The sequence below is a fragment of the Motacilla alba genome, chromosome 3, assembly GCF_015832195.1.
Source record: "Motacilla alba alba isolate MOTALB_02 chromosome 3, Motacilla_alba_V1.0_pri, whole genome shotgun sequence".
Classification (NCBI taxonomy): domain Eukaryota; kingdom Metazoa; phylum Chordata; class Aves; order Passeriformes; family Motacillidae; genus Motacilla; species Motacilla alba.
The window spans coordinates 9,784,116-10,072,473 of NC_052018.1; the positions used below are offsets into that span (position 1 = coordinate 9,784,116).

Consider the following 288,358-nt stretch of genomic DNA (forward strand, 5'->3'; position numbering starts at 1 on the left):
AAAGGTACAGACCAAAGTCTTTTGAAAGAGACAGTAGTAACTTTTGTTCTGCTCAATTGTTTAATGATAGAAGCTCTAAATCAGGGTGGGGGAAATGATCCTTGGAAGATGGGTATCTACACTATACACTATAGGTGTATTGTCAGCTGTAGGGAATCCCTGCTCCACCATGGTCCCTCTTTGCATGTGAGATCCTTTATGCAAAGGGGCTTAAATTCAATCATGCCCACTGTAGATTCACACAGCACCTGGTTTTTTTACATCAGTTCTCAGTGGAGGAGAAAGGATTTGAACCTGTCGCACCACAGGATCTGCTGCAGGAAGGAGGGCACCCTACACACATCCCACTTCAAGAGCAAAACCCCCTCTAATTTATCACTAAAACCAGAGGAAGCACTATTTCACCAAAGACAACCAAATTACAGACCATGAAGGAAGGGACTTATGTTACTAATTTTAGAAACATGCAAATGTTCAGCATTTGGCAAAGGCACCTCAGAGTGTCACAAATCAGGGTCCTCACCCCTGAGCATCACTCTGTAGCGTGCCCGGGCACCTCCTCCAGGCTCTGGAGCCCATACAAGATCCCAAGCTCCTTCAGGTGCCTTAAGAGCAGGAGGATAGTGACAATCTTCTATGGTTCTTAGGCCAAAGCTTATCTGAGATCCAGTCTTTTCTGCAAATATCTCCTAAGCTCACTTGGATACCCTGCAGCTCCACATATTTCCATAACACATGCTTTAAAAAAATGAAAGGTCCTATTTCTGTTCTCATTTATGTGCACGTAAATTCGGTGCAACTTCACTGAAACCAGTGACTGAAACCGGCAAAGCAAAACAAACTATAGGAAAAATCAGGCTCTGCATTTCTTAGTTTCAGTTCTTGTATGTGACAAATGATTCTGGGGCCCCGTTTTGGAAGCATCTAACTTGAAACAGCTTTGCAAACCAGAGTACTTAATGCTGTCTAACAATCAGTCTTCTGCAGGCACCCAAAAGTGAAGTCTCACTATTGCAAGTCACTCTTAAAAATCTTGGCCATTTTTTCAAAGGATGTGTCAGGGTCTCAAACAGATGCAAAAGCAATGGCCACTCAAATAGTTTGGTGTTTACAGGTTCATCAATCAAAAAGAAACACTTTGATCACCTGACATGATTCAAACAACATACTTGATATCTGATACCAGACCAAGATCATAGAGATCTAATAAACTTTTGGCTCCTGCAAATTTCTTTTAAAAAATATAAAAGAGGATCAGTTATAGAGAAGTTGATTAATATGCACTCTGTTCAAACAGTCTTGAACATCTGTGTATTAAATTCATTTATTAAATTATACCAATCTGTATTTTAATGAGTAAAAGATACTTATTCTGCCATCCATCAAAATAAACTCAGGAAATACTTAACATTATAATCATTTTTCTTGTTTGAACATGAGTTATGAAATATGAATCCCACACTAAGAATGCTGTACTTGCCATCATGATCAAATATGTTTTTACAGGTGCACCAAATATTCTGTTTTCATTTCATTCCCAAACTGTTGAAAATATAAACCATGTTTTATATTTCTTTGGTAGGTAATATTGCCTTTTTCCCCCCACATGGCACCCATTATTAGTGAGTTATTACCATGCCTTTTTTCAAACACACACTACATATCCTAAAGTTGCTTAGTAATGAAAATATAAATTTATGTAACATCTAATATCAAATAACATTTAGGGCACACTTTGGCACTGAAAGTTTTGGGGCACTAATAACTTTCAAGTGCATGTTAATATTGCCAGATAAGGTGTATACAATCTGTTGGGTTAAGTTCAGCCTTTTACCACTTTGCTTTTTTGGCCCAAGGAAAGTTAACTTTCAGGTACAGCAGGGTTTAATACATGCAATGCACAGAACTTTTGTTTCTTATTGTTCCAATAATTGTGATTTTGATTTCCATTTTCTTCATCTCCTTTTATTAAAAAAAAAAAAAAAAAAAAAAAAAAAGGAAGATGAAAAAATCCTGGCAGATGGACAGACAGCAAGCACAGCTGGGACAGCAGGTGAGCTAAATTGTAGATTTCTTCCCAATATCAATTTGACACTATATCAAACACTAAGTATAGTCATTTAAAAAATTCCTTCCTTCTATTTGTACAGAGTGGATATTCTCAAAGAAAACAATATTTGGGAAAGTGCAGCATGAAAAAGCAAGATATGGCTGCAAGGCACAAAGCTGCTCAGCTGGAACTGACTCCACACGCCTCTGGGCACTTCTGTGGAGCTGCAATCCAACCCAGAGGTTTGGCACCAGGACTGTGATAAATAGGTAAAACTCACCAAACTAGGAATCCAATCTACAATGCTACTTTCAGCAAAGAAATGGGAACCTCTCCACTGATTTCAGCAGGAGTAGGTACATGAAAGAACACATCAGCAACAGAGCCGGCACATTAGGAAAAAAGCAGTCACACTCTGGAAAGCCCATGTTACCACGCATTAATCTGTTTTTTTTGTAAAACATATCAAGAGACTAGGAAATAACCTGGCATTTTTTTTGGCAAATGGGGAAACCCCTTCAAGGAAAGCATCACCTCATACAGGTGTTACCACAGCAGAAGTTACCCCCATGCCAAAATTACAGCTGGGGCAATGTTAACCCTTTTCACAGGTGCATGGAAACCAGCTGGTACAAGGAAATTCTATGGTGACAAGGAGTAGTAACTTTGTCATAACTGATTGTGTCCAAACATGGCGCTAGGAATGGGAAAATGCACCACTTCTAACCTTAAATCAGTATTCAAAAAACTAATTTTCTTAAAAGACATCATTGTCACTGCATTTATGATTTTTACTCCCTGTCTAATTAGTCCATCTCATGCACAATGTTCTAGGTAATTTCTCGTTGAGGAACTCACTATTTTTGTCCTGTACCAACAGTTTATGTAGATCCAGAAAGTAAAGAAAAGCCACTGGTCTGAATGCTCTAAATAAATAGGCCAAATAACTAATACATTGTATTCTTAACTAGTCTTTGCCTTGACATTTGTCCTCCTTGAAACAGCATTCAGTCATGACTGAAAGACAATGATGCAAAGAAGCTATCACATCCTGACCTGTGTTATTAGGAATATCAATTGTGGACATTGAAGAATTTTCCACTTTATTTTTAAGCACAAGCTATCTAGAATTGTATTCTGAATACTAGATTCCACTAAGAACACTTCAAAGATAAGAAAAAAAAGTAAAATGCATCTGAGAGGAACATAACCACCACTTGGTCCACCAGAAGTATCTTAAAATCAAGCAAGTTCCTATCTATTCCACATCTATTGAAGAAAAAAAAAAAGGGAGCAGACAAATCCTTCCAGCTGGCAAAGCCTAAATCATTTTTTGGCTATTCTGTACTATAAAAACTAAAAATATGGACATATTTACTTGTGTAAAAAAACCCACAAACAGTGAGTTTTTAATCGGAGAAGCATTTTCCCTGACTTCTTTTTTTATTATTTGAAAAGCAGCTTCATGGATGGCATTCTATGGACAGGTTGGAAATATTTGAAATGTCACATTTATTGTCTAGTTGGGATGATCAACAGAGATTCATCATTAAATGTAAATAAATAATTAATTAACTTTTCTCTCCATTTCACTGCTTCTAGTCAATGCATCAAGAGGAAAAACTTGGAGTTGGTGGAATGATTTCTGCAATCCCACATGTTTCTAGGAGGAATCCCTATCAATACAGAAATCACCTTCGTCAGTGACAAACAGGGCTTTAACAGTCATGATTCTTATAAACTCCTCATCAATAAACATATCAAAAAAGAAATATGCATTAAGTGGCAACCCAAAACCAGTATAGATTGGGCATGCATCCGAGACAATACTTAGTTAAATGCTGGACAAAGCTTGTCAGGAATATTGAGGATGTTTGAAGTTAATTACTCGAGACATGGAATTATTTCAGGGAATGTCTTTCATTTGCAGATCTCTCATCATTCAACTTCAGTTTGGACCCTCTTTTTTAGGCTTGCCACACATCTGAAAATTCGACAATTATTTTATTACAAAGCATGAACTCATACTCTTGTATAAACTTGGAAAAGATTGAATAGTTTGGTAATTTCTCCTCCTTGGCCTCCACCCTGATTTGTGAACCAACCAGCATAAACCAACATAACATTTCAAGCTAAACCAGTAAAAGAGTCAGTGAACTACTCCTGGACTATTTCTTACCTGACCAAAATCTGGAAGTCAAATTCTCCACCCTTACTGAAAAGGTTGCTCAACCTTCTGCCATCCTAAGGAAACTCAAATAGCTTCCACGTGTGTGTAGCAATCCTGCTCATATGAAAAACTGGCAGAAAGAGTTTTCTTTCTTTTACTCATTAGAAGGCCAAATGGCTCCAAAAGGTTTTTCATAATAATAATAATTTGTTAATTTAACTAATTTTAAGAGAAATGAGAGAAGAAAATAGGAGTATATTTATCAGTGTTCCACAGAAATACAAACTTCACTATCTACAAGCAGAGGAATAACACCAGGGTCTAGCTCCTAGTCCCAAACATTCTGACCCACCCAAGGATGCTGATTACAGTATTCAGAATCAAAAATGGGTTTTTCTACTAGTAAGCCTTTTCCTTTACACTTTATAGTCTATTATAGGTATCTATGAGACATTTTTGTATCTAGTGGTCAGGAAGAAAAGATAATTTTTGAGTAGAGAGAAAACACAAGCTAAGACCCTTAAGTGAATAGTCTACCAGCAAACTATTATTGGGGTTTGAATCTTCTGATGCTTCTTCTGCCAAAGAGAATCCAGCTTCCCTGTGTCCTAAAAAATCCTACCCCAGATTTCCATCTGAGGTCTTTGGAGAGCAATATATACTCAAGCTTTCAAATAATTATATTAAATAATAAGTTTTTCAAGACTCTGAATGCATATAATTAACCTGAGGGTGTAGACAATAAAATGCTAACAGATAAAATATTACTTAACATGGAAAAACCCAAATCTCTTAGAAAAATAACAGATCAGAGCAGAGACACTCAATTCAAATTGAAGATACCTAGCAAAAACTACTGCTGGAAAAACTTTGGTATAAGAAGCAAATGAAAATTCAGTGCAAGTTTACAAAGTTACATGGCTTTTATAGAGGCAAATATATCTCTGAACTACATATACAGGAAAAGGAATGGGTTTTTTTCTTTTATCTCCTGGACTCTGCCTTGGTCCTTTCTACCTCAGTGCTTGGAAGCTATTGATAAGTTGGAGGGACTACACAGGAATGTTCATGAATTGTCCAATGTTTTATAGCAGTTGATTTAAATGAATTGTGAACTTCAGAAGGTTAAATGCTAAGCAGAGAATATAAAAAATACATATATTTTAAAGTCCGAAACATGGACCTGTCTAACCATACTGGCTGGGCAAGTTGCAGCTTCTTTTGTCAACACTGGGAGACATCAATGCCTTACCATAAAAAAAACTGGTTCAGGTGTTCAATATCTGTATGTGTTCAGGTATAGAGCTCCCAGACAGCAGCAAAAGTACTGCACATCTGTGAGTCAGCTGAGCTGCACATGCATTACTTCCACATATCTGAATCAAGGATTCCTGCTGGTTTTGGAACCAACACACTTACTGTATATGTTACCCAGTGTGATTTCACCCAGAAGTCCCTGGGATTCCCTAGCTGGCTGTCAAAGATGATGTCTGAGATGTCTTCTGCTATTAATAATTGGACAGTTGACTCCTGGTTGCTTTTCTCTTCCCAAAGCAACTTTAGGGGTTACATGCTTTGAAGTAACCTCAACTACTTCCTAACCACCATCTTTCTTCAAGAAAGACCTCCCAGCTCTGATGGCAAGCAACATTGCTATGGCTGCAGGAGATCAGTGGAAATGTTTATTTTTGTTTGTAATGTCTATCAAATTTACATCCCTCTCTCAGAAGCCATATCTTGTAAAATCTGTCTGCTAATGAGGCTATTGTTTATTTCCTGTACGCTTTTTTATATACCACACCAAGAAAAGCAATTTACCAAGAGCAGACACAGCAAAGAGAAGACAGCCATAATTAAAAGCTATTATTTACCAATTTACCATGAAAAATATTCTAAGTGAAACATAAACTGAAATTTTCTCTTGGAGATAGCTGAAAATAGTCCCTTAAGACAAAGGAGTAAGAGATTGTTTATAAGGGTCGGTTGTCAGCAGAGGTTTTGGGAAGGAAATAAGCATTCTTCACCAGTTGCACAGTATATTGCCTTAGGCAGAGTACATTGATACTAAAACAGTTTGTCTTATTATTCATCTCTGTTCATTTCTGCAGTTGATTTTGGTGTTGACATGAAAATAAATGAATAACAGAGTATCTAAACAAATGTTTTGTCTAATGGAGATCTTATAAATGACATGCCAGTTACACAAAATGTCAGATTCTCTTCTGTCGCTGTGTTTTGCATCAAAACAAAGTATGTGATTTATGAGAAAAACAATTAAATAAAACCAAAAGTGCATGGAAAGACTCTTTCTAAATTCCACAGAGCTTCAAAATGGATTTTTTAAAAGAAGAAATAAAATTTACTGACAAAAAGCTTTTAACCTCAGAAGGCCCATGGGAATATTAAGAAACTTACACTACTCTGAAAAGAAAGACCAAGTGGAAGTTCCACAAGGCACTTATAGAAGGGGATGGCAAAGCAACAAAATCTAAAATAAGACATGTAGAATAGATTTAGATTAGATTACAGTAATGTCATCCATTAATATTTGGTACACAAGACTACAGTTCCCATAAACATACAAATATAGATATGAAAAGTTTTGAAGTGGCCAGTGTCTCTACCCCCTAAATTGCATGTTTCTTATGGTACCAACAGAAGGAAAAAGAGACTACCCCAAAGAATGCCTAAATGAATTTTCTGCCCTAAATTCTTCAGCAGAGTCAAGAGAAATACTTGAAGGAGCATGGATTTGCAATGCCTAGTCCAATTGCTTACTCCTCTTGCTACACCTACAAGAGTAAGCACCCATGGCTTTTCATATATTGGCCTAAACCTTTTGTGAAATGCTTTCCCCTTCAAATACTCATCAAATCTGAGGTGGAATGGTGCAATTCCCTGCCCTATTTCTTCTTGACTGCTCTTCCCAGGTCTTAATTTCTGACTGGTCACCAGCTGCTCTTACCTACCACTCACTATGAGTTTTACTGATACTCTGAGAATCCTACTCCACTGTGACTGCCCATGGTGCAATTTATCCACTTATTAATCACTTCTTCAGAGGGCATTTCTAAATTTTCCACTCTTTTAGGGGATCTGCTTTCCCAGCCACCTGAATACGCTGCACATGATGTGTGTTACAAAAACGTCACAAAACTTGATGCCTATAGTTAGCTGACCTGAATTCCTGCTGTGTGAACAAAAAAGAAATAATCCTGTTGGACAAAACTGTAATTGTACCTAAAGATACACTTGGTTTGTGCCGCTCAAGGCAAAGCATACATTTCATTCTGATAAGCTCCTCTCAAGTTCTTTAAAGGAAGAGGACAAGAAGGCCACTGGACCAAGCCAAGAAAACATTCTATAACAAATCAATAAAGGAGATCAAGAAGCCAGATGCTGATAACTCTTTTGGGGATGAATTAAAGACTGCTGATCAATACTTCTGTTTGGGCACATATCCTAGGTTCAAATGTGACTCCATGTCACACATCTGGAGTCAGGGTCCTGACTGGCCTCACTTGGGGCTGCTACATTTGCCTCCTTCCCATGGGCCCTGCAGCCCCTGCTCAGGCTGAAGCCTTCACCTCCTCCATGAGCCATATCATAGGTACACCTGCCTCCATTTCTGGCCACAGACCCTGTTGACTTGGAATCAGACCTATGGACCCAGCTCCTGGCTCAATCTTGAACCAGCCTGGTGATTGTTGGACTGTCTCCAATTCTAGTTACCATTACCAAAGCTGACCCCCATCCTGACTCATGCTCTGTCTTTACCCTGGCCTCCCCTGTCACCACAGACTAGCATGGTGATCGCTCCTGGCCAATCCCAGCTGCCATCCCTAGGCCTGCCTTACTCCTTTGTTTGGAAGCAGTGGGATGGGGCTGGCAAGGCCTCTGTTCTGCTGGCCATGGCTCCCATCTACCCAGACCTTAGGGAGCAGCTGACCCTCACTCACATCCCAATACCTGGCCTTGAAAGAGTGATCCCACCTTCCCAGCATAAATTCCTGAGTTCCTCTTGCTCCAAGCTCCAGTCACAGTGCTAAAAGTGAGGTGCTCTTTGTAAATTGGTCGATGGAGCTGTATCAGTCTCCCCCATTCCCTACATCCTGCTTGCCATGCACAGAATTGCCTTCTGCAGGAAAAATCTACCCCATGTAAAACTCAAGGCGGCTTGATGCCTTTTATCCTCTGTGCTCCAAGGTAACTCTTCCCAAGCAGATTGTTCAAAATTTTCCAGGTCAGCCTTGGAGCTAAGTCAATGTACAAGCAGGGATGCAAAAGTCCTAAGACCAGAAGGGCAGAGGAGGGGTGAGCAGTAATCCCCTTGGCAGGAGCACATGTGGGGTACCAGAGCCAGTCCCCCAGAACAAGCATTGCATAAATGGATAAAACAAATGGAAGTGGTCCAGAGGTCATCTGTGCTCCCTCTTCCACTGATATTCTAATAACTAGATGAAGATGAAGATGAAGATGAAGATGAAGATGAAGATGAAGATGAAGATGAAGATGAAGATGATGATGAAGATGAAGATGAAGACTGCTTTTGCCTTTTTTTTCCCAAGACATCTGCCCTCATAACCACACAGCCAAACAATTTCAAATTACTTCAACCCTAAGAGGTGAGTTGCCTAAGAACTATAAGACTCTGAAGGACGTTCCAGTGACTTAAGAAGAGATTGAGTACCTCTGTTCTAGGAATGGTTCACATGCTGCACACTCTAAATAACACTTATAACTGTAGTTGCATTCAAAGACAGATGACAAAAAATTGTATCACACAAATATAAGATAATGGCCCTCCACACACCTCTAGAGTCACCTGAAACTAGCTGCTCCTCAAAGGAAAGAGAATCTGAAGCTTTTGTAAGAAGGGTATGTATTATAAACTAATGCATATCCAGCTGTTTTAAAATCTTGTCAAATCAAACAAGAATTATACCAAAATAAATTTGAGTAAATTGCTGGCAGTTATACCTTCCAGTGAGTTAAACTGAAGGCAAACAAAATTTTAAAAGCCAAATATAGAATAATTTTTCTTCACAAAGTCAAAATATGGATTTGTTTACTGGGGAAGTTGTGTCATATTGTACTGTAATCACTCAACAATAATGATATATATGAAGTCTCTAGAAACAAGGTGGTTTTCTTCTTTAGTAATTTCCAAGAACACTCATTTATTCTGGAATCATGTTGGCCTGAAGGCTTTAACTAAACTTTTAGTGAGCAGCAACAAAATACTGAATACCAAATAACTATGCTATATATTCCAATAACTAGACCTTAGAATAACTGTGGGATTTTGTGTGTACTGGGAAAAAATCATGGTTGTGTATTCTTTCTGTGCAAGAATGTTAATTTAAACTGATTTAAGTAGTTTAAATTTCTAATCTTCAGTCATAATACTTTCCTTTGATTGAAATATTTATGGGATTACTGATAGTCCCATAAATTCTGAGCACAGTAAAGACCTGCTCACAAATTGAATAAAAATCTGGATGGAAAAGGCCAGATTTCAAGTTACATTTCAGTTCAGAATTCTATAGAATCAGTATAAATGCACTTTTGAGCCCTATTATTTTAAGTAATTTGATTTATTAAATGATGTGATGTAAACTAAAAAAACTCCAAAATTTGCTTCACAGTCCAGTTATTTAACTTTAAATTCTGCTTTGAATTGACCAAGTTTCAAGTTTCCTTAGTTTCAGAGTGAGTAAAATTTCAATAAATTCTTAAGAAACATGTTATGGGTAATTACCTTATTAAAATTCTTGAAGCAATACGGGTGTGTTTTACTGTACTTACCCTAATAATTGCCCATTGCACACATGTACACTATCATCTTTCATTTGATTCTCTAGTTCTTCTTTTTTTTGAGGCCTATATATTCAGGAAATAATATTGTTAGGCTCCTTTGCACAATCAAAATATCCTCTATTCCCATGATTTCGGCATTTCTGTTCTCTACCTTGATAAGGATTTTAAAATTACCAACCTGCACATGGCATGGTGATTGGTGAAGAATGCTGTGTGAAAGGCTGTGCTGGTTAGAACTGAGATCACCATTTGTTTCAAAATGTTCCAGAGAACAATTGCCCACTGAGATAATGTATGGAAAACACCAAACAGAGTTTAACAACAAAGTTGAATAGTATATATGGGAAATTTATTGTATTTAGCACAGTGTCCTGTGTTTCAGAGTGCAATGACAGACTCCTTAAAAAGCTTTCTTACCTATTTTTCTAACAGTGCCATAAAAAATTTAGTTACAATTCATCATTCTAAAGAGGTTACCCTGGGACTTTACAGAAACACAAGTAATTATATGGAAAGGATATGTTATAGAAATAATGAAATTCCAGTATAAAGGTCAAGCTATGTGAAGTATAAAGCTTTTATTAAAGAACCTCTAGTTCTGACTTGGAGATCCTCAAAATCATAATGATCATCCCAACCTCTGTTAAAATTAAATAGTTAGGTCAAGAAACATACTTTAATATCTTCAGCATAACTTTTAGTGAGAATGCACTCTTGAAAGATCAGATTATAGCAGTATCATGAGGATATTTGAATAAAATATCAGTATTTATGAATAGCAACTGCAGCCAGCCTATCTTTTACTTAATTTCACTCTTCCTTGTGCCTCTGGTTCTTTTCTTTTAAGAGCGATTTGGGGCATTATTTAGTTTAATCTTAGTCTAAAAATTAATTCAATAAATTCACTCTGGAGTAATTTTTTATATACTGTTAGAGCAGATAGCAGTTCCAAATTTGTCAAACAGAGTATTACAAAATCTTGTAAAAATCACAATAACTGTACCGAAGAGCGCCTGTCTTAGACAGCAGAGGATAAGTTAATGAGTCCAAAAGACGCTAAATAACAGTGAGAGAAGTACGGACAGCAATTGCTCAGTGACCATTCATGACTGATCATCAGAACAGCACGTGACAAAAACAAAAAGGGACACAAATGTGTATTTGAAAAGAACAAAAAAATGAAACACTTCTCTGAGTACAAAGGACAACACATTGACTGCACACTGTGATATATTCTACATGATTTTACTCCCTCCAATGTCAACTCTTGAGCAAACTATTTTCAGACATTTTTCTTAGATATTATTTTAAATTTCCTTGTTTCACAGTAGAAGGCAAGGTGAAACTATTTGCAATATAGGCTATAAAGATTAAGGCACTTGTTACAGGAAACTCAAGGAAAACTCAAGGCTGGGAACCTTTGAGCATCGACTAAAAAGTTCAACAGGAAATGAAATCAATGGGAAATTCTTGTCTCCTTGTCAGAGGAGGATTTCAAGATCATTACTTTAAATGCACTTTTCAACTGGGAATATGAAGAATTTATATGATGGAGAATTAGTCTTTCCATGTTTTCCTGCAGACCTTCCAGGCAGAGATAAGAACATTCTTCCCTATTTTCCCTTTCTCTGAATCCACTTCGTTCTTCTGTTCTGTTCATAGACATTTTTTACTAACCATAACCTCCAATGTTTTTCTATTTTTATCTCTATTTTTTACTGTATTCATTAGCAGGTGAGCATATATTTTTCTAGAGCACGCATGTATAAAAATAACATCAAAAATATTTAAAGTTATATGCAGAAGGGAGAGTGTGGCAGAAATAAGCTTGCCCATGCAACCTCAACTGATTTATCTTGAGAATATGCATTTTGATACATGCCTTCATTACAAGATCATTAACTTTTTTTTTCCATTGCACACCAGCCATTTCAGTTCTCAGAGTGGATGGTGTTTACTTAATGAACAGCTGTTCAATATTTACTTCATTGTTCAGTACATGGCCCCATTGTTCAATGGATGGCCTCGTGCCATCTTTGTTGCACACTATCCAATTCCTTCTCTAAGGAACATTAATTAACCTCCCCATGAGTTTTCTTTTATGATGCTAATCAGTATAATTTTGAAAGCTTTACAAATATTAATTATATCCACAGTATCCATTTGAGTTTTATGCACATCCTACAAACACAAGACTGAAGCAGGGAGGTTACACTTAATAATATCCCTGAATTTTTAGTATCCTGTCTGACACACCTGGGGTTTGATTTCATTGACCTAAGTTGCAGTTGGAAGTCTTCAGCACATCTTCCAATATGTTTCCCCAACCTGAATCTGGCTACCCAAAATATGAAATACATTGTTTTAGCATCAATCTATGCGAAGTTTGTTTTAAATTACTTCCTCAGTAACATATCTAGAGCTGAGATGGGAATTCAGTGTCTAGAATTGTATTCAGTCTTCATAATGAGGCTCCCCCTTTCTCTTACTAAAATCTTTTGCTCCAGCTTTACATTCCTGCCCAGTTCTGCAGCAAATGGGTGATGAAGACAACCTTATCTGTGGTACAAACTCCAGAAAGATACTCTCAGTCGTCTCATGGTGGCAAAGATCCTAGAGGTAGAAACATAAGGACCTCTAACTAAAAGTTGCTATCATAAATAGGCAAATCTTTAAAGCAGAATTCCCTACTTTGATGCCTAGAATTTTAAATGTTCAAAATGTCTCATTTCATACTTCCAATTTTCCCTGTTATTGATTCCACGCCCAGGTAATTGCCCAGCAGAGAAGGATTTGGGTGTGCTGGTGGGATGAGAGACTGGACACGGCTCAGCAGTGTGTGTTGGCAGCCCATGAAGCCAAATGTGTCCTGGGCTGCATTCCAAGCAGTGTGGGCAGCAGGCGAGGGGAGATTCTGCCCCTCTAATCTCTGGTGAGACCCCACCTGCTGTGCTGCATCCAGCTCTGGGGTCCTCAACACAGGCAGGACATGGAGCTGTTGGCACAAGTGCAGAGGAGGCCACCAAGCTGATCAGAAGAAAGGCTGAGAGAATTTAGATAGTTCAGCCTGGAAAAGAAAAGGCTTCAGGGTGACCTAATTGTGGCCCTACAGTACCTTATGGAATCCTACAGGAAAGAAGGAACAAGACAATTTACAAGGTCATGTAGTGACAGGACAAGGAGGAATGGGTTCAAATTAAATGAGAGTAGCTTTACATCAGACATTAGGAGCAAGTGCTTTACTGTGAGGATGGTGAGGCCCTGGCACAGGTTGCCAGGGAAGCTGTGGATGCCCCATCCCTGGGGGTGCTCAAGTCGAGGCTGGATGAGGCTCTTAGCAACAAAGTCTAGTGGAAAGTGTCCCTGCCCATGGCAGTGGCTTGGAACCAGATGGTCTTCAAGGCCCGGTTCCAAGTCAAACCATTCCATGCTTCTATGATTCTCTGAATTTCCTCTCTAGTTTTTTGTTTTGCTTTAGTTCTCCCTTACATCCCTGAGTTCTTGTTTCTTTAGATATATTGTTTCAGTCCCGCCCTTTTCTTTCTCAAATTTAGCTTTTGTTTCTGTTGCATCTGAGCACAATTTCTTCTTTACATTTTTGTGACAGAACAAGGTTTGTAGCTAAAAACAGATAATTGTCATAAAGAATATAATGTCAGACCAGTTCCCTGCTCTCATTTTATGAATGACAATATGAGTGATAAAGTCCACCTTTTTTTCTACCACTGTGAGCTGAGGCAGGCTCAGTTCTGTGGTGAGGGATGGTGCCTGCAGAGCAGAGAAAGATCTATAGACAATCAGACACCTGAGGATGCTTTGGAGCTTTTAATCCATGAAACTTAAGGTTTCTTGTCTAAATCTTCACTGAAGTATGAAAATAACCACTGAAGGCATACTTTTTTTTACAAACCAGCCCCCTGAAATTTTTAATTTCTCCACTCTAAGCACAGGGGCACTGGCACATTTCAAAGCCCGGATCTCAAGGACTTCAAGGACATGGGCAAAAATTACTTTTTTTCCTTGCATCATTCCTAGAAATGGCAGAACTGTTTTGGCAGTAGCTTTCCAGAAAAGAACAGCCTGGGACAGCTACTTGGCATGGAAAACTTCAGTCAGAGCAGTTACAGTTTGGCACTATTATAAGTAGAGAAAATCAGAGTTTCATAATAGGAAGTATTAGGTAATTTTAATAATAGGCAGTTATATCACCTATAAAACCTTTAAACATAAAAAATATTATTTGTGTAAACAAACATCAAGAAAAGTCCTTTTAAAAAGTGTCCTCGTGAAATGGAGTAAAAACAAACATACAAAAATGTGAAATATCACATCCTGACTCTGAAAAATAAAGACACATACACTTCTCCACCTTAACACAGCATGTGTCTTGAGCTTTCTTCACCTCAGTCCAAAAACAGAAGAACAAAAAACATAGCTTTAATCTGCCAGAAGATTTAAAAAAAGTTAAATATTAAGTAAGAGTCCTTGAGCTTCCTTCCTTCCCTTTATTAAAGTATGGATAGTCTAGGGCCTAACTTCTGATATTTTTCTGGGTCCTTTAATTTAGCTTAATGAATATCCAAATAGTGTATTTAATTTTCTGTGTACGGCAATCTGGTAAAATCTCTTTTTTCATCTCTCTCTCATTTTTCCATTCTGCCAATAAAAAATCTGTTACCTTTGATTCCAGTCTCATGGGCCAGGACTTACCTCAAAACGTTAAAACATCTTTCACCAACTTTTGAATAAATTTATTACAAAGCATTGTCCTGGAATTAAATACACCAGTGATATTAAAGGAATATCAATTTGGAGTGCTTAAGACAGTTGAAAATCACATTTATTCTATAGTTCCTACTTTCTAAAGTCAAAGAGGTTTTTATGACTGCCTGATCAGTCTTGGATAACATTCTATAAATCTTCCACAATAATTTCTGGATTATTCACATAATCTTTTTACTTGCTAGAGAACATGATTCAGAATCATATTCACTCTGGATGTAAAATCTTCATGTCATGGCAAATGTACCTCATCTTTGGAACAGTGGATTTAGCCATGAAAAACAGACAGTCTAGCACCAGTCCTACATTGAAAGAAGACCCACAAAGTCTCTTCTGTTGTACTGAGGGCAGCAAAGGATTGACTTGAACAAAAGTGATCACAGGCCACGTGGATGGTTCAGAATTCATATCAACCAGCAGAATATCCCTGGGATAAAAAGAGTTATCCAAATTAAAGGGTTATATAGATATAGATATATGATACAATATTACTAGTATATATTGCTTCTATTGTTTACCATAATCCCAGGCAGTAAACTCACAGGACCTTGCTGGTTTAAATAAAATGCAAGAATGAACTGACTGAAGGATACATTTTAATAGCCCTCTGTCAGAGAGAGTTAACACACTTGCACTTCTAACAACAGCATTTTTATTAAATCTTTATTACGTGGTATTAAAAAAAGTCCCCTTAGCCCTCAGGTAGTTGGTTGATGCTGAGTTTTCAAATGAAATATTTATGAAGTTCTTTGTTTAGAAGTTTAATTGTATCTTTAAATGACTTTCATATGTTTATATGCTTTACCCCTCCATATAAATGCCATATGATGCTCTATCATACTGTCCGGAATAGTCATTATGCATTTCACTATCACAACTGTTACATAACAATAAGCAGAAAAAAAGGACAAAAGGATAACTAAGTTAAACCAGATCTTATACATACTTATTTTGTTGGTAACACAGATTGTATCTCCAGCAAAATGTGTTTCTAATCATGTAACATAGCATAGTGCTGTAACACTTTCCATATTTAAACTTTTGGTCAATGTATAATACTATGAAAGATACTAAAATGTACTCTGCACTGACCTTTCTATGCCATGGGCAGAGGGAAGGAGAAGACTCTTATGAGAATGGGGGTAGAATGAGAAGACCTAAGGAGTACACGCTAAATGAAATTCAGTTTTGCTTTTATAAGAGCTCTGGAGATCTATCACTCCTGTGATACAATATTTAAGGAAAAAGCATGGCTTAGAAGCTTTATTATCCTTCCAAGAAATGAATGACAATTTTCAAAACACTTTCCGGATTTATCAGCTAAAAGGACATTTTCTAAACTAAAAGCACACTGGTGATTTGTGTCACTTCATGTGAAAGCAGTGCTGCATTAAATCTGACCCTCCTGTTTTCAACAATGCCATTCAGGTGTCTTCTGTGGAGCAGATTTTGGACATCTGGTCCAGGCAGTCTCTACTAATAGTCTTCAAAAGTTCTAGGCCAGTTAGATGACATGATGGGAGATCCCAAAGAAAGGTGTCCACAGTTTTATCCGTGGAAAACATCCACCCATCCACCTGTGCAGCCCTTTTCTGACCCACAGCTAGGGAGTGAGATCATGAAACCAACTCAATTTATTGTGAAAAGTGACACCCTTCTCCATGCCTTGGGCAGGCTGGAGAGTCACCACAAGATGAAAGCAAAAGGAAAGAAAAAGATATGAGAGAAATTTGAAGAAATAAAAGGAAATTGTAAAAGTTCATTACTTGGAATGCTTGCTTGTAGTTGCCAGAAAGGATAGGGAAGGATATGATATCTGTGGTTTATATAAACAATACATTACTATTATGTAATCACAGATTTTAATACAGTCTTAGCTCACGGCACTACTCAAACACCCTCTGAAGATTTCATATTTGTTGTTCAAGTACTACGTAAAAACCCTCTGAGGAGAGTATCAGCTCACAGCTCATGAAAACCAGTCCTTTTTCAAAACTGGCATAAAAAACTCCTGTTGATCAAGAGGGCTGTCAGTGCATGACTGAGCAACATGCCCTTTCTAAAATAGCAAGTACTGTCTTGCTAAATCTGTCCTCTCGATGACAACTTTCATTGTAACAAATGGCCCCTAAGCTCTGTCTTTTCCATATAAAGAACCTCATCCAGTTATTATACTAACAGCCAACAACTTCTGAGAAATAATCTCACTTATTATTTAAGGTAGAAACCAGTGTTTTCCTAAATAATGCATTAGAATGAACTCCATGTGCAACAGGAAAAGCTCTGGAAAGTATCTGTGGGGACCACTGATTTCAGAAGCTTTTTTAAAAGCTGCTGCTAGTCTATAGACAAGAGCTTCTGTATAACTGCTCCAACAATCATGCACAGAACTTTCAAGTCCTATGTGTTAACTGCACCTGCTGAAAATTTATGGAACTCTTCTCATCAAAATGCCTATCTTGAAAAGACAAAGTTATAGCTATATATGATCAAACATGGTAACCTTTTGAGTCACATTAAAAAAAAAATCAACTGCTGGGTTTTTTTCCAATATTTTATAGTGTAAACATAATTCTGTGATATAATTTTACACCCAATTGACAATAGTATTTCACCAATTTCAGTAATTAGTTAGTTAAATGTATCACACATAAAAGAAATATTTTTTCTTATTTTGTTCTCATACAAAGGCTGGATTTTATTCTAGTCTCATTGATATAATTCTATTTACTTCACAGTCGTTACTTATTAACACCAATGGGAAGAGAAACAGAGCCATTAAATCCATTTCCTCTCTTTTCCTTTATGCAACCTGATGCTTTTTGGTTTACCATGGAATGGTTGCACAGTGAGAGAGACAGATTTGCTTGTGTTTCTAATAATGTGTTCTCTTCAGAGAGAGTCAGTATTTGCCCTGCCCAGTTTGACTGGCTTCGCTTTAAAAATCCTTATTTTTGCCTAAAAAAATTGGAGGTGGTAAAGAACACATGCATTAGGACTTGCTGTCATTTGGGAAATGTGACTGAAAGGAATATCCATTTTTGTCAGAGGAAACTATATTATTCAATTTCTTTTGTGAAGACAGCAAGTTCGGCCCTAAAACTAAATAAAGCTTTTTACAACCACCGGAATGCCATCCAAGAATATGATGCTTAAAATCCTTCAACTCTCCATGTCAGACTTCATGACCCTTTAACATCAATTTTTTCTTGGGCAGCACTGTCCAGTAGTTGTTCCTTCTGTGTATTCACCCCTCTCTGATAGGTGTCACTTGACAGCAAGTGGTACCCCCTGCCTGTTTCCACCCTGAATAATCTTGGTACTTCCAGTACACCGCATAAGAACCTAATTCCACTTATTGTGCTGAACTTATTCTGCTTTCTGGAAAATGCTTAGCAGAACAGTACATGCTATTCCAGATAAGGTCTTATCAGAGAGCTGAATCAGGACAAATAGCCTATCTTTATGGAAGAACTGTTTTGGAAGTATTTCAATTGAAATTTAATGGAAATACCATTAAGCTTTGTTTGGCTTTGTAAAAGGTGGTACAAAATACTCTGAATCAGCGCAGCTGAAAAAATACAATCCTCACTGATGCTCGCTGAGAAAAAAATTTTCCCTTTTGAGAGGACTTGGTTAATTACTTTGCTTATTTGTGACCAAAATTGAAAAGAAAAGCAAAAAGCTCTGTCATTACTCATTATGTATGTAATTTATCACAGAATACAGTTCTGTTCCTCTGCTTATTAAGTTCTCCCAGACATTCTTTTGTGTTCTGGGCTTCTGAAAAAACCTAAAGTAAAACTGATGTTGCCTAACTGAATCACTGCAGTCTTCTGCAAACCTCACTGATGCTTTCTCACTGGTACATCCAAGCCGTTTTAGGATTTTAGATATTTAATGGCCTGCATGGAAAAAAAAAAAACCAGCTTGATCATTCATGAAAAAAAAAAATTAAAAATTAACAGTTTGCACTTCTTGTATTTCATTATGCTCAGGCAGGAGTCTGATGAGCCCTGCAGACCCCTCCAGTGCAACATTCTGTTAGTGAAAATGGCATGAAAGGATGAGCAAGGATGCCAAACAAAAACAACTACAAAGTGAAGGACCACTTCGACTTTGATTTCTTTCACCTTCTCTGACTGATCTCTCCTTTGAGGAGCTCTTGTGGGCATTAGGCAGCACTGTTGCAGTACCCTGCTGCCCCAACAGTCTGTCAAAAAGATCCTGGTGGGTTGTGTTGATATTAGCTCAAGAGATAAAGGCCAGTTGTCTGGTGATCCTTGAAAAGCATTTGGAGGGAGTCAGCTCCAGCAGTTAGCCAGGAATGATGGACAGGAACAGCCTGCAAGCATTTCTCAAAGGAGATCAGTCAGAGAAGGAGCCTGCAGCTGTAGAGCAGGGAGGTGCTCTGTTATTGCTCTTGCTATTTTTCTTTTTTCCTTTCCTTTAAATAAAGTAGATTATTATTCTTTAAGTAAATCAGGCTCACCCATGTTAGTCCTTGGTTGAGCTCTAAATGTTAAGTTGGAGCACTGTGCTGAAAGTTAAGGCCATGATTTTCAAAATGCCTAAGGATTTTGGGCAGACATAACTCAATTAAAGCTGGGATATTTAATGTTGGCACATTTTGAGTGGTTTTCAAAGTGGTGCAGATGAAACACTCCAATTTTGTTGAGAGACCTATTCAATAGCTGAACAACATTACCATTCCCAGCAGTGCTGCTTCTCCCATGTACTGCAGAGAACAAACAAAAGAGAAGGATCAGGCTGTGCTGTATCACGTAATGTTCTTCACTCTGTTCCTTCTCCCTCCGTTTCTTCTGTGCCATTGCAAGAGTGAGAGGGAATGTATTCCCACCACATCCAGGCTGGAACAGTCACATCCTAGTTTTTGCCCATGGTAGATAGGAAACATGCAATGATAAATCATGGGGTCACAGGCTGAGATCATGCCTGCACACATGTTCAAGCAGGTTTATGGGCTTTCCTCACCTGGACACTCCCTACCACCCCAGGGAAGCTTTGCTCAACAGCTCAGTCCCACCAAGCTGCACCACTCTGTGTAAATTCATGGACAGCAAGCTGAGCAGGAGTGTTGTTCTGTTAGAGGGTAGGAGGGCTCTGCACAGGGATCTGAAAAGGCTGGATCGACAGGCCAAGACCAATGGTATGAGGTTAAAAAAGACCAAGTGCCAGTCCTGCACTTTGGCCACAACTCCCTCCAGTGCTACAGTCTGGGGACAGAGTGGCTGGAAAGCTGTCAGGAGGAAAAGGACCTGAAGGTGCTTGTTGAAAGCAGCTGTACAGTGTGTGCCCAAGTGGCCAAGAAGGCCAATGGCATCCTGGCCTGTATTAGGAATACTGTGGCCAGCAGGACCAGGAAAGAGTACTGTACTCAGCACTGCTGAGGTACATCTGGAGTGCTGTGTCCAATTCCAGGCCACTCACTCCAGGAAGGACATTGAGGTGCAGGAATGAGTGCAGAGAAGGGCAATGGAGCTGGTGAAGAGTCTTGAGCAGAAATCTGATGAGGAGCAGCTGAGAGAACTGGGGTGTTTAGCCTGGAGAAAAGGAGGCTCAGAAGGAACCTTATTGCACTCTACAACTTTCTTAAAGAAGGTGATAGTCTGGTGGGAGTTGGACTCTTCTCCCAGGTAACCAGAAACAGGATGAGAGGACATAGCCTCAAGCTGTGCCAGAAGAGCTTTAGGTTGGACATTAGGAGGAATTTCTTCACTGTGGTTAGACATTGGAACAGGCTTCCCAGGAAGGTGGTGGAGTCTCCATCCCTGAAGGTGCTTAATGAAAGACTGGACATGCCCTTAGTGCCATGGTTTAGTTGTGTTGGGTCATAGGATGGACTTGATCTCAGAGGTCTTTTCCAACTTGAGTGATTCTATAATTGTGTGACACATCACACCCATTGGACTGTATTTTCCTTAGAAAGAGTTTTGCATGAAGGGTGCTGGAACCAGACAGTAGTGGCGTCAGATATTGGTGAACTGCTATTAGTAGAAATAAATAAAATGTAAACATAGGTAGCTTGACTTTACAGCATCTCTGCCTCCTGTAAGAACTTTTCCTTGGTATAGGCACCATAGGCTCTGCCATGGGAGGTAACAGCCAGCGACAGCTATTCAACTCCTAGTATTTTAGCAAAATGGCAGTGAAATTTCCTAGCTAAACCTTTCATGTCATTTTGGCAAGCCCCAAAGTCCTCTACTGCCCTCAAAGCCCAAATCTTTTTATCTGCGGGAAAAAAAGCAAGAAATATAAAGGAAGAAGTATTTTTTCTGATGGGCCTGTGCAGTTAAAAATAATAAAGAAATTTACATGCTAAGGTTCCAACAGAAACAGAGACTTGGCTGACTTCCGTAATCTGAATTTTGCATTAATTAAGTGTTTTGAATTTGATTAGAATAAACTAGTCATCTCATTTGGTCCAGCATTTGCCCCTTTCCAGACTTTTGTAAAAACATATACAAGATGATCCAGGATTCTAACAAAAGTAATGAGAAGGGAAAGAGGAGGATGGGGAGTTGAAGACAGAAAGATAAGCAGGACACAGACAGAAAAAAACAATTTTCATCTCCCTAGGACTTGCATTTGGATTGAATATCTGTTTTACCTTGTGAGACCTATACATATAACACTCCTATATTAATCCTGAATTCACAGACTTTATATATGTATTTTTTTATTGGACTGTAATTATTTTCTGAAACTAAGAAACATGAAATAAACATGGTAACAATTATTGGTGCTTTGTTCCTGCTTTTGTTGGATCTTGGAGAGGCACTTGACAACCCAGACCAGGGCTACTTTGACAATGTTTGAAGAACCAGTTCAGCCATAGGTTGATGTCAGCTCCACTAATCAGAACTCTCTCAGCGGATAACTGTATTCACATGTTGCACTGCACTGCTCAGATGTGAGTGGCAAGCTCCACCCATCACACAGGCTACTCAACATCAGCTTTCTTTTCAAGGCAATTTATCTAGAAACCATTCAGCTGTGGTGTCACTAATTTTTCTTTTAAATATGCCTTCACCAATTCCTGATAACACACATAGAAGTGTGACTATCCGGATGCCATCCGGATGCCATCCAGAAGGACCTGACAGGCTTGAGAAGTGACCCAGTGAAAACCTCACACTCACCAAGGCCAAGAGCAAGGTCCTGCACATGGATCAGGGCAATCCCAAGTCCAAATACAGCAGGGCTGAGAATGGATTGAAAGCAGCCCTAAAGAGAAGCTCTTTGGGGAGGTGGTGGATGAGAGACACAAAAACCCCAGCAATGTGAGCTTGCAGCCCAGAAAGCCAGACCAAAAGAAGAATCTGGGAAGTGATTCTGTCCCTCTACTCATCTTTCCTGAGACTCTACCTGGAATACTGAATCTAATTCCGGGGTATCCAACGTAGGAAGGACACGGACCCGAGGCAGCGTGTCCAGAGGAGGGGCTCAGAGGACTGGAGCATCTCTGCTGTGAAGACAGGATAAGACAGTCAGGGCTGTTAAGTCTGGGGGAGAGAAGGCACTGGGGAGATGTTGTTGTGGCCTTCCAGTGCCTAAAGGGGCTACGAGAGATGAAGAGGGACTTTGTACAATGGCATGGAGTGACAGGACAAGGGAGAATGTGTTCAGATTCAAAAGAGTGTGGGTTTATATTAGATAGTAGAAAGAAATTCTTCACAAATAGCGTGGTGGACACTGGAAGAGGTTACACAGAGAAGCGTGGATTGCCCAATTCCTGGACATGTTCTAGGCCAGGCTGGATGGGGCCCTGAGCAACCCGGTCTAGTGGAAGGTGTCCCTGCCTGTGGGCAGAGGCTGAAACTAAATGACCTTTAAGGTCCATTTCAACACAAGTCATTTTATGGTTCTATGCCTGCTTCAGTTAGTGTGAAACCTTGGAGAAGAGCTCATTGTTACGCCATCACGGCCTTGTAAGTAAAGCACAGGAGCAAAAGGAACAGACCTGAGTTCAGTTCCCCATTCAGCTACAAGGAGGCTGAATCCCCAGCTCCCATTTCCCAGCATGCTGAACTGCAGGCTGTGCACCACTCTTTGTTTGTGCAAACATGTGAGCATGTACACAGAGAGAGGAAGGAGAGAAGGTGTTGAAATCTGTCCTGTGACACTGCCAAGAATTCAAGATTCATGGGGCCAGACAGACACTTAACCAAGTCCAATTGTGTAATCTGCTCGGCGACCCACAGTCCTGGGAAGTAGAAGCAGTAGCTGCTGATTTGAATCCCCCATTTTCTCCCTTGACTTTGTATTCTAAGTTATGCTCCATGTTGGATTTACCATTGCCTAGGCACCAGGCAGCTCAGGTGCCACACGTTATTTTCTTGTGCAAAAGCTATACAGCCTTCTGAGGATATGCTTTCAAAACATTCAGCTGCAGCAAAAGGTGCCTTAAAGCACATGCAGCTGCCAAACCGTAGACACTTTAAGCATTTACCAGAATATTTCGGCCCTTGTAACAATTCCAGTTATTATTCTTGGATTTAGGTGCTTCACATCAGTTGTGTTCTGGGCAGCTTTGTATTATTCTGGATCTCATCTTAGACATCCACAACATAATAGATCTTTAGCTCCTGCTGTTAATTCATGCAGCACACCAGTGCTTCAGGTTTTCTATTGAGCTGAGCAGAGACATGTCTGAACTGAGTCCAGTAGCTTCATTACTGTGTCACTTAGGATGTATATGTTCCTGTTCAGGAATTTAAACACTGATAGAAAAATTTGGTACGTTGAAATATTTTGCTGTCCTTTTGATCATCTAGAATATTTTTCCAGTGCTATATGTCATTTGAAGAGCACTTTTATGCTAAAAATTGCTGCTTTTTGTTGTTTTTTAATCCTAGACTGGAACTAAATAGCAGTTGCTCTCTCACTGCCTCTCTTACATAGAGGTGAATCAGAAAGGGATAAAACCTGTGGGTTTAGAACAGTTTATTAACTGAAATAAAATATGATACAATACAATAATATAATAAAATAATAAAATATGATGTAATACAATAATAAAACCAACAATAAATAATAATTACAATTAAAAGAGAGACAATAAAGAGAAGGAGAGAAATAAAACCCAAGGGAAACAAGTGATGCCCAGTACAATTTCTCCCTTCACATTGACCAATCCCCAGCCCATCCCTGAGCAGTGATTGTCAGCTCCCAGCCAACTCCCCCCAGTTTATGCACCAGGCACGACATTCCTTGGTATGGAATATCCCTTTGGCCAGTTTGGGACAGCTGTCCTGGCCATGCTCCCTCTGACTTCTTGTGCACCTCCTCACTGGCAGAGCAGGAGACGCTGAAAAGTTCTTGACTTTGGGTAAGCACTACTTAGCAACAACTACAACATCAGTGTGTTGTTGACATTATTTTCATGCTAAATCCAAAAAACACAGCACTAAATGAGCTTGGAGGAAAAAAATTAACTCTATCTCAGCCAAAATCAGAACACATTTTCAATGCAGATGTGAAACAGAGAATCTGCAGTTTCTATTACAAGTAAATAGTGAAAGGGTGGGTTGTCAAAAAATTGTCATTCAGCTGAATTAGGATCTTATTCATGGAGTTTTATCACTTAAAGACTCATCTTGCAGGAAGCAAAAGAAACCTGTAAGCAGGAGAAAAAGAGTATGCTGAGCAGAAACTCATAAAAACATCTCTGTTGATTCACCAAGATGCCACCTTGATCCCTTAATATTTGGTTGTGATAGTGGCAGAATAAACAAGATTTCTCCAAGGTTTCTGACTCAGCCATGCCTCTTTTGCTGCATGGACCTGGAACCTGTAACCAAACTCCATGGTCCCAGAAATTTCAAAGACTAGCTGCAGTTTAACTTTTACTATTTCATTTAATAAAATATGTATATTTTTATAATACTATGGCTGTGATGTGCCACAATCCTAACTACAGTTCTTTCCTGGCCCAAGGCTCACGTATCAGCAAAGATGCATTTTGTTCAGTAAGACTTGGGTATATCTCACTTGGAATTTTTTTGTTTGCAAGACAAAGCTCACTACCCCAATTCTTTACTTATCTGTATTAAATTACAAGTCTTGTTGCTACACAATGAGGAAAATTGGTATCAGTCAGTTTTAAATGGATTGCTCTAAAATTGTAACAGACCACAAAAAGATTTCAGAACCTTCTGTTTATAGTAACCAACTGAAGTTTTGTTTCCACACAGTATTTTCCATGACATCTACAAAGCACCACTAGTGAGAAGGCTCAAGTGCTGAGATCGCTGTTTGTCATGATGACCAAAATCACTTTACAGTTTTCTGGTGCTTCCTGTTCCCCCATAACTATTTGTTTTCTCTTGGCTTGTAACAAGACTATAAATTCCTTCAGGTTTCTTTTCCTTTGTTTTTTACAACACTTAGCACAACAGGATCCCAAGGATCTGAAACATTTCAGTAATACTGCAGCTAATAATGAAATCATTGGGGTTTTGTCCAGTGTGGTTTAGTTGCAAATCTGTAAGGATAGGGAAAGAAAATAATTATTTTCAGAGTTCATCTTTTCTACCTCTTTTCGATATTGTTCACCCAGTTTCTGTTACTGCCGTTGGGTTTACTACGTGGTTGGTCCAGCAGTACAATTCCTCCAGCAAAGTTCTTTGCCTGCTGTACAAAGCTGAGCTCAATGAGCATTGTTATCAGCAGTGACATGGGATATGGCCCTCTAGTTTTGTTTGTACATTTTTTAAAATTTATTTACTTAGTTGAGAATACCCGCTCATAATAAATCAATTCCGAGCCACTCCCAAAGATCCTCTTCAATACAAAAATATGAGATTACACCTGCTGACTGCAAAGAAAGCATCCCTTAACTAGGAGCAGATTTCCTCATGGAATACCAGAGAACAAGTTAACTGACTCCCTCTCCCCTACTGCACTGGAAATGTATCAATTCCAAGATTTCAAGTGGCCAATGCCTGGGGGGAGAGAATCTAGAAAAGATCTCAGTTACACTGAGAAGGAAGAAAAGGCAGGTACAACATTTATGTAATATAAACATCCCACTCCCACTCTCCCACTGTACATATTAGACAGAAATATTTCTGGGAAATGTATTTGGAGTGACTGCTGTGAAGGAAAAAGAGAAGAAAGCAGGGATGATGTAATATTTTGGCAACTGGATGAAGAAACAGGAAGGGGTTTTGAAGTTAAAATGAAGAAAGTAAAGACAATAATCAGAGGAGAATTTTAAAAATCAGAAAAATAACATCCATCATGTGAATACAGACGTTGGAGAACAGGTGCTACTGCAGGTGCTGTCCGGCGGGAAGGAAAGGGAGTACTCAGGTTTTGGTTGATCAGGCTGAGAGGATGAAATGCATAAAAATGCATTTCATAAAAATGCAATCACTGAATGCATAAAAAACCAAAGTGGGTCAAAGAGATGTAGAGTGCCAAGGAAGAAGGCTCTGCAGTGCTACCTGGAGAACAAGGAGGAATAACAAGGGAAAGAAATGAGGGAAGGGGGGAAAAAAGGAAGAAGAGAAGAGAGAGAAGAGGAGAGGAGAGGAGAGGAGAGGAGAGGAGAGGAGAGGAGAGGAGAGGAGAGGAGAGGAGAGGAGAGGAGAGGAGAGGAGAGGAGAGGAGAGGAGAGGAGAGGAGAGGAGAGGAGAGGAGAGGAGAGGAGAGGAGAGGAGAGGAGAGGAGAGGAGAGGAGAGAGAGGAGAGAGAGAAGAGAAGAGAAGAGAAGAGAAGAGAAGAGAAGAGAAGAGAAGAGAAGAGAAGAGAAGAGAAGAGAAGAGAAGAGAAGAGAAGAGAAGAGAAGAGAAGAGAAGAGAAGAGAAGAGAAGAGAAGAGAAGAGGAAAAGAAAAATAGAGAAAGCAGAGAGAGCAGAGAGAGAAATGAGCAAGCAGCTCACCAGTCAGTAACACCAGCGGCCTAAGAAACTCACTATTAAAAATCATTCCTGCAGATGGAAAGAACTGAAGAAAAAAGTCAAAAAGTTTCTCAATTTAGATTTGCTTCCTTATATTTCAGGTCAGATTTTTCCTTATATTTTTTCCATATGCCCAAAGTGAGCTTCTTAAATTACTCTGTTTAGAAATAAACACATGGAAACAATAAACATCTAGAACGTCAGCTTGCATATTTCCTTAATGTATGCATATTTCTCTCCAATTTTCCACATGAAATGAGACTAATTCACTTAAATTTCTTGGGATCCACCCTCTGTCAAAGTTTCCATGATTTCAGGGTTAGCTCAGTAGTTAGTTAATACCTTTGAGAGTATTGACTTAAAAAGTTTAAGTCAGGCACTCAGCTTGTGCATAGCAGAATATTTACACCATATTCAAGTCACCTCTGTCAATTTACACAGGTGAGAAATTACTTTTTATTTCTTTTTCTATAGAAAATAAAATAAAGACAATATTATGCATATAGATCTAAAGGAATACAATCAAGGTTTCTTCAAAGGTTTTCTACTTTGAGGCATTTTGTGCCAAATTTATTAATATATTCTTTGAAATTTAAATGTGCTACTTTATATTCCAAAGTTATTTGCAAATGTAAAATTAGTTCACAGTCTTCCCTTGGTTAATACTGACAGCAGAACTTTGTTCAATAAGAGTGTTTTTCCAGCAATCCTGGAGCAAAGAACTTGTCTCCACACTGTTTAACTCTGTTGTCCCCAGCAGTGGCAAAAGGAGACGCACATGCCAGCCCATGATCACGGTTACTTTTTGTAGCACATGCCATACAAAAATTCCCATACCCCCAAGCCAACACATGAGAGATGCCAGAAAATGCATACCTGTGTGGTCCTTCTCAAATCTGCCAATGGACTGCTGCCCATTAATTTGGCTAATCCTGTTTTGAATGTGCTGACACTGCCTCCACAACATCCCAGGGCACCACGGTGCAGATTTGAATCACCCCTTTTATAAAGAGTAATTTTTTTTCTGGTCTGTTTTCCCTTTTTTCATTATTATGCCCATGACATTTCAGATTCTGTACAGGTGATTAATGCCAAAATCTCACTGACTGCTGCTATAAATTATCTGTCCCAATTCATCCAGGACAGTTTTACTCCTAATTTTGTAGTGGCAACATATTCCCCGGCTGGAAGGAGAGCGTGGCCCAATACACAGGAAGTAGTAAGAGGGAGAGGATGTAAGCACAGCATCACACATTCAGGCACCATGAACTAAGAGAGAAGGTCTTGGGCTGCTGAGGTGATCTGTTGATGTATTAAACTATTCTCAAGGGCTAGTTTAATGTGTGGTTGCAGTCAGGAAAAGACAAACCGCTCCACTCCTACCCCTGCCACTTGTACTTTCAAAGACTTTTTTTTAGTTTATAAATAAAATATAACTATACATTTATAAACATAATTTTATATATATACTATAATATAAATTTTATAAATATTTTATGCTGTTCTAACCCAGTGGTCCCCAACTTTTACCAGTTCATATGTTGTAACACTGGTTAGAAACTGCCTCTGTGTACAAACTCTTTTGGACTATATGTCTGATTGATTTTAAAAGTTTAGTTTCATGCAAACATGAAGAATATCAAAATAATCCATAATCTTCCAATGCATGGTATTAAGATTTTAGTCTGTGTAATAGCACTGGTTAAATACCTTATACCAAGCATTACAGAGTAGTGGAACTTATATGACAAGTCCCATGGTTTATCCACTGACAACTAGAATCTCCCAGTTAGAAACACTTCCATTATGTATTTAATTTACATGATGTCAAACCCATGCACAACATTCTCCGGGAAGGACATCACTGTGAAAATTAAGCTGCCTACTTCTGTTTTCCCTGGTCTTCAAATTCTGTGCTGCTGTATTTTTTCATGTCTTCTCCTTATTACAATGAAGAATGATGGAATATTAATTACTTTGTTCTCTGAACACATGGATGTATTTTAATAAATCTGTTAATTTGGTTTATGTATCACTAAACTCCCTTATGCTTTATTTCTGTAATTGTGAACCATTCTTTGGCTTCTTAAGCTTTCTAGTTTGATAATATATAGACATAGGAAATTAAGAGTATGCCAGAAGTTGCAGTATTAAATTAATAAGTTATATGAGTGATATAAAAGGCAGAATACTGTCCCCACTTCTGCTCCCTATTTGGCAGTCCCCATGTCACTTAAGGGTGGGCAACACTACACTTCAGTCGCCCCTGGGATAGCTTGGTGCTTGTTGTTACAGATTCATCATTATGTATACAACTACTTTAGCAGGGATTTTTATGTAGGAGATTCCCATTGATGTTTATTTTTAGGCATCCAGTTTATTTTCTTATGCTCTGTTTTAACCAGCATTTTCTTTATACAATACCTTTTTTTCTGTGATCGACTGCCAGTGGTCCTCCCATAGAATTTTATCTCTCTACTCCAATATAGCCTTAAAGGTTGTTTCATGTAAAGGCTATAAAAATGTCAACATGGATTAGCTACATTCATATTTTTAATTATCCAATCATTTGTGAAGGACCTGCTTTCAACTGAATGGCTCTGCAATTGCTTCATTCCCTTCACTCACGGCTTTTATTAAACCTGACACACTGTAGAGCCTCTTTGACAGCCACACAGGAATCACACAAACAGGAGACAAGGAGCTGACAGAGTTTCACCCAGGTGTTTTGACACCACCCCATCATATGCACCTCTCTGGAATATAGCTATGACTTTCAGGCCTAGTGCAGGATAATCAAATCTGTCAGATTATGCTATTTTTCCTGCTGTTACCTGCACTGGAAAAGGGATTTGCTCTTTTTTACGAAGTGAATTTTAACTTGTGCAGATAAATACTTTTCTATAACTGAGTTACAGCTGAACTTATGAGAATGATCCCACTATATTTTTATGAGCTTTATAACGTCTACAACTTTTATGTTATTAAATATCATTGTTAATTCTCAAAATTTAACATTTCAAAAGTTGCCAAGTCCCAAAGGCTAAAAGGAACACTTGAAACTTTTAACAAGCAAGCTCTTGTTAGACAACTTACACATCAGTATAAGCTTAAGTTAAAAAATAAAAAAATTAAAGTAGGCAAAAGCACTTGTTTCCAAAAGTATTCACTGGAACAAACTACACAGCAATATGATATCTGGTTTTGTTCTTAGAATCTTCAGATCAAGACTCTCCTGCAACTACAGGTTAACCAACCACAAGGTATCAGAAGCAGTAATTATTTGATATTTACCACATATATTCTGCATAATAAAACTATATTGATTAATATAGCACTTTTCTATAAGTCATGAACTCCATGAACTTTATAGGATGTACTTTATAGTCTATGATGATAACAATTCTTTATTTTGAAATCCACACGTCATTCTGATTCAGTAATATGTTTTAGAAAGTCAAGCCTAGGAAATCTTGATTTTCAATTTTTTTGGGAAAAATAATCCTACACAAAAAAATGTTGAACTTCTTGACACTGTCCAACAATGTTCTGCCAAGATGTCAAGGTAAAAAAATAATAACCAGCTGAGCAGTGATGCATGAAACATTCAGAGGAGAAAGCTTGCATTTATGACAGTGAAAGAATTAATCAGTTCCACATTTTGAACATTCTATAAAACTAGGACTTCCCAAATTTCCTAAACTTTTGAAAATACATTTAATATAAGTTTGGTCTACTTTGTTTTTTTTCTCAATCAGATTTATTCACATGCCTATTTCCCATGCAGCATTTGTCTCTGTTCACATTGCTTGACTGCTCAAATATTCCTCAGGGAAGCAGGAACGGGGGACCTCAGCCTTCCACAAGGCCTCCAGTGAGGCAGTGGGTTGATCCATGGGATGTAGAAGGATGGTAAAGGTAGGTCTGTGTTACTGGATGGTCAGATGGAAAACAGGGCTTCTTTTATTCTTGCAGCACCCACATTTCTCCAGTTTGCAGGGATAGGTCATGTCTGCATCCAGCAGGTGTGGTAATTTGGAAGCAGCAATCCCCTCCTGACCTATGAAGGAAGAAGCATATTCCCAACTCACATCACATTTTATGCTGCAGACTGTGCAGTGTGGCTAAGAGATCCATTGCAATTGCTCCTCCTAAGAGCTTTGGTTTCTTTTACGAGACGCAATGTTTACTTTGTGGATGTCAGAAAGCTGGAGAGGGTGGTTTGCTAGCAGTGACGCTGTAAGACACACAGTAGAATCTCAGCTAAGGAGGAGAGAAGGCTGGAGGCAATAAGGGCTGCATTCTTATGTACATCTCAAGGGAACTGCAAACAATACCCACAAAAGTCTGATAAAACTCAATGATCTGAGGCACAGACAATGAATGACTTTTTGCCACCTTCCTCCAAACGTAAGTATGTCCTGTTCCACAATCAACACCTTGAAATCAAGCCAAACCAGTGGCTGTGGAGATACATGCAACAAGACATGGTTAACTCCCGCTGTGTGAAAGGTGTTTGTGATGTGCCATTACCTCCTGCTTTCAACTGTAGCTGGATGTTTCCTTAATTGTTACCACATCACTTCTAGTTTTGTTTCTCTTTTCAATGTTTTTATTGGGAAAATATGCAGATATTTCCCCTGAAATGGAAGCTGGAAATCAACTTGAGATATGGTGAGGTGAGTCTTTTTCAGCAGTTGATTGCTCCCAGCCCTTTCACATACTCAAAATAAATGCTGGAGTCAGAGTGGAATACTTCAGTCCCACAGGTTCAATGCAAAACAGATTTTAATCTGCAGTTTGTATTTTTGCTGGTAACACACATTAAGATACTTGATATCTTAATGAGTTGCCATATTCAAGGCACTGGATCAGGAAAAATAGATTTCAGATGGAAGCTAAGCCCCCTGTAAGCATCCCCAAGCAGAATAGCTTTTCAAACTGTGTGTTTTCCCTTTCAGAGAGGCACACATGCAAACAGATTGTTTAGGGCCTCCTCTGAGGCAGTACATACCTCAGGAACAGCCATGCCTCTCTGCAACTTAATGGCCATATTTATAGCAGTAATGAAAATGAGCCATGACTGATTCTCTGCCCAGCTGACACAGCAGAGGTTTCATCCATGCAACTGAACAGTCTTACTGCTCAAATTGGTGGTACCTGCGAACTTTTGCTGGGAATGAGCTCTGGTGTGTGCCACCCGTAGGTGTCTGTTCAGGCACCACCTGGGAGACAGCTGCTTGGCACAAGTGAAATGCACACCTGAGCCTGTGTGCTAGCAAACAATATGGACAACATGTGGCAATGCCTGGACCCACACCAGCAGGGATTACTTTATTGGAAGAGATGGAATCAGTGTGTGTAGCTCTAATTATTTAATGTCAAAGCATTAAGTAGCCATGAGAGCCCAGTGTGGGATACCCTCAGGACTGGTTTTGGATGTCTTATACTCTAAGCCTCCAAACAGAAATACTGCAACGAGCACCTACGCCATGTCCAGGGACAGCACCCGTTTGTCAGGATGAACGGCCAGGGAAGCTGTGCTTCCAGAAGTTTTTTGTTGTTGTAAGTAAACCCAGTGGAGCTGTGTTGGTCAAACTAACAGACCATCCATCCAGTCTGCTGTAGAGAAAGGAGACTCAGATGTCTTTTGTCTATGGCAGTAATTCTTCCATAGAAATACAATGCAGTTGAAAGGGTGCTTTCCAAACACAGTCTACACCATTCTCACAAACCTGGAGAGCTTTTATTTATCTGTGCACAATGTTTGTTTTTTAATTGGACATCATGGAAACTCTGACAGTAACGTAAAAGATGATTAGCAATAAAACAACATATAAACTAGTGGCTTCTAAATTTAATAATAGGCTAAATGTCTACATTCAGACATGGTTAATCAAAACCAGTTTGTAAACTTCATTTTATTCAGGTCAGCCAGTCAACAGTACATGTAATGCATACTATAAAACTGATTTAGGGCTTTTGGACACCCAAGCATCTACATAAACCAAGCAAGCATTAACCAGGTCTGTCTACTCATAAATTACAGCACATTGTTTTTAAGTGACCAGGATAAAAAGCAACATGCCGTGAACCATCTACATCATGTTTTTTTCTCCTTTGACCAATTTCCCAGTTACTCTCTCAAATTATCACTCCAGTTTCTTCTTTGTTCATCCCTGTATTGTTTCCATATAACTGTCCAAACCCGCCTGCAAGGCAACTAATCAAAAAAGGCTCAATCACAAGAACACTGACCACTTGGTAGTTTGCCCAGCTTATTAAAAATATGAGTTTGACATCCTGCAGCATGTTTTAACAATTGGTTTGCAAATTACGGAATGGCTAAATACAATTAAATTCATTCCATTGCACACAATAACTATTTAACATATGCTGCGAATCTTGTACACAGATCAGGACTCTGCACTGTTTTTCTACGGCTGTTAGTCAAGTCTTGTTGCCTAATGCTACACATCCACCCGTTCTTGTAACATAAAGAGACTTGAGCTGGGTCATAGCTTTCATAGCTTGGTTGCAATTTTAACAAGACTAATAAAACCTCAAACCCCCATTCCGATGATTTTTAGAGGTAGTGATGGCCTTCCATAAGTGAAATTATTCATTTCTCTGTACTCACTGCAAATCAACACTGGGTTTCCTCACCTCTCTTAGAGGTGGGCCATTCCTAAGTACTGGACCAGTGCCTTGACTCTTTATCTCAAATATCAGAACACAGGCAGAGCTGAAATTACTTAATGATTATTCCAACAGCAGGTTTTGCATAAATTTATATCACTTTTCTTCCCCTTAAAAAGTACATATTTTATCCACTACCATATACGTGATAATATATGGGCTCACATGAGCTAACACGACACAGGATCTGTCCCATGGATATTCCATGCCACTCCGCGTGCATCAGATCTGAGAAGCACGTGATCCATGACTCCCAGGGGATATGAAACACATGTGGGTCTGATTCTCCACGTTGTTATTCCAACTCTACACCCTTGCAACTCTAACAAAGTTACACCAGTGCAAAACTGTTGTACTGAAGTGGAGGATTAAACCCATATGTCTCTTTATATGAGCCAAATTTACAGGACAAAGCTTTTCAAACGCATTCAGTAAACATTCAGACTTCTTCAGAGTTCTATACCTGTTTGGTCCTCAGATGGTACTTTTCCTGCTTAAGGAAAAGCTTTATCTTAAGGACAGCAACTGTTACTTGTTAAAAGGCTGTCGGTAAGAATATGAGTTATTAAAAAAAAAAGGCAAAAAGATTGAGAAGATTTTCAACCTACAAAACAAGATGGCATTTCCTCAAACTCGGTCAGCCATGATTAGAACCCCTTTTGCCTGCTTAGATGCATATCTCTTTGTAAAATCACAACCCATCACCTTTTGAAAAGTCTTATGATTTCACGGTGAAACTTTTGAAGAGTTTCTCCCGGCCTCTTACCAGACAGTACACCAGCAAAATAGTTTAGCAACATTTTACTGCAATAGAAAATTAACTAATTCTATTTGATTTGGATTTGTATACAATTCTGCAAACTTATAAGCTATATGCTTATATACTAAGTCAGATACAGATAGACATTCATTAAATAAATATTGACTGATTCTCATGAAGTGTAATTTAGGAACAGGGATCTGTGCTGGAGCTCTGAGGGTATATTACTAGTTTAAGTTAATAGATAAACAAAAAAATTCAGATTAGCTCCCTATATAAATCTTCAGAATACTTCCACTAGATTAAAAAATTTGAAATTTCCTTCTGGTTGATGAAAAATTATTGAACCAGCCTAAAGAATTTTGAGAGCACATTTTAATGCTATGCAAAAAATACTGAGGCAATCTAAAAATTATGACGATAATAATAAAAATAATAAAAATAATATTTTTTAAATGCTTGTGTATTTTAATTTCAACCAATAATTATTTACAGACACTTTTTTAGGCTATCATATCTCTCACCTAATTCTAATACTAACAAATATTAGGAGGTTGTTGGTTGTTTCAGCCACCTAAATTTAGATGTCATATACTTGGGTGAAGGGGCTGAACACATAAGGGACAGGACCCACAGAACTGGCAGCTCTGATGTACCACCAACAATTTCCTAGAGCAGCAGCTGGAGGTCAGTCAGGAAACAATAATATTCCCGTTATAATCTGAATTTCTAGTTTAAGCAGTACAGTCAGCAGCACTGAAACAGCAATTCAACTCACCTGGCACACTTAGGGTAGGATTTGGTTACTTAAACAAAGGTATCTGATGCCATTGGGAAGCATAAAAGTCCTTTGGGCATAATATCCATTGATCTCATCCCAACAGACATATGTAGCATAGGAGAAAGGAGATAATCTTTCCTCTTCATTGAAAATAAACACTGTCATAAAACTGAATTACATGGTCACTTTTTTGGGGATTTCCTTCATTTGCCCACATGTGTCTACTGTCACGTTATGTTTGTTGTGCCTGAGATGACCACACAGTGATGGATGTTCTGCAGCAGCAGCAGCAGCAGCTGGGAAGAAAATGAACTGAGATCCTCTGTTGAGACCCAGGCATCAGAAGCCATCTCAGATGTCATTTTAGATATCTGAAACTTCTGACAGGTATTAAACAGAACCAACAGAAAAGCCACACCTTTCACCTGAACTGAAAGTCAGGTGGGATCTCACATGTGGTGCCTCATGAATCCCACTTTTACAGTCTATCACCACTGTTCCACCCCTACTCTGGAATTTGGCCTATAGATAAAGTTTCTACCAAAGTAGAAGCTGTTGGTTGGAATTCAGCTGGATGGGAATTTGCTAAATTGACTAATGATGCATTTTCACCTCCTCCTTTGTCTCCTCTGTGCTCTCTCTGGCATCATTCCTGTTTCTAGCAGAATTTTGTCCCCAACTTTCTGGAGCATGACTGGTCACTTCACATGTACTTCTGCTTTCCTGAACATCAGTCTCATTAGATGACATTCTCCAGTATTGTCCTCTTACAGACAAGATAAGTAATGCTACCAGAAATGTATTAATTTTGTGTAGTTTCACCTCTAAGTCCCATGAACACTGTGTCCAGGATTTGATTTTGTGGTTCTTTTCCCTACATTTCCAAGACTTCAACATTTCCTTATAAGAAAATTAAGCACCATTCCAAGCCTAAAAATTACAGAAATGGGTAAAGATAGCAAATCTTTGGGCTTAGCCCAGAGCAGAAAAGAGAAGGAAATACTATGAGTATTTTTTCTACATCTGAATATGTATCTAACATCTGAATCAAAATAATTTCTACTTAAAAATTACATTACAGATAGTTTGAGCAATGCTGCATACAGCATCACAAAAACTTTCATGCAAAAACTTTCATGATGCTTTGGAAAACCAACAGGAATTTAAATGAGATATAAACCAGGCATCTTTTAATCCTTCTTCAAGTTTTGTTCCTTCTTTTCTTCTTGTTCACAATATGACTCAGAAAGGCAGATCCTACCTGATATAAAACAGTCCATCCAGCTTTATCAAAATCACAGTCACAGTCACACTGAAGGAAAATCTGGCATGATGCATCTAAAGTCCAGATTTAACATTTACTGTGACTAATTGTGAATGTTGGAGATGTTTCTTCCTACGCAGAGTTATGTCTTTACCTGAACATCTTTCTGCTTTTTATTATTAGGCCTAAATAGGACATCAAAGGTTTTTGGGTTTTTTTTAAATCTTCATGGAAAAATGTCTCTCATTTCTACAAAACTTCTTCTTACTTTAATTTGCTTCTGAGGACTTCAAAACATCTTATTGTCCGTAGCAGAAGAAACATCTGTTGAAGTCATACCTAGTTTATTGGCTGGAATCAGTGATAAAAGACAGCATAGAGACCCACCAAAACATTTCATTGCTATCAACGTAAAACAAAAAATTACAAAAAAAAAAAGGGTTTTGGTTTTTTTTTTTCCTTTTGAATAAGAAAAACATGGGGAAAATTTTGCAAGCCAAATAGACAAGAAAACTGTGATTTTAATTCATTAAGCCTCACATGACCAGATTTTGTATCCCCACCAGCTGAGGCCTAACCACACTACAAAACTGGTTTTTAATTAGCTAAGAAAGAGAAACAATTTATGAACAATGGTATTTCTCTCCACAGGATTTCCTGTTTAGAGAAATTGCTTTCTACACTAGAATTGGTTTTTGCTCTTTCCACCTACTGATCTGTTTTACTACTTGCCTAGTGCAGCCTGATATTAATTACTACTCTTTTTTTTTTTTTTGGCATAAAACATCAAGAAGGCCCCAACATCACATTTCAGCTCTAAGCCAGTCTCCTAGAAGTGAGGTGGGGAGTAAGTGCAATGAAATTAGAACTGCCTTATTTTTTCCCTTTTTTATTAGTCTTCCCCAGTTGATCAACTGTCTGCTTTAGACACAGAGAATTTTGGAAAGAAGACCACCTGGCAGGTTTACAGAAACCTGACTGTCTTATTGGCATGACAATACAAAGGCAAATAACTTGAATAAGGCTTCTGGTGATAAGGAGGAAGAATTGCAAGGTGGTGCATTGGAAACCTTGTTTTACAAACTACACTTCTTGTGTAGGAGCAAGGAAGGAAGGAACTGCATCATCAGAAGGAACTGATACTTAGCAAGTGTGGTCCCCAGCAGATACTTTGGCAATTTGATCAAATTGTTTATTCAATTTCCATCTACTTGCAGGTGATCAAGCATGTTCTAGTGCTTCTGCTCAATTATTCTTTACTCTTTTCTATTTTGCTATTCCATTTCCTTTTTAATGGTACCTTACCTACTTTTTCCTTTATGTTTTGGGTTGGTTTTTTTCTCCCTTACACCCTAGAAAATTTAAATTTTCCCATTTTATCAGTAACTAGTTTAATATTTTCCTTTTGCAGATTCTCTCTTCTTTCCACCATGTTCCTTACCCTTATGCATAATTCTGTATGAATCATCTTTTCTCCCTCCTGATTCCTATTTGTCTTCTTTTCTATTTGTGCCATCTATACCATTTTCTTTTACATCACAACCAGTTTTGTCTAGTTTCTCTTATATTCCTTTTCCTTTTTGTCTTCTTTTTCCCCAGGTTCTCCATTGTGCCTCAGTTTCTGTTGTACACACACATTGGCATTAGGAAACACGAAAAAAGCAACAAATGAAACAAAGGCAGCTGAGGAAAGCACCAGAGGTCTGGTTGTCTTTTACACATTTATTTTCTGCATTTCATTTTTGCCTTATCTGCATTTGCCTCAAGCTTGATGACCATTTTATTCCTCCATGTCCTTCACACTTTTCCAACAACATCAGTTGTTTTTGCTTGAGGTAAGCATTGTTTATTCAACAAAATGTGTTTTTCTTCTGCATATACAATTGTGAAAAAGGCGTAACTATTAACTATGGATGAACAAATGGGTTTTGCCTTTTTGAGCCAGATTTCTTAATTCCAAGGTCCTGAGGTTTATGACATGTTTTTTGTAGTTCCAGATCTGCGGTCAGGATGCCCTAGCATTCAGCTGGAAGCATCTATGGCTTCTTAAATATTTTTTGTATTTTGTTATTTCACAAAACTGTGCAACATTTATGTCAAACATCAATATTTTTTTTTAAAAAAACATAGTACCCATAAGGATCTTCTTCATAACTTTATGTTTTTTTTTAAAGCAGGTAAGCACTTGGTCTCCTTTAAGGAAGCTGCAGACTTTTAGAAGGATATTAAAAATATTCAGATAAATTAATGATTCAGAACAGAATCTTTACAAAATATTTATTTTAAGAAGGTAAAAAGCAATATGTTATAAATACCTACAATGTCAAAAGCAGAATGTATAGTGAAGAGTCATTGCTACTTGTTCCTACTCAGCAAAGGCTGTTTCTGCACTTGGCTGCCTTTAGAGAGGCTAGAAACAGCACAGAGCTGTTTTGTTTCCATGCCTGAGTTTTTAATCTCTTCCCATATTTGTGAAAAAGGAAAAAAAGTCTTAGGATATTATAGATTTAAACATAACAAGATTATATTCCTCCTCAGAGATGCACACTATGACGGATGTTTTGCTGAAGAAATCAAATCCTGAAGGGACTGTATGATCATAAGAGTAATGGGAGGAGTTATTATGAAAAGCCAATATATAATTAAATGTAACATTCCTTTGAAAGGAAAAATCCCCACACAGGATCATTTCACCACAGCTAGGGATACCTGAGAATGTAAACAAAGTAATTTTTAGCTACTGTTTATTGCCATTTGACAGTTACTCTATAGGCTGTGTAAAACAGAAAGGTGGTCTTAGCCACCTCTTTAGGACTGCAGACCATAAAAATTCCTTTTGTGCTAAATACTCTTTCCATAGAAAATGATCTGTCTCATCTAGCTCTTTGGCATATGGCAGTTGTTAATGCAGAGGAGTCCCATGCCATTTCATTTGCCTTATAGAATCTTCTCTGGCTCCAGATGGGTCTATTGTACATTGCTTGCTCCAGGGGAACATCTCAGGTACTGCATGTCACAGGCATCAGGAATTTGCAGTTTGGCAATCAAACAGTTGCCTACATCATCAGTAAGGAAATCTTAGACACCCAGCTCACATGCAGATGCACAAATATTGATAGTTATTTAGATTTAGGCTCTCAGTTTGAAATTCATTCTGAATTTAAAGCAATTTGAATTCTACGCCTCAAATGACAGAAGATTAATCCTACTCTTCATGTTATCTCCAGTGTAAGCACAGGAGGTACACAGCTGGCTGTCACAAATTACCTCCTTGATTTCCATTGCCTCAGTATAGCTCCACAACCTTGTCAGGCACAGTGGTTAAACTCACTGGCCTGTAATTCCCAGGTTTTCCTCTTTTACCTTTTTTTTTAAAAATGGGGTTTATTTGTCCCCTTTTGCAGTCAGTTGGAGCTTTGCCATATTGCCACAACTTCTCAAATGTGGCTTAGTGATTTCATCCACCAGTTCCCTCAGGACCTGTGGATGAATTTCATCTTGTGCACCTTCATGTTTCTTAGATGGTCTCAGACCTGATCATCTCTTACAGCAGGTGGTTCTTCATTCTCCCAACCCCTGCCTTTACCTTCTGGAATTCGGCCAGTGTGGTTGGAACACATGTTGGTGAACAACAAGGCAAAAGAGTTGTTGAGTATCTCAACCTTCTCCACATCCTGGGTGACCATGTCTCTCATTTCCTTCCAGACAGGGTTCACATTTTCCCTAGTCTTCCTTTCATCACTGAGGTACCTACAGAAACTTTGCTTGTTGCTCTCAATGTCCTTGGGCAGGTTTAATTCTATAAGCTTTCCTAACCTGATCCCTGATCCTCAGAAAATGTCTCTACATTCCTCAAAGCCTACTTGTCCTTGCTTCCTCCCTCCTGTATGCTTACTTTTTGTGTCTGAGTTTGTTGAGGAGCTCCTTGTTCATTCACACAGGCCTTCTAAGGCTTTTGTCTGACTTCTACTTTGGTGGAATGCATCTCTCCTGAGCTTGGGGGAGGTAATCCTTGAATACTGACCAGCTTTCTTGTGCCCTTCTTCCCTTTACGGCTCTATCCCACAGTACATTACCAAGCAGATCCCTGATGAGGCTGAAGTCTGCTTCTCTGAAGTCCAGGGTATTGAGTTTGCTGTGTGCCCTCCTTGCCACCCCATAGATTTCAAACTCCTGTAGTAAGGAATCTGAACCCCTGGCTGTGACACCAGTCCTGTAACCATTTGTCAATCAACCAGATTTGACTGGCCCTTTCAAACCCTTGTGACTAAGTCCTTGTGACTAACAGGACCGATGAAAAAAATATTGGCTCTGCAAAATTCCTTACAGTTACTCCTAGGGCTCTACAATCCTTCCTGATCCTCCTCAGCCTGCTCCTGCTTGTATCACTGGTGCCTACGCAAAACAACAGCAGTAGATAATGCTTTGTGTCCTCTACAAGGCTTGGCAGTCTCTCGGTGACATCCCTGATACCAGCCCCCAGTAAGCAGCACACCTCTCTAGAGAGCACATCAGGCCAGGAAATGGGTGCTCCTGTACCTCCCAGAAGGGAGGTATCTACTACCACAACACATCACCTTTTCTTATTTACGCTGGTTTTTGTACAGGGAGAAAATTTACATTTCATTGCATCACACAATGCTTGACCAAAGAATTAATAATGTTGTGTTTGATCCAGAGCTTCCAAAAGGAAGACTTGCTTATGTTATGCTCTTAAATTAGTCTCATGATATTTAAATTGTTTAAATTATTTAATTTTTAAAATAATTTAAACTAAATATTTAAATGATTCAATTAATTAAATCAGTAAATCACTGACCCTGCTGGGGTCAGAATTATTGCTCTGTTCATGAAGATTTGCTAATGGTGTTTCCTTGATTACTGATGGGTGCCTGAAACAACCAAAATATCACAGGTAGAGTAGTTATTTCTGCATGTAAAGAAGCTGACAATTTCAGTGCCTTATACAACACTGTGCAACCATGTTCTAATATTTGGCTTTTCAGGTTACCACGGAATTCAGGGAGGTCAGAAAATTACAGATATTCCCATTATTATTGACTTCTCAATTATATGTACTTCAAGTTCCTACAAGGAACACTAATTAAGTGTTGGAGGCTTATCTTCAAAAAGTCTCAGTATCCATTAACCTCACAAATAACCACTGCAGAGCTGAGTAAATACAGGATACATACACAATTCACTGAGTTTACCTCTCTGCTTTTATCAGTATGGATCTACCTCAATGACTACTCTGAACTGATCAGCCATGTTATCAGGATTATTTGCTTTCTGCAAATGAGAGAGATCAATGAGGACTGAAATCCCCTTACAGCAGGCACTGTGCCTTCCTTTCTTTAACAGCCAATCTCTGCAGCAGTGCTTCCAGACTTCAAAGACAAGATCAGCTAACTCTTCTTGTAAAATAGGCCAAAGTCTACCCAGAGAGTGCAAAAACATGTAAAATTGGATACAAACTGACAAGGCCTTCAGATGTACTGTACATAGAGAAAGAACTCTGAAAACCTGAAATATGTGTCTGAGGTTGGAGCCTGTAAAATTGCTGCAGTTTTGCCAACATAAAATTCTCCTACAGACTTAAAACCGCATAAGAAACTTTAACATTATAGAACAAAGATGGATAAAATTAACCCAAAAAAAAAAAATTCCAGATTTTACACACTTGGTGGTGAATTGTATTTTTAGGGTCTATCCAAATGATACCTTTCATAGGTTATTATTATACAATGAAAGGGTTCCTACTCAATTCAAGCAATTAATTAGTCAAGATGGTGGGTTGGCCCTGGCTAGCTTCCAAACACTCACTCACTCACTCACTCACTCACTCACTCACTCACTCACTCACTCACTCAGTCAACTCCTCTCTCCCCTACAACAGTGAGAAAGTAGAAGGAAGGTGAGAAGACTCACAGACTGAGTTGATAAGAGTTTAACAGAGAAAACAAAGGTTGCACGTGCAAGAAAAGCAGAGTAATGAATTCATTACTTCCTTTAGGCCAGCAGATATCCAGACTCTTCCTGGGCAGCAGGGGCCTTGCACACACAATAGTTACTTGGCAAGTCAAATGCCATAACTTCGCCTTCCTCTTCTTTCTGCCAGTTTTTATTTCTGGGCACAATTACACAGGATATGGGACATCCCTCTGATCAGTAGGAATCAGCTGTCCCAGATGTGTCTCCTTGTGATATTTTGCCTTACCCCAGCCTTGTAACTGGGGGTAAGGCAAAAGGGGAGAAAACCTTGATGCTATGCAAGAACTGCTCAGCAAAAGCCAAAACACTAATGTGTTACCAACACTGTTTCAGCCACAAATCCAAAGCACAACACCACACAGGCTGCTGTGATGAAAATTAACTCCATCCCAAGCAGAGCCAAAGGGAAATTAGAATTTGTCTAAATGGCTGAATAGTAAATACATAATAAAGACTAATTAAAGCATAACTGGGTTGATGAAATGTAGACAGAGGAAGCAGGTAGAGGAGTCACCAACCACCATCAAATAGTGACTTGACCAAGGATCCCACTGTCCTTAAAACCACATAGAATCATAGAAAGGCTTGTGTTGGAAGGGACCTTAAAATCATTCAGTTAAAACCCCCTGCCATAGGCAAGGACACTTTCCACTAGACTGGATCTCTCAGAGTCCCATCCAGCTTGGCCTTGAATGGTTCGCAAGAGTTTCAGTGATCCCACACAAATGGCAATGAGGAGAAAGCAAAATGTTTCATGAAGGGGGAGGATCTCATCCTCACGCAATATTACACAACCAGCACAACACCCATCCCATGGGGAAAAAAGAAGGGGATGGAATGCAAGAAGCATAAGTGGAAGAAGCACAAGACATTTTCTTGAAAACACTGCAATGTGAACAGTACATGCAAATTCTTTCTTCTGTTGAAAAGAGAGGCTTGCTGGCTTGATATTGCAAGTTATTGCAAGTTATTTCAAAGTCCTTCTAGTTTTGAGCAGTTTCCATACATCTAGACACAGTCCCTGCTTTTTGCACTGTTTTATTAAAGTGTTGATTTTCTTTACATTAGCATTTCCCACAAACCCAACCACAAGTGAGCTCATTCACCCACTTGTGCAAATGGAAGTGGGTTTTCAAACCTGATGTTTTACACCAAAAAAAAAAAAGTTTTGGAACTCTGCTTTGGACTGGAACCCATTCAACTGTCACTGAGGACAAAAATTTTTCCAGTAAAAAAAAGACAAAAAAATCATTTTTTCTTTGACACTCTCTACCTCAGATCATTCTCTTCAAGAACTTGTCTCACCCTGTTGTCAATACACATTGTTTGGTCACTGTTTTGGATTTCTTGCTATGCACAAGAAGTTTTCACACTATCTTTCGTAAACTCTTCCAAGAATTAATCTGGCAGGGTGCTGACCATTCTGGCCTGATCCAGAAAAACACTTAAGGCTGTCTTTAGGCAACCAAGTAGTTCTAACCAGACTGAGCTCATAATACTATTGTTTTACAAGATGGTGAAATATCTGTTTACTCATTAAAGTCTGAATATTAAGATTCAAGATTGCTTGTTCTATCCATTACAGATGTTTTCGCCTCATAAATGACAATCAAAATTTCATTTGTTTGATGTTTATATCTTTGTTCAGTTTTCTACTCTATTGAATAACTCTCAGTGAAAAATTCCAGGCTCTTCTCAAACAATTTATTGTTCTTTTCTTTTTCTTCATTATTATTAATGGGAAATTCCAAACTTTGCAGATAAGATTTATATACACTTTCAAATAGGTCAGAAAAAGAGAATATCAGAAAAGTTTTAAAAGCCTGTTTTGCAACTTATGGCTTTATTGAAAAACAAAACAAACAAACAAAAAAAACCCCAAAAGCTTCAACTGCTTTAAAAAGTATAAAATTGCCAAAAACCTCTGTGACTGATGCACCACAAAGGAATCTGTCTTGCAAACATTTATGTGCCCAATTAATTTTAAGCTCATAAGTAGCTCGTATACCTCACTGTACACTTTCATAAATGACCTAAATAATAGGAGACAGAACATGACTATTAAGCATTCAGATCACACTATGAGAGGAAAAATAACAATGTCCTGTTGCAAAAAGAGTTAGGCTTTATATTTGCTACATAATATTAGATTTACTTCAGTTTTCAAAGGGATTTTCCTTTAGTTTAACTTTTTTTTTTCCTTTGGTAATCACTCTCTTAATACACATAGAAAAAACAATAACCCTTTTCCAAGCAATTTATTTAGATTCTCCTGTAATTGATCACCTTTTCGTCTTATTACCATGACTGTGTTCCAGATTGTGCTTATTTTTCCTAAACACATGTAACTTGAAACACAGTGCTTCAAGCAAGTCAAGCATTTTCTTTCTTCTATGACTTTCTGATTCTCTCTACCCTGGGGATACTTACCATCTATCTCCATGTCTCCAGTGGATTTTAGTGGAAATATCCATATATTTCTTCTGTACTTAAGAATATGTTTTGTTTTGGAGAGTCCATTTACTCAAGGGAAAATTATTTCCATTTTTTTTCCCTGGATCTTCAGGTTTATTTTTGTCTCAGGAAGGACTGAGAGTATTGGCTTCTGGATAAAAAACACTGTGACTTTGGTCATGTAATACTGATACTGATATCACCTCTCTTTATAGTGCATTAAAAATGCAGCTTACTTGTATGGCCTGACATTAAAGCATAGAGATTAAACCACTAAGGTCTATTAATAGTGTGGTATTCTCAGTGATACTTTTTGTTCTAGGATCCTTCATATTTTTTTACTAATTTTTGAGACAAGGCATGATTTTTGTAAGACTGCTTAAGATTTTTCTCAAGCTTTTGGCTGTGCCTTTTGACTTTCTGAAAAGATGACCGTATTTGATCAGAACTACAATAATTTTTAACAAACTTCTTATCTAAGCATGCTGTACAGTCTACAGTCTAAAAGCTTCCAACATTTCCTAGTTAAAAGAGTTCAAATGGGAAGGAATGAAAAAGATGGAGCCAGATTGCTCACACTGTCACCAGGTGACAGGATGAGATGCATTGAAAAACAAAAAACTCCATTTCAGAAGAAGAAAAAACTTTTTCTTTTTTTTAACTGCAAACATAATCAAAGACTGGAACAGTGGTCAAGAAAGCTTGTGGACTCCATCCTGGGAGATGTCCAAAATCCAACTGGACACAAGGCTCTGTGCAAGTGGCTCTAAATCACCCTACTTTGAGCAGGTAGATTGGACTAAGGAGCCTCCAGAGATTTTTGACAGCCGCAGCTGCACTGTGAGTGGATGACTATGAAACCTGACTCTTCACTGCTGACATTGAAATACCCATCTAGGATGTGGGCAGCTGTCTTTCAAAAACTACAGCAGTAGAACATTTGGTCACCTTAAAAATTGAAGTCACTCTAACAAGACTGATAATGAAACCCAAAAGCAAAGAGGAAAGAGCACTCTGCTCTCCTCATAAGAGATGCTGATACTGGGATTGTTGTTTATCTTAGTCACTGGGCAATGTAAAACCAGTTTCCATATCGTTAGCAGTGAAAACTTAGTAAACTTCAAAAACAGGGTTCCTGGTGCTTCCTCTCCTTCCAGACAGCATTACTTTCTCATCTGTAGATACAAACTATTTTAACTTCAACAAGAGAGGTAAGGTATTAACCATCCTACTGCCTTTTTTCTGTCCTTAGCTGACAGTTTCACGGTTAGCAAACTTCCTTAGTCTATGAGATAGTTTTTAGTCCCAATCTAATTTGCTGGGTACATATCTTAACCATGAAACTGTGAAACTTCTATACAAAAGCCATTGCTGCTGCTCTGCGGGTTGATGTATAGGGGATTAAGATATTAAAATCCAATTGTGTGCTGACTAAGGAAGTCTTTATTCATCCATGACTACATGTTTAATATCATAGCCAAGTCCTCTTGAGCTTTGTTCTGATAAGCACAAAAGCTTATAAATCAGTTAAGGTTGGGGTTTTTTTTAAACTATTTTTATTAAGTGTATATAATCTAGCAAAGAAATTAAGAGTTCAAACACCAGTCATAGGTAAATGAGATATAGGAGGCATGTGTATACATAATTATAGTTTGTGTCCTGTAAAGATAATCTTTCTTATGGAATAATGAAAACAAACATAGAATCAAAACCACAAAAACTAGGAAAGAAAGAGTAGAGAGGAAAAGATAACATGAAAGATTAATGCAATCTGCAGTATATTAGTCTGCTATCTGATACTCAACGTAAGAATGTGCTCTGTAACACTGTACTATGACTCGACTGATCTGACTGGAATAAAGGAGTCAATCAGTCAGTTTGTGATGAAAAAGTGTAGGTCTTATATATTCAATTTATTTATACTGGCCAGTCTTCTGTAAAAAGCTTTTAAGTTCTGGTAGAAAATGTTAACATTGCATCATAAACCAATTCTAATAATTAAAGGGTAATATTGGTAATATTTGCAGAGTGCACTTAATATTATTAATAAAAAGGAAAGTCAAATAAAAAGAATATTCAATTCCCCAATTTCTATTTTGCAGGCATCACTAGTACTCTTCTAGCATAACATTTTTCAGAAAATATTTATGTTTTCTGGTTTTAAAGTCTTCCTTATTCAAGAACATTTGTTAAGACGTGTCTGCCTAAAGTCTCAAGACCCTAGGTGTCAGTTTCCAAAAGGGCTGTGCTGTACCGGCCTGAGAGCTTGTTTGCAAACCACCCAAGAATCTCTAGTAGGGCACCGTACAACAGTGGCAAAATCCTCAACCTAAAAGTGTTATGTCACCTTTGAAAATAGGACTAAACTCACTTGGCTGGCGCCACTAGAGCCTCTACTGTATTTTTTCTTTTTACATTGCAAAACTGAAGTGCAGATAGAGAATTCTGTGGCTGAGAGCCCTGTTATTCTCCTGGAGAAACAGTGGAATTTCATAGCTTCCAGAAAAACAGTCTAATGTCACAATCTAAATGGTATCATCCCAACATACTCTCCTGGGGATCTCAATATATTTCCCTTCACGCAGGACTCTTCAACACTGCCACGTCCCCAGCCAGGCAAGGAGCTCCCACAGACCTTCCATCACACCTGAATCAGAAACCATTGTCTAAAAAGCCCAAGGGCATTTCAGGTGGCAGCAGAGACTCAAATGTGGACAACTGCATCAAGGCCATATAGTTTGTTCTCTTATCTAGGTAATTCATACTAGCTGTACTGTAGACAACCCAATTTAGATGCCTGCATATGAATCTGAATCTAAATCCCAAACAGAATTTTGACTTGGCATCTAATATTAAGCATAAATTTCCATAACTGGAAAGAAAGTATTTTTCAAGTCAGCATATTGACCAGAATCCTATTACAGAAAGCTTAAAGGAAGTCAGGGGTAAAATCCCTGTTTTTTAACTATATACACAGAACTCGATATTTAGAAGCTTTGCAAATTCCAGTGCTGCATATTTGTGCACTTCAGTATTTTAAGTGACCATTAAATGACCTGATATGTGAGCATTTGCAAGCATACGACCTCAAAAAATTTTCTGCATTCTTCCAGATAAAATGAATTTTACAGTAAAGTAAATACATTGGCCACAGTAGGTGGTTCTGGTGAAATACTTCAGAATTTATAAGCAAGAATACTGACATGATGATTGCACTGTACCATTACAATATTGCAATTACATGCAAAACAGGGTTTGTAGATCTCAGTCATTATATTAAATTGTCACATTTATCCTTAGATTGATTTAAATGTTCATAAAAAATTATTAACACTTTCTTATAGTATATTAAAAGACATGTTCATATTTTGAAGTATCAAATTTATTTTGAAAAATTGGTTTTACATTTTAAGAAAATATTTCGTTTTTCTTATCACAGTTGAGAGAAGTATGTTGCAATAAGAAGAACACTGGGATTCTTCTTCACATGTCAATGGCTGGCCACACTTCTAGTTTTCAAAGCAGAAAAGCTCAAATTAAGAAACAACTTATAAGTGACATAAAAACTTGCAGAAAAACTGAAAAGGCAGCCCATTGGGTTTCTTGGATTGTTCTTAACAGATTTCTTTGAAGGTTTTTCATTTTGGAAGTTCATCACTAAATCTTTATTTTCATCATACATACTTTAAAGAAAATCATCATGATTTTCAACAGTCTATTTATTGTGCTACACATCACAATTGGTAATTTAGAAAAATTAACAGTTTCTCTAGAGCACATTATCAAAGAACATGTATAACTCTTATGTACCAGAAAGATTTTTTTCTCCCACAAAATCCACTGATGCACATCCAAGAAACCCCTGGACAAAGCCTGCTGAAGATCTTTTGCACTTCATGTATAAGACTACTCAATTCAAATAATGTGTGCAACGCTGAACCTAAGAGGCATTAATGCCAGAAACAACAACTGCACCATATCAAGCCCAGGAAAAAGTAATGGGACCAGAAAGGGAGATTTTCCAAAAATCAGAGGTTTTATTTCATCTGTAATATCGTTGATAAATGGAAACGCTACCATGCAAAATCTCAGCACTTTTTTGGCCGGAAAGGCAGTCATGCTAATATAATGAGTCTGGATTACAGAGGTTTGCCAAGCTTAGATCATGTATAGATTAGTAATGATGCCTTTTAATGTCTTAATGACCTCTTAATGAAATACATTTATAATGCTACAATTTGGTGAGGACGCACTCAACATTTTTCATATCAGAACACGATGTTCAAAGCTAAGTTCTTAATAATAATTAACACATGTATTGTTCTTTTACTCTTCAAAGTGCTTTAAGAACTTTAGTAATTAGTTAAAAACCTGCGTGCTGGATGTATGTTATCTGTTTAGGCTCGAAGAGGCCCACAACAATCCAACTGGAGCTAGCCAGTAAAGTCCAAGCAGAAAATAGCCACTTCTTCTGTGTTCTAAAGAATTTTAGATCAAGGCAGGAAAGACCTGTCACAAGATAAATTAAATGCAGGTGGTGGCCACTTCATACAAATAGTATTAGACAAATAATATAAACAGAGACTATACTTTTTAAAAATGTACCCAGAATATTAAAACTTAATTATTTTTTTCTAAAAAGCAGAGAAAGAAAAGGCAACCTCTGAAACAAAAAACTCCCCCAAACCATCTGAAACCTCATTTTGTTAATTTATGTTCTCAGCATCCAAAGTGAGCAATTTTACCATAAACAATGGGAGGCTTGTGGTGCAGATTCAAAACTTGCTAATACTCACTAACTGTGAGCTACAACAAACCCCACGTAAATCACACCCCTTTGCTCCTGCGACTGACATGTGGCAGGGCAGGGGTTAACTGGTCAAAGAAGGGACTGCAGCTGGCTAATTTTCAGGGCCTCATCATCTGCCAGATCAGTACAGGTAGGAAAAGAAATCAGAGGTAGTTGTGGCCAAGCAAGGCTCATCTTGAGTACCCAGAGAACATGGTTGCTTGAGAAGAGAGACTTTCCTTCTCAGGTTCACAGGAATATGTTCCCCAGGCCAGGGAAAACTTTATTCTGAGAACTTTCCTTCAATGCTAGAGGAAAAGAATTGTTTCACACCATTGTACTGCTTCAGATGTAACAGTTAACTACTGCATAACAATGTGAATTCAGAGACTTTGCTTTTTACCTATGAATATTACAGAATTTTGATTTTAACAAATAATTCAAATACATCTCTGAAAACTCATGCAAGAAGTCAGCAATACATGAAAATCTTGTTCTAGTTAGGCTAGATTTTAAATTATTTTAATACCTAATGCAACTGATGTGTTTGATTTCTAAGGAGAAACAACAACAACTCCTACATTCAGAGGAATATTGTGAAGATAAACATATAAAAGATTAATCAGTAATGGCATTATGTGCTTAAAATAAATCTGCAGCTAGATTTAGTCAGTTAGAGTTGGGAAAGATTTGGCTGTCTGCTTATGATCTCAGTTTCAAGGAGAAAAAAATGTTTATATTTAGCTGAATTTTAATTTCAGCAGTCAAAAAAGGTGTTATTATCCTTTCTAACTTCCCTTGCCATTTTCAGCAATGTAAGATTTAAAATAAAGAGATACTCCAAGCTTATTTAATTTGAAGCATTATGCAAAAATTCTAATATTAAACTCAGTATGTTTTAGCAAAACATACTTTTTAAATTTTATTTGAGAAAGGAAGAAATCAGGAGTAGAGGAGAATTTGGTGATTAAAAGAATAGCATGAGATATTAAAATAATAAGGAACTGATTGTAACAAAGGAAACACCTTTAGTAAAGAGCAGAAGCTGAAAGTCTGATTATTTACATATTGCGCTTACTTGGATTTCTTCCAGCCATATGCTGGAATTTCACTTTACCTTATGTTAATTTTTTGGCAAATGGCAGTGTGATGCTTGTGAGGTCTTCAGAAATATGACCTAGAAAAAGCCGATAGCAAATTCTTGAACATACTTGTTCTACTTAAATTATACAGACACAGACAGCCCAAGAAAGGAAGGGGACAAGGTTCAAAAATGCTATGGCATCTCAAGCTGCTGACTTCTGAGCCTGAAGAAAATGTGACTAGTTTCCATTCTTTTTCTTGGAAGGCGTAGCGAGGCCAAGTTTTATGGAGCAAGCCTTGCCCTACCATAGCCACCTCCCTCCTGCCTGCTGAAGAGTCAGTCTCCCCAGTAAAGCAATTCCAATAGACCTCTGAAATCCAAGGCAGGAAATTCCTTTCAGCACTGCTTTCAGCAATGAAAAGGACTGTCAAAACACCTTCCCAGAGGATTACAGGGCTCCTGCCCAGGAACTAGTGGAGAAAGTTCGGCACTTACATGAGTACAATGCCCCCAGCTCCAGTTCACATGTAACAAGAGCAGCTTTAATGCACATTTATACTAAGGCCAGTTAACACTTTCAAACTCAGTGCAACAATGTCACTTCTGTACCACAGACTGTTAAGAACTTCTAAAAATACACCAAGTGTATTGTTCTCTAAGTGCGCATGCTTCCCAGTTTGCAAATGGAACTGTTTTCTTAATTAAATACTCTGCCTTTTTTATTTCATATCTGAGTAATACATAATTTTACTAAAGACTTTTTAATAGTCTTCCCATCAACCCACTGCATTTGCAATCACATTCCACATGCACAGATACCAATATGCATACATGTGTCTTCTGCTCTCTTTCAAGCACAGTAACTATGAATTTATTGGTGAACTTGAATATGTTGGTAATTTCAGTCTTTTCAAATACAGGTGGTAAGGCACTAGAATTCAGTCAATGATGGCAGGCTGCCAGGACAGGATTGAGTTATACAAACACCTGAAAGTCCCAGCCAAGATGTCCTAGGGGATGTCACTGTGTCCTGAGATGTTCAGACACCAGCTGCCAGACCAGAAAGAGCTTGATAGGTCCTGTCTCTCCTGTGCCAGACCCCTACATACGTCTTAGGTGTACAAGAACATGTCAAACAGCAGTAGACTGCTATGCGTAGGCAGCTGAATCCACTTTCTAATAGCTTTCTAAGTAGAGTGAACAGCAAAACTGGCCACAACCCCCCCACACCCCCACAAAGGAAACCCCAAGAAAACTAAAACCCCAAAATAATAGGTTCTCATAGACTATAATGGAAAATAGCCATAGAACATTACAGAGTATTTCTCAAATGGAATTGTCTTGATTTATTATTTTAACGTACCTTGTAAGTTAACAGGAGTTTGTTGTCAGTCAGAATCACTGAATCCTAGAGTAGTGTGGGTTTAAAGGTCCTTTAAAGATCATCGAGTCCAACCCCTCTGCAATGCGCAGGGACACTTCCAACTACATCAGGTTGCTCAGAGCCTCATCCAACCTGACCTAGAATGTTTCCAGGGATGGGGCATCCAGCACCTCTTTCAACAACCTGTTCAAGCGTTTCACCAAGCTCTTCAATAATTTAGGGAAGTAATGTCCTTAAATGTAATCTACATTCTTGTTTTTTGTCATGTGCCAGCAAGCCACAGTCTAATATTTGTGTCATTTATATATTTCTATATCTTTAAACAGGTAAGTATTTCAGAGCAACAGACAAAGACCACAACCTCTGGCCTCCTCCCCACCCTTTCCCCCAATTATCTAGTGACTGAACCTGCCTTAGACCTGAATAATAAAACCAGTTGAAACTGGAGGGATGTGTCTGTCTATAATCCAGAAGAAAAAATCTGCCATCTTTTAAAAGCCTGCAGAGAAAAAAGTGTAGTAATGTTACAGAAAGAAAGATGGAGACTCTCCGCGTAGCCTGTGCCCATGCAGCATTCTGGAGAGAGGCACACAGGAAAAGCTCCTTCACCACTGCTAACTGACTGAAAATAAGCCAGAATGAGGTTCCCTTCTCCTGTGCAGGAGAAAATGATTTCCTGTGAAGTCAGAAACACAAGCACAAGATGAAAAGGCAGAAGAATTTATCAGAGAATAATGGATGAACCATTACAGGTGCTTTCACGGAAAATGTAAGACAATCTGATGTGCTGCAAACTGGGAAACTGCCAGAAATCATGGCAAAATATCAACAACTGCTGGGTTCAAAGGGCTGTAATCAGTGGCCCCAAGTTCAGTTGAAGGCCACTCACTAACAGCACAGCCAGGGGTCGATAGCAGGACCAGCACAGTCTAACCTCTGCATTCATGACCTGGACAACGGGCCTGACCCTCAGCAAAACTGGGATCAGTGGGGTGAAGGTACTGCCACTCAGAGCAACCTCGGTGGGCTGCAGAGATGACCACAGAGGAACATCACACAGTTCCACAAAGAAAAGTATGGAGCTCTGCACCAGGAAAAGGAATAATCCCTTTTTAGGAACACCCATGCAGGCTGGGGAACAAGTAGCTGGAAACAGCTCTGCAGAGAAGGACCTGGGGGTCCTGATGGACAACAGTTTTACTGCAAGCCAGCAATGAGTCCTTGGAACAAGGAAAGCCAACAGTATCCTGGGGCTATGGTGGGAGGAGCATTACTAGGAGGCTGACAGCAGTGATCCTGGTCTTTCACTCAGTAGTGGTGAGGCCTCATCAGGAGCGCTCTGTCCAGTCATGGATCCCAATGCAAGAGAGACATGGACTTACATGGGCATGTCAAGCAAAGGGCCATAAAGATGACTGAGGGATAGAAGCAAGAGAAAGCTTAGAGAGCTGGGACTGCTCAACCTGGAGAAATCTCAGGGAGCTCCTATCAATGTTTAGGAGAGTAAAGATACCTGATGTAAGGAAGTCAAGAAGTGGGAGCCAGTGACATGACAAGAAGAAGTGGGCACAAACAGAAATATGGGAAATAAAATTAAAAATTAAAATACCCAAAACATTTTTCTTATGGTGAGACTGGTCAAACACTGGAAAAGGTTGCCCAGAAAACCTGTGGAGCCTCTATCACTCACTATATTCAAACTCAAATGGTCATAGAGCTCTGAGTAACCTGCTGCAGCTGACTGTGCTTTGAGCAGTGGAATTGATCTAGAAAATTCTCCAGAGTCCCTTCCTATGTTATCCTTGCTGTGAGTGTGTGTATTCGTTAAGTGTAGTTTAAAAGGGCAGATGAAAAAGCAGAAAAATAACGTTTTGATTTGTCTTTTCAATGCTTAACTTCTAGAGTGATATTATAACTACGTAGTTACACTTGTCCTTGTAATCCATCCGCCATTTGTGCTAGACTCAGGAAGAGATGGGTTGACTTCTCTTTCATTTGATGTCTAAACCTCATGTTGATTTTGGAACTATATGTCCAAAATTAAACAAGGGAATAGAAAATTAAAGTCACCTACTCTGCCCTATAAAGTACTATAACAATATAATGGTGGCAGAGAAAGGAGAACAAGGGTTCTAAAGTGTTAAAACTTTCTTTCATGTAACACTGACATAAATGAAAATTATAATACATCATTAAATTAAAATTTAGTCACAGATTTTACTTCACCAACAATACAGTTTTAGAGTATAAAGAATATTGCATTATTATCAAAGGTACAGACAAAATACATATGACATTTTAGGGGATTTTAATGTAGTTGAATTTATGCAAAAGTTGTTGTAAAAAAGAACAATTTGATACATTTTAAACGGCTGAAGCAGAAATAATTTTATTTTACTATCTGCATTGGGACTAAAACCAAAACATTACCACAGCAGGTTTTTTGCTGCATATTGACCTCAAGGGCAAAGTAATTGGTCCCATCACTAACAAGAAGGAAACAGTGTAGAAAGGTGTTTGGAAAGTTCACCACTTTCTAGTGGTTTGTATTTCATTGTCGCCCTTTAACTCTGCATATGGGTCTATGACTGCTTAAAGGAAGACCACATACAAGTAATCATAAATAACAGTTCAGAATAAAAATCAATATTCTGCAAAGGCTAAGCAAAAATGTGATCCACATTGCTGAGGCAAAAGGTAGGGCTAGAAGTGACTATTTACAAGAGACTGAGTTCTGTACCTGAGCTGGAGCCTGCACCCTCTGAAACATCAGAAAATCTCTGATGAAGACTTCCAGCCAAACACGGCTCTGATTCATGGCTAACAGTTCTCATGGTCAGTTTGAGATAGCAACAGGGGAAGGCAAGAGAAAAAAGAAACCACAAATTATTTGACTAGTTCTCAAATGTACTTATAAATGGAATTTATTTTCTTGAAATTCAATGTTTTATTTCATTTACAGTTTGCAGCTATTAAATATGAGGCAGTTGCTGTGTGAGTTGTTCCAGTACACACAGCTGCATTAACAGCTAGCTACAAACACATTTCTCACTAGTGGGTACTTTCAAGAACCAAATGTCTCTTCAGGAAGTTTTACCAGCAACTTTTTTTCATGTGCTTATGCAGATTCAGCGAATTTGGTATGTTACTTTCCACATACCTGCACTTTTTTCTGTCTCTGCTGCCTTAAAACTAATTTCCACTCATCTGTGGGGCAACACTAACAATGACACTTGCATCTGTTCCTAGACAGGATTCGCTATCCTGTAACTGTTGACATGTAAAGGGCATTTTCTGTTTTGATTGGACATTAATTGTGCTTTCTTTGGATTAAACATTTTAAACTGAACTATGAAATAGCTTTAAATATATAGGCCATAGCAATTATTGTGTTGTTTATATTACCAAACAAGTCTGCAGCAGATGGCCTCCAGGGCTCTGGCCAGAAGAGCCTAACTCCTGCAGATTTATTTGGTGCTTAGAGATACTACCAACTAACTTCTCAAACCTGCCTGAATGCCATTATGCCTCTCATTTGATGCCAGCAAAAATAGTCCAGGCTTATTTGTTTCAGCACCAATATTCCTCAAGGCCTTCCTGGTACCTGGCTATATAAAATGCTCCTACTTGGGCCATGGGTCAGAAGCCATGCCCCTGCAGTAAAATGAAGTAGCACCAGAGACCCTTAGCCATCCAAGGAGCGCAGCCTGGCCACATCTACACTTGTTAGTACTTGGCTCAGGTTTTTTTTGGAGCTAGGTGGTACCACTGTGACCATTAGACAAAGTTGTTATATTGTGTAAGGGTTTTTTCATTCATAAGTGCCTGAAAAATACAAAGACTGTACTGCAACTCTCCAGGTGACTTCTCCGTTTCACAAAACGTGGGCTGGATGCAGTGTGATGGTATGGGCTTTGTCCCTGCAAAGGCTGCTAGGACAGCTCTGGAAGACCACACGAGGTGAAGAACATCATGTTTGGTGGAGGCTTTTTCATCCTGACTACTTAGCATGGTTTCTGGTGCAAGTCCATGTCCTGTAATGCACCCAGGACTGTTCATCAGAGTGTTCACAGGCCTAGAATAGAGCAATGCTTGACCAATCTGAACAATCAGTGGTTCAGCACTAAAGGACACTCACTGGTCCTGTTTCATGTAGCAGTAAAAACATAACCAGGGAAATAATGCCAAATACTCATGAAAATCTGACCTTATAAAGCGCTACCCCAAGCTTTCATAACATAAATTTTATTTTTTCCCTATGCCTGAATTAAACGAGCCCTTAAACATATTTATTGTATTCCACCCTGATCTACCAAACATTTTTATTTATGTGAGCCACTTTAAGATCACTGTTTTCCAGGATACTGTTTGTTTAAGCAAGCCTGTACATGTCCAGAAACTCTGGGACCATTTCTCTTTGTTAGATCATTCATATGCTCAAAGTTTTGTGTTTGCTGTACTATGGCTTTATATATTTTTAAAAAAAGCACATGAAAGCAATATTATTTACATACATACACACACATATATATATAAAATAAATAATATAGACAACCTCCAACGAACTAACCTTGCAGTTGTCTTTTTTAGTCTTATAATACAGGAATACCTACAAAAATGTTACTGCTACCATTTATGATATGAACATAACTCAAAGGCACAAGGTCTGCATGTACTCACACTATTGGGCACAGTGAGACAATCAACACTATGTCAAGATCATTTTTTTCCAAGGAGATGTGGAATAATAACATTTTCCTACTTCAAGTTTCCCTTTGCCCACAGACCAGGGCAAAGTGCCTCTTCTACTAAATGAAAGAGCTTTTTGTGACTTCACTAGAGTAACTTACCAACTCTAGTTCATATCAAAAGAAACATAGGCATTCATTATTTTAATATCACACATGAGCTAACCTGCCACTGACGAATCGATTTTATAAACAGTTTAATAAAATGTACTCTGATCATCAATACATGAAGCACCTCAGTGGTTCTATTATATATCTGCACATTAGACAAACTGAGTTCTGGAATAAGAAACCACCTGAAGGATTTGATGTGAACCTCAGAAAAAAAAGCAATGTTAGTTGCAATTAGGAACATGCAAACTGTATCAGATCAGGGCAAAAGTCCATTCTATCTCTGACAACCTCCAACAGTTGTGCCAAGGGAAGGGCAAGCACATTGGGCTACGTCCCTGGTGCAAGCTGTGGCAGAGTGAGAGCTCTCAGGGCTACCTGAGCCTTTCCAGAGTGTTCTCACGTTTAACAGTCCCTGATACATTTTTGTTCCATAAATCTGCCTTATCTTTGTGCAAATTCCTGTGAAATTTTAGGAATCTGTGACATTTCCAATGAAGTTTAAGACTACTTAAAATACTTTTTGCTTTGAAACTGCTGCTCATTAGCCTAATTTGTTTTTCAAAGCTTTTGCATTAGAATCACTGTTCATTCAACTTGGTCTCTCACAAGCCATTGTCATTATTACCCCAAGCTACTTTTCTCATTAGCTTGTCTTCCAATTTCCATTTTACTTTCTACTTACTATGTGGAGGAATTTCAGATCTCTGAAAAATTTTGTCACATTTTCCACACCTCTTGTAGAGTTACTGAACACTTTCTGAGAGATAGGAACTGCAGTCCCCATCCAAGCAGAGAGCACATTATCATCACACAGAGTACGAATCAAGGCGTTCACTTCCCAATGGCTGCTAAATGTTACCTGATTGTGGAAGCACATGGCTTTATATTCCATCTAAATACTCAGCTTTATCTCACATGTCAATATGTCTATCATTTTATTGCTCAGTAGGAATCAAGAAGTCCTTCTGCAACATGATGATTTTTCTTAAATCTAAATAACTCAGTGTGAACAACAGATTTTATTACTCCACTCTCCACCCCTTTTTCCAGACTATTTATGCCTGTCTTGAACAGTACTGACCTTCAGACAAACTCCTTTTAAGTCCTACCTGTTACACAATCCATTGGAAAAGACAATCAATTACTAACCTTTCTTTTTTACCCTATCTTTCTATCAAATATCCACCCATCTGAAAGTTATAATCTTTATCTCATTGAGCTTGTTCACCAGTGCACACCACCAATTCACACACTGAGGCGAAGTATTCAGATTTTTGTTTTGAGTTTGTGCAAAGTAAGGAGCTTGTAAGACACAAAAGGCTGGCTCCCCTGTCATCAAAACTTTACACTACTTAAAAGTTTTAGCCAACAATGCCATCAGCATTACAGAATTTTTTCATTAATTAGCACTCACACCCCTTATATGCTAGTTACAACTCTTGTTTCTCATGATAATTAGCCCACATGCACAGTTCTTTCCTCCATTTGACTTGGGAGTCTGTTTAGAGTAAGTGGTCAATGAGCTGATTCTCATGATTTCCTACTGCTAGACTTACCTTTCCCTCAGTTACTGCTCAGTTCTGCTAACTTTGCTCCTGGTGGCTGTCATGCAGACAGCTCCTTCATCTTGGGATTGTCTTCCCTTTTCCTTAAAACAACAGATTTGCCAAGCATGCAACATTCACAATGCAACTGCTCAATCATAACTGTCTCGTTATAGCTACTGATTAACAACTAAAACAAATTGCAGTTTGAGTCAAATCCTGAGGGGCTCAAATCTTGAGTGGTTCAATAAAACGACTCCTGAATCTTCTAAAAACCTTTAATGAAAATTCTTGCCCAAACCAGGATGGCCAACCATGCCTGGTGCACCACAAGTACTGCCAGCCAGTCAAGGGAGGTGATTGTCCGGCTCTGCTCTGCACTGATATGTCCTCACCTTGAGTCCTGTGTGCAGTTTTGGATACCACGATATAAAAAAGATATAAAGGTATTAGAAAGTGTACAAAGGACAGCTACAAATATGGTGAAGGTCTAGAGAGAAAGCCATATGAGAGCAACTGAGGTCACTGGGCTTGTTCAGCCTGGAAAAGAGACTGAGAGGAGACCTCATTGCAGTCTTCAACATCATCACGAGGGGAAGCCAAGGGGCAGGCACCAATCTTTCTTTCTCTTGTGACCAGTGAGAGAACCCGAGAGAATGGCATGAAGCTGAGTGATGGGACGATGTTAGGAAAAGGTTCTTCCCCCAGAGGGTGATTGGGCACTGGAACAGGCTCCCCAGGGCAGTGCCCACAGCACCAAGCCTGACAGAGTTCAAGAAGCATTTGGACAATGCTCTCAGGCACATGGTGGGAATCTCGGACTGTCCTATCCAGAGCCAGGAACTGGACAGGACAGGATGATACAGTGATGATACAGATCTGTCCCTTCCATCTCAGGATATTCTATGATTCTATGATTCTGTGTTCAGTGGCCTGGTTTGCCTTGGCAGATGAGGTCACTTGGATCCTCCAAAGAGTCCCACAGATTTCTGAGGCACCATGTCCCTCCACAAAAAATAAAGCTGATGGTTCTCAAGTGCATCAAATCTATTCCTATTCCACTTCCACTTGTTATTCTTCCCACTGATTTGATCAACATGCATACCAACCTTAGGGACTCCTTTTGAAGCTGCTCAGGTTTTGGCTTGAGGCAGTACATCCCAGTCCTCCAGCACCTCCCGTAGCATGTGATTACATAGTCCAGCTGCTTCATGCCTGAATCCCTGTGTAACTCCTGAACAAACACCATCCAATCTTGCCAATTTTCTACTATTCAATTTACCTGCTACCCTGGCATCAACTGGAAACATCTCTTCCAACACTTCTACCCAAAAAGCAGCATTTTAGCATGAAAACCTCCCTGAACTCCTCTCTGATAAGCATGGGATTTAGTTTATTCATTACATTTTCTCTGTGCTCCTTTCACACCTTACCCAGCAGGCATGCAGACTCTGCATCAGGTTCCTGGTGCTTAGGGAAAAAAATTACTGCTACTTTTATTATCTTCACAGAATCACAGAATCAATTAGGTTGGAAAAGACCTCTGAGATCATTGAGTCCAACCTATGACCTGACAGCAGCATGTCAACTTGGCCATGGCACAGAGTGCCATGCCCAGTCTTTCCTTAAACACCTCCAGGGATGGGGACTCCACCACCACCCTGGGCAGCCCATTCTGAGGTCTAATTATCCTTTCTGTGAAGAATATCTTCCTAATGTCCAACCCAAACTTCCCCTGGCACAGCTTAAGACTAGGTCCTCCTGTCCTGTTGCTAGCTGCATGACGTTCTTTTTTAAGTTGATCCTCAATACATCATTATTTAATTTTTTTTTTGAGTGGGGAGGAACGTGTGTGCTTTAGTGTGTTGCTACAGTCCCAGTGCTCTGGTCCAGTTCCCTCACTTAGATGCAGCTAAGGGAAACATCCTTGGGGGTGCTGGATGACAGATGGCTCAATATGAGCCAGGAAGGTGCCCAGGTGGCCAAGAAGGCCAACGGCATATGGTATCAAGAACAATGTTGCCAGCCAGACTAGGCCCTGGTGAGGCTGCACCTCCAGTAGTGCGCTCAGTTTCGGGCCCCTGATTTTAAAAAGGTCATTGATGTGCTGGAGCATTTTTAGCAAAGAGCAACAAGGCTTATGAAAGGTCCAGAAAACATTATGAGGTATTATGAGGAACAACTGAGGGAACTCAGGGAGGACCCCTTTGCTCTCTAAAACCACCTGAGAGAAGAGGACAATGAGGAAGGGGGTGGTCTCTTCTGCTATGCCTACAGGGAGAGGCCCATAGGAAATGGCCTTAAACAGACTGGGGAGATCCAGATTAGATATTAGAAAAAAAACCTCACTGTTAAAGTGCTCAGGCATTGGATTAGGCTACCCAGGGAGGTGGTGGAGTCACCATCGTAGGGGTGTTTAGGTGTCTGGATCTGGTGCTGGGTTGATGTGGTTTAGTGGTTTTGCGGTTGCAGCAGCAGCACTAGGCTGATGATTGGACCGGATGATTCAACCTTGGTTGTTCTACAATTCCAGCCTTCAAACATACTGAAGGATAAGCCTGGACTTCACTACCCCTGTCTCTGCCCTTTTTTAGGCACCCCAGCTCATTCTGCTCATTCAAAACTACCTATTCCTTTTCTCCTTTGCCAGAATTCCCCAAGAAACCGTGACCTGTGAGAAAGAGTGAATGGCAGGGAGGCGGAAACCCCCAAGACGCGCGTCCCGGGATGACCTCCCCTCTTGCTCCTGCCATTCCCAAGCGGGTGGCGGGCGTCTGACGCCGGGTGAGCGGGGCTGGGACGGAAGGGCTGGCTAGGAAGGGCTGGGAAGCAAGGGCTGGCTAGGAAGGCCGGTCTTAGGGGGGTCGCAGCCGCCGCCCTCACGGCGCGGGGGGCGGGTCGGGCCCGCCCTCAGCGCGCCCCGCGGCCCCGGCGGAAGGAGCGGCCCGGCCCCTCCTCGCCGGCTGCTTCCGCCCGGTGTCGGCCGAGACAGCGCCGGCCGCCGCCGTGCCGGGAGCCGGGGAGCCTGCCAACGGGGAAGGTAAGTGCCGCAGCGGCCCTGCCCTGCCCTGCCCTCCCCTGTCCCTGTCCCGGGTCCGAGAGCCTCCCCGAGCCCGCAGGCCGTCACCCCCCGCCGCCGTGCGGGGCTGACCCGCAGCCTCGCCCAGCAGGGAGGTGCCGCCAGCCCGGCTGTGTCGGGTGTCAGGTCTGCGTCGGGTGTCAGGTCTGTGGCAGACCCGTTGCAGCGAATGACGCTGGTGATCTCTAGGCGTGCGTTAGAGGATGGACCGACACCTCCATCCCATGCCGAAAGAAGCGCTTCGTGCGTGTGCTCCCTTGACTTGTTTTGTCATGGAGGAGACTTCATGAAACGAGTCCTAAGTGGTGTCTCCTTTCCCAGAAAATAACTGAGGCGATGCTGTTTGTGGTGTTTTTTTCTGTGTGTTAGTGCTTGTTCCTGTGAAGCATCTCTCGGAGCTGAGTGATGCTTGTTATCTTGGTGCCATGTTATAAAACAAGAAACGAAGGAAAAGTCTGTGACCTGAAGGGCCTATAAATAGGAAAAGAGGAAAATAAGATTATAAATTCTTAAAAGCTAGAAGTGAGATGAGATTTTTTTAAGTGGAAAGAGGCGTATTTTAGTAGAGGAGGTGCTGGTTTGGAAAAGCAGGGCATCTTGCAGGCTCACACCCTCTTTTGGGAACCTGCTGTCTGTCAGGTTTGCTGTCGCTGCTGGTCCCAGGGCATCATCACTGTCAGCACCCACCTTCACGCCTGTATTTACTACACAAGAGGTGCCTGTGCCAGATGGGGTGAGCAGCAGGGTCAGGAAACAAGTAAATGCTGGAATGGAAATGTGCAGTAAAAGAAATTAGGATAATGATGAGGGGCTGTTTGAGGCATGACAGTTGTTGAGAGCTTTTTTGGTGGTAAGTTTTTTGTTGCATTGCAAAAATGAAGAATCAGCTTATTTTCTTGCAACTTAACTATAATAATAAAGCCTTGAATGACATGAATGATGCAGACTCTTATTTTTTAGGTGCTATATACTCCTGGCCCTCTGGGACCTTATGGTGCCCAATGAAGGCCTGGGAGCCCATCCACATGGGCCTGTGTCAGAATCTGGATATGAATCTGTGTTCTGTGTGCCTCAGAGACTAGAAGCCTTCAGTTACTAATTGTGATTACTGCAGCTTCCTATTTTCTTGTGACACTTCCTTATGATGCCAATGAGGGAAGTGGTCGCATGTTTATAGACCTGGGTAAGCAACAACACTAGGGCTTTATACCATCCATCATGAAATTGCTACAAGGTTTATATCAAAGTCAGTGATTTTTTATTAATCTTGTACAGCACCCTAAGCCAATGCCTATGAAAAAGGCTAGCATGTGTGATTCTTCTTTACCTAGTCCCACTCTGTGAGTGTCCACTCAACTTGCAATAAAGTGCAGTCCAGGAGCTTTCTGGAATACGTGCTGAGGTCTTAAAGAGCCACAGTGGATTTCTCCATCAACTCATCCTTGCCTTTGACCCATAGGTAGCTCTAGTTTTCCAAACATTCAGCCTCAAGTAGTTCTGTGGGTCAAAAATCCACTAACTCACTAACATCTGTTGGTTTTCGACACACTTCCTGCTACTTCTACATTGCATTATCTGTTTTGTTTGATTCACAAGAACAATTATAATAAATTGTGTATGTGTAATGATAAAACAAAATTTCCAATATGGCTGGCCAAGCCAAAGAACTTGACAGTTAATTAGACAAGATTTACCCTACAGCTTTCTAATTGTACTGTTTTCAGTGCTGGTTTTTGTTTTTAGTTGATAGTTTTGATTCATTTTAAATGAAACTTTATTTTCCCATTCTTGTGGTTTGTTACAATGAGGGCACCTTGTCTGGAAAAAGGGGTGGTCCCAATTTTGGATGGTGTCTTGGTTATTTTTATTGAGTATTAGAATCAGAATTTCAAGGTTTCAGCTTTAAAGCATGCTATGTATGCATTTGTACAGAAAACATGTTTGCAGGGTATGAAGGACAGGTAATTTTCACTTACTTAATTCAGGCATGCTCTTAATAGCAATGTGACTGTGTTTTTTCTGCTCCTGACAAACTGCTGTGTGGACACTTAATTCCCTGTGAAACGTTTGACAACACTGGATTCCAGGTTACATGTTGAATGATGACATTTAGATGTCTTGCGAGGCTTGTAAACGGGTTATACTGGGCCAACTAAATTATTCTGGTAAAAGAATATTCATAATAGGAAAAAAAAGTGTAATATGAAATGTCTGAGCTTAAAGAACAATTAAGTGTGAAACAAGTTGCAGTTTTCACACTGAATACAAGCTTGACTACATAGTCACTGGTGAAATGAATGAGAACTGCTTGTTTAGCTCCCTAGAGTTGCACAACCGCCTCATGTAGTGTGACAGCACCTTGTTACCATATGTTAGGTAATCCTGATGTGCCAGAACAATGTCTAGCCATCGATGCTACAACTTCAGGTTTGGCAGGGTTTCTTTCATCATTTTCCTTGTTTCTTTCTTCATTATTTTTTGCTTCCTCCTGCTGCTACCATGCTGTTCACTTGGTTCTTTCCTTTTTCCATCTCATCTCTAGCTTCTGTTTAGATTCTGTTCCCATTGTCCTTTGTTTAGACCAATTCTTTATTCAAATCTTTAGTTTTAAAATAAACCCAAACACTTGTGATACAAACTTTTTGCAGAGTCTGAAATTTGGAATGAGTGTCAGGTGATAACTGGATTCTTATTTGAAGCTGTGATGAGCTTCAACAACAGGGTTGTTCCTTTGTGTTTTTGTTCAAAGTCATGAGTTATCAGATTTAGCGGGGTTATCTTGATGGGAGGAGCTGGGCCCTTGTGCAAAATGCTGTAATAGAGTAACTTCAGGGGTTACTAGTGTGGTGGAGGAGCAAGCTGCAGTTTTCCCAGCATGGTGAATTGTCTTTGGATCCTCTTGTGACTGGAACTGTAGGTCTGTATGTCAGAGCACTGGCAATGTGTAGGCCTTCCTGTAGCACTGGTTCTGGAGAAACCCTCTGGCTCCTGCACCACTGTGTCCAGCCTGGCTGTTCAATTCCCTGTCCTGCCCTCCTGATGAGCAGAACCAGTGCTTTGTACTGGGAAGGACTCGGACTCCAGACCTCACATCAGTAGTACAGACAATTATATTGCTGTAGTGACTTGGAAAGGGATCTAATGCTGCTGTTACTCATGTCTTTTGATCCTTGCTTCTCCTGTTTGATTTCTATGTCCTTTGCACAGAGCTCCATACAGTTTGTTTTCGTGTCTCTGCTTGCAGTGCCTTTCTAACCTCTTTAGGTGAGTGCATGAGTATCAGATTGTACAGCTGGTGCAGGAAACATGAGGAGGTGGTAAGCAGCAAGTACGGGTTGAGGGGTTACTGGAGAATGCAGCTGTGACTAGTAAGTTGGTCTACTGTGAGTTGATGGGATTTTGACTTATTCTTTTTTGTCCTCATTAGAAAGCAAGAAAACCAGCAGCAGCTGGAGAGGTAAGCTGAAGGTGGGATAAACAGTTGATGTCAGAACATACACAAGCTGAAATAATAAAAGGAGAAAAAAATATGTTTTGAATTTGGAGCATATTTTAGGTTAAAGGAGAATAACTAACATGAAAATATGGAAGAAACAAAGAAATAAAGGATAGTTCCGTGGGGAGATTTATGCTGAACAGCACAGGAATGGATGGGGGAAGCCAGATCAAGGGTAGTGTGATGCTAATTGCACCTGAGAACTTTTTTTTTTTAATTTGATATCTGCTTCTTGCTAATTTTCATTATGCTCTTTGAACTTTGGATTACTTAACAAGACAGAAGAAAGAATAGTGCTCTCCATGAAGTGGTGAATCTTCTTCTGAGAGGAGGTGGAAAAGGAGTTATTGAACATAAGGAAAAAGAGATTTACTTTTTTCTGCTTTTGCCTGTTATTATTGCTGCTGAAAGATGGACGTTTTTACAAATGCTTAACTTCTGGGAGCTGTGGTTTCAGTGAATATGTAGGTTGCTGTTGCTTTAAATTGTTGCATTTTTATATTTCACTGAATGTTGGGCAGATTATCTGTATTACTTAAACATCTGTCCAACAGAAATGGGGGACCTGTAGTTCTTTTGATGTAGGAGAAAAAATATGAGTATAGAACATATGGTTGAAGAGCCAAATAATTTTTTGGTGGTTTTTTTTTTTTTCTTTTGAAAAATTCTCATTTTCCCTAGGAATAGTAGGAACCACATGGTAAAGAAACATCATCTTTGATTAGTGACCAAGTGTTTTTTTCCCAAACTCTTAGACCACAAGCAGGCTAATTTGCATGTATATGTTTCCTCTCTCTCAATGCTGTTTTCAGTTTCTTCTTGTCCATGTGTCCTTGATAACCTGTTCCTTCAATCTTTTTTTTCTTTTTTTTTTGCATCATATTTTGATATTTCTCTCCTTTGATGCAATACCCCGTGAAAGGCCATGTCTTCTTCCCCATAATTCACATAACTGTTCACTTTTGAACCTGCTTTGGTTTGTGTGGTGGTTTGTGCTGAATGAAGTTTAGAGACCAGGGATGTTTCTTCTCTTTGTATCCAAACATAAGCAGGATGGGTTGTTCATGAAGTATAACATCCCCACCTCTAACTTCAGCCAGGTTTTAACCCAGTCTGTAATCGTGGTGTTACATTTCAGTTTTGCCCACTGCCTCCCAAAATACTGATGTTCAACATAATTCTAATAAACAGGTTGCATACTTTGCAAACTTTACTATATTTGTGACAATTTTTTCATGCTATCCATTCCAAAGTGATTTATTCGCGCTTTGACTTTCTAGTGCAGTGGGCAGCTGGGAAAGTTTATTTACAAGATACTTTTGACATGAGTGTGCTGTGTCTTTGAAATTTGTTGGTCAGAAGAGACCTGGCATAGTTTTGTTTTTTCCCTGAAACCTTTTTTACCATGTAGCCTTTGTACTTCAGCAGCAGCTTTTTATGTTCTTTCACACAGATACTCTGTTTGACTGAGGTTTTGCTGACAGTGCAGTTTAGTCTCAGAATATAAAGTATATTTATCATACCTACATGTTATTCATGCCTACTACCTTCTGTTTATTCCCCTGTGAGGTTTCAGTTTTAAAAGCCCTGTTTTTTTTCTCTCTGGATACAGTATTTTAATGCAGTATTTGCAGGGAAAGTGATCTTTGATAGTTACTTTATTTCACCAGTAAATTTCAGTCTTTCAGTCGTGTGTACAAATGAACAGCTTTTTCTTCCTTTGAGACTAAAAGGTTTCCCAAAATCCCACTTTCTGTTCTGGAAAATTCTTCATATTACACCAAATGACGCCATCCTATTTGCTTTCATGCAAATGAAACTATCATTACTTCCTAGAGTAGATTTGTTTCTTTAAGCAACAGCTTTCTTGCTCATTTCATTTTAGGTCACGGACATTCTTAGTTTCATCATCAGGCCTGTGTTTTGACTGGGAAATTGGGAATTGGCTGGGAGAATAGCTACTACTTTCTTGTAATCTGTGAGATTCTCAACCTTAATTTTGCTTGTGAAATTACTTAAAGAAAAAACAAACCAAGATAAAAAACGTGTACTCTTTTGGGGTCATTTTCATGTTGGTAGCTCTCAACAGTTCACAAACAGTTCGCTTGTGAAAAAGTGAAAGTTACCATCTTGTTGTGATTAAATAGAATGGCAGGAAATAATATGTAGGACCTCTTCCACTGTATCCTGAAATGTGTTTGATAAAACATGCTCCACTTTTAGAAAGTCATGTCTTTATTCTTTTGGATACATTTGTGGTGTCTGGTATTGTGTGAAGCCTCAGGGACCCTTGGCCACACCAGGGTAACTTCCAGGGTTTTCTCTACGCTCGCTCTCACTCCGGTGCTCTGTTTTTCTAACCAAATGTTAAACTGTGGCAAATGGAGGGGCTTTGATCTAGCTGGTGACGAGGGACATGGACTTTGCTCTTGGAGCACTGGGCAAGCATAACTGGGGTTTTGTGACCTTTGTTAAGCTGAAGGTCTGTGATTGCCAAAGGAGGAAGAGACCAGGCATCAAACTTAGAGTGTTGTTGCCAGAGCTGTAGTGAAACATATCTGCTTGCCAACTGTTAAGTGCTGTAGACCACCAGTTGATGCTTTGAGGTGTGACTGCTTTCATGAAGGTTTCATAAAGGTTCATAAGTGTTCCTGATCCCCATGGAAGTCTTTCAATTTGCTTTTTCACCTGCTTGAGAGTGGCGAGGAAGTCAAGGCCAAGAGTAATGTAGTAGTTCCATTATGATAGTTAACAGAAGCTCTTTTTTTTTAAGTCATTAGTACATGCTGAACTTTTCAAAGATAAAAGTGGCAGTGACATACGAAGATTGGTTAAAAGTTGTGGTGGGCCTTTCTAATCCATTACCCAGGATTTTGATCATCTTATCTGTTGAGTAATTTTGTGCCAGACCAGTGTATCACTGTGGAATCTGAAATTGTTTTCCGATTTCTTGATTCCCTAACTCCAAAACTCTTTGAAATTATTTCAGAGCAAAGCACCTTTTTGGAATAAGGTTGGTGGGGAACTCATCTGTTCCTGATTTGAATTCTCAAATGGATCTTTCTAAGCTAACAATTTTTTGATTTGTGAGTGCTGTCCTGCTTTGATGAATAGCTGTCTCAATAATTGCTTTTATAATGTTTGACAGTGACATGTGCACCTTGTCTGGTACAAAATGGATACCCAGAAGCTGTTTTCCCTGCATCTCTAACACGGGGACTATGCACACTTTCTTGGTCATTGCTACAAGATTATTAATGGTAATACCACGTTACAAGGTCTTGCAGGGACATCCAGTTCTTAAAACTAGGTTTCTCTCTCCTTAGGTCTTTACACAATTCCCCATATGTTGTCTCTGAACTAGGTTCAGACTTGAGAAGTGATACCAGTTTTCATTTTGCGCTTCAACTTTTTATCATTACAACCCTAAACATTAGTAAACTGTTCCCTATTTCCACACGTGTCACTGATATTTTTATACAGTCATCAGTGAAATTCGCCCAGCAGTTTTACTCCTTGAGGGAGTGGCATGGGGGAATGACACAGGAACAAAACAGATTGAAGGCATTGTATTGGTAGCTCATCAAGTGATCACTAAAAATAAGGCTTCCTAATTACTTCACTGGTTTTAGAGGAAAGCAGTGTTATTTTGTATAATTATGTTGCTTCAATTGATGTGTCTGTAGTGTAAATTTTTTAGCTTTGTTCATTTTTACAAATAATGCCTAACAGTTTTTATTTACTAATTCAGAGCTAGTGTGAAAGGGACTTGTATACGACTTTGACAGAGAATTGTGTTGGAAAGTACAATGAAGAAATGTTTCATTTTTATGTGCTACTGGCTGCTGCTGCTTTTCTTACACAGAATTGGTCAAGATTTGTGACTGATGTCACAACAGCTTGCAAAGTCTTTGGCCTGTGTTTATTGTTTTCCCTGAGAAAATCTGGCATCCATTGTTTGTTGTTTGTCCAGATAAATCTTTGATGAGATCTGGGCATCATGTGTCATGTCGTACCTCATCTCTCACATCATGAAATCCACACTTCCCTTGTTCCTTTTTGCAGTTTTCTTACCAGGTCACTCTGTCCCTTTCTGGTTTCTAGCTATGAGCATGTAGGTTCCAGTCTGCAGATCAAAGACCTTATGTCAGGTCTGGATGATTCTCCTGTGGGAATATTGTAGAAGTTATCAGAGCCTTAGTGTAGAAGGCAGCTGAAAGAGTCTTGCTGTTTTTCCAGTTACTCTTTTGCATTCTAGTGTTGAATTCAGTCACATAAAATCACCTATTAGGAAAGGGTTTTTTTATTTTACCTGCTACACCTAATCAATAGAATACATCTACTTTACTTTATTATATTTTGGGGGGACTGGTTTTGTTTAGATTCCTTTTCTCTGGCCCAAATACTTAGTTATTGTCATGGACTGTGTTCTTGAAACTCTGCATTTACTAAAGTACTAGAAAACTTGTTTGAGATCCTTGTTGTACCTCCTGCTTTATTTTTTCTGCTGTTTTAGGGCTATAAGAATTGTAAGCTGTTGATTTGTGGAACACTGTGGAGAAAACTTAGTCCATCTTTCTGTTGAGATCAAAATTACTGTTTTGTCCAGCTGAGTCTTAAAAACCTCCAAGAGACAGTCTGCTGCCTTGCTAGCAATCATCCATTGCCTTCTTAGCATCTAGTTTTTTATGATGCCTTGGAGTGTCAAGACACAACTTGTGGCTGTTGCCTCTTGTTTTATCATCTTCCATTGCAAAGAAAGGTTTGGCTATGCTGCTTATGCACGTCTCCTTCAAATGGCTCTAGGCTGCTATTGATTACAGCATGGGAGACTGAAAAAGCACAGTTCATAAAGCTTTTCCTCTAGCCTAGTTATTTACTTGACCCTCCCAAGTTTCCTTGTGTTCTTGATGTGACGGGGTTGAACAGAGCTGGGCTCAGTGTTGGAGGTATGTTTCTGATGAAGATCCTGAGTTTTATAGGTGCCAGTATTGACCCAAGATTACTTGACAGCTGTCAGACAGTAGCATCTTATAAGCTTGTTCAGTTACTTTTCAAACTACGCAAGTCAGTTTATTCAGCCTGCATTTCCTTGGCCTAGAAAGGAGAATGCAGTGGGAGACAGTGCCAAAATTCTTAATAAGGCAGTGTGCATTACATTTACATATTTTCTTTCATTCTTGTGGCCAGGTATTTTATAATTTAGGGCAGTTGCATTGCTTAGTATGGTTTCCTTGTTGCAGACTGGTCTCTTATTCTGAACATCTCTTCCTTTATGTGACCAGAGGAACTTACACAATACAGCTGTGAATTTTCCTGTGGATTCAGCTGTGCCAGATCTGCCTATAGTGCCTTGGGTGCTCTTTCTTGCCTTTTCTGCTGGAAAATGGCTATGATTTTAACTACCTTTTCATCCTTAACCATCAAGACCTCCAAAGATTTACAGTGGTTTTTGATAAACAGCATCCTTGCAACTGACACTTTATGGTGTATCTAGTCCAGTCTCATGAATTTACATGCATCCATCTTTGTAGATTATCCCTAAGATTTAGTCCAGGTCGTTTCTCAAAAAGGTCTAAGCAGGTCCGGTTGCTGAAAGCATTGTCCCGTTGGAGGTTGTCCTGCCTTTCAAGGCAACTTGCATTATTTGATAGTCCTAATTGTTTGTGGGGGGGAGACCTTCCTTCACTACAACTTTTGACTATTTTTCCTTGTTCTTTGGACATATATCATATGCTTCAGCATCCATATAATCTAATTGGCTTTCTCTAGTACATTAATGTCTTTCTTGTATGAGGAGTCCAAAACTGGACTCAGTTCTCCAGGTGCAGTCTTTCCAATGCCAAGAAGCAGGAGATAAAAACATTCCAAGATTGCAGGCTATTCCTTATGCAGCCTTGTATACACTTGAGCTGGATGGTTACAGGGTCTTATTACTGGCTCATTTTCAGCTTTCTAATAATTTGTGTCTTTTTTTTGGAAAGCCACTTCCTAGCTTTTGAACTGCCAGCCTGTGTTGCTGCATTGGCTTGCTGAACTCTTGGTGCAGGATTTTCTGTTTTCCCATGGCTTTCATGTAGTTCCCACCTTTCCAACCGGTCAGGGTCCATTTGGATAGCAGCCCTGCCCTCCAGTGTTTCAGCTGGTTTGTCTTCCTCCCCCTGACATTTTGCAGGACCCTTCTGAGAGTGGCTCCTGTCCCGTGTGCAGGTGTTCAGTGGAGACATTGGACATTATTGCCCAATACTGATCCTTGAAAGACATCACTGGTACATTAGTGCTTGTTTCATGTTCTTGAGTACAACCTTGAGTGGGATTTATTTTTTTTAATCACTTTCTGTGAACTGAGACGAGGTTGACTGGCCTGGAGCTCCCTGGACACTGACACAGGCATGGTGGTTGCCTTTTTTTGCAGTTTCCAGACACGTTTCCCAATAATAGAATTGTTAAGGTTGAAAAAGAGCTCTCAGATCATTCAGTCTGACTATTAACCCATCACTTCCATGTTCATCACTAAACCGTGTCCCCAAGGGCCACATCTACACATTTTTTAACACTTCCAGGAATTCCACCACTCTCCTGAGTAGCTTTTTCCAATGTCATTGTAACTTACCAGAAAGGATAGAGAGTGGCCTCACAGTAGCCTTGGCCATGGACACCTTGGTGTGGTGTATGTCTCTTATGATTTTGTGAAACCTTGTATGTCAAATCTGCTGCAGTGGTCCTTTCTCCTTTATTTTGGTTTCACCATTGTTTTATGCAAGTTACCTTTGTCCTGCATCTTTCACTACAGCATTATGCTTCAGAGTAGGTACACCAACCTGTTTGTCCTGTCTTGTGATTGAATAGTTTATATGCCAGATACCAATTTACTTACTCTGATGACATTACATGGTGCTGGTCTGAGTTTGTGATAACTCTTTTATTGAAGATCTTTAAATGTCGGTCAAATTTTGTTATTTCCAAGTTTTCTTTGAAATAAAATGTCAAGTCCAAGTAATAGTGTAGGATGGAGCAGTAAAAATATGTTATCAGGAAAGAGGCATAAATAATTAGCCCGATGCTTGCAAAGTTCACTTAACTTTACTATCAGCATTTTACTTTTGGGTCAATTGAACCAAAGATGAAAAGAATTGGTCCTATGGCAGAGGTAATCTGCCCTTTGTGGATAACTCTGTTTCCAGATATTCCTGTCTGAAAAAAAAGACTGCAGGTGGCTTCTGGATTAGTAGGGAGACACCTAAATACACGTGTTGGTTTGCAGGTGCACATGTATGTCTTCATATGTTTTTACTATAGGCTTTGCTAACCAGGAGAGGATTTTTCTAATCTGGAGGTGGCAACCAAGAAACTGATCCCACAGTTATTCCCCTAATCAGTTCATGACACCTAAGGCTTTGTATCCTGTAACAGGAGTTTGTTTTCTGGTTGACACCTACGTTAAGGGTGTGTTAATCTAGAAGTAAAGCCCTGTCAATCAAAACCCATATTTTGATATTCTAACAGACATTTTGATACTAGATTAAGTAAGCACTCTTGACGGAAGCTGAATTTCTTGTAATACTTTTCCTGCATTTGGTTAGAGAATTTGTATGCAGAGGTGAAGAGAAGGAAGAAAATACTTCTTGGGATGGAATAAGGTCTTGATTTCTTAAGTAGAGGCATCTCTTTGAGTCTTGTTGCCTTTCTCCGTGATAGCTTGTGAAACTCCCACCAGTCAAGTTTGTCTTTCTGCCTCCACAACATTCTTGGAGCTGCTGTGGCTCAAACTGTGCTCTCTCTTTGGGCTGGCAGAGCCAGTAGGAGCCTCATCTCTTGAAACCTCTGCCTGTTAAATCTGTTTGATTGATAGACAATTTCCAAAAATTGTTTGGAAATTATGATATTTCTAGGGGAAATGCAGGCAATTTGTGCCAAAGATAGTTGGCTGTAATAGAAATACTGTTCTTCAAAGCTTCATTTAAGGAGGAAGGAGATCCAGAGGTATTTTTGGTTATTACTGATTTCACCTTGAAACAGTTCTGAATAATATTCTGGGAGAATATCCACTATAATTTCCCTGTTTTTCTCTTCCGTCCATTTTTATTACCAAGGACCATAAAGTTGCAAATTAAAAACTTAACAACAAATAAATAAAAATCCCTCAGACACTACATAGAGCTAATACAATGAAGCCATTTGGGATTCTCTCAGGCAGTTTTTCAAATAACCATTTCTTCTCTAGTGTGCAGTCTTCCTTTCAGGTACTGCAACACTGTGTGTTTTTGAAATTAGAAGTTAAGTTAAAGACTGGACCAAAGCTATGACAACAGGTCTGTGTGAACCTGAAAATCCTCCCGTGCCAGTCCAAAATGTATTGCTGAGTTTTCTGTTCTCATTGCTTAACTTCTGACCTTAATGTTGCAAATACTTCTTTGGAATGAACAGTTTTCAGTGGGACTTCCATTAAGATTTGTTGTGTGAAATCAATTCAGAATGAAAATATGCAACAGATTTTACTGGTTCATGATCAAAAACTTTGTCCAAAACCTACTTCCTCGGGTAAGAACTAGTTATGTTTGCTTTTTGGATTGTAAACACCTCAGAAAAGGAGTGACAACTTATGTTTACTGTGGTTGTTGATGTAACTGGATTTCTTTGTTAAAACTGTTGTTGGCTTCTTTCAGCTTTAAATAATTAAGAAATACAAGCAGGGGTAATGCATTAAAAATGTACCTCTTTATAGTTTGGCAAAACTGACTTTACTTACATTTCAGTCACTACAAGTTAGATAATAACATAGCAAACAATGAAGTAGTAAAGGTGTCTGCATAATCATTAAAAGAACTTCTTTTTGGGGATGCTTTTTGGGCAGATAGGGGTACAAGGTTTCATCCAGAGAATTTTGCTGTAATTGACAGCATTAAAGAATACTTCTCCACTCCACAAGTGTTTTCTGTTTGTACCATATTCAGTTTTTTTCGTGGTGGTACTTGTTAGTTCAAAACAAAACATTTTGTGTCTTTTCTGCGTTGGTTGTTCTTTATCTTAAACCTTTCAAAACCCCAGGTTAAAACTGGGGAAAGTAAGGAAATGTTGTTTCTTCAAGTGTACTTTTCTAATGTTGTCAAGTGTCATTATGTAAAATTTCAGTCAGATCTGTTCCTTTTTTGTTGTGTAGCACTGAGAATTTTTCAGTGACTATTAGTGAGGGTAGTGGCCCCCACTTAATAGTGCAGCAGACCTTGTAGATCTCTCAGGCTTTGGTTTACATGCCTGAAATTTCACAAACTAATTAGGAAATAGAATTTGTGTCCTTGTACTCAAAAATAAATGGTCCTTTTTCACTAAGCAAAAATAGTTGAAAGGCCTAATGTTATTTTTAACTATGCTTTTGATGGTTAAAGGTCATAGTGTTATGCTGCAATATCCAGTTTTATTACGAGACACACAGAACTTGCAAAGACATTCATGCACTAGTTCTGTTTGTTTGGTATTTTTTCATTTGTTTGCCTTCAAAAAGGTTTCAGATTAATCTTTTCAGTGGACAGTATGAACAAGAAATTTAAAATATTTGCCTTTAAGGTAGAATAGAGCTTACTGTCCAGTTCATCATTGTGTATTTCTGCGACAGAAACTCAAAGATGCTTTCTCTCATATAGTAGCAACATGTATCACCTTCTACAGTCCCTTCAAACATCAAATACTGACCGGGCCTCAGATTAATGGATATGACAGCTGTTGGGGGAGGGATGGTTTGGCTGGGTTTTTTGTAGTTATTCTGGTGGAAGGCATGATAGCAAAGAGAAAACTCTTCAAGTATTCACCTGTCATAACAATATCTTATTCTGCTCAACAGCAAACATGAGGTCGGGGTCAGAAGAGCCAGTCCCCTTACATGAAGAATTTATCTACTGTTGTGGAGCTGCTACCCATGTCTTAAAGTGTGGGCCCTGGAAAGACCTCTCAAAAGATGAAAGTAAAAATCTACCCAGGCTCTTGTTCATGATTATTCCTGGTAAGGATCTTTTTTTTTTTTTGTTTAAGTCTAGAAATTTGTTGATTGAAAGAGGTATGTCCAGTTTCATTTTCAAAATTCTCACTACCTAAGTGGTAGATTTTGGCTTGTGAACATGGCCAAAAACTCAGTAATATTGCAGTGGTGAAATTTTCTTTTTTATACTCGGTTGCTACTGCTACCTTTATTTTTAACAGTGCCAGAAGACAGCATTTAGGATGTCTTACTCATTTTTTTCATGGTGGTGGTTTACTGAGAGCATTGTGGGCTTTTGTTTGTTTTCATTGCTCTTCTTCCATTTATCTCTTGCACCTTGAAGTGTTACTGCAGTGTCAGTTGAATGCCAACTGACAGATTAAAGTTACAGTATTTCAGGAAAGATTCCGGATCCAGTTGTTTCTTTAAGTTGTTTTTTTAATAGCATAAGTTTTTTAACTTTGATTTTTACAGATGAATTTTTATGCTGACCCTCTTGAACTCAGTGAGTATTGTACAGCTCTTCATTATATTTAAATGTGGCTGTCTTAAAATGAGAGCTCTAAGCTTGTATCTGGCATATGTTAAAATTAATGGAGAAGTTCTAAGTTCATTGAAGTCTAGCAGTGAACTGTAGGAATTCTGTCTTCAGCAAAGTAGAGCTTGAACCCACTCAGGTGGTGACTCTTTGACCACCTTGCAGTTCGCAGATTTCTAATGCTTTCTATTGTTTATTTGGATGTACTGGATGCTGTTGTTATTTCTCCCAGAATGAGTGGTACAAATAATGACTTTTCTGAGTATCCACAACTTTGGTTCACTGTTAGTGTACCTAGTGGTTATTTATGGGACTGTGTGTGGCTTGGTCTTTGGTGGTGAAAGAGAACACAGGTGCAATTTTTCAGGGGTTTTTTTCAATGTTTTGGAAGGTCCATGGAATATTTTATGTTAGTTTCCTTGGGCACAATGGTTTTATGCTTTGCCTTCAGCAGCTGAATAGGAACTTCTTAAGCCAGTGACAGTGAAGTTTAAATTCTTTTCTTAACTGAAAAGAAGCCTTCTATGAGTTCATCTTGTTTTTTGGGGAATAACCTTTTGAACCAAATACTCTATGCAATATCTCTTTAGTGTCTCTCTGGAGGTACAAGCCTGATTTCATGCATGTCAATTGCTGCTTTCTCTCAGTTAAGGCATTTGTGGAAGGTTTAATTGAACAGCTAAGTTTAACAGCTAGAGTTTCTTTTCCTCACGAGTTCTGGAGCTTTCACCTGTCTTCAGACTGATACCTTCTATTTGGGGTGACAGTAGAGGCTGTAAGAAAGATAAATCTGTAAAGCTAGAGTATATCACTAGAAAGATATGTAGGAGAGGAGCACGAAAGTCAAACATTAGCATCCAAGGCATGGTACCTCTGCAAGGCATATAAGTTACTCTGTTCAAAATGTACCCAGTCACATACATTGCATGGTCTCCATATTCATCATAGGAAACTTTTAATGCAAGAAAATGTAGTGGCAGGACTACATGGAGCTGATTTCCTGCAGAACAGTTCTGTGAAGACTCCTTAATAGCATCTTAACAAGATAGATGTTCAAAAATAGACATCAGTGAAATATTCAGTGTACTTCTGTCATGGTCTTCAGGCTTTTGCAAGCAGCTTATTTATGGCTTTGCTCTTATTTCAGAATTATGTTGGTAATACGCTGGAAGTTCTCTCACTGTGAAAACAATTTAAAACCTCAGCAACCACTATAATGCTCTCTTGACTTCAGGTGCCCAAATTCAGTAGTGAATTAAGTTACCCAAGCTTCTTGCTGTGGCTGGCAGGGAGCTTGTGGGACCTGGCATAACAAAGTGCAGTTTTGCTTCTCATAAAACAAGTGATGGGGTTTTTTTGCTACTGTTGCATGCCTGATTTTTAGCCTTCAAGGGAAGGCTTATCTGACAGTGCAAAAAAACACTTCCTTAGAAGAGAGCTGGACATCTGACAACGTGTTCATGTACCTAAGCAGTCAGGATTAGATAGCATTCCCCTTGTGCTTTTGTAACTTCCCAAGTATGAAATGTGGAGCCCTTCTGGAGTCCAGCAATTTTCACACTTGAGAGGCATATATCCATGGTTGAGCTTCTTTATGGAATGAGGGAAAGAGGGGCAAAAGGACAGCTTGGTACACAAGTCAAGGACAGCAATATTCAGACAAGGGCAGCTCTGACTTTAAAAAAGAGAGCATGCACAGCCAAGTGTTGAGTGATTTGAACTGAAGGTGGTTAGTCCTGCTGCATTTGTTACTCTGTTCTGTGTATTAAACTGCTCTGGTACATACTTTTCCAGTCCTAATGAAATTCAGGCATATGATTTTTGTTAACACATAGTCAAACCAAACAGATTTGTGGGTGGGTATTTAGAAAGGTGACAAAATTCTCAGCTTCTGTTGGAATCAAATTGTTGCAGGAGATTTGAGAATATTTCTTGTATATTTATTTTTGTTTTGTGTTTTAATCAGGTTACTTCAGAACAGAGAGGATTCCTCTCAGGTCCAACTTAACTTTCTCCCTCTCCCCACTTTTTAAAAAAAATAACTCAACAACATTCTTCTACTCTGAAATCAATGACTTAAAATGAAACAGGATTCTGCCTCTTGAGAACTGATAGCTCACTGTGCTTGAAGCAGTTGAAAAACAGAACATGCAGCAGGGTTTAATCTCATTTAACTGCAACAATGTTTTGGTTTTTTAGTGGCAGTGTGAGTGAACTTATAATTTTTATAAAACTTTATTAATTGAAATGTTTAATACACACTTTGTTTCTTAGCATTTCTTCTTGTGTCCACAAAACCTCTGAATAGTAGTAATAGTGTGTTTACTAAAGTAATTACTGTGTAGGCGGTCCATTTTTCCTCAGTCCAGAATATATGCATCTACTTGTTTGACTTTCTTAATATGAATTCTTTTCTGTTAAAATCGATGAGGTTTACTCATGGGTATAACATTAAGTGTGTACAGATGGAGGATCAGGTACATGATTTTCTGGATATGTAGGTATAATGAAAAGGAATTACTGTTTTTCCTCTTGTGTCCTAAAGGACTGTGTTTGCTTTTACAGTGTTTGTTTAGTGTAAAATTAGCAGTGAAATACAAAATCTTCTACGGCAATATTTAACATGTCTTGTGTTCATTGAAAACCATAATCCACAAAGTATAATGGAGTTTTTTTCTGTTTTAATAGTATCTATTTGTGCCTGTGTATTTATGAAACGTTTAGTCTTGTAAATAAATACTCTACAAATTTTAAAACCACTGTGCTGTTTAGCTTATGACATTTTGCTTTTCATCAAAGTTTTTCTTGCCTTTCATTGCAGGGGTACATGGGGATACCTTTGTTTCAGGCTTCCTAATTTGTGTTACCATTGCTGTAAACAAGGCAATTTTGCAATTTACAGTCTTGTACTTGGGAAGCATATATAATGTAAATAATATTTTTTTGTGGTAAATCATGTTATACATGTTTCATTCATTAATGTACAGAAATAATTTCAGAATCTGGTTCTCTGGCCTGCATTCAGAGTACTCCCTATGCCTTGCCAAGTTTCTTGATCTGCCTGTTTGCAGTTGAATCACTGCTGGGTTTTTGGATCATGTTACTGTTTTACCAACTCATGCTGTCACTTGGTGCTGTTTAAGGGCTATGAGGACTTAAACACAACATTTTTTCAAGTATAAAGATATTTCTTCTGAACTAATTCTCTGAGTCAAGAATTGATTATGCACAACAGAAATTGCATATTTGGATTCTCATCTCCTAGGAGTAGTTGCATGTACTTACATCAACAACACTGCTTCACTTGAAGACTGTTGAACTGTTTTTCAGCAGTGAAAACAGTGCAAACAATTTGTCTGGATTATGACAAGTCTTTAGTACACTCACTCTTGAGATGAGAGTTCCTGTTAATTTTAAAATCTTTAAATTGCCATTTTTAGGTGTAACATAGGGACTCTAAAAAGCTTTCTGTACGTTATCTGGCTTTGTCTTCACCGGCTGTTTTACTTAGCAGTCATCACTCTCAACACTTGCATAAGGAAGGTTATAGTAAGAATCACTATCTTATAATACGTCTCAGTAAAACTAAACGTATAGCCCTGAAGCTTAGTTTCTTTGTATTTTGTTCCTTTGGCTCCCACCAAACCAGCTTTTTGAAAGTTATTAATTTTTCACTCTGCTCATCAGTTACTGGAATTAATTGTTCTTCAAGAGGATCTACTGTCACCAACGAGACCCAGGGGTAAAAGAATCTATTTCCTCATTCAGCAAACTGTGTAAAGCATGTTTAATTCTCTTCAATTTGGTTTTAGAATGGACATTGATTTATATAAAATTTATGTGACTGAATGCCCTTGTTGGTACAAAATCTTCCTGTTACAACTTGGTCTGCAACACCTGAATTAGATGTAGTAAGGACTCTCAGTATCAGCAGATGAGCTTGCAGTGTGTAGCTTCTGGCAGCCTTAGCCAGGATATAATCTGGAATCCTGTATGGAATCTTGGCACCTCATGTGGATGGGTCAGACTGTTTATGTGAAGCAAAATCTGATTTTGGGGTCAAGACCATAGAGTTACTTGGGGAAGGTACTTTATCTTCTCAGACACTTCTTTCCAAGTCAGCAGCCAGGGTCTCCTCCCCCAGCACATAGCAGTGTTCACGATTTGCCTTTGAAATGCAGCTGGAGGAAAGGGAATGTTGCTGGCAAGGGACAGACATAGAGATTTTTTTACCTCCTGGGCAGGGGGAGTTCTGAGTTCTGGGTCATCTGTGTTTTGTTCCTAAAGGCACTGACTGAGCTCCAGCAGCAATTCTGTGAACCAAGTTGAGAACCTGTTCTTTCTGAACGCATTAGGCAGTTTTTTCCTCTTTCTGGTTTTGTGGTTGGTTGTTCTTATTTGAAAGAATAGTACCAGAGCATCATCCAGGGAAAAAAGTCTGTCTCTGCAGTTTTGTCACTATCAGCAGGTTTATGAGTGCTCTTATGAAGTTTGGTTTGTTTGTTTCCTTTTTCTTGGTGTTTTTTGGGTGTTTTTTTTTTGGGGGGGGGGGAAGTAGGGGGGTGATCAAACTGAGTCCATGACATGATTCCATGATGACCTGGTTCAGAAAGGGACTCTAAGGCCCAGTTTCATCCAGCCTGATTAAACAGCTAGTTCAGGTGCTGGAAAAGGAGCATAAATTTCTGGGTGGTTTGTAGAATCAGCAGGCAGGGATGGCACTGCCAGGAGCATTTCTGCCTACTAGGGGTAGGTGGCTGCCCTGAGGTGTGAAATCTCCAGCTGTGGAGGTAATCAAAACTTGACTGTGTGTGCAGCCTGCTCTGACTCTGCATGAGCAGAAAGGAGCTGGGCTCAAAGATCTTAGATCATCCCTTCCAAATTCAGTGATGCTGCAAATGTGACCCCTGAACTGGCCATCCAGGCTCCTTGTCCATGTGTGGATTCTGGTCTTGGTTGATACTGGGATACTTTCAAAAGGTAGTAAAGTCTATGGATAATCTTAGATAAATACTTGGTCAGAATGAGTTGTCCTTCCAAAAGGTGTAGTTTGCCTTCACAGCTGCACTGAGCAGTGAAAACCTTAACAATGAAACTGGCTTTGTTAAGTGTTGGGAACCAAATAGAATTAAAAATTGGTAAGGAATGAAGCATGCTACTTAAATACAGTATAAGCAGAGGATGCCAGAAGAGGGAGCTGTTCTAAAGATTAGAAAAAACAATAGTGCTTTTTGGCAAAGTTATTGCTATAATAGCCAGATATACCATACTACAGGCTTCAGGCTCTCCTCTGAATGCACAGGTAAGCATTGACTGATTCTCTACTGTATTCTTATCAGAAAAAAAAAATAGTAGTTTTATAAAACTGTGTGGCAGTGATTAACCAGTTATGTTAGTTGTTGAGGGTCATACAAATGAATGCCTTTTATTTGCATTAGGATGAATGAGGTAAAGCAAGTTAAATTAGAGCAGAGTGCTGAGGCTTTTGTTCCCACCTTTCCCTTGGGTTCCTTCTCAGTATATGGCCAATCATCCTCAAAAAATATGTCCCAAAGCACCAAAAAATCTTCATTCACATTTACAGTATTTGTAATTATACAATAACCTCAGCTTCTGAGCTAGCATTCACTTACAATCAGCTAACACCAAGTAAATAAATTAATATAGAAGCACAGCTGCATAGAATGAGACAACAAATACATCCTTTCTGGAATGTTTAAATCATTGACCAGCTCCATGGGCAGCTCCACTCTTACTCACTGTGAAAAATTCTTGTGCCGGGAGAGATAACACCTTCCAATGTACAGCAATAAATACCCAAAGGACATTAAGGAAAATAACACTTCACATAAAAGTACTTCAGGTCTTTTTTAGAGGAATCATTCATTTAACTTTGGATTTTGGGGGTTGAATTAAGTAATGCTTCTACATGCAATGAGAATATTTAGGTGAAATTCTGAAAGTGTAACTACACTAGTACTTATGTTGGAAAAAGCTCCAGAGGTCCCTTGTGCATATCCTAACATGTTCTTAATCCTGTATCACGTATTTCTGGTGACCTAAAGCTAAGGTTGTTTCTTATGTGGATGTTTTCCATCATATTAACATTGTGCTTTATGTCTTTATCTTCCCCTACCCCTACTAGTGTAAGGTGCAGGGTTTCAGGAGTCCTGTTGCCTTTCCTCATTTTGTCCATACCATCCCAAAGAGAGTAGTGTTTCTGTTGTCCATCCTCAGCTGAAACAATGGAGCAGAGAAAAAGAAAATTTTAGGTTCAAAAGTGAAGATGTTGGTATTTAACACATCTGGTCCAGGGAATCAACTTAAAAATCTTCTTTGATTGGAGTCTTGGCTCTCTTGACAAGGCATGTGGAGGGTTATGGAGCTCAGAATGGCATCTAGTCCAGCTGGCACACTTAAGTCACATGTGGCTGATCAGCAGGATTCGAAAAAAAGTCTGAATTTTGCATCTGATTTGTATCCTTATTATATGCTGTTCATATCCAAACAGCTGAGCAGAATTCCTTCTGTGTGTGCACAGATACTCTATTTAGGAATGATTTCTCTTTTACATTTTATCTTAGCAGCAGCATTCATCCATTCTGTGATATTTGCTGTGCTTGAAATTAAACTTAGTTCTGCAGATACTATACTTGACTAGATTATTTACTATAAAGCATTGTTCCTCACTGTGTGGAGAGGATGGCTGTGAATCTGTAGTGCTTTCCTGGAGAGGAAGAGAAATGCTGTGCTCTTTTATCATGGCCTCACCTGCAACACAGGGATTGAAGCAACCACTTGATCTTTGAATGTGGTATTTGCCTGCTGGGCTGCTCATTGCACTGACTCAGAGAAAACGACCTGGTGTTCCTAGAATTTTCAAGAGTATCTTTCCTTGTACTCCACCTCTCTGTGTTATAATCTTCCATGATGAGCATAACATAATCAGAGTTTTCCTGGGAAGTCTCTACCATTACCTGCTTTTATTAGCAGGTAACACTTAAGTAATTGAACCTCTCTTTAGATGTGGGTGGCTGTTGAAGAGACTGGCCATTCATACAGCTCTTGCCTTCACACAGTTGTTAGAACCATGAAGTTAGGTGTAAAGCAGATGTTCCTGAGTGTAAAGTAGTGTGGAAGTTAGAAACTGTTCGTAGAGTGTTCATTAAGACTCACCAGACAATGGAAATCCAAGAGGTTGGTGCTTGGAGCACTTAAAAAACTTCCTAAGGCCATTATTTTGCAATTCAAAATGTTTGTCAACAATACTGGCATAAGGTATTCCTTTTCCCACCATGCTGTGCCACTCCACTCCTCAGTTATGCCAGAACAATACTTTGAGAGATCATGCTGTGAATTAAATAAATACATACATTTATTTCTGGGGTCTTTTTACAGCTGGAACAGTTCCCTGTTTAGGTTCACAGCAGGGCCCCCACCGAGTTGTGCCAGTGTAATTCAGGGGCTGGTGAGCCATGGCAGGAGGGTGGGAATGATAGTCAGGGGGGAAGGTGGGAGTTCCTTCAGCTGAATTTGTCACAGAACTTTCTGTTGTTAAATTATGGTGTCAGTCCCCAGCACTCAGCACATACATGAGTTCACATGCTCCGTCTGGAGACTTTGGCAGGATCTGGTGCCCCACCAGCCTCTCCAGGTGGTAGTGATTCGCTGAGAATGCCTTTCCCTTGAGGCTTCTGCTTTTGTTTCCACTGCAGCTCCAGCTGAAGCTGCCAGCTCTTTACATTTGACCCTGAGTTCTCAGATTCTGACGTCGAGAATTTGTGTTTTACATCGTGATGAGCTTTTTTTTTTTCCTGAGTAAAAAAATTTGCTTTCCTACTCTCCACTAACTGCTACGTGGGATGCAGAACTCGTCACTGAGAACAGACTACACTGTAGAGTTAGAGGTTTGTGCAGCATAACAATCCAGGTAGAAGTACATAGAGTAAGATGAAATGTTTTTCCCTTTCCCTATGACTGGTCTTCTTATCAGCAGGTAGGGGAGTAAGAGGACAGTTGTTTTTTTTTTATTTCAGTGAGACATAAACACAGCAAAACAGTTTTTATTCTTATGCTTGTATGGGGTGTGTATCATTATATTTTGTGTATTTGCACTTTGCCCAGGAGCAAAAGCATACACATACACACACAAACCAAGAAACAACCCATCCATATCTACCTGGTATTTCCAAAGCTACTCTTCCCAACTTTTCTACCCATTTCTTTATCTCTAATGCAAATATTCATGACTTAATTACAAGATCAGCCTTGTTTCCTCAGGTGGTTGTGCATGTAAGGTACTGTAAGCTGGACTTGTTTGTGCATGAAAATTAAAGTATTACTAGCCACTGATTATTTGTTTTGTTTCCTGTTTATAAAATGTGAATAAGTTTCAAATGACCCTCCCCTTTACTTACTGAGGTAAATAGTTTGACTTCCTGAGGACATTATTTGTAGCAGATAATACTAATTTATCTGTACCTGTTTGATTTCTGTTTTCAATCCTCACAAAACTTTGAATATGTTAGTGGATTTTCCCCAGGCTTTTTCTGAGACATAGTGGATGTCAAAGGATTGCAAAATAAAAGCTTGGCTAGAAGACATGCATGCTGGTAAAGTACCCCCTGAAGGAAAGGTGTGTGTTCTATCCCACATTATATATTAAAAATTTCAATTCTTAGGACACTGTTCTTCATTATTTTTGCTGCTTATGGACTACTTGTTTGTGACTAATATTTTAAAATACGCTGACAGTTGAGCTTTGTTTACTGGGTCAGCCCACGAGCTTCCATTGTCTTTAGAACAGAAAAAAACATAGTCTTTCATTAAAAATAAAAACTTCCTCATGCAGAGAGGAGCCTGTATGTCAGATCTAGGCTTGAAATATGCCATTTTTGTTGAATTTCCCAGTCCTCCAGAAGTACCTCTGATGGGGGCTTGGCACAGTTGAGCTTGTTAAGTTTGAGAAGGCAGAGTAATGACAGGATGGTTGAACGTCCAGCTGTGTTTGACAGTACTTCCCTCCACTAAATCTGGGTGGCAGATGGGACTTACTGAAGTGACTTACTGAAATTTCTCAATCCACAGCCTTCTTTTGGTGTCCTCTCCCTACTAATGAGGCATTTTCAGCATGGATCCTTCCTGCCTGGCTGTGTGAGCAGCATCAGGGGAGGAAGTGGTCCCTCTCCTGCAGCATGCAGTGGCTTGAGTTGGCCAGAGTTACGGAAAAGTTGTGTTCTAGCATACTTTGCTTGATTTGAAAATTTTAAAAAGGATCTGTTTCTCTTCATGGGATGTCTGAGGCAGGAGGGAAGAAGAAATTGCTCAGTGAAGGACCTACCTATGCTATGAAGGAAATCCAGTGTTGCCATGTGCATCATGTACAAACAAAGCATTTAAAATGTTTAAAGGTACAGCAGCAGTGTATAATGTACTTCCTTTCTGGGAGCTGATACCAGAAATACCTGAGCTACTATGAATTTGTCTTGATATTAAACATTTTGACTTAGCTGTATCTGAAAAGAATGAAAAATAAAAATCCTCTTTCAGATTCTAGTTAACACATGGTCTTATTTCTATCTGATACTAACTCTTATGGATCACTGAATCTGTAAGAGAAATAAATATGACCCGTTATGTTCAATATCTGGATTATGGAAAACAGTATGACCAGAAACTCAGTTAGTCATAACTCTTGCTCTTGTTTTTCTGTTATGGGCATGATGGAAGGTTTTGTTCATTGTCCTGATTTCCATTTTTGAAAACAAATCTCGATTATCCTAGTTGGATTAAAAAATTCTCATAGGAATAAGTTAATACATAATGATACATAAATACTGCTTTTCATCTCTAAGTTTTAGATATTTTTATCCATTATCACAGCCTTCTCTTAAGAGGCAGAAACTCATGGCAATAGATCTTGAATAGGTGAATAAATGTGCTTGTGAAATGACGTGTGTTTTGTGTTTTCCTGAAAAAAGTGTTTCAGTTGAAGTCTTCATGGAGCATCTACTTAGGACCAGTATTAATACCCCAACTGCAAGGTCTTTTTCCTCAGTGAGAAGTACAGTGGTGTCAATGCAAAGAGTCTGTCCCTAAGGATATGAGTTGGTAAATCTTGATTTATTCATGCTCAAAACAGTCTGTTCTTTTATCTTGCATTTCTGAAGACTCAAGGCAGATGCAAATGCAAAATTAGTTGACTAAATCACCTTACATTGTTGGTTTCAAATATGACATTCTTGAAGTTTCAATACTTAAAAATTGCAGAAACACACTTTCAGTCTGTTTTTCTGAAATTAACTGTCTTGGTGCTCTCTGTTGCCCTTTGTTTCATGTCTGTTACTACCTTGATAAAATAAAACAAGCAATAGCCAAACTTAAAACCGCAAAGCACCCAAACGTGTGCTTTTTCTTCTTTTTTTTTTTTAATTCTTACCAGTGGTACAACATAGGAAAATCTGATACAGGTTTAAAAATATTCTTTCTGGTGCCTTTTGAGTGTATTGTTTCCTTTCTCCTTGTATATTATTCAAAAGTGATAAAATTTTCAGAGCTGTGTATCTGCACAAAACAAATAATTTGTGGTTATCTTGGGTTTGAATTATTTTTTTTCCCATCTTTGTCTTTTTCCTGCTGCTGTTGTCTCATCAGGGTTGTGTTATTCAGATGTTTCATAGGCTTTCTTGTGAACCCATTTGACATCAAGTCTCGTGTTCCTCTTCACGCACTTCCTTTGTTCTCCCTTTTTTGTTTCAGGAGGTTTGTTTTCTTCGGGTCCAATGCTGCTTCAGACCACGAAGCTGGCTAAAAAATTCCCACTGGGAATTCTAGACCCAGCACAGAATTCACAGTAGCCTCTCTGCCAGCATTGGTTGTAGGATGGTTTGGGTCAGACCAACCACCTCTGGAATGTTAAAAGTAATTATATCTGTCTTCATCTGCTTAAGAGATTGTGTATGTGTAGGTGTGCACTAGGAGATCTAACTAAATGTTTTAATTTTTCATTTACTATGGGAAAAACAACACACAAAAATTATTTAATTGTAAGCACTAGAAAATTCTAGCTTCTACTATTGAAAAGTGGGGAAAATTGGCTATTCCATTGAGAACTCAATTATTTCAGTTTTATGTCTCAGTCTTAACTCCCTTCCAAGAAACATTAGTTTACAGACATGTTATAAAAAACTAAAATCAAGGCTTCTTTTGTATTTATGTACCTTTTTTGGTTGAGATGGCAGAAGTAATTTTGAAGTACATCTGTGGACTTTATAACCCTTGCAGTATTGCTTAATTACAAAGTCCAGTAGGTTTGCATTGGCTGAAATCAGCATTTTGGACTTCATATCTTATCTGCCTGGATAGATGCTGTTAATTATTGCCATGGGAAAACCAGCATATACTGTCACAATTTTTAGCCGGTAATTTTAATTCACAAGCTTCAGGCATTCTTGTCACTTGGGCAAAAACAGCTGTGTTAGGTTAATTCAGGTTTATCAGACTGTCTGTGGGATTTCTTTAGAGGTGAATGAACCTTCTAAAAGTGAAACAGCATTAGAGAACAACAGACAAGCTTATTGGCTTCCCAAAATATATCCAAAGAATGTGTATTATAAAATCCTACATGTAAGTTTTATAGCTGTGTCAAACTAATAACAGTGTATGTGTGTAGGTATATATAGGAAAGATTGTGAAATGTTCTTGAAAAACTTCTCTAATAAGCTGTGTTACAGACACCTGGCTGAATCCTTCTGAGATTCCCTATTTTCACAACCCAAGCAAATATCTTACAATGCTTTCCAGCCAAATTCACTATTCCAGAGTTAGAGAGGATCAAACAGAGTTTTCACATGTGTTTCTGTATAACGTCCTTGTAATGTTTTGCTCCTTGGCTGATGCTGCTCCCCTAGAGTAGGGACTATAAAGGGATACAGGATGAAGAGTGCCAGTCCCTGAGATGTGCAAACAGGTGAAAGCTTCATTGACATGAGTTTATGATGGTCACTCAAATGTTATTTGACATGTTTTATATGAAATCCCTTGACCTTGCATGTCAGAGAGACCCGTGTGTTGCCTGTTAAGGGCTGCTCACCAGCCACGGTGTCAGATTCTGCAGTTTTCTCCCAAGTGTGAGAACATCATTGTGTTTTTTGCATGCTCCATTTAAATTCTTCTGACATCTGCGTGGGCTGCTTTCCATTCATTAACATAGGGGAGTTGCATCTTCTTCCATGGTGGCTGGTCAGATGCCAAAGGCAGATTAAGTTTCCTTGAGCAAGGAACTTGTCACTGAGGCTCTTCGAGCTGGAGCTGGGAGCTTTGGCAGCCCTGTGAAGAGGCAGTGAGAATCATCACCACAAAAATGATTTTTATGTGTCCTGCTGTGCACCCCTGGATTTCAAATTTGATTTATAGCTGCTCTTTTTATTTTATTTTTCTTTTTGGAAGCTGCATGTGTTTTTCATGCAGGAGACTACAGTGTAAATACTGCAGCATACCCTTCATTCTGAAACTGGATTATTTCTAAAATTACACTTATGGTAATTGCTGGCCTATTTTCCAATTCTTCAAAGTTCTCTGTAAACCCACTGCTGGCTGTGTATTTCCCTTCTTGTATTCATGTAACTGCCTTTATTCTTTATAGTCCTGCTGAGGTGTCCCAGAGCAAGCAAAAAGCAACTGCTGGAGAAGTGCATAAAGCACCACGGCTCAGTGCCAGCTGCTGCTCCCATGCATGGTCAGGCTCCTGGAGACACCACTGGAAACACTGGGGAACATCTCACTGGACAGTGCATGGAACCCAAACGCTTGTTTCAAAGCAAGGTGCAAGAAACCTTGTTACTGTTTGAGATTACTTGGTTACTTGGCAATTTTTTATTCACTCCCCACCACTCTTGGCTTTTACTATATACTGCTTAAATAAATGTTTCTCAATTCAGCTATCCCTTCCAGAACTGCTAAAAATTACCTAGTTTTATGTTTTAGTCTCAATTTCTTTGGAGCAAGCTGTATATATTTTTGACTTACATTTTTCTGCACAGTAGGCTCTTTCTTGTTTTGGTGACTGTCTTTGTTTCTAACCTGGAACATTTTTCTCATGGGGTTATCTATCGCTAGTGTTCTCTTACCTGTGGTTTCCATTTGACATGAATGTGTTCTGCTGCTGAAGAATTCGAAATGCTAAGCAATTTGTAAGCCATAAAAGCTGTCATTGCTTGTGAGGAATGGCTATGGTCTGTGGCTTTTTAAGTGAGCATAATGTGTTTGTTGTTTGCCATTCATATTTAAATTAATGGAGTTGCATTGATGGGGCACTATATATAAGTTTAAATTTATCAAGTCGGAATAATTTATCTTGTGGAAGTGCAGCATCTCAAATATTGGTATTTTAAAGGCAGGCCAGTTTGACTTTATGATGCATTGTATAGGAAATCATGTGAAATCAGGATAAAGGTTATTCTTTAGAAGTGATATCCTGGGGTAAATATTCTGCTTATAGAAGTTGTTCTCTCTGCACTGCCTAAGTGTCTTATTGAGGAAGCAATGGCATTTAAAACTTGATTTGAGGGAAAAAGCATTAACAGGAAAATGTTTGAAAGGTAAGCAAATGCATCTTTATAAGTCGTGTTTGTATTTCTACTTGTATGGATGACTAAAGAGTAGTAGTTATAGTTCTTGGAAGCCTGTATCTGCAGTATATAGAAGTGGAGAATATTTACCTCCTAAAATAGCTCCAAGTTCCACCTCTGCACTCTTGGTTGTTCTGTACTGGTTTTTGTTAGCTGTGGGTGGAACAGATCGAAGAAGGAAGCAGTGGATTCCCGTCTTCAAATTTAAAATGGAAAGACTTTGAGCTTAAAGTAGAATTAGCTGGGTGAAATGGTATTTGTTACAGAGAAAAGCAGGGAGTGTGGCAGGAGTCCTTTGGTTGTTGCAGCCTATGGGTACATCAGATAAAGTAGTCCTGCTGTTCTCATTCACTGTATAAGTTGTCCATTTGACACAGTCTTTCCATGAAGTGCTTGGAAATCTTTTGCAAATTTGACAAATCCTCAGTGTATTATAGTCTTGATTCTTTTTCTGTTATGGTCACCATTTACAGCTATTGTTTAAAGGACTTCTGAATCAACATAAATGCTGTTGAAAATTAAGCACAGTTGAGAGTAACTGCGTAAGATGTGCTTCATGCTTCAGATGACTGCAATTTGAGATTTATTGGCATGCGTGAATGATTCAGCTGCCCTGAGGTGTCTAAGGATTGATGTGGTATTCAAATAACTGGAGTAACCTTCAAATCATGGGGGTTGACACTGCATTTACTTATGGTTTCCATTTTTTGACACTTAGTTACTGAGTGATAGAGCATAGGCAGTTCTGGTTTACTGTACTGGGAAATCCTTACAAAGCACAAGTGAGCACTGCCTGGATGCCCTTGTGATTAACCTGGTAGTTCTTTATCTATAAAATTAAATGATTTAATTGAACACAGTCCAGTTGCAAAGATTAGCATAAAATCTTATTGATCACAGACTGCTGTATGTATCAAGTCCCAGTTATTTCTATAACTGTTACCATTGCTCTGTTATATGCAGAAAATCTTAATCAGTCCAGGGTTGGTTTTTTTTTTGTTTCCTGCCATGGAGTATTTTGACAGCAGCTCAATCAAGAACATACAAAATTACTTTGAAGACATATGAGATAAACATTCTTCAGTCATAAGTATTGTAGATGCCAGCTTTCAGGAGTAGGGACTATTAATCTGCATTTACTTAGGTCACTACAAATCTGGAATAACTCCATTGGAATTGCAAGTTCAATAAAGAATAAATTTATAGCTGCTTTACGCATGGTGATTTCTCTGTAGAAATTTTTGCTGTTAAAATTCTTGTTGATTTTCATTCCCCTGTGTGCCAGCAGTTCTCATTCATACCCCTTAAAGCCATTTTGAAATGCCAGTAGCAGTTCTAACAGCTCAGACCTCTCAGAATATCTCTTATGCTCAGATGATTATGAGGACTGGGGATTTTTTTGCATTTATGGATTTTCTCTTTTACCTGCCTAAAATACACCCCACATTTATCACAGGATAAAAGTTCCCTTTCCCTGAAAGAAGTATTCAGTTTTCTTAGGCTTTGTATAATTGATGCAAAGCCTCACTATTCTTAAGCAGTTCTTACCTGACTGTTCTTCAGTTGATGACCAAATCCTGAGCGAATTTTGCATGTTAGGTTCCCCTGGCTGATGATGGGAAAGAGCACCAAAATGTCTAAGCTGCTGTCATTTCTCCCTATCCTTGTTCTGCATTATTAAAGGAGAGAAAAGTCTAAAGTAAAAATGCTGTGATTGAGATTAATTTTGTGATTCCTTGATCTCAAAACTTCTAATGATGTTATATTCTGGGATTAAACATAATGCAAAACATTATGATCTTTTATACTACAAAAGACAATTGATTTTGGATTGCTGCTACTTTTTTCTTCAGCCTTGCTGAAAGACAGATTTCCTCTGTGTAACATCAATCCAAGGAACTTGACAAATGATGTCAAGATTATGTTTTATTGTCTCTGGGACCCTTCATGTTATGTATTTTTGATGTATGAAAGTGTGATGCAATTGTATGGATGTGTGAATCTTGTGAATTTTAAATTGTTTTCCTGGAAATCAACTTGCTCAAATTTGCTTGTGTTCTGGAGTTTTTACAAAACAACAGTTTCTTTTTTAAAGTCTCCTTTAACGGCAAGCTTACAAAGAAATGCTTAGAAATACGTAATGACTGATATTGATGTTTTGGGTTTGGGGATTTTTTTTTTCCCCCCGCATCTGTGTAGTCCAGTAAAAATAATGTTTTTCTAAGATCACTAGTTTTATTAAGATTCAAAACCCCCCCAGAGACACTTACTACATACAAGTGAGGGGTGAAGTGTGTGAGATACATTACCTAAAGGGAAAGGCTCTCTTCCTGTGCTCATGCATCATCCCAGGCTGAGCTGTGGTACCACCTCCCACGCACATGGCTCTGCTCCGGGTGGCTGTGGGTGCCTCGGTGGCACTGCGCTCAGGGAACCTCTTGGGACAGCAATGAACTTACTGTGTGCTACCTGAACAGGAAAAGGGTGGAAGTAAAACAAGAAAATGTGAAAATACTCACTACAGAGAGAGAAGAAGTGGAATAACCCTTGTTTTTATTTCAATACCTGTTTTCACATGTACTAATTTGATTATAGGTCTAATTCTTCTTCTCTGTCACTATCAATACTTACACTGCTCAGCCTCTGTTATTACAATCAGACAGATATAGAGGAGTTGACAGAGTTTGAATGAAGGCTTTTTTGTTTTGTAATACAGTGGTGTTATTTTGGAATGTTTTTGTCTTAAAAAATGACAGCCTTTTTACACAGTACTGCTTGTGCTGCCTTTTGCTGTTGATGATATCCAAATTAAGAATTGCCTGATGTGGGAGTTGAAAGACACATAACTGAGCAATCCCAACCCTAATGGTGAGCTTTGCTGGTGTCTAAACAATAATAAAAAATCAGTGTAACTACTCTGGGAAATCAGTAAATAAATAAATAAATAGGACTTTTATGTTCTGTTGTCTGTGTGGAATTTTTATGCATCATATGGAAATTAGGAAAGTTCTGCTTTGTCTTCATATGTATTTCCTCTCCAATTTACATCACTAGTGATATCCAAAAGAGAAAGAAAAAAGGAGGAGCAAAGTATAGAGTTTCGTTTGGCAATCCAGAAGTCCCTTTCATATATGTACTTTTATCTTTGGGACCATATTTCAGTTTCCACATCAGCAGTGGTATATGACTGTTGATATTTTCTGTGTTTAACGGTAAATTTTAGTGTAGGGTGGTCTGAATTCCCACGGCAAGTATGTCCATTCAGACACCAGCCTTTTATGAGAAGTCCTCAAAAGCTGATGGGACGCCAGGAGGGAGGACAGATTATCCCATGGTTCTGGAGCACAAGTGTTGAAAAGGAAGAAGCTTCTCCACTGGTGTAAAAAGGGACAGAGAGAAAATGAAGTTGCAAACAGGAAAATATTTATTTGGTCCAATGTGTTTAAGATAAAATCATCCTTTCTTTTAGGGTCAGGACAGTCTTTTTATATAGTAACAATGCCACATACCTATTTTGAAGTGGTAACACTGAGATATTTGGAGAGCAGGCATCTGGATTACGTGATACATGCTGCAGACTTTGCGATGTTTTAATTTGTCATTCCTGTAACTGGATGGGATAGATAAGCAAGTTGGTTGACCTTTGATGGAAAAAGATGTTTTCACTTGTGTTGGACTTCAATTTTATGTTTTGCAATTTTGAAGTAATTCTGTAAAATGCTTCCCATGAGTGCCATTGGTCACTGGAATTAAACAAGTTGAATAGCATAGCCCGTAACATTGGGGAAATGAAAACTGGAAATGTACTAGAGAAAATAAATTAGCAAATTGCTGTGTAATGCTGTTTAGTTTGTCTTGAAGCAGATTGCTTGCTGTTGGAAGGTTATTATTGACTGCGCTTGTATGTTTTGTTTTTTGGCAGGTAACCCTGGACTGGCAGGTTATTACAAGACCTTTATACAGGCCCTTTATTGTGGACTGAACCAGCAGTATCCTGTCTGGGTTGTGAGCCATGCTGGACACTGTAAACCTCCGAGTGGGATGGAAATGATAGAAGGTACAGTACTGTAACCCGTGCATACAATTGTTTGTACTCTTCCAGTTTCGGTGGCAAAACTTAGGCTTATTGAAAACAGATTGACATGAGTTTTAAATGTCTCCATTGTATTTCCACAGAACAATTTTCAGTTGTATGGGAAGAGAAGATATTTAGAAGTATTTTAGGTAAATTAGATTTGCCATACAAATATGTGCTATTAAGAGAATAAAAGAGTTTACTGTTGGCAGTTGTTAGAGACATGTTACAGTGGAGAAGGTCTAGAATGTGTTTATGTTGAGAAGAGTAGATTAGAAAAGTACATTTTTAAATTAAATGTCCAGTTCAGAGATTGAGTAGATTAGGAGAGATTTAATTATCTCTGAATTTAAAAATAGCTGTACTAAATCAGTGAATTACCTGGAAGCAAGTACATCTTTCTGAGACTGGGTATGGGATGTTTGCAGGGGGGAGGTTGCTTGTGTATCTGTTAAGAGTCTTTTGACATGCAAATCTGCAGCAAGAGATGGTGCTCCAAGCACAGTTAGATGGTGGGAACCTGCAGTAAATCCTGTCCTGAAAGCTGATTGATGTTGGAAGTCCTCTGAGCTTGGACAAGCTACAGTGATATAGCAGTAAATCCAGCATTCCTGGTATTTTCTTCCTATATCACACTGGGCTAACACCCCGTTTGGAGACCACTCATTTGGAGTGTGCAAGCATTTAAATTGTGCACTTGACTTATGAATGATGCTGCCCTATAAAGGGGTCTAAAATGTAGCAAACTACTAAGGAATAATATGCCTGATAAGATTTAGTTCAAGTACATTTTGGAAGTCTAATAAAGACTAAAGTAAGTTTTCCAGCAGCAGCCATCAATCACAGACTGCTTCCTAATTGACTGGAGGGATATCACTTAGCAATTTGGAAACTGAACAAAGCTACACCTTTCATTTCTACTTCTGTATGATATCCTTCTATTCACAGAACTCTTGCAAGCCCTGCTCCACAGAGGCACACACCATTAATTGAACATTTCACTGCTGTAATTCTGCTCCTAGCAATCAATCCGCTGTGCAAAACTATTTGAAACTTAATTTTACTCATTGAATACAATACAGAAGTTATATCTCAGTTTCAATTTCCTTATCCTGCTCCTCAGCTTTTAAAAAGACATTTATTTTGAACACTGATGTGAACATAAAACAGGTCAACATCAATCCTTAGGTGTAGGCAAAATTACAAAAAGGAGAACAGTTTTCTACTTTTCTCTTTTTTTTTTTTAATTAGCATAAGACATCGGCATAGACAGCAGGTGTACATACATAGCAATGCTTTAAAGTGGTTTAATTCCATGGACATCTGCTGTGGCTGGATGAGAAATAAGAAATAGAACGTTTCAGACAGAAATAAGTGTAGAATCATGGGATCATTACATTTGGAAAAGATCAAGGCAACCAAATGCCACCATACCCAACTAAACCATATCATGTGCCACATCTGTTTGTTTTTTGAACACTTCCAAGGATGGTGAGTCCACCACTTCCCTGGGCAGCCTGTTCCAATGCTTAACCACTCTCAGTGAAGAAATTTTTCCTAGTGTCCAATCTGAACCTTTCTTGGCACAACTTGAGGTCATTTTCTTCTGTTGTATCCCTTGTTACCTGGAAGAGACCAACCCCTGCCTGCCTGGCTACAGCCTCTTTTCAGGTAGCTGTAGACAGCAATAAGGTCCTCCCTGAACTTCTTTTTTCCAAGCTGAACACCCCCTGGTCCCTAAACTGCTCCTCATCAGATTTGTGCTTCAGACCCTTCCCCAGCTCGTTGCCTTTCTCTGGACACGCTCCAATGCCTCAATGTTCTTCCAGAAGATGGAAGACATGCTTTTGTTTGTCCTTAGGGCTGCCTATAAACTACTTTTGGTAGCAAAGTGAGACTGCGAGTAAAGAAAAATTAAATCAGAAATAAATTATCAATTTATTGGTCCTAATAGTCTGTGTTTACCAAGTGCTACAGAAATATGGAATCCTGTTATTCATATCTTAATCAACTAAAGAGGCACAATTGATGTATTACAATGTTATATACCTAATAAGTAGCTAGTCAGCAGTCATGACTTAATGATACTTAATGTCATTAAGTCAGCATTTGTGACTTAATGACAATATTTGGTCAAATGATAATTATATTCAAGATAAATCTCTACAACTTTATAAACAATACAGATGAGTATTGAGTTAGACACAGTCAAATCAGCAAGGCATGTTTTTTCCTACTGAATGACAGGAAATTTTGAGTGGCATTCTTAATAGTCAATTTACAAAATAAATTTCTAATTAGATCTTTTATGTTCTGTGGACTGTAGAAGATAATAGTGTGTCCTTAAAATCTGCTAAACTAGCCTTGGTTTATGGTTCTTGGTGAAAAAAGATAGGTAATGATTGATTTCTAGTCCATCAAAAGAGTGTTTTCACTGCTTGCTCTTTACACAGGGGGAGTAGGGCCTTCAGACCATTTTGAAACTGAATTACATCCTAAGAAACAGTATGAGAAAAGCAGAGAAGTGGTGAAGGAATAATAAATTATCTGTGAAGACATTGATTATGTGAACCCGAAATGTTAATGTACCATCAGTGTGAAGTTTTGAACTCAAATTAAGTTGTGCATAAAAAGAAATAAATTCTAGCGTTACAGGAAAAATTGGAAGTGGTATGTAGCGTAAATTTATTTGATATATTGCTTCTTGGCTGTTGTTATAATTCATCTGAATGGAGTTTGCTTTTGCAGCCCTCTGGCTTCTAATGAAACTGGCTATGAGTGAGAGTCTGCCTCTAGCTCAAGTGGTATAAATCCAGAAAAAAATTACTGAAATTGTTTGGGTAAAATTAAATTTGTACTTCAGCAAGTTAATAATCTTGTTAATTGCTGGTTAGTTGTCCACCAAATGACAGACAGAAGTGTGGGCATGATTAGCAGATATGAGCCATAAGTTTTTACCTTCATGATATGCTATGCTGGCAGGAAAGAGCCTAAAATAGTAGCCTGAGCAAGACAAAGAGTGTGGTGTTCTGTAATAAGTGGTTATGAGTTCTTTAGGACAGTGATTCCCAAACTGTGATCTGGCTGATCAGATGCAGTTGGCACTTTAGGTGCTTTCCACTTGCTAAGTGGAATGAATAGTAACTAAGAATACTTTTCCAATAACACTTCTGTGTAAGCATTTGCTGCAGTGCCCTTGGAGGTGTTGTGCCACTGTGAATGTGTGGTGCTGGCACGGAGTGGGATTGTGGTCTGCACTGCTGCAAACAGGAGAGGAGGAGGTCATGGAAGTTTGGTGTTCCAAGAGCTGGGTTCCTAAAAATAGGGACTTTTCCTTGTTGTCGTGCATCACAGAATTATAGAATGGCCTGGGTTGGAAGGGAGCTTAAATGTCATTTAGTTACAACCCCCCTGCCGTGCACACAGGCACCTTCTACTAGACCAGGTTGCTCACAGCTCCATCCAGCCTGGCCTTAAACATTTCCAGGGACAGAAGTAACACAGACATAGCGACTCTGTATGCATTTGGTAGTTTTTGCTGGCTTGTGACTCATTTATTTTAAGTAGAATAGATGTTTTTAGCAATTGCTGATGAGGGAAAATACCTACATTGCTGAATCAGGTGGATCAGAGATATTGGCAGCTTCTTTGGTCAGTACAAATACACCTCAGAATTAATCTCTGTTGTACTCAGAAGTTTTTTGACCAGCAAATCCTTATCTGTGCTTCAGCCCTGTATGATTAATTATAACAGCAGATATGTGGCCATACTGAGGTATGCAGTGATAGATGTGTTTAAAAAGCATTTATGTCTTGCATATTTATGTATACATATATACATAGGGAGAAAAGCAGTAGGAAAGTAGCTTGGCTGGCATCTCACATGCAGACATTAAGCTTATGCATATACACATTTAATTCATGTTATATACATTTAATGCACATTAATTTCTATTTCAACATTTTCTGCTTCCTAGGCGTATCAATTGAAGTATCTGAGAGTCACTGAAAAATGAATTATCTTTAATATAAGTTTCTTTGAGGTTTAGTCAGTTATATTTCTGTATTACAGATGCAGAAAACTCTGTAGTCATGTTTATGGCCAGAATATATTAAAATTCTGTTTAACTGTAATGCAGATTTATATGACACAATATCTCACAGTCTAGTGGTATTACACTGTAGATACAATAAAAACCCCGAGTTTCAAGCATGCCATCACAGTAGAATTATGCTGGTTTCACAACTATTTCCCAAGTGTAGCTTTTTAATGTATAGAGAGGGGAAGGTTCCTGTTCATGGAGCTGGCCTTGGCACTGATGAATCACATGGAGCTCCTCACATGGCATTTGTCAGCAGTGAGGGATCCCAGGTCAGGGTGTGCACAGGACTGGTTGTTGTCACAAGATGGGACAGGAACTGTCAGCTCGCTGCAGTGCAGTCCTGCTGCCCCTCGTGATCCAGCAACTGTTGTTGCCCAGAAACTTTATTCTTTCCTTGTCTTGGAAAAGGCACCCTAAGGAAGGAAGCATGTGTAAAAGTTATTATGAGCCATTTCAATGTTGAGGTTTTTGTCTTAGCCTGCTAAGATCTGAATTTTACTGTATGGCTTTAATGCTAAGTGTCTATTTTAAGGAAACAAATGGTCAGTTCATCTTATGAACCCACTGGAATGCTTGAAATCTAGATGTGTGAAAAGTAAGCAGCCCTAGGGATGCTGCACTACTCCAGTTACTTCTTTCCTTTAAACCACATTCAGTTAATTATTCATGGAGGTCCCGTAATCATGCCCATAACTCTGCAAATACATCCTTAGAGTGATATCTTGGCATTTGGCATTGACTTTATCAGTCCTGCTTAATTTTAAGCATGTGTTTAAAAGTCTTGTTGCATTCAATATCAAAACTAAGAAAATTAGGATTTTGCCTTATATGAAGTATTTCTAAGTTGCTCTGTTGTTTTCTTTTCTGGCCTTTCAAAGTGTTAACATCTTTAAGTGTTTATATTATCATACCTTAGCAGCCATGTATTTAATTATAAAGATCCTTTAAACACTATTAAGCTCATTTTGGTACCACTTCATATATATCCCATTGAGTTTGACTGAGTAGTGACTAATTTTTGCTGACATTACAAGGAATAGGACTTTGTCTTTACATTTCTTATGGCTATATGTAAAATAGATTCTCTGCATTCTCTTATTTCTTTCAAGATTTTCCACTAAGCCTATTGACATAATATGTATTGGAATATTATTTTAAAATGTCCATTTGGAGAACTTTTTAATCCATTCTAGTACTTTATTTAACTAATTCCTTGGTTTAAAAAAAACACAAATTTTTATCCATACCTACAAATAAGAAAAAAAAATCAGTTTTTAAAGATTTTTTAAAACTGGTACAATCTTTTGATCTTTATCCAGACAACAACATGTTAAAAAAAAAAAAGAAGGCAAGAATTCATCCATTAGAGAGCACAATATCTTTACTGCATTCCAGGAAACTTTGGATGCAGGTTTTGAAATTGATTATGAGTTATTTTCTGCATTTCATCCCATGACATAGGTATGTTCTCCAGCTGATACCACCATTTCTGTTTAGATGCAGGTGGCTTTTAGTGGGGGGGAGGGGGGGGAAGTGTTCAAGAATGTTCTGCCTCATGAAGAGGTAACAGTTCCATCTTCTGGAGTCTGTTTGAAGGCAGGTCACAGTTCCTTGGGATGAGCAGTGCTGTGATGTTTCAGAGTAGCTTGTTTAAATGTTTACCATATCATTAAAGGGAAAGTAAAGACCTAATGTAATTTGAAAAAAATCACAGTATTTAGATGATCAGGTTATTTTCCCCAGGGAGAATATTTAGGAATCTTTTAACACAACTCAGTTTGAAAGATATTATTGCATCTGCTAACAGAATGACAATGAAGTAACCCCACAGCAGGGAATAATTGTTATGTCTGAAGGTGTAAGAGGCCTGGATTTGTTTTTATAGTTGAGTCAAAAAGTTTATTCACTTCACAGGTTGGCTGCAGGAAGAAAAGCTGATCAATAGTTTAATTTAGCAATTCTAATTTATATTACGGACCTTTGATTTCATTTTGATACCCACAAAACTTGCAACAAATGGTGCAGATCTTGATGGGATCAGTCCAGTGTTTAATGGCATTTTTATTTTCAATTGATGGTGATTTACAGCTGTAACAGTGAGAAACCATCAGTAATGCACAACATCATTCCATTTTTTGTAAAAATAATCAGGTTTGGAACATGGACCCTTTCTGGTTTTGTTTCAGTTTTAGGAATTTCCCTTCCTTTGAGGAGCAATGTAGGCATTATAGGGAAATACAGGAAACTGTAAGGCAGAGTGTGCAGAAGAAGTGATTGCAAATGGCCTTATTCTTAAATAATCAGTAATGAATTACTGTTACCTCTAGTGTATCTTAAATCTGTAAGATCTGAGTAGAGGCAGAGTGCTTGAAGAAATGATAAAGAACAAAATTATGTGGTACTGTGGATTCAGGTTGAATGAGTGAGTCTCATTGCTGCTTGCTGGATGAAGTTTTTCTTTTTTCTAGTTTTGATACCACGTGGCACTATTGTCTTTCTTTAAGATAGACATATTCTTACCTTTCTAAAGGCTGAATTTGAGGTTTTGTCGATTAATACATATATTGAAATAACCTAATTTACTACAGTTATTGAATTACTTGGTGTGGTCAGGTGATTACTTGTTTGCCAAGTAATTCCCCATTGGGTTAAACATTGTAGCAGTTAATTAAAATTCTTTGGCATTGCCATTGTAGTGTCACTTTTTTTAGAACAGAACTATGGTTTCAAGTGTATTATTGCTAAGCTTGCTGCCACTTCCTTCCATGCTATGGTTTACATGATTTGGGGGATTTTTCAGTTAGTCACAAAGAGGGCAATATCAGTGTTCCTGAATACACTTCAGTATGAAACTACTTGAGTATATTTGGAGCTGTTTATGTATGCAATGCAGGTGAAACTCAGGTGGTATCTTATTATATAAATTATACTGTAAAGCCTCAGGCAGTTTCAAAATGTTTGTATTGAGCTGTTGCTTCAATGTCTGCTAATGTAAATGAGTGAGGAAACCAGACTTTTTACAACCGTGACTCTAGAGCTGCTTGGGGTGGACTGATTTACTTTCCATGAAGGACCTCTCACATGTGCAAAATGAACACAAAAAATCCCTTATTCATCCCCTACCATGGGCAGAGACACCTTCCTTGAGATAAGGCTGCTCAAAGCCCAGTCCAACTTGTCCTTAAGGGATGGGACATCTGCAACTCACAGTAAAGAATTTCTTCCTTATACCTAAACTAAAACTGCCCTCTTCCATTTTAAAACTATTTCCCTTTCTCCTATCACTTCATGCCCTTGTAAAAGTCCCTCTCTGTCTTGCTTGTAGCCCCTTTAAGGATTCAGTTTTGTACTAGTGGCAGTTCAGTCTCTATTTTACCTATCAGGTAAAACTGCAAGAGGAATAAAGCTATCACAGCAGTACCTTGGGCAGGTTGCCATAGTTGTATGCTGGGCACTTCAGGTGGGTGGCTAAGAAAGAAACCTTCAGCATTTGCTTCAGGAAGGTTAAAAAAGAAACTGCTATCTTGGTAACAGATAATTAAATTTTAAACAGTGTAACAGAACACTGGAGAAGAAAAGATAAAAATCAGAATTTAAAGTAGTCATTTCACAAAAATGTGTTTCTTCCGCAAAGATACAAAATCTGCACTGAACAGCATATGCAAATGGTTACTTGAAGCATCAGCAACTGATAAAGAAACCTACTACATTTATACAAAGTACAAGGTGAAATTCTATTTGCTCTGCCAAGTTCTACCATTGATTTTCATAAATTCAGACTTTTGCAGGTGCTATTTTGTCTGTTTCTCTTTTGTCAGTGGGGATCAGTGCTGGGAGTCACTGAGCCATAGTTGGTTCCCTCTGCTGTCATGACACACTCCTTGTGTGAAGAGGAGCCCAGGCAGAGATTACAAAGCTTTTCAAGGCGGGTGGCATTGGGAGTGTTGACTGAGTCCTGTGAGGTGGCACTGCATTGCAGAATATTTTGCAGACATGCTGTGCTGCAGCCCTCAGCACTGCTAGCAGGGGGTCGTGTTCTCTGCTGGCATAAACTGACATAGCTCTTTGCAGTCAGTTCTGTGCTACCAGTTTACTGCAGCGGGGAATATAAGATAATAATTTTGAAGGGTTCTTATAATCTATCAGTTTTGAGGGATACAGAGGAAAGATGGAAAAATGTTATGCTTGCCTAAGTGGATTGTTTACTCCTTAAAAAGGGTGTTGTTGTTACAGAATTTACAATATGAAATTTAGCATTTCTATGGACAAATGAACATAGAAACCTACACTTCTCTTTATACTTCTATTGAAACAGTGTCATCCAAGATGAATATTCACAAGGGCAAAGAAAAATACTAAGTTTACTGAATACCATCCTAATGCTCATTATAGGAGCTGGTGAAACAGGAAGTGCATTACTGTTATTTTAGTATTATTCTGAAGAGTCATACTTAATTGAACATGTCAGTCTTGGTTGATGCCACACTAATGAATAAAATTTTGGGATAGATTTTCAAGAATAATTAGGACTGGCCTGGCAAGTTAAAAGTTACAGCTTGAATTCAGTAGAAGCATCAAACACTTCAGAAAATGTCACCCATCAATCTGTCCAATCACTATAAAGTGCAGATTCTGTATTGTGACTTGGGCTGTTGTATGACTGCCCCTCTCAACTCCCTGCTTTTTCCCTTTTCTTTCTCTTAACATCATGGTCTGCACCTTCTCATTTTCTCTTACTTTGAAAATAATTCTTTTTATTTCCTGTCTGTGAAATAACATGAGTTGTCTTCCTTGGCCAGCTGTCTTACTCTGCTCTAAACTGTGGCTCTCCCTTGTTTGCTCTCAGTCCTTTTTTCTCTGTTTGTATCTGTTTAAACTTCTCAAAGTTTTGAAGTGCTGTTTTCAATAGGTGTGACTGTTGGACTTGCCTACTGTGGTGCAGCACCTCATTTGTCATAACCAATGGAATCAATGCCTGTGAAGTGATACTCATCTATTTTTGTTCCCTTCAATACTCACACAATTTCTACTGTCTTTTCCTTACCATCTGTGCTACACCTCCCCATTCTTGGTGGTGTGCAGAACATCATTCTTCTGGTTTTCTTCCATTGTTAATCTGTATAATTTGTGTTGAAGCTTGTAGTTCTGTTTGTGTGGGTGAGTGGGGGGGCATTGACACAGCCTTGCACTTGGCTGTGTCCAGAAACAAGAAGCATGGCATGGACAATCACCTTCCCAGGGACTCAGACCTCTTTGCTTTTTGCTCCTTGAGGTAATTTTATGTTGGAAATCCAGATCTGCTCCTATATAGTGATGGGTCTCTAGCCTGTACCCTGCAAAGTGTGGGGCTTTTTTTGTAAGTTTGTTTTACTGTTTGTTTTCTCTCTCTCTAATACTATGCTGAGAATTCTTACAGATTGCACTTCCTGCAGTTATTCAAGTTACTGACTATAAAGTGCAGTCATTCAGATATAGAAAACTTTACCATATACATTATGTAAATCACCCATATAACATTTGCTTTATGCTCATTAAAGTGCTTGGAATGGAGATGTTGATTGGTGTAGAACTGCATAATAAAACACTTTTTAATGGTATTTGCCTTGTATTGGAGACAACCAGCAAGATTCTGCTTCATAGTTTGTACTGTTATTTCATAATTACTTGATAATAGTTACTCTGAACAGAGGGGAGCGAGACTGGGAATGTAAAATAAAATAAGTTTCTAAGAGATAGTTTTAAAAATTCAGGGTGCTCCTGTATGCTTTTAATAAAAATCTGGGGTTTAGTACTTGTCGTTTATATTACTTCATTCTGTCAGACTACTCTTGTACTAATTTAATTATAACATAGCTTCCTTTGAAAAACATATTAGGTGTTAAACAAGTGTCCCAGCAATAGGTGTGTAGAAAGCAAAGGAAATCAGTAGTTCAATTTGTAAAATAAGGCCTTGTTATTTTTCTAGTAAAGAAAATAATACATATGACCACTTCAGTGTCTTGACTAAATGGTAATTTATTTGTGGAGGATACCTTTACAAAAAGTAATTGCTCTAATAAACACTAATAAGTGGTGTGTTTATCTTAAAAGTTGCATGAACAGTTCCTGAGGGTGCTAGGGCCAGACTAAGGTCTAAGGGTTAATCTAAAACACAATTCTTTAAGACCTGGTTCTTGGTGTCAGGAGGAGTTCTTCAATATTTATTTAGCATTCTTTCAGGGTTTCCATCCTATTTCTTTGGCATTTTATTACTTGCTGATACAAATTATCTATGGTTCACTAATCAAATGAAAGTGAAACAGTCAGGTTTTGAGCAATATATCTTTAGGGGATGCCCATACTGTGTCTCAAACCTTATGTCTCAATTTTTAAGCTTACAGTTCTATTTTAAGACTTTCAAATTGCATGGTTCAGTTTTGAGGAATTATGGTCTTTTGCTATGAGGAAAAAAAGCAATCAAATTATTTAATTTCCAGAATTAGACTTCATATTATGCACATCATTTTAACAGCTAATCTTAGTAATTCAGTTGTAGTTTCTGCCTCTCAGTACATAAAGGAAAAGATTAAAACTTTCCAGGTGTTGCTTCATCTAAACACAAATTATTCAGTCAAAACTACTGCCACTCCCACCAGTGTCTGTCTATGAGTTTGTGGTGGAAAAAAGAGGTGGTATGTAAAGTCTAAAACACTTGGCCCAATATGTTGGTTTTACTTGGGCATTTGGTGGAGATGCAGAGGAATTTATATGTCTCTGGGCTACCTCACTAGTTCAGTCTCCAGACACTTACTTGTCCTTACCCTGCAAAAGGTCCAATTCTGAAAATTCTTGAGTGCACGAGTTTATAGAAGTGATTGATTGAAGTTTGTCCTTAGATATCCTGCTACCAATTCTTAGAGTCAATGGTTCATGGAAGAGGAAGATACAGTGCAGGTGGACCAGTGATTTTTACTTCTCTTTCCTTCATTATATGTAACTGCAGGTCACCTTTCCTCATGGTTCTTTTCTTGTTCAGGAGTAATTTGGAGGCCTCATTTATGAGCTGATCTTGGGACATACTTCAAAGACACTCGATGACAAGTGGACAAGTGTTCATATGTACTGAGCCCAAATACTCAGTCACCTGTTGTGACCAGGGCAGTTCAGAGTTTGGACATATAAAATTGTGAAACTTGGGAAGAAGAAACTTGCAGAAATTTGAAGGTGCTGTTAGAAAGTCAGGCCTCTGGTATCTTTTTGAATCTTCCAGTAAAAAGAAGTCTATGATTCAGCAGACTTTTTAATGAAAGGCTAACTTTTATGAATTGGCAGCCTCAAGTCTGCTCATATAACTGCTACACTTTTTTTTTTTCTGCATAAGAATTTCCCTTGCATACACAGCAGAAAAACAAACACAATTGTCTGTTATTTCCCTGAAAACCAAAGTCCTTTTTCCTTAGCAAGATTAACTTGTTGACTAATCTTAGAGCAAACACCTTTTTTTAATCTATCATTGTTTTCTGCCTGTAGTTTTAGCAGAGGTTAGAAAAAGACATTCATTCAAATGATGGCGCATTTGTTTTTCCGAAAGCACATCAGAAAATCAATGCTTTGCCAAAAAAAAAAAAAAAGAAATACAGTATTTCTTTTATAGACCAGTTAAATGAAGTCTTAAAATCATGTCTTGGCCCAGATGGGGTGTTTGTAGCATACAAACATAGTACAGCATAAGGTACAAGTCGTATAATTTCTACTATCTGAAAACTGCTTAAATGAGCTCTCCTTCAGCCATGGCATGTATTCCACACCTGAGGTGAAGTCACTCTGGTCTCTTCTTTGATGTAGAGCCATTGGAGTGCTGACTGCCAGTGTGTTTGTGCAAGTCTGTTTGCTTATACAAAAAACCCATTTAAGCTTCTCCACCCAAGAAATTCGTGTTGATTTTGGATAATCCCTGGGTGATTTTATTCTGAAAATAAATAAATAAATCTTTCAGACTTGTGATGCAGCCCAGCTCTTGCACATTTTGGACTATTAGAAGTGTAGCATTTGTGTTGGGGAAACATGAAGTGACACGAGGCGTGGGCAATTTAATGTTTGTCCAGATGTCAAATGGGATGCCTGTTTCAGTACAGGATTATGTGATGCTGGAGCTTCACCTGAGGAGTGTGGGGTTGGTCCATGATGTGAGTTTTGCATGAGGATTACCAGACCCCACACTGCATGCTTATTCCCCAGTGTGGCTTCTCTAGGAATAGTGCCAAGGTGATTTGGTTTGGCAATAAACCACTATTTCAGAAGAAGAGGAAAGGTTGTATTAAACAGCTGAAACAGTTCTCTGGGGTCAGCCTTGACTGTCAGGACTCACTGGCAGTCTCAGAGAGGTTCTCTGTGTGTGCAACACAGGCCAGTAGCCAAAGGAGTCAGAGCATCTTTGCTCTCGAGTGTGTGAGCAGGGCTGCACTGGGGGTGATTTGGCCCACAGTAGAGTGAGTGTCTATGATCATCATCAATCACAACTGACCCATCCATCCAATTAAAAATCGCTTCTGCAGGCTCAACTCTCCCTGGCTCCCTTAAGGAAACAGCGGTGCATGGGCTTGAATTGAGTGTTCTCAAGTCTGGCCAAATGCAAGGAGGAAAAAGCCATTGTTTTCACTTTATTCTGAATCCCCAGCCATGTCCTTCCTCAGGGTTCCTGCTCTGGCAACACAGCTGGTTCTGAACAGGCACATTTCAACTGAAGCCAATAGCTTTTGGTATGTTGGTCAGAATGTCTACACCGCTGTTTATTAGGTAAATAAACATTAAATTAGGTATGTAATGTCTTAGCTAATTAACTGTATTTGTCTAACATAGTTAATCTAAACTTGGAAAGTATTGAAATGGGCCTAGACTGTCTCTGCTGTGCTATTTATTAATTTCATGGCAGCAGTCTTCAGCAGCTTTTTTAGCAGATGCTGAATTTGTATACGGAAAAGCCATTAACCTCGTGAGACTGAATAACACAAATAAAAATTTGTCTTGTTTCCTGCTTGGTTTTTGGGGTCTTGTGAACCATGAAAGTTCTCTACAAGATTTATACACCTACTTTGCCTCATTTTACATTGCTTTAACTGGAAAATAAGCTGAAAACACTTATTTTCAATAATTGAAATTAAATGTAAAACTTTAAAAGATGTGCTGATAAACTACCAAGTTGTCAGGGCCTGAGTGAAACAGTACAGAAATTATAGCAAATGTTTACAAGGGACAGTTGACTCACTCAACCCAACACTATATATGTTACCAACACATATATATTGCAATATGTGTTGTAATGCATATATACTCAATATAACTTACTCCTTCACTTGTTGCTCTATCCAATGGGCCATCATGTTTCTACTCTGCTGGCATTTTTTGTGTTACATATGCCTGTAATTAGACTTGGGATGTAGACAGCCTATTCCTGCAGGAGGCTGAGCTGCTGTGCAATTAATTGTAGGAAAGGCACCTTCTGCTAAAAGTAGAAACTACAATTTTAAAACAGTGTTTTTGCCTTATTTCGGGTTTTGGAAAATAGAACAAACTCTTTGTTTTCCATTACATGTAGAAAGCCTAATAAACAAAATATCACTTCTCATCTAATTTTGCATTCCTTGGGTGAATTTTGTTAAACCCTTTTTTGTTTTGAGTAAATTGCTAAATTATGCTGGGATATGATCATTGGTAGTTTAGCAGAAATAACTGAAGAACAGCTTTGTTGGGACTTTGACGGTAATTGTTTTAACTCAGGAAATATACATCTTGAGCAATTATTTTGCTTCTAAAAGGTGTGTTTCATACAGATGATCAAAAAGGTGATGTAGTGCCAGCCCACTTGGGCTGCCAATTAGTTGTCACTATCAACCTCCCAATAACTTCACTACAGCAGTGTTAGTAAACTTTAGTATTTGAGGTCCAGTTGCCATGAAATGTACTGTGTATGAATTAAAGCACTGACAGCCATAATTTGATAAATGCTGTTCACAGCCATAGGCAGTTAACTCATAGTTGCCTCTTTCCTCAAGCAGGTGCAGAACAATCTGAAGCAGAACTACGATTCTGACTTACTTGTAAAGTAGTTTTTCAATGCATTTCAGTCTTTTAAATGTATTTTTCTTTACAGTGTTTTTACCTGATGGACACTTTCTTCCACATCTATTTTTCACACAGGGCACTGTTGCAGAGCTCATCAAAAGACATCAAGTGGGAAGTTAAAGGCCTTACTGGGGCAGCTAGGGCTGTGTGTGCACTCTGTTAGCTGCTCCTGAGTTGTTAGAGGTGGGTGGCTTTTGCCAGCAACCTAGGAGCCATCTGTAGGACCATGGCTCAGTAATGAGCTGGTCCCCACTGTGTGTCCAAACTATGCTGCCAGGAGGTTTAGCTTACTTGAGGCTAAAACTGCATTGCAAGTTAGCCTGTAAGGAGCATAAAAGATCAGAGGTTTAATCTAGGATGAAACTGAATCCTGAGATAATAGCACAGGTTTAAGAGATTAGGATATTAGTACCACTCCATCTTGTCTAGATAAGCTAGGGGCATTAATTCCTTAATTCTTTTTGTCTCTTTTCTATTAGTCTTTTTAGTATTTCTTCTTACAGTCATGTCAGTAGAGTAGTCCAGCATAAACTGGAGTGGTGTATCCTTAACTTAGTGTTCAGTTTAGTGGGTAAAGCACTTTTCTAGCAGATGAAAGAGCTGTAAACTCCTTAGACTGGGGAACTTGAGATACACATCACCCTTGTAATAAGCAAGTTAAAGATGCCTGAATTGCTGTATATTTTTACAGACACCAGTTCAATTTGTCTTGTTGACTGGCCAGGAAGCAAGGAGCCAAATCCTTATTGTGAGGGATTGCCCAAGCTCCTTTAGAAGGTCCCTGGCAAAACAGGAATGAAATTGTACAGTAATCTAAAACCATGAAGCTCTAACTTGATTTTCCTCTTTGCAGCTGAATTGACAATCATAAGAACCTGCATTAACAGGGATATCTAGGTACGAGCGTTCTGTGTTGACACATAGGCATTTCCTATTTTTCCTCATCCCATGGGACATTTTTGTGCATCTTTAAGACAGGAGATTTTGAATATCTGAAGGTTGCTAGTGCATGATGACATATATGGTAGGTTGTCTTCGGTGGGGAGAGACTCATTGCTGGGCAGTATTGCTGTTGTCGGTCCTGATCTCCCAGTGTAAAGTTGGATTGATTTAAGCTGTTCCAATGCCTTGAGTTTGATCTTGTTCTGAATGAAGGAGATCAAAAGAGTGGATGATGTGCTATGAAATCTCCATGTGTTTACATATCTTGTGCTGCTTCCCAAGTTAGACATAAGGCTTTACATCCTGTGCATGTGATTTATCAGTCAGTATTTTGCAGTGGTGGTAACTGAAAATTAAATTTTTAGGTCTGGTGAGGGTTTTTTTTTTGTGTTTGGTTAATTTGGGTTTTTTAAAATTAATACATGTTTTTATTTCAGTGTTCTACAAAGAAGAGGGGCAAAAAAAAGACATGCCTGAAATTTTATTCAATGAACCAAAGGACTTCTTTTCTTTTATGTTTCAGACACAGATATTAAGGAGCTAGAGGATGTTTTTGGACTTAACGGACAAGTAGAGCATAAGCTGAACTTCCTCAAAAAGAATGTATCAAAAGATATAAAGCTGGTACTGATTGCTCATTCTATTGGTTGCTACATCACCCTGGAGATGATGAAACGAGCATCAGAACTTCAGGTACATGAACCTTCTTGAGGGGGAGTTGCTTTATTAGCAAAGCAGTGCACGTGCTCAGCCTATGGCTAATGCCATGTATTTTCTGTGAAAACTCTATTCTGTTATACACAAAGAAACAAACCAAAAAAAAAGGTTTGATCCTAGTAACAAATAATAAAGCAGACTGATGTAATTCTGAGACCGAATTTGGATCTTTAATGCCCTTGGAGTATAAATAATTAATAATGGTGAGACATATATTTATGACTTCCTTGTTCTCATCTTTAAATCATTTATAAGCAAATCACTAGACCTTTGGCAATTGCATTATGTGTTACACCAAAAATTAAGACTGATTGTGATTTTTATAGTGGTCTCTTATCTTGAAGTGAAGAGATTGCTGGTTAGACATGGGAAAATGCATGGAAATGAACAGTAATATAAATTATGAGGAGTACTACTATGAAAGACATTGATTTTAAAATTTAATACAAATGTCACTGCTTCTGCAATTCAGTCTTGGTTTGTGTAACTCAGTGAGAGTGAGAGCTGTAACTGCATGTTCTGTATATCTGAACATTTTTCTTTGTCCCTGTGAAGCAGTAAGAAGGCTGAAGGAGGACCATATCCTTGCCCTCTATAAATGGAAAACTGTGCTCAGTACTGCCTGTCAGTGGCTGATAAATGGAGAATAGGGAGTTTTTGTTCTTAAACATGCACTCTTACTAAATCATTGCTTCTTCCTTTTCTTTATAAAATCTTCAGTAGAAGGAAGTTCCATGTTAGTGGTGACATGAAGTCTGGGGTTAATATATGCATGTGGTTAATACATGTAATGTATGTGGTTGATATATGCACATCCCCTGCTTCATAACCATTTCCACCATTAACTTCTTTCTTTAAAGGTAAAAGGAACTAAAAATATGAAACATGAGGACAACCTGATATATAATAATAACAGGCATATTTCACTTTGTGATTATAAGTAAGAACATTTTTAAACAAGAGAAATTTTACATATTTTTGGAAAGGAGCATTCTAGAAAATATGTGCATTAATTTGTTCAAATGTGCCAACTTTTTGGGGGTCAAAATCTTTAGTCTTTATTGCTCAAATGATTTTATCTGCTTTCAATTAAACTAAAAATTGTTGAGTAACATTTTTACACCTGGCTCATTCGGATGCTGGCAGCTTTTTGTCAGTATTTTGAAACGTAGGGATCTTTGGGACCTTCCTAGACCTCATGGTGCACTGTGTGCCTAAAGTTAATATATGACAAGCTACATTTAAGATGCATTCAACAATAGAAAATATTTGTGTAAGCTGGAGTATTGTGCAATCTTTGTCCCCTTGCCAAAAATAAGTTAACTCTTAGGTTTTATAACATATGAAGTGTGATAATAAGAAACTTGTGTTTCCATCTCTCTCTTTATTTTTACTGGAATATTTGATTCCCACAGGATTTTGAGCACATGTGTATTTTAGTAGCTAGATCATTTGATTTTATATTTGTATAGTTCTTGGTGATATTTTTTCATTATATGAATTTTGGGTTTGGTCTTTAAATTCTCTGCTTTGCAAAGACCCTTTCATTATTTACAATTTATTATTCTGAGCTAGAGGTTGATTTGTTGTATTTTTTATTCAAATAATCCAGTAAACATTTCTATTTGGAATGTGTGTTTAGCAGATTTAATTTTTAGAATCACAGAGTCATAGAATTGTTAAGTTTAGGAAAGATCTCTAAGGTCGTCGAGTCCAGTTGTTAATGCAGCACTGCTGTGTTCAGCACTAAACCATATCCCCACAGTGCCACATCCACATGTTTCTTGAACACTTCCAGGATGGTGATTCAGCCACTTCCCTGTGCAGTCTGTTCCAGTGCCTGACCTCGCTTTACTGAAAAAAATCTTGTTTCACAATTTAAAGCTCTTCTGTAGTCCAACCACATACAGCCTAGATTGTCCCTCCCTAAGCATGTATGAAAAGGAGAAAGTACATCCCCTTCTCTCTCCTCCTTGGTTCCTCTTCAGCTGTCAGTTTTCACAGAATCCCAGAATCATCAAGGTTGGAAGAGACTTTCAAGATAATCAAGTCCAGTCATCAGCCCTGGACCACCATATTCATCCCTAACCCATATCCCCAGGTGCCTTATCCAGTATGCCTTTTCAACACTTCCATAGGCAGTGCCTCCACTACCTCCCAGGGCAAATTATTTCAATGCCTAACCACTCGTTTAGTGCAAAAAAGATTTCTAATAATTAATCTGAATCTCCCTTGGTGCAATTTAAGGCCATTTACTCGTATGTTTTCACTTGAGACGGGGCAAAAGAGACTGACCCCCACGTCACTGCAGCATCCTTTCAGTTTTAGAGGTCTCCCCTGAGCCTCCTTCAGACTAAAGAACCCAGCTCCCTCAGCCACTTTCCATAAGACTGTCACCTACACCCTTTACCAGCTTTACTGCCCTTCTTTGGACCTGAATGCTGCTGCTATCTACGGTCCCTGTGCTCTGCAACTAAATGGAGTACTGCATTTTTTCCTTAAACTTGTGTGAAATAATGCTTTCCTCTTTAATTAAGAGAAATGAAACAGGAATGGCCGGTTTATTCCAGAATGAATTCAGTTTGGGACCATCCCCATTTTCCCATTGACTCTCAGGGAGGCTTCCATTGAGGGTTCCTTCAGGAGACCCGTTAACACAAACTTAGTCTTGCTTAGGTTGGTGCCTTTAACCAAGTCTGATTAGTAGAGAAGGGCACAGTGGTTACAACCATACTTGTAACTAAGTGGGACTATGGCACAGATTTTAGCACTGGGACAGTGATGTTTTACACTTGTCTTGAAGTAACTTTTTGGCCCAAAGGAAGCAGCAACTCTTGCATGGTTCTGGGCTTGGCTGAGGTCCAGGACCATTCCCAGTACTTAGTTTGGATGCTGACATCCTGTTTGGAGGCAGGAGGAGACTCATCCATGTGAGCACAGACCATCCCATGCCCTCCTGTTCAGTGAAAAGCTGCAGAATAATTAATTCCTGGCCGCTCTGTTTTCTGGCTCACAAGTAACCACAAACACTTTCCAGTTGTCATAGTGGGCTTCAAGTCTTAACAACATTCACCTCTCCATGGGAAATAGAGTATCCAGATTTTGCCAGACTGCTAAAAAATTTTGGCACTTAGAAGGAAAAAAAATCAGCCTCACTTTGTGAAGATGGAAAACTGCAGTAATGTACAGCTTCCTTGATACTTGCTCTTAACTTCATAATCTGCTTCGCTCTTTATTCAGACAACAGAACTGAAAAATGAGGCTCAGTGACGAAATTATTTTCTCAGTTGTTGGAACATGCATCTGACCCATAAATATGCTACATCCTCCAGGCATTCTATTCTAAAATGCAAATCCTTACTTGGAGGATTTCCTTGTACTTTACTGGTGACACTATTGAGTGTTTCCTAAAACACTCCATTTGATCATTAATTTGATCAAAGATTGACAAGTTTCCTTGCTAGTGAAATATAAGTATTGCTCTTCCTGTAAAACTCATTGAAGAGGAAGAGTTTCAAACCTCTGAGTAGTATCAGTTTAAGTAAATTAAATTTCTGTAATATGTAAATCAAACCCATGCATTGCTACTGTGTCTCAGTGGTGTGAAGAAATATTGGGTATTGCTGGAATTTGTTGATTTCATAAATGATAGCTAAAACCACAGAACTTGAAATAATTGTGCATAAAACACATTCCTAACTTGGCAACCTTGACGCATCATTTCTGTGCACATACTGATTATTTAGTGTCAGTTGTTGAACACTTGGTTGTGATTGTGGGAAGCACTTCCATAATGTTAGGAAAGAGAAAACTACCATGTTTTTAAATATGGGTACTTCTACAAGAAAACAAAGTTCTTTACTCTGGAACTACTGGAAATCTGCAGGATCTGTGAGATTGTGAGATTGAAAGAGGGGGATTTTTTTTAACAGTACAGGAACTACTAAGCATGTCTGACTTTAGGGATAATAGGGAATTTTTTCAGCAGGACTAAAGTAAGGGGGAAAGAATAGATGAAAGCAGTGACACTCATTCAGTATCTGTTTTGCTGAGATTAGAACCTAAATATGTAATCAAATACTCATGGTATCACCATTACAGAAAGCATCTTCTGAAAGGATAGCAATGTACCAGGTTGTGCCTAGAAGTTCTGGTGCTTTTTGGAAAGAGAGAAAAGATGAAAATATAACCACTCATGAGAGAAAATGGAATATAAATTTTCATTCCATATTTGAAAGTTTCATTTGATATAATAGCATCTGATTCCAATGTTGATTACCTAAATTAGGTGTCATGGTACTTTAAACAAAGTCAGTTTATATAGCTGTTGTCTTGGTGAATTAACTTCCAATGGTCTCACTGTTTATTATAAAAAACGCAAGGCTATTTTTAACCACCTTGAATGCTCCCTTTCAACAGTAAGCTTATCTCAGATATTTTGAAAAGTACAGTGAGACTGCATAAAATACAGAAATATTATAGAAATATCTATTGAGAGAGGGAGTAATAAATATGTTAATGACTTGTTAGTTGCAGGCCTTAATGAAAAAGTGAAAAAAATCAGCATAAAAAATAAAATGGGTAAAAGACTTTCAGTAACACAAACTCAGTGACAATATTTGTAAAATTATTACACAGGGAAAAAAACCAGATGGCTATGCTTAGCAGACTTCACAAGGGAATTGGTGTACATTTCAAATAAATGTGTATCTTGTGAAGAGAGCTATGAATTTCTAGGCCATGACATAAAACTAAACTGAGTTTAGTTTTGTTTTCTTCTCCAGTCCATCCATCTGTATAAGTGAAATACATATTAAAAGAACAAGCAAATGGCATTGGGCTTGTGTACACCCACCTTCATCCCTTTACGTGTTGAGGAAGCAAGAAAAGACTTAATCTGATACAATTTTGCACAGATTTCAACATCAATCTAAGTTCAGCTGCCTTCAATGAGATGAGTGTGTTAATTTAACTTTATGGATGTTTTAAGTGGGTCTCTGAGTTGGATTATTTTTATGAGACAGAGAGAGAGATTTGGCAGTTCTATCAGTTCTTGGTGTATCAAGTCTTTGGAAGCATATACAAGGAAGCCCAGGCGGTCTGAAACAGCAATTTAAATAAAATTTGCTTTAGTTGACAGTTTACACATTACAGAGTCTGCAAAGTCCACCTTGGAACTCTGGATGAAGCTTCAGGCAGTATCAGCAATTCTGATGGAGCAGGCAGTAAAGCAGCAATAGGAATGTGGGGCGCATGCAAACGTTCTGCAGCTCGCTCCCCTGGAAAAAGAGAGTAGTGCAGATGACTTATTAAATCTAACTAAATAATAAATAAGATACTGTGTCTTTGAAGCATCAGAGAAGTTGCTATGAGGATTTGTAGAAAGATTTTTTTTTTCCTAAAAAGGAAAATATTAAAAAATCTTCACATGTAAAGCTAAGGCAGATATAAAATATGCTCTCTATTCAGGTGGGAGGCTGCAAAGTAAGGAGATGGGTTCATGGCAAACAAAGGTTTTTAAGGGAAATAGTAACTTTTGACTGAGACACTCATAAAAAGCTTGGATTTAAAATTTCAACAAACCTTGAAAACACCATCGGCAAAAGGCCGATAACTGCGGAATGAGGTTGAAAGTGTCAGCTCACCCGAGAGACTGCTAGCAACCATTATTTTCACTGGCTTGATGACAGACCCTAACCCTGAGGGATCCAGTTATATTCTCTTCTACCTTTCCCCTTCAAAAAAAAAGCTTTAAAAATGTCAACTGTAAGAAAATGCAGCAGTCAACAGGCAGACGGCTCTTTTGTAAAAGCCTCAAGGGACACAGCCTTCGTCAGTAGGAGCAGACACTGTCCATTGTCATGTGCTGTGTAGGTCTGCTAGAAATTACTTTACAGCAAACAACCACACCTTGTAATATAGCGAACAAAAGAAAGGGAAGTGTCTCAAGGATGCAAAAAAATCAATTTAAGATACTTAAAATGAAATGAGATAAACCCTGTTGAAGGTGATCCAACTCTTAAGATGTGACGTGCCTGAGGGAGGTTTAAATTTTGAACAGTTTGCCATGTATATCCATAGTGTACCTTTTGTGCTTTTTGAAGTGGGTGGAGCAGGTAAGTATCACCTGCTCAATCCTAGATCTTTATGGGGAATAATGGATTACATATACTTTAGTGCTCTCCTGAGTCAAGAAAATTTGCCATCCAGAGGTGTTGAAGATGAGATGGGATTGGTAAATAGCAGAGTGACAATTTTTGCAATTAAAAGACAGGCTTGACAAAATCAGCAACACTGAATCTGTCAGCTTGTAATTATCAAGCAGATGAATGATAGCTTCTGTTTTTAACACTGATCATATTTTAGGAGTGAGGATTCAGAGTTGCTAGCAGCATTGCCCCAAGATTTCCTTAGGAGTTGGATCATAAGCCTGTGATCAGAAGGCCTGAGAAAAAGCATAACTCCCAAAATTTTCTGTGAAAAATTATGTTTTGTTCATAATGTTCACTGAAACGTCAACTTCTCTCAACTTCTTTAATGTACTGGTTTACTGCTCAGTTGAATATAGAAACAATAGGAAAAGCAAGATTTTGATCTGTTATGATTCAAAGAAGTAAAACTTAAGAACACTAATTTTGATTTCAAGTTACTTGATTTTTTTTCATAACATTGTGTTTATTTCACTGCTAAAGAAACACCTGATTTCAAGTATATGTAGTCAAAATTCTAATACACCTATAAAAATTATTTTTTCTAGGAAGTTAAAAGACATTAAAGTAGCCAAATGTATAAACAGAAAAGACAGAAAAATAAACTGACAAGTGGAATCTGTGATCATTCATCAGGAATCCAAAGTAAAACATGAGAATGAGGCGGAAATGAAGGACTAAAAATAAAAAGATGGTTAAAATGGTAAATGGCAGAATAACAGGATTTACTAAGTACTGTGAATTTTTACAGATTTGTTAATAAAATCTTGTTATTTTGAATCTCCAGAGATTTTGATTCATGTTGTAATAACTAACTGAAATGATTGTATAAAAATGAGAGAATTGAAAGCAAGAAGTGAATTTCAAAAACAATTAGGATTTCTGTTTTAAGAAGCGCTCAACTCAACACCCTTCTGAAAGCCCGATTTCCTGAAGAACATTTTATGCTGGGAGGTGAGACCTTTTGAAACTCTGCAGATGTGTGCACATAGCTCTTGAAAATCAGAGAGTCATCTCTTTGGAGAATTGGACCAAATGATTGGAATTCAGTATATGTTGCACATAGCTTGAAATTTTTTTTATGTTTTTATACAGCAGTTAATGTGCTTTTACAGAAGACAACAGAGCCAAAAATCTAGCAGTTCTCATGCTGTTTTAATAGTAGGTGAAGGAGAACATTGCCAGTTAGGACATTGAAGAGTTGTTTGTGAAAGGAGCAGGTGAAGCGATATTGTGGAGTTTTTGAACATAGTGCAAACGTCATTAACGCTTTGAGCTCAGCTTTAGCTCTAGTAACCAGTACCTGTTCCTAGAAGCTCTGTATTAAAATGGAGTTTCACTGCCAATTTAGAGCCCTCAGCAAAGAAGTTGAGCTACTTTGTCAACTCTTGCATCATGTTGTATGTGGTACAGTTGCTCAAGCAACGAGGAAAGACTTGGCTTGGAACTTTATGAAAGAGGTTACTGAAGATGGACAGGGTTGTAATTGCAAGTATTTCCTACTCTGCCATATAGTTCATTTGTTCATTGCCCATGATTCATGGTGGAGCCTAGGGGTACTTCTGCTGCATTGGTTTCTACCCAAGAGTGGTTTGTCCTGTTTGAAGAGTTCACTGCAGGAGTGAAAGGAATCGGAAAAAGACTCAAACTTCATACAAAACAGTTGTAACATCTCTGAGCTTAGATAGCACATCCATTGCATGGAGGTCATTTTTAATACCCTGTGGAATTAAGTTCAGGCAAATACTGGAGAATTTTTTTTTTTCTGTATCACTTTAGTAGATTGTTGATTGCTGATTATTTATGGGGAGTTTTTGCCAATGCCACCATTGATCTTTTCAGATACCTGAGGATGTGTTCCGTGACCATAAACCTGTCTTTAGGGAGCTAAATCAAGCCCTAGATTTCTTCTTAGGAATCCCCATTTGTACTCTTATGACTTAGACTATCTTCAAAATTAAATGTAATAGAAGTCTGCTTCCTTTTCTATTTGTTTCAATGTGTAAGTGTTTGGATGCAAGTCTACTTATCTGTGGCATTTTGTGAAAAAAAACTCATTGGAGTTTGCTCTTTTATGTGGAATTGAGTGTTAAGTATACTTTTAAGCAGAAGTCCAGGAAGGACAATGTATTTAATTAACTTATTACCTTTGAAGTCCTGTAAGGAAGTTGAATTCATGTTAATGAAAATATGCTTTTAATAACTTAGTTACAACATTTTTAGTCACTGGAAAATTTTAAGAACATTCTGCTCCATTTCAAATTCCAAAACAAAGCATAGTTTTGTATAAGGAGCAGAATTGACTGAGTCCTAATTGTTCTTAAAAACACTGAATTTCTGCTCCTCTATTTTAAAACAGTAGTATGACTACTGCAAGTGTATTTTACTGAAATGGAAGGTACAAACCCCAATTCTCAATAAATATAATTTAAATAGCAACCTTTCATGGCAGCTGGCATGGCTCAGACTTTTTACCTGGCACTAGCAATTGAAAGATATTCTGCAAATTCTTGTTTTCAGTTGCACTAAAACCCTTATTTACCTGATGACCAGTTTTATTTGTGTGATAAATTAGATATGATAATTTTTCTCTGATAGCAGATTCCTGCTTATATTCAATTTGTTATAATAATTAAGGCTAGCAGTAGTCTCTAGTATTGCAAAGGAAGGAATTTTCTATTTTTCCCTTAGTATTTAAATCCTTACAGCTCTGGAAAGATGAAAGCAAGGATGGAAAAACGAGCTGACTGAGAGAATTCCCAACTCCCTTCTCTCTCTTTTTACCTTCTTCTGATATCCTGACAAGAATTTGGGATATAAGTTCTGTCTCAAACCTCAAATATTCATGGTTTCTTTTCATTCTCTGACAAAAATATGAAGTTCTGCTCAGTGTATACTTCCTGACTCACTCATCCTGTTTTTCACTGATATCACAAGGCAGAACCTTACTATTCTTCTTTCTCCGGGGCACATCATTAAGCCACTAAGCGACTTTAATTAGTTAAAATGGTAGGGGCCTGAACTCCTTCCAATCAATATTCAATACCAGCTTAGCTTGTCTAACTCCTAACCCTTTGAGCTGAGAAGGACTATGGATCTGGTTTGACTGGATGCCTTTTTGAGACCTGACTTAAGTGAGTGGTAAAATAAACCCCTTCCAAATGTCTTGAGTGGAGCACTTAAAAATAGAAGTCCAGGGACCTCAAGGCACTGATGGAAAATCATGGCCTTTCCTTTTCATCAGCAGAATGAGATTATAATTGTAAAGCTGGTTTCTCATTTACTTTGTTCAGCCCCATTTGCTTAAACTGAATGGATTGTCATTGAGATTTATTGGTAGGTATGGCTGTACATCTATGGCTGTGAAAGCAGTTGGTTCAAGACAACGCAAAGTCTGATTCTGAATGTTTTCTTTTGGTTGAGCCACCTCTTCACTTTAAGGGCATATTGCTGTTTCATCCTAAGTGGTAAATGTGCCAGAGCATGTGTACAAAGGTCACATTTGCCAGTCCCTGTTCCATAAGGGTACCTGTAGATGCAGTGTGGTGATCTCATGGGAGTGCTACATTGAAAAAAAACCCACCCTGTTCTTCCAAAATGAAAATGGAAAGAATTTCTGCTGGAAAGTGGCAGCTGCATTCTGACATTCATGTAATGGGAGCAACTGAAAGCTTTATGGTGTGTAACTGTGACACTGCATTCCAACATAAGCTTCTCCCTGCCCTTCTTCCAACCAATAAACTATTCTTCCTCTCTTTTCACTCTCACCCCTCCTAATCTTCTTCTGTTTATATGCTTTAATCATAATAGCAACAAATCCATCCCTGCTGGTATTATCACACCGTTGCAAATTTTGGCCGTCTCCTTTGGCACTTCCCTTGTAGATGGAATGACATTGCCCACTTTGATGGGGCTTAATTCTCTATGTAAAATACTGCCCTGTCAATGAATATTTTCTCTATTAAACTATTTTCAGTCCAACAATAAGATACAGATTTTTGGGAGAACAGTTTTCTCATTATTACCTTAACCCATAAAATGACTATTTTTTTTTCAAATTCAAACATTTTGGGCAAGTTTTCAGTTACCCAAATATTTGTAGTACAGAGTAATTTGCATTTCAGCCCTGTGAGACTTATAAATGTAATGAACAGTCTGTGTGTTTAATATTTTTTATATTTTTAATAATTTGCAAATAGTTCAGTACGTAGAGCTGACCTGTTGAAAAATAGTTTGCAGTGTCTGTAGAGAATACTTCTGAGACTTTTGTGTATTTAACAGAATTCTGAGCTTCAGCTGGAAAAATTCTAGGAGTACTTCTTACTGGAAAATATTTCAAGTAATGTGAAGCAACAGATAGTTTTTTCCTGTGCCATGACCCAGTTGTAAGGTGAGGTATGGAAAGTCCCTCTCCTATTGCTATAAAACAGGTTTCAGCGTTGGAAGTAAAGTAGACACAAAATATAGATACCTGCTGAAAGGTGTGACTGGAAGTGTGTTTATTTCAAAGGAAATTGTCAAAGGTCTCAATTTACTTATCAATCCAAGAGGTTAATGTCTTCACTGCCATGATCAGTGTTTTATGGCAGCCATGGTCTTCATCTGTTTATCCAAGAATAGATAAGAGAGTCTTGGTTTCTGGAGCTGGGAATATTGTGTCTGGTCATAGCTACATGGAGGGTAGGCTGTCACATTTAATATCTGGGAAATAATCCTTTGATCAGAATTTATTCATGGGGCAGAATTAAGACATATTAAATTTTTGAACATTTTGCCACTAGTTTCAACAGGAGCAATATCACATACCCACCTGTACTGTAGGTACAATCACAGAGCAGCAGGAGTGCTCACAGGGACATTGGGCACAGTCTCATTAGGGCTCTTCTTTTTGGTTATTGTGCTTATGATCACTGTTGTCAAAGGTGATGTCTTACTCTCAGCAGCTGTAGCTGGATACTGCTGAGATTTCCATGCCTCTCACTTGGCGTTTGTTTCCTCAGTTACCTTTGTCCCATTCCAGTTCTTTTGTAATTAAACTCTGCAGAGCAACTTCTAGGATTCTCCTAATAATACAGCACAAAGTTAATACTGTAGGAGTCTGATGGTGATTCATGTTTTAACAGGACTCTTCATATGGAGAGTCCAATGAGTGGGGATGCAGGACTCCAGTCCATAAGGCTCAGAATCAAATTTATGCTATGTCAGTGGAAAGTGGCCTTAAAGTAGACATAAATTTAATCACACCTCACCTTGGTGCAAATGACGCTCAGATCCACATACCTAAGGATGTAATCATTGTACCCAGCACTGTATTTGTCATTACACTGGAGATCATGGTTTGAAATACAAATACATTAACAAAAGTGCTGGTCCTTGAATTTTGTTTCCATCCAAGTGGAACTGCCAGGAAGCACTAGAGGCTTGGGGTCTTATAGGTGTACTCCAAATAAAATTGGATAATGTATGTTAAATAAAAAAGGTGCCAGGACATGGAAAAACCGTGTGATCACTGCAGAGTATTTTAAACAGATGCAAATTTTACCTGCTATATATAGCATCAGGTAGAAGCTGAAAGAAAATATTAAAAAAAATAAGCAAAAGTTTTAATCCATTTGAAAAATTGTGTGGACTATATAAATTTTAAAATACTTGGTCAGATTCAGATGTTGAAGAAGGTATCATTTATATGATAATACTGAATATAGTGAATATAAGAAAAAATAAGTTAAATAACATAAAAATTCCGTTTGTTATGATCCATTATATTACATTTTACCACTTTAAAAGGAAGATACCAAAAAACCTCAGGAACAAAATGTAAACAATGACTGTTTGTTGTTGTGGAATGTAATAGGTGGATCTGTGATTGGTCTCATGTAGTTGTTTTTAATTAATGGCCAATCACAGTCCAGCTGTCTGGATTGTTTTGGTTAGTTACAAGATTTTGTTATGCTATTTTATTTTATTTTTCTTTTGTCTTTTGATGATTTCTTTTTTTAATTCTTTTTGTATAGTTTTAATTTAACAATTTTAATATAATATATATTATAACATAATAAATCAGCCTTCTGAAACATGAAGTCAGAATTCAAGTCTCTTCCCTTGTCCTGGCTGCCCTGCAAAGCCTCAATGCCCAGTTTCACAAGATGAGTCTCAGTGTGCCCTGTATCTTTCATTACCTTGTATCTTGAAGGAAGTTAATGCTATCATAATGTTTGGAAACAACACATTTCTGAGGTTTTCAGGAAGATTTATATGTATGTTATTTCTTAGAGAAACCTTCCAGAAAGTATATATCTACATACACTGTTTCCTGAAGAGCTGATACTTCATGCATAGGTCCAGATAGGCATAGCTAAAACCATGGGGTATGTGGTTATATGAATTTGTGTTGTCCTGAAGCCAGCCTGTTGTAGTCTCTGGAGTTCTCTCTTTTATAAATCAGGATGATGTAGACCTGTCTAAGTTGACCACCTCCCTTAAGGTCAATAATAGTGATGAAGTTTTTTAGAGGTGAGAGGGGTCTGTATGGGCTGTACCTGTGATGAAACAGAAACAAGAATGGTCTCCTCCTCAGGCTGAATTGAATATCCCAATCTATTAGAGTATGCTATAAGTAATTTTAACTATAAAGACATAAAGTTAATTCTGAAAGAAGGAGAGTGCATCAGATACCAAGAGGCAGAGACATCCTTGACATCAGAGGTAAATGGAAAACAGCACTTGGACAGGAAACAGCCCTTGTCACACAGCCAGCCTGAGCTTAGGATGTGAGTAGTTAGTGGAAAGGACTGTAAAGAAAGCTAAGAGAGTACATCTGTTATGGTGGCTGTAGATTTGCACCATGTAGATATTGTGTATATATATATATATAATATGAAATTTAATTATTATTATTATAATACCTAAGCTGTTTATGGACTTTTCCATGGGCCACCAAATATTTTTTGTCCTGATGTTAAGCACAGCTTCTGTGCCCTCATCATCAGATGATGCCCTCATCTGCCTTCCTTGGAAGCAATAAAAAATAACCACAGGTAGAGAGCATATGCAGTGTTCCCTGTAACACTGTAAACCTTGTTTACATGCTCACAGTAAAATTCATTGAGTATTATTGAGTATTTGAAATCACAAAGGAATTCTCCATCAACACTGATCTCTGTGTTTTGTTTCAGTAGCATTTTCTCTAGGCTGAAAAAAATCCTTTCCTGGGCTTTTAAAAATATTTTAATTAAATGAGTTCCATATTAGAAAAGGGGGCCCATGAGAGTGATAGTGTTGTGAGTCTGCCATCTTCGCATCCTGTGCTGTATCATCAGTTTTGGGGTTTGGATCTTTTTCCAGAGCATCATAAAATATGTCATTGGGTGCTGGAGGATTTCTTACAGCTTGATGGGAAGGAAATACAGAATGGTAGTAAACTGGGTTTAATGATCAGTTTTGTGCTGGAGTGTTGAAAAGTTCATCTTATTAACAGAATACTTTGAAATATAAGTATTTTTTTTTTCCATGATGTTCTCTTCACTTTTTTTCTGATTTTTTTTTTCAGAAGGGTGAAAGCTTTAGGAATAATATATGATTGGTTTTCTCTTCCTGAAAGGATATATTTTTTTCCTAAGCATAACCACTCTGCAGACATTCTGCCAGCTTGCTGTATAACTGAAACATAAATACATTTTCAATTTTGAATGTGTTAAACATTTACACGAAAGAAGGAGTAGAGGGGGGAAAACCCTCACTTTTTAAGTGAACACATTTGCTTTTCATCATTAATTTAGTCAACCTCTGTAATATGCAGTCCCAGGACAATGTACTTGCATGAGAAAAGTTGAATATAGAAGTAACATCATCAGGCTTTATGTTAACTAGTTTTTTACAGCTCCTTGACACAATGTTCTGGTTTGGGAAGTCCAGGCTGTCTGTACATCCATGTAAGGGGGCATTTCTCTTTCTTGCACCATTCCTGCTGGTAACAGTTCAACAGCTGGGACACTATACCTTGATGCAGCATAAAAATTTGTGTCAATACAAACTCCTGATACCTGCTTTAGCATTTTAGATTTTTCATTTCTTTCCATCACATTTACTTTTGTCACTTGTTCCACCCAGAATGTTACTGAGTATTCTTTACATTTATAGCCCTTAAAATTTTGTGTAGGTATGATTCTCCACCCCATTACCTTTTTGCTCCCATTTTTCCATACAATTCATGGGTTTTTTTCTCTATATATAACTTCTTCCAGAAATTTTATCATCCAAGCCCCTTGTTAATTTTAGGCAGTATTTGTGGCTCACTCTTGGTTGAAATCTTTCCATTTAGGATGTAGAGCACAGGATGCAATCTGCATTATCTCCTAGAGGCAGAGCTTCCTCTGGCATTTGTGATGTGTTTCCTCACTGTGTCTAACGTGAAATTGCAGAGCTTCCCTCTCATTTGCTTTCTGCACCTTATCATATTGCAAACTCGTATCTCCCACATGTCTTTACCCACTGTATTACTTGCCAGGATTTTTGCTACTCATTCATGCTTTAGATTATTTTTACTTAGCATATCTAAAAATACTAGTAGCTTCTGAGTTTGTTCTGTGAGCTGAATAATTAAAATACCAAATTTAACTTAACCTCATTATTATACCACTGCTTTCCAGTTCAGGAGTGGGGTGAAGATGGGTGTTGTTTTGGGGCTTTTGTTGGTGGACAGGTATTTTCTGAACTTCTGCTTAAGAAAATTACTGTAAACATCATGAAACAGACACCCAAGTTGGGTCTCAGAAAGGTGGTTTGGCATGTACTGAAGCACCATGACCATGGAAACTGCAGTCTAGCTAGAAAAGACGTAGTGCCAGTCAGTATGAAATACCTCTAGCTTCTTGTCTTATACTGCCTATCTGCAATTTGAAGATCAAATCTTCAGACATTCACCTGATATCAGAATTACTGCATATTTTCAGTTTTTACAAAAGTAAGTAATACATTCTGGTCTTCTTACATTACTATGTTAAGGGGCACCAGTGTATTTACAGTGTTTTCAGTGCTAGAGGTCATACACTGCTGTGGATAGGCCTCTTTAGAGAACACTTGCTCAGATACTGCTTCATGGTAGTATTTTGTTTCCCTCAAAATATTGTTTAGGAGTGTGCCCTGCTGCTTCTCCCTACAGGAGGGATCTCATTTTGTTCTATATGATGAAGCTCCTAGTTAGAAGTTGTAGATCCTCTGTAATTAGTGGGAAGCAGATAATTATACTAGAAAGTGGTTTTAGATCACTTGATATTTTTTGAGGATCTGTCCATGACAGACTTCAGTTGGGAGTCTTGGGTGATTTAACTCCTATCTCCGGCACCTCAGTTTAGAACCAGTAGTGAGCTTGGGTAACACTGAACCAGGATGGACTCTGAAAGGGCAAAGGTTTATTCTCAGTTATTTTCCCACCATTTCATGGTGCAATTTCAGCAGATACCTTTAATATCTGTGTTTGTAAACACATACAGAATTAGTCACGGGCCGTTCTTTTCTTGCTGAGCATCTGATGAATGATCCCTTGGTAACAGAGGGGTGATCTTTTTTATACTTGTGAAGTGTGTTTAAAATCTCATGTAGACAAAACCAATTATTAAATATCCTTGAAAAGGTCAAGGTATTTCTGATTGATTGAGGTAAATATGCTAAGAATTGTATTTAAATTCTTTTTTTGTATAAAACACAGGGCCCACCCTGTGGCTCCTGATACAGTAAGTGGCAGAACACAGCTTCGATTCCAGGCATGAATATTCTGAGACCCAAACTTGATTGCTTCACAGGCATTCTGTATTTAGAAGAATCCCTGGTCTACACTGTTTTCTAACCTGTGCCCAGATGTCCAGCTGGCTTCGGCCAGAATCCTGCCAGAGAACATACTAAAAGGTGTTGGTCCTGGAGCCCAGGCCGTAGCGTGGTTCCACTTACCAGTACTGAGGTTATGGTGCAGACTGGAAAAGATGGGTTTTATCACATGTTAGGAGATAAAATTTTTTGTACTTGTTTCACTTCTTTCTATTTACAGAAGATATACAAGGGGAAAAAAACCATGCTGTCTAGTCAAGAATGAGTGCCTCTGCTCTGATAAAGCTCAGGTTATTGCTGTACTGACAAAGAGAGCTGTTTGTCATACTGCTCTTCTGGCACAGCTCAGCTCTGTGCATGTATGCATGCTTTACTGTGTTTATGAATTTGCTCTTTTAGTGTAAGATGTCATTAATATTCATGTAACCAGAGTGCTGGATGGGGATCTCTAGGTATTGCTGTATTTATTCCGGGAAGAATTAGAAGCATGTACCTGGGTATGCACACATGTGTGTGTGCATGTGTTGGACTTGGCACATGCCCAAGGCGATGCCAAGGCCTAATGCTTTAGAGGTAAAGGCACTGAAGTTGTCAAGCAAAATTCAATACAAAATTTATATGGGAAATGGATCTGTGGACTACTTGCATGCTTTTATGCTCAGTCTTTAAAAGTTCATTTGATTTTACATACTCACGTTTTATATCTTTGGCGCAATTGTTTGGGTGCATAGGTGTCTACGTAAAAAGAAAATGGCATCCTGACCTTGTAAATCATGTTCATCCTTAGGATCATTGCTCTCTGCTGCTGTCCTGTTGCATTTACACTGCCGTGCTCTCGCCTACATGAAAACACTAACTGGGTCATTGTATGTTTAAAGATGGCATCAGGTAGTTCTGCCAAACACTAATTTCTTCAGACACTGTGAGAGAATTTCTGCCTGTGTGTCTGTGCATCCTCCATGTGCCTTCCACAGCCCTGCATGTGTTGATTCCCTTCAAGAACTCAATCCCTAGCTGGATCCTCAGTATGCCTATGGGAATTCTACCAGAAGGTCCTGTGATCAGTCCTGGATCGTTGATTCAGTTTGTTCTTAAGCTATGAAAATTCAAATACCCTTAGTGAAGTTGAGCTGACAAACATGCTGTTGGTGACACTCAAAAAGTCTGTTTTTCTTAGGGAGTCTGTTTTCCTTCAGACCCTTAGAAAATTTACGAGTGTTACTTAGTTTTACCAGCATGTTCACAGAGTTGCGTATACTAACTGTGCATTTGTTTGGAAAACAAATTCAGCTCTTCAGGGAACATGAAATGTTCCTCATAGAAGAAGACTTTTTGTAGAAAATATAAAAATCTTTGCTTCTGTCACTTAATCTCACAGAATTTATTTAATTAAATTAGAAGTCTGAAAAGAAAGAAATAGAAAAAAATAGAATGCATCTGATGCCGGGACACAAAGGGAAAATTTGGGCACTAAGAAACAGGAAATGTAGAAAATTTTAAATGAAACTTTGAAATCAAGTGCACATACCTCTGCCCTGTTCTATAGATCCTGTATGTTGGGAGGCTCCCTAGAAGATACTAACAGAAGATTCTCTTCTGCTAAGCAGCCACCAGTGAACTAAGCCACCATGACATTAATTGTAACAAAAAATACAAACTTTCCTACAAAGTGTTGGTTATTTACAATTTTTTACCATTTTCTTTTACAGAAACAGTTAAGTTACCCAGAAGAGTAATCTTTCATTAGAGCAGAGAATTGTAATTTACCATACAGTTATTTAAAGTATTCCTGCTTTTGCAATGTATCTTTAACTGTTAACTGTGTTTGAGATACTTGTTTTGTTACCTCTTTAATATGCCAAACGTTTGTTTAGAATTACAGGAGATCCGTAGGGTAAAGTAGAAGAAAATTCATACAGTTTGTTTGACTTCACACCAGGAGAAAAAAAAGTGTTTTGTCATTTGTGTCCATTCTTTAGCTCTTTTGCTGGCATGAAATTCTGTGGATTTGTTGATCTTGAGCTGTGACAGAGTTCACTGGTACAAAAACCAAATGACATCTTAAACAGATGAAGAAGAAATTATTGAAGATTTTAAAGTAGAACTCTATTTTTTATGTATTACATTAATGAGTGAGCAAAGTGAAGGGCAAGCCCAGCAAGTCCTGCTGTGGGGAGAGGACAGCCCAAGCCAGCACTGTCTGGTTTATCCTATGCGTTTTCTTGGAAATCTGCTCGGCACAGCTGTGGCAATAAAGCACAGAATACTTCCCTGATCCTTGTTGTTTTGCCTGCAGGTTTCTGCATACTGAGTAGAAGAAATTATGTGATTAATGTGGCATTCTGTGTCAAGGGTAGACCGTAGATTACCGTTAAGTGCATCATTATGTTATCTTTGAGAAATTTACTGGGTTTCACCTGACAGAAAATAGCTTTTCTTCTGCCAACACAAGAGGGGAATAACAAACTAATACATGGGGTGACCTAATATAGATCAAAAGAAGTGCTGCTTTTGACAGAGAAGCAGCTCTTGGTTTTTGAAAGGTTTTGAAGAAATTTTAAATTAAATTTCCTCACTTGTTTTCAGAGCTGGCTATGTGGGTGCAGCGCCATGCTTGGGCGCTCCATTACTGAGCACTGGCTGGTGCAGTGACTCTGATGTAACACATCATGGATTGTTTCCTTCCTTCTGCCCCTGATTTGAAGTCTTCAGTTCCCTTTGGGGTCTGAAATGCATAACTGGTGTGGGATCTGAACCTTGTGATCTTTTTGATGGTGGTTATTGTATTAACCATTTCTGCCATCCTGGTGATCAAGAACAGGTTATGCAGCCGGAGCAAGTGCTTTCCAAAAACCTCCCTTCTCAAAAGCCAGTGAGAGCCTCCAGCAGCCACTGCTTCTGTCATTAAAGCAGAGTGAAGCAGTGATTTATTTCTGAGGAAGTTTCACTTTCTGGTCTTTTCTTCAGCGGACCAGTCTTTTTATTTTATGGCTCTGATAGAGATTTCTGACCATATCTGTGATGTGTCATGTGCAGGGATTGTCTGTTCATTGAGAGCCAAGGGACAGGACTGAGAAAACATGGCTGTAATTAGTGTATTCACCTACTTGGAGCCTCCTCTGAAAAAAAATCTTTGAAATGGCTCTTGCTCTTTTCTGTTGGTCAGTGTCTGCCTTTTCACATCCTGACTATTTTTCTCTCCTATTTTATTTCTATTAGCAGAATGTCTGTCTGTATTAAGAGCAGGTGGTATGGTGTGACAGCCATCTCCAGGCCCTGGCTGTGTGAGCTCAGAAGGCACAGACCTGAGGGCCTGAGTCTGCAAACAGCATTTCTTGTTTAATCAAAACTGGCTGATTTAAAAAGCATTTGACCTCCTGTTGTTGGCATTGAAGGACTTAACTGCTGTGAAAATTGAGTCACTTCTTTGAGTACTGGTTGTAAGTGGCGTCCAGTTTTTAAGCATGATTTTTCATTCTCAGCACTGTCATTTACCAGTCCCTTAAAGAAGTAGTATTACCCACTCAAACTTCAAATTGTAGCTGAAGAATATATTTCAACTCATTCAGAAGAAGGCACTAGTGGAAAATATTACTGTGGGGGTGTTTTTATCTTTATCCAATTTGCATACTTGTAGTGTTTTTATAAGGAAACCATTTAAACATTTTCCAAAAATCCTTTGCTGGTGTGGTTGAGACTATTAAATTGTGCAGTGTTAAACAGCAACTTATTGTAAATGTAATGGTTTGGGGTTTTTGTGCTGTGTTCTCATTTTAATCAAAACAAAACAACTTGCAACTTTTACTGCAAATCCAAACCCAAGTTTGGGCATAACCCTTATGCAGTGAAGCTGTGAAGGTACTCCGTTGTCATTTTGTCATCTTGCTTTGGATAGATTTAGATAAAAGCTTGATTGAAAGCCTGGATGTACAGGAATGTATGTGTAGAATCTTGCTAAAAGCCTTTGCTTTATTTTTTAATATTTATATGGACCAGTGATCATGGGAAGTGAATCATATTCATTGACGATCCTTCCTAAACAAAGCACCTTGGTGAATACCATGCTGTTACGGAATGGGTATTTAATATTCCTTGTTTTAAGAGCTCACTTTTCCTGTAAAATAAGTAGTTTCTCTTCTCTCTGTGTTCTAAAATTTACTGTGCAGGTCATACATTCCTGAAGTTAATGGACTGATTGCTCTAGATACAGAAATATATAAACAGTGTCAAAAGAGAAACTCCCGAAGTCCCCACGCCTTCCTCCTGTGGTGTGTGTTGAAAGAATCATGAGCAGAACATTCTGGGCTGGTTTGTTCTCTGGATGCATGCTCAGGCCATGCACCATTTCATTCTCTCTGTGATATATACACACTGCTAGACGAGGGAGTAGGAGCTGCCTTGGCACCCACATGAGTTATGTGAAGAGTTTGCAGGTAATGTTAGCTTTTGGTTCTTAGCAAAATGGGGAACTTCTGAGACACTGCATCAGATTGTAGGCCCTTGAACCATTTGGGGTTTGAGCCCTGTGAAATTAGGTAGAGTTAAAAATGAATGATGAAATAGAAGCAGCTGCCTTGGTGACTAACCAGAAGAGCATCTATGTCTTGAATAGTGAACTTTAGTTTAAGTGCTATCCTGAGTGTTGAAATCTTGCAGTTCAATGGCATGATAAGTGAATAACTGGCAAATAAATTGACCAGTTGTGCAAATACTATTGTTTGTCACATTCATCAATAGTGACAATTACAGTATAATTTAACAGCACTTGTACTGTTTTAAGTGGGTTGACCAAAGCAGAGTCAAGGATAGGTGGTACAGCCCTCAGCAACTCCTGGACACGAGGTGTGTTTGCCTTCAGTCAAATCACCAGCCAACTTTCTGTAGTCCCTGGATCCATTTGAGTCTGTTTACAGAGTCTCCTCTTGCTCAGCTCTCTGCCTTTCCATGTGCTTAACAGATAAATATTACTGGACTTTGAATTGGGGGTAGTTTAAACTAGGTGACTCTGAATGCTACTCTCAAATATTGTTAATATTTGCATTATATCTAAACTTAGATATATATGTATGGATATGCTATATTTTTATTATAGAAATAAATATTTGTAATACTCTTTGTATTTTGACTGATGGTTATCTCAAGAAACTTAAATGAATTATGAGGAGGGTTATCATAAATAAGGGGATCATTAACCTTCACATTATTTAATGGTATTTATGTCATTCATAGTTGTGACAATACGTGGTGCTTTTGATAGGCAGTGTCCTCCATTTTCAGAATAATTGGTTTTATAATAATTCTGAAAATTTTAACTTGAATATAATTCTGTGCCATCTGCCTGATTTCAGCTAGTGTAAACTGTGTATAGATAAATTTCAGGCTTTTAAAAAGTAAAAAAACCAAAAATTATTAACTGACGGTGAGAATTTGAATATTATTAATTTCCTTAATTTTACCTGAATATTTCTTCTTCATTTATTTCAAGACACAAATATGACATGCTTTTTTATCATTATGTGTCATTATAACAAAATGGGTTAAATCTCTTATCTACACTTCTGTTGCAATGAAGTTGAACTAAATCTTTTAAGCAATTCTGCAGCCAAATGCACATTTCAAGATCATGGCTTGGGAGTTCAGCAGTAAATTAAGAAATAGTGGATAAATGTTTGAAAAATATGAATTTTACATGTCTCTGTTAATGTCTGCAAAAGGTTTAAAAAATAAATTAAATGAAATTATACTCCATCTTTTAAATTTGCGGGTCATTACAAAATGCAGGAATGTACAGGACGGGGTAACAGCTTTCTTGGTTTCTCCTTTTTCTGCCAAGGTTTAGAAGCTTTCTCCGTGGTTAGTACAGCCATCCAAGCAACTAATCCTATATCTATAAACTGCAATGTCAAAGGATTAAAGTGTGCCTGGGAACACAGGTCAAATCTGCTTTAGATCACAACAGTTTGGGTTCAGCTCCTAGCTGAAATATCACAAAACTACCATGTAATTTAGTAAAAGTTTTGCATTCCTATACTTCAGCTGCAGGTTGCCTTTAATAAAAAGAGGCCCAGGATTGATTTCCCTGAAAAGGTATTTTTCTTTGTCTCAAACCAAAGTAGTATCAGCTGGAAAGCAGATAGATTTATTAAAATAGTTCTGTATTTTTATATAAATAGCTCTTTCAAATTCTGCTTTTAAAATTGTGTAAGAAGTACAGTTTCTGATGATGGATGCATGACACACAGGTTTCCCTGCCCTCTCTCTGTCTGGCTGAACACAGTGACTTAAGAGACAGGGGGCAGTGGTGACAAGTTCCTGCCTGGTACAGCCGGTGTGTCTCCTCTGGGACTTCTCCACCTCTCCAGGTGCCCCGGAGTGACAGTTGTGAGGCTCTGCAAGAACAGAAACCAGAACAATGGTTCACCTGGCTTGAAGGTGTTGCTGAGGTTGTCAGTCTACAACCTGCTTCCGTAAAAACTGCTACCATGAAAAAAAAAAAAAAGACAAGTTATTTTCAAAGGAGACTCCTTCTCAAGGAAACAGACCCACTTCTTAAAGAAGCCTGCTGCCTCCCTGAGCCAGGTTAAAGATGTGAAGAGAACGCTTCCCATCTTTCCATCTTCCCATCCTGGTACTGCCTTTGGACTATTATCCATTATTGATTCTTCAGGTAGACAGCAATGAAATTGCAACAAGCAGCCCAAGGACAGTTAAGAGAGACTTCAGGGCCTTGGAGCATCTGGTTAAGGAATCAAAAGCTCAGATAGTATTCTCTGTCCTTCCAGCTGCAGGGAATGATGAGGGAAGAAACAGGAAGAGCCAGCAGATCAATACCTGACTCTGACCATTTGTTCTCTTGAGTATCCAGACATGAACAGTGAGCAGAATGAAGCCCCCATAATCTGAAGGAAAATGGTTAGTGACCTGCTACCCAGCACAGACACGCAGTTATCAGTGACCAGCAGGACAAGGGCAGTGATTGTCACCTTGTACTGGGCAATGCTGAGGCCATGCCTCGAGTGCTGAGGTCAGTTTTGGGCCCCTCATGACAGGAAAGACATTGAGGTGCTGGAGTGTGTCCAGAGAAGGACAGGAGAGCTGGGAAGGGCTCTGGAGCACAAGTCTGATGAGGAATGGCTGAGGGAGGTGAGTGGAGAAAAGGAGTTTCAGGGGTACCACATTGATCTGCAGCTACCTGTAGGAGGGCTGTAGCCAGGTGGGGAACAGTCTCTTCTTCCAAGGAACAAGTGATAAGACAAGAGGAAAAGTCTTGAAGTTGTGCCAGGGGAGGTTTAGATTGGATATTAGGAAAAATTCCTTCACGGAAAGGGTTGCCAAGCACTTAATAGGCTGCCCAAGAGAAGTGTTTTATTCACCATCCCTGGAGGTGTTTAAATGGTGTATAGATGTGGCACTTGGGAACATGGTTTATTTGTGTATGTGGCAGTGCTAGGCTAACAGTTGGACTCAGTGATCTTAAAAGACTTTCTCCAACCGAAAGGATTCTGTGATACTGTTATATTTCCTGAATTTTTGCAGTTTGTTCTGTTACAATGCCCAGATTGTGAAGCATCTCTTGGTGGCATTCCCTGCCTTCCACTGGAGGGCTGCTGGGACCAGGAGTGCTGCACACAGGTGTAGTGGCATACATCAGCCGCGTCTCATCTGGGAGTAAAGAAAATTGTCATAAAAGATATTTTACAAAAATAATAATCTAATTTGCACAACATGTAGAATGATGTGCACTAAGCAGACATATGTGACTACATTTACTGATACTGAATCACCAAGAAATCCCAGCTGTTTATACCTTATTATCTACCAGTGCATCATCCAGATCCTCTCTTACTTTTTTTTGTTGATACTTCTGTTAGGTAGGGCTGTATCTCTTTGAGGGTTATTCCTGTATGAGTTATTGCAATATATTTTTACTTCCAGAAAAAATTGCAGTTATTCTTTTAGAATATTTGCTTGATGTTAGCATTGAAATATAACTATGAGTAAATGTATTAACTCACTTTTGATTAGTATGGGTGGGTGTTTTAATTAATTAGATTTTAATAATTTCTTTGTATTTTAAGGATATAGTGTTTTATTATAACATAAACTAATTACCACCTTCAGAATGTCTATTTCATTATAAGATATAAAAAGCAATGTTTTATGCCCGTATACCCACTGCGGTGAAGAGGCTGTATGCTTCTTGTTCTGACCCAGTTTACCTGTATTGAGCTGCAAATTGAAAACCCTGTGTGTTGTCAGTTTTTAAAGTAACCATCACAGCAGATGACATTTTTCAATTTCTTTGGTTGGTTTACTTGGAGAAAGTGGTTTACCAGGCGACATGAAAAGCTGTGTACTTTTCCTGACATAAAAGCCCGCTGGGACTGAGCGGAGGGCTCCTGCCTGCTGCCCTCTGCTGGGGTTACTCCTGCTGGTGCTTCCAAAAGGCCACTCGCCTCTTGAGTTTCTTATCATAAAACATAATTTTGTAACCGTGGACTTGTTTGCTTCATGTTTTAAAGAACTGAATCTGGGCACATTACACAGCCTTTGGGGCGATGTGCCTGGAAGCGCTGTCTCGTGGAGACTCGTTTGCAGCGTGGGGCTGCAGGCTGGGCTGTGCTGCTGCGCCCTTGCTGACAGAGGCTTCTCTGCCCTGACAGGTCCTGCGCTCCGTGCTGCTGTTCCCGACCATCGAGCGCATGGCTCAGTCCCCGCAGGGCAAGCTCATGACCCCCCTGCTCTGCAAGCTCCGCTACGCTCTGTACATGCCCGTGTACCTGCTGTCCTTCCTTCCCGAGGGAGTCAAGGCCTCCCTGGTGAGGTTTGCACTGCGGGGGATGAAGACCTGTGATGAGTCTTCAATAACAACCTCCATAAACCTCTTCAGTGTCGACTGCATTGGTAAGCACCTTTTCTGTGTTAAACCATCTTCTGTATTTTTCTCATTTAGTAAATGTTGATTTAGTTTTTTAATATTAAAGCATGAGTTTTGAGGAATAACAGATCTGATCTTTTCTAAAATTAAGGCCATGGGTACAGGAAAGGCTCATATGGGTAAATTTAAAAAAAAATCTTAAAGGCAAAATAACAAAATATTTTCACAAAGAATATATATTTCTTAAGCAAACTGACCTGTACTACTGATGCGATTTCTCATGTGATTAAAACACTCTCTTACAATCTACTTCATGTGACTTACGTCTGCTTACTTTTTACATTTCATTCATATTGGATGGTGAATGTAAATCAGTAATCAGTTTCACAAAAAGTTCTTTGCATCTGTTTTTACTAAGCTGTTTTAGCCAGCTATATAGACTCTGTCATCTGAATTGGAGTATTGGTAAATTCAGAAAAGGACCTTCAGCCTACAAAGACACTTTATGCACTGAATTTCAGCACTTTTTTGGGCATAAAGAGAAAGATTAACACTCCTCCAGTGCATATTGTACATATATTTTGCACATTCTAGCAAGAGAAACAACTTTAAGAAGCAGAATAATTTCAGATATATTATGTTAAGTTTAGAATGAAAACCAGAATGTGAATTGTGCTATACTCCAGGTATTTTGGTAAGTTAACAGTTTAAAACAATTTGGAATGGAATTGACATGCTAACACAGTAATAATAGCAAGAAGGAAGTTTTGATTGCATTAATAGTAGTAAAAACACATTCCTACATTTCCAGTTGGGCTCTGTCTTCTATCAGTTAAATTTTACTTACTAATCATCCAAACAGATGTGCCAGAGTAACTGGGATTGCAGTGAGGGGCTGTTTCTTTTCATGGGTCTATGGCTCTATGTGGGAGGCTCCCTGCAGGACTCTACACAGACCAAAAGCAGGATGGGTTTGTGTTGCCAGCCTGGACAGCCCCACTTTTGTTGTACAGACTGGACATAATGACAGTCACTCCCTTGCAGTGCCCTGTGCCTGACAAAAGCAGGCTCCTGGTTGATAATACACATTTCTCATTGAACTCCTATAGTTTGTTGCTTGAGTTCTCATTAATTGATGACAGTTTTGGGGTGACCAAGGAGTAAGCAAGCATGCAGTCATACCTACATGAGGTGTTCAAATGTCTTCCTTTGATAGTTTTGTCTCAGAAAAAGGTATATGGGGGTCTGTGATCTCCACACGCCAGGAATCCTCTGACCCCCACAGATAAACTTTTACCTCTAAAATACAGGTTATACACAGCCAGGGTTGTATTGGAAATGGTCCTTGGCCGGTGTTAACCTCCAAAAAAGCAGGGCCAGCCATTGTTTGTATGTGTTGTTTGGCCCAGGCCACACGGCAGCAGCAGGAATAATTTAACAGAACGGATTTTGTGTTCTGCCGTTGGAGGCTGATCCTCCAAGCTCTTTAGTCCCCAGGTGAATGATGTGTGCCTGTCAGCCTGTTGTAATTTCCTGTGTGTACCAGTGTCTGACCTGTGTCCTAGCTGTAAGGTAAACTGAGGCAAGAAACCAGGCTGAAGGCTCTTCACTTGTGGGATGTGTTCTCTGCCTATGTTCAGTTTGTTGCCTGAATTAATTCTACCAGAATGAATACCCCTTGGAGCCAACGTCTTGTAAAACTTGCATAAATAGGCCTTATTGGTGCAACTAGTTCTTTTGGGCTTGTGATAGCATCTCTCTCAAGCAGAATTCCCCTTTGGTTTGCATCTTTGGAAACTGATGATGTTTTACAGCCCAGTGACTCAGGACCACATGCGTGGATTAATAATCTTTGAGCATCCGGATATTGCCTGTTAACCTTCTCTTTTATTGTTTGAGGACAATAGAAAATGTTACCATTCAGCAAAAATTTGCTAAATCTAGCACAACAACTGAGTGTGTCTTATGAGACTGCTCATCTGTGAGTTGCTGAAGCCTCTGAATTTATGGTAGATGCTTTTCTGAGCATTTCCCTTTCCCCTAATAAATTACTAGATATAGTTCAGAAACATTCAGCAAATGAGGTTGTTTCTTCTCTACAGGAAGGTTGCATGTCAACTCATTAAAAATATACATATTGCCTTTGGCGTGTAACTCTGCTGCATTACTGTAATTGTAATAAAAGCTCTAATTAAGGGCAGAAAAGATGGTAAAAGTTTCCTTAAATCTAATACGTCCGTTAAAACAAACCAACCTGCCAGGGATTTGTTACCACATCCAAAGCTTAGTCACAACAATGTTTTCTCTCCTCTGAAAGGAAATGAGATTTGAAAACTTAATTAGAACAGAACTCTTAAGACCAAGTGCTTCTCCCATTGACACTGAGAGTGAAAAGCTGCATTCAGTTGTTGCAGGATCAGGCCCTTGCCTGAAAGAATCAGTGAAGGAAGAATTACTTTACCTATTATTGCCCCACTGTTCCAAATTATGTTTGTTCCTGCTTCTTATCCAAACATGTCTTTCTGTTGTTCTAACTCCACTGTTGATGATATATGGAAGTCCCAGTTACACAGCAAGAGGAATTGTGATGACTCTGTCCAGAAGGGGAACATAATAGAATGTCTTGTCCCGAAGAGGAAACAGCACAGAAGAGACAGCAGGGACTGTAAAGAAGATGGATTGTAAGGAAGGATGGGAACATACAATGTATAAATTATAAAGGACCTATAAGAAACAAGTAAAAGGGGCAGAAGGGCCTTTGCTTACCTGGTTTAACTTCTAGCAAAGATATCTTAGGGCAGAAGAAGCATTACAGTGAACAAACAAGCATTTGGGTACTTGTATTTATGAACTCAGGAGATGAATAGACAGAAATATTGAACATTAGTGACCCTGACTTATCTGCAACATTGTCACTCTGTTTATTCAGGCTAGCAAAACAAGGCCACCCGTATCTTACACAGTGGTGGTGGTTCTACAAATCATGGATAGTCCTGCAGTGCTGGAATACTTTGGCACTCCACTGCCCTGAAATTTGTAAACATTTTTTTGGTGACAGATGCCAGTAGCAGACTTACAGTGACAGTAAACCATTCTATCTACATGGGACAGGATTTATTGTCCAGCCGTTTGACTGGCAAACTTCCTCCATTTGTTTCTGTAAAATTTCCACAAAAGCACAGACATTACATAATGGGTAAACACTGCACAGCTTTTTCGAGAGGCAGGCTCACAGGTCAGAGGTTAATGTCTGGATGACAGGGAAGATACAGATAAGCACAATAGCAAGAAAAACCTCTAACTGGCCCAAATGAGGTGGGTCCTTTGTGATCTTGAACCTGTGACTTCCCTGGAGGAATCTCCCTGTTTGTTTAACCTGGTCGGGGAGCAGGGGAGCACTGCAGCCTGGGGCAGGGGGAGGTCTGCTTTGTGCTGTTGGGGCAGGTTGGGAAGGAGGGGACTCAGAAGCCTGAAACAAGGCTTTCCGATTCATTTAGGCTGTCACTTGAGTGAAAGATGGAAATAAGAGATTCCTAGTTAATTTAAGCATCCAACAGAAGTTGTAAAACAAATAATTAAGATAAAACTCCAGAGCTGTGTTTCAAATTTTATCTTGTTCCAAGTGTGGAAACATTCAGATTTCATGTGGAGTGTTAAAATTTCCCTTGTTTTACAGAGGAAAAAGTGGCTATGGTAGTTTCAGGCACTCCACAGGAGCTGTATAGGAAGCAGGTCCCAGCTGAGGTATTGAGGCTTGTCTCCCAGCAGTAGCTGCTTCTCCCTGTCAGATGTGTAGGATGACAAAATTAAATCCCTGAGGTGCCAGAGAGTACCTCAGGGATTTATTGTGGGATAAATTTTGCACAACTATAAAATACCATCTTGGAGATGTATTTACATCAAAAGCTAGTAAAATGTAAGCTTCCAGTTGCTATGAAAATGGAACAGAAGCTTTTACGTTGACGTCTCAAGTTATTTTAAAAGTTTATTTCCAGGAAGCCAACTGGGAGGTGGCATTCTGGGTTTGAGTTACCCAGCCTCAGGATTTATCATGGCTTGAGATCTGTTTCTATTTCAATTCTTTTTATTTATCAGAAAGATTTGAAATGTGACATTATGGTTGGTCTTCATCTGATCACTATGAACATCATGCTGTCTGAGTAGCTGGCTTTAAGCAGGAAAGGCGAATCACACCCTGCAATGACTGATGCATTTTACTGATCACAGAGGGACTTTCTCTACTGGAAACCAAAAGCAGAGGGACATAAATGCCACTCAGAATACAGTGGCTGTTCTTTTTGCTTCAGATACCAGAAAACAATGTGTTCCAGATTTTCTATGCAGCTTCTACCCTTGCTGCTATGACAGTCAGATATCTCATACTTTGTCTGCATTAGAATATACAGCTGCTGATTTCTAGTGAGAGTCCTGTTGTTTCCTGCCTTCTTTGAAAACTCATTTTACATTTTCACCTCAATTTCCTGACAAGTAAGATGGGAAGTTTTTTTGAGTTCTTTTTCTGGGACTGAAGTGCTGTGGAAATACCCATCTAACCAAAATACTTAGGTAAGGACAGTGCATCATGTTGTGTTCATGGAACTCAGTAGCATCTCCACCTATTCTGCTTGTATTTTTCAGATAAAAAAAACAGTGCTTAAGGTATTAGGTAAGCATAAGATAAAAATCTTTACATGAAATGGTGAAATAAGAGGTTTTGCCTCTGAAAAAATCTTTTAAAAAGCTGTATAATTGCACAGCTAAAATTTAGTCTACTTTTCTTTATTGCTCTGCTTTTTAAATTCAAATGCAGCGGAAGTTATGATGAGCAGATGTAAATTCAGCACAGAAGGCACAGTTCTTCTGATTTTTATTTTGTTTTACAGAACAAAATCAGAAGAGCTCTGCCTTCCATGCTGAATGGAACAAAACCCCTCCATTGAGGCATGTACAGCCAAGGAGGATATGTACATCATGTACTCATCTAGGTTTTATTATTTCAAATGCTGAACCAGCATGTTTAAAAAAATAACCCAGTGTTCAAGACAACAGATGAGCTATTGGCCAGCATCACATAGCTGGTCAGCAGCAGAACTCTACATAGCCTTGCATCCCAGGGCACCAAGTTGATCTACTGAAACTGCCTAGCCACTAGTTTAACCTAGAAATATATATATGGATGTTAGTGATGAGCAGCTTCCCCAAACCACACTGGCCAGACAGGCTGGTGCATGCAGTGCATTTTAAAATAGAGACAGAAACTGGTACTGCAAAGGATTTCAGGTAGCACCTTGCAATCTCACACCTACATCTTTACCATCTACCATCATAGCAGGCAGGAGAATAAAAGCTTTCCCTACACTCTGGGAAACTGTGGCACTGGGTAACTGTGCAGATCTTTGAACCCAGACCAGGACATTTTCAAGCTGGTTTTCCAGGCTGATGGAAATCCAAGTCCTGGTAGTAAAAAGGTTTATTGCTTTATTTCTTCTGATGAATGTATGTTGTAGATAACTTCTGGCTACAATGCAGAAACCATTTCAAGGATGTTTTATATTTAAATATGTGTAGAATTTCAGACATGATGGATAGCCAGACAAAATTTCATGGTGAACAGAAATTACTGACATGGTACATAAATTCCATCTACATAAACTAAACCATGTTACATCTGTGCAGCATAGTGCAGTATATCACAGGTGGGCAAAACAGTGGAGCTCAGCAGGTCTCCTCTCTTCCTATGTGCTTTCTTTGATGCTCAGTGGGACAGAAAGAGGTCAGAAATGGTACAACAGATATTCTCTCCCTCTTCACTAACATTTGATTAATTAGGCTTCAAGAGAAGTCTGTCCTGAAATCAGGTAACTCTACAGCCGTCCCCTGGAAGATGTTTTTTGCCTCTCTGAATTTGCTCTGCCAGAAGGGTGCTTTAGGTAGCCCAGCAGCCTTGCCCACTGTGCAAAACCCTCTGGTTCTGCAGCGTTTCTCAGCAGCCTCTTGTGTGCTGTCACAGTTGAGTCCTATCCACTCCTGACATTTTAAGTGATGATCGTAATATGTGTTTCTGCAAAGTGTTTAAGAGCGTGTTTCCTTACCTGTGGAAACACAGTAATATTTTATCACCTGCTTTGCAGGAAAAGGCGCCAAAGAATAACAGTCTTTAATATTTTCATGTTTCCTTTGCTACTGTTTATTTTCCTGTGTGATGCCTGACTAAAATGTTTGTTTAATGTAGTCGGACAACTCACCTTACCAAGGCAGCACTTAAGCTGATGGAAAAACCTCACATCTGCTCTATTCTTTCTGTGAGTGAATAAACTTTTCCTTATTTCGGAGTAGGATGCTCATATTAAATTACTGGAGGAAGGCAATGACTTTTATGTATTTATAGTTCTATTTATTTATTAAAGTTAATCTGCTTCATAATTTAACCTGTTTTCCAAAAGAAAGAAAGATGTTTAATGAGGACTTTTATTACTTGCAAAAGCTTTTACTTTCCTGTGAAAGCCTTATGAAAATAATAGTAATAATGTGGAAATTTCTCATTTGGTCTGTTTCGGTTAATTATTCCTCTCTTTCTTCTTGGGGGGAAAACCCAACATAAAAAGCTCCCATCATAAATATTACTCATAAGGCGTGAATGTTTTGATAGTGGAACTGCTGATCATTTCCATGAAATGTGAGGCACAGTTGGGATTTCATTGGGGAAGGGGAGATTGTTTATTCACCCCTAGTGAGGCTTCATCTCCAGGGACACGATTTACGCCCACAAATTTGCAGTGAGTCTAATGATGTGTTGCAAATGGCATGAAAAAGGAAGAGGTAACATCAACAAAGCAGAAAGGATGTTGAGAGTAAGTATATGCCAGTGAAGTGCCACCAGCTACAGTTCTTTGTGTTAAACTATGCCAGATAGTCATCTGCGAATTGGCACTTTATTTTTCCTGGGCCAATACAAACCCCCTGACTTCAGGGGAAGGACTCCCTTCTGCAGTGGGCTCATGCCTTTTGAATGAAACATGTCTGCCAAAACTCCCCCAAGGTGTATCTGATGTAGGACTCATGGCTTTGATATAATTTGTGTTTACTGGTTAGAAATTTACCTTGATTCATCAAACTCCTTCATCATGCAGTACCAGCAAAGCACTTGAACTCATGCTAAAACCATACCCATGGGTAAACTTTAGACATTTGTGTCTTGGAATAAGTTTTTTTTTCTGAAAATGACATTTACAAAGCTGGTAATTAATTTAGTACCTGTTATTCCATGTGACTGAAGGGGACACTGGTTTGGATTTAATTCCTATGATCAGCTAAAAAAATATGGCAATCCACTTTGCTGCTGCTCCTTGTCATGAAGATGTCCTCCAGCGCTCAATAATTCTTTAATGTGACAATATTGACAAGGAGAAAATTCCTACATAATCTTCATGGATCTGGGAAGGAAATGCTGGCTTTTCTTAAGCAAACCCAGTGGCACAAAAGATTGCTTTCTGCTTAGTGCAAAGGTCAGGTCTATTAAAAGTGAGCTTTAAAAGCAGTGGATTATATTTATGAAGTACAAGGTGGTATAAAGTCCGCCTTTCTTATGAAACAAAGCCACTCCAGTTGTAAGAAGGTTCACCTTTTTCAAAGGATGGGTGATCCAGATGTTGAATTTCATGAGGCTTCCTCAAGGAAGACTCAGCACCAGGTCCCAGTCCAGAAGGGCACTTAAACTGACCTCCCTGTAGCTACTCACAGGCTAGACCCCTGTCTAGCAAAGCAGGGTAATCCCATAGAGCTCAGGCAGGAACCACAGGGTGGACATGCTGAATTGCTGCAGACAGTGTCCATCCTGACCATTCTTTATGGACTGAGCACCACCTACAGCAGACCCTTCTGTGTCCCTCTTGCAGGGTAAGAGCAGACACTTTCCATAACCAAAGTCTGGACGCTGGCAGAAATCCCAGCATCACAGCCATCTGCCACGGTATGAGAGCTTAAGCTGGAGATGAATTTTTCTACCTAAGGGACAGTTCTATCATTTGAAGATGGTGGGAGTTGTTCCAAAGTAACTTCAGGCAGGATTAAGCCTGTGGACATTTCAGTTTTCCATCACATATGCCACTTCATCTGCACATGCTTCATCACACAAAGTAAATGAGTGTTTTTCACACTCCCCAACAAAGCATCTATTGTTTGCAAAGCACCTGGGTATAATTGTTGAATAACTTTTTGTTTTTGCCCTGAGCCTCTACTCTGCTTTCTCAAACACAGCTGACTAATTTTCTTGTATAGTTCTGATCTTCCTGCAACTGTAGTACCAAGCAGACTGGAGAAGCCCATCCGTAACAATTGCAGCTGTTTCTGCCTATTCATGTCCATCATGGTTATACATTAACTGCTATGTTTGCATTCTAAATTCAAGTGTAAACTTAAGCAGACCCCAAAGTCAATGTTTACGTCTTATGAACCTCTAAACATCAACATTTTATCTAATGTGTCTGTGCATGTGTGGAAGCACATGTTCCTGCATTAGTCATCCTTGATACAAAGCAGTTCCTTCTGTTTGATGTTTTAAACAATAAGTTATACGATATTTCCAAGATTGCTCTTGGCAATAATTACCGGTAGAAAATATGTTTTCCTCATAGGAAATTACAGTGCTGTTTGGTATTATTAGTTCTTACCACTTTTTTCTGACTCCTTCAGAGGAATGACAGAGATTGCTTCCTCAAGAGCAAAGGATAAACTGGAAATGAAACTAATGTTACACTTCACTGAAGAACCTTACAGTAAGAGAGGCAACTTACCAGGCAAAAATGTGATCAGATAGTAGTACATTTCTTGAGGTAAACTTATTTTCAAAAATTCAGTCAACTATTTTTGCGGGTCATTTTGGCATAAATGTAGCATTTATTTTTTCCTTTGCAATTTAAGCAACTTTGCTTTAGAGTTTAAAGGACTTTTCAAAGACTTGTATTGCAGCATGTTGAAGTTCAGATGAAATAATGCAGCACATGAAAATCACAGACTCACAGAGTGGTTTGTTTTGGAAAGAATCTTAAAGATGATCCAGTTCCAACCTCCCTGACATGGGCAGGAATGCTTTCCACTAGAAGAGGCTGCTCAAAGCCCCATCCAACCTGTCCTTGAACACCTCCAGGAATGGGGGACTCACAGCTACCCTGAGCAACCCATTCCAGTGTCTCACCACCTTCAGACTAATAAATTTATTCCTAATATTTAATCTAAATTTGCTCTCTGTTTATTAAAGCCATTCCATCTTGTCCTATTACTCCATGCCCTTGTAAAAGTCCCTGTCTGCTCTCTTATAGCCCCATTAGGTACTGGAAAGTGCCATAAGGTCTCCCAGAACCTTTGCTTCTGCAGTCTGAACGGTCCCAACTCTTGTTCATCGGAGAGTCTTTGGCAGTAATCATCCAATTGAAGTCAAATTATTTTATTCTTGTGCCCTCTCCATGTAGTCCCTTGGAAGGACAAGCAAAATTCTGTGTGCATATCTGCAACTCAATGTTCAGCAGTAACAATTTGGAAATAAACTGTAAAATCTGTGGAGCAGAAATTTTCTTTTTCCTGATAGCCTAAGTAGCCTTTGAGATGCTGAAGCCAACTTGACTGGGACCTTTTGCACCCCCATGCAGTATACCTCTGTCTTAGATGCAATAAAAAAAGATCCTGTCAGGCACTCTGTACTCTTTCCTTTGGCTACAACTACGGGCAAAATTATCAATTTAATTTTATATTGTCCAATTTACTTTTACAGAGGCCAGGAGTGGGAATTTAAAGTTGTCATTGTGCATATTTAAAAATATTTCTGAAGCATTTTGTGATAACGGATTATTGTGAAATTATCCTGCTGTGGGGCAGATTAGCTAAGGGAGTCATCAATGAAATGTTCTGGAAGAAAGAGACTAAGAATTTGTAGAAGTTTTGTGGAAGTCTCTTGTGTGTCAGAAGAAAGCATCACTTCAGGCTTTTCCATGTCAGTACTGCCAGCACCTGACAGAAGATGTCCCCAGTCTCTGCGTGGTCCTTAGCCAACACAAACAACAGTCTGATGTAATAGCAGGGATAGAAATTAAATGGCAAATGGTGAAATAGCAGATTCATTCTGTGGAAAAAAAAAACTGACAGTAAATGATAGTATTGTAAGGCAGAGCATCAGAAGTGTCCTGGGAAGCTGCAGTGTCAATATGGGAAAGAAAGATGTATGGAAACAAACTGTAAAGAGTGAGAGGCTAATGACAGGGTAATGAGGTTGCTTGTTTTTCACCAGGCATAAGACTTGGCTATTAAAATCACTCTGCTTCCTCAAAAGAATATTTTCAAGTATGCACAGTCAGACCAGTGTCATGGGAGCTTTGGCTTCCTTAGCCATGAAAAGGTGATTAACATTGAAACTTTTAGTAAAGGACGCTTGATGATGAATTCAAGGGAAAAGATAAAAAAATCCCTCTGTATGTCACTGTGAGCAAATTTGTGCTCATGAATGATGTGACATTATGGTGGAGAAAGAAAATCATAAGGGACAAAAGGACTTCTGGAGGTGGTAGGTGTGGCAGGTGATGTGCAGGTCATGGAAATTTCTAAAGTATGGAAAATAAAATCGCATTGCAAACCTTTAAAAAAACACCAAAATTATTAGTTAATTGTCTTAAAAGACACAGGTGAGAGAATTGACAGAGCTGGAATATCAATATGAAGGGATCTAACACTCTTGGCAAGGAAGAACAGGGAGAAAGGAGGAGGATGGATGTGCTTGTCTTTGCATTCACATATTAAAGACAAGAGATCTGTTGAATATTACGTCCACCATTGATGACAGATGGATTTAAGGACTCCTAAGGAAATTTGGAGCTATCTGAAGTGCATTATGTAAAATGGTTGATGGTTGTAGAGGAGGGAATCCACAACATATACTGTTCTGCTACTTCTCACAGTGCATTGCTTTACATATATATTTACATATATAAAAATATATATCTATATAAAAATATCTATGTAATAGAGCAGAAAAAGCAATTGGCAGAGAATATGTGGCAGTATGATACAGAGCATTTGAAGATGAGGCAGATTGGCTTCATATTTTTACAAACAGGTAACACCCGTGCTAGAACAGAAGTACTTAACACATTTACAACATAAAGCTCTATTGATTCACTAATCCCCTTAAAATCCTGCCATAGTCAGTGGAGAAGTAGGTAACACTTGTCTAATTTATCTTGGTCAGTACTTAAGGATGAGATGAACCATGTACTTTTGTTTGACTGTGAAGAAAGAAAAATTGAGCTTTAGATACCCACATTTAATCAGGTGAATCCTATGACAGGTGTAAAATACAGTAATTTAGACTGAACAGGAGACAACTGGAGAACATAGAAAGAGTTTTCAAGTAAAGGGCAGTAATTTAACTTACATGTCTGTGGTAGATGAGGTAATATATAATGGAGTACATTGCAACAAAAGTAATTCAGATTAGATTTTAGTTAATGATATGAGCAGAATTCTAGATGGGATTTCCTATGAAGATAATGAAACTTTCATCATGTGTGCTTCCTAATGACAGGATGCATAAACACCTGCTGAAAATAACAAAGTACCATTGATTTATCTTAAGAAGAAGACACCACCAGTAGAGATCCCTTCCAGCCCTGCAATGTCATACACGTTGATTAAATAGACAAGAGTAGCATTGAGAATTTCAGAACCCTTAATGAGGGAACGTTTACCATAAAAGAACCAAGCAAAACAGGTGAACAGATGCAACATAGAATGATTGAGGAAACCCAGATAAAGGTAAAGCATGCCTAATGTCAGACATTAGTTAAAAACAAATATGAAAGTTCATAATGTGACTGAATTCTGGTATGGTTTTAGCCTTCTCCAGTTAGCATTCTCCAACTAGTCAGGCTCAGTTGAGTTAGCACTGCCATGCATTTTCCCCCTAAGCAGTTTTGGGTAGGGGAAGAATCTAATGCTCTGGAAACAAGCCATTCTATTCCATTTGCCCTCAGGGCCTCAGAATAGTTTCTGGCACCATTTCATACACTGGTGCAGATACAGCCTGTATTTGTACCTGCAGAAGCAACAACATTTTGATTGTTGAAAACAGACTGCGGAAGTTTGATGTCACAGTTGTCAAAGCAGAAGCTGAGAAGGTGCATTTTGTGTTGGCAGAAGGGTAAGATAGACTAGGAAAGGCTTTTTGCAAAGCTGTTGATCAGTGAAGGGACAAAGGACTATCAAAAGGAAGCCAGTGTGGAAATACGTGCTTTACAGCCTGGCATTCATGGAACAATTTAGTAGATTTTTCTATAACCAGTGAGTACTTGATGAAGGTACGATGAAAGGCACCATCATTTTCTAAACCATCAAGCCATGTCTGGGAGAGCTATACTATGCACTGGGTTTAAGAACAAACCTGTAAGGCTCTACTGTCAATGAAGGGCAAATTAATAAAGAGCTTTGCTCAGACTTCTATGTAAGAAATGTGGAATAACTAAGTAAATTGTAGCAACTCTTCAATTCTTTATTTCAAGTCTTGTAGAACTGATGTTCAGTACTTGTAATAATATACTGAACAATAATGGTTTTTTTTTAAGAAATAGTGACAAATACTGCTGAAAAATTAGCTCAAAATTGGATGAATACAAACACCATCATACTGAGATATACTATTGACTTACACAGAAAATAACAGTTGGAAATTAGGTCCAAAGTCCATCTTGCCTGGTCTCTCATTTCCAACAATAGTCAGAACAAAATGCTTCCAAGAAATAGGCAAAAATTCTGCAATAGAAAAGTCTGCCAGTTAGGAAAGGCATAGTTATTTGAGGTAAAGTCTTAAAGACCTGAGGCTTTTGTAGTTACAGTATGTAGCTCTAAATTATAGTATGTTAAGAGAATTCTAAATATTTCTTTACTTCCAATGTCTTTGTCCTCTCTTGCTAATTTCTTGGCCCTGAGAGGTTCTTACTGTAATGGGTTGATGTAAAACTGCTTTCCTTTCACATGTTGTTCTACTTCTTAATATTCTTTTATATTACAAATTGTTTGCAAAATATTTTTAATAACTCAAGAGTTCTCTTCTGGGTCTGGTTGCACATCAGGTTTGTGGCTTTTAATCAATAGTGAGCTTTCTTTCATTGAAAGAGAGCCTCAAACACAAGGGAGGACAGAGACCAGCTGCAAAATATTGTTTTACTGAAGAATAAATGAATTAACTGAGTGACATTCAGCCTCAAAAAATAAAACTAATGGAATGCATAAGAATTTTTTTTCAGTGTGTAAAGCATAGGTTCCCTGTAGATGGGGAACAGAATGAAGGGAGCTAGAAGTAGTGAGTGTGTGAGCGTGGCCAGGAAGGGTCATAAAACTTGTGCTGCAGTCTCAGAATATCTTACAGAAGTACTGAGAATACCGAGAATACCCACAGCCTGCACCACAGTCACAAGGGGATCACTGATCTCTTATAAACCCCTTCAGTTCGATATTCATTTCTTGGTGGAAAAAAAAAGACAATATCTTAGTATGGGTGACCTTCACAAAACAGTGTAAGGTATCTCTCCACTCTCTGTATTCATCTGCTTCAGAGGTTGGTTGATCTGAGTAGTGGCACCAGATTTGCATTTTGGAAGCATCATGAAGGCCGGGCCATGCTCTTCTTTTCCTCTGAATTTGTCCACTCTAGAAACTGTTAAAACTATGTTCTTCCAAGGTTGATGCTGCTGAAACTGTACTATCTGGACCTTGAAGTAAAAATTTGGCTTTGTGTTTCTCCCTGTATCCATTGCAGAGCATAGCTCCTAGTAAGTTATAAAATAGAGCAATATTTTGATGTGTAGGACCTAATAAATTTACACCTACAGCCACAATCTTGTTGATAGAGTCAACATAATCTAAAGGCAGCAGCAGCAGGGAAATGAAGTGAGCTCGGGTAACCCTTGGTAGTCTTATGTTTGTCTGATGAACAAGCTATTAAAGAATGTGTGTGTGCATCCATTAAGTTGTCTAGATTGGGGCTATCTTCACAACCACTCATTTTTGTTGGAAAAGGAACTATTTTGATGATTTCCTGAAAACTATTAGCCAATGAAGTTGAAAAGGATTTTTTTCCTTTGTTATTGTCCCTTGTTTCATTAGTATGGCATCTCTTTCTGTGTATTCTTTCTATCACAGTAAATTCATTTCCTTAGCCCAGCAAAGAACACAGTATCATTTTTATGTAATTAATATACAGGCAAATTTATGTATAAATGATATAATTTATACATAATAATATTTAAAAATTAAAATATTTTTTCTGTGATTAATATATAGAGCAAAGCACAGAGTAAGTGCTAGTCACAGCACTACAACACAGAGCTATTTTTAAATTAATCTACGGCATGTATGTCTCTGAAAGTTTATCAGGATTAAGTCAGAAATACATAACCTTTTGTATTTTATGGATACGTGCGCTGTGTTTAAGGAATTTTTTTCAAGAGTTCTTTCCATAAAGACACAGTTACAGATCATCCCAAATTTTTTCAGACAACATAGTGTGACCCTTCAGTTTTTAGTGTGAATTTATGATTAATTTAGCCCTAATCTAATCTTTTTTTTTTTTTTTTGTAAATAAGCAGACAAATCTTCTTTGGATATTCAATAATCAAGCAAGAATTGTAAAGACTTGAGGAAAAACACGTATTTCTGTCCAAGTACAGGAAATCTCTGTATTGCTTCAAGAATCAAGTATAAAGTTATAAAGTTTATCTGTCCTCAGTAAGAAATGTGTTTCTTCCCTGAAATTTGCACAAATTTCCCAAGTTCTAGCATAGAGCTCTTGATACCCAGAGAGTCAGCAGACACAAAATTGGTTTTGACTGTTCTAAAATCTTTAGAAAACAATGATAATAATTCTAGGCATGCATTTCTTAAAAATCGGGAAGTTTTCTATTTCACACATGGTTTGCTTGGCTACACTGTGGCTGTATCAATGTGTTTGAAGTTTAGCTCAATAGATATAGGTATCCATCTAACAACTGGCTGCTTGAACTGGAGATTAAATAACCCGAAGCATTGAAAAGCTTGATTGATTTCAGTCATTATTGTTTGTGAAAACTAATAATTTAGCTGAAGGATATTAAGTCCTTGCTGTGACACTTTGGGTTAAAGAGCTACCAATGATATAAAGCACTCTATTCTTTTCTGGATCCTTGATTTTAGTCCAATCAGGGTTCCTCTATCACAAAACCCCCACAAATAAATCAAACACATTTTGGCACAGTTTGTCGTCTCTGCTTAGCAAATGTATGAGACTGAACTGACACTGATCCTTAATCACCTTTAATCCATGGAGAGGGAATGATCCTACCAGGGCAGGAAAAAGGTCACTAGTGGGATCATGGGGAGAAGCTAAGTTGGCAGTAAATTTCATAAGTCTGACCTGGGAATAAATGAGGAACTTCCATTTTCAAGGTAATCTGTGTATATAAGTGATCTGCAAAAGTTACTGCATTTTAAGAAGGTATTTATATGTTAAAAACACAATAAATATGGTATTTGTCTGTTTAAACTTTGATTCACTTTTAAGCTCTTTGGCCTAATTGTTTATGATAGTTAATTAATACTAGCGCTTTTTTTGTTATTAAATCTTGGTAACCTGGTTGTGAATTATGAGGTGTATTAGCAGCTTGAGATGGAACAGAACGTAATAAAAACACTTCGGGGTTCTACAGCTGTCACCAAGTACCTTGGCCAATTTCTGTAGATTTGCAACCACATTATTTTGTTTGTTTTGTTAGAAATAAACCCATATGAAGGAATATTTACAAAGGCCATGATACTTGAAAAATTCATGTTATAAGCTTCACTTTCTGTGCTTTGGATTATCCCAGTGACTCAGGCTGACTCATCATGCATCAGTCCAGTATATGCAAAAGTACATATTTGAAGGAAAGGGATTATGCCATGAAAGTTAAGAACAAAGCCCACTCAAATTTGCTTTTGACTGTTAAACCAGATCAACATATTGAATAAGCAAAAAGATGTTTACAGGAAAAGCTAAAGAGCTTTTATTTTTCTTTTCCTAGAAATCTTTGACTGATTCAAAGCCAAATTGTTAGGAGCCTGTTTCCTAGATAGGAATTGAGAGTGCAGGGGCACTGGACTTTTCCCTTCCATGCAAAGGAAAAGAAAAAATGATTTTTGTTCCTTACTTCTAAATTCTTTTCAGGAGACAACTTCAGTTTATGTATCCTCAGCAGGTAGGGAGATGGCTTCATAAGTCTCATCCTGCAAGACAGGATTTAAGATTTAATTCCAGCCTTGATACTGCAAACCATCCTTGCCCAGTAAAGAGCTTTCAAGTAACTGTGTGTGTCTGTGACTGGAGTTGTGGAGCATTCGCACTCATGTCTGAGAACGCCCTCCTTATTTCAAAGTCTGAATATCCAGGTTACCAAAAGAGCTGATGTAAGTGGTGTTCATCTCATTTACACATCCCATCATAGCAGTGCTGTGGTTCTTCAGACACTGTGTTCTCATGGTTTGCCACTGGTGAAGTCCCTCCTTCAGTCCCTGCTTGCTTTTGGAAGGAAGCTCTGCAAGTGCACAGCTTCTCATAAAGCTCATTAACCAATGCGTACACCTTCATTTTATGGCAGGATCAGCTTATTTCAGTTGAACTAAATACCAGTTAGGGACTGGTGGTGGACACACAAATTTCAAACTACAGGACAGTTCTTATCCTTCAAATATTTAACACTGTCACTTCAAACATTCCTGCTAAAAGCAAAGAGGCAGCACATCACATGCAGAAGTGTGTGGGTGCAGTATTAGGTCCTCCAAGCCTTTGGTGTTGGCTTCACTAAACCAGGTCAGAAAAATATTTTAAGTTCAACAAGCACAGTTTTCTCACCAAGGCACGTTTTGACTTTGGGTACTTTCAGACTAACCTTTGGCTCTGTTTTTGAGGTTTTCTTCATCGGATAGTTGTGAAGATTTTGTTACTTGATCACTGTAAAAAGCAACGTTCAAAGTAGTGGTGAGCAATTCTAAGGGAACATGATGAATTTGGCTCTGTAAATTTCATTATTGATAAAGAAATATGTATTTTTAAGGACTAATAGACATTTTTACACAATGTTTTTCACATGGAAGTATTTTTAAGACAGTCTACAAAACACACTTCATTGTCTTAGCAGCCTGAAGCATGTTTTTAAAATGAGAAAACTGAGACAGAGATTTTTTAATTTGTACGGGGTCTCAGAGGATTTCATTGATAGTTCAGAAAAATTCCAGGCCTCTTGACCTTTCTTCCCACAGTCTTATCTTTCACTTCTAATGATTTTTCAGAATACTAATTTCAGTCTTCTTTTACCTTTACTGAACCCTGGATATTTCTCTCTTTGGTGACGGTAGTGGATGCCAAACAGATTGAAGCCACACACTCACCCTAGCCCAGCATGGACACTGAGGTCACAACTCCAGCAGAGCTTTCACACAGCACATTAAGTTCATTTCCTACGTTTGCATTTTGAGCCACAGTCCTGCAGGTTGCTGGATGTGCTTTATTTTTGGGCAGTGACTGGTTCTGCAGGCTTGGGTGAAACAGCTTCACACAGGAAGTTCAGCATGTGGGCTCTACATTGTATTTTATATTCTACTTAAAATCATGACAATAAAACCCAATAAATATTTTTTCCAGGACTCTTGGTAATGATTCTGAGATTCTAAACATGTCCTGCTAAAGCAAGCCTTGGAACAGGCTGGAAATCTTTCCAGAGACTGTAACACCAGGTTGCAAACACTGGGCAGGTGATCTCACAGGACAACCTTCCTCTTCAAACCCAGTGACAGATTTCAGACGCCATTCATTTTTTAAGTGTCAGCGTCTGGTTGTGCCCAGTTCACAACCTGATTTTCAGAGCTGCTGAAAAGCTTAAAGTAACAGTCCTTGAGAGTCTTTTGAGATGGCTTTCTAATTGCACACAAAAGAAGTAAGTTCTGAGTTATTTCCTTAGGAAAAGCTGCTTGGTATTCATGAAATAAGGAAACAGAACAAGTTTTTTGAAAAGGAAAGAACTAAATATTCAAAAAATGCCAAGGTTAGCAGAGTATAGTATTAGGAAATAGCAGAGAGATTTCTCCCTGAACTTGTGACTTAGCTTTTGAGAAAAACAGCTTTTTTGAAGAAGCCCAGATTGACATTCCATAGCAGCCAGAGAGAAGGTTACTGTTCCTGTTTTATAATGGTATAGCTTTAAATGAAGCTTTCCCCAGACATTAAACATCTTACAGTAATGTAGATTAGAGGGAAGCAGTGGATTTAGGATATTTTGACTTTAATAAAAATGTTTACAGTGTCTCTCATTATGTTCTAACAAAGTTTGGGAAATATGACATACCTGAAGTACCTACTAGACAGATGTATGACTGCCTGGAAAATGGGATTCAGGAAGATTGTTCAAATTGGAAAGATGTATCTACTAGGGTTTTGTGACAGTCTTATGTTCATTGCTTTAGTATTCAGTAGCTGTTCCCTATGTGACCAGCGGAATACAGAGTGTGTGTTTGCTGAGGTTACAGAAAGCACCATGCTAGAATGTGCTGCAGATGTGATGGAGAGGGACAGGATCAAAGTGACCTTCACAAGCTAAGACAGGTGCTGGGGGCAAGGAGAGGAGAATGCTGTCATTCCTTAGAGAGCCAAGTTGTTCTGTGTATAAATTTCTTACAAGAGTGGTAAATTACTGGTTAAGGAGTAGTTCCACAAGAAAATATAGTGGGAATATTGTGTGTCACAAGTTCATGTGGGTTAACATGTTGTAAAATGAGGCATGATTCTCATACATATGAATAGGTACAAGGGCTGAAAGAACTGCAGCTCTGCTGTTGAAGAGAGAGAGATTCAGTGGCATGAGCTGAAATACTGCATCAGTAAAATTCAAGAGAGAGATGAGCCGCTGGTCATATCTACAGGAAACCAAGAAAGAATAGTAGCAGATGTAGAGAATGGTATCTGAAAGGTGAGGTTGATGTAAGTATGAGATATCTGGCCTTTGTAGAGATTTGCCCTAAAATTAATTTTATTAACTGTGTTTACAATTACAGGAGCTCAGGGCAACACACTTAGAGTGAATGCGTCAAATATGTGTGCAGATCAGTTTCCTGTGGCAGCAAGGTTCATAATTAATTGCATATGACATTAAAAAGTATTTCCTTTTATTGTATTTAAATGTTTTGTGCTCTAAGAGAGGGAAAACCAGTGTGTCATGAAGTATCACGAACATGGTGGCAACAGATATTTAATTGTACTTCTTTGATTGTTTTCCCCACCATTCTCAGTTTTGCAGTGTCCCTCAGGGGTTGTGACTGTCAGCATACAGAATAAGTGGTTCTTCAGGTGTGGTCACATGGTGTGATTTCTGTAGTGATACTGCAGAATTCTGCCTCATCCTCCTCCTGCTGTTCAGGAAACTTGGTATATGGTCTGATTGGACTTTTGAGTTAATGTGGATAGTGATCCCCAGTCATCTTGGGGATCTCTGGATTCTGATTACATTCTTTACATTGATTATAAGATTGTAATGGAAAAACACTTTGGTTTTTTTCTTCATGTATCTTGATTTCTTTAATTTGAACTTCATTGCTGCATTGATTTTTTTCTCTCTTCTCATTGGATCTGTCTCATTCTCACCACCTGTTCCTCACAATCTGACTAACATTGTGTCCTTTGTAAATGCTGTCAATAAAGGACTTATTCATTTACCAGATCATTAAGAAATAAGGTACCCATTTGTTTTTAATATCGACCTGGGCTAGACTCTTTGGCTAGGATTCATTCCACCTCAATTTAGTAATTTAATTCAGATTAATGTCTAAATGTTTTATCACTGAAAATAGTCATCTTGAGAAGTGATTCAATCCATAGCAGAAATGATTAATTTGCCAGGTGTGTTCAGTAATTATTTAGAGATTTTAAAACAAAATTTCAAATTGTATTAATTTATTAGGATTTATTTACGTTTTATTATTATACATTTATTATTTTTAAAATTGTCATGCTCTAGATCTTCTTTATTGTTATGAAGACTTGATTATCTAAGCCTATTTTTTTATTTGCTTCCAAACTCCTTATCATATAATAGCCTTTCATTTTATAGATGTTTAATTACAGCCAAAGTTTGTTGTGTCATATGTAAGAGAGTTTTTTAAAGACCTATAATTTTTTTCATCTTGTTATGCATACTTCAGAATTTAAAGATCAGTAAAATCCTATTTTCCTTTGTAATATCAGTGGCACTTAGATAGTATTTTCTACTCCCAAAACCATAGGACAGGGAGATTCTTGTGCAGCAAGATTGTTATTAACTCAGCAATTCTTACTTCAGAGTTCTTTCAAACCCTAACTATACCTTCTAGCCCTGATGTATTCTGTGTTCTTTCTCCACTGTTGATACTTCTCAGTATCTCACTACTCAAAGAAAAATTGGTATAACCAAAAAAGAATACAGAGAACAAAAACCTCCTGAATGTAGTGAACAAGAAAGTTGGATGCCATAAAGGGAAGTAATTTATTTTCCAAACAGCATCATTATCTTCTTTAGCTGCTCCCTTAGCTCCCTTAACAGAATACAAATTCTGTTGTAGGCCTCTTGTTTCTGATATACCTAAGGAATATTTTATCGTTTATTTTTAAATCCTTTAATGTTTGTTCTTGGAAACCTACTTCTGCTCTTTGCAATTTCCTCTTACTTAACGCCTGCTGAAGTTTAAGTTCCTGTTTATTGGTTTCCCTAGGATCATGTTTCCAAAATTTGAAGGATTCCTGTTTGGTTGAAATAGACTCTTGAACCTTGCTGTTCATCCGGTTTAGCTTAATCCTGCCTTCCTGGTTCCCTTTCTTGCACAGTGCCCAAACCTTTGGAGACATTTCCTTTTGAAGTACTGCCCTTACTGCCTTTGCTGTCTTACAGTTTTACTTTTAGTATCTCTGTGACTAATCTCAGCTTACTACATGTGTGAATTTCACTTCAGTTCTTATTATTTACTGAAAAAACCACACAAGCAACCCAGAAGTATGAGCAGAGTGCACTGAGAACAGGAGATAGGACAGAGGAACCAGGAGGATGGGAGAAGGGGAGCAGAACAGCACTTACTGTTCCCCCTGTATGACTGAACCGGGGCTGGAGAGCTGCCTGCAGTGTCCCAGTAGTGTTAAATCTGTCATGTTCTGCCCTGAGGGCCACTGGTATTGTCATCCCTGGCCTCCATCCACTGCAGGTACTGCAAGGTAATGCAGCAGCTCTGACTGCCCATGCGCTGTCTGCTGTGGCCTGCTAACAAGAATTGCATTCTGGGCTGGAAAGTAGAAGTCTTGACATACTGAGATCCTCATTTAGGGCGTTTGGTACGAGTCCTGTTGCCACAGATACCCTGCCAAATCCAGGCTCTTGCACTTAGTGCTTTGTGAAATCCTCTAAATCCAGGGACCCACTTTGGTCACCTGAATCACCAGCACTTAAGAGTAGCAAAGGCTGCTCTCCACATCCTGCCTTCTGACACACAGCTGGGCTTTTGGCAAACAGCTTCAGTTGTAGGTAATAATTCTGAGCACTAAAGTCAAGAAGTAACCACATTAGAAACAGAACTCAATCAGAAATTAATTATATACCTATGGAATTCCTCATTTTGGACTTACAGAATGGTTTGGATTGGAAAGCAGCTTGAAGATCATCCAGTTCTAACTCCCCTGCCATGGGTAGGGACACCTTTCACTAGACCTGGTTGTTCAAAGCCCTATCCAACCTGGCCTTGAACACTTCCATGGATGGGGCATCCACAGCTTCTGAAGCAACCTGTGCCAGGGCCTCACCACCCTCACAGTAAATAATTTCTTCCTAATACCCAATCTAAACCTGCCGTCTTTGAGCTTAAGGCCATTCCCCCATATCCTATTGCTCCATGCCCTTGTGAGAATTCCTTCTCTATCTCTGTTGCAGCCCCTTTGGATACTGGAAAGTGCTATAAATCTTCCCCTAATCTTTCTATCATCCAGGCTGAACAACTCTCTCAACCTGTCTTCATAGGACAGGTGCTCCAGCCCTGTGATCAATCTAGTGACTGTCCTCTGGACTTGTTCAAGTTGTCTTTCCTATCTCTTGCTTAAGTTTTTCCTGGATGATTTTTGAAGATGAATTTGAAGATGTGTGTCCTTCTGAAAACAAGGTTTATAATTCATCAGTTTGGAGCTGAATTGAGAAGACAACAACCAGTGTCAGGATATGAACTCAGCAGTGCTGTAGATGCACAGATTTTGCCAGCTGCACCACAGGATTGGATGACTGGGTTGCTAGAAATGAAACTGCACAGACACCCCTTTTCCCAACAGAGTAGGATGGGACCAGTAGATTTGTCAGATTGTCTATGGCAATCTTTTCATCTTGTCAAGGAGAGGAAGAACTTGCACAAGCTGCATTCAATGTTAAATTGAAGAAGGCAGAGCTCTGCAGGCCTATATCTGAATTGCATCTGCTTTGGCTGGGTCAGAAGTAAATATTACTTTCTAGGATTTTTTTATTCATTTGAGAGCACTGGCTTTGTCTATTAACATTTGATCTCCAGTGCCATCACTCATCTCTCCAGTGGCGTTCTGTTTCCTTAGAGCACTGTTGGAATTCAGCCAACTCCATGTTTTGGTCAATACCAAAGACCTGTGTGATTGCCACTTCCTCCCCTATCCCACAGTGTGAGAATGTTTTACTCCTGTCTCAGAGCAGCATCAGATCCAACACTGTCATTAACTACTTGTGCACAAAACTTAATTAGTTCAGATTTTTAAAATTCTCAGAATCTTTCCATTTTCTCCTCTTTTTCAGGAGAAGATTTAGTATCTTAAAATACTTTCAGTTATTCTAAGACATAGAAATTTGAATGCTTTTGGATAATTTAGCCACGTTGGTTTTACACACTGGTGAGAAAGTAGAATATTGTCATTTATTCCTACATATAGGTTATGAATGTCTCTGTGATCAGAGGTCGGGAGAGGCTTGGCCATTTCATTAGCCCAGTAAGCTAACTGGTCCAAAAAAGAGGTAAAAGAAGTGTTAATACTTCGGCTAGCTTCACATTTAGTCAGTACAGTGTGATGATGACAGAAATGGGTAGCCCTTATTGAAACACCCTTTGAAGATCCTCTCATATTCTGGAAACATAATGCATGGAGCAACCCCTGATTCTGCAGTTGAATACAAGGTTTTTTCTAGCAGCAGAATTCTTAATCTGCAGTGCTTGTTCAAAGCCAGGCTTTCAACGTTGAGCTTCTGTAGGTTCTGTTGTACAAGAAGTCAGGCTAGGTGGACAGTGTGATCCTTCTGTGTCAGGATGTTTAAATTGGTGAATATTTAGGCATCCAGAAAAATCAACCCACTTTTCAGAAGTGCTTAGTTCCCATTGCTGTCTAACATATAAGGGACATGCCTGAGCTCAAGACTTCATAAAATTAATTAGGTGTCCAAATGTTAGACTCAGTCATTTATGTCTCTGAGACAGTATCTTGCAGATCAACTCAAAATAAATTGCACTAAGCTATTTTTAATACTTTACATTCCAGAGAGCTAAGGTGTCATTAGACATTTGGTGTCCAGTCCAGTCTTGACTGGACACGTGCCATCAGTTTTATGAAGGACAACCACATATTTGTAGTTGCCATTGTTTTTAATATTTTTTGTGTTGAATGTTTGAAGTACTTGCATAATGATGTCGATAATTTAATCATCTATGGATTAATAATGCCTTGTAATGTATGTTTTGTATTTAAAACCTAGTCTTGAAAACCCTTCATAAGGGATTTTCATGCTGACCTTTACCTTTCTAAAAGCATGTAATGAAAGCTAGTCATTAAAGTTCTCTAGTCAGAAGAGAGAAAGTCATCACCATGGGCTGATCTAGAAGGCTGTAGGATAGATGGATAGAGTTGCAATTGAATAATCCTTTCCCTCTCCATTAATTATGGAATTAATTAGTAGGAGGTGAGTTAATTCAGTCTATATGCCTTTTTAATCATTTGGTTAGGTGAGATAAACTCTTCTCTTTCTGTGAGGGGCATTCTTTTCCATGGGATTGTCAAGATGATGACTGCTCTAGTTGCTCTGCTTTTGTGCAGAGTTGTGTCTATATTGTTCTTTTTAACAGTTTTGCTACGTATTTACAAATTTTCCTGTTTCTTTTTCTACAGCCAACATCTTGTACATGGCAAGCCAAGAAATGATGAAGGTGGTGGAGAGAGACAGTACAACCATAAAGCAAAATTTAAAGAAGGTAACTGTTTAATCTTCAGTTTTCAAAGGAAGCCCACATGCATGAGATGTTACACCCAGCTACATTTATACAAAACCAGAATTTCAGCAGGCTTTTTTGTGAGTGTCATTCCATTAACTTTGGAGAAGCCATTAAAGGGGTCACTGATCCTTAAAATGTGTTGATCCACACCTTTGCAGATGTAGTACTCATCACTATCAGATGTACCAACCCATCTGGTTTGTTTTCCTTCCTGGAGGAGAAGCTGGGCTTGAGGTATGGTTCCCAGTGGGGCCTGTAGTTACCTGGACAGGTGAGGTGTCAGTTATTGTCATGGGATTCTGCAGGCTCAATCTTCCATGGCTTCAGAATAGAACAGAAAGGAGCCAACAAAATTATGGCTCCACCGTTTCACCCATTGGACTGTAACATAAGAGAAATTCCTCAGAAGCTGGAGCTAGTGCTCTACAGGTGAATAAATTCATTTCAGGGGCCTTTCTCACACTGAGCTTTCTTGTCTGTATGGATTTTTTGTTGAATGAGATTCTGTGAAGTTCTTATCTGGATCAATCACATTTTCCCAATCACGGTTCAAGGGTTGGCACAGGCCAGGAACTGTTCTAATTGGAGTTCTGATGTGGACACCCTGTGATCACCATGTTTTGGAGGCTAAGATAATTTAATAGTGTGACCATGGTCAGACAATTTCTGATGGGTTATGAGCCAGAAAACTGTCACATTTAATAAATTTCTATTATGATAGCCTCTGTGAAAGTAGATAATCAGGGTAACATATTCTACTGTGTTCCTTTCCTTCTCTACATTTTTCTGTATCATCCCTGTCTTTTTGCTGGAAGAATGATTCTAGCACTTTGCACTGGAAGAGATTTTCCTCAGAGAATGGAGTTTTCTAGGACAGAGGTCCTAGATCTCTGTAAAATGATTCTGTGCCTTTTAAATAGAAATGGTATAAAGTTCATTTCATAAAACAGTCCTTTTTTTTGTGGCTGAAAATAGACTTATTTTTTAGTTAGCCCATTTGCCTTCTCTGCACTTTGAAAGGTATGTTCATATTTTAAAGGAGTTGAAGTAGCACACATTAACAGGGATCCCTGCACTGTACCCGGCATGCCTGGGCTTTCTCATTTTTGTTGCAGAGCACTCAAAGTTCTTCACTGTGTGGAGAATCTCAGAGAAGAGACTGAAGGGCTCATCTTGCAGACTGCAAATAATCCCATTGTCTTAAAAAAAACTTTCCATGGGTTGATCCAAAGCCCAGTGAATTCAAGGAAAAGGGTTCATTTTACTGACTCCTCTGAGTGTCAGGGAGCTGGAGGGTCTGCCTGTTCCCTGTGAGGAAGCCAAGGCTGACCCCACACATGCAGTGCCCTCTCCAAGCAGGATGCAGTCCCACAGCACCTGAGCAAGGCACAGGAGCAGGGTCTGTTGACTGTCCCAGACAAGGCAAAGCAATGTAACAGGTCCAGCATCCCTCCAGAGAATCCAGTCAGGAGCAAAAGGGGACAGGGGCAGAGACAGGAGTGGAGACAAGGCTACAATGTGGGTCCAGAGTCTATCCAGGAGGGACTACCAAAGACATGGTGGAAGGGAAGCTGCAAGGTGGGAGCCATCCAGGTGTCAAGCTATGTACAGTGTAGATCTGATGTTGGTCTGAGACACAGGGCCAGGGCTGGAGTCGCTCCACTGTGTAGCTTGGGAGGCTGAGACTAAAGAAGGACAGAGCTGGAGCCCCTGGAGCCCTGTGCAGGGAGTGTGGGCTGGGGGCCAGGCAGGGCTGGTGAGGGCTGTCAGTGCCCTGGAGGGTGGGACTGCAGGTCCCTGTGCTGGCCAGGGTGCAAAGTGAAGAGTGCAGGAGCAGGACTCCAGGTGCTTGAGGAAATGTTAATCACAAGCACACGTGCTTGAAGTTAAGCAGAAATGCTTTGTTGGGTGGGATGGTGGTAACAATCAGCTGCAGCTCCAATGACTTCAGGTGGTTGATCAGATGCTTCACATTACAAATATTCTGATTTCTTGTATTGAATGAAGGCCCATAGCTAACAGTAAAGTTTACAGGTGTCCTAGTCTGCCCCATCTGTGCTTTTATTGATTCTGTCAATCTAAGCATGGCCTTGGCAGGCAGGAGCTGTTTTAAACCTGTGTTAACTTTCTTTTATTGATTCTTCTATGTCCTCATACATGTGTGGCAAACATACTCAAGAAAACAAAAAGCTAAAGCAAGCTTGTAAGAAAGAGTTAGCAAACTGAGGAAAAAGCAGGTCTAAAAGTGCAGCTAAATGCTTCTCTTTTTTCATCTTCTAGTAATTTCTGGGAATGTAAGAATTAAGGGAAAAATTTTCAGTTGGCATCATGTTAAATTTGAAGAGTATTGACAATAAAAATGGGCTTAACTTATAAAGGTTGGAAGTTTATAAAAACAGGAACTATAGTCCAAGTTGCTATAGAACTGGCAAGCTGTTACTTCAAAAAATTTATACAGTTTAGTAGTCGCTGTGATCATATGGTAAAAGCCAATCTTAACACCTGACTTTGCCAGCTGCTGTGGAATAGAAAAGTTATTTCTGGATCTTATTTGCATTCTGTGATCTGAAAGAAGAGACACAAAATTATTCCAACCTTTCCATGTCCAGGTTTAACTATAATTAATACTAGCTAGGGACCAGGAGAAATTTTATCGCCAGACTGCAGATTCTTAGTATAACAAAGTTAATTGCTTGGATTTATGTTGAAAGAATAGGAGCTGGAATATTGTTTGGATAATTAAGTGAGGTTTTTCACTAAAACTCTTTTAAAGTCAGGACTTATGCACATTAAATAGCAGTGGAACTGTATGAGGAGGATGGAGACCTGTCTTCTAAGAAAGTAAAATATGATAGAGCCTTGAAATATTGTGTAAAACTATTTGTCCAGATCAAGCAGTATGTGGATGTACAGGAATTTGAGCTTCATATTGCAATGACACAGGGGGTTGTGATAAACCAGAAAATCCAAACAAATAAGGTAAAGGATACTGATAAAATATTTCCTCAGCTCTGGAGGTTAATTATTAGCTGATCGTGCCTAGGCTGAGCTACCTGTGTTCTTTCACTGTAATAACACCAACTCCCTTTCCTAACAGAAGCTGGAGGCAAAGATACTACTGAACTAGAGGAAGTTTATTGTAATTCCTGCACAAAAGGAAGTGGGTGTAATTCCATGTTCTTAAAAGATGGATCAGCACTAGGCATCATGAAGCTTTTACAAACAGAATTTTAAAAATTTAAAAGGCAGAGGAAAATGGATGTATTGGGCATTCATTAGCATGCCTGGAATGGTCAGTGATATTTCCTTTTAGAGATTCTCTACAGAACTTAGCTTTTTAAGTTTGCATCATGTCCTGTTCATTGCTCTCTTTTAAGACTTAGCCTTATTGAGTCTTATTCTAAGCATATAAACCTGTTATAATAAATATAAGATTATATAAATCAAGAAGATAATTGCACGAAAGGGTAAAACTAGGTACTTACAGAGGAAATTCTCTTAAAAATATCACCCCTCAGATTTTGTATTTATTGAGAGATATATCTGGTTCATTAGTCCATGTGTAACACACAATAGTCCTATTTTGAAATGTAGGATCTGCTCCAAAGCCCTTTTAATCTGCTCCTTTTAAATCCGTTGAAGAGCTTCCACAGGCTTCAGGAATTCTTGAATCAGTGAACTTTTGTAGTGGTTCGTAGTTTTTTAAGATCATAAACCATCTCCTCCAACTGCAAATCAGGATTCTTTTGGTTAGCATTTTAATCCAAAAACATTTATATGTTCCTTAAGTTTTTTGCCAGTGGTCTGGTGTAGCAGTTGCATTGATTGTGTAAGGAAAAAGACAGGAAACATCTGAAGTAGAGATACAAAGATGAAAAAAAAACCAACCTGTTGTCTGAGAAGAAAGTTACAAACTGGAAATTTATCAACATAGTAACCTATTTTTACTCAAACTGTGGAATTTTATATTGTAGGTGGCTTATAGACCTTATAGATGATTAAGTGGGGAAGAAATACAGTTTTGAAAAAATTGAATTAATGAAGTCTATGTTTACTACTTTGTGCTTATTCCAGTGGTGTATTTAGAATTTAAAGCAGTGCAAGTTTATATCACACCAATGATACCATAGATAATGTGTTCTCCAAAAGTGTCAGCTGAACAGTGACATGCAGAGATTTAGAATAAAGGCTGAAGTATTTCCTTTCCACAGAGAAGTGCTGAAATATTTCCTCTCCACAGAGAAGTGCTAGGCTTTTCTTTTGCAAAATTGTTCCTTGCTAGAGAAAATTTTTTAAACTAAGCAACCAAGAACTATTTTGACCCCTGAAGCAACTGTTTTGATGTGGCGTAGTCTTTTTCTTTGAGTCTCCGTAGACATCCATGTGAGTTAGTAGTGATTCCCAGTGACAGGAGCATGATCTGAAGATACATGCTTAAAAGAATGTTACAAATACTTTGCCTGCCCACAGCGTGAGTGAGGTGCTTGCCTACATTTGTGAAAAACCTTCCAAACACTCTTTCTGAATAGGTGCAAAGTGTTCTCTCTAGCCAAGAACACCTCTCTTTTTGGCTGGCCTCACATCCTTTTTGGCTTTCACTCCCTGGAGGTGCAGAGTTGAAGCCAGGGAAGTTGCACATCTGCTTGGGGATTTTGGTGCCTGTGTCATTTAACCACAAGAACAAGCTTTTCTTTGAAGTGCCCAGAATGCCTAATCAGGGATCAGCAGCTTCTCTCCTTGGTGGAAAAGGATCCCAGTGAGCATTTTAAAAAGTCAGCGTACCACTATATACTTACCTATGGTGTTTCAGTTACTCTGTAACTGAGCGCCAGTTACCATCATTTGTTCTGTGTGGTATTCTAGTAAAGAAGTGATGACAAGAATTTCCAAAATTTTTGGAGTGGGTATAAGGTGTGTACTGCACAAAATGAACAAAGACAGCAGTATTTCCCCAGCCTTCTGAAGAATTTAAAGTTACCATCAACCCCTTACTACCCCTCCCTTTATTTCTTAGTTCCTACTGAGTTCCTGCTGTGCACACCACTGGGGGCATTGCATTTTACAGCCAGATGCTGATCCTGCTGTTGCAAGAGGCATTTGACTTACATTAAGTCCTACTGAATGTAGACTGTGTCAGGCTGATACTCAGAGGGAAAGTCTGTTTGCAGTAAATACAGTTGGAAGAATCTGTCCCAGCAGTAGCATTGCTTAAAAAGGGGTTTCGGGTCTGTTTGTTTTTATTTTGCTATTTATACAGACATGACTTCTGAAGTGTTCATGTTCCTGACACATCCAAATATATGCCCTCAAAATGCTTTTAAGTCTTTAAAAGTAACATAGATAATATAAATAAGTTAATCACCCTGATTTGTTGATAAATCCTGTGCATCCTTTTTAAAAGCACAGTTTTACTTTGCATTGAGTTTGACCCATCATTATCTGTGAGAAAGTAGAAATAAAAGTGGTCTCTCTTGATCTCATGGGTCTTTGTGCAGAGCAGCCAGTAGTGTTGATAATAAACTGCAGCAGAGTTAGAGAAGCCCTTTTCCCTTTGTTGATTTACCAAGTCTCAACATTGCTAAAGGCATGAAAACTGTGTGAGAATACTTCAATACTTGACACTGGGGAGAGCCCTCACACACCTGGAACCACATGCAAAGTAGCCACTACATCAGGCCCTATCTAAGGGATTGCATCCTAATTTTTCTGATAGTAAAATGTTTCTTCACCTCCTTTCCAGACAGGGAAGCTGGTTTTGTTTTTTATTTATGCTGGCTTAACAACACTGGCCACCATTACATTAAATAAACTCAGCCCAAGCACTTGAACTACCCATTACACCTTCGCTGCAAGTCCTACAGGTGGGTATTGGAAAAGAGCATCATGGACCCCAGATTGTCAACTGCCTTTTCTCAGAACAGTCCAGCTGAAAACACTGGGTTTCACACTGCCCTTGGAAAGCTGAGAAAATCCAGTTCTGGTAAAACAAGCTGAGAAGCAAGTTCCCCAGGACCTTACCATCAAACTGGCTGATCTCAGCCACAGCAGGATCACGAGGGAAAGAGATGGTATCTCAGAGAACCAAATCCCAAAGCATTTAGGGCTTCCTAAGGCAATGACAGCTCTTTGAATTCCCAGAAGCCAAAGTACAACTGAAGCAAATTTTTAAAAAGTATGTCCCAAACCAGTCTGTTCCTCTATTCTTTTGGCAGGATAAGGTGGAGACACTTTCATAATTCCAGAGAAGCTAAGTAATTTTCTATAAACCTCGGTTGAAACTAAAATTAATTCTGGGATAATGCCTTTTAAACTAGTTTTCATCCAAGAACAAATAAAACTGGTTACTGTTGAGAGATGTCACTGAAAGAGAAGCTGCTGGAGCAGCCGGTGAGTGCATGTGGGAGTAATACTGATAAAATGTGAATGTATCAGAGACAAGGATTTCAGCAAGGACACTGGTGCAGTCCTGCTATTGCACGTATGCCACTCCTTTACATCCACAGAGATCAGTCCTTCACTCTTGGCCATCAGCTGCAGTGGTGCCTGCCCATGTGATAAGATCCTAAAGTTGTTATAACGTACCAAATTCCAGAGAAATAGAAAAAATTCAATTAATATATTTTAACTTTTTTGATTTATTTTTTAATGCTTGTCTATGACAGTTACAGAAGAAGCAGAAAAGAAATCTCTCTGTAATTTGTAGTCCTGTGAACTGTCATACATACTATAACAAGTGCCAGTGGAGTCAACTGCAGGAAATCTTTATTATTTTCTTAGAAATGCTTTAAAATGTAAACATCCTGTTGATACAAATCTCAGATTCTTCTGATGTTTACTTAGCAGCTGCCATCATTGTGCAGTGTCAGAGTACACATACCATATTACAGGGTATGAGGCTGACAGGGCCCTCTTTGGACTTGTGTTTTATTTTACAGAAGCTAAGGCTGAAAATACTTCTGAGCCATTTAATGGTAAATCATCATCTAAGAATACTGCTGTTATTTTAAAGCTATTTGGGGTTTAGAAATTGCATAACTATTTAAAATGCAGCATTGAAGGGGCTGGCAAAGACTGGCCACGTCCCCTTCACTGTGCCTTCAACAGCACATCCTGAAGGAGGACATGTTTTAATCACTCACAGCAAGCAGGATATTGCATCAGGAATCATAAAGTCTTTGTCATGTCCAGTGGTAGCTGCCATTTCCTTTCTGACTCAGGAATACCTGGAAGTCTCACCATTCAATATTGCAAAAGAATAAAAGATAATCCTCTCACCTTCATGGCAGAAAAGTTTAAAAAATGCAACTGTTGGAAAGTTTTAACCCCACAACAAAACCAGAAAGAACTTCCTATTTATTGTTTTGCAAATCTGTTTACTTTTAAGCTAGTCTAATTATTTTGAGGGCCTGACTCATCATTTCTGAATGCTTAGATTGGCAGCAGCTTTCCATTGCTGGTTGTGCTGACTCAGGATGTCTTTACAGCCATCCACCATCCACAGGAAAATATGCACTTTACATGCAGGCCATACAGTGCATGCCAGTGTTCCCTACATTAATGGAGATCCCATGTGCCTCTGGTTACACATGGTTTGTTAATTATTCCCGCCTGCCTGCTGCAATAGCAAAGCTCCTGATGTTAAAATTAGGATGGGAAGATGGATTCTGGAAACTTTTATTTAAATATATCGAAAACTGTGCTGTTTAAATGTATAAGGAAAGAGGGTGACATTTTAAAGTCTGTGTATTTCATGTCTGCGTGTGACACAGGCAAAGAGCAGATACATTTTGTCAATCAAAAGGAGATAGTCAGTCTCATAATTGGCAGTCAAGTAGCTGTCAGGTTTCCTAGGCCCTGTACTAATATCTGGATCACTGAAAATTTACACCTTGGTTGCAGTCTTGCTCTTTCTCATAATCCAGTAATAAGGAAGCATTTTGAAAACAATTCTACAATTAAAAAACATTTCTGTTAAAGTTTTGGATGTGCAGGCATGGGCACATGGACAGAGTGCACACACCAATGCCTGCATATGAAATAAGCAAGCAAAATAACTGCAGCATAAAATCAAGTTCCCCAAATCCTCTGTTTAAAAACTGTTCTTAGCGGATTATAACAGACCCAAACCTTACTTAGTTGCATATATGACACAAGTGTCATGACTGGTTTTATTTCAATCCAAAGGATTCTACAATGTCTACAAATAAGGCTCAGGGAAAATGCACTGTTTTCTCATGGTGGCAATTCTTAGCTTGGAGAGGGAAGCTTCTCATTCCAGTGTAGAGGAGACACATGCTGAGCTAGTAAAGAGGTAACTAGTGAGGGAGCAGTAAACAGAGAGGAGGAGGAGGCAGGAGGAACCAAAGGTTCTGTTTGTTTGGCCAAAGGAGAGTTTCTGGTGCAATAGGAGGTGGTGGATTGGAACTACTCAAGGAAGGCCATCTTTCCTGAATGTGTGATGGAAATTGGGATGCCTGGTACACATGTAAACACCCCAGTACAGTGACCTGTACGTAGATGGTTTTATGCTGAACTGAACCCAGCCCTGCTGACAGGAACAACTGCTACTCTGAGAGATGCTTGAGGAATAGTGTTGGGAGTAGAGGCTCTAGAAAAAACAACAGGGTTGGAATTGGGACTCAAAACAAGATGGAGTACGCAGGAAACTAAAATTTGGACTTTGCAGGGCAAGAACGGGGGACTAGAACAAGAAGCAGGAGTAGTAGGAATTGGAAATAATGAGATACGGAGAATAAAACTGAAATAAAGAAACAAAGGGGGTGTAGGGCAGTCTTGAGACCAGAAAGGGTCTCAAGAAGTCATACCTGTAAAGAGTGGGCAAATGACTGGACAACAAGACCAGTAGTTGGTAAAAGTTCTGCCCTTTTCTGCTTGGAATGGAACCTAAATTTCAAAACTCTTATTGTTTCTGTTCTCAGCAGATGCCATTTACTATGTTTGCCTTAAGAACAGAAGCAGAACAACATAAGAAAATTTGTAGAGATTGAATAGTAATTGTTGTGGAGGACCTCGTGTTCCCAATGGACGTACTTGAGAGGGTTATTATTTTGGCCAACAGTTGACTAAATGTCCATTGGTGACTGGAGCTTTTTAAGTGTGATCCTGAAGAGCATCTTTGCTTTAGTTTGAGTCGGAAGGACTCCATGTGGTCCAAAGTATGGTAACCAAAGTATGGTAAATATGGACAAACTGGACATTTGCTTCAAAAACACACCATAGATTTTCAAACTAAATCATTAATTCCTGTGCTGGACACCTCCAATGTGACACCAGCAGGAAGGTGTCCCATGCTCCTTGGGCCAGAAGCTGACAGTGCTGCTTCTTTCAATTACACCATGACCTTAAGGAACAGAGGCCTAAAGCAGCAAATCTAGAGGTGTTGACACTGTTGGCAGTACTTGGAGGTGCCACATGTGAAATACCTGAGGTTTGGTTTACCTCCTCAAAGCCCAGCAGACTGTACATACAGGTTCTGCTAAAACCAGTTTTATTACCAAGCATTTCACAGTTGGGGAGCACAGACCTCAATTGAGACACATTTTGTGTAAGTATTCAGTGCTGATCTTTCATTAAAACATCCCTTTTTCTTTTTTTATTAACCAAAAGAGCTGTGTAATGGAGGAGACAGCAGGATATACAACAACCTCATCTGTAGCAGAAGGGGTAAATGTCTGTTGAAATGAAAGTGAGTAAGTTGATGGTAAAGGCACTTAAACTTTGAAGAGAACAGGCTCTTGGTGAAGTCATCAATATTTTTCATAGATAGTCACAGTTTGTTCTCATTTTTTTGAATATCTCATTTAAGACCTTGAAATGTATATTACAGACAGATAAACAGTGTTTCAGAACACCTGCAAAAGCAGTCCAGGAGTGCTGTCCTTTGAGTACAGTCAATACTGTGTAATGCTGCACATGCTAGAAAACCAGCTCGAGGTGTTTCACTCTTCACTGCATGCTTTAATATTAATAAATGTAGTTTGACATTAATTTCTGTGCTCCCCACCTGCAAATGAAGATAAAAAAATGCCACTGAGGTGTTACAAAACTAAATTAATAAATGTGAGCATGTGAATCCTATAGTAGTGCATGCCAGAGGAATGCAGAGCATAAAGAAAATAAATCCTGTCTGTAAACCATGAAATATGTAGTAAATAAATCCTCAGACCGCACACAGAATTTAAAATTAAAAATACTATCAAATAGCAGCTCATCAGCTGAATATCATCCTGTCAGTGGATTGAGTGAATCAAGGATCCTTTGGATCACGCAGTGAAAAATTAAACTGTAATGCAAATATACCAGGGACAAGCTAAGAATGCACATAAATCTTCTATTTAGGCATTTTCAAATCTGTGAGTTCTCAAGTTTACAACCCTACCTGGAGAACAGCCCATTTCACAGTCATGCAGACTAAGGCAAGTATTTCATCCACCTTTGTAAGTGTAAATGGCTTTTCATCTTTTTCTAAATGATCATGTGATGAGTCTCTTGTGACTTGCCTTTCAAAAAATCTAACCATTTCAAGGACTACTCCATTAAATTGGAGCTGCTCCATTGTTTTATTTTTTTTGTCCTCCATTTCATAATCTTTATTTCTGTATCTGTTGGTAATGAAGCCCAGGGTTAAACATAATTTGGTCAGATGTTTTGCTTCCAAAAGGCCTGAATGCATCTGGACATTCTACATTGGCTTTTCTGAAGAGCTTTTGCTAGTGTGATATCTTGTGATTGATGAATTGAAGGCAAGATCAAAAGAAATTTTCTTCTAGAGCCAACAACACACACCTTGTTCTCACCAAGTAGTGAGTGACAAAGGAAACCAATAATGTTTATTAACACGGGGTGGTTTATGTTCTGTGTTTTGCACATAAATAGAAGTATAACTGGGGTTGGTGTCTGTGAAACTAAGATACTGTATTTTGGATACAGCCAATAGTCAATAATGTACAAGATTTGGCCAAACCTCAGCAAGAGAAAAGTGAGTTAGACAAAACCTTGTAATAGTTCGTGAAACGCAGTCTGGGCTCTTAGCCCACCTCTACCCCAGTGGGTCCATTTATTTATATTCCACATGGCTACAAAAATGATGGAATTAAAGATATTTGTGATGAAAGGCAAACTTCTTGTCCCCTAATTTATGTTAGCATTGCCCAATTATTCACTGAAGTACAGAAAAGAAATATGAAACAAATGTGAATAATGGAATTGGGCCAGGCTGTGTGTGATGTGTTGAGCAATCAGCATCCTTCTGGTACCTGCATTCGAACATTTTAGTATGAAGAGTGCTCCCCATTAATCTTGTTCTTGCACAGTCTGAAATCTACAGGTTTTTACTCTCTCCCAGGAAACTACTTTCCCCTCATATACTTTATAGAAATTGAAAAGCATAGCTATAGCATGCAAAGTTGAGATGAAAATGAGGAGAAAGGATGACCTGGGGAAACGTGACATTCGCTGCTTCTAACAGAGAGAAAAGTCACTTTCCTGAAGATGGTATTTAACTGGAATTCACTACTTCCATGTTTAGATGGGCTCTTGGGCAGGTAGCACCTGCTTCATGTATGTCATCAGCCAAGGTTATTTGGGCAAGATCAAAACAAAATGGACTCTGTCAGAATTTTAGTTCCATGTTACAACCCAGAAGAAAGTTGTTTGTTTGTCTTTAGGAGGTCCCTGCACTCCACACAGGCAGCACTTCACAAGGATAAGATAGAGAGTTGGGACAGTTCAGCCTGGAGAAGGGCAGGCTCCAGGAGACCTTAGAGCACCTTCCAGTACCTAAAGAGGCCTGTAAGAAAATTAGGAATGTAAAAAAAATTTTAGCAAGGCCTGTTGCAATAGGACAATGGGCAGCAGTTTTAAACTGAAAGAGAATCAATTCAGACCAGCTATCAGGAGGAAGTGTTTTCATAATGAGGGTGGTGAGACACTGGCACAGGTTGCCCAGAGAGGTGATGGAGATGCCCCAGCGCTGAAAACATTTAAGGTCAAGTTGGATGGGGATTTGAGCAAGCTGATATAGGTGAAGCCTGGTCATTGCTTTTTTTTCAATAGCTGGAAAGCTAACACAGAAAACTGCTAACAGCTATGGAAAACACAGCAGCTGGGCTGCTTGGGGGTGGACTTCATGGACAACTCGATGTTTTGGACCATAATAAGAAATGTACTAAGTCAGCCAGGCTTTCATCAGCAGATTTCTGTTTTCAGAGTTAAACCTGTACTGTGTTCCACAGTTTTGCAGGTGAGGAAACTGAGTTACAGAGCATTTAATTGTCTTCATCATACCTGCAGACCTGGAAACAACCAAGAAGTACCAATCTGCTATTCCTCACAGTGTATCTCAGGATTTGATGCATTACTTATTGCCAAACTATTGTATTGGTTGCTCCATCAGTAACTTTCCACACTGATTATTTGATATGCTTTTCTTCCTAGCTGATTTTTTACTATGGAACTGGAGACAGCTGGTGTCCACAGCACTACTACGACGAGATCAAAATGGATTTTCCAGACGGGGACATTCGGCTCTGTGAGAAGGGGCTCCGCCACGCCTTCGTGCTCGATGCCAGCAAGGAGATGGCTGCCATGATCACAGACTGGCTACAGGATGATCTGACCAAATTATAAACACTAATTCAGTGATCAACAAGAAAATGATGTAATTATTTTGTGAACGTGTAAAATTTTTTTTGTGAGAGAGTCTGTCTTATTTTTTTTTTCTGTTTACTATAGATTATGGCTTGTTTTCTATTGAGATGCTTTAGAGAAAGTTAAAGAGAGACTGGCTGGTCCAAAGTATAGTTTTATTGACTCAGTGCTTATGTAGTTTCATCCCGAGTCTTCAGGACTCTGGAAGACTTGGCAAAAGGTGGAATATTTATTGTCTGTTGGCACTCTAGACAATGCTGACAGAACTTTACCTGAGCTACTTCCACCCCACTCTCTGCTGGACAAGTGTCAGGGTTGGGTGGATCCTGGCAATGGGTCCTGCTACGCTGTGAAAGGCCTGGCCCTCTCCTCGTGTCTCACCCCTCTGTGTGAGCCAGGTGCATGGCAGCCAGAAGAGCCCGGGGCCCTGGGCAGTCCTGACGTTGTCTCCTCTGGTCAGAGGGGGTTGGTGGTCAGGCTGAGTTTGGGATGAGTTCAGGGAAGATGTGGAGATCAGGTGTGCAGTTTCTCCAAGTCTCACCACAGCTTTGGGGCACTGCCAGGACTCCGCAGGGTCTTAGAAATGCTGTAAGGTATCTGTGGCTGCTCAGCAAAGGAATACATAAGGATCTCTTGCCTGGAACATGGCCAAGTGTTCCATTTTTCAATTGACTGTAGAGAACGGAAAGTACACTGGTCAAAAATGCCAGTATTTAAAAGTTAAAATGGATTGCAGAATCCATGTATAACAACTTCTAGGTGGCCTAGCTCTCCTAATGAAGTCCATGAGAACAGTGCTTGCTCAGCAGCTTTAAAGAATTGAACCACTTTTGATGCATGTCTAAGTTTCAGTTCTTTGCTCTAAGGACTGAAGTATGAAATTTTCTGCCAAGCCACAAATTAGGCACCTTCACCATCAGAAAACATCTGTTACTATGCCATGGCTGCACCCATGACATGGCATGAATGATACTGTTGAGAACCAGACCCTTGCATGGTGCTGACAAGTTCCCTGTTCCTCACATTTGGTGAACCCTTTCCTTTACAGATGTAAAAAAAAAAAAAAAGAAAAAAGCTTTCTACCAGTTGTGATAACAAAAGAAGTTGCAGGGAATAGCTAGAAATGAAAATATTGCAAGTAAGGGGAACAGAGCCAAGTGTAATCAGGAAAAGCTTTCTTGCCACGAACCTGTGAAATAGTCTCCCCGTGGAGTTCATAAAGACATTTATAAATAAGCAAAACACTACAGGGTAGTCAGGGGAGGTCCTGCCCTTGTAAAAAGATCAATTTAGATGATGCACTGAGTATCTAACTTACATGATTTATTAACAGTTTTGATATGTGTGAGAATGGTATTGGAGAATGTTCTCTGTGATGCAGAAAGATCAATTAATTGCTTTCTTTTCTTACACAATTATACACACCCCTTCCACCACTCTCTAAACCCCCCTTGAACCTTTCACTGGTATTTAGACCAACTTGTAATTGAGTTCGGTTCCTGGATATTTAGGAATAGTTTTCAAACCTGCAGACTGACACTGGATTTAAGTGACCTTCTCTGTATCAGAAACTGGTTTAGCTTTTATGCCTAGCCAGTGGATTTTCCAATTGCACTGCCATGTAATGAAATGGCACTGATGAGTGGGGCAGGATTGTTGGGAACACAGTTTCAGCAGCGTGGGGAGGAACCAGACCTGTTCAAAGTGAGGAGACTATCCCCATGCAACTGATTCTGCTTATTGGAGAGTCACGGGACTTTCTGTCTTTCTACAGGTCCATATTCAGTCATGATCAAAACAATTCTTGTGCTCACTGTAGAAATCCATAGTTGTATGTGTGTGATAGCCCCCAGATGTTGGCGTCATCCCAGTTGGATGGCCTTGTGGCAGATGCTCCCTGCATCTGTTGGCTGAGGTGCTCCCTGGGGCAGAGCCGGGGAGGACGTGCACATACGTGGAGATACATTAATGGACACGTATACGTACATGTGCACCTGTCTGTCTGTCAGCAGCATAAAAACCACAGTTCACTTGGTTGTTTTGGTTTGCACATTGATCTGGTTGAGCAAAACGTTTGTTCTTCGAAGTATGTGGAGTCAGGGAATGGACAAATACCCAGTTTGTGGGAGTTCAGCTGTTGTAGTGGATCTCCTGAGACCAGACAGATTCTTGCATTAACCAAAGATGACAAGCAACTACTACAGCTTGAAACTGAAGCACCTATGAGAAGCAGTTGTTTACAGTGCATTATATGTATACTTTGTATGAGGAATTAATTTAGCAATACTTGTACTTGACTTGTGTATGCCTTTTATACAAAAGTTAATCCATTATACTAAATCCTAACTGCATTAAGACCTAAACTGAGATTAGGTCTGGTCAGTGATGACTAGATCTACTGCAGAAGAATGCCTTACAATTTTCTTAAAAGAATTTTCTCTAGTATTAAAAACAAAAACCATATTGATTCAATTGCTACCTTCCTCCTAGAAGCTCTTACTGTAAGGCAAAGATCTGAAAATTTGCTACTCTATTCATTGCTAAAACACACGGGCCTAGTTTCCACAGCTGTATTTCCTAGGAGGAGCAGATCCCACACAGTGAGAATCCAGCTCCTCGGAAGCCTGCATTGTTCATTGTCACCCCAGGCAAAGATTGTCAAAAGTGCTCGTGGTCCAAATGTGCCAATTTACCTTGAAAACACAGTGTGGTTTTGCCTATTTTAGACTATTTAAGAATTCTTGGAAAACCTATCACAAATATATTGACTGTAAGCTGTAGCACCTACTCACTGTCATTCACATCTGTGCTTGATTCTCACCACACGAGTGACCCTGCTAGTGCAGTGACTTTGACTCATGTGCAAGTGTTTTGCTAGATCGATACCTTTTAATAAAAGTACACAACTCCAATAACAAAAATAAAGAAATTTATGGTAAAATGTAACTTGATTCTTTGTTTTGGTAACTTGTTTAGTTCTAGCTCAGCTCCTTTATTACTTCATGCATACAGAATCTACAAAAATACTTTCCAGACCCCAAATTTCACATGCAATGCTGACATCTGCCAAGTGCACAGAAAATCGGTGGGTGGTAGGCACCTGACTTGCTTAAGCATTTTTATCCAAAGCCTCTCCAAAATAATCAATCAGTTTCCCCTTGCTGCCTCCAGCTCCGTGTTTGCTTCTCTGAATGAGCTATAGAGTGTGTGGATCAGTGAGGCTTGTCCCTTCAGGAAGCTGGATGAGTGCTTGCCCAGTGTTTATGGTGAAGAATTTGGAGTTGGACTCCAAGCTAAACACCAGATTCTTGACTCACAGAGACAGATTGCATACATGAGCCACAGTAGATAATCTCTTCTCTGCAGCTGAGGTCATTTATGTATTTATTTTACAGAAAATGGGTCTATATCTGCATCCACCCCCCATCCTTTTCTTTGGTCTAGCTAATTGCCAGCAAAGATTTTAAACAAGATGTTCAATGTTATCATTTTAAAGTCACTCAGACTATTACTGGATTTGGGTAGACTCACTAGACCCAAGAGATTTGTTTTACTCTGTGTCACAGGTCATGCTCAGACTCCCAACTACAATAAGTTTCTAAGACTTCACTTGCAGGCAAATGTTCTCTTTCCTGGCACATTTACAAAATAAGGATCCAGAGAGTGTTTGTGAGTGACCAGGAACTATTAAAACAGCATATATTTCTGGAACAGCTGATGGGGGTTGAGCACAAGCAGCAGATCCAGCAGGAACAGCACAAGCAGCTGCCAGGAGCGATCGCTGCTCTCGGTAGCATCGCGCAGAAGTTATGGAACAGGCTAACATCCGTGCTCAGGTGGGACAGGCAGGGAGGGATTTAATTAAAAACTCTTCCAGAGTGCTTGAGCTGATAGTCAACGGCCTGGGGTTTGCCTATTGCAGGAATGTGCTTGCAGGAGAATAGTTGTGTTGCAGAAAGTAGTTTGCAGCAGCTAATAAAATACAGGTGGTTTTTAAAACATCTGACTTGACTGTACCTGACTGCAGGGTTTGCCAGTCAGAAACTCAAAGAGCTTTTCCATCCTGTTTGAAGCAATTCACGCTGAAGGAGGAAATTAGAGGGGCCTTCTGCTTTCCCCCTTTGTGAACATCTTCAACAAAGCCCCCAGACTTGGAAATACTGTGCTTCATACACTGAGAGGAATCCATGGGATAACTTAGAATTAGGAAAACCAGGCTTTCCTAATGCCAAGACTCATCTTCTCCTCTTCCCTCACCAGCACCCTTAAAATTTGTAAAGTATTCCACTGTTCTGATCTAACTTGTAGGACACAGGAATGCCATTTTCAGAACATAAATGCTTTGATGTCCTAACATGCTCTCATCGTGCAGGGGGTACAGCAACTCATTGGTGATTATAGGGAAGAACTTGTATTTTCACCCACAAAGTAAACCCATGGGATTTTAAGTATCCAGAGTGGTTCAGCCCCAATTCAGACCATGTCCTGTTTTACCAATCCATTTTCTTCTATTGTATTCATGTTTGACCTTGAATATCTCCTCTGTCCTTGCTGTGCCTTTGATTTCTCTTCAGTTACAAACTGACTAGTTTATGTTGTCAATCACTTGAGTAGTCTGCAGTGCTGTGGAGTAAAAACCCTTGAACACAAACCCCACCCCTCCCACTGGTTTCAGTGAAGACGTGGTGCAATTCCTGTGAAAAACCATTTGCTCTCACCCCTCACTGCTCTGTTGAAAACAGCTTGTTAGGACAGCACATTCCTGTAAAACTGCTCTCAGAGTGGGCCAGGGGGCAAGGGGCAAAATGCCATCCTGCCTCCCTGCCCAGGGAACCTTTACCAAAAGATCTCCTCTATGGCCAGTGTCACCATAAAGTGGGCATGTGGGGATGCAGGACACTGACCAAAAGGTGGGTCCTGCTTGGTCTGTCACTCAGTGTGCACTGGGAATAGAAACGACCATGCCTCGCTCCAGTTCAGTTCTCCACATTTCTTCTGGGTCTTGAAAGCTGAGTTTGCTTTGTTATGCCTAAAACACATACCTCATGCTTTCCATGCCTCCAAATGTGCCTTACTCCACACCTACATGTTCACAGTATTGTGTGCTTGGGGAGGTAAGAGAGTCATAATCCTTATTACCTTCACTCTCTGTCTCCAAGGCACTTGGGTGATGTCCATTGCAGGAGCACCTGCTAAAGCACCTCACTCTCAGTCCAGCCTGTCCTTGAACACTTCCAGGGATGGGGCATCCACAGCTTCTCTGGGCAACCTGTTCCAGTGCCTCACCACACTGACAGGAAAGAATTTCCTCCTAATATCCAATCTAGATCTCACCTCTTTTATTTTAAAACCATTCCCCCTTGTCCTATCAGTACCCGCCTGTGTAAAAAGTTGCTCTCCCACTTTTTTACAAGCCCTCCTTTAAGCACTGAAATCCACCATGAGGTCTCCATGGAGCCTTGTCTTGTCCAGGCTGATGGAGTCAATGGAGGGAATCCTGGCTGGCTGGCTGGAGCTGGATAGCTTCTCATCATGGCAGGTGAACACTATTCAGAAACACAGGGAAGAAAAAGGATGTACATTTGATGATAAATCCATCACAAACACTCACTGTTCTGTGACTTTTTTATTGGAAAATACCTGTGGCTTCCCTGGAAGGCAGTTTAAAATGAATGGGTATTTCATTTTTGGTTTAACACCTTAGGTAGCCCAGGGAATAAAGGTGGTTTACAAAGGCTGCTCTTGACATCTGGTTTTAGGACACAAGCACAAGTCATCAAAAGAAAATCTTGCAGAGGTCTATTTATCAATAAAATATTTAATAAACTTATCTGTACAAAATATTAAAAAGGTTATTGAAGAGTATACAAGAATATTTATTTAACAAATATATACTGCTATATAATATATTCAAGAAAATATAGATTGCTGTTTACAGTTCATTTACAATCCCATATGTACAATCTATTTAAACTTTAGATACATACAAACAATGCATTTACACCATCACGTACAGAGCTATCTTCTTTAGAGATATTTCACACACCCAGACCTGAAAAAGCTGCACCAATACATGGATAGTTCAGAGGCACACACAGGGATACGAGTATTGCTTCAAGAATCATAACTATTAGAAATACAGCTATTGGAAACTTTTAAATTTTTTGATATTTTCCTTTCTAATCAAAGAAAAGAACATATAAATAAAACCATGACTGACCAGCAGAGAGGCTCGTTTTGTCAGAGGAACTCCAGAAAATGTTGACTTGACTCCAGAAACAGAGAACAGTGATGGGATACAAAAGGACTGGGCAAACTGGATCAACATTGCTCCCTGCTTCATCTGAGAGGGGGAGCACCAGGAGCAGAGCAGGTCTGTGCTGCACAGATGAGTGTCCATTTCCTTTGAACAACATCTCCCCCAGCTCTTCCAGTGGGAGCTGCAGAGCAAGACAGAGCTGGTGACTCCAGGTGGGCACAGCCCCTGCCTGCTCCTCAGGCTGGGAGAGCTCCATTTGCAAAGGCACTGCACAAACGTGGCTTCAGCTGAAGCTCAAGTGTGGGAGCTCTGGACCTTCAGCACCTCAGGAACTCAGACCTTTCTTTAAAGGGTTCATCACTCACAGCAGGTGGGATGGATGTAAGCAGGATGATCACCCCCCTCCCTGGGCAAGGACAGGATGAGCTGCTCCTATGAAATGCCCCATCCCAGCTGATCACTTCCTACATGGCAACTTAACTCTGGCACCTTCAAGGACCAAAGCCTGGCCTGTCCCTGTGTGACCATCCCTTTTCCTGGCCTGTGGATGCTGTTTCACACTGCTGCTGCTGGCTGAGCTCCTGGGAGCCCCTTGGTGCTCAGCAGTTCTGGCACACAGCTCCCTGGGATGACCAGCTTGGGAGCAAAACAGCCCTAAACTTTGCCTCCTGTTTATTCCCTAGTGTTCTCCTCCCCTCTCTTCACCAAGGCAGGATGGAGGAAATGAATGAAACACCACAGGGAATGCTACCATCTCCCCAAAAACTGAGACCAATGCCACAGCTCCCAGGGATGCCGGGCTTGGCCCAGCCTCTGGGTCTCATTCCTCTGGTGATGGAGACCAGGGTGGCACCAGCACAGGTTGGCATTGTGGATAAGAGAAGGGGAGGAGAGACCCCAACACTCCCACCTTCCATCAGAAAGGCACTTGAGTGTGTGACCCACTGTGAGCAGATCCCCTCCTGCCATCAGCTTCAACCCTGCTAGACCTGTCCCCTCTCTGTGCCCTGCCCGAAGGCACAGACTGCACCACAGGGACAGACTGCACCATGTCCTCCTGCTGCTGAGCCTCAGCCTTCCCTTCCTCACCCTCCTCCCCCACCAAACACCACAGCAAGTCTCCACACTCCCCATCCTGAAAACCCAAAGCATGAGCACAAGTATCAAAGCAGAAAAATGAGCTCACAAAATGTGTGACTGAACTATTAAGTGGTGATGACAGAAAAACGGAGAGCAAAACCTGCTGAAAAAACATTGAAAATGTGCGGAGTTCTGGTTTCATCCATGGAATGGATGGGAATGGATCAGGCTTTGGTTTAAGATTTTTCAATACCAGTTCCATGCAAATGCTCTGCCACCCAAGCTTCCCACCCTAGTCCATCCATTGAGCAAGAGTCAAACACGGTGCATCCATCAGCCTGCCAGTGCTGCTTCCCACCACCACCTGTATCAGGCTCCTCTCCAACATGGAAAATTCAGGGGCTGGTTGAGTACTGCAGTCAGTAAAAGTAAAAAGCAGACACAGGGCTATTTATGTCTTTAGGTGCAAAGATGCAAAACATCCTTTAAGATGTAGGGAGGGCTCCTTGGTCAGTGGACTACACCAGCATAAACTCAAAAGTTTTGGTCATTTTCTGAAAGCCCGGATTACTGGCTGGTAGGACATAAAGTGATTTTCAGAGACATCTTTGCACCTCTATGTACCTCACAACAAGTTGTGCTAGGAACAAAGAGCTTAGAAGGACTGAATGCAGCTGGTTTTACCTTGAAAGACATAAACCAGCTTATGACAAAATTGAGGGTGTCACACACACCAGCCTGGTGGAACATCTCGCTTTTTCACCAGCCATTAATTCAAAGACAGGAAAGACAAAAAGCTCTCCCTCTCCCACACCAATTCACAGGCTCCCGACCATCAGCAACTCCCCACCCACAGTACAGGTACCCCCCAGCCCCCATCCTCATCGTGCTTTCATGGAGAACACACTCCCACAATGGTGACACTGCTACACTCTGCTCCTGCCACCCTCCGTCTCCATTCTGACCCCACATAAAGGGATCTCTGATGCCAAGGGAGCTGCTCTGAGGCCAGTGGGACACACATCATCTGCTCGTCATGAGGACTTTAAAAAAAAAAAAGCCACACTGCTCTCAAAGACCTTGCTTTTTCCCACACAGGTTTTCCCATCCCCTCGCCTATCCAGAGCATGATGTGAAGAGAGAAAAACTCACCCCACAACTCCAGCTGCACCCAGGACAGGGGACACAGGAAGTGATTTGATGGAACTGCCCAAGCAGGTCCATGAGACAGCTCTGCTCATCTGTCACACAGATGTGGGGCACACAGCCCCAGTGCAGGTGACAGCCTCTGTGCCACGCCCAGGCTCTTGCTGCCATTGCCCCACGGAGGGCTTTTCCTCCCTGGCACATGGCCCTGCTGCCCCAGCACTGACAAAAGAGAAGGCACTTGCATTTCAGAACTCAGCATGGATTTCCATGCTCAGCAGGAAACCATGGCATTTCCCATCAGTTTTACTCCAGCACAAGTATGAGCTGGGCTGGTATTTATGGTGCATCTGCCCCATTAACATGGGTCCTGTTGGTTTTGGTGTAACTATAAACACTGCTATTGATGCAATCACGACAAGCAGAAGCTCATGACAAAACTCCTGTTAAGGCTGGAGAGAAAAACCATGGCAGCCCCTCAGCATCCAAAGTGCTCTGCTCCTTTTGCCCAGGTGCAGCCCTTGGGACCTGCATTCCCAGGAGATCCCAAGGCATGCCCCGGCCTCTCTTGTCTCCTCCCTGCCAACGGCAGGGTGTGTGTGTGTCTGCTGCTCCGTGGAGGCCAGCACACATGACTCTCCCCAAATACCACTTTATTGCATGTGGGATAAGGGCTTAAAACTGCAGAAGGAGCTGTTTGTTTCGCAAGGGGAGTGTGATGGATAAATCACTGCCCAGTGAGAGCTGTGCAGCCAAGGACTGGGTTAAAACCCATGGGGTGCCAACACACTCAGGAGCCACTGGCACTCAAACTTGAGCAGAAGGCTCAAGGCTTGGGTTTGCTTTTAATCACAACTGGTGCCTTTGCAGCCTTTTCCTCATGGGTATGCCAACCATCAGCCAACAGGCAAAGAGGATGTGTTTCCATCTGCCAGTGCTGATCAGAAGTGAGGCCACCGGGATCAATGCAGCGGTGCCACGACGAAGCTACATCAAGCCCTTTTCCATATGAATCCTTCTCTCTGCCAGAGGATACCGATTTCCCTCCTATCATTGGATTTGAAGTATGATGTAAAGGAAAAAAAAAAAAGAGGGGGGAGACACACAGTTAGAAAAGCCCCCTATTTTAAGAGAATTAGAAAGAAGTTTTTCCTTTAAAAAAAAAATAAAATCTGTGATTCTTGGGAAGTATTTCTAGGCCAGAAGCACCCCTGGTGACCAGGGTTAAACAGGGCATAAAATCATTTTGCATCTGACTGTTCCTGAAGGCGATGGCTTGAGCACAAGCTCAAAGAAACCCCAGATAAGGCACACACACCAGTCAGTCCCTGTCCCAACTGGGCAAGTTTCCCCAGATCCCAGCCCCAGTGCTTCTAAGTCAAATGAGATCACTCTGCAAGTTTCCCTACTCCTGTGCAATTACATTCCCATGTCAGAGAGAAGGGAGCCAGTAAAGCATGGATACACAGTCCTTTGCAGATGCTTAATATTTCTAGTTTCACTGTAATTATATCCTGCAGATAAAAATGGTGCTCAAGGTCAAACAAATCCTCCAGGAGAATATCCACTGCATGGAAACTGTTTGGGTTTTTTTTAACTGGAAAGGTTGTATAAATACTGCAGATTGAGAACCTATAATTATCCATTTAAATCACTCTGAGACTGCTGAATTAATATTTGTCCATGTTCAACCTCTAGTTTCATATTTATAAAGTTTACATATGCCCAAAAATCAGCTCAGGCAAGAGGCAACTGATCAGAAATACGTTTTTTTTCTGGGCCTTTCCTCTGGCATCAGAGTGTGATGTTCTTTGGAGAAGCAGCTCCAGGGATGGGGGCTGGGCTGGGCCACCACTACCCTGCAGCCAGTGCCCCACCAAGCTCTCTCCAAAGGCAGGATTCACTGCTCCATGCCCTCTACAGACACGCCCCTGTGTTGCCCCAACAGTGCAGGGCTGCAACAACTCATCTGAGAGAACCTGCCTGCCTGGGAAAGGCTTTCACACCCACCACTCCCATTTAGAATCATGCAGTCATTTAGGTTGGAAAAGATCATGTCCTACCATCAACCCCACATCAAATTCACCATTAAACTGTCTCCTCAAGTGCCATATCCACACAGTCGTTGAACACTTCCAGGGATGGTGACTACACTTCCCAGGGCAGAGCTTTACAACTCTTTCTGTGACTTTTTTCCCAGAATATTTAATTTAAACCTCTACACATTTGCAACGGCTCTGAGGGTTGTTGCCCAAGACTAATCCCCCTGTTTGGTGCAACCTCCAAATCTGCCCGGGCATGGAGAGGCAGCCCTTGCAGTCGTCGTGCAGGGATTCATAAAGGGGACACTGGTGGCTTTTGCTCTGGAAATACTCCTCTGGGAGCAGAGAGCAATGTGACAGCCAAGCCCTGCAGCTGATATGCTCGCTCGGGGGGAGCAGCAGTTACCCACCAAAGCCCCCAGCTCCACTCTCCTCCAGCCCTGCCCTGCTCGTACACATCCCCCTGGGGCAGCCCCAGGCAGGGAGCTGCCTCCCCTGACTCCTTAGAGAAGCAGAAAGAGGATCCAACTCCATCCCAACTCTTTGCCCTTCCTTGGTCCTCCAGAGGTTGTTTGCCCAGGAAAGGAACAGGAGGCACTTGGCACAGGCCCCAGCACTGCTGGGCTCCTCTCAGGGGGATGAAGTTTGCTCCCCCACCAAACACTCCTGTTCAGGGGTGCCCACAGCCAGGAGAGCCAGGTCAGGTTCCCAATGGGTGAAACCATGGACAGCATTGCTGCCAGCAGCAGCCTCTGTGCTCCCCCACATCTTCCCCCCTTGTTTATCCTAGTGACCCAGGCCATGGAACTGCAGCAACTGAGCCACTGCTTTTGTCCCCAGCACCAGCAAAGCCAAAATGGGGCTCAGGACAAAAGCCCCAGCAGTGGGCACTGCCCCAGAGTCGGGGTTGGGGTGAAGAGCTGCATGACCCAACCTGTCACCCTACTCTCCATCAGCCACCTCCAGACCTGAGGTGGGTGACATCTGTCTGTTCCCTGCAACTCTGGCTAAAGAATACCCACAAGAACTGGGAGTCACTGGCATTACCACCCCTTGGACACGGTACCACAGGAGCAGGTCTCAGGACACCTTTTTGGTGGAGGCTCACAAGAGGCACCAGCCAGCAGGGGCTGCCAGGAGCTATATATATCTCACTTGGATTTGAACTGCCCATGAACCTTCACCACAAATATTTGGAGGAAGGGGAGGGGGTAAAAGAAACAAAAACATTTTAAAAAATTGTCTCAGCAGTGAGAAAAACTATCAAACAACCAAAGGCCATTGAAAAATTAGGTACTTCTAAAGCTTGGTAACTTTATAACTGATGAGGAATCTGGCAGCTCAAGCACTGCTGTGCCAATCTCCTTCCCCAGCCATCTGTGCTGAAGCCAAAGGGAAGAGGAAATCCACAAGCCCTCGTGCTGACCCCTTCTCACCCACTCAGGAACCTCAGCCCCTCCAGTGCTGACAGGGAGAAAACCCATGGCATGGACCTGATCCTTCCTCTCTCCCCATCTCCATCTCTGAGCATCCCCCTGGAGTCCTGGAGGCAAGTACCTCATTAGCATATATTTACATTCATGCTTCGGTAGGGAGATGGGTTTTCCTCTTGGATGCATGGATGTAAAGCCAGAGGAGCTCTGCAGGTGTCAAGGGGGTACATGAGATTTATGGGAACCACACTTGCTCCCCTGAGCTGCCACCTGCCCCAGCCTGAGGATGCAGAGCAGGCTCCGTGGCTGGGGATGGAGGGAGGCTGGGGGTGTTATCCCAGTGGATCTGCCACTGTTTTCAATGGACACATTTACTTCCTACTGATGCACTTGGGGGGAAGGGGCAGTTGAACCTCACCAAGGCTTTTCTGATCTTTGATACAATTTGGATCTCAGAAGAGCTCTTTGAGGCGACCCCCTCTCTGCCCTGGCCGGGCTCAGCCCTCCCAGCAGAACACCCCTGCCATGGAGGACAACTGGATTTATGTAGGAAAAACCCCATGTTTTCCAGCAGGGAATTATCTCCTTCAAAAGCAAACTATCATTGCTAATAAGCACTGATGCTTACATACCAACACCCTGGCCACAAGAAAAAAACAAACCATCAAACACAAAATCTGTGCAAATACATCTCTGGTCTAAGCCAAGCCACCCAGCCAAAGCCAAAGGTTGGAACCAAAACCCACTGAGGCGCAGCAGAAAAGCTTCCCAAAGCACACCCTGGCATGGATGAAGAGCTTCTCTGGTTTAAAGGTAATTCATTATTAACTCAGCTCCTGAGTTACTAAAACCCTTTCAGCACACGTCAAAGCACCCCAATTCATATAGCAGTCCCTGAGGGCAGCACTCAGCCCTCTGCATGGGAAAGGTCTGTTCCTGGAGGATCCAGCTCCCTTAATGGAGCAGGGAGCAGCCAGCACTCCAGGGAGGGACACAGCTCGATGCCAAAGGAAGACAGGGTGGAGCTTAGTGCTTTTATAGAGATTATTTGGAAAGAGAAAACCCGAGTGAAATGGCCCTTCCCTAGGGAACTTGGGACCTTTGTTTCTCTCCAGACATGCTCAGGATGGCTGTGTGACTTGCAGGCCTGATGTTGGGTTCCCAGTATGCCTTGGAAACAGAGTTTTGTGCAGGAAAGGGAGGGGACTCACCCACGAGCACCTCCTGCAAGACACAGGCAACAAAGCCAGCGCTTCCGACCATGTGGAGTGGAGGCATCTCCAGCTAATGCCTCCCGGGGCCACTCCCATCTTTCTAAGAGCACAAACTCTGCTTCAGACCTGACTCTTTTAGCCTCTGGTTCTCCTTCTCTCCTGTCTCTGCCAGCAGGCTCACAAAACTCTCCCCACTGCAAACAGGCCTGGACCAAGTGATTACAACCCATGCCAGCCACAGGTTCTCCACCCCCTGGCTTCCCCCAGGGATCCCTTATTTTTCCACCAGTAAACCCAGGGCAGCAATTTGAAGACTGCCAGAAAAACTCCTTTAACTCAAAGAAAAGAGCATTCCTATCTCACCTCCATCCCACTGCCACAGCCAGAGGGTGATGCTGACCTGATCTCTCTGCTGCAGACACCAGCCCACCTTCCCCCACCCCAGGTCATCATTCTGACCCAGACAATTTTGGCTAGATGTTTTCCAAAACTTTTGGGAAAGAAGTTGTCAGCTCCACTTAGGCAAACCAAGTGTATCAGGCAGAGCTCAGAGGCTGAAGAGACATTCCCAAGGCACAGAGATGGTGGCAGCCTCACAGTCTCAGAGGGGCACCCCCCATTCCTCTTGGGGTCATGGCCAGGGTGGCCCAGGGAAGACAGGGGACACCTGCTCTGAGCTTGGCTTTTGGGAAGGCACACACCAAAATGTGTATGTGTGTATATATCTATATCTATATTTTTTTTTATTTATACATATATATATATATATATATATATATATATATATATAAATGGGCAGGGCTGCTGAGCAAGGCCATGAGGGATAGGGAGAGCTGCAGAAATTGCTACCTGCAGCCACACGTCTCCACGACCATGTCCTCATACTGTTTGTAAACCACATTGTTCCCAGAGTCTATGTAGAGGATGCTGATGGGGCTGAGCTTGGAGGGCACGCAGCAGCTCGGGGGGGTGGACTCCGGGTCCATGGAGTTCATCAGGGTCTGGATAATGGCGTGGTTGGTGGGCTCCAGGTGGGAGCGCAGGGGGAAGTCGCAGACCCCCTCGCAGTGATAGGCCTCGTAATCCAGAGGGGCGATTATCCAGTCATCCCAGCCCAGCTCCTTGAAGTTCACGTGCAGGGGCTTCCTGCTGCAGCGAGTCTTCGCCTTCTTCCCGTGGCCTCTGCCCCCAGAGCGGGTGGCAATGGTGGTCCTCCTCTTCCTCCGCTTCAGGTACGCCTCCTGGCCGGGATCGGGGGGCTCCAGGAACGGGGGGCTGCCCAGGGCCTTGATCTTATCCCGGATCTCCTTGAAGAGGTTCTCCTTCCTCTGGGTGTGGGAGAAGGCCACAAGCAGGGCTCGCTCGTGGGGCTGCGGCCGGGGTTTGCCGAAGCCCAGCTGCCGGGGGGGCAGCAGCTGCCCCGACTGATCCGAGACGATCCTCAGCAGGAAGCACAGCAGCTTTCCCTGGAGCGAGCTCTCCCTCTGATCTCGCAAGGCCTCCCAGACATCAAACACCTCCCATCTGGAGGAGCCCGTGTCCAGAATGTCTGCGGCCCTGGAGTCCAGCAGCCGGGGCTCCTCGCCGTCCCGGCTGGGGCAGGTGGCGAGGAGGAGGTGGTGGAAGGTGCCCTCGGGGGACAGCGCCAAGCTCCGGTTCTCGGGGAGGGAGCGCAGGATGCGCAGCTCTGCTCCCGTCACCTCCTCTGCCTCAGGCAGGCTGGAGATGTCAAAGAGGTATCGCTGCTCCGAGGCGGATGGGGAGGCATCTGGAAGAGATAACACAGAGAAAAGAAAAAAGGAAAAAAAAATTAAATATCAGCAAGCCAAAGCCAAGCTCTCATTAGGGAGGTGCAAAGGACACAGAGGTAATGGGGGAGATCTCGCTGCGCAGCACGGCTTCCTGAGCATCCCAGCGGGACACAGGCTGTGTGTCCTGCATCCAAGAGAGTCACTCTGGCTGGGGGCATCAAAAGCAAATGGGAAGGAGAAGGGAGGGAGGAATCAATTCAAACAAGTGGCTTCTCATCAGCACTCTTCTCCACATCCTGAGGAGGCTTCTCTGCTCCCTCCCAGGTGTTCCAGTGACCCCAGATGCACCACGGTTCTGTTTTGGCACGGAAGCCACACCTGAACCTGTGCCGCACATTACCATCCCCGATCAGCAGTTTGTCACCTATTTCTTCTGCCCCACGTGTCACACACATACACATGCTGTTAAAAATTCCACTTTCCCCTCGCAGATAGGCACAGGCACACAGGTCTGATAGAGGCACCCACAGCGGCTGAAAGTGAGCCCAGCCTCACTGTGGCACTATTTTTAGTGGATCCAAAGACCTGACACAGACTTGTGCAGTTTCTGGCACTGAATAAATATACTCAATGTGAATTTAAAAAGAAGCACTAAAGGAAGTGGAGCTGGCAAGAAGAGGTGAATTGAGTTCTGGGAGGGCTGTTTTTTGTTTTCTCCCTCGTCAACGAGAAACCTGACCTGGGCATGCTGCAAACATCTCTACCGTGCCCGAAGCGCCCCGACCCGCTGCCGGCAGAGCCCTGCCCGACGGCCCCGCCGGCAGCGCCGCTGGGTGCAGCCTGCACCGCCCGCCGGGGGAAACTTCTTCTCCCTGTTATTCGCTACTGCTGCTATTATCATCATTAACAGTACTATTATTATTCATTATGGTTATTAAAATTACTATTTGAAAAGCTGATCTAAAATTCCTCTGAGAAGCAGATAAGTGCAGATAAGGAGATCCCTTTGAAGAGTTCATCTGGTTTCGTTTTGCGCTGAAACTTCCCAGGACCTGTGCTCAGTTTTCACCCAGCTCTCACAAGCCGAGCAACTGCCCACCCTCCCATCGGAGCATCCTCCTCCCTGTCCCGCCTCGCTCCCCCGACGTTTCCCCATTAGCTTCCAGTAAACCTCCTCCCGCGAAGGCTGCCCGCAGGATACGGCCCCTTCTGGGTGTGGGAATGGGGTTAGGGGGCTCTCCCACCACAGTGAGCGACAGGGATAGGGTGCGGCTGGCGCTGCTTTTCAGTTTGGGTTTTCATTTTATTCGATCAGGAATGTATCTTTTTTTTTTTCCCCCAGCCGAGCGAACTTGGCCGGCGGGGCGCGAAGTACATACATGCATGCATTTGTTAAAAGTATATCATGAGGTGTGTATATGCATTTTTATTATTATTATTATTATTATTATTATTATTATTATTATTATTATTATTATTATTATTATTATTATTATTATATTCGGGGTATGAAGAGGGCATAAGAGGGCGAAGCGGGAGAAGGGGACCGCGATGCCGAGCTCAGCCGGCGGTGTTAGCAGGAGTCGCTCCGGAGCGCCGCGGCCGCCCGCGGCCGAGCACCCCCGGGACCCCGCGGCTGCGCTCCCTCCCTGGCCCGGCCCGGCCCGTCGCGGTGTCCCTCGGAGTTTTTCGGGCTGCAGAGGCTCTGGCAGGACGGGGGATGCCACGCGGAGAAGCTGCTCTCAAAGCGCGCCGCACGCCCCGGCCCCGCATCAGGTGGCGGGAGATGCCGAGAGCCCACCCCGTCCCGGCCGGCTGCACCTCGCACCCCGGCCCGAACGGCATCCCCAGCACCAAGCGCCATCCTTGATACCGACTGCCTGTGCAACCCCACCGCCACCCCAGACCCCCGCTCTGCGCCACGCTCATCTCCGTCGGCAAACCCCTTCACCGGTGCCGGGCACAAACCTTTGGCTGTCCCCGTGGCCAACCCTCCTAGCCGTATGCTCACGCACAACCCCACTCCCAGCGCCGTCCTCGCTCCCACTCCCACAATCAGATTCGCGCACGGCTTCATTCCCTTTAAACAACCGGGATGCGCAGCCCCTGTCCCGTGAAGCTCCATGCCCTGCAAGCACCCCGTGCGGAAACCAGCGCAGAACCCCATGCCCCAGCCAACGCACAATCCTATCCCAGGCACAGCCCGTGCTCGGACCAACACGCGAGCATCCTCTCCGTGTGCCATCACGTCCCCAAACTCACGCTCAGAGTGATGCACAACCCCGTGTATCCATCCCCACGTCCACACAGCAGCCCGATCCACACACCCGTGCACAACACCGTCTCCAACCCCAAGCCGCATCCTCGTCCCCAAGCCCATTCCGAAGCCCAAGCACCGACTTTCTCCCGCCCGACGGCGGAGTCCCGGCGGGGCGGCCGGTCCGCGCTCGCCCGCCCGGCCGCGGCTCACCCGCACTCACCGCTGCGCGCCCGCTCCGCGAAGCCCGTCACGGTGTCGCTGCGGCGGCCGGGGGCGCGGCGGGCGGCCAGGCGCTGGTACAGGGCCACCATGTAATGATGCGGCACCACCGTGCCGTTGCGGAGAGCCCCGTCCCTCCGCGGCGGGGAGGAGAAGGGGGAGGCGGCGGCGGCGGAGGAGGAGGAGGCGGAGGAAGGCGCGGCTGCCGAGGGTCGCTGGGGAGCGGCCGCTGACGGGCCGCGCACGGCGGCGGCCTCCAGCCCGCGGCGAAGGCGGCAGGCGCCCAGCAGGCAGAGGCAGAGGGCGGCGGCGGCGGCGCGGAGGCGCATGGCGGCGGCCCGGGGCTCGGCGCGGAGCTGCTGCCGCCGCCGCTCCCCGCCCGCTTTTGAACATCGTCTTCGCCGCCGCCGCCGCCGCCGCCGCCACCGCCGCGGCCGCGGCCGCCCGCCGCCCGGGGGCGCCCCCTGCCGGCCGCCCGCCCCTCCCCGCCCGAGCGCCGCCCGCGCCCCGCACCCGCCCCGCCCGCCCCGGCAGGTGAGAGACCCCCCGCACCCCCCTCTGCCTCCGCCCCGGCAGGTGAGAGACCCTCCCGGACCCCCCTCTGCCTCCGCCCCGGCAGGTGAGAGACCCCCCCGGACCCCCCTCTGGCTCCGCCCCGGCAGGTGAGAGACCCCCGGATCCTCCCTTGGACCTCGCCCCGCCCGCCCCGGCAGGTGAGAGACCCCCGGATCCCCTCTGGACCTCGCCCCGCCTCCTCCGCCAGGTGAGGAACCCCTGGATTCTGCTTCGAATCCCGCCCCGTGTCCCCCGGCAGGTGAGAGGTCCCTCAAGGCTCCCGGCCCGCAGCCGGTGGGGGCACCCGCACCCCTCATTTGGCGGGGGGAGCTGCGTCCCACAGCCCCGTGCCAAGGCGTCACCCCAGCCCGACTGTGGGGTGGAATGGGGCTGTGTTTGACTTTGGAAGGTGACCCTAGTTCGGATGGCGGGAGGCTGGGGGGGCACCACCGCCTCTGCTTGAGGTCATATTTCGGAGCGGAGACTGACCGGGAGACCACCTAAGACTGGACCGGGAAACTTCTCCCCGCATTGGAGCGGGTCACTCACCACCCCGTACTGGGGCGGGGGTCCCGGTCCCACACTGGCGATGGGGCTGTCCCGGCTCTGTTTCGAACGCGGGAACCGCCACCCCACGTTTCGGGCAGACCCCTTTTCCCCGACACTGGCCCGCGGGGGTGATGCCGGCGGCGGGGCCGGGCCGGGAGCGGCCGGGGGAGCCGGGGGCCCGTGGCCGCCCCACAGCGGGTCGCGGGTCGCTATGGGGCGGCCCCGGGTCCCCGGCTCCCCTCGCACCGCTCCGAGATGCCCCGGGCTGCCCCGAGCCTGCATCGGCCCCGGTAATTCCGCCTCGGGAGTCCGACACCGGAGCAAAACAAAGACCCAGCCGGGCTGCGGGCTGATGTTTTCCCTCCGCGGAGGGTTTCCTTGGTAAAATTCAGATGTTTCCTTGGGTCTCGATTAAAATAACAAAGTGGGGTATTTACTAGGATGTTATTTCAAGTCTCTTAAGTCCCTGGTTATGTCTGTTGCGATTTCTCCGCAAATACAAAAACAAGCGCTGCGATGATTTATTTGAAGGAATGTAGGTGTTTCGCCAAAACAAACACGGTTTTTTTTTTTCTTCTCCCCCCCGAAACAATCGCTTCTCACAAGCATTTGTCACTGCAGCCTCTTGGATTTCTTTCTGCTGTAATTTTACAGGTGTCTTGTCACAGTACTGTGAGCAGGTTTCTAATGCCAACCAGCGGCTTTGCTCGGTATGTACACACACTGTGCAGAGACACGGACGGCACCCCCAGGACACTCCAAGAAAACCCCATCCCAACAAATTCCTGTCCCATGCAGGGCTGGATGGCCAGGCCTGAAGCCATTTGCACACCTTGCACAGCACTTGTAGAGTTTGCACAGCCTCTGCACAGCCTGCACATGGAGTTGGCATGGATTGCATGGCATTTGCACACCCAGCGTGTTCACACCACCCCCCCAGCAGTTAGTGACCCCCGGGAGCCTAACCCAGCTGGGGCAGAAGGCAGAGGAAGGGCTCACAGAGGAAGGCTTCGTTAACTGTTATTCTTCTGTCAGTCCCTTATTAAATCCAGCCTGACGCTGTTCAGATACTAAAAGCCATTTTTAAAAACCATCTGACAAGACCTCCCAACCCTGAGGCCTCACTCCCCCCTGGCCAGGGTGCTGAGACTCCACTCGGGAGCCCTTCCAGAACCAGAACATGGCAGCAGGGCTCAGTGCCCAGGGTATCTCTTCCCAAAGATGGGAATGCTGAAAGCATTGTCTGGTCCTGTCCCACTTATTCCCACCTGAAAGAGCAGCACCAGGCTCCAAACTGCTCCTGCTGCTCCCACAGCAGCACACGGCAGTACTCAGCGCTGCCCAAGGAAGGGATCAAAACAGTCAGCAAAAGGATGGAAGGATGATGGGGTGGGAAGGACTGTTGAATGGGCAGACAAGTCTATCCATAAACCTCCAGGCTTCTTGCAATGGTTTCTGGAGCATCCTGCCTGGAGCCATTTCACACAGTCAGTTTTAGGAGAAACAGTGAAAGGTACAAAAATGGTGAATGTGGGCCCCAGTCCCACAACCCTTCAGCCTCAAGCTCCCAAGTCTGTACATCCTTCTGCAGTTTGGGGTGCATGTACCTGCCCCACACAGACATTCCCTGGGACTGGGACTGTCACTGTCACTGCATTTTTGATCTGTATGTTTCAAAAATTAAAGTTACATTGATGCAACAGACAGCTGTGCCTCCTGTTTGTTCTTCCCCCACAACTTTTCTTGCTCACAGACCAGTCCTCTTCTCAGCCCTCAGTGTGGGCACCAGGGCCAAATCCCTGCCTGCTGTGAGCTGGCAGAGCTGAGCAATGGGCTCCTGTGCACCAATTTGCACCACACCATCCTTGTCCCTGCATGCAGCTGTCCCCATGACAGAGCCTTGTGCTGCTCTTGGGTGACAAGAGGCAGGTCCCTGTGCTCATCGTCTGTATGGAGACCCAGACACAGGCACACAGACCCCCACACAACCCCAGTGACATGGACACACGTCTGTGAGCACCAGAAGCCACATGAACACACAAGCACACACACACACTCTCACACACACACACGTACCCCAACCCAAGCAGCAAATCCTGCCCAGCCGAGCCGGAGGGTAGATGTGAAATCCCACAGCTCATCCTCCCAATCACACAGCGTCCATCGAGACGCACAAGCACTGACTTTCCCATCTGTTCTCCATTGCAGCCTCATTTAAACCCTTCTGGGCTTTCTTGAATTTCCATCAGCCCAGCCCAGCCCAGCTGCAGGACCTTCCCAAGCCTCCCGAGCCCTGCACAGCAGCACAGCAGCTCCTGCCCCCAGTCCTTCCCTGTGCTGGGGATGGGCTCCCTTCTCTTCCACTGCAAAGCTTTTGTGCATAATTTCACCCTGGCAAAAAGCCACCTTCTACCAGCCCCCTTCCAAACCCAAATTAGCACGCTGCTGCAGCAGCAGAAATTGGAGAGGAAAGGCTGCAGTTTTATTTTACAACTCAATTAGCAAGTTTATACAGAAAAAAACACCCACATAACTGAGGGAGATTTTATGTCCGTTCAGCTTCACCAGTAAATAGAGTAGTTCCTCCTGAGGGCACTCCCCACTGCTCTGGGCACAGTGATGTGCTCCTGCCCATGGGGCCCCTCAGCCAACGTGGTGATCCTGGCTCCAGCCCTGCTCACTTGCTCCATCTCTCTTTGCTCTCACACTTGAAAATCCTCTGGGTATCTCTCTCATGGGCTGAAAAACACAGTTTTGAGACTGTCCTGACACCCTGTTCACCGAGTATTAAATCAGAAGTGTGCCAAAACCTAAGAAGAAGATAAAGGGCCACATTTGCCTTTAATTTTTCCCTAGGAACCAGTCCCAACTAACATGAAGCCAATGGCTGTATGCCCAGGAGGGATCCTGACTCCTGAGACAGCTTGCACCACATCCCACTACAGTCTCTCCCTTCCTTGACCAATAGACCCTTCTGGTCAGGTTTCTGGAAAGAAGGGGACAGTCTTATCACTAGGCCAGTTTTCTTACTGGGAACATTTTTTGCTTGGGGATTGCTTCAGAGTCAGGAAGGAATCATTCCTGCCTGGCTGACACTTGGGCTTATCCCCTCTGTTGCAGTCCCCCTTCCTGAACTCCCTATTTTTGTGCCCAGCACTGCCCTGCTCGCCCTTCTGCATTGTCCATGGCAGCTGGGGACCTCTGTATGTGGAGCACTGAATCATCTCCATGCTCAAGGGCTGAGTCCTGGTCATGGTGAACCACCCTACCATGGCTACCTCCTCTTGTACAGCTGTGAGCAAGGTCCCAGCCTGGCAGAAGGGCTGCCCTACTGATGCCCTTCAGCACAGGAATGAACTTGATTTAATTAGAACCCCACCAGGCATGGAAGACCACTTCTCAAAGTAGGAAACTGAGGCAGAAGGGAAATCCTCAAGGAATAACCATGTGCCTCATGTCTCAGATACATTCCCAGAGCTCTGCACCTCCACCTCACCTTCCCTGTCACCAGCCATAGAAACAAGCTGCAGTGACAAACCCCCTCCACGCTCCAAAACTGGAGGTGTTTGCACCTGTTTCTGTTAGCTGAGCCAGTGGGGCTCCACCAGGTTCTCAAGTCTTGAGCAAGTTCAGTGATCAGACTATTGATACCAGTGGCTGTTTGGAAGAGTGTGTTTCCATGTAGTGACCACACAAGAAGCCTCTTGGGGCTTCACTTCACAAATGTCTTCTAGCGAGATGGCTACAAGTGACGGCAGGGCCAGCTCAGCAAGTAGCTAAGCAACAGCATCGTTTTCTTTCCAAATCTTCCAGCAACTCCTTCCAAAACTTACTTAAACTGAGGCCAAGCTGAATTCTTTCTGATTGTCTGCTCAGGGATAGCCAGGGAAGATAAGACAAATCAAGGTACAAACTCCATGCATGAAACATCAGATGGATTCAAGGACCCCGTAGGCTGCTTTGCTTCAGGCCCAGAGACCTGACGTCAGCTCAGTCTGGCTGCCTAAGCTGTGCTTGTCTCACATCACTTTCTATTTGAGCAATTTGAGCACTGTGCTCTAGCTAGGGGACAGGAAATGCTTTGCGGAGAGTTCAATCCTTCTGGAAACAAAAAAGCTTCTTGAAAAAGGCTTTCCAATATCCCCTCAGGGAAAATTGTCCTATTCAGCATCTGGTCGACAGGGTCTGGCATAAGCCACCTGAAAATAGTGAGTCAAAACACAACTGAGCACTCAGTCAATTTTAAAAAAATTTAAAAGCTGACTCTGCTTTTTTAAAAGTGCAGAGTCAGCAAGTAATTTGTCAATGCACCGATCACAGATGCTGGATCAGGGTAATGACTCACCCCAAGTGTCCTCACAGTGGTAGTCTAGGCCAGCATCTGGTTGGAAGGGGTGGGATTCACTTCTCTTCATTTTGGGTTCCTCTTCAGTCTAACTAACCACCTTCTTCCCATTACTAGTTCCTGGAGGGAGAGCAGTACCTCCAGAAAGCAGTTCCTACAGCACTAACACAGAGCCCAGCTGAGACAGCTGTCACAGAGGTCAAGAAAGCTGTCAGCTGTCTTGTCCCCACCCCTGGATGAACATGCGAGATGCTACAAGGGGAAGCATTGTCCTACAGCTTTGCTCCAGCTCTGCTCCACGATTCCTTATTCTTATGTATTAAATCCTTTGATCTCCACTTAGTCTTTTTTTCTCTCATCACTTTCCCACATCACATCCTCCCCAACTTCTTGTCCTCCAGCTCCCAGTTCCTTTGTCAAGGCTCCTCAGATTTGAGGGCATCAGGGAGGAGAAGGGGAGACCTGGCTGGGTCTGTATTTGCCAGTAGATACCCAAGGGAACACCTGAACAGGAACACAGTACCTCACCCTGATCTTTCCAGTTCCCAACTCCTCCTAGAAGATTCCTTCCCACCAGTGCTGCTCATGGCTGTTGTGTCAGGCTCACTTCTCTGCCACCTGAGACAGAATTTCTCCATACGAAACCCAAGTTCTTTGCTTTCCATCACAACACAAGGTCTTACCAGCAACTCCAGTTATGGGACATAACTCCAGTTAATATAACACCATATAACATAATAACACCAGTTACCTTACTCATAACTTTCTGGGTGCAGCTGTTCACCACTATGAACATGGAAGGAAGGTGTCTGGGGTTTTTTCCCCCCCTTTAAGTTATCTTCCCTTCCTTTGGTATTGTTGTCAACTTTTTTCTCTCATACACTTCAGTGCTGTAATCCCATGCTTTTATTTTCTGCCACAGACCTGACAAATGGCACTCAATTCTGGCACATTTGGTTTCCTGGACAGTAACTCTGGGGACATCAACAAGCCCTGGGGGTTGGCTGAGGTGTGCAGATGGCCAGAGAAGACCCGCCACCCTCAGCTCCAGCCCAGCACTCCTCCCTTCACTGCTCTGTGCCGCTGCTGTGCTGGGCTGTGAGGAGGAGGAGGAATGCAGGAAGGTGGGCGTGTGGGTGGGGGAGAAGATGTGGTGCAAAGTCGCGTTTGATTGCAGCTTTGCATGGTCTGCATCACTTCCATCAAAGATTGTCCCTGACCTCCCTGCCAGGGCAGCACGTCCTTCCATGACACGCGCGGGGGTTTGGGCCCACAGGAGAGATGAATCTCACCTGAGAGGCCCCACAGACACCAGCACACACCACGGGGCAAACTGAGCCGTTCACAAAGTAATTCTTACCACTGATACCTCCTGGTCTCCTACCCAGTTCTGCATTTGAACCCCGCAATTTCTGCTTTCCATCTTGCCTTTTGTTTTGTAAACAAAAATTCATACTGTGGGCCTCTTTCTCCTTCAGCTGCCGAGCAGCATGAGAAGCTCGGCAAAGAACCCATCCCACGGAGCCATCACCCCGTCCCAGCTCAGCAGAGGGGCCGGGTGGCCGCGGCGGCACCGAGCATCCCTGGAAGCGTGCGAGCCCGGGGAAGGGCTCTCTCTCCCAGGGCAGGAGCACCATCTCCTGGAGAAGGGATTTATGGCACTGCGCTCCGTGTAAGGTGTTTTCCGAGGCACGGATGGAATGGGGAAGGCACGAGCAGTTCGGAAGGCACCCACTCTGGTTTCTCTCCGCGTAGGCTGTGAAATACTTGTAAAGCAACCCAGTACAAGTGTGTTCTGTGTAAAAAAGGAGGGAGATGGAAAACTGGCTGCAAATGGGAACACATTTTGTGGGCACACCCCTTTTTCTCTGTGCTGTGTGTTAGACAGACTTGAGTGTGAGCTGCAGGATCCGGTGTCAAAGCTTTTACTACGGGCGTGTCAGGTGAAGTTCCATTTTATTTCACATTTGAGACTCTGTCTCAAAGAGTCATGGAGTTAATACAACGAGCAAATCACATCTTGCTTAAGGAAGGGTCCTTTGCGAAGTTTTGAGGTGTAACTTGGAACAAGCTTTCTGCCTATGTATCTTTCCATTGGTAAATGCAATAAAAGGAGGTATATGCAATGTATTACATCCTGCAGCCCCTGCAGATTTATTTAGTTCTCCCACTAAAGTTAAAGGCATTCCTCTGGACAGGGACAGCTGCACAGATGGAGCCACTGACACACCTCAGTGTAGAATGTCAAGTGCCCTATTAGGCATGGCCTTGATTTCCTAACACATCATAGTGGTGTGTGTTCACAACTGCCTGTCTCAGCTCTTTGCAGACAAGCTGGTGTAGGCTGGCATCAGTATTTGGGTAGCAGCTGTTTCTGCCTCAACAAGAAAGCACAGACCTGTTATTTATAGTAGGACACAAAGATGATCCCGGGGTGGAGCACCTCTCCTATGGAGACAGGCTGAGAGAGCTGGGGCTGCTCAGGCTGGAGAAGAGAAGCCTCTGGGGAGACCTCAATGAAGCCTTGCAGTACCTAAAGGGGGCTTACAGAAAAGAAACAGAGCCATTTTTATACAGGTAGACAAAGACAGAACAAGGGGAATAGTTTTAAACTACAAGAGGAGAGATTTAGATTGGATGATAGGAAGAAATTCTTCATTGTGAGGGTGGTGAGGCATAGCCACAGGCTGCCCAGAGAAGCTGTGGATGTCCTATCCCTGGAAGTGTTCAAGGTCAGGTTGGATGGAACCCTGAGCAACCTGAGATGGTGGAAAGTGTCCCCTCCCATGACAGTGGGGGGGACAGAACAAGATCATATTTAAGGTCCCTTCCAACCCAGGCCTTTTTATGATGCTATGATTTCCATTTAATGCAGGCAACACACTTGCTTTGCCTTGCCCACTCGTCTGTCCTTACCCACCAGAACACTTATGCACAGGTTCAGGCACCTGAGACAGTATCAGATTCTTTAATGTGAATATATGGTGCTACCTGAGACATCCAGACCTCCAGCTTCTGCCTCAGAAAAGAGGGGGGCCCTCTAACCTTCTGCCTCATTGACCAGCACAATGTCTACAGAGCTTTTCCAACCTAAATGATTCTGTGACTCTACAGGGGTGTCCTGAGTATCCTGCAGAGAAACCCCAGGTACCTATTTTAGCATCTGAGCATGTGACCATATGAGAAGATAATCAGAATTCAGTAGGAAAAAAAATAAAATAAAATAGGACTTTCTGATACTGAAGAAATCCTTGAAGAGCACAGCACTGTGTGTGGGTCACTTCAGCAGTGTACAGGGAGCTCTGCCTATTTCTGTGGTTCACACATTGATCTCTCTAGGTTAGTAAGTCAAAATATGCCATTTTGGGCTCCTTCATCTGTGTCCAGAAGAAAAGTGCAGCTCAAAATACTTAATATTACTGAGTCCTGTATGAAATGAAATGAAATGAAATGAAATGAAATGATTGTTGGGAGGGCAGCTGCTGATTTGCTAACCAACACTTCACACTTGGAACCAGGAGGTGTTAAATTCTGCCTCTGTCCTTTCTGTAGGGCCTCACCCTGCATGCAGATTCAGTCTTGGCTGACAGTTTTGATAAGAGTCAAAGGCACAGGGACAGTTAAAGGTTGTCCTGGGCCTTGATGAATTAGCACTGTGGAAACTGCAAGTGAACCCAGATCTGAATCTTCTCTGCAGCTTTTACCTCTGAATCTTCTCCACAGTTTTTTCCTCTGTACAGTACTGGCTTGTGGACACAATATTTGTAAGACAGGTTGTGAATAAAAAGACTCATGAGCTCTTCAGGCAGACATAATTGTGCAAGTAGAGGTAGCCACTTGGGCTACATCCACACATGTACATTAAATGTTTGTAGGAACACTCATTGGTACCAAGGTCACGTGCTGCAGATCAGCCTATGTCCACATGGATAAACTCCCCTCATCTCCAAGACTGATGGTCATGTACAAGCTGTCAGCTGAGAAAGGTTCCCAGCCTCTGTTAACAACTGAACTGCCCCAGGAACTCTTCATCAGGGTCTGAGTCCAAAATCACATCAGAGACCCTCTTAACTCTGTGACAATGCTGACCTGGCTCCCTGGCACTATTTAATTTTCTTGGGTAAATGAAACGCTGGAGACCCTGGAGATCAGGGCAGGGTACCTGATGGGCTTGTGTGTAGAAAACCTAGGTCATTGTCAGGATTGTCTGTGGCATTGCCTTCATTCCTTCAAAAGCTTATTCCAGCATGTCTGGGCTGAACCTTAGCCAGCCAAGAAACAGTGGCTTTTCTTCTTGGAAGAATGGTCTGGGCCCTTGGTATTTGGTGGGGAGCTGAGAAGCTGGCAGCAAGAGCAGTGAAGAACACTGCCTTGGGAAGGGAGCTCAGCCAGGGCTGGCTGGGACCCTGGGACAGCCACACTCCTTCCCATCTTAGTTTTTCCCTCTCTTTTGCAACAGGTCCCTGACTGCTCTTGTGGGCAGCCTGGGAAAAGGATTAAGGAAATACTAAAGTTGTATTTACAACCTTGCACAGGATTGGAATGGATGTTCCTGGTGGAGTGTCAGGAAGGAAGAGCACCTTGCATACAAACAGCTTTTTCTCAATTCCTGCATGTGCCTTTTAACTTCCCAACTCAGCAATGCCCACTGGGACCACTTCCCCTGACTGTGCAATGTTCGGGTAGCAATTGCCATTCTGGTTTTGTAATTGTAGCTTTGAACACCCCAGTGACTGATTCCAGCTTAGGCTCCATCATATGAACCAGGAATAAAACCAGCTGGTTGTAGGACCAGCTTGAACAATGTGCTCTCCCAAGGAGACTTCAATTCCATTCTCCTCAGGCTGATTGTTTCTCTCACCAGGTGGTGGTTGCTTCTTGCACTACACAAAGCTGAAAATTTGACTCATGATAAAAATATCCAAAATGTTTGCTACACCACTGTACCATAAAAGGCTACATCTCTCTCTGGGGATGTTTTTGTCCTCTGTCTTTCTGAAGCACAATCACCCACTTCTCTAAAATCTCCAACACCCATATAGTGCCACTTTAGTATTCACTGTTTTGGAGGAGTGTGATAAAGAAGTATTTAGGGTAGATTCATTTCACTTCATCTACAACATGAGATTTGTTAGACACACATCAGCTCTGCCACCCTTTGGATCAGAATTTTTCCTTTTGTCCATTGACTACAAAGCCAGTCTACGAGGTCAGCACAGAGCAAGATGCTGTGCAGGTCAAAATCTAATTTAAAGTAAGAATAATCTCCTCGTGTGACACCAGACAGGCAAGTAGTTATTGCTTCATAACACCTTTACAATTGCAACACAAATATCTTAATTAAAAACTTGAATGTAAATACCCATGTCCATGACCTGGGGAAACCCAGAATCTGCTAGCCACTTTCTAGGTAAGCATCAGAGCATCTGACTCAAAATGCTTGTAGTAAAACATCTGTGAGATAAACTCAGCTCCTGAAAGAAAGAGCAATGACCTGGAAAATGTTCACCTTCCTACCACAGCTGTGTATGAATGACTGGTTGATGAGATGGCTTGTACTGACTGTGCTACGAGACAGAGACATCTTGCAGATCTCCTTGGACAACTGGGTCGCTCTATCCTGGCTTGCAGTCACCTAGAAAAAGTTGGGCCATTGAAATGGCTCTCATGGCATCTGCCAAATTAGTCATCTTGGATTGAAAAAATTGCAGCAGAACCAATGTGACTCAGTTTACCAAAAAGCCTGCATTGTACTTGCCTTTTATTTCCATCACACTCTGGAGGTATACGAGAAGAGACCGGTGAGCCAAATCAAACAGGTATCTGCTGAGTTTATGCCTCAGTTTTTCCCTTGGAGGGACACAAATCCTGGCCTCTCACCTACTGAGCTGCCAGGTTTTTACAGTGGTTGGAGGAGCTGAAAGTTGTCCAGCCATTTCCTCCTCTGTTGTGCTTGGTTAAAATGGGTCATTGAGTTTCTGCAGTGTTTTTCAGTGGGGAGCAGCTACAGAGACTGGCAGATTCATGGAGCAACAGACAGAGCAATGGCACACACCTTTTTAGGAAGAGGCGCTGAAGAATAACATATTAACACCCCTTCACCTCCCAGCCCTTTTTCTTTTTCTTCCTTATTCCGAAAGTTGAAATTTTTCCTTTTGGGAGAATTTCAGTCAGGTCCAGAATCACTCATAAAATGGAGGAACTGTTCCAACAATGACCCTGAAAGGTTTCCTAATTTTAAAAGGAAATCCAGGAACAAAACCTGGCCAGCTCTAACCAGGATGGTTCACACTGTGCTCTGGTGGGTAGTTCAGCAGAGAAGCCTGGGTCTCCATCACTCTCAGCCTTTACACTTACGGTCAGGAATCTGCATAAAGGGAGTCACTTTCACACTTTCACGTGAGTAATGAGCAACCAGGAGCCAGCACCAAAACCAAGCAGGCCTTGGGCTCTTGCTTATCTCCAACTAAATAACTGAGCACAAACATAAACACCTCCAGAGCTTATTTGGTGGGAGTGAGGGAAGTGATGGTAAAATCCTTGGGCACCAGCTTTGGTCAGGTGTTTGGTGAAGACAGACTTGAAAAACTTGGCAACATATTTAGATGGAAACTTGTGCAGTTATTGACTGTTCCTTCACTTTTCCTGGACTGGAGAAATAAACTTTCCATTGCTGCTATGTAAAGACTTAACTCCCCAAAAACTGTGGTTTCTTTGGGGGAAAAAAATAAAATCACTGTATCTATCTACTGTAGATGTGATTTTTGAACAACTCAGACAATTTTCTACATTTTAGGGTTTGGTTTTATTAAACTGAGGCAAACCAGGAAATCTCATCTTTTCTTCCTCACTGGCTACCATGAAACTTATCTGTGATTTACCTAGGACCCCCAAACTTAAGAAAGGTGGAATTTTAATTCCAGGGCTGCAGCAGGTCAAGAGCCAGGCTTATCTTTCAGCAGGGATTACCTATGGTTTATACTAGATTATTCCTGACATGTGGCTCATCATATTACAGGTTAAATGTTTAAAGCAGGGAGGAAAGCATGAGGCATAATGAATAACAGCTCTATAACTCTGCTCCCTTCTCTCCAGAATAAATCTATACTGAGTTTAGGAGGTGTGTAGATTAAAAGGCTGCCATGACAGGCTATCAACAACCTTACCACATCATATAACAAGAGTGAACTTTAAATCTACCATTTTGGCTACCTTTGAAACTCACTGAGAAGCCCAGTCCTAATATAAAATCTCCTAGTGGTTCACATCTGGGTTTTGTAATTGTCATCTGAAAACAAATAGTGTTAGGAGTGATAAATGAGTGATCATCTCACTGGACTCTTAGCGCAGCCTTTTTCAGTAATGAAATTATATTGCATCTCTCCCAAATCAAGGCTGGAGAAAAGTTCCATGTTCAGCTTTTAAACTGTGTTTCCATAGCTGATTTATTTTGTTTTTAAATATGCCCTTGCTTTTTTCCCCCCACATTTTATTTACTATACCCTAAGCAGGGCTCTGATTTCCCCTCATCCTGCCATGATTACAGCTACAGTCCTCTGCCAGGGATTCAAAACTTGGTGGACAATTTCCTCTGGGCTTATAAACTCACTGTTGTTCTCCTGCTGCTTTGAGGAGATGAAAAGCAAATCCACGAGCTGCCAAGAATCACACCCAGGCAGGGATGCAATGCTGCAAGATCTGGTCCCTGCTCAGTGTACAGGAGACAGACATGACCCTGGGATGAGTTCATGGGGTCACACCTTGACCCTGATGGAGACCCTTCATCTCCCCGTGCCCCTGTGAAGAACAGAGGGGGATTAAACTGTAGGGCTGCAGTCCGTTTGCATGGAACAGAATGAACAGACCCCAGCCACAAATCACTCAATATTCTAACAGGCTCTGAAAAGTTTTTCTTCCTTGCTTTAACCCTTTGTGGGACCTCAGTGCCTGCTGGAGATGGCTGGTGAGCAGCCCTCGAGCACAGGTGGCCATTCTTCCCCTTTTTCAAACCACTCGGTCCCATGCATGCATGCTGAGGCAGGTGGCTGAGAAAACCCCTCTGGGCTGTGTGTCAGTGAAAGTTAATGCTGGGAGTAAACTGTGTATCAAAAGTAGATACAAACATCAGTCCTAACTGCAAGCACATCACTGACTGACTATAGCTCTGTAGAAAATCCCAGTGTAACTGGTCCCAGAGTCAGGTTGTGAGCACGAGCTGAGCGTTATCCTGGAGCTGGTGGGATTGTGTGCGCGAGTGAATGGTGCCAAACAGGGGCTGGGCAGTGGGCTCCCAAAGCGGGGGTGCCAGGGTTTAGCAGATGCTATGAAGAAAATTAACTCTGCCTCATGCAAGCCAGCACGATGAGACACAGCTGGGGATTGCAGTCAGCACCAGTGTCCCGTGCCTATAGGTGGTACTTGAGTGCTCTCTAGTGGACAGAAAACGGATCCAGAGGCGAACCAAACCGATGGGCTGTCCCTGAGCCTAAGACACTCTCAGCTGAGTGTCTGACCATTGGTTCTGTAATACCCACACACCATGGGCCCGTGCTGAGTGTCTGGGAGCAGAGTTTGGGAGGGGGACTCAAAGCCAGGTCTCCCGGGTCTGTGACACTTCAGGGCAGAGGTTTGATGAGACAGCAGTGCAGGGTGGCAGGGGATGCCCACCTCATCTGGTAAAAGCTGACTCAAGCACAAGAACCACCTACATCCCTTTACACTGTTTTTCAGTGCTTTTCCCTGTGTTGAAGGAAACACCTGCAGTTCCTGGTCCTGTGTGTAGTCAGCAGTTAGAAGAGCAGAGGTACTGTGGAAGGAGAGTAGAAACATTGGTCATGGAAGTGAAGAAAGAAGTGGGGGAAAATTTTATGGACTCATTTCACAGCTGCTGCTGAGCCTCCAGCAGCCCTTTGCTCTGAAAGCCCTGCCAGTGCTGGACATGGCAGCTCTGAGGGAAAATATTCTTGTTTCATAGCACAAAGCGATAAGCAACCGGGTGAAGTGGAAACCTAGACTATGTCAGTGTGAAAACAAGGTTATCAAGGAAGTCAGCTCAGAACACAAGGCATAAAACAGTTATGTAGTAGGTACTCCCAGACCAGCAGAACCATACTGCTGGACCCAAATGTTCAAAAGGCATCCCAAAATCATGACATTTATAAGGATATTGTATTGCAGTTGGGATTTACTTACAGTAGATATCTGAGTTTTGAGTTTTAAGAATAACTCCATTTCCTTTTGCTTCTGTGAAATGACAGCCAAAAGATTTTTTATGATGGTGGTAGTAAAACCAGAAACAGCCACTTGACTCATGAAACAGCAACACCTCTAGTAAAAGAGGTTATATGCATCTCCCCACAAACTTTTTGTTTAAAACCTGGCTTCTCCATTATATCTGTGTTGGGAGGGATATTATTTAGTCTTCCTGGATGACACCATTTTCCAGCATGAGTTCCTCTTACATAGACACTTCCCAATGCTCAGACATCTGGAAGACAAAAAAAAAAAAATTCCTTCAACCTCCTATTGAGCTTGTCTCCCACTCATTCTTTTCCTTCACTTTCCAGAAGCTTTTGACTGAAATCTGACTTATCTTTTCTTCGAGTATCTTCTCCCACTTGGAGCCTTGCCCCATCTCTGGCCTTGCCTCATTTATGCAGAAACCACAGAGGGTCTAGTACAGCACCACACACACCTGCAGTAAAAGAACATGCATTTCTATTTAGGCAGTTATTCTGTGCAAATTAATTAATAGTTTTACTACAGAGGCTGTGCATAAATAAGGCTAGCAGACACAGGCTGCATGAATATGTAGATTGAGTTTGTTGAGGGTATGGAATGAAAGGGAAAATAAAACAGAAAAAGAATGGATAAAAGTACGTCAAGCAACGTGCCATACCATTCAGTACTGCAGAGCTAAGAGGCAGGGAAAAAAGCCATAAATCCCAAAGAAAATAGTCCTGAAACTTCAGAGAGTTTCTTTGTCTTTCCTTTGCTCCTAGAGAATTTTACTGAGGCAAAGGGGACCAAGAAAGAGAGAGGAACAGCTGAAGATAACCCAAGTAGTAGGTAGGAAAATGTAAGTTTATAAGTGATGACTATTACTGGGATTGGTTCTCAGATTCTTTGGACATTCTCCCACAGGCTTTTCCCTGCAGGTCTCCAGTGGATAACTGAGCCCAAAAATTGGTTCAGTGGAATAAATTTTCTGTGTAGCATCCAAAGCAACATGGGAATCAAACTTCAAGTATTCTGGGAGCTTGCTTTTCAAAGAGGCAAATTCATGCTTAGCTCCTGCAGATAGCTCTATTGGCATATTAGTTTTCTCCTGACAGGTTTGATTTGTGTCCACCTTTTATGCAGAGGTTCACTCTTCACAGTCACTATCTGACCAAAGACCCTGCCATAACCTTGTGGGAAAATCAGCTGATTATTTCCACAACTTCAGATTTAGCACCACTGAGACACTTGTTTTATTCCTGTGTTACAATGATACAGGCTGTGGAGTTATAAAAATGCCATGTATGATAAGACTTGTTAGGAAATCAGATAAACAGGCAGTGCTCAGACCTCTTCACGAGTGCACAGACACAGCATACACAGCCTCTCCAGGACAGAGAGTGGCACCTCACTGGGGCCAAGCAGACACTTCTGTTTGGGGAGAAAATTCCAAGCTTTTGAAGCACCTTCACAGGCACTTGGCAACATCTGGAAGGACACTGCTCAGCAAGCACGACAAGCTTCAGTGGGAACTCATGGGCTCAGGTCCTGCTCTATTTTTGCTGTCTCAGACAGCAAACTGCCATCTGCTTACTCCTTGTTACTATCTGAATAAATTGCATTATCCAGGAAGTCAAATGGGAATACAAATGCCATTAGAGAAGCAATTTGTTTAGCTATAAAACTATTCATTTTATGCTTTCAGGAACTCCACCCAGGGGTTTTTAACCCTTCAGAAGCCACACGAGAACGATTCATGTTGTAAAAGCACTTTCTGGTGGCTTGCAGCACTTCTGGAAACTGCAACTCCTGTGCCAGAAAGGCTGCAGCTTTCTGCAGGGTGGTGGTGTTTACACTCTGCTTAACAAAAGGTTTGTAGTGGCAGGGAGAGAAAACAATGGGGATTTAGGAAGGAACCCCACCTATGAAGTCTCCCTTTTTTTTTGTTTTGACTTGTGAGTTTCATGTTCCAGATTTCTTGTTTCACCACAAGCATCAAAAGATTGTTCTGCGTCTGCCACTTTGGACCTCTCTTTATTTTGACATTTCCATCACTCCCAAACTCCTCCAACTGCTCCTTTCCGGGATGAAAAGTCTTAATCCACTCTCTATGTCATCTTTCAAGGCTGCTCCTCTCTGGGGACACTGCTGCTTCTCTCTGGAGACACTCCCACTTGAGGTGCTGAGCCTATTTGGAGGCTGGCTGGACTGATGCAGTGTCAGCATCTGGTTTTTATCACTTTTATAGTATTCCCTGGCTGGGATTTCCATCTGTCCAGAGAAGGACATCAGAGCTGGTGAGAAGGGTCTGGAGCACAACTGTGATGAGGAGCAGCTGAGGGAGCTGGTGGTGTTTAACCTGGAGAAAAGGAGGAACCTTTATCACTCTCTACAAGCACCTGAAAGGAGGCTGCAGCCAGGTGGGGGTCGGTCTCTTCTCCCAAGTAACAAGTGACAGATGAAGACATAGCCTCGAGTTGCACCTAAAGAGGTTTAAATTGGATATAAGGAAAAAATTCTTCAGTGAAAGGGTGGTCAGGCATTGGGACAGGCTGCTCAGGGAAGTTGTGGAATTGCTGTCTCTGGAAGTGTTCAAATCAACACGTGGCTGCAGTACTTAGGGTTATGGTTTAGAGATGACCATGGTAGATGGGTAAACGATTCGATCCCATGATCTTAGAGGTCTTTTCCAACCATAACGATTTCGTAATTCCGTGATTCCACGAAGCTGTGCCCGGTGCGAAGCTTTTTCCCCACGCGCTTCCCTGCAGGAGCACCATGGGCCGGGTACGCCCAGCAGCCTGCAAACAAACCAGGGCTGCCCAGCCCTGCCGCGGGTGCCTGAGGGGCAGCACAAGGACCAGCTGCTTCCCTCTTCATTCCCAAAATAAACTTCGGAACACACAGCCGCTCCCAGGTGTGTGGCCGGGCTGCGGGGGTGGCCGTGCCTTACACCCGGCTGGCGCTGCTCGGGAAGCGGCTGGGGAAGCAGCGCCGTGCCCATGGTGTCAGCGGGAGATGCGTGCGAGCTGTTTCCCGCGAGGAGGAAGAGAAGCGCCCAGGGATGCACCGAGGCTCGGGGGAAGTTTCGGTCCCGGGAGGAAGAGGAATTGCGGGACGAGTTAGTGTGGCTGATGCGGCGGCACTCCCGCCCGTCGGTGTAGTCGTGGCCGAGTGGTTAAGGCGATGGACTAGAAATCCATTGGGGTCTCCCCGCGCAGGTTCGAATCCTGCCGACTACGAGCCGCGCTCCTCTTTTCTTCCCCGTGCCGGACGCTTTCTTCCCCCGGCTCGTTTTGCCCCGGAGCCGCCGGCGCCTGACATCCGGCAGGGCGGCCGGTCCAGCCCCGGGAGGGAGGCGGGCCCTCCTCCCGCGGCCATGGAGCAGCGCGGCCCGGCGCCCGCCGTGCTGGCCACCAGCAGGTACCGGGGACGGGCCGGGCAGCGAACCGCGGCCTCGGCGGGGCAGCCCGGCCGGGAGCGGGCGAGGAGAGAGGGAAGGGCAAGGAGACAGGGAAGGACAAGCAAAGGAAGGAGCGCGGGGCGGCGGAGGCTGAGGGGAAGCCCGGTGCTGCTGTGTGGGTTTGCCCCGGGGCACTTCGAACGTTCTCCAGTTTTCCTGCATTCCACAGCCGGGGAGATCCCTGCCCTGTCCTGTGTGCCTTTTTCTCTTGGGATTTTGCCGTCCACTCTGGCGCAGCGTGAGGTGCTGTCGCCCTCCGGACCCATCTTTTCCTTGTCGGCGTTTCGAGGTGGGCGGGGAGGAATTAGAATTCATCCTGAGGTGTGCTTTGGCTGGTGCCCATTCCCGCTGCTGTGCCCTGTATCCCGTGCCCCTCCTCGTGCCCGCTCTGGCTGGAGCCCAGGGATGGGCAGAAAGAGTTTATTTGTGCTCCTGTCCCACCTCCTCGAAGCTGTCCCCTGCGTAGTGCAGGGGCGCTCTTCTCCATTAAATTCTTAAACCCTGTTCTTCCTAAGTGTGGTAAAGGAATCCTGATGAGAATTACCTCAAGAAGAAAATGCTTATGGCAGTCTTTTATAGGGAAATTGATAGCTCTCTTTCTCTCTCTCCTTTTTATTTTTTTTATTTTTTTTTATCCCCATGAGACCACATGAAAGCAATTTGCTATCAGATGAGACATGAGAAGCAGAAGTGTTGATTCAGCAAAGTCCTTACCTTCTTGGACATAAATAATGACTATTTCAGTCACTTTAACTTCAAAGTCATTATTTTAATCCTTAAATATTTGTCTGTATCAGGCCCGGTCTTCCCTTGAAGCAGTGGCCTTGAACCTTCACATGTATCTAATGTGATTAACAGATGTTTTGTAGAACTGACTTTATATTAAGTTCAGCCTTGGAAATGGAAATCCAAACACCTGGATTAATTTTCCAGTTGTTAGATTGAAAAAGACCCACTTGCAAATTGTCCCACTGAAACTGGAATGCTTTCAGTGATAAAATTGGGTATATATGTATGTGTGGGATTAAGACTTTAGCAAGCAAACATACTTTCTAGCTTCTGAGGTAAAATAGCTGTATAGTTGTGCCCTTTTCCACATTGTTTTGGGAATAGGATTCCTAGTTGCTGTGGTAATGTAAGTCATGGAATCACAAAATATGTTGAATTGGATCATTGAGTCCAACTCCTGGCTCGGCTCAGGACATCCCAAGGATCAGACCATGTGCCTGAGAGCATTGCCCAACACTTCTTGAACCCTGTCAAGTTTGGTGCTGTGATCACTTCTCTGGGGAGCCTATAAAATCTGTATACTTGTAGTTAGACTATACAGAGAAATAAACTATTTGGTGAGTACTTTGCCTTCACTTAATAAATAAAACTAGTTGTACAATTTTTTTTTTTTTTCCTTCTGTGATGACCAGGGATGTCACAGTTTGGTCCCCTCTGGAGAGAGGTTTTTGGAGCTGGGTGCTGCTGGCAGGAAGCACAGACTCTGCTCTCCTGGCCACACAGATACTGGAATAAATGTTTCTCTGGTCACAGCACTTGCATCTCTTGTTTTACTTTCTTTGTGGAGGTGGCTATTAGCCACCCCCCATGCTGGCTTTTCAGTACAGAAAGCAGATTAATTAAAATATAATTTAATTATTATATGGAAATAAAAAAAACCAGGAGTGAAAACCCAGCTCTTCCGTGAACTGTGGAAGCTGCTCAGTTCAGCTGACCTTTATAGTCTGCACTTCCTCTGTTCTGAGCCAGTCCAGCATGATCTGATTGTGCAATGGTCTGATTCACAGCAGTGTCGCTGGTATGAATGGCCTCCTTGTATTTGGGTGAAGTGATTCCTGTTAGGAAGGTTAACCATGTGCCCAGGTCTCTGGTGAACTGTCTGTTTTGTAGACAGAAGTGTAAACTGGAGATAAGCTAGATTCAAATAAAGAGTAGAAGCAATAAACCTGTATGTCCAAGTTAAACAACCAGTTTTCTCCTTTTGCTGCCTTTTTTATTTTTAAGCTACAAATGAAAAATAATTTGTTATATTTGTTTTTGTGAAAAATGCAGTGAAACTATATTCTGTCTTGGGGTTTGCAGGTGCTGATTCTGTTTGAATAACAATAACAGTATTTAATTAGTTAAAACATTAAGGCTGCTTATTTTGAAGGCATTACAAGAACTAGGGAGCACTTTGGATAGTATGCTCTGTTTGTCTCAGCCTCCCCGCTGATTTCTGTTTGTTTAGAATCAGTTTTATATTTAAAAAGAAATCCTATTGGTATAGAAGATAATAGGGCTGGGTTTCCTGTAGGAGATGATAATGAAAGTGATCATAAACCCTAAAGCAAACAAATAAAAATGTAGCTATTCCCCCTCCCTCTAATCCTTTTCCATGACATTCTAGCACAGACTTCTAACAACTTTAAAAGAAAAACCCTGGGTATAGATAAGATACTTATTAACTTCATTGCAGTTTCAGAACTCTCTAATGCAGCAGCTCTTACAGTGAAGTTGTCATTATGTCATCTCAGAACACCTCTGCATGGTTGCTGTTTTCAGCTAAAGGCCATTGAGGATGGTTCAGTGGTCATTACTCCTTTTATTAAATTAGAGGTGAAAAGCAGGTTAATTAGTCATTTATACTCTGTGTTAACAGAAGTAGAAACACAGACTCATTTGAGATGGAAAAGACCTTTAAGATCATCAACTCCAAGCGTTAACCCAGCACTGCCATGTCTACACTAAACCCTGTTCCCAAGTGCCGCATCCACACATCCTTTCAAGGGCTGGTAACTCTCACACTTCCCTGGGTTAGTAAGTCACTCCTGGGTATGAGGGACAGACCTTTTGCTGCCGCGGCTGCAGTCACAACCCCTGAGTGACTGTACGTCTGGAGAGCTGTTAAGATCTGAGTATTGTGATTATCACAGAGAGATGCTTCTACCCAAAATAACGTGCAAGTGAGATCATATGCTAAAATCAATAATGCAGATTTTATTAAGTTAAATGTGTGAGAGACAAAGACACAGAAAAGAGGGAGGGGGAAAAGGCAGAGAGAGAACAATTAGGTAGAAAGAGAATCAGTAGCCTTGTGGATCTCGCAGCGTTTTGTTGGTCCTTTTTCACCCTTTTTGGTGGTAAGGGTCCCACAAAACATAAAGTTTAATGGGTTAATATGCATTCAGGTATATATAGGCATGCCCAAGCACCTCCCCTGCAGGGTGGAGTTTTGCACTGTCATTTGCTACAGTGTGAATCATGTACGATCCTCTGATGGCCCAGAAATAAATCTGGGGGTGCTTTGGGTGACTTTGCTGGTTTATGACACCTTTTAAGACATGAGAGCTGCCTCTCATGCCTGTGTAGTTGAGCCTGTTATGCCCCATCAGAAGGGATAAATACCCTCAGGCCTACATGTGAGTGTGAATGTCCTGTGCTCAGTGTGTCTCTTCTTTTGAGTCAGTGGACTGTGGTCTCCAGTCAAGAGCTGACCTTCAGCACGGTTGCTGAGCTGGCCTTCTCCATGGACTCCTTGCAGTGTTACACTCTTCTCCCCCGCTCTTGTTTACCTCTCCTTAGGCTTGAGATAACTTGGACAATAGTACTGCCTTTATCTTATCTCAAGTCCCCATCATGTGGCTTAATTTACTGCCCATATTTCCAGGAATTCTTGGGGGCAGATTTAGGGTGGAGGCATTGGTGGTTGCAGATGAGGAGTTGCTTCTTTATACAGCGTGCCACAATGGGCAAAGTCCTCTGGTGGTCTTAATAGTGTTTAGGGCTATTGTGAGCTGTAAGTCTCTTCTAAGAGCATATCCTCTGCTGCAGGTATATTCTAAAAAAGTCCAGATCCAGCTGGTGTTACTGGCAGATGCCCTTAGAGGCAGCATTTTGGCTGCTGCTGAAAGAGGCAGAGGAGTTCCAGATGGTGGTTGTTACTCACAGGTCCCAAGGCTGCTGTGTGAAAGCCAGGCACGTGTGTATTCGCACATAGGCACTACTGGTCCTGTGTTTTAGAGCCAGCCACTTGTAACTGAGAACAAAATTTTGTCTGGATGTGTAAAGTGAAGTCCTTGACTGGCAGAGCATGAGAACAGAATCAGAGCAGACAGAATAGCATCATCAAAACACTGGAGATGGTAGAGCTCTTGTTAAAGCCCCAATGCTTTAAATATGGCTTGCAAAGAGGGTTGGGTACAAAACTGGGGCTGTGTCCTTGTTTATTGTTATCCTATTTATCAGGAACTCTCAAGATACTCTCTTTGAAAGGCTTTTTATTCAAGCTTTGAATTAGAGATTCAGAGGTTGCCTTCCTGGGGAAGCTCAAGTTTCATAAGAACTGATCAAGTTTTGACATGATGAGAGGAATCTTTTGAAACTTTGTTTGCAACTAGATTGTTTAAGCCTCTTGAAAGGCTATATTAAGTTCTATGCATTGTGTATCCTTAGGTGAAAGGGCACCTGTGTTAATGAATCTAAACTTCCTGAAGGAAGAGGTAAGAATTCCACGAGAACTCTGCAGTCCACAGGAAATTCAGGGAAGATGGAACTTGATAATCCTCATGGTTAAGGTTTAAAAGGGCAGAAGAAATGTTTAATAATCCTAGTTTGGTTTTCTTTTAAGCGGTCCCTTCTGATTTCTCTGAAAAACATTCACTCACACATAGGAAGAATGTACTCAGAGATGTGTTCAGAGGGTATTCAATGATCTGCGTGGTGAACTTCTGATTCTGGCAGAATACTTGGTTCCAGCGACAGTGAGTGGTCTGTGTCTTGGCACAGGGTAACTTTGGGGAAGGGATCTTTGATCAGTTTTCATTTTCAGGCTATTGAAACAGACTGTTTATTTCATTAAATGTACCAATCAATGCTCCAACAGCAACTGCTTGGCCTTACACTTGACGTGTGAACACTCTAGTATGATCTGGCATTCCTCTTGCAAAAACGTCATAAATATTTTCAGGTGGCAATCCAGGGGGAAGGTGACACCACAGTTCTGTAGATCTGAAGCGGTCAGGAGGAAAAAAATGCATTGAATAAACTGCAGCAGCAACTCCCGTGTTGCATTTTCCTCCAGGAGGAACCATGGGTGGTTATGACTGCTGGCAGCTCTCAGAGGTTAATGCTATTTAACTGGGTAGTTAAAGGACAGGTAGTTCTGTTTCCAGTAGGATCTTCTGTGGGAAAGCCAAGATGTTTTGGCTAGTGTGCCCTTTAGGCTGTTTGGCAACAAGACTGTGTATCAGATAGTCAAAAGCAGAAGGCAGCTCTGAGGGATCATGTTCTCCTTTAACTTGCTCCGTCCTGATGTTTGTCTAATCTTCCTCAAGGATCTTCGCAAGTGGAAACTGTGATTGGCCCATCAGTCTTGTCCAGCAGCTTCCCTTGTATTTCGGCTTTAATCCACTTGCCCAATTGTCTCTTCGCAAACCTCAAGTTGTCCCTGTGCTCCAGGGAGCTCCTTCTTTCTTTCATGGCACCTTTCAGTTACTGTGTCTCTGTAATTTCTGGGAATGTCCTTAGATAAAGGAGAGGTGGGTAGGGCTCGGCATGAGTCACTATGAACAGACCTTTGTCTCAGAATAAACCTGATGAGAGATCATTGGATCTTCTCACCTGCCGTGCTGGGCTAAGAGCACTTTCAGCTCCTGCAAGTGAAGTCCCATTCTGAGTGAATCCACAGAATCTCTTCACAGAAATGTTGTGTTCCTTGGCATGTTGCCTGCAGTGGCTCGTGGCATGTGCTTTGGGATGGAAAAAGGAAACAGGCTTGTCCCAGTTGGTCTTGTTACAGAGTAGGAAGTGTTGGGGGCAGGGTCTATGTGATGTCCTGTTCCAGTGAGAACCTTTGCATTGGTTTTCTTGGGCTTCTAACTGGGAGAGGGACAGCTAAAAGTCTTTGTGGCAGTGCCAGTGCCTGAACTCTGTGTATTTTCTTCCCTAGGCAAATTCAGAATACGCACACGGGGCTGGATTTGTCAGTGCCGGAATACCAGGAAATCCGTGGGAAGATGATGTCTGGCCATGTCGAGTATCACATTGTTGTTGTTACCCGACTGGCTGCCTTCAAATCAGCAAAGCACAAGCCTGAAGATGTGGTTCAATTTATGGTAAATATTTCATCTGACCTGTGTTAGTGATTGTTTCCTTAATCAGCTTTGCTTATTTCTGTCGTGATGCAGCAGATGCTTCATCATCAATCACAGCCTCTCCAGGTCAAGGTCCTTGGTAGGACAACACAGTCTGTACCATTTCTGCAATTCCTATTCCATTATGCATATTCCATTATCCACACAGTAATTGAACTTTTTATTCCAGGAGCTAAAAGTGATGATGACTGTTGTTGCCTTTAAAGCATTTTTCATTATGGATCTACAAATAGAAACCAGTTAAACTTTTTGTAAGTTCTGCTACAAATTAGTTTCTCTAATATATGTATCAGTACTAGACTTTGTACAGAACTATTAAATAAATATATAGTAGCAGAAATATTAAATAAATATATAGTAGCTTATTTGAATGGGTCTGTTACCTGGACACAGCTTTTAAAATCCTTAGTAAGAGAGGTTTACAAGGAAGTGTCCATATAAAAGATTATTTAGCTGGATTGTCTTTTTCACTATACCTGCAGAGTAAAGGTTTGAAAACACAGCACATGACTTAAAACAGGTGAAATTAATCTCATCTATGGCATGTGCACATCCACTTAAGCTATTGCCCCTGGGACTGTCTGTCAAGCTGATGGGAAAAGGTGCATTTAGGGTGTTCTGTTTGATCTTCTTTAGCTGCCTGCTGAACCACTCCCAAGAAGTGCATTTCTGTGTCCATTGACCATAAGGGGACACACCTTGTTCCATGCTGTGACCATCTGCTCTTTTCAGATGTTTTGGCAGTAACTGTAATGTCAGAGTGATGTGAGTGTGTGGTTACCTGGTAGATTATGACCTGTAGTGGAACTCACACTTTGTAGAAGATAGTTGATAAAGGCCTATTTAAACAATCTGATTTGCAGATAAATATCTGGCAGTGTTGTAAAAAAATGCTTCACAACAAATGAGATCTCCTGCATTTATTCCATACCTTGTGCTATATATAACTATGGTAAAAGCAGCAATGCTGGCATAGGAGTCTGTTCTGTTCACCATCCTCTTCCCTAACTGCTTGTTCTCGCTTCTGCAGTGTTTCCTTTTGTGTGCCAGTGTTATGTGGCTATTCCACAATGTCAGCTGAGGAACTGCTCCTAGCTAAAAATGGGTATTTTGGGGTTTGTTTTGTAGTACTGATTTACACCTGTTCCCTAAGCCTGTGACATGCACAATATCATTAAAGTTTCTTTTAGGGCAGGGAAGGGCCAGACGGGGCAGATAAGAGACAAGGATGTGCAGTTGCTTTTTTTCATGCAGCAATGCCTGCTTATATTATGTAATTTTTCCACATAGCTCTGTGGAAGAAGGAATCTGGCTACACCTGAGGTGTTAAACTGGGCTCTCGTCATCTAACTTCATTTTGCATCATTTGCATCATTTCATTTGCATCATAAGTTGATAAAATCAGCTTGTCTGTAAAGAGGAGAAACAGACTTTGTACTGCGGCCCCTCTGCTTGCTGGGGTTGTCTGTTCCCATGTGTCTCTGGGAGGATTTTCAGCACTCAGTTGCTCTTCTCAAGTGAAATGAACATTCCTGATTTCTCCTCTGGTGAGGTCTCCTGACATTTCATTCTTCATGAAGAAGAAAACTGGTGGAGCCTGACGAGAATAACATTTATCTCATCAGTTACATTTTTTTCAGCTGACTAAATATGATATATTATATAGTTTGTTGTGTGAGAGTAATTTAAAACCGTGAGCTGGGAGGTTGAGGATGGATGCTTTCCATCGATTCATTCCGATGAGTCTTGTCTGTGTGTATTACTGGAGGGAACAGAGGGATTCACCTGTCGTAACTTATCTCTCTGTAAGTTGGATATTTTAATCTGAGTCTGTCCATGCTTATATGGTCAGTGGGGAGGAGGGGAATGATGTGACTCATCCTCTGGAAATGGCTCTCTTCTTTGACCGTAAAGGGAAAGTATCTGCATTGTAGACAGCTGCAGTGGGGGGCTTCATCCCAGGCTGAAATGCTTAAGGGTCAGTAGAGTTGCACACAAATCACTGTGCACTTGGAGGTGCCCTGAGATTTTCCACCTGGCCTTGAGAAGTTCTGGATTTCCTATAGATCTTGTGTGGTATTAACCTGCTGCACACAAGACCTTTGGATGCCCCAAAGCATCTCAGATAGCATGGGATGCCTTTTTGTGTGCAGAACAGTCTGCAGATATCTGTGTTTGGTTTTCTAAACTCCCATCCCCATCGGTGCAGTGCTGCTGAAAAGGATGTAGCTGAGCATCTGTGAGGTGGGGGAACCCACTTTGCGTAACATAAACATCTTGTACCATTTGAGAAACCCTAAATTACTGTAGGTGTGTGAACAGGACTGACAGGAGTGACAGAGGACATAAAGACATTGGCACTGCCCTGAAACAGCAAAGAGAATATGGTGCAGCATCCAAGGTGCCACTGGCTGCCCGTGTTCAGGTGAGTTGAGCTTCAGTCACATTTCACCAAAATGTTCTTTCACCAATAACTGTCATGGGAGCTGACACCTCATGTGTGTAGACAGGTGGCTTAACCTGGAGAGAAGCGCCAAGCCTGTGGCTGCTGGGGAAGGCGGGTTGCACCCAGAGTGTCTGCACTGCCCTGTTCTGCTGGATGCTGGAGCAGCACGAACAAGAGCTGTGGCCCTTCCCCAGAGTTGCAGTGAAGTGTAAGAGAGGTACCTGAGGAACAGCAGAGAACGAGGCTGCCATGGGCAGCAGATCTACCACATCAAATTTATATCAGAGCATAGTGAGACGAGACATCTGAAGGAGGAAGGAGAAACTACTGTGTGCCTCTTCTGGAGCAGAATGGGCAGAATAAGAGAGAGGGGACATATTTTTTTGCTTTTCTTGAAACTGCCTAATTGGAGGAAGGAGCCAATGTCGCAGCACTGAGGTGACACATGGATTAGAGAAGGCAGGCAGGCGTGGTAGGGTTTTCCTTGTCTCTGGATACCGATTTTTGGATTGTCTCTGTTTTGGCCAGCTGGGGAGCCAGGTGTGTTTTGTGGCTCCTCCTTGCCCTGTCACTGTCCCTGAGGCCTCAGAGGAGCAGCTGCTCCCACCCTGCCCTCGGGGCCTGCACCAGCCAGGCAGCAGGGACCAGCAGCTCCATCAGCTCCTCTTTTCCCTGGGAAAGCAAGGCAGAAGCATCCTCTAAGATAGCTGTGGTCTCCAGGATGGAATCATAGGATCACTTGGGTGGGAAACAGCCTTTAAGATCCTTGACTCAGCTTTTGACGGATCACCACAGTCAGCTACGCTAGAGCACCAAGTGCCATGTCCAGACGTTTGTTGAACACCTCCAGGAATTGTAACTCCAACACTTCCCTGGGTAGTCCATTCCAATGTCCAGTGACCATTTCCATGAAAAAATTATTTCTGATGTCCAACCTGAACCTTGCCTGGTGCAGCTTGAGGCTCTGTCGTCTTGTCCTGTCAAGATCGAGAGATGTGTTAAGGCCCTATGACAAAAACCAGATGAACATCAAAAAGAGATTTCAGGTCTGACCTGTGAAGCCTTTACTGTGGGTCTAAACAATCCAGAGTGCCCTATTCCCCAGCCTTAATAGGACTATGCAAAATCAGCATCACAGCATCTCTAATTAAAATGTTTGTGAAGAATTAACAGAATAAGAAATTCACTTCTGTGATGACATACTAAATTATTAGAAAGTGGAGGGAATTTTTAATTTTAAAAAAATGCTAATTGTAAAAGAGGGCAAATGGGTTTTAGAAGTGCATAACCTTAAGGTTATATTTGGTAATTAAAGGAAAAGTCAGTTGCATTTCTTTCAAAGGTCAGAATACTCTTGTACTATTGAAAGAGGGAAATTGGTTTTCTCTTTGGTACTACTACCAAGGTGATATTTAATTATTGCCTGTAGATTTGCCATTATCTGTGATAAAAAGAAAAGGCTTTGCTTTTCTTAAAGGCATTTCTTCTAGCCACACCTTAACTTTTTTAGCAATTAACTTCTCCCTTCCCAGCCTTATTAAAAATCCACCCAGCCTTTAGTGCCTTCTCCTTGTATCTGCATCCAGTTTGATTCTTCTGTACAAGTTATTTGTTAGTCAAGTTTTTTCTTCTTCAAAACTGAACAAATAACTACTGGTGTTTGACAGGCATAGCACAATTTAGGGAGGCATTTACTGTAGTACTGTCTTCCTCTCTTAAAATGAGGGAGTGTATAAGTATGTGGGTGTGTATTCATTTATGTTTCATCATTGCCTTTTTGCATATATTGGCCTTTTTTTTTTTTTTTGAGCCTCAAAATCTGTGCATTGGAGTTGCATTTTCCTGACTGTACAGGCATGTTATGAAGATAAATTCCTTCGCCTTATGGCTTCTGTGATGTGAGAGAATGGGAAAAATTCATGCTCAGTGTAGCAATAGGTTCAGGAGCCACTAAGGATTCATGCTGATTAAAAAGAAATATTAGTGTTCTTGCTCTTCTGCTGGGCAAAACAGATGAGGAGAACAGCATGTGGTCGTGTAATTAAAATCTACCATAATGCACACCCACGGGGTCACCAAGCAACATTAATTCTGGTATGGCTTGAATTGGGAGTTTCCAAGTAAAAGCTTAGGTTGTGCTGCCTGGGAGAAGGGGTGCTTTTGATTCCTGTACCCAAAGCTAGTGGCTGTTTAAAAGGACAGAGATGCTGGATCTCCCTTTTCTGACAGTGTTAAGAAGTGGGCTTTATAAGAAGAAGGTCACAGTAGTCCTGGTTTTCATGAAATGCTGAAAAATCAAGCGTGCTCTTTGTTGGTGTGCCCTGGCTGGCAAAGGGCTTGAGTTAGCTCTGAGATCTCCATTTTGTTGAAATCCTTGCAGTAGATATAAAGTATATGAAGACAAGTTTGAGGTCACAAATGGGGCAGTAAAAGGAGCTTTGAAGGGAAAGGAGGCATTAAATAGCATTAATACTGAGTGGGATCAAATTGTGCGCACAATGAGTGCCAGGCTCCTGCAGCCATTCCAGTGTGTACTTTCCTGTGTGAGGCCCTTGGGAAGAGGGGGGCAAGGCACATGCATGAGATTTGAGGGATTAGTAACAAACTTCAGACTTTGACTTTGAACTTCATGGTGGTTTTCTTAACCTTCTAGCTATACTTGATCACATTCAACTTATTTATTTGTTCCCAGTGAAAAAAAAAATTCAACCCATCCCTGTCTGTCTTTTAAGTTCTGTGTTGGATGTTAATTGTTACAGGCAAATAAGGTCTTGACCTGGTAAATGTGCACATGCTTTGCTGTATTTGCATGATTAACTCTTTTGAAGTGAAGCAGATTGAGCCTTTGATATTGTGACTTGACAGAACTCCTTGAAGTGTGTGCACTCAGCCTGACTTACAGGTGGTGGGGTTTAGCTCCACAGTGTTCACAGAGTTCATAGAGGCATGGAGGGGGAGAGGATAACTGCAGGATCCAGACCTGGAGGAATTATAGGCAGCAGAAGAAAAATACTTCAATGTTAATCAAATCAAACTTTGTTTACTTAATAGGATTGATAAAATGGGGTTTAGAGCAGCGCTTATTTTCTATCCTGACATTTTGGGCTGTAGGATCCATCAAGGATTTTCAAAGGGCTGTAAGTGATAACCAGGAAAGGCAAGATTTAATTTTGTTACATGCTGATACACCTTTCTCCATGAAGATTGACAGAGGATGTCAAATTGAAAGAGTCCAGAATTGTTGCAGCAGAGCAGTGCTTTCTGACTAGAAAGCTATGAGAATGCTCTGTGTCATGTCTGGGATTTCCTTGAAAAAATACACTCTGGAACCTGTCTGGCACTTGTGTAAGGCCTCTGTGCTGCTGCGTCCAGCTCTGGGGTCCCAAGTACAGGAAAGATATGGACCTGTTGGAGCAGATCCACAGGAAGGGTACAGAAGTCATCATAGAGCTGGGACAGCTCTCCTGTGAGGACATTGAGAGAGCCTCTTCAGCCTGGAGAATGCTCCAGGGTGACACTAGACCCCTTCCAGTACCTGAAGGGGCTGTGAGAAAGCAGGGGAGGGACTGGTTACAAGGGTCTGGAATTAACAAAGTGGAATGGCCTTAAGCTGAAGAAGGGAAGGTTAAATTAGATGTAAGGAAAAAATTCTTGACTGTGAGGGTGCTGAGCCACTGGCATAGGTTGCCCAGGGAAGCTGTGGCTGCCCCATCCCTGGAACTGTTCAAGGCCAGGTTGGATGGGGCTCTGAGCAGCCTGGTCTAGGGGAAGGTGTCCTTCCCATATTGAACAGGATGATCTTTAAGGTCCCTTCTAACCCAAACTGTTTGGTGATTCTCAGCACACCAGTCTGGGGCTGCTGCGCTCAGCCAACATTACCCCTGCATTTCCAGCACCAAACCCAAGGTAAACCTGGCAGCAGAGCTGAGCTGAGGGTGTTGAGGAGCCCGTGGCTGCCAGGGCTGGAGGCACAGGGACAGCAGGTGAGGAGCCCCAGCTGGCAGGGGCTGGCAGGGGCCAGCACTGGGCTTGGGTAAGCAGGGAATGGTTTTGGCTGAAAGGCTGACAGGGTGTTCTGGAGCTGACAGCTCTCTGGTAGAGCAGGGTGTTCTGGAGGCTGACAGCTCTCTGGTACAGCAGGGTGTTCTGGAGCTGACACCTCTCTGGTACAGCAGGGTGTTCTGGAGCTGACAGCTCTCTGGTACAGCAGGGTGTTCTCCAGGGCTGACAGCTCTCTGGTACAGTAGGGTGTTCTGCAGGGCTGACACCTCTCTGGTACAGCAGGGTGTTCTCCAGGGCTGACAGCTCTCTGGTACAGCAGGGTGTTCTGCAGGGCTGACAGCTCTCTGGTACAGCAGGGTGTTTTGGAGGCTGACAGCTCTCTGGTACAGCAGGGTGTTCTGGAGCTGACAGCTCTCTGGTACAGCAGGGTGTTCTGGAGCTGACAGCTCTCTGGTACAGCAGGGTGTTCTGGAGCTGACAGCTCTCTGGTTCAGCAGGGTGTTCTGGAGCTGACAGCTCTCTGGTACAGCAGGGTGTTCTGGAGCTGACAGCTCTCTGGTACAGCAGGGTGTTCTGGAGCTGACAGCTCTCTGGTACAGCAGGGTGTTCCAGCAGAGGGCATCCCGGCACTGCAGGATATCGGCCTGCACGCCGTGCTGCGGGCTCTGGGAAGCACATTAGTATGCTTTGGGGACAGTGCTGTCACACTTGGTATTCCGTGTCGCCTGTGCGTTCCCGGCGTTGTTGTTCAAAGCCCACGCAGATCCACAAAGGCGCAATTAGCGATGGGATGCGAGGGTATGCGTTTGCTTTAGGTTCAGGGGTGTAATTAGACATAAATTGAGATTTATGAATAATTTACAGACTTTGATAGAGGAGGAATTAAAATTAAGTGGGGAAAGAAATAAGTTTGTGTATCTCAGTTCAGTGTTGGAGTATTTTTTAAAAACTGTTTTGGCATAATCTTGATTGGCTGCTGTCTTGTAATGCTTTCAGAAATTAATTTGGTAGTTACTATTGAAATTAATTAGATGTTAAATGTTTTTCGAAAATCAGACTTAATTTTTTTTTTTCCTTGGGTGGAGGGTAATGATATTTATTTCTTTGAAAGAGCACCAGTGAATTCCTCACTGCCCTTACATTTGTGCTTACATAATATTTTTGGGAGGGGCTCAGACATCATACCCTGCTCAGAGTGCTACTGGGACCTAGCAAATTAAAAATGTACAGCAGTTCAGAAGCTCTGGAATTGCTTTCCCTTCTCTTTTTGGGGTGTCTTTCAAAGGGAAGATTATGATGTTCTGGAGCATCTCTATTGCCCTCATGTTAGTGCCTGGTTGCTGAATGGCATTTCAGATCTGGCATGTGGAGCACAGTGTTACACTTTACCTTTGTTCCTTTCACAAGACAAGTCTAAAATTCTTGATTTTCATTCCCCTGTCGACTCAGGTTGGGTGTTGTGTTTCAGATCTTTATTACAAAGCTGCTTGCCTTTTGTGACTGGGCACTGAACCCACAGTGAACATTGTACAGCTGAAATGCAAATGCTTTTCCAAATCATCTGGCTAGGTTGATAATTACTGCGAAAGGCAGGGAAGCGTGAAGCTGAGGTGGTTATTGCTCTTTGTGCCCACATCTGAAGCAGTGAACTGCCTGAGGTGTGCCTGTTTCTGTCAGGGCCTGTTCCCTGGCCTGGAGGGCAGCTCACACAGTCTGGCTGCATGCACAGCATTAAACTTCCTTACCATCTGCAGTGGGCATCAGTGCCCAAACTGGCTGCTGAGGGGTCTCTCCACTGGGCCAAATCTTGGGCTGAAGAGTTATCTGGGGGCATGATAGCTCCCCAGAGTGTAGGAACTATACCAGACATTGTCAAGTTCCAGTAGACACTGTAAATGAGGTTTCTAGTAGGTGCTCTCAGATTCCAGTGTCTGGGAATATGCCTGATGCTGTTTAGTTTGCTTTAGGTCCAGTGTAGGGATTCTGCATTGATCTATAACTCATTTCCCTTCTGTGCTTTTTGTTAGGTTGACTTGCTTTATCACTGTGTTGGTGGGAGAACTCTACATTACTCCATTCCAAGATGTGGTGCTTGAGTCTCTCCATCTTTTATATCCATCTCAGTATGTGCAATGCTGCACATACTGCAGTGTTAATTAGGATTCACTCCTCTAGAGTTCAGCATCACATGTTACAGGAGGATGAGAGCTGGACACTAAAAGGGTATCTGTGCCCTATGCACTCCACTAACACTGCTTTTTGGGTTGTTTTTTATATTTGTATTAATTGAAACAGTTTGGTAGATTATGGATCCATGGAGGGCCTTGACAAATATATTATCTGTATAACACCACAGAGCATGGAAGTCACCCTCATTGCATCTGCAACGTCACTTAGAGATGGTGTTTTGTTTGTGTGTGGGTTTTGTGTATTGGTTTAAGGTACTGAATTCAATACTTAATGTGGCATAAAAGCCACACCTTTTCTCACCAACATTCCCATAGCTATTGCTTTCCTTGTAATATCTTGAGCCTTATTTCTCCTCAGGCTTCCTGTCTTTGTCTACAGAAGGAATTACTCCATTCACTGTTGGCATCTTCTCTCTGTATGAAACCTTTTAGGCCATGGCCAAGTTGTTGATTTTTATTTTCTCATGGATAAACTCAACATTCAGGGGTCAGCTGAGGTCTTTGCCCTTAGTTTTTTGTGTCATGTCCTCTTCAGGGCAGAAAACGTGACAGTTTTTTAGTCCTAAGCAGCCAAAGGGCACTGAAGCCACCAGGAGTGAGGAATGGGACAGTGGTACAAAGACCTGGGCAGCTTTCTCCACCATGTACCTGCCAGGCAGGGCTTTTCTTCCCTCCTGTGTCTCAGGGCTGGGCATCACTTTTAGTGGACAAGGTATTCCTGCTGTCAGGAAAGCATCTGCAGCAGTGACCTTCCCAGTATTTCATTAGCTGATGAGTCAGACAAATGGATTCTGGCAATGAACTTTAATTCCATTAAGCAGTGGATTTTTAATAACAGAATTAGAAGACTAGCAGCAATGCTTAAGGATTCACTAGGTACATAACAGGCTTTTGCTCGGCCCCATGTAAAGCTCCTTGCTAGTATGTGGTTTTCCACTTCCACAGTTAATGTTTCACAGCACTTCACTGCTGCTTTCCTGCTCCTGTCTCACCTGTAAAGAAATGAACCCAGGCAACACATTTTCATTGCAGGTTTCCAAGAAGTACAGCGAGATTGAGGAGCTCTACCAGAGACTGACAGCACGGTATCCACAGGTTTCTCTTCCACTCCTGCCTAGAAAAGTTCTCTTTGTGGGCGAATCTGACATCTCTGAACGAAGAGCTATGTTCAATGATATCATGAAATTCATCTCCAGAGATGAGGATCTAGCAACAAGTCCTGAGTTACTGGAATTTTTAGGTAACTAAAAGATGTGAGTGTCCCCTCCCCCAGGAATGTGCTTTATGGAAGTGTTAAGTTCTTGACTTGGGCAGCCAGAAACTAGAGTGTGCCAGAATAAAGGCTGTCACTAAAAATATCCTCATGTGCATTTACAGTGCTGCACAGTCATGTTTGCTAGTGTTTCTCCCTCCTCTCAGTGGACACCTGCCTCATTCAGAGATGTTGATAGGTACATTCAAAGGAAGCATTGTGCTAGCCTGTCCCTGATTTCTAAACATGTAAGTTTAGAAGGCTAAATAGTCATATATTGTCAATGGAGACCCTAAAGTTCAGTGCAGGGTATCACTTAGTGAGCAACTCTTCCATGTTTTTTCTGGTTTTCCTGCAAATTATTTACTCTGAGAAAGATTTAAATGGAAGTCGGGTTCTTTATTAGTTAAACAAATTCTCTGGCTAGTTACTTTTCTTTTGGGTTTATTTTTAATTTTTTTTCTTATTTTTCCTTAGCTTTATGTCCAGCTCTTGTTGTCTTGCCTACTGGTTCATATAGATCCTTTCTTATGTCCCCTGGGCATAGCAGGGAGTTACTGAATGAGTGGAGCATATGAGTTCTCTGCTTTTAGTTCAACTGAGGACTTCTGAGCAGGGAGCACTCCAGCCTGGTGCTGTGCAGGATTCTTAGTGGAGGATTACTTTTAAGTGAAGTTGCAAGAAGCTAACAAGTGTAGACAGCCCATTTTGCAGAAGTGTCAGGTGTGGCCAGATTAGTTCTGTGAAATTGGGAGCTTCCTAAAATCAAAGGGGGCAAAGCTGCTTAATGCATGGCAAAATCCAGGTAGTAAGGTTTTTGTTTGGCTTTTTTTTCCCTGGGCAGTATTCTCTTGAAAGCAGATCCCTTGCACAGAGAATTCAGAATTCATGTTGATTGATCTTTGCATGCTGGTTAACCTAACCATGGTGCACATCTGCAGCTAAACTAGGCTGGACTCCATTCTGTGGGCAAATATTGTGAAATATTGCAGATTGGGTGCAAGTAATGTGAAATCAGAATTTGCCTTAGAATAATGCCAGTCTTACCCTGATTTGGCAGATGCAGAATGAAAAGCTGAATGAGATGAGTCTCCCATGCCATGTTACTTCAATAGTCAAAATGGTGTAACCAAAAATTTTATTCATTACAGTTTTCAGTAGCCCTTTTTTAATAAGCTAGTCTCATTGGTTCCCTGGACATCCAGAAACTCACAACAAGGAACCATTTTCTCCTCATTCTGCCGGTCTTTGCATGAACAAGTGTGGTGAGAAGACTTAGTTTTATTTTTCAGTTGGCTGAATTTGCTGACCTGGATGCATCTTGCATACTGAAGGGTGTTAGAACTTCAGGCTTCATTTTTCAGTGTAAACTGAAGAGCTGCTGTAGAAACATGCTGTCCCATATTCTAATTTTAACCCAAGTTAACTAAATTGTATCAAAAAGAGGATTTTATCTGTACTAGCTATGTGAAAGTTAGCTACCTACATCTATGCAGAGTATTTACAGTGTCTCTGTAGCCAGTAGAAGAGAAATAGTCACTTCCAAGAGAAACTCACATGACTTCATTTGGATGGGATGAATCACCATGTGGAAATTCTATTGTTTCTGTTGTCTGTAGAAGGAACATAAATAAGCAGATTTGACATGTGCTGCTGTGTCTCATAAAAAGTTCATTTCCTCTATCTTTCTCTCCTTAACTACTTTGAGTCAGTAAACAGATCAGACACATAATGACACATAATGAATAAAGGGAACAGTGGGAGTGTTTTGAAAGAGTTTCACAAAAGCTGATCATGTCCTTCATTCCTCAAACAAAACTCTCAGCAACAAGTGCAAGGTATAAAAAACCTGTAGTTTTTGTCTTGTATAGTCAGTTTTCCCACCATTACTCTGTTTTGCAGGAACAAAATCTTCCAGTGCCATTGACTTCAAGGGTAAAAACATGCCTGATGACAGGGATAAAGAAGATGAAGAAAATGAGGCATTGGATTTTTTCAAAGAGGAGAAGACACCTGACTTAATCTCACAGCTTTTATCAGTGGAAGATGTCAAAAAAGGGCAGAAAAAAGAAGGGGGAGATGAGGAAGAAGAGGAAATTTTAGACCCTCTTGGTATAATCAGGTATGGCTAAAATCTTGTAAATTAGGTATTTAGACTTCAGCCTTTCTGAATAAGGCTGTTGTATATCACTGTCCCCACATTGCTAAATTTCACAGAGGAGGAGGGGCCTCTGCAGTTCATGAATGAGATGGTTTGATAGAAGGAAGAGACTTGGTAGTGCCTTTTCAGTGCATTCCTCAGGACATTGAAGTGACAGGGACATCATGAGTACCTTGGTAGCAGTCCCAGCTACAGAAGGTACTTTGCTGGGTGCTGCATGGTTCCACCACAAAGCATCAGCCCTCCAGCATCCAGTGGATGTGCCTTCTGGAGTACACAGGACACTCTGATTACAATGTCTGGAACTGCTTTTGAGCTCACTTGTGGCTTTTCTTTCCTTTTCCCTCTGTCTGAAGGTGGTGTCACATGCTAAGTGCCACTAAGGTATATGCAGTAACAGCTTCAGAAACACTACTTGGGTCAAAGCTTCCTGATATTGGTGTCTGGATGTGTTTACCTGTCCAGTAATTTTTAGTCAGTTACTTTCTTCACTTCAAGATGTAATTTCTCACTGAATTCCAAACTGATTTCTAACTGCTAAAGTCTGGAAGTAAGTTATGTTCTTCTGTGCTGGGATCATGAGTATCAACTACTCTTTAGGGTGTCTCAGGCTTTAGATGTCCAAGAGAAGAAGGTGTAGCTGTTCTTGATCTTCAGTAAGCACTGACCGACCCATCTGGATGGTTCCAGCCCTGCAGGGTCACCAGCCACTACTGAGTGTTGTCTTGGATCTAGACTGTGCTTTCAAAATGCTTCTGCATGGCAATAGGCAGTAACTGAGAGTAACAAGCCAGACCCCTCTTTTGGTGTTTCCCAGTGGCATTAAATAATTTCCAGGGGATCATTCACTTTAGGTCTAAGCTGGAGTCTCCTACACTAAGTTTGGTCTAACAAGATGGATAATACTGGAAGCACTATTTGGAAGCACACTTTCTTCCTGCCCAGATATTGTCCTTTTTACTTGAAGTATTTAATCCTTTAAATCAGAAAAGATTCACCAGAAAAAGATCACCAGAATACATTAACTATTGCTCTTCTGAGAAAATGTGCTGAATTACTCAGCATCAAAATTATTCTTTTGTTTAAGGAGAGTTTAAAAATTTAAATAACTATTTACAACAAGTTAGATAAAGCAATACTTCCCACAAAATGGTCCTTAGTTTGTATTTTTACAAAAGCAACTGTTCCTTTTTTGGATAGGAAAATGATCTATTGGGTTAGCAAATGCAATGTTATATTTTCCAGCTTACAACAAATAGAAGCTGTAAAAAACTTGCTATGCCAAAACAAGCAAGAAGTTTGCTTTTCTCCTCTGCACAGCTTGACGTAGCATTTGAAAATCTTGATTATTTTGGTTTTCTAATGTGCTGAAGGATGACAAGATCCGGTATTTAATCCTCATTTAGTTTATTGCTTCCATTCCTTCCAAGTACAGAATTCTTACTGAATCAAAATAACTTCATTTATATAAGAAGTATGGTCTTCACTGACAGAGCTGCAGCTCTGCAGCAGCAGTTATGCAGTCAGATGTTTGTCACTCTAAAGCAGTGGCTGATATGTATAAAAGAAATCTCCATATCTATTTGTTATTGTTTCTGTGATTCTCACATGTACAGTGTTGGGGCAGAAACATGAAAGTGGAAACAAGAATTCTGAGATGCATTTTTCATTGTCTCTGTTCTCCTGTAACTCATCCTGCTTCCATGGAAGTTATTTTCATCTCACATCAATGGAGATCAGAGTGTCCATCAGCACTGTATCCCAGCTCTGTGCTATCTAGTGAGAGGTGTCTAGGTGAGAGGCCAAAGGCAGGAGCTCAGTGTTCAGTGGATAGGCAACTAGTTCTCAGGGGACTTTTTAGGGTGTCTTCTATGCCTGTTAAAATGTTTGGTGCTTGCATGCTTTGAAGAGGGAGCTGAAGCCCCACAGCTTCAGTGCTTCACATGTGCTTGAAGTTACTTTGGCATAGGAATGAATAAACTGGAGGTGAAGCAGATAGATAAAGGTGTTTAGTAGTAAATTGTCCCCTAGTGCCCAGTAAATTCAGGTTTAAAAGGGGAAAAGAAAATCCATGCTTCTTTCCTCTCTGAAAAACCTTTGGAAAGCTGTAGAGTCAGCACTGAAACAAGCCAGTCCATTTTGTGAAGTAGTGGTGTCCAGAGTGCTTTGAGCAGCAGATCTCCAACCTAAATTGAATCATGTGTTTGGCATAATCTTACAGGTTTTTTGCTTTCTGGATGAAGATGAAACTGCTCCAGTAGCACAGGCCTCCATATGCTGTCAGCATGCTTCATTTGGTAACAACTTCTCCTCCTGGGCCAGAAGGCTGCAAATTGGATTTGGCCCAGCACTGCTGCTGTGCTGCTCGACCACCCAATATCCAGTTAAATATCAGGCCTTAGGGGTAAAATGCTAAGCCAGGGCCTTTTTCTCTGTTTTTGTACTGCTGGTGTTCATCCAGGTGGAAGCTCGTAATGATTGGCCTGGTTCCTTTGGCCTGGAAGAGACATCCCAGTGGCGCTGATTCTCTGTCTCGCTTTCAGGGCTGTGTCTGAGTTGCTCTTTGATGTCAGGTGGGCAAACTCACTTGCCAGTTCGGCTCCTCATCTTTTGTGGGTACTAATGATGATCTACAGACTTTGTGTTTCTGTGTTGTATGGTTCTTATGCCTCAAAGCTTTCTCTGTGTGTTAGCAGGGTGATTCTGGGATTCTTAACAACAGAAAGACTTGGGGTTTTGCTGTCCAAACCAGGAACATGTCAAAAACAATAGATTTCTGATTATTTTTTCATCTTTTAACATGCCTCCTCCTTTATATTTTTTACCCCAGAAGCCTAGTTCTTCCTAGAATAAAAGGTGCTCAATATTAACTTGTATTTGTGGAATGCAGTGTTGAAATTCATTGAAATATGTTTTCCTCTCTTCACCCTCTGCCTTTCTTGATAGTTTGGAGTATTGGTATTCCAGTGTATTGTCATCAATTACTCTGCAAGTTTTCCTGGACATTTGTAGAAATCTTTTCAGCTTTGGACAGAATATACAGGTCCTGTAGGAAAAATCACTCCTAATACAGAGTAAGATGATCCTTTGATATCAGCTGTGCATAAGGGAATGAATTATAATATACTCACTTTTCTAGCAGTGGCACACTTTTAGCTCCATTTCACTTTTCTTAGCACTTTAAGTATACAGTGACTTGTAAGTCACTGTAAAGCTCTCATAGCATTTTTAAAGGTGCATCTCTTGGGTTTGGGTTTTTTTTTTCTTTTTTTTCCTCTAAGCCAAAATGAGTATAATATTCCTTTGATAAAATGTTGTATTTCCCTGATAAGCAGGAAATCAGATACATAATTAACTCCCCATTGAGGGACAATATTAGGTATATTGACTTAACTTTGTCACCACTCTTTGTCACTCTTCTTTAAATCCATAGAGCTCACAATTTGCAGATACATATTTTTAAATCCTTAGTAGGCTACCATGGTGCTTTGGTATTGGAGCTCTTAAAGGTGCAGTATTTTTTTAATGTTTTAAAGGATTTTCCTCATAAATTGCAAAATAGTATTGTGTGGCTAGTCTCAGTTGCAGGGAGTTCTCCAGCTGGCATGCCTTTAGGAATGAAAGAAACAAGAGCAATGGATCTGAAAGAGGCTAATCCCTCTGAAGGACAAGGCCTGGAAGAGAAGCACAAGTTGGATGAGCTATTCACCTGAACTTGATGGTACTGTTGAATATTCTGCAATGGAAAAAGGTGTGATTTGCCAGTGGTTTGAGGGGAGGTCGGCATGGAGTGAGGGGAGCTGTGTGCAGCAGGGATCCAGAGCAGCAGCAGTGCTCAGCCAGGGCTGACTGGGCAGGGTCTGGCCATGGCTGTACCATGACATTCTCCTGTCCTCTCAGTGAGGTTGGCTGTGTCCACAATGCAAGTGTCTGCTGGCCTGGGCTGCCTCCTGGGCTGTGATTGGGATGGCTTGGGAGAAGGCATGTTGTCCCATGCCAGCGGGGTACCAGGGGCTGTTGGAACAGCTTGAATTGTTGAACCGAGCTCCTGTGCTCAGGCCCAGTCTGTGAAGGAATTACTCAAAAAAAACAGTATGGCCCCTGTTCTTCTACCCTCAGAGCTTTCTGCCTGCTGCCATCTTTGCTCCACTCTGCCCTCAAGCTACCCTAGGGCTTGGCTTTCTGTAAACAGGTCAGGCATCCAGTTTGGATGCTTAATGCAAGCAAGATCAAGTTCACATTTCCAGGTATTCTTCTTAAAGTAAGTTAAAAACACATCACAGTAACTGAATTGGGTTTTTTCTTCTTCCTCTGTGGGTAAAATACCAAGTTTTACTGTTTATATTTTGAAGCCAAGAGCTTTAGCATCCCTCTCCTCCCACTTTGTAGTCACAACAACTGAATTTAGCACTTGTGTTCAGTTCATTCCAAAAAACCTCAGACAGCAGCTGATTAAAATGACTGTGAACCAGCTCCTCTGAACAAAGCAGCAGCAATTCTGCAGAAGGAGTGTGGCTGCCCCGTGGGTTAATACATGCAGCAGCCCTTTCAGTGCATGCATTTCTTCAGCTGCAATTACCTTCTGAGGTAATATTTGTTCACCACTTTGGGAGAACCCACCTTTTCCTGAGCTTTTTTTCCTGTCTTCATCAGCTTTCATAGGAGCCTCTCCTCCACACAGGGTTCCTCCCTTCCGTCCTTTTTCCTTTGCCTCCCTAAATCTTTCAGTGACAGCATTTATTTCCCCAGGAGTAGGTTTTTCCTGGCAAACTGCACAGAGGTGAGTATTCCCTAGGCAAGAGTTCTTCTATCTCATCACGGGTCCTGGAGAGTTTCTGTCTTGATTCTGTGCCTTTACTATTGTTTCAGAGGATTTCCTTATGACTTCTCCTCATCCAAATTTGTGCCATATTTGTGAATACAGACACGTGGGTAGGTGGAAGCTTTGCATCTGTTGTGTTTAAACACAGATACAGCTGAGTCCTGACAATAGTTAGGAAGGGATGGGGCTGGTGAGGGCTGACGTTTTGGGTGTCTTCTGCCAGGGGTTTTTTAAGTCTTTGTAGCTGGTTGTTGCGGGGGTCAAGCTCAAGCACCTCCAGTGCTAGAGGTTTGCTGTTGCTGGGTTTAGTTGGTAAGGAGATTGTTAAGGCAGTCAGTGCTTTTCCTGGCTGCAGATGAAGTAGGTGATGGCTTGGAGCAGCAGATTGGCAGGGAATGAACAGCCAGGAGCCAGCCCTGGCCTTGCCAGAGCCTGTAGAGCCAGGCAGGCAGCAGGAGGAGGTAGGTTGGCACACCAGCCAGCAATTGTTTCTGGGTTGCATCCTACACCTTTGTGTTTCCCAGCCCTTTAGTGGCAGTCAGGCTAGAGCTTGACTCCTGAGTTGTTGATCCCAGTGCTCCCTTTCCTTTCCTTTTTCCTGTTGTGGCAGAAGGGCCTAGAATGGCCTCAGCCTTCTGTCTTTGGGGAAGAAATGAGTGGCAACATTTGTTCTTGCTTCCTCTGCCAGAAGCCTTGGGCAGCTGAGAGTGGCTGATGGAGAGGCAGAAATCAGCTTAAGGGGAATCCTGCATTTAGCATCTTTCCAAGTGGTTTTATTGATGAAGTGCCCAGAGCTGTAATAGGTGAGGGTAGTGTAGTTGCTCATGGATTTTCCCCTCCAAGGAAGAAAATTTCTGCAGGCTGGAGTGGTGTTGTAGCACAGCTGTTGTCTGCTGGACAGATGGTCTGGAGCAAACTTGTCAAAATGTGTGTTCAGCTGCTGTGCCTTCTGGTCCTTGGCTGGCAGGGTTGTATTCCTGCCACTCCTCAGGCATCCTGCTCCTCAGCCACTCACAAATTCACAGCTGTCCTTTGGTCCTGCCAGGTATGTGTTTGCTTCCCCTCTGAATCCAGGAGGATTTATACACAGCATAAAACTAACTTGTCTGTTTGTCCCAGTCAGCTAAAGGAGAGGGAAGATGTCAAAACATCAAAGAGTGAAAATACAGGTTCTTTTTTCTTTAACAAAATTCAGATAGTCAAAACAATGAATGGGAAAATAGAGCTTTGTTTTCCTAGCAGTGTGTGTATCTGTGCTCACAGCTGTGAGGCCTTCAGAGATTTAAACAGGCAAATCTCTATTTTCTGTCACTTGTTGAGTCACAAGCTTAGGTTGCAAGGCATGTTTGACCATCACTTTGCCAAGTGACACAAGTATTTGTCACAATTCCATCCAGCTGCTGTCAGATTGGCAACTCACAACATCCCAGTAAACAGCCCCATTGGTCTTCTACTGACAGATGAAATTTTTCTGAAAACCAAAGATAATAGTCTGGTATAGTGTTCTTCTCCATCAAAGAGAGAAGAAGAAAAGGGAGCAAAAATTCTTTATTACCTTCCCAGTTAGAGGAGAAGCCTGCTTCACTTTTCATAAATTGTCTGGTCTCAACCTTTTTTAGGGGCAACCTTGTAGCCTCTCCTTGGATTGCTTTAATTGAGTGTCTGGGGAGTAAAGCAGGTTGGCAGGAATGCTCTCCTTGCAGAAATTCCATCCCTTCAGTTTATCTCCTGAATATTTTTGTTTTTATAGGTGCTTTGTGAGCAGTGTTTCCTATGCAGAGGGCTTCCCTTTCTTTTCTGCCACCAATCCCATCTCTTGAGAACAGCTTCCATTGTGTTTCCTTACTGAAAATCTTGCTATGCCCCTACAAATGAGAGGCTGAGGGTGATTGAAAGAAAACAATGGAAAATGAAACCATGTTTAGCTGCTGGATCTGACAGAATCATCCGTATTCATTCTGTTTAAAGTCTTCTGAGTGGCAGAAACCTGTTCTCTTGAGATAACTCTACCAAGGCTTGTATGGCTCCAAGTGGTGGAACTGAGACCTTTCCCTAGGTGTACTTCCCAGCCAGGGAAATCAAGTTGGATGTGTGAAGAACTTGGCCCTCTTCTCTCATGGCTTTTCTTTGGGAGGACAGACTGAATGGAATTGTGCTCAGGAAAACTGAGATTTTTGGGTACTCCTGGACTTGTAGTTGACATATATTCTATCCATAAGCACTCCTTCAGGAGAGTGTATTGCACAGGTGGTTGCTGCTATGTCTGCACCTGGCAATCAGAAAGAGCTGTACCTTGGGATCAGAGCTAGGGCACTCACACTGTCAGAGGCATTTGGAGTGGATACACAAGTCACAGCTGGCTGCTCTGTGTTTTCTTTCTTTTTGGAAATAGTCATTTCCCTGACCTAAGGAAAACTTGTGAGAGTCCTCCCTGTGCCAGCATTGTCCTTATCTGCATTCATATTTCCCTGTCTAGCGTTGGATTTTTGGTCCCATGAGATTATGCAGTCATTATTTCCCCAGGTTTTTAAGCAGTTGCCTGGCTTAAAGTTCAATGATGAGTTTCTGTCATGACTGGCTTGAGTGATTCCAGTACATCCACAGCTGGAACATGAGAATCCTCTGGGAAAGAGTTTAAGTAATTATTTTAATGTGCTTCATTTTCTTTCTGATTAGAACACTGAATATACTTTAATGGGTTTTATAAATAGTTAATTTGTGTTTATGCCATCATCCTAAGCCCAAAGGGCTGAAAATAGCTCTCTAGTCTGTGTAGTGTTACAGCTGTGTGTACCATCCAGTGGTGTTTCTAAGCAGAACACAAATGTGACTTCACCTGGGCTAAAATGCAGCAAGGACTTAATTGCTTCATGCAACACTGCATTGCAGCACCATAAATGAAGAACACTTAATTCAACTGGAAATGCAAAGAGAATTGCACCCATGTAAATGCAAATACTCAGCCTGGAATTTGACCAGATTGGCAAAGCATATTGTCTGCTTTTAATAAAGATTTCACAGGATTTTTAACAGACCTGGTTCATTGTTTACAGTGTACTAAAGGAATAAAACTTTTATTTTATTTATTTATTTATTTTTCTGTATATAGAAGAACTGTAGAGCCAGGTAATATCAGGGACCTGGAATGAAATGCCATTGCCACTAGCTGGTTCCAGCTTTCAAATAATTCCCATAGTCCTCTGAGGGAACTTTTGGCTTTTGGTTTCCCCCTCCTGTTTGGCAGGACATGCAGGTATTTGTAGCAGAGCTAGGCAGCACTGAAGGTGTGCAGGAGCTGCTGTGAGCTGCTCTGCAGGCATATCCAGCAAGTCCTTACTTAACTGAGAAAGAGAGGAGTAGGAGGCAGGAGATCCTTTAGAGAGGCTACAGCATAAATTTATGACTGCACAGAATCAAAAGTGTCTTTTTTTTTTACTTCTCCTTTGGAAGAGGATTGAACATGATGTAATTGGGCAGATTTAAACATGTTTTGTTTCATGGACTGTACAATAATAGGATGACTCAAGTCCTTAATTAGAATAAAAAAGCATTACCTCATCGATGAGCCTGCTCCTTTCACCAAGGCAGGGGAAGTCTTTAATCGACAGATGCAGGGAACTGCTCAGAGATGAGACAGACTGCTAATGAGGGATGGATTCAGAGCTGCCCTACTGCTTTACTATGCACTGAAGAAGTTGTCTGTAGGGTGAATGTGTGCTCAGTTTAAGTTGAGATGGGAGACTTGTTTTTCCTTTCATCTGATGCTGTCAGGTTCCTAATTCAGCAGACTTAATAAAACCATTGTTCATTTTCCCCATGGACCTGCTGCAGACATTTCTGTCTTTATTTCAAAGGATCAAAAGAATCAGCTTTTGGAAAACCATTTTTTAGAGCAATCTGTAAAACTTTGTCAAAAATGCATTATTTAGCTTTATAACTACAGGTTGATACTAATTAATACACCTGGGGGTCATATCTTTTACTGCTGCCCCTTGCAGAACTTGGCCAGGTCTGGAATCATCTAAGTGTCAATTTAAAAGGAATGTCCCTACGAACAGATGCATCTGGGATGCAGGAGCTCTTCATTCTGCACTAGAATTTCTTGGGTCATAGCACAGTACTTAAAAGTTAGATTTCTCCATTATCCCTTTAGTAAAAGGAATAAAACTGATTTTATAGATCTGCCTGGGAAAGAGTTTCCCTTTGCACAGAAATATGGCATTCAGATAGTTGCTAATGACATTGTCGTTGAAGCAGAAGAAATGCTTTCCATTACCTTCTGTACATTTTGGGTAAGAGTCAAACCCTTTCTTTTCATATTGCCTGATATGCCCAGTCATGTCCAAATCATAGAGGGAGTAAGATTCATTACGAAAGTGAAATACACAGCTGTGGTAGGTGGTTTGACTGTGGCTAAACTAGTAAATAAAAGCAGACAGGAACTGTAGTATTGCTTTTGCCAACTAGAATAAAGTAGTTTCTGTCCAACAGTTGAATCCTTCTGCTCCCCAGAGCAAACTGGCCATGTCCAAAACAGGAAGGGCCCTAAGCTTGTACTGATCCCTAAACTTTGTCCAGGCATCGTTTGGGAAAGCAATAATTAGCCTGGGCCAAATTCATGCTAGGAAGCATGCTAAAAACTCACAAGGCAGTTACTGTGCACCATTATCCCAACCCATGCACTCACCACATTTATTTGCTGTTGTTGGTCTTTTGTTGCCCTCAGGGCAGCCTGAGGAATGTGCATTTTTAGGAATGAGGATTGGAACTGTTGGGGCCCTGTAAGGAGGTGCAGGCAGTACTGAGTGTATGCCTGGCACCTGAGGATGCTCCCTGGCCATAAACCCCCAGGGGCATTGTGCAGCAAGGATGGGTCTGGCTGCTGGCTGCTCTCAGCTGGCACTCTGTTGGGTGGTGGCACAGCTCAGGAACTAGCCTGGAGCTGGATAAGTGCAGCCTGCCTCTTTTAGGCTGTAACAGAGTTCAGCCCTGTGGGTGTGAGCTGTGGTGTATCACATGGCTTGGAAAAGGTCTTGATTTTGATTTTCACTAGTATAGGTTATTTTCTGAAGTCTGCTCTCTGAACCACAATTTTCTGTAATAACTGCTCTTTATTTGTCACGATACACCAATGAATTGGAGTAGCTTGAATGGAAGACTTCTAAGCTTCTCTCTTCCTTGCTTTATTGTTTTTTGTCTGTAATAGCATCTCAGGCATACTTGATGGCATCGTTAAACACAAAGCATGGTGTCATGCCCTCAAAACCATCCTACAGAATCACTAGGTTGGAAGAGACCTTCAAGATCACTAAGTCCCACCCAAGCCCTAACACCTCAGCTAAACCATGGCACCAATTGCCACATCCAGTTTTTCTTAAACACATCCAGGGATGGTGATTCCACCACTTCCCTGGGCAGACCATTCCAGTACTTTATCATTCTTTCAGTAAAAAACTTCTTCCTAATATCCAACCTGTATTTCCCTTGATGCAGCTTAAAACTGTGTCCTCTGGTTCTATCAGTGCTGCCTGGAGAAAGAGACCAACCCCCACATGACTACAGCCACCTTTCAGGAAGCTGTGGAGAGTGATAAGGTCACCTCTGAGTCTCCTTTTCTCCAGGCTAAACACCCCCAGCTCCCTCAGTTGTTCCTCACAGGGCTTGTGTTCCAAGCCCCTCACCAGCCTCTTTGCGCTCCTTTGGACACGCTCAAGTGTCTCAATGTCCTTCCCAAACTGAGGGCCCAGAACTGGACACAGCACTCAAGGTGTGGCCTCACCAGTGCCGAGTACAGGGGGAGAATGACCTCCCTGGTCCTGCTGGCCACACTATTCCTGATCCAGGCCAGCATGCTGCTGGCCTTCTCGGCCACCAGGGCACACTGCTGGCTCATGTTCAGCCAGCTGTCGACCAGCACCCCCAGGTCCCTTTCTGCCCGGGCACTGTCCAGCCACACCGTCCCCAGACTATAACATTGCAGGGGGTTATTGTGGCCAAAATGCAGGACTTAGCCCTTGGATTTATGAAACTTCATCTTATTGGACTCTGCCCATCCATCCAACCATTCCAGGTCTCTCTGCAGAGCCCTCCTACCTTCCAACAGATGGACACATGATCCCAGCTTAGTGTTGTCTGCAAATTTACTAATGATAGACTCAATCCCCTCATCCATGTCATCAATGAAGATACTGAACAGAGCTGGTCCCAGCACAGACCCCTGAGGGACACCACTGGTGACTGGCCCCAGCTGGGTGCAGCACCGTTCACCACCACTCTCTGGGCCGGCCATCCAGCCAGTTCTGAGCCCAGCACAGAGTGCTCCTGTCCAAGCTGTGGGCTGCCAGCTTCTCCAGGAGTGTGCTGTGGGAGACAGTGTCAAAGGCCCTGCTGAAGTCCAGGTACACATCAACAGCTTTTCCCATATCCACCAGGCAAGTCTGATGATAATAAAAAGAGACCAGGTTGATCAAACATGACCTACCCCTCCTAAACCCCTGCTGGCTGGGCCTGATACCCTGGCCATCCTATAAGTGCTGTGTGATGATACTCAATATAAACTTACCAGGTACTGAGGTCAGGCTAATTGGCCTATAATTACCAAGATACTCTTTCCCAACCTTTTTGTGGATGGGCATCACATTGGCCAGCTTTCAGTCATCTGGAACTTCCCCAGTGATCCAGGACTGCTGGTAAATGATGGAGAGAGGCTTCACAAAGTCATCTGCCAGCTTCCTTATCACCCTGGGATGGATCCCATCTGGTCCCATAGATTTTATCAACATCCAAGCAGCTCAGCAGTTCTCTGACTGCCTGCTCCTGGATAACAAGGGGACAGCTGTCCTGAGGACAAGCTGTCTTCCCACTAAAAACTGAGGCAAAGAAGGCATTAAGCACTTCCACCTTCTCTTCAGCTGCAGTTACTAAGTTCCCTCTCACATCCAGTAGAGAACAAAGGTTGGTCTCACCCTTCCTTTGACCATTAATACATTTGTAAAAATAACTTTCATTATCCATTACAAAAGTTGCCAAATTAAGTTCAAACTGAACTTTGGCCTCCCTGTTTTTTTTCCTACATGCCCTAGCAACCCCCTTAAATACTTCCTGAGAGACCTGACCCTCCTTCCAAAGATTATACACCTTCATTTTATTCCTAAGTTCCTTCAAAACCTTGTTGCCCATCCAGGCTGGGCGTTTGCCTTGTCGACTCATCTTTCAGCACACAAGAACAGTCTGTTCCTGTGCCCTCATGATCTCTGTTTTGAAGCACATTCACTTTTCCTGAATTCCTTTGTTTTTAAGGGCTGCTTCCCAAGGAACTCTCTGAATAAGTCTCCTAAATAGGCCAAAGTCAGCCCTCCAGAGGTCCAATGTAAAAGTCTTATTGATGTTCCTCCTGATTTCACCAAATATTAAGAACTCTTTAATTTCATCTTTACTATGCCCCAAGCAGCCTCCAACAACCACATCTCCCACCAGCCCATCTCTATTGGCAAACAGCAGGTCTAACATAGTCCCTCCCCTGGTGGGCTCACTCACCAGCTGTGACAAAAAGTTGTCTTCCACACACTCTAAGAACTTCCTGGACTGCCTCTTTTCTGCTGTATGAAGTTCCCAGCAAATGTCTGGTAGGTTAAAGTCACCTACAAGAATGAGGGCTGGTGATCTCGAAACATTCTCCAGCTGCTTGTAGAATAAGTTGTCCACCTCTTCTTTCTGGTTGGGTGGATGCTAACAGACTCTCAGTAGGATGTCAGCCTTGTTGGCCTTCTCCTTAATTCTTACCCACAGGCATTCAGCTTCATTGTCATTCAGCTTCAGTTTCAATGCCCACAGCATCAAGAGCCTCCCTAATATAAAGGGCTACCCCTCCACCTCTTCCCCATTTCCTGTCTCTTCTGGAGAGCTTGTAGCCATCCAGTGGAGCACTCCAGCCATGTGAGTCATCCCACCATGTTTCTGTGATGGCAATCACATCGTAGCTCTGCTGTTGCTCCATGGCCTCATGGCCTCCAGCTCTTCTTCTCTGTTGCCCATGCTGCACATGTTGGTATACATCCACCTCCACTGGGCTGCTGATTTCACCCCTAAGTCAGGCTTAGTACCCTTGGGCCTGCTTCCACACGGCCCAGCTGCATCCCTCTCCCCCTTCAAACCTAGTTTAAAGCCCTCTCAATGAGCTCCACCAGTTCATGAGCTAAAATCTTTCTGCCCTTAACAGAGAGAAGGGGCCCATCCAGTTCCAGCAGGCCAGGTGCTGTAAAAGTTGCCCCATGATCAAAGAACCCAAAATTCTGCCGATGACACCAACCCTTGGGCCACTTGTTGAGAATGTGGCCTCTCCTATTCCTTTCATTATTTTTCTCTGCCACCAAAGGGGCTGAGCAGACCACCTGTGCTCCTGCCCTACCAACCACTTGACCCAGTGCCCTAAAGTCCCTTTTAATTGCCCTGACACTCCTCTTTTCAATCTCATCACTGCCAGCCTGGAGTACCAGCAGTGGGTAATAATAAGAGGGCTGAATCAGCCCAGGCAGTCTCTCAGTGATATCCCATACCTGGGCCCCTGGGAGGCAGCAGACCTCTCTGTGGTATTGGTCCAGTCAATGGGTCATGGGGCCCTCTGTTCCCCTCAGAAGGGAGTCACCCACCAGGATTACCCTTCTTTTCTTTTTGATGTTAGAGGAGGTGATCTGTCTGACAGATGAAGTGTAATTGGGAGGCTCACTGGGCAGATTTTCTTCTACATCATCTGGCTGACCCTTTAGATCCAGGGCCTCATACCTATTCTGAAGTGACTCTTGGATAGGTGATGTGGGTTCGGGAGGAATTTTTATTACCTGCCCGAGTAGGGACCCATCTCCACTCCCCTTCATCCATCAGATGTCCTCCTATTGCCTGACAGTGGGAGGCGTGGGAGTCCTCTGATTCTTGGTGGGCCTCCCTCAAGGATGGAAGGGCGGAACTCCACCAGTCTATTTCCCTTTCACTTTTCCTAATACTCCTTAGTCTTTCAACTTCCTCCCTAAGCTTGGCGACCAGCAAAAGGAGATTGTTCACCTGTTCCCACTGCAGGCAGGCTTCTTCTGCAATGCCCCTTGGTACCACTGATAAGCTCAAACACTCTGCACAGGAAGGGGTCTGGACAGGTGCATCCTTTTTGAAGGGTTCTGTTTGGCTACATAGACTTTTACTAACTGCAGATTTTGACTGTGCAAAAACCATTACTAACAAAAAAACCCAGAAACAACCAACCAACCAATGAAAACACAACAAACAACAAACTGAAAACCCCACTAGCAGGAGGAAACCTGCAGCCCTGCCTGTGTGAACAGCTGTGCCGCGCTCCTGTTGGCTGCACTCCCTAGAGCCCTCTTTCAGTCACCACACCACTCACTGGAGGAAAGCTGCGCCCTGTGCCTGCGTGGGTAACGAGAACTTACTACATTATCTAGACCTGTGCGCAGCAGACATCTCATTTTTCATCTGTGTGATGGGTTATCTGCCAGCATAGGCTGTCGTTGTGCGTTAACAGTCTTGTCCTGGAAACTTAATCCTGAATCATCCATCTTTCTCCTCTTGGCTATGAGTGACAGAGTCACGGCCCCAGCCGTAATATGGAAAAAAGCAAATGTTTTCTGAAGAGACTCCTGGGGGTTAACCCTCACTTCATCCCTCAGGGGCTGTTACACCAAACCCTGACCTCACTGGAGTTGTTTTTATTTGTTCAGGGATGCTGCCTAGAGACAAGAGCAGTGCCACACAATGCAGGATGCTGGAACAGAAAGGAGAAGCACATGGTCTAGAACTGTGCACCAAAGTCTCAGGAGAATTAGTTTCAATTTTTCATTTCAAAGACATCGTGTTTAGGCTGCAGATAGCTCACTTCTGCTTTTCAGGAGTTTCTGTGAAGGAACAATGCTGGCATGTCCTGACATGCAGAAGTGCAAATACCCTGAATTCTGAAAGGCTGTGAGGTGTTCTGGGGCTATCCAAACATTGTGGTTTGTTGTCAGTAAGCGTTGGTTTACTTGCCCTTGGGAGGTGGTGCTGGAGATGCTACCCAGCCTGTTGTATCCCTTACTCTCATGGAGGAATTTCCTTGGTCTGCCAGTCCTTTTCCAGCTGTTGGCAGCACAGCACCACTGCTCTCAGGAGGGATGCTGCCATGCTGCCGTTGTGTGCTGCTGGTGGATATTATGAAAGATTCTGAGGTGTCCTTAAGCCCTACAGCCAAATGGACAACATGGCAAAGGACAGCGGTCTCCTTTCTGCTCCCTGCTTACCACATCTTCCTGGAAGGGACTGGTAACCAGGAGCCCTCACAAGGACCCTTTCTAGAAGGTGACATGGCCATCAAGCTTCCCTCCATATACAGTCCTCTGGCAGTATCACACCAGCCTTTGCTCCTTCAAACACCCCCACGTGCCTTTGTTCTGTGCCGAAAGCGTGTCATTAGCACCACTTCAGGTTATGACTTTGCAGAGCTCTAGCACAACTCTCATGTCATTTCAAGCACTTTGAACTTAAACATTTGCAGAATAAACATTAATTCCAGAATGCCACAGAGAGCAAGGGAAAACCAAAGCCAAGTGTTTTAAAGTATGGATAAAGTCCTTCCTGGACCAGCCCTCCTGTTCATCAGGCTAGGTGTGTGCTGCCTCCTGTGCTCATGGCACCTCTGCTGTGGAATTCAATATCAAAATCTCTCAAAAGTCACTCCATCACTGCTCCCCTCAGCTGTGAATGGGAGAGAAATGATAATGACAGACTCATGGGTTGAGGTAAGGACAGGGGGAGATTATTCACCAGTGACTGTCACAGGCAAAACAGGCTCTACTTGGGGAAATGAACTGAATTTATTATCAGTCAAATCAGAGCAGGACAGTGAGAAATAAAATTGAATTATAAAATGCCTTTCCCCCACCCCTCCCATCCTGGACTCAGCTTTGCTCCTGATCTTCTCTACCTCCCCACCAGCAGTGCAGGGGGATGGGGAATGGGGGCTGGGGTCACTTCATCACATGTTGTCTCTGCTGTTCTTCTCCTCAGGGGGAGGACTCCTCACATCCTTCTCCCTTGGGGTCACAAGTCCTGCCAGCAAACCTGCTCCAGCATGGGCCACATGCCCATCCTCTGTCTTTGGGCCACAGGTCCTGCCAGGAGCTGGCTCCAGTGTGGGGTCTCCACAAGGTCACAGCCTCCTTCAGGCATCCCTCTGATCTGGGTTGGGATCGTTGGGATCCTCCACAGGCTGCAGGTGGATCTCTGCTCCCCCATGGGCTGCAGGGGCACAGCTGCCTCACCAGGGGAATCTCTGCTCTGGAACCTGGCACATCTTCTCTGCCTTCTTCACTGCCCTGGCCGTCTGCAAGACTGTTTCTCTCACATTCTCATTCTCTGCTGGCTGCAGTTGCAGGATAGTTTTTCCCCCTTATCTATGCTATCACAGAGGCACTACCACCATGGCTGATGGGCTCGGCCTTGGCCTCTGAGGAGTCCCTCTTGGAGATGGCTGGCTTTGACTCTGTCAGACATGGGGAAGCTTCCAGGAGTTTCTCACAGAAGCCATTCCTGTAGCCCCTGCCCTCTACCAAAACCTTGCCATACAAACCCAGTACACGTACCAATGTCCCTTCTTGGAGGAGCAAAGGAAGTTGAAGAGAGACAGGAGTGAGGCCAGGAGCTGGGTGGGTGGCATGAAGGGGTTGGCTACAGGAAGAAGTCAGCCCTGTGAATCAGCATTTTGACCACACCTATGTACTGTATGTTAACAACCATACTGACCCTGTGGTGTTTGTCCTCACTGTGTGCCATGTGAAAGGTCTGCTGTAGCACTTCTGCTCATGGATCCAAATCCTGAAGTGCCCTAGGTCTGTGTTTTCTGTCTGAAATGATCATTCTTCCTGCAACACTGCCATAGCTACTGTAACACAAGGGAGTAAAAGCTCAAAACATTGTGCAGTTATTTGTAATTGCTACTCCCCTGGTCTCATCAGCATCATTTCAGCACTTCTCCAGTCGTCCCTCTTATTGACAGAGATCAGTGATACAATTTGTATTCCCACTCTGTGTTCAACCAAAGATCCTCCTTTACCAAACCTCAGGTAATTTCTCATGTCTCCAACTTACTAGATGGTACAAGATTCTCCACAGCATAGAGCTTTAATGTTCTTGGAATGAATTTAGGATTTGTGAGTCAGCAAATTGACGCAAAGCATCAAGTTAGCTCACAGGGAAGTGACCAGTAGCTAAACCTGGCTCACACTTTGAGTGACCAGTAGCTAAGCCTGGAAAGAGCCGTCCTTGGCTGTTGGAACTCTGTTTGTTGCTTTTTATCCCCACACAAGCCTGAGATCTCATGTCATCTGGGGTATGAGAGCCTGAGATGTTTACCAGCATTTCTACCCACAGTCTGTGGGTAGAAATGTTCCCTGATCCATTTTCCCTGCTGCACCCTTGCAGCACAGGAATCTTCAGGGGTTAATACAGCCATCTCAAGGGGCTGGTGGGCAGGAGCAGATCATCAGGTGGCTGAGCAGGAGCAAGGAGCGTGGTCTGCAAGGCGTCACTTGTGTGGCTCTACAGGCTCATGTTTGTGTCAAGCCATAATCCTCTGGGGATGTGAGATGCTAGCTGGAGGCTTGAGATCATCTATCTGCCAGCTCTGAAGAGTGCTGTGGGAATAGCAAGTGTCCTCTGGCTGGGCTGAGCTCAGATTTTTTGCCAGTAGGAGGGGAGTGAATTTTTTTAAGATTTTGGAATATTGTCAAGGCTGCCAAATAACACCAGCACTGAGTTGGATCGCATGCATAAGCAGAGCACTTGTGAAGACTGCTCATTTCTTCTTCTTTCAGTCACGTGTTGTGACTTGCTGGCACTTAGCAGGTTCCAGTGATTCAGTGCCTGGCCTCACTGTGCTCCCCAAGAGGTTGGGGTGCTTCCCCACTGGACCCCCCTCCAGCCTGACAGCCAGCTGCTGGCACACTGAGCTCAGTGCCAGCCCCTGGAATTACTGAACTTGCAAAAGCTTCTCTGCTGAGAAATCAAGCTAGTTAGCCATAAAATCATAAATAGGAATCCAATTTTTAAAAAGCAGAATTTTGTCAGCTGTTTTTGTGCTTACAGGAGAAAGCAGCCCCTGGGCAGCTGCCACTGCAGAGCCTCAGTATCTGGCTTAGGAGAGAGAGATTGTGTCTGAGGTGCTCCCTGGTCTGTTTCTACAGTCTGACCTCCAGCAGGGTCTGCAACATCACAAGTGGAACTGCTTCATGCAATAGGTATATCCATGGCCTAGGGAATATTTGACCCAGAGCAATTTTATCTTACCTCTGTTAAAAAAAAATCATCACAAGAAACCTGTAGGCAGGAAAGCAGTGTTCTCTTTTTATGGAAGCTATTTTGATGTCATGATCAGCAGGAGAGGCAGCAGCTGGAGCACAGCACCAGTGTCAGCAGTGTCATTTAGGTCTGACAATGTCTCACTGTGTCCTTCTCTCCTGTAGTTCCTGTGGAGCCATCTCTGAGTTGTGGTGAGAGGTCTGTTTTACCTATGGCGCAGCCAAAAGGAAAAAAGTGACTTCTGTGAACAGCAATATGTGGGGGAGGGAGGGCAGTGGGGAACCAGGCTCAGCCCCGTCATCCCTTCTGGCGTTGATGCAAATCCTGCTCAGCTACTGCTGGAATCTGCTCCCTGCCTTGGTAACTGGCCCCTCTTGAACTTCTCATAAGCTCTTTAGTTGTGCTGTGGCAGGTGTGTCAGACAAAACTTTAGACTGGAACATCATGTGCTAGAGGTTTTCTGTAGGCTGGGGTTGGTCTGTGAAGGTACCAGGCAAAGAAAAGAAAAGACTTCAGACTGAGTTTTATATGGAGCGTCAGGGATTAGAGAGGCCAGAAGTTTTTTATGCAAACATCTTCTATCCTGTTTGAAGCTTTTCTGTTCACAGACAGAAAAATTAGAGTTGAGTCTGCAGTCTGAGCTTTTGTACCCCTTCTGCTGTAGGATGTGGTGAGGAGGGAGTTCAGGTGAGGCAGCAGCAAAGTGGAAATTATCCCCTCCTGAGGAGCACAGTGTGAGTCCAGGGGGCTGGACTGCATTCTGTTGTGAGGAGGTAAAGATTAAATAACCCTAAATTAAAACTTTATTAAGTAGAGGTAGCAGTGGCAAACAGGCTGTCCTTGGAAAGAGGTGCCACACAGTTGCTGATGAGACCTTGCCAAGGCCTGTAGTGAGATGACACTTTATAAAACTTTAGGTGTTAGCTGAAAAAGGGTAGGTTTAGATGAGATATAAACACAATAAAGGTGGTGAGACGCTGGCCCAGAGAAGCTGTGGATGCCTCACCCCTGGAAGTGGGCAAGGCCAGGTTGGATGGGGCTCTGAGCAGCCTAATGACAGCTGTGCATGCACACAACAGGGGGGTTGGAATAGGTGGTGTTGGAATAGGTTGGAATGGATGATGTTAATGTCCCTTCCAACCCAAACCATTTTGTGACTCGACTGTTCCATGAAGTGTGAGTGCCCAACACATCTGAAAATGAGATTATCAACTATTCACACATTCAGTGCTTTTTTCAGAAAACAGATCTAACAAGAAGCTACAGTAGTATGTTCATGTCAGGAGGGGAGCAGGTTTCACCATTTCAGTGTTGAAGAAACTAAACACTTCTCCAAAATGGTTGCTATTTGCATTTGTCACTTAGAGCTGCTACTTGTAAGAATTCTCAGCATGACATTGCATACTTTTAGTATCTTTAATTCCCTCTTTGTGAGGCCTTCTTTTTAAGTGTTTGCTCCCAAATCTGTTGAGAGTGTGGCAGAAAACATGCTTACTAGCAATTTTTTTTTTCACACACTGTTTCAGCTTGGTTGGCTTGGATTGTGAAGCTTCTCAGGATATTTGTGAAGAATGTCTCATAAAGGGATGATGTTGGGAGGTTTATTTCATTACAGTGGTCAAATTTAAATTCTTGTGGCACATTTTATTGCTGAGGTATACTGCATATAGACATCACTTTACAGGCAGCACAGTACTTAAGAATTTGTTAGTTTTGGAGCTACAGACCTGCAGCAATCATTAATTAATGTAAGAGAACAGATTTCTTTTTCTTAGAGTGTAATTTTTATAGGGTTGAAAGAAAGTTTCCTGAGAAGTAACTCCTGAAAAGTAACTATTCCTGAAAGTAACTCCTTTAGCTTGAATTTTACTTTAAAGGAAATAAACCAAGGGATAATGTCTTGCAGAATTTTTCAAGTGCAAACTGTTCTCCCTCATTTTATTTCCTAATAAAGCTTTGTTACTTCAGAAAGATTTTGCATTCATTTAAGATTTGATATTAATTTTGCCTTTTATTGAAAACTGACTAGTAAATGTTGTTTATTTTTAGGGGTTAGCAGTTACAGCTAGTTATCACTTGTGATCAGCTTCAACCACTCCCCTTTCTCTTGTTTTGCCTACTGTTACCTCTGCTTAGTTCTAGACTTTTTTTTTTTCCCTTACCTTTTCTCATCTGCATTTTCCCACTTTCTGAGTGAAGTTTCCTGTTTCTCCTTCAGTTACTGCCTGGGGTCTTTTACAGAAGCATAATTTGACCAATGATAATAATCTTTAGGGTTAAAGCAGAAAAATAAGAGTCCAGAACAGAAGTCTGGAGATTAAGAGGTACATGATGTGAAGAAGGGAGTTCAAGATGACAAGGAAGCCTTATTGTCAGTCTGGAGGGTAAGGCAGCACTGCAGATTCTGGAGGTGGAGCAGGAAAAGGTCTGATACTTGCCAGAAACATTGGGAAAATCAGGAGGAGGGATGAAAACGGGAAAAAAGATGGAATTGGGCAGAAATTGTAAAGGCTGGACATAAGGAAAAAAAAGGTGCACCAGAAGAGGGAAGCAGAGCAAAAATCAATGCTTCTCTCCTTTTATCAATTTGAAATCAAGTCCTGCCAGACATACAGAAAGAGAATTAAGGGCGTGATAAAAGCTGGTATGCATCAAGCCTTGATGCTGCCATCATCATGTTTGCCTTGTAGCTCTTTTACAATTCATAGACAGACATAATATTCTCGTGTCTTTGTCCTACCAAAAGAGTGTTGTGGTTTTATCCGCTGTTGCTTGTGGCATCTGGGTGTCCAAGTTAATGCAGAGATGGCCCAGGATCTCCACAGAGAAGCAGGTTCCTGCAATGGTGCAGTGAGATCACTGTCTGCAGGACCTGGAGGAGAGAAACTTCCATTGTCCTACTCCTGCTTTAGAAGAAAATGGTAGGAACTTTCAGGATTGCTCTGTCACACCTGGGGAAAGGTACCATTATTAATCAAGGCTGTAGGTTCATGAAAAGAAGATAGCATGACTCTGGACAGATTTTAGTAATGAATGCTCTTTTAATTACTAACTGGTTATATCTGATAATCTGCCTTTCTACAATTTTACTGAGCATCAGGGCAATGCTTACATAAACCCATGCTTATGTTCTACTTTTTTAACTTTTCTGATTCTAAAATAGCTTTATTTTAGCCCTCCCTAACTTCCCTGGAGTTCTAAGCTGTGTTGAGTAGTTACATCCAGGGTGCAGAAAATGCCTGGCCAATGTTTTCCAAAACATCTTAGTTCATGTTATCTGTTATTGCATATCTGAAAATGTTCATCATTAGCATGAGTATTAGGATAAGAAAAATTTCACTGTTGTGAGAAACCCTGAAAGTACCATTTTGCTGCTTTGCAGACAAAACCCAAAATACTAATGAGTATTTTTGGCTTTTTCACATCATTATTGACAACTTTAATATGCTTCTCTTGTTCTGGACCACTGTCATTTAATTTAGTCATGATTATGTTTTGAAACTTGTCTTTTGTTGTTCCTTAACTTGTTTCAGCAAGTCTTACACTCTGGTTTCGTCTAGAAAATCAGAGGAAAATGATAAAGAAATTTCCTTTATGTTAATTTTCCTTCTTTGCAATCTACTCTCTAACCCTAGTTCTCTTGCCAGGATTATGAGTGCTTGAGTGTTTTATTAGTTATTTAGTTGAAAACATTTTAGGAAATGTTTCTCTATTATGATTATTGCTAATGAGCTGTGTGCTAAACAAAAGTTGTCCATCTGTGGTCTTCTCATCTGCTTTCAAATTACACTGGGAAAGGATATAATCAGAAAACTTGAGGACAGATTATAAACACAGCTTGTCTTTGTTTAGGAAGAGCAGGTACTCTTGAGTTCTGAGCCGTTCAGAAAAATCTCTCCACAAAAGCAGGTCCCTGGATGGGAGCTGAACTCTTGAAAATCTGTTCCTTCAGGCTTTCTTTCCATCTGTTGTTCTGCTGGAACAATAATGCAAGGCTGACCTAATCTCAGAGCAGCAGCAGATGAACTTTGCAACTGAATACTCTTGTTCCAAATGATTTCCGTTTGGAGATTTATTCCATCAATTACACATTATCTTACTTTGGGACATGCCAAAGCCATTTAAAATACTGTAAATTAGCATGATGTCCACAAGAAAAAGATTGCTGTGTGAGGTATAGTATCCCTGCAGCCAGCCCTGTCATGGCAGCTTAATGCTTAGGAGTGAGGCTGTGTGAGCTGATGGGCTTTGAGTTTCTATTTGGCATCCCCTGGCCAGAGCAATTGAGAATGACCCCTTTTGTCCTGTCTGTTATTATCAGGCAGCTCTGGAAAACAAGCACTGTTGGGTGAAACGAAAGCAGCAGATGACATTTTGTTTTCTGCACAAACTAGTGTATAGGATCTTTGTTTTTCAGATGTGGTTTTCAAGAAGATGTGCAAATATTGCTGCTGTTCTAGCTGTAGCTCTTTTGTTCAAGCCTGAACGTAGATCTGTGGGAGTGGGGATGTCCATTTATATTAGTGAGCTCTTCCCTTGTAAAATTCCATGGATGTCTAATGTGTAAGTATGTATATTCTGAATAAGTCTTTTTTTTTTTTAATATTACTGTAGCACTCCTTTCCTGAAGCGTAATTTTACTTCTGTAAAGAAGAGATGATCATATTTTCAGAATTATAACACCTGAAGACTTTTGTCTGTGTGCTGAGATTACCCATGCTCTTGGTGTTTTAACCCAGCAGTGAGCCTGGGGCAGGGACTCCCCTGTATAGAGCACAGTAGACATACTGTGATTTCAACCAGTGTCACCCAGCATTGGATCTGTAGTTCCAGTGTTTCACAAACAGCTGTCACACACAGGTCTGGAAATCTTCTGACTTTGAAGTGCCTTAGTGATCCTCGTTGCTGTTTTCCACAGCTGACCAGAAAGCTCCTGTGCATTGCTGCTGTGCCAGTGAGACCTGGAGGCTGCCAGATGAGTGACCTACATTGTGTCAGTAAACAGTAACAGGAGAACTGTGCTCACAAAGTGAGTGGGGTTTGGAAGTGTCTGCATACAGGGTTTTGTTGACATTTTCATGGGTGATTTGAGGATCATGTGGGAGCCAGGAGTCTCAGCTGGTGTTTCCAGTGTTCCAGCAGCCTGACTAGGTGGATTCATATACTCTAATTGTTGATCATCCAGTTTTGGTCCATGTCAGTTAGAAGGCCAGTCTTTATGTACAGTCACTTAGGAGGCTCCTTTTTAGTCAGAGAATGATTCAGGAGTGTTCAGTTACTCTCACAGTGCTTCAGTGCTTCCTGTGTAGACATCAGTAGGCTCAACTGGGTAAATAATTTCTGCTGAACAAAGGATTACGTCATCTTTAGGGATGGTTTGGTTTTTGTTAAGGTTTTAAAAGTCACTAGAGTGATGCTCCAAAAGTTCACTTGTTTCATAAATGAAGAAATAGCAATAACACGGGTCATCTTCTGCCAGCTGGATGCTGGTAGTTTCAAAATGTCAGATGCCAAGGTTGTGAGCGTGATGTATGGAGAAGGTGCTAATGAAGTGCAGGGTTTGGGTACAGTAATACTTTGGAAGACTTAATGTTCCTTCATTTCTGTCTTCTCCAAAGACTCTACATTCCTACACCAGTTAATTGCACTTGGTACATCATGATCATCGAATTAGCTGTCCTTGCAGCTTCTCCTCTGCATGCCTGCCAGCTTGGGGCTTCACAATCAGCTTGGCTCCAGCACAGTCCCTGGGCCCTGCTACCCTGGGGAGGTAGCACCAATATACAGAAGGGGGATGGGTGGGCAGGCAGATGCACCCTCAGGCCAGCTGCAGAACCTCAGACAGTCTCTTAAACTTCCCACACCCCCTTCTCATCTGTTAACCTCTGCTCAGCAGTGCAGTCTGGACTGGCACAGCTAAATACAGAACCGTGGGAATCCTGTTTCCCACTTAGGGACTGACCTCAACAGTGTCCCTGTATGGATACACTGGAATTACTTGGCAGTCCAACAGTGGCTTCCTGAGAAGGGCAGTGAGGGGAAACAACTTGAAAGCAGAAAAACAATTTTCTCCTGTTCCTACCAGTACCAGTCAAGCCCAGCAGGTCTGGCCCTGTGCCCTGTATCTGCCAGTGGAGAACCCTGGCCAAACAGAAAGTGGGCCTGTGTCAGTGGGGTGGTTTGGTGGCCAAAGGGTCATTACACAAAAGGTCATTACCAGGACATTTCAGTTCCATTATTTCTGTTTTACATGCTGTTCTGTATGATGCTCTTTATGATTCTCTTCCCTTTCTTTGGTATTTCCCACTATTCTGGTATTGTTTACTACAAAAACTTGAGCTAACTAATAGTAAATTCCTTGCTGACTTCCCTGGGGTTGAGACCTGTTGCTTGACAATGTACTGGCTCCTGTATATAATTACTTGTGCCATGATGGGCTCTTATGCGTCAAGAGAGCTGTTGTAACTCTAAATGGACAAGATGTCTTGTCAAAGACTTTTGGCATTCTGTAGGTTGGCAGATCCTCACCTATGTTGTCATTCACCTCTCAAAGAATACTTTGTGAGGCGTGAATTATGCAACTAAAGGTTGCTTCTTCCATAGTAGATCGGATTTATTTGTGTTTGCTAAATCTTTTTTTAATGGGTTTTCCAGCTCGAAACGACTCAGTCCCACTGTTCTTCCAATTTTGTTGTTGTTTGGTTTACCTTTACCTTTAATACTTAGGGTCATTTGAGTGATAGATCCCTTGCTACAGTTAATAAAGCAATGAATGTGAGTTTGTGTAGGTATCCTGGGTGAAAGCTGCCTGTACATATTATAACTTTAGATTTTGACAGGTTTTGGGAGAAGGGTCTTCTGCAAATGCTTCAGTTTGAAGCAGTTCCTTGGAACTGTGCTTTCAAAAGCTGCTCAAATTCAGAAGTTACTCGAGGCATATCCCCAATGAATATGAATGCAAAAAAAATTCATTAAAGTTTCTTCTGCTTTAAAATTAAGGCTTTTGTCCTGAATAGTAGTTGCTGACACCTACAGATACCTTTAGAGTATCAAATAGTGTATATTTCCAAATAAAGCAATATTTAGGTTCTGCCTGGTACTTGCTCTTAGGCTGCATTTGCCACAAAGTGGTGGTAGCAAGGTAATACCATCTGTGAGTTCCAGTTTGTTGATAATAAACTCGTGAAAATAACTGGAAGTAACTGAACTCTGCTTTTATGTGCAGCTGTAATTGGAAGAGGATTTTACAAGACTCTTTAATGTAGTTGGAATGTGTGTGTAATCTTTTGACCTTGTTCTTAGTTTTTGATGACTATGGCATGTTAAGTGCTGATAATTGGGTTTGCTCTAGGCTGAAACCTGACCTGCTCTCTGCAGAGAAGATCAGATCTTCTATTGGAAGGGGCACTCAAAGGGGCTACCTTAGAAATTGCAGCGCCAGGGCTGCTGAGAGTGAAGATCTGTGAAATATGGCAATTACTTTGGAAGGGCACGTTGTCCTAGGGACTGCTTCTCTTTCAGCCTAGTTTGAATTGGACTTTTCACCCAAAGGTTATTGTACTCTAAATTTTCTTTTCTGTGCCTGGTTTGCCTCATAACTCAAGCCCAGTTATTGTGAGAGCTGCCTTGTAGCTTCAGCTGGTGGAATGTGAGTCCTGGGTATGAGAGCAAGAGGCAGGTGCTCTTCATTTTGCTCTTGGAAAGGGAGTCAACTCTCTTTGTTTAAGCCATGTGCAAATGAGGGGAGTGTCTAATACCTCTATGAAAGGAGTATGCAGCAACCATAAACAGCAGCAGGAGCTGGCAAGGAAATAGAGCCAAAAGGATTTTTAAAACCTGTCCACAGGGATCAGTGCAATGGACCAGCTTGCACTTTGTATTTCAAGCCATCCTTTTCTGTCTGTCTCAAACAGTGTTGATGGAACTGATCTTTCTTATTTTAAGCTTTCTGTGTGGGAGCAGTAAAACTGCTGAGATGTTTCTAGTTGAGTAGTAGGTTGCACAGTGCAGCATTTTTAGCTCTGCTTTTCCCATTCCCATTGGACTCCTTGACATATATTAAGAATACACAACATGGGTCCAGTTAGAGAATGCCAGACCAACTGTCCCTCCAGGTCAGTGTCCCATTCCTGCCAGCAATTAACAGATGCCTGTGTACCTTTGCCTAAACCTTTCCTAGCCTCCCACCATCTATTTTCAGCTTATAAGACTTTCTAGCCATAAATCTTGCTTGTTAAAGGAAGAGTTGCAGCTAACTTTTCTCTTACGTTTTAGAACTAAAAAGGCAAAGAAGATACCTGCTCCTCCAGCCAAGGAAGAGAAGCCCAAATTAACCATTTTTGAAGAGGAGGTGGATCCAAATGAAGGACTCTTTGGCCCAGAAAAAGATTTCTCATCAATCAGCCCCAGAAGAATGAATAAAGAGAGTAAATCTGTTCTACATTTGTATATACACAGATTTTTTTTTATCTAAAGCATGTGTATAACTGAGCCTTCAAATTACAGTGATGCATAGTATACAGGCTAAATAATGTCTTGGAAATGTTAAGGCAAATCTTCAGCTGAGCAGAATCATCTAGAATCATTCAGAAAGAACAAACAAAACCTGTAGCTCTCATAGCTGTTCTCTGTAAACATTTTGAACTGGGATGTTGAGGTCTGTGGGAGCTGGCTGTCCCACAGTCATTCATGCCACACTAGCAGGAGTAATGTGACCTACTTTTGAGTGCAAGGAAAAAGCAGATTTACCAAGTCCTTAGACCTCAGAGTATCACTGCACTTTGTGGACTGGAAGTCCTTGGAAAAAAAGAATTGTCTACTTGATCTGTTTTTTCAAGCCACCTAGCCAGATTTACTAGTTAGTGTTAGTGCAGGCCTTGTGTTACATAGCATGATTTAAATACAGCAGCTTCTGATTCCTCTTTCTAGATCTGAAGTTATTTGAAGATCCAGACCTCGGTGGGGTAGTGAGACTGGGTGACTCACTCCTGCTGCCAGCTGCCTGTGAGCACAGCAAGTATGTGCTGAGCAGGGATCCTGAGGAGGACACTGAGGAGCTGCTGAGGTACTCTTCTCAAATCTGTCATGTGGGATGAAGGTGGTGTGATCTATTCTGATCAATTTAGATCTTGAAAGAGATTAATTTGGGGACAAAGCTTAAATACTCAGAATGCAAACTGTGAATCAATACTTGTATCAACAAGTGAAATGTAAAATGTGTGTCATGGAGCTTGGACATCAAACACATTAAAAATGAAATTAGGAAGACCCTTTGAGAGAGGTGGGGTGCAAGGAATTATTCTGTGTCTCCAAAGGAAGAGCCTTGAAGGCCCAAGGTGTGCTATCTTGTTCTTGTTTTCTAACATGAGACTTCTGCTTTCTGCAAATGATCACAGAGAAACTGACTTCCCCTGTGAAAAATGGGGAACAAAGCCCAGAGATAAAGAGCAGTTCAGCTTCAGGGCCCTGAGATCAGGGGCTCTTGCCACAGGAGGAATGATTTTCATGCTGATGGCTCACAGACTTCCATGCATATTTCCAGGAGGGATCCTGTGCATACTTCCACAGCCGTAAAGGACTCTTTATCACCCTATGTTTAATTTTTATTCTAGTGGGAAGGAGGGCTGGAGCTCAGAGTTGCAGGAGGGTATAATGTATTGCTTCTCCCTTGGTAGTGTAGCACTGGAACCCATCAGCACACAAGGCATTTATCCCTGACATCTCCCTCTTGGGGCTGGTTCGCCTGCGCCGATAATCCTCCAGAGATGGAGCAGGGAACCAATGCTTGGAGAGACACAGGGCATCTGTGCTGCAGTAATGAGTCAAATTCATTCCTTCTGGGTCTCAAGCTGGCATCTGAGTGATGAGGCCAGCCTGCTTCCAGTGCTAATTTGTGTCAGCCAGCTCCTGTTAGGATGTATGATTTCCACAGCAGGTACTAAACCCAGGAGAGAGACTCTGTGTGTGGTTCCAAACCTCTCCTGAAGCAGGTAATTCTGCAGCTGTTGCTTTCTACACATGGAAAAGTGCTGGCTATCTCAGCAGTAATACCTGACTTAGTTTAAACAAAGGTTAAACTGGGCTGTGTGCCATCTTGCATTAGACCCTGACAGCCCACCTGATGTTTATAGAAGCTGATGGGGCAGGACATGACCTGATTTCATGCTGTGGTATACTGAGAGCAAACACACATGTGCTTGCAATATTTTCTTGTCTGCTAGTGATCTCAGCATACAGCACTTCATCCAGAGTGTTCATATGACTACAGGAGAAGGGCCTGTTCCACAGCAGTCCTTGTATTTTTATCCACCAGAGAGAACTTCTCCATCTGTTGTTTTAATGTCTTTTAGATTATATATGTTCAGGAAAAGGTCTCTGAAGTCTGCTCTGAGACCAATAGACCATGCTTTCAGATCAGTTTGGGATCATCAACAACAGCAGCATACCCAGATGGTTATGGGAACCCATGGGAAAAGATGTAATTTCTTCTTTATTCCAGTAGTTTTTGTTTATTCCTGATTTGTCTCAGTGCTTCCAACAGTTGATAAGTCATCAAGGTCCAATTGGAAGTGAATACATGTAATGAAGCAGAAAACCATGCAAGTGGTCCAATGGGGAATCTGCAGTGGGAATCCAGAGGCAGATCCTGACTGTGCAAGAGGTATAGGCAGATAGGTCAGGATCTGTTGACCTCTTCAGGTGCCTAACACCCTCTGAAATTCCCCTGGTAAACCCAGTTCATGGTGTTATCTGCACATAGAGGGCTGGTGAATTCAGTGCAAGGCAGTTGAGGGAAAGGAGAAGCTGCTGTCCAAGAGGGGAGGAGCAGAGGTAGTACTGTTTCAACCTAGTGCAACACTTCACCTCCCCTCATTGCAAATTCAGTGCAGTCACCTGAAATCCAGTGGTAGGGCAAAATGCACTTTGTTTTCTGCTCAGCTGGAAGCCTCAGCAGAACAGTCAGGTCTCAGAAATGTAGAGGCAGCATTTGAATCCTCTCCCACCTTCCCTTCCCACCAAACTGGCGTTGAATGTTCTTGCAGGGCAGTACCACAGGCTCTTTTCCAGGCAGTGATCCTTTGTGGTGAGAAGATGTTCAACATAAGCTGCACTGTGCAATCTCCCTGCGTGGGAGCTTGAGCTTATTTTGAGGCCTAAGAATAAGTCTTGCCTTTGCCATGTATGTGTTGACAATTACTCTCCTTTCCCAAAAGGAACTGAAGAAATCTCTCTGCAGCCCTCAGATCAGAGTAGGAGCTGGATATGCTACTAGAAATGGAAATGGAAACCTCTCGGTCTCTCGGACATAGTTGATTCTATCATAACAAAAGTTTATGTGGACACATTTTGTTAAGATCTAGGACTGTCCTGAGCTATGATGCACCAGCAGGTGTGTGGTAGGTCCAGAAAGTTGGACATGTTCACTGCACTCCAGTGGAGTAGCTGAATAATGCAGATGTGGGAGCTCTTCACTGGTGCAGTGAACACTCACATGTACCTCAGGGTCTGTTCACATGTGTGTGGTAGATCTGAGAAGTGTCTGACTCACTCTGAATCATGGGCAGAGTTGGGAGAATGCTGCCTAAGGCAGAGGAAGGCAGAACCTTCTTCCAGAGAGGGATGGGAAGAAGATAATGTCCAGAGCAGAACACTGGAGCAACCAAATCCTTTGTGATCTTTATGGTACCTGAGTGGCTGTAGCAGCAGCAGCCCACAGCAGTGTCAGCACAGCTGTGAATCCTCAGCAGTGGCTGTAACTCACGAGGCAGAGGCTGTTAAGGAGACAAATGAGTCTGCAAAATGTGCGTGGGCTAGGCTTGTCACAACACGAGGGAGAAGAGAATCTGATAAACGTTCTCATTGCAAACTGAAGACTCTGCTCTCTGTGGATACTTGCTCATATGAAATGAGAATTACTGTTTTAAATAGAATCACCAACTTGACATTAACAAGTGCCGAGCATTGAGAAGAACCGATTGCATTCTAAGTGCAGTGGGAGATTTCATGGGCTTTATCCCATGGGACTGCACAAAGCAGATCCCTGAAGAGGCCAAAGTCAGCTCTTCTGAAATCCAGGGTTTGCTGAGCACCCATTTCACTGCCATGAGAGATTCAAACTCCACCATTTCATGGTCTCCGCAGCCCAGCTGCCCTGGAGCTTTACATTCCCCACCAGCCCCCCCTCATTGGTGAGAATGAGGTCCAGCCTAGCACCTCTCCTTGTTGGCTCCTTTGTTACTTGGAGAAGGAAATTGGCCCTCAATGCATTTGAGGGACCTTGTGCATTGCTTAAGCCTTGCTGCCTGTCCTTCCAGCAGATAAGGAGGTGGTTGAAATCCTCTGTGAGGACCAAGGTTTGTGAATGGGAAGCTGCCCTGTCTGTAGAGTACCTTATCCACTCACTCTTCCTGGTCAGGTGGCCTGTAGCAAACCCCCACAATAATGTCACCTGTGCCTGCCTTCCCTTTGATCCTGACCCCTGAGTTCTTGGATGGCTCCTCAGCTGAGGCTCATAGCTCTGTGCACTCCAGCTGGTCATTGGCATAGAGGGTGACAGTCCCTCCTCACGTCCCCTGCCTGTCCTTCCTGAAGAGCCTGTATCCTTCCGTTCCAACACTCCAGTCCCAGGACCCATCCCACCGTGTCTCCATGATGCCAGTGAGATCATAGCCCTGCAGGCATGCACTCTTCTGCCTCATTAATCTCAATCATGCCTGCCTGGTGTGATGGATCAGGTTTTTGTGGAAAACCAATGCTGGAATTGATCCTGTGAATGTTGCAGCAGCTCTGTGTGCCCACAGAATTACATAAATTATCACACATCCTAGCCTGAAATAATTATCACAGCTGTCTGAGCAGCCTTTTAGGAGAGATTTAATTAGCTTCACCTTTGATAATGAATAGGAAGCTGAGATGGAAGGAAACAGCTGTGAGCACATTTGTCTTTTTCCAGTGCTGAAAAAAAGTGTCAGCAGCAGGATCCCAGTTCTACTGCCCTGTGATGGCAGATCTGGTGTGTTGCTTCTTAGGATTACACCGATAACCCGTTCAGGAGCATTATACTTTTTAAGGCTGAGGCTGCTTGTGACACTGCACACAGTGCACACACACCCAGCTTCTTGAGCAGGTTCATCAGCTTCAGGTTTGCCAAGGAACTGTTGCCACCCTTGAAGCAGAAAATGTTTGTGTGTTCTTCTTTCAGCAGGCATTAGCAGATGCTGAATTCAGAGAGTAACACATCTTCAACCTATGCAGGAGTCATGGGGAGCAGCATTTCCAGCACTAGTGCTCACTGTCCTTAGAGTATGAGAACAACACTACAGCTGGGAAAAAAGCTTTGAGAAACTCCAGAGGGTTTATATGTAGATCCTTTGGGGAGAGGATATTTGGGCAATGTATAGGTAGATGAGAAGATTGCAATAACTTAGTCAGAAATTTCTTGACCACTCCAGGGCAGTTTCTCTTGCTTGTATGATGGAACTGTGGGGAAAGGTCCTTGATTTGGCTGCAGTAGGTTACAGAAAAACAAATTCTTATGTGATGGTTTTCAAGAATTTTTTTTCATTCCTGTGATGTATCAGGATGCTACAAGCATTAGAAAAGCTATAAAGTAAACTTGCCAACAAAACAGTTTTTTGCTAGACCAAAAACATTAATCTTTGCCCCACCCCTAGGAACATGTACAGGTTGTGTAGAATAATGTAGAGAGGCCATGTGGGGTCCTAGTGCAGCAAGACATGCTTTTGCTGGGCTTAAGACCCACCAGATTTCAACCATCTTGCCCCACGTTGTTTGCATTTTTGACAGACATCGTCAGCTCGAGGGGCAAAAGCTGCCTGCTCTCCCCTGCCCCAGCTGTGCCTTTGGCTGGTGATTGGGGAACTTTCTAGAGAGGCAGGAGAGAGGTTTAAGTTTTTTCAGACTGGAAAATTAGACTTTGCTCATTTCCAAGGTGAGTGACGTAACCAGCAGGCTGATTTCCTCAGAGGGCTTCTTGTGGGACTTACCTGTACTAATGAGCCTGTTTTCTGGCACTCAGCCAGGCAGCAGCACCAGGCTGCCTGCATCCATCTCTTGGACTCTGCAGCTGCAGGACAAGGGGACTGTGTGCAGCTGCCTCCAGGGAATGGTCACTGTTCCTCTCCAGGTCGAGTTGTGCCAGAGAGGTTTTTGGAGGAGAGCTAATTGTTCCCAGCCCAAAGCCATGCCGGTGGTTCTTGTAGCATTTAAACAATACAGACTGTCAGATTCCAGTGTCCACACATATTTTCTGGCCCTGGTTAAAATACTATTGTGAAGTTACCTGTAATGGATTGCAGGGGAAAGCTGAAGCAGGAGGAGAGAGATCTCCTTCATGGCCTCCAGTGCTTGGCATTCCTGGGATTAACTCCAGCCCGTGTCTTTCCCTGGGCTTTGCTGGACATCACACTGTGTCTGCTGACCATAGCAGATGTGGTGGGCAACAGATACTTTGAAGTCTCCTGCCTATTTGTGGGCACAATCTTTTCCCAAATTGTAGGTGTGATGTTACAGCACTCCCCAAGGCTTCACTAAGGTATCTCTCGTACTTGGAATTAACATCAGACAAAATAAAGAACAGAAGGTAGCAAAAGATGAAAGTCTGTTCTGCAAGAACAGCAGTTAGTTACACAACTGAACTTCAAGCATGAGTCTTTTGGATTCTTAGCAAATTATGGGGGTCTTTGTCTCTTGCTTTCATTACAGATTCTCCTCATTAAAGCATTCCCAGCAAGCAGAGGTCACTGTCCCCATCATGTTGTACATGCAGACAATCATTCCTGTCCCAAAGATCTGGTCCAGAGAAAAGGAACAAAGTCCAGAGAAATGGCATCTAAAATGTTGATGTTCTTGTGGCAGCTGCATCTGTCTCCAAGTCAGAACTCATTTACTGTCTGGAAGTCCACATGCCAACAGTCATGAAGGGCTTTGTGACAGCCTTTCTTCAGTGAGGGTTTTGATTGCTTTCTTTTGGAATTCTGAGAGAATTTCCACCAATAGAGTCAGTGAATCAGCACAACAATATGGCAAGAATTTTAAACAATGTGGAGCTGCTTTTCTTTTACAGAAGTAGAAAGAGACTAACTAAAGAATGATTAATTACATGGATCCTCTGTGTGATTGTCTATAAAAAGATGGGGTGGGAAGGTTCTTCCTTTAATCTTGTTTCAGAATAATTGCTTGATTTTTATTTTTCCTCCTCCTGGCCTGGAGTTAAATATGGTGGTAGTTATGCACTGTAACAATTGCTTTCAAGAAATAGAAGTCCTTGTTTCTATCTCTGCCTGAGGCATTTTGCATTTTACCTCTTTAGTTTTGCAAAGGCAGTTGTGTCTCACATGATCAAACAGCACTGGATCAAACAGCTTGTCTAGCACTGCAGCACTGAAAAGCAGGTTTTGAAACAAAGACCACATATTATCTGCTGTGTTCTCTCTAAGAGACTTCTGTCTAACCAAGAAAAAATCCAGGACAGAAAGAGGAAATTACATCATCAGCTTCCAGACTTTCTTCTGCAGAATCTTTGGCTTAATCAGAACACCAAACCCCCACCCCCTAAAGACCCCCACAACCTACTGGACTGGATCTTTTGGGGGTATTTTTTGGCTGTGCTGAATGGTTTTGTTGCTGTGATTAGCACAGAAACTGGAGTAGAGAATTCAGGAAGTTGTATCATCATACCAGGTTAGTGAGCTTGCTGCCCTTTCTGGGTAGTGCACCTAGTTCAGAATCCTGCTTCCTCCAAATGGTCTCTGAGTATATTGTGCATTGTTCCTCTGCTTATTATGTTTTTTGTTATTTAAGACCAAAACTTTATGACATGGATGCTGATTCATTCACTATTTGTTTATGCCAAGAAGGGAGGCTTCAGAAATACCAGCCTTAACACGTTTTGTTTATTACACAGCAAAGAGAACAAGAACATGTCTTGGCAATGTGATCACAGGTGTGATACCTCTTGGATATCAGAGTTTGCAACAAACAGAAAGGCCTGGGCTTAAATAAAATTAATTTCTTTGTAGATGACGAATTCAGAAATACCTTGAGTGTGTTTTTTAAGTTAAGTAGGATATGTCACCCACAAAGAATCATGGAAAATAAAAGACATCAAAAGTCTTATCTAAATAAAAGGGAATATAATCTCCAGGGTTTCTTAGAGGATGAAATTTGAGGTGCTGCCTGCTGGAATACCACAGGTAGAGTTCAAGGTGCAGAACTCTGGGGCAGTGAATGGCTCTGTTCATCAGCTGGTCTGTTCAGGTGTCCCCTAGTTTTAGATATCAGTGATCATGCTATTGATTTTACACGAGCAGCCTTGGTTAAAAGTGATTCTTTTAAGTTTCCCTTTGGGAGTCACAAGAAGATCTGTCTGACTTCATGAATGGTTTTACCTTAAAGAGTTCTGGCTGTCTCTACACCAGAAAATTTAGGCTAATCCTCACTGACTTCATGGCTGGTTCATGGTGGGTGTAGTTTGTCTCAGCCTGGGCAGTAGTGTTGTAAGTTCCTCTCAGGTTTTAATGAGGGTGAACATGAAAAAGAAACCCTTGAAATCAGGCAGTTTATCTTAGGAATAGTGGGATCCTTAGCTTGAGGGGGCTGTAGCTCTTGAAATACCTATGGTTTTAACATTCAAACAACATTCACTGGGGATAGAGGAATAAAGTGTCTCAGAGATGCTGGTTCTTTGATCGTGTTCGTGGTCATCCTGGACAGTTGTCTCATCAGTTGCTTCCCATATTATGGAAAAGCTGAGCTTTACTTTTAACTGTCAGCAGAAAGCCCCACCAGTTGTACTGCTGTGGGGTAGAGACATTTACAGAACCTCTCCTGAGGCACCTGGTGAACAAAGAGAGAAAGGGAGGAATCACTGTCCCGTGTAGGAACCAAAAATTATCCCAAGGGTTTCACAGGCCTCTGGGTAACCCCCCAAGCTGCCTCATTGCCTGGCAGTGAGGAAGTTATAAACTGGATATTAGGAAAAGCTTTTTTACCCAGAGGGTGGCTGGGCACTGGAACAGCTCCCCAGGGTACTGGTCACAGCACCAGCCTGACAGAGTTCAAGGAGCATTTGGACAGTTCTCTCAGTCACATGGTGTGACCCTTGGGATGTCCTGTGCAGGTCCAGGAGTTGGACTTGATGATCCTGATGGGTCCCTTCCAGCTCAGAATATTCAATGGTCCCATGATTCTAACTACAAAAGGCAAATGAGAGGAAGAACCAAAAAATACATGACTTGAAATTATTTATTCATGCTCCAGGGACTGCCTACCTATGGGTAATGGAGGAGAAGAAACTAAAAAAGCATCTTCCTTAGACTCTAGCACCATATCCTGTTCCAGTGAGGAGAACAGCTGAAAAGAATCCTTCTGTTTCTTTACTCCATATTTTGACTTTCCAAAGGCACACAGTTCTTGGAGTCACCAGATAATCCATGATAAGAGCTCTCTAGAAATCTTTTAACAGCTCATGTGGGAACAGAGTTGGGCATGCACAGCCTGCTGCACATCAGATAAGGTCAAACAGTGCAGGTAGAAAATACCCTGAACTGTTTGAGTTGTTCTGGGTTATTTCAGTAGGAATCAGAAGCAAATTGTCATCAAAAAGAGTTGTTGTATGTGGCCACAGATTGCAAAACTTCTTCAGTATCCCAAAACCAAATATGAACATGGAATTTTAAAATTCATTAGTGTTTACAGTTTCTCATGATTGAGCATGGGGCTGCTCAATCTCAGTTTTGGGTGATGGGGATGAAGAGGAAACAGAGTTGAATGTGGATAATTTTACTTTCCCATGAAAATTTATGGGGAAGCAAAGCATCCTGTCACAAATCAAAAACATTTTTTCCCAAACTAAAGTTTGGAGTTTTTTGTAATTGCTAATTGCCTTTAATTTAGACATTTGAAAACATGCTGTAAAATTACCTTGTATAAGTTAACTTGTATAACCACATTATAAAAAAGATGGCTCTTATGGAAACTTCTATGGCGAGAGAAATTTATCAGAGTAGATCCTTTCCTACAGAAAGCTTTGTTTTGAAAGATTGCATTTTCTTACAGAACAAAAAGCAGTTCAGAAATTCCCAGGACGTTACTGATGTTTTCTTTTCATTTCAGAGTTGAAGATGATTTTGAGAAACTCTTAGAGGTTACCTCCAAACCAAAACCTAAGGTCCCACCAAAACCACCTCTGCCTCAGAAGCCAGCAGTTGCCCCCAGGAGCATTAATTCACCTTCACTGGCAAAGCAAAAGGAAAACAGGATTCAGACCATGAATGAAGTGGACATTCTCCAGTATATCCAGGAAAATGAATCTATCAACAACCAGGATACCAGTCTTTTTTGAACATACATATTTTCAAAATGTGATGATGGCTTTTTGACCCCACCTCCCAGTGAGCTCTAGTGACAGCAGCAAGAACTGACCAGGTGTTTCTGCTGTCACAGTGCTCATCTGTGTACCAGGATACAGAGAGCAGCAAGTTTGAGTAGCAGAACCTCCCCTGTGAGGTTTTTAAAACAGTGCAGCTGTGATCTAACGTTGCCTTAGATTTTTAGGGATTCACAGGGAATGTGAACAAGGATGTAGCACTACAGATTGTCTACTGCTATTTTAGTATCAACATCATACAGTTTTGGCCAGTTGATTGAAAATGGTGAGGATGTTGTACACATGGCAACTGTGAATAATGTCCAACAAATGTTCTGAGGCATGATAGGATGCTGTTCCTGTCATTTTTAGATAGTGTTTTTCAGCTCAGTGGAAAGGCCATTTTCCTTTTATCCAGTGTGTTTTTGTAGCAGTCTTTTCCTCCCTGACTGGTATTTTGGTAATTTTTAACAGGAACTGCTAAATATAGTTAACAGTTCCTCTGTCTTTCCATTGAAATCCCAGCTAACCCTGACAATCTGCTGCCTTATTGCTGCACAAATGCCAACTTGTAAGAGAACTTCAGGTCTGCAAAGACCATGCTATGCATCTCTGATTCCCAGGGAGAAAAGCAGATGACTGGGGGTGGCTAAGAACACTCTCCAGACATAAATGGAGTTTGCAGTGCCTAGGAGGTTTGGATGCTGTAGGACTCCTGTGAACTCCAGATTCACAAGGGCTAATTCTTTCCAGCCAAGTCTTCCTGGGTTTCCACTGTAGTTAGTGGAAAGAGAGAGGGGCCTCTCCAGGAGGTCATTCAGTGCAGGTGTGTTAATGGAGGAAATCTGAATTGCTCTCCGGAGTCACTCTTTCTCTCCTATTCCTTGACTTCTCCCAGAATTTTTAAGAACCAGCCATGGTGATCAATTCCACTAAGCTAAAATAAGTTTGTGTGATAAGATGGTGGTTTGTTCTTTACCATGTGATGGTTAAAACAAGGGAAGACAAACTTGGCATTACCTAGAGGAAAAAAAGTAGGAAGAAAATACACTGGAGAAATTTTAATATGCAGAAGAAAAACATTGTAGAATGGGTATGCAAGACTTTCCCTCTTCTTGTCAAACTCAGGCACTCTGGTTGAAGATACCAAATTTATGCCTAATGTGGGTTGATACCTGCTGTCATGCAGTTTCCTGAGCTCATTCCATGTGTGGTCTAGCTAGAGATGAAGACAAGCTCCCCAGAGGGCAAATTTTAATATATTTAAGCCATATCATCATATCAATATTTGCCTTTCTAATATAGATCAAAATAAATAGAAAGCATTCTATATTCCTAATAATGAGATTATTTCTATTAGCATTTCCTTTTTAAGCCAGTGGGAAATATCATAAAGGTATTTTGCTTTGATGGGACAGATAAAATATAACCATTGGTTCTCCTCTGTGTATGGTATGTTTTACTATAATAAAACATTTTGCTAACCTGCAGGTGTTACTGTTGTTGCTGTTGTTCTCTAGGTTGTACAGCAGCAGCAAAGAATCGATTCCATTTAGCTCAGGAGTGCTGTGTGGTGTTAAAGTGTAAATAACTATGAAACTGGAAATACAGCTGTGCTCATATTTCCTTTGAGAGCAGCTAAAGGCAGAACCAAAGGTACTACCTGGTCCTGTCTGTCCCCCCAGTGTCCTGGTGCAATTAGTAATAAAAAAGGTGAATAAAAGCAGTGAGGAGAAAATAAATGCCTTGCCCAAGAACAGGCAGGGAATAGCAGGTAGCAAAAATTAATTCAGGGCAGCCTTCCTGTTGCACTCCCTGCTGTCATGAGCAACCACTATATTTAACTGAGGGCTCAGGGAGCATCATCTCCATTTTACTCAGCTCTGTTTGGGAACACTGCCTGCATTTCTGTGTTTTTGGACCACAGCCCACCCATCTCAAAGCCTGAACACTGCTAAAACTTCCAAACTGTGGGCCATGGATTTAATGATCAGTACAGTGAGTGCAGTTCTTCACCCTCCTTGAATGGCCAAGGAATATTTTGCCCCCCAGCTCTCCCTAAAATTGTCAAATTACCTAAGCACAGGAAAGGAAGAACTGTTAATTGTTTCCTGTGCTAAATTTTTAAGATTATTTCGAGGTCAGTATTTTACTTCAGAAAAAAAAAATCTAGCATTCCTGTCAAGAAATTAATATAAAAGGATCTTTCATAAACCCTGCTGTTAGGCTTTTGTTTTACAATGCAAATATCTAGCTGCCGTCATATTTTTGGGCACTAAGAGGTGAGTTACAGTCATTGAATACATTACATATAATGAATCATTATTATACAAGAGAAGAATGTCAGACAAAGGTAGCTGAGAAAAATTGAACATCCTATTAGAAATGACATAGGGAAGCTATACAACATACTTTGCATCCTGCCAGAAAAGAACTTCAATTTTTTTTCTTTCTTTAATATTTTACTTCTAGTAGCAGCTATTTGATTAGCCTGCTCTTGACAACTCTTGAAATTCAATTATGGACTCTAATATAGTTCTTGGCTGACAGTCATCACCTTCCAATATCAGTAATAGAGTTCATCAAAAGATTTGACAAGAAAGAGTTATATTTAAATCCTTAAAAAAGATGGAAAGGTTAGTTAGAACTCAGAGTAGATACCTCCATTGCCTTATAAGCAGCTTCTTGTTTTGCATAACATTCTGCTCGCTCTGTGGTACAGCACTAATTGACAACTAATACTGTATACTTCATTATTTGGGTCACAGTTAAACAAATTATTTCCCCAAGCTGAGTATTTCACAGATGAGTTGTGGGTCATCTGCTCAGGTCTGTTCAGTCGCTGAATTTTTAGGAAAGCTAATTCCCATGTAGCACTTAAGGCCTAGTTCTGTCAGTCACAATTTGGGTTGAGTTGTAAAACAAAATATTAATTGAAACCGATATTTCTGCTAATTTCTGCCCAGATGTTAGCTTCTGCAAAGAGGCTGAGCTGGGTACAGCAGAATACACAAGTCAACATCTGATTTAAGGTCATGAAAATCCAGCATGCTCAAGGGCATTACCTACTGTAAATGAGCAATCCCTGAGGTTGTTGGATTTAATACTGAGTTCCAGAAAGCACTGGTGTTTCACTTAAAAATGTGACAGTCACTAATTCAGCAAGGAGTCTTGAATCTTTGTGTGTGCATGCATCAACCACATTTCATCTCAACTGAAGTGATCACACATTTGTGACAGTTTAAATGTCTGCGGGTCAAGAAGATAGAAGGCTTTTACTGTGAAGTTTTATCTATATTTTTATATCTGTATTCTTACTTTTCATCTCAACATCAATAACTGGAGTAAATTAAGTCACTTGCTTTCTGTATTGTGCTCATTTCTTCCTTAATTTATCTTTAAACCCTCATGATCCAATTTTTTTCAGTCCTCACCATATCACTGATCTTCCTTTAAAGCCTCTTGCATATTGTTATTTCATGTCATGCATTGAACCTCATGAAGAATTCAAGTGGTGGGAAAATCTTGTGCACTGCTTTGAGTAAAGATACTAGCACTGGAATGTGGTAAATTAAATTAATTGTCAAATTAAGTGCTGCTGTGAGAGTTCAGAAGTCAATAAAGCTGCTTAAAGGATTGATTAGTACTAGATATTTAGGGACTAAGTTTTATTCACACGAAGACGTTATGGATGCTTAAAATTTACACGGGGTCAAGGAGACACAGGTTAGATTCATAGAAGAGAAATCAATTGTTGGTTATACCACTCAGAGCTTGGAAAGTCCTTCAGCTACAACTTACTGGAAAGAAGGAGAATACTCAACAGCCAAATATTGTCATATTTCCCTAGAGTGATTTGCTTTTGGCTGTTGTAAGGAATACTGTTCTGGGCTAACCCAAAGCTCACATGGAATGAGTCACTCAGGGAGGATTTGATGACTGAGGGAATAGAATATATTCAGTGCTTTATCACCCTGCTTCCCAGCACCCTCCACAAGATCCCTCCACAGCATTACAACAACAAAGCGGGTTCTCCTGTTTACTCAGGAGAAAGTCCTGGAGTCAGTGGAAATTCTAGTTTCTAATCTATACTTTTTCAAAAGCCGTTTTTGACATTTAGTGAGCAGTAAAAGTCCAGGTGGTATCAGAGGAAGATTCCAACGATTCTTGAATTCTCTTCCAGATCCAGATCCTCTGCTCTAGTGAGAATTCCCCATCTGGAATGCAACACAGTTCTGGTGTCCCTGATATAAGAAAGACATGGAACTGTTGGAGCAAGTCCAGAGGATGCCATGAAGTTGGTGAGGGGACTGGAGCACCTGCTGTGTGAAGACAGGCTGAGAGAGTTGGGGTTGTTCAGCCCAGGGAAGAAAAGGTTGTGTTCAGGCTTCATAGCAGCCTTCCAATATCTGAAGGGGGCTACAGGGAAGATGGAGAGGGAATCTTCTTCAGGAACTGTAGACAGGGGAAGGGGCTTCAAAGTAGAGGCAAGGTTAGATTAGATATTAGGAAGATATTTACTGTAGTCGTGCCCAGACACTGGAACAGGTTCCCCAGAGAAGCTGTGGATGTCCCTGGAAGTGTTCAAGACCAGGCTGGATGGAGCTCTGAGCAACCTGGTCTAGTGGAAGGTGTCCCTGCCCATGGCAGCGGTGTTGGAACTGGATGATCTTTAAGGTCCCTTCCACCCAAACTGTTCAATGACTCTGACGCCACCCTGGATGGGAAGGTTAGGATACACTGCAGTTTGCTTAGGGTGTCACATACAGGTTTACCAGAGTAACCTGGCAATAAATGGGCATCATCACAGCACCATCAAATGGCAGTAGAATACCCCCTAAACAGAGCAGCTGATGTTAAGATCTTTTTCAGCAAGGTGCTCAGGAACCTCAGAGTCTGAAGTCATCAGCAAATACAAAAAGACCTCACAGCCCACTGCCCCCTGCTGCATTAACAGCTGCCATGGCTTCTTACCCTCAGATACACTGTTTTTATTATCAAGTACCAAGGAATCACAGTATTAAATTGGAGATGTGGAGCTGTTAAAGCCATGGGGAAGCATTATGGTCAGTGTGACATCTTCCTTGTGGTCCTTCAGTCACCAAAAAATCCTAACAACGTATGAAAACTTATCATTTTGTTGGGTTTTAGTAAAAGAAATGCAAACCAGTCTCTCCTTTAACTCATGAAATACTCTCAGAATGCGATTTAGCTGTTCTACCAAAGGCAATGTTTCTGATGTCATCAAAAATGTTGCTTCCTGTGGCTGCTGTGAGGGTCATGCTCTCAATCTAAGCTGTCAAAACCTCGTGCAGATCAGTGGAAACCTGGTCGTGCTGATGCTGGAGAGAGGAGGTAAAGGAATAGGATGTGACACCACTGACAAGCCTGATGGGCTTGGAGAGCGCCACTGAGAAACAGGAGAGACAGGGCAAAATGAGAGAAGGCATCTGCCTGATTTATACACACAGCTCCAGAGCCATTCAATTCCCCTGAAATATCACAGCTGTAGGGCTGGAATCAGCAATTAGTTCAGTGATTCTGTGGTGAGAGGAGTTCCATGGTTTTTCAAATGAACATAAAAGAAAACAAAATTATAACATTCCTGGGGTATTTGCAGAGCTCTTTTCTTACTTCTCTGGTAATCTATGTGCCTTTTAAGTCCTCCCAGAGATTTTGTCTAGTAATCACAAACTTCTCAGATTATTTTTTTTTTGGCAATAATGATTTAATGATACTGATTGTACTCCAGAAGAGCTTATTGAAACAGTCAATTTGGTAATGTCTGTGTATGTTAACAAGTTCTTACTGTGAAAAAAGCCAATCATTTATTTACATTGAATGCTGAGAACCAAAACTACCTAGTGCTTCCCTCCTGTCTTAAGCAATCAAATCTGCAGGCTACTATGATTTGTTTTCCTGTTTATGCCTTCCACATCTCAACTTTTTGTAGCTTACTTATTTAATCTTGTGTACAGTCCCCAAAAGGATTTTTTTATATCCAGAACTACATTCTAATTATAGCTGTAATGCCTACCTAAAAAAAGGGCAAAAAACCAACACACAAAACTAATTTACATGGAATTGTGTGGAAAATTAATCTTTTTCATGAGGAATGATAAAAGAAATCTGAGGCTGTCTTCATCAGTGGTTTAGTTTAGCTCAAGGGAGCATTTTCATAGCACATCTGGTTGGCCCACCCAACCATACTCTGGTTCCCATCACAGAGCTGCCATGGCAGCAAACCAGGTGTGGGCAGTGGGGACTCACCCCCAGCTGTTCCACTCTGCACCTGGTGGTAAATTGAGCCCCAAATCCCCCTGAACTCAGCCAATTCCCTTCCAGCTCAGCAGTAAGGGAGCACTGAGGGAGCAAAGGGAGGAAGGGGCACAATCATAGGGAGGTTCAGGTGTTGCGTGGTCTGCAGGTGCTGGAGTGGGTTGCACAATACCCAGCCAGGTCCCCTCCTGTTCCAGCTTGGTCTCTGTTCATCTGTCTCTGCTGTCCAGGCTGTTTGTGAGTATTGCATTAAGCAAACATTGGCTCAGCTAAAGGAAAAAATTGCATTGTGAGGGGATGTCAGGAGAGGAAACAACCTCCTGCATCTCCTGCTCTCAAGTAGATATCCTACTTGCTGTAAAATCCCTGTTCTTCTAGGAATCCTGTTTCTTTCCAGTTTCAGCTGGGAAGATAATGCATGATTTTGGCACTGCCTTGGTTCTTGTTTGCTGGAGAAATGGAAATGAAAGTCCCTGTGGCTCAGCAGGGCAAAAGCCCGCATGTCTGCCCTGCTGGGTGAGCAGGCAGTGCACCAGGAAAAGTCAGAAGAAATAAAAATATCCTTAAGCAACAAGAGAGGAAACTCGGTCCCAAGCCTGGCTTAACAACTGGTCACTGGGGGTCACTATGAGATGCTGTTGCTTTCTCCCGTTTCCAGGTGGCACCACACAGACTGGATGGGGTGTGTGTGCCAGCTTGGTGCCACCCTGAGGTGTGGCTTCAGCTAAGGCTGACAAGCAAAGGCAGTTCTGAGTAGTGCTGCATTTCCCCATGTACCAGCTCCAGTTTTCCTGTATTTTTAAGTGTGTGCATGATGACTGGGTTTTGTAGAGTAGCCATGAGCTGACCCATTTCCATTTAATGCAGTAATTAGCAGATTGATTGCCTTCCCCTGCCAGGTACTGACCTGCAGTGGCTTCTCCCCTAAATTACTGCAGGTGAAATCTGTAATGTTTTCATTTACCATAGCTTTTATTTTTTTTTCATTTCTGTTGCTATTTCTTTATTTCCCTTTTTTCTTCTTCTTCTTCTTCTTCTTTTTCTTTTTTTCCACTTGGCCTGCAGATTTTCCAGCTTTGTAAAAGAAAAACATGGAGTTTCTTTTGTTCAGCCAGAGGATAAGAGGAGAAAGAGAAAACTGGGAATTTAGTGGGGAAAAAAGAGAAGTTTCCCTAGAGCCATGTTTGAATAACAAATTCCATGTAATTCTTCCAGAGATCCACACAGGGAGTTACACAAGACAGCATTAGAATCCAGGAAGAGATCCCAGGAGATGGCAGGTACCACTGCTGCCTGCTGTCTCACCTGGCTGGGAACACTCTGCTCTTTGGTAGTGACACTTCAAAAGGTGCTGGGGAAGGGTGACAGCACCGTGCCACGGCCCTGGGGTTGGAGTGTTCACCCGTGTGACTGTCAGAGACCTGCCACCCCCTTTCCTTTTCCTGTGGCTATTTTAATAACATGAAAACAACTCAGTTATTTTTGACATTTCAGTAGAGACTGGGATTTAAGGCTTAGGAGTCATTTATAGACCCTGTGTTCCTCTCTGTCTGACAATATGTAAATATATAGTACATATGAGAACATGGAAAAATCAGAGAGGCTCTTTAACCTCCCCACAGTTAAAGAGGGACTCTGTAGCAGAGCCAGCAAAAGATTTGTCTGGTTTCATATCTTGGCCATGAACCTCAAGGCAAAACTAAAAATATAAACCAAACAATCCTGTGGGTTAAGGGATTTTCTGATTTGTTTTCACATTTTTGTGATGTGCATAAGGATGACCTGAAATATTCATCCTTTGAAAAAAAAAAAAAAAAAGCCTGCTTTTTCTCTGTTTTGTTAGAAATTTGGGGATATGTTTTGTCTGCTGCACAGACAGTGAAGTGAACTGGTCCCCTTGTGACAGATGAAAGGAGGGGAAACAATCTCTTTTGGTATTACAGGTTTTAATTTCTTTTCCAGTTGATTTTCTATTTCATTTAAAAATATGTAACAATATTTGTGAGAAAAACAATCTTTGTTAGGATTGCTAAAGAATTTTCCCAACACTAAGGGTGTGAGAATCTGGGTTTCCTCCTATTTTTTCCCAATAAAATATAAAAAGGAAATGACTGGCCTTTAAAAATGAAAGAGGAAAAGTTTGTTTTCTTTATTATGTCAGAAAAACAGGTCCAAACTTTAAATTACTTTAAAAATCATCTTTCCCCCAATCAGTCTCAAGTCCCTGAACCAGTCACTGTTCAGTCACCACAGCCCGCCCAGAATCAGGACAAATAAAACTTCTACTGGATTGGTGTCAGAACACTGTAAGACAAAACTTTTTAGTGAAACTTTTTTTCTGAACTCATGATCTGCTTGAGACAGCAAAACCCAGAGATGCCTTGAGAGGCACAGACACCAGAAAGCCGCCTGTGTGGCTTTCCCCGGGATGAAGCACTGCGGACTTGGTGGGTTTTTGAAAGAACAGGTACTGGCTATGGATAGGGAACAGGCCCCTTTCCCGGGGGTTTGCAGCATGGCAGTGGCTGCCCTGGGAGCGGAGCGGAGAGGAGCAGGGCACAGCAGAGCGGAGCGGAGCAGAGCAGAGGAGGGCAGGGCAGGGCACAGCAGAGCGGAGCACAGCACAGCAGACACAGCAGAGCAGAGCAGGGGACAGCAGAGCAGAGCATACCACAGCAGGGCACAGCAGAGCAGAGCACAGCAGAGCACAGCAGAGCGGAGCGGAGCAGGGCAGGGCACAGCAGAGCACAGCAGGGCATAACACAGCAGAGCAGAGCATACCGCAGAGCAGAGCAGAACGGAGCAGAGCAGAGCAGAGCGGAGCGCAGCCGCGGCCCCCGGCGCGGCCGCTGCGGCCCCGGAGCCCCGCGGTGGCGGCAGCCCCGCTCCTCGGAACCGCGGCTGGGCAATGAATGCCTGCGGCGTGAGGGAATGCTGACTAACCGGGCATCGCCTGGCACCGTGACTGTGCGCTTCTCCGAAAGGGAAAGCAAGGTCAGGGATTGAACCCAGAACCTTCCAGGTCACTGGTGGCGACGGGTGCCGTCAGCGCACCTCCTTTACGGGTGTGCGAGCGACAGGCAGAGCGAGAAGTGGGGTCGTCGACTAAGAATAAAGCGTGGTTTCCTGGGATGTGAGTTGTTTCTAATCACAGGATGCTTCCTGCTATTACTTCCCTATTGATTACATGTCACAAATGAGACAATAATCCCATTTGGCACCCGGCTAAACCAATATGAACATGATCCTTATTAGAATTAAGTGGCAAATTATTCCTGATGCAAATAAATGCATCTAGCCATTTCCTTTATGTTTTTCTTTCCTATTCTCAGTTCCTTAAACTTTGCTAGGTTTTAATTGTTCAGGATAACATTTTGCATGCCCCATTATTTGGCTCCACTTGAGATATTAAGAATGCTTCAACTCAAACAGTTCATGAGTCTTCATATGAAGTAGTTGTAGGAAGTTCTACTTAGATTTTTTCTTAAAACTGTGGGTGAGAGGCTTTATGGTCTTGAAAAACTTGAAAGAATGGTTTGGGAATCAGCATAGAAATCACGTGGATGTCAGAGTTGTTCCTTTTGGTTTATTAATCAGAAGCAGACAAAACCCACATCTGAAATTTGTGTGTATGATAAGAGAAAAAAAAAAAAAAGAAAACAAGGGGAAAAAAGGCAAAAGCCTGATATATAAACTGCCAGTACTGAAATATTGTGGGCAATTCTGTACATTTTGCCACGAGCGTGGTCTCCCCTGTCAGTGCCCGTCTGCAGCCGGTCTCTGGGCACAACATCTCTCCTCCAATAGTCCAGTGCAGGAGGATGCTGAGCAATACCTCCACAATTCCTGGCCACCATTGTCCTCCTCTGGAGGGGCTGTGGCACGTGGTGATCAGCCTGGATCTGGGGACAGGAAAGATCTGGGGGCCAGCAGCTGCAGGCCAAGCAGGTATTAGACGTCGGCCCTTAGGCAAAGGAACCAAACTTCAAGGATGGTATATCCCATCCCAGAGCTGGCAGCTGAGAACCCTTTATAGTCTGCAAACCAACTGGTGTTTCCAGGCTGCTTCATCTGACCTTCATCTAACCCAGGGTGAGGTGACAAGGCCCTTGGAAGTGCCTGATCTCCAAGGGACTGTGGCCAGCTCGCTCAGCTGCAGGCTGGGAGCATCTAAACTTAGGTGAAAGGGATCCTGCCCAAGGAGCCTTTCTCCCAAGAGTCGTGCTGGGTGTCCCTGGGCTGTCAGCAGAGGAGGCAGCTGGCTGGCTGGAGGCTGTTCCAGGCTGGGACCCATCAGCTGGAGTCATGCCATGAGTGTTATTTTGGCCCTGTTCTGCACATGTGCTTGGGGTCATTTGTTAACAGACGAGCCAGCCTAAGCATGCACTGGCAGTGGGTACACGAGGGAAAATGGAGAGACAGTGGCTTGTCCCAGGTGGGACTTGGCTCCTCTCAAGCCATGAAGGTTCATCTCCTGTGGAGCAGAGGTCTGTCCCTCTCTGCCAAGTGCTGGCCTCATGGGAAAAGTACATTTTCACAGGGAGTCTTGAAAAATTGTTTCATAAATGTTAACCCTGGGAGGGCTGTAGAAGTGTTGGGGTGGACACTTAGAGCATCTGCCTATTAAGAGGGAGGCACAGGTCTGTCTCTCCTAAGGGAGGCACAACTGTGCATGTTTTCCCCAGCAGCTGCCTGAGCGCTGGCCTGGAACAAAAAAGCCCTGGACACATTCTCCCCAGACACGTGTTTGGCACAGCTTGTTCCACTGACCAGCAATCAGCAGCTGCTCGTGTGGCCATGTGGTGCTGGGCTGGGCTGGGCTGTGGGCAGCAGGAGCTTCTTGCCCTCTCTAGTTCAACACACAGGAGCTGCCACACTGATACTTGACTGCCTTTCTGACACCCCAGTGAAATAAATTCAGCAAATGAGACCAGAAGCATCAAGAGAACCTGAAACCTGTGCCTGGTTTAAAAAAAAAATTCCAGATATTTTGATCTTAAAGGGATTACTGCCCTGGGGCTTTTGTACCTCAAGCGATCATTTGACATTGCCTTCATGTCGAGTAGGAAGGATTGGCATTTAATTGAAGTATTTGGGAGTGTTGAGATATTTCTCATTACAGAAGCTGGGGGAACGCCAGCGTCCAGGTGCCAGTTTCGTGTGGGCAGACACAATACTTGTGTGATCTGCTCTGTTGTGCAGTAAAAATGGCAGGGAGTGACTTGCTGGGTATTGCTATTGTTCATTTGCTCGTACAACCAACTTCCATTTTCCCGTAGGAATAGCTAACAGTAGAGAGTCTAATAGGTTTCCAAATGTTTCCCTGCTCTTCAGGGTAAAACTGCTAGGTTTAGACTTAGGTTAAAAGACTCAAGAAATTGCTTCAATAAGCTGAAATTTCTGTTGATAATGAAATCTTGCAGAAACCTTTGCTTCAATCGGCCAATTAAGTTCCTAATCTGAGTAACTCCTCCGGGATTTAAAAGACAAAAGGTCAGGCTGAGATGAAAGTGGTCTCTCCTGATGCTAACAAAACCCTCAGCTCCGTGACTGGCCTGGGACCACTCATAAGCCCAGAACTGGGGAGCACTGAACAGCCAGGGTGCATCAGCACATCCCTGGGAGTGCAAATGCCACTGCTGCCATGTCTTAGGGACCATGGCAATGGGTGTCCCAGCAGAGGTGCTGGCACAGGGGGTGGCACCACCTAATCACCACCTAATAACTGTGTTCTCCTTCAACATCCCTGCTGTGACTCCTGCTTCCTGCCCCCTTTTCATGGCCACATTGTTCAGCAGGTCTGGGTGCCCTCTCCTGGGGAACATCATTCCAACACTAAATTCTCCAGAACTCCCACCTGGGATGGTGAAATCTAAGCCTCGGTCGAGGAAAGCCTGACACGGCGCTGTAAGGCTCAGACGTGGTGTGGGAGGTACCTCCTGCCATGAGAGGAATGATCCCTCTTGGCCCCCAGCAGTGCTGCCTAACCTCTTCTTGCCACAGCCTACTCACATCTTTTCTCTGCTGGCCCAGGACATGCTCAGGTGTTTATTAAAAAGCACTGACAACCCTGCTGGTAGCTGATTCCCTGCAGGAGCTCCAGCACTGAGACCAGTTGGCACAGCGGGATCACGGCTGTGGGAGTGGTCCTTGGTATGAGCTGGCCCCCAGACCAGGGACCACCAACCACCTCAGTGTCTGTGAGAGACTGAAATGTTAAGGCTTAATGACTCAGTTGACCATTTCTAAAAGCAGCAGGGTGTGCTTTGCTGAGCCCAGGGTTGCACCTCCAGCTGAAGGGGAGAATGAGACCTGTTGGGTGTGTGGTGCTGAAACCTCTGATGTGCACAAGCACACTCGGGTGCAGGGGGATGCACACCCACCACTGGAGGATGACCATGACAAACCAACCTTTGTTTAGGAACTCCCTGATTTTTGAGCCAAATAAGAGAAAAGGCTGATAAGAAGCAGATCCACCCCTCGATGGATCAAGACTGCAACCATCACTTTGTAATAATCAAGTCTCATTGCTGATCCACAGGTGATGATACCTTTCCTCTCTACTCTCTACTCTTATCTTTTTTTTCCTCTGTCTTACTTTTCTTTTTATATTTTCTTAAGTGATGCTTTTATACTTTTGTATTGTTATATTTCTTAGAGAATAACAAAAATGGCTACACACCTCCTTTTGATTGCAACCAAATTGTTCTAAAATAAACATTAAAAAGTAGGTATGTGTATACTAGACATTCAGTGTCATTTCAGTCTAATCAACTCCAAGGGATCTACCAAAAAGGACCATTATAGCATCACTGAAAAAGTCCTTCTGGTGGCTGGCCCCCCAGGCCAGTGCAGGCTGACTTTTCTCAAAGGTCCGAGCCAAGCTTGGGGACTGCAGCTTTGCTGGGGTATTTACTGGAAGATGCAACATGAGGGAAGAGCATGGCAGTTCTCAGAACTCCCTCTTTTCTTGCTATGCTACATGAGTTTCTTACACATATTCAGTCCCAAGGAGGATGCTTTTGAAATAAGTTAATTCCCAAAGTAACCTTAACTTCCCAAAGAATGTTAATAAAATCAGTACGTTCTCAACATAACAAAAGATGACTGGCAAGGACATGCAGAAGAAAGTAAACTCTTCAGCAGCACATGAGCTCAGAAGGAAAGAGCTGTTTCCCATTACAGAGACCATTTCCCATAAATGTTAACTTGGAGCAGTTACTTCAATAGTGCCAGCCAGGCATTTGTTTTTCTCTGTTCAGTTTTGAGTAAATCATGACTAATCGGCCCAGCCTCAATGATAAGTGCACAGAAGGCTCACTGCCCATGTTTTCCACCAGTGTAATTAACTTTTATGGAGTTGCTCCCAATTTGCACCCATTAAGATGCTCTGACACATGACTGCAGATTGGCAGGTTATCACAGAGCTCCTCAGCAGCAGCAAGTGCCCAAGTGTGATGTGAGGCTCTGGCAGCAGAGGCTGGGTATGACATCATGTAGCTCGCAGTGAAAGAGGATACAGCTGCAACACATTGCCTCATATCTCCTGAAGGCTGAAATGTTGGTCCAGACAGCCATGACAACTCCCACTGCACGTGGGAGGAAACGTGTCTGACTGTCTTCCATGCAGAATATGCTTTCCATGATTGCCCCAGGCTATTTTAGGGTGTTGTCTCCACTTACATACAGCAGTGCTGGATCCAGCCCAGCTCCGTGTCCTGCCATGGATACACCAAGTGCTGGAGCCTTATGCTGGCCAGTGACCACCAAGGTCTCCGGCCATTCAGCTGTGTCAGTAGCTCCACACCTGCTGAGGATGTTGGTCTGCAGCCATCAGAGCTGTTTGACACAGGGGGTGGCACGTGGGATTGCTGTGCACCTGCTGGACCTGCACCGTGTGGTGGCACTGCCTCCCCAGAGATCTCCACCACCAAAATCTTCACTCAGCTCCAGCTGCAAATAAGGGCAGGATGTTCCTGCTAAAACCCAGGTGCCCTGCAGCAGCAAATGACAACTCTTGGAAATGACAAAAAGCCACAGAGGGGCAGAAGAAGGGAAGAGTTTCCACCCCTGTTTGAAGTCAGTCAGAAATCAGCTGCTATGGACTTAGCCCACCACTTTGACTCTGCAAAACCTGCTTCCCAGTAGGCTGACCCAGCCCCAGATGATCTCCTCCCAGAGCTTCACCTTGCATGTTGGATACCAAAAAACTGCACTGTCTGTGTGCTGGCCTGCCAGGGACCTTCCATGTTAGGCAAACATCTCATCCAATTTTTAAAAAGAACCTTTTTTTGTTGAGCTGTAACCTAGAGCCAAGGTATATTTAGTGCTTTTTTTTTTCCACCTAGATCAAACAGTGGTTGCTACAAGCTTGGATGCAAAGAGGCAACAAGAGAAGCAGCAGGGGTGGTGAGGAGGGAGCTGGTTAAGCTCCTAGCAAGCAAGGGAATGGTTGATAGAGAAACATTGAACTTTGGAATGTTACTGGTAATTAATAGTTCAAAACCTTCAGCAAAGTAAAATGTTTAAGAATACTGTATGTTTCATGAAGGCTTTATACATGGCATTTTTTCCAGTGGTCCCAAATGTTTAATAAATCGTATTTATCTCCCCTTTAATCTGCCTTTTTGTTCATGAACTAGCTAAGTGAGGTCAGAGGGAAAGAGTGAAAGAGCACTTTTGGCAAAGGGAAGGTTTAAATATGTCACATTTAATAGAAGTAATAAATGCACGAAATCTCAGGATTTATAAAGGGCTTTGTGGACGGAGGTTAATTTGCATCTCTATTGGATATCTTTCCCTAATTATCTTTTTGTTGTTGATGTTCTTACTTCCTTTACCATGTGGATGAGTATTAAGGCATTTTCTCTGCCATTTAGGGAATGGTTGACACAGTTCACTGCAGAGCTGGGACTCTTGAGCACAGATCAGTCATGGAGAGTGCTGCAAGCTCCATGTTATTCCAGGAGTGATTTATTAGGGAGAGATACCCAAAGGGACTTGAACTTCTTTTTCCCTGTTTTTGCACTCACAAATTTGTTATAGCCCACAAGATCACCTAAGCAGAGGCATGCCAGAGGTTATTTGTGAATCCATGGATTGAGTTGAAACACAGGTTAGCGTCAAAAATAATCCTCTGATTTCCAAGGCACCCTTTATCTCTGAAGTATTTGCCAGCACAGCCAGGCCAGGAAAAGTCTCTCTCACATGCAGTCTTTCCAGTGATGGTGCTGTTTTACCACATCTTTTAAAGACTGACACATTTTCCCGTAACATAAGAGGAGTAAGTGCCCAAAGCCTGGAGGAAACAAATGTTACTCCTATCTTCAGGAAGGACAAGAAGCATAACCCAAGAACTACAAGCTGATGAGCTTCAGCTTTATCCTTGGAAAGCCTATTCAGGTACATAAATGACAGGAAAGCCACTAGGAGCAGTCAGCATACTTTCATTAAGGGGAATCCATGCTTGACCAATTTTACAAACTCCTATGAAGAAATGACTGGCCTGGACATGGGGGAAGAGGAGTGGATAGTTTCTAGCTGGATGTCTCCAAGGACTTCAATGCTGTCTCACATTAGATGCCCATAGACAAGCTCTTGATGTGTGGGTGAGTTGAGCAGACAGTAAGGGGGATTGAAAACTGGCTGAACGGCTGGGCCCAGAGGGTGGTGACAAAGTTTAGGTGGAAGCCAGTGACTGGGAGTTTAGGGTCTATACTGGGCCCAGTCCTGTTTGGCATCTTCAGTGAGGTCTGGATGAGGGGGAAGTGTGTACCCTCAGCAAGTCTGCAGATTATACAAAACTGTGAGGAGAGATTGATACCACAGGGCCACACTGCCATCCAGAGACCTCAACAGGTGGGAAAACTGGATCAACAGGAGCCTCATGAAGTTCAACGAGGGCAAATGTGAAGTCCTGCACCTGAGGAGGGACAGCCCCATGCACCAGAATATGCTGGGGAGCGCCCCATTGGAAAGCACCTTGTCAGAAAAGGATCTGGGGGTCCTGCTGGATACCAAGTAGAACACAAGCTAGGAGTGTGCCTTTGTGACAAAGAAGGCAAATAGTACCATGGGCTGCATTAGACAAAGAATTGCCAGCAAGTCAAGCTCCTTCCAGTGTACTCAGCACTTGTGAGGTCACCGCTGGAGTGTTGGGTCCAGGTGTGGGCTTCCCAGTACAAGAGAGACATGGACATACTAGAAAGACTCTGGAAAAAGCTCATGAAAAAGATTGAGGGTTGGAGAATCCCTCCTAGGAGGAAGGGCTGGGACTTTTCAGTGTGGAAAGAAGGTTCAAAGGGAATTTTATCAATGCACATAAATACCTGAAGGGAGGCTGCCCTGAAGTTAGAGCCAGGCTCTTATTGGTGGTTTCCAGCGACAGGACAAGAGGCAATGGGGGCAAACTGAAACACAGAAGGTTCCCTCTGTATAGTAGGACACAATTTTTTACTGTGAGGTTGATTGAGCATTGGCACAGGTTGCCCAGGGAGGTTATGGTGTCTCTACTCTTAGCCCATGGTGGTGGAACAGTCACATATTGAGGTATTGTGATGGCCTCTGTTGAAGGTAATTTCTTATGAACCCATTTTCCCAAAGAGCTGGAAGAAGAGCAGTGAATTCCCACATTACTTGGTGCCCACCAATACTGGAGTATTTCTGTGGAAGCCAAGAGGACTGAGAGTGTAGGACGGAACCTGGGGTTCACCCATCATTTTGGCCATTGTAGCTCCCCAGTGTTACCCAGATTTTTGTCCTCCATGCAAAGGCTATTTGTCATCACAGATCTCTCCACCTTTTACCCAAGCCACCATGGCCTGTCAGCTTGCACTCAAATCCCATGCTGTATATCAGTGTACCTATTTCTGTGGAGAAAGGTGAGCAATTTAATTCATGAATTTGAGCTCATAAGAAAGCAGGAACCCTCACTATCAGATAAAGATTAATGCCAATCCTGTCCCTTTCTCAAAACTCTCTTCTTAGCTGGTCTGACTCCTTGCATGGATGCAGCCTGCATGTTTGAACAAGGAGCAACTGTTTTCCAGGCATCTTTGGCTCCTGCTGTGCTGAGATCTCCATTGTTCTCTGCAGCACTGTGGTGATTGATAGATCGTGCACCCATGCCAGTGCCTGAAGCTCAAAAGCTGAGGATGCTGGGCAGGCTAGAGCTGGTGAGCTGCAGGGACACCAATGAGCTGCTCTTTAGCACCCTTTAGCCATCTAAATCAGGAAAAGGAAGAAGCACAACAATGAACTCTTTCTGAAATACTGAGACCAACAGTTTAAATGCTAGCTGCTACTCAGCAGCAGAATCCACGCTGCAATTTGAACAAATGCACAATCGTCCTCTGGCTCCTCATACTTTGCCACACTGCAGCCCAGAGTCAGCTGTGAGCTAGAGGTGATATTTGGTGTACATGAATGGGAAAATCCTGAGCCCAGACCACCCAAAAGGCCCATCTTGATACCCGCCTGCAACCAGTTTGAGGCACTGTGCTGCTCTCACCACAGTCCCACTGCTGAGCCACGAGGTACAGAGAGGATTCCCCTGCATCTTAATCCCTTCTCAGAGAGGAGCCTGGGGGCAGCTGGATACAGTCTCAGCCTCTCAGTTTGTCAATAGTTAAATAACTTCCCTACCACCCCAACTGAAAGATGTCCAATCAGATACATTTACATAAAATGAATTATTTCTTATGAAAAATAATTAGGAAAAAAAATCTTAACTGGGTTTATTTACTACACAGAATAAAAGCTAAAAGTACTAGTAGTGTATAGTATGATAGATGGACCATATTAAAGCAGTTATATTAATGCTGACAATAGGAAATTACTATTAAGTAGAGATTGATACAATTCACCAATATCAACGCTCATGGGTAGGTCTCTTTCTCTTAACCTTGAGGAAATCCTTGTTGGGCATCCCCAAAACCCAAATATTGTTAAATATGTTGAGATTCATCAGTCTCCTATGTTTTACTATTTTATTGGTAGATTGTTTGAAATAGTGTTAGCTATATTATAATCATACCTTGTATTTTTACATATAAAATTATTATAAAAATCAGTTAGAATTTAGTTAATAATATTAAATGGAACATACTATAGAATTAGCTATTGATTCTGGCAAGAAACACTGTTATAATTTTAATTTATGTACTTCTGGAATCATTCGTGTCCTCATTTGTTGGATTAAGTACCACACTCTTACATATAAAATATATAAAAATGATTACTTATAGAAACCAGATTCTGATTAATAATAATATTATAATAACAGGGTGTAACAATAAATTCAGAATGCCCATCGTGGCTGGGGATTATCCAAACAAGTCATCATACAGTGACATTCTCTATCCTTCTTCACTCTCTCTGGGACAACAGTGTATTTTTCCACATCATGATGTACAGTGATTAATGATTTTAAATTATCCTTTTTCAGTTTTACCAATTGGGGTAGATCCGGATGTTTCTGCAGTTTTTAACCAGGGCAATGTTCATTCCCATAGGTGCTGATGCATGACATCACCACCTCCAAGCTGTAGAGGGACCCTTGTAGGCAGGTACCTCCTGGCCCATCAGATCTGTTGTGTTTGCAAGTCCACACTTCAGCAGCCTCCAGGCTGTTTGACGGATATTATCCACTGGAGTGTTCCAGGTGTTACCATTAGGATGATGACCAGGAGCAGCCATTGGTCTATAAAATAAAACAATATATATCTTGGCAGCTGTGCCGGATAGGATAGGTTAGTTTCCTTCGTTCAGAATGTGGGAATTATCCATTAACTGCTTCTCTCTTGGTGGCCACTGGAGTCTGTAGCCACCCAGGCTAATGGTCCTCAAATGTCCATTACAGTCATAGGTACAATCCCAGCTGGGGGAGTTTGACCTTGACAGGTTGGAACACCTTTAGGTTGTCCTGGAAGGCTTGACCATTGCCATAAGCTTTGATCCATCCTGTGTGGATTGGTTGGGTTTGAGCCTATTAAAATCACTTCCAATCTTCCTTCTGCCACACCTCTTTTCCATTTACCTGCCAAACTATTGTTTTCCATTGACACAACCACTGGCACCAGCCCAGATTGCATGAGAGTCAACATATATTGTCTTTGCTTTCTCTCTTACTGCCAGCAATACAGCTTTCAACATTCCCACTTGTACACTTCCCATTCTTTCTGCTATTGCTTCCATTCCTGTCTGAATGTTAAAAGCAATGGCTCTGTACTTCCATTTACCATCCATGTGTTTGGCTGACACACCAACAAACCAGACATCTTTAACTTCAGTGTCTGAGGCAAATGCAGGAGCATCAAGTACAGGACTAGGTTTATATGGCTGTTGCAAAGCTAGCATATCTGGGATCACAGCTATGTAATTTTACAGGTTTTGTTGTCCCTTCAGTCATATCCATCTGATCCTTGAGACGTGCAAACATTCTGCGTACTGTTGGTCTTTGTGCAATCCCATCTGGTGAAGCACTGCCCTTCTTAATACTGACTGATAGGTTAAAAGGTCCTTGGACTTGCACGTCTTGATGCAGTTGAATTTTTCTACTAGTTTAAGAGCTCAGGTCAGAGATAATAATCCCTTTTCCCAATCAATATATCTCATATCAGTATCCTTCAATCATGTGGAACTCAACTTTAATCATTGTTTGGGTTCATGCGGACTTTTCTGGAACGTATTACAATAAGTCCCACGCTCAGAAAAACCCCATTTAACTATTATATAAACCCCCATTTAACTGGGATGAACAGGACCTAATGCTTGATCTGTTTTTAACTCTTCTATCAGTGTTTGCAAAGCCTGTTTGTGACTGTCAGGCCATTCCCAGGTCTGTTTTTTTCCTCATTAATGTGTGCAATGGTCTTTCTATTAGAAAAAACCCATTAACATTTCTCCAGTATCCTAAAGTACCCACAATCTTTTGAAGTTCCTTTTTAGTATTAGGAGTGGCTATAACATCCAATTTTGTAATTGTTCCATCTGGGATTGCAATCTGACCAGCAACCCACGAGGTTCCTGGGAATTTTACCTCTTTAGAAGGGCGTTGTCATTTAGTAGAAGCATTTCTATCCCCTTGTCGTTTAATTTATTCCATATATCCTGTGCTGTTGTTCTTACTGCATCTCCCTCTTCACCTTCAGTCAACACATCATCAGTGTATTGATAGATTTGTACTCCTTCCAGGATTTTCGTTTGTTGAAGGAGTTCAACTAAAGCATTGTGTGCTGTGGTAGGTGAGTACTTATACCCTTGGGGCAGGCAATCAAAGGTGTATTGTGTTCCCTCACAAGTGAATGCAAATTTGGGTTTGTCTTCTTCCTGAGGCAGAACCATGAAGAACATGTCTTTTATATTAAAAAATGTCATCCATGTATGTGCAGCTGCTTGCAGGGCAGCCGTGAGATTTGCACTATTTGGGACAGCTGCAGTGAGTGTTTCTGTGTTAGCATTAAGTTGTTGATGATCAGTTGTTAAGTGCCAGCTCCCATCTGGTTCTCTTAGCAGCCAAACAGGATTATTTTATGGGGAATGTGTCCTAAATATATTACCCCTTTGTTCTAAATTCTTAATTAATTCATTTACCCTTTCTTTGGCTGTAGGAGGAATAGAGTGCTGCTTGATATTAGTCACAGCAAAAGCAGGTAAAACTGGATAAATTTTTAATAGATTAATTTTTCTCTTTTTTTTCAAGTAAATTTACTATATGGAGTTTTTGTGGGCCCAAATGACCAGACATTCCCGTTCCTTGAAGGATATCACATCCTGAAATGTTTTCTTCATGATCTGCAATTGCAAATGTGTGTGAGGTCATTCATTTTTCCTCAGATAACCATAAACAGACTTTGGCAGAATAACATATAGTAATTTGGCCATTGAACCCTCTTCCTCATAGACAGATTCTTTCTTTTAAAACTGAAGTTTAGTTTTTTAGCATCTCTGGGGATGATCAGAGATAGCTGAGCTCCTGTGTTGCTCCTACAACACTGAGGCATCACCTCTCTGAAGGCAATGTGCAGCAGACATGCAGCAGACACATGCATCTGCAGTCACCTTTATGCCTGGTAGCCCTGAGCGGCTCAGCAAAGCTGCAGTATTCCCTCTTTTCTGCTCCATCCCTTCTGCTTCTCCTCAGGAATACAGCCAAGTCCCATTCCTACCTGAAAGCAAATAAGAACTTATTTTGTAACTCAAAATGCAGAGAGGATTAACTCTTCTCTAATCCTTCTTTTCTAGGAGGGGCTGAATCAGGCAGACTGCAGTTTGACTGCCTTCACCTTGACTAACCCTCTACTTCAACATGCTTTATCCTCTGTTTTGTTTCCTTTTCGCCTCCTGTAAGTTTCTGCTGTTGTCCTGACTTTTCAAATATGCTACCTGCCTTCAAATGGGCCTCATTTCCTCTTCTTAAACTGACTGAACTTTCAATATGGACTTATGAAGCCAAGCTTTATTAACATCACACAGCACAGAACTAAGGGACAGCCTTGATCTCAGTGCATCACCATCAGACACTGGATTCAAGAGAGTGAGGAGCGATTGCCACTCACGCTCAAAAGCAGCAGTCCTGACACACTGGGTGCTAAGTATACAGTCATAGCTGGTCACCTGTGTACTGCCAAGCTCTCTGTGGAGGGAGAGAGCAGAACTTCCAGAGGATAATTAACCTTCTTAAGATATGTATTGTTTTGTTTGTCTTCATTTTCTGTCTTATCTGCCTTCCTAAAATTTTCTGCAGAATTGTGATTTTGTTCATGGTTGGCATTTAAGGTAAAATATCCATGCAAATTAGATTAGTTCTGGATCGTTTGATCCCTTCCCAATTTCTAAGCAAACACTGCCAACCATTTCCAGAAGTGCCAACACCTGATGAAAAAACCACTATCCTTGCTGCTGCAGACTTCTTGTCTCCTGAGATGTAAGCACACAGCCAGCATTATTTTACAGCAGTTAAATAACCTAATTTCACAGGTAATTTACACCAAGGGAAAGCATATCAACAGGTGTTTTAATATCTGGAAATATAATTTCCAGTTTGGAAAAGTGAGATCTTTTGGAAGTGGTATAAGGAAAATGTCATTAATGCAACCAAAGTGCAGTTTACACTGAGTTTTGGGCTCAAATTCATAGAATAAGCAGTTGTGGGACCCAGACCACTTTTGGAGATGACACATAATACCAGGCTGCTGACACTGTTCCATGTGCCCCTGGGTCCAAGGCCTCAACAGCAGCCACACAGGCATGCCTGGCACAAGTGTGCGGCTGTCAGCATTGTTCATCATAGTGCCATGTCTGTGCTCAGGAACTGACCATCCAAGCTGATATTCATCCTCTGCATGAGACTAGTCAGAGATTTTGCTTGGGGAAAAATCCTATTTTCTCTACTTCCTTTGTCCCCTACTCCACAAAACCACCCACAGTCTGTTTGCAGGAATGCTCTAACTCTCAACAGTATGAAGTTATTTCAGGGGAAAAACCTCCCCATGACTCCAGTGGGGTTATAAAGCTGGGAGACAAGGCTCTAGGCTTGTGAGTGGTGGATGTCTTCAGCCTGCTGAGGTTGGAGGGAGGAAGATGAGAAAACAATGGCCTTGTCAGGGCTGGGGGGTAAGAGCCTTTCCCTGTCACCTTAGTAGGAGGTTGTGCTGTCCCCCTGTGATCCATGGGGACAAGGATGGAGAGGCCAACAACAGGGATATCTATTCTGGTAAGGCAATTTGTAGTTTACCTTTAGTTATCTCAGGTGAAAATAAAATGTGTCCCAAGAGGGCACAGCTTTGCCTACCTATTTAATTACTGCACAGGGATGTGCTTCAGGCAGCTCTGTGTCTCTCGCAACAGGTGGTTTTGTGCAGCATCAAAGCGAAATCAGTGACCAAACTCCAACTGTCAGAGCTCTCCAAGAGCCAGCTGCCACCTCTGGATGCAGGGTCATTGCAGTATTGCCTTGCCATGTCCCAGGGGACACACAAACATGGGCCACAGATGAAAGATCTCAGGACACAAGATCACATCAGTCTGGGCTGCACAAAATATCCATCAGCCGAGCCAGGCTGCTGCAATGGACCTACAGCTCCCAACATTTACTGTGCAGGGACAAAGGAGCTATAAATGCTCCATTTAAATTCTGGCCTTGAAAGGCTCTTATTTACATCCAGACAGACGCTGCTGAAACCAACACAAGAGGCACAAAGACACACGGGTGCCTGGCATTTTCCCATGTGACGCTCCAGTTCCCCCCTCAGAATATGGGAAACCCGGTGTCCCATTTACCAGAAATGTCTGGCAGGGCTGAATTGGCCATGACTATTTATGGAAAAGGCCTCACAACTCAAAGCATCCTCCCAAAATGCAGCACACAGAAACCTGCTTGTCCCCAGAATGGGGTGCACTAAGCACAGTGCTAATGAATGCAGACGGCAGAGCTGCCTCTCACCCTGCTAAATTGCCCGTGAAGATGAGTATTTTACTTTCTGGGCTCAGGGAGGCACAGAAGGAAGATGTGACACTTTTCATGCCAAGAAGAAGCCCTGAGCCCCCCTTGTGCACAGACAGCATGCCGGGAGTGGGACTTGTGGTGGTGGGACTGGACTGGATCCCATAAGAGCAACTCAGCTCCTGCCTCGAGATTTGCAGAACAGTCCTTTCAGTTAGTGATTAAACCAGTATCTCTGCAAACTCTGATTGTTTTTTGTTTGCAATTTGCATGGATAGTGGTTTGTTGCCCTTTTTCTTCTAAATTGGTCTTAAAGTGTTCTCTTTGAGAACATCTTACTGAGGTCTTTTTACTGAAATACTTTGTTCTTATCGAACTGATGGACCAGCCTGTCTGATAACAGTTTGATTTTCTCTTATTAATACACCTAACTAAGTATTGCAAACAAAGGGAAGATGGGTGAAGGCACTTCCAAATTGATGAATTTATTGTGCACCTCTTCTGCCTTCAATCTTCAGCTGTTGCAGCACAAAAATTAAGCTTCCCTATGAAATTCAAACATAAGTGTCTACGTTGTTTATGAGACTGTTATCCTCTAAAACGAGGAAGTGATGACTGAAGTTGAAGGAAGGACAGGGTCTCCCTCATACCTCAACAGGATGGAACTCAGATATGAGGAAGAGGTAAGGATCACCACTGAACTTCAAAGCCTAAAAATGCCTAAGTCAGAGAAAGTAAATCGTTTGGCACTTAAACAGGTCAAGCCTTGTAGTAAGAGAGAACAAAAGGGCAGTAGGAACTGGACAAACCATGCCAAATGTGGTTGGAGCAGAGATGCAGGGGTATTGCTGCTGGCAATGCTGGAAGCAGTTGTGATTTACAGCCTCCCCAAGGCACCTCTGCTTGCAGGGACAGGGACACAGGGGATGGCTGGGACAGGAAGAGCACTGGGCTCTCACCTGCCTTTGCACTGCAACCCTGGGCAGGAGCAAGTCCCAGTAATGGCCCAGAGGCTGATATTAGGGAGTGGCACATGCCTGCTTATTTGCAGTTGTACCTCATACCTGGGCAGCCAGATGACTTTTAAAAATGCTGTGCAAGGGACTAGAGACATAGGTGCTCTCTGGTTTTCACTCTGGTCCTTCAGTTGGAGGCTCAGGAGAGGCTGCTTCACCTTGAACTTGGTTTTCTGACCATTGAAAGTGTTCATTTATCAAGACTAGATCCAAGGCTTTGTGCTGCAACATTAATCAAACAGAGGTAAAACCATTGCTGAGAATCAAAAAATGAGCCTGAACTGAAATAGGCTCTTTTTATTTAATGAAAACAGGCTTTTCATGAGATGATCAACCCCCAGTGGCAGGCTGGGGTGGCAAGTGGCCCACCAGATGGGAAATGCCTGGCCCTGGCACCAAAGCCCACTGACACCTCTGGTCTGTGCAGTGCCTGGACCCCCACTAGCAAACATCCCTGTGTGTCCCAGTGGCCTGCACCCACTGCTTCCCAGAAGCCTTTTGAGCATACCTAATCTCCTTAGCCAGGAAGACAGCTGGGTAAGAAGTTATGTGGTTGAGCAGCCCAGAGTGGGAGGTGTCCTGTTCCCCAAGCTGCTGGCAGAGAGCATTGTCCCTAATGACTCCCTGTGGGAAGGAATAGAACATGCTGACCCAGAGCAGGCAGCAGCCAGGACAGCAGTGTCCCTGGAGAAGATTATTTTAGTGTTTTTAAAGCCATTGAGCTTTGGTTGAACTCAGCCAGTACCAAAATTTGATGGGACAAGAAGTGCATCTTGCTGGAAATACAAATTAAACTATTGATGGATTTTCTGCACCCTGAAAAATGCAAAATAATGTATGAACACAAGATCTTCTTATTAAAACCAATCTGGTAAATTTCTTCCACATAGCCAACTTTTTTGCCCCTCCAAAATATTTAATTTCCTATTACCACAAGACAGGAAAGTTTAGCAGTGGTTAGAATAAACTTCCCTGATTCATCTTTAGCTATCCTGGCTGAAGCGTCCTTGCACAGAGAACATGATCTAAATTAGCAAGAAGACATAAGCATGATTTTTTTCCTTCTGAAAGCCTGTGCGCATTCCAAGCAACTTTTAAGAGCGTTTCCAATGCTAGCTTTTAAGAGAGACTTTATCACACTAAGATTAGATGATTAGAGTTTAAAAAGAATCCCTAGACAAGCCTGAAAATTTACAAAAAAAAGGGAAGAAATATATTAGAAGAAGAAGAAGAAAAGATCCATTGTGAATGTGGCAGCATCTGTCAGAGTGATATTCAACACAATCTGATAAAATGCTTCTTCCTTTATCCATTATGATTTGAGAAAAAGAAACCATCCAAAATGAATTGCATGTTCTGGATTAAATGGGCTGGGCAGGAAGTTCTGTTTTTTGTTGCTTAATGTCAGGGATTACCCAGTGTGCATGTGCCCAGCAGAGCCCTTGGCATAAGCCTTGATCACCTTTCAGCAGGAAAGCCTGCTCGCCCCAGCAGTCGCTCTGCCCACGGGGCACAGTGCAGTGTAAAAGTGCACAAGAATAAGCAATTTCAGCATTGTGATACAGGATTCTTGATAGTAGTTTATTGATGGGATCAGATTAGAGACGTAGTGAAGGAGGTGTTTTTGCTGCCTAAGTGAAGGAGGTGTTTTTGCTAATGAAACTCCAGGTAAATCCTGCAAGTGCCTTGGGAAGCCTTCAGGCAAATTTGACTCTGTTCCTGGTACTGCTCTTCTTCTGGGCTCTGTGCAGCAAAGTAAGCAGGTTCATAAACATATACCCAAAGCAGGTAGGTAATGACAGCTCTGTACATTAAAAGGGTCTTTTTAAGGGTGTGTATGGTGTATATATATATATATATATATATAAAAAATAGGAGTAATATATAAATATATAAATATATGTATATATATAGGAGTATATATAAAATAGGAGAATATATATATATATATATATATATATATATATATATATAAGGGTCTTTCTGAGGTATGAGTCTGGCTGGTGCCCAGGACAGACAGTGTCCTGTGGGTGTAGGAACAGAGCTGTGAAAGGCACAGACACTCTTTGATAGTGTAGTCAGGGAGTTTGCATCAAGAGGATTTCACCAGGGCAGGACTGTGAACCTGGGAGTTAAAACATGCTCCTGGTATCTCTCCTGCTTCCAGATCTCTTCTGCTGACATCTGAGTCTTGGAAAAGAAAGCTTCCATTGGGCATGAAGAAAACTTTCAAATAGAAGGGGAGAACATCATCCAGCTGCATCTTCCCATGGTGACCTCCCATGCAGGCACCATCCAACACTTACCTCTTCTTAGCCAGTTTCAAGGCAGGAACAAACATATTTAGACCCTCCCTGGTGAAGTCTTGCCTAACCTGGTCTGTATGATCCCCAGTGCAAGAGGTTCGGGAACTCTCCAGGACC

The 288,358-nt window shown here is 41.6% G+C and overlaps 3 protein-coding genes, 1 long non-coding RNA gene and 1 other non-coding gene across 5 annotated transcripts; 4 read left to right on the plus strand and 1 right to left on the minus strand.

The window, feature by feature from the left end:
- Window positions 1–61,174: 61,174 nt before the first annotated feature.
- Window positions 61,175–173,867, plus strand: LDAH (lipid droplet associated hydrolase). The gene is made up of 7 exons (XM_038131293.1): window positions 61,175–61,404; window positions 74,778–74,936; window positions 93,001–93,135; window positions 108,823–108,992; window positions 133,711–133,951; window positions 158,149–158,231; window positions 170,709–173,867. Exons 2-7 carry the CDS (start codon window positions 74,783–74,785, stop codon window positions 170,898–170,900), a joined length of 975 nt encoding a protein of 324 aa, XP_037987221.1. The 5' UTR covers window positions 61,175–61,404; window positions 74,778–74,782; the 3' UTR covers window positions 170,901–173,867.
- Window positions 173,868–184,894: 11,027 nt separating this feature from the next.
- Window positions 184,895–188,694, minus strand: GDF7 (growth differentiation factor 7). The gene is made up of 2 exons (XM_038132430.1): window positions 188,327–188,694; window positions 184,895–185,863 (listed from the first exon to the last, which is right to left on the minus strand). Exons 1-2 carry the CDS (start codon window positions 188,652–188,654, stop codon window positions 184,941–184,943), a joined length of 1,251 nt encoding a protein of 416 aa, XP_037988358.1. The 5' UTR covers window positions 188,655–188,694; the 3' UTR covers window positions 184,895–184,940.
- A 303-nt stretch (window positions 188,695–188,997) lies between these two features.
- LOC119699230 lies at window positions 188,998–190,191 on the plus strand. Its single transcript, XR_005256369.1, has 2 exons — window positions 188,998–189,088; window positions 190,084–190,191. It is a non-coding gene; the product is annotated as an uncharacterized LOC119699230 (long non-coding RNA).
- Window positions 190,192–205,818: 15,627 nt separating this feature from the next.
- HS1BP3 (HCLS1 binding protein 3) lies at window positions 205,819–262,684 on the plus strand. Its single transcript, XM_038132657.1, has 7 exons — window positions 205,819–206,416; window positions 212,395–212,560; window positions 222,269–222,476; window positions 224,391–224,610; window positions 251,084–251,235; window positions 251,738–251,873; window positions 260,945–262,684. Exons 1-7 carry the CDS (start codon window positions 206,058–206,060, stop codon window positions 261,171–261,173), a joined length of 1,470 nt encoding a protein of 489 aa, XP_037988585.1. The 5' UTR covers window positions 205,819–206,057; the 3' UTR covers window positions 261,174–262,684.
- On the plus strand, window positions 206,154–206,235 carry TRNAS-AGA. Its single transcript has one exon. It is a non-coding gene; the product is annotated as a tRNA-Ser (tRNA).
- Window positions 262,685–288,358: the final 25,674 nt, after the last annotated feature.

Coding starts and splice junctions, on each gene's coding strand:
- HS1BP3 (XM_038132657.1), top strand. CDS start 206,058: ATGCACCGAGGCTCGGGGGAAGTTTCGGTCCCGGGAGGAAGAGGAATT. Junction 212,561..222,268: donor AAGATGTGGTTCAATTTATG/GTAAATATTTCA, acceptor TTTTCATTGCAG/GTTTCCAAGAAGTACAGCGA. Junction 251,236..251,737: donor CAGAAGAATGAATAAAGAGA/GTAAATCTGTTC, acceptor TCCTCTTTCTAG/ATCTGAAGTTATTTGAAGAT.
- GDF7 (XM_038132430.1), bottom strand. CDS start 188,654: ATGCGCCTCCGCGCCGCCGCCGCCGCCCTCTGCCTCTGCCTGCTGGGC. Junction 185,864..188,326: donor CGCGGAGCGGGCGCGCAGCG/GTGAGTGCGGGT, acceptor TATCTCTTCCAG/ATGCCTCCCCATCCGCCTCG.
- LDAH (XM_038131293.1), top strand. CDS start 74,783: ATGAGGTCGGGGTCAGAAGAGCCAGTCCCCTTACATGAAGAATTTATC. Junction 93,136..108,822: donor TGGGATGGAAATGATAGAAG/GTACAGTACTGT, acceptor TTTATGTTTCAG/ACACAGATATTAAGGAGCTA. Junction 158,232..170,708: donor TAAAGCAAAATTTAAAGAAG/GTAACTGTTTAA, acceptor TTTTCTTCCTAG/CTGATTTTTTACTATGGAAC.